Source organism: Myotis daubentonii, chromosome 4, assembly GCF_963259705.1.
Source record: "Myotis daubentonii chromosome 4, mMyoDau2.1, whole genome shotgun sequence".
NCBI classification, from domain to species: Eukaryota; Metazoa; Chordata; class Mammalia; order Chiroptera; family Vespertilionidae; genus Myotis; species Myotis daubentonii.
This window is the reverse complement of record NC_081843.1, coordinates 16,649,016-16,920,543: the sequence shown is the minus strand read 5'-3', so window position 1 is coordinate 16,920,543 and position 271,528 is coordinate 16,649,016. Positions and strand designations below refer to the sequence as shown.

Genomic DNA, 271,528 nt, shown 5'->3' with positions numbered 1-271,528 from the left:
GTGGGGCCTCCACAGGTGGGACAGGGCTTGGGGACCCCAGACGACAGCAGCCTGCCACCTTCTCTGCAGGAACGTCTCCTTGGGGGCTCCTATGGCCTTGTGGAAGCCCCTGTTGCATCTGGCTTCTAATGAAAATGCCCTTCATTGTTGTGAGTGGGGGCTGGTTGTGGGAACCCTATGGCCAGATCAGTAGTGTCTGTGGCCCTGATCGTGACTTCCTGTGGCTGGCTGAGGCCCTGCAGGGCTTGTCTTGCCTGGCGCAGAGCTAAATGGGAAGAGACCCTTGCCCACCCTCAGCAGATGGCAGCCAACTGTGACCCTAGCTGAGTGTGGAACATGCACCCAAATGCCAAGGACCCTGCTGGGCCACCCCAGTCCACAGCATGGGAAGACTCCAGATGACTTTCCTGCTCTACCCATGGGGCAGGCGAGGAGTGGGGTGGGAGACTGACGAGCAAAATTTGGAAACAAGTTGGGGAGGGAACAGAGATGCCATGTATCAGGGCTTCAGCCTGTTATGAAGGGACTATGAAAATGAGGGGGGGCGGATAAAGATGCAAAGAAACAGGGTGAGAGACGCGGGAGTTCCTCCTGTGGGCCCTCAGCTCTTGCTGGCTCTCCGCAAGGATACCTTAGGAAATGAGGACAGTTTTGGGTATTAGAGCATTCAATATTCTCTCTGTATTTAAAGGCCAACTTCACCTTTAGTTTTGAATAACCATAGAACCTCTATGTGCCTTTGTGTCTAAAAGAAAAAAGAGAAATCTCAAAAGTTCATTTAGTGTGTGTGTGGTGTGGTAAGTACACAAACTAGCGAGTATCCAGGGACCCAGAAAATCAGGCTAAATTCTCTTTCAAGACCCTTTCCACCCTGAAAGTTTTAAAAAGACCTTTTATGATGAAAATAACAGGTGTACATTAATGGAAAAAATACAGAAATGGACAAAGATGTATAGGCTCGCAGTTCAACCATCAGAACAAAACCATTGTCTTCATGGGCTTTCCTTCCACGTCCTCTCAGAGGAGTAGGGTCACCTGAGTTGTCTTCATGCTGTACAGTGTATAAGTTTGTGCTGGGATCTCTGCTGTAAATGCATTAAAATGTTCTGACCAAATTCGAACAGAGAGCTAGGTGACGGGTCCAGTCTGAGAGGCCCTGCACTACAAAAGCACCTGCTAAGAGAAATGGGAGAGTGAAGGGACCATCAGACCTGGGTGTGTTGACTGAGTCAACCCACCCCAATAACCTCCCAAGATCCAGTCCCAGAGGCATTTACAGTTGGCCCAGAGGAGATACCAGGGCCTCTGACTATCCCTGGCCCAAGAGGGTCCCCGAGGGCCCCAGGACTTCCTCCTGAGTGTCTGGCCAGGGCATTCTGCCTTACTCAGAGTGTTACATGTTGCTTCCTTCCAGCCCCAGATCCAGCTGTATCTTCAGGAGCCTTCTTGCTCCTAGGAACCTTGTTGGCAGGCCACTGGGGCAGAGCCACCCCCTTCCGAAAGGCCCTGAGCTGCTGGAGAAGCTGGCTTTTCCCAGTACAGTCCCTGTAACACAGAGAACCACCTCAGTCAATGCCGAGTAGAGGCCAAACCTCCCAATGCTTCGCCACTGAAACGGCACACACAGAGCCAGTGCTTCCAGGAGCATTTCCCTAGTTCTCAAGATGTAAATAAACGATTGCAGCTTCCCGCCCTTGAGAGTCACAATTCATGTCATCGTGTTAGACATGTCCGGGATGAAGCCCATGTGACCTTTCTCAACCCAAATTTTCTTCCCTCTTTTTTCCTATAATGCTTGATCATGGACCAGAGTATGGGGAAAGTTGCATTAGACTGACATTCTCAAAGGATAGGATCAGCAAGCTCTCCAATTCCAAAAATGGACACTGCTACAGCATGATTGTAACTCGCCAGTGACAACAATGTCCCTCCCGCCCCACAAGGAGACTTCCCCACAACCCCCACTCCCCCACCCGAAGGAGACTTGCGCCTTCTCTAAATTTGACATTTCACATCTTAATTCACCCAGGCCTTTTATCACTTTACTCTGTACTTTCTCTTCACTTCCGCTGCCATCACCAACTGGGGGCGAAATCAATTTGGGGAGCTGTCTTTCAGAGCAGGCTAAGGCATCCTTGGTGATGACTGGGAACAACAGCCAGGCTGAGATGGTACTGGGTCCCAGGTGGGCTCCCAAGACTACCCTCTCCACCTCCCCAGACCCCCCCACACCCTCATGTGCTGGTGCAACACATAGAGCTGAAAGCACAAACATTAAATGTGCCAGGCCAAGGGCTTGTGCGGAAGCAACAGGGAGCAGCCCCAGGCAGCAGGAGCCCATAGTGGTTACCATAGCCCCCCTGGGCCTTGCCAGTCTCTCCGAGCAGCTGTCTCCTCTTCCCCTGCCTCCTCGCTGTCAGAAGAGCTGGAGCTGGAGCTGGAGCCGGAGCTGAAGCTGGGGCAGAGGAAACGAGGGTTTGCTAGATGTGCCCCAATCCACCCTGACCAGGCCAGGCTCCTACCAGGACTTGGAGTGCCCAGGCCTCCCTGGTAACCCAAGGCAGGAGGATGGGCAGGCCAGCCAAAGCCCAACCAACCCAAACCAAAGGGCCACTGGGCTTCCTGCCGGGTGGTAGAGGGAAGCACCCCAGGGCAATGCACCCCGCCTAGACTGTTTGCTTAGACCTAGGAAGATTGCTGTCTGCCTCTGCTTCCTCCCTCTGCTGGGAGAGCCTCCTGAGGACCATGTGGGACTGCTGGCTCCTGGCTAAGAGTACTTCTCAACTGAGCGGTGCGCCCAGGACTTTCCCATGCCCATGTCTTCCCATCCCTCGAAGTCTCTGTTCCCCTCCAGGCCAATGCGTCATCCACAAAGCAGTGGGTTTGCTGCAGGGCTGTCACTGCTCTCTGTACCTTTCCAATGGCCCCTGGTCTGATGGCTCTGTGGGCCTCAGGTCGATGAAGATGGTGGGAGGCTCCGCTGGGTTCCTTAGCCGACGCTGACTCAGCTCTATCAAAGCACATCTGAGATGAGAAGAGCAGGGGTGCTGAGTCACTTCTCAGTGATTCCAGGGGACCTGTTGCTGGGCTACTGGCTGCCACAGACTGAGCGCCCACTGTGTGTGGGGCACTGAGGAGGGCCTATCAATGAATTATTTTACTCTTCAGAACAACCCTTAAGATTTAGGCCAGTGCCATCCAATAGATCTTTTTGTGATGATTGAAATATATCTGTGCTTTCCATCGAGGTAGCCACTTGTTGCAATTTACATTTAGGCTAACTAAAATTAAATTAATACAATAAAATTAAAAATTCAGTTTCCCAGTTGCCCAGGCCATATTTCAAGGGCTCAGTAACCACATGTGGCCAGTGGCTACAATTGAACAGTGCAGGTCTAGACATTTCTGTTGACGCTTCGGATTGCCAGGGACAGAAACCACTCCAACTAACTCAAGGGAAAAGGGAATCATTGGCTCTCAGATTCTTAAAACGAGTGGAACCACCCAAGTGTGGGAAGGGCAGGGATACAACTGGGCCCTGTCCCCATCTCTGCTCCTCCCCACCCCCAGCTTCAGTGTTTTTCACCACAACTGGCCTTTCTCCTTCCTCTCACCTCTACCCAGATACCAGGGCAAAAATTCCCAAGGAAAGGCTCTAATTGGCCTGGTTGGGGTCAGCTATTCAGGGCTGGCTCAATTAACAGCAACCAGAAGACCAGGACCCTATGCCCCTGGAAGACCATGTGGATGGTGAAGGGAGGGTTCCCATGGGGCGGAGGGAAAGAGGTGCTTTGGGGCTTGAGTCCCAGCTTTGCTACATATGACCTGGGTAAGTCAATATCTCTAAGCCTCAGTTTCCCCACCTATGAAATGGAGATCATAGTAGCACCTACTTGATCAGATTTTTTTAGATGAAATGAGAAATATACATCAAGTGCCCCATCCACAATAGGCTGCCAGGCTGGGGCCAGTTGTAAAGAGGACAGGGTCATGACTGGCAAGAAGTCCCACCTGCTTCTGGCCTTCAGCTGCTCATTGTCCGGGCGCATGTCTGCAGGCACCTTCCAGGCAGAGGAAGAGGCTCTGAATTGCTTGGCACATAGGAGGGTGAGCTGTTCCATGAGCCTGTCCTGGGCGCTGGGCTCGGCATGATCTGACCAGAGAGTAAGGGAGGCTGACTAACGGGGACTTGGTCACTGACTTACAGAGGCCTGACCCCTCATGTGGACAAACCTCCAGCTTGTACATGGAGAAGTGAGGGGGCCTGGGAGGCCCTGCCCCACCCCTTTGGTATCCCACATCCGCTCAGGAAGGCTGGGGGAGTGGTACCTTCAGGAGCAGAGAGACAACTCATTGGGGTGACTTCTTAACACTTTATCCCACTCCCTAGTTCCACTTGTGTTCACTTTAAAAAAATAGCAATTGGATTATCCTCTGTAGATTTTTTCACTGAATATATTACATCTTTCCAAGTTAGTGTATACAGACTAACACTGCAGATTGTTCTGTGGTTTAACAGATTTAGCTAGACTCCTATTGAATATGATACTAAATATGGGTTGCTTTCAATTTTCACAATTGTAAACAAACTGCAACAGAGATGAACATCCTTGAATACATCTTTACCCACCTATGTGAGTATGTGTCAGGATAGACTTTAGAAGTGGAATAGCTTGATCAAAGGCTTATATGCCTTTTCAATAGAAAACATTCTGCCACATTGTCCTCAAAAAAGGGGTACTAATTACAGCCCCCACTCTCACTCCACCTTATAGGGTTTCTCCACAGCCTGCTAACGGGCTAAATTACAAACAAAACCTTGTTAAAAACAGCACAGGGTTATTAGCCCCAGAGGAGCATTCACTCTGAACTGGAGGCCTAACTGAATGTCCTGGTTTCTTTGCCTCAGACCTTCCTCCACTCACCTTTACGGGCCAGGCCTGGAGGGGATGGGGAGCTTTTGTTTTATTTACAGAACTAGAGGCCCAGTGCACAAAAATTTGTGCACTCGGGGGTCCCTCAGCCCGGCCTGCACCCTCTCGCAGTCTGGGACCCCTCAAAGGATGTCCACCTGACAGCTTAGGCCCGCTCCCCTGGGGATTGGGCCTAAGCTGGCAGTCAGACATCCCTCTGGCAGCCTGGGAGCCCTCGGGGGGATGCCAGCTGCACTTAGGCCCACTCCCCTGCAGCCGCCTCTGTGGAAGGGAGGGCACTGGGACCACCATGGCTGGCCTGGCAGCGCAGGCTTGCTGACCTCCCCCCACCACTGGTCCTTCCACCATCTGGTCTAATTAGCATATTAGCTCTTAGAATTTCCCACAGCAAGGCCACAAGTGCACTGACAGTAATCAACATCCCTGGCTTTCTTTTGTAAACAGGGAGGCAGTAGAAGCAGGATTGTGTTTAGAAGCTGGCTGAAGAAGTGCCAAAGGCAGGATTATTTTCCACCCAGAAGGAAAGAGAGGGAGGCTTCAGGTGGTGGGTAGAAGGAAAAGGTGGGGGTCAAGGGCAGGAACTACTTCTGAAGGGCTCTCTCTCGTATCCCCAGGGCCTGGTCTATGCCTGGCACATAGCAGGCAGTCACATATAGTGAATGAATGAGTGAATGAGTGAGTGAATAAATGAAGTCTTTCAAGGACTGGCATGTGAATGTTCAAGACAGTGAGGGTTGAGCAGCAGAGAGGACATGGTGGGCTTCAAGGCTGACTGTGCCCAGCCCATGAACCTATTTTATTGAGAGGCCCTGGAAGGAGCTGCTGTGGAGATGCCCTTGGGCCCTGGTGTTTAAGGTCAGACCTGGGCCCTGGAGGTGATCAGCTGCCCACCACACTCCTCTAGGTGCTCCATCTCCCCGGTCGTCTTCTTGTCCAGCCAGACTCTGAAGGATGTGATCCAAATCCCACTCTTCAAGTGGCTGAAATGATTTAAAGTGGAGATTACAAGGCTGCCGCAGGGTGCCAGGAGCAAGAGGCTGGCGTGGGACGTCCCGGAGTAGGAATCAGGACCTGGAGGCTGCCCACATTTGCAGCTGGGGCTTACTCATCCGCCCTGTGTGGGCTGCAGGGTGAACCGCCAGGGATCTGCACCTCTTTCCTGTGCCTTTTCGGTTAATACTTCTGTGTCTGGCACAAAGGTATACTTTGACCTGGAGAAAACCTGGTGTCTTTTTAACACTTTGTAGGTTCGTACAGGTTTAAAACATTGGAAGGTTAAAAAGTTTTGCTCTTAAGAAACAGACTGTGCCCAGCCAGCATTGCTCAGTGAACCAGGAGGTCACGGATCAATGCCCGGTCAGGGCACGTGCCTGTGTTGTGGGCTCAGTCCCCAGTATGGAGTGTGCAAAAGGCAGCCAATCAATGATTCTCTCTCATCATTGATGTTCCTATCTCTCTGTTGTTCCCTTCCTTTCTGAAATCAATTGAAAATATATTTTTAAAAAAGAAAAGAAACATAATTTCAGGCAGGTGCTGAAAACTGGATGCTGTGGGGGCAGAGTTGGTGTGATCAGAGGAGGGAAATTAATCAAGAATGCATGTTTCTTATGTATGACCTTGCAGCCCCTTACAGCCCTGTAGGTGAATGAAAATAAAAGTGTTTAGGAGTGAACTGAAAGAATGGAATTGATAAGAATGGAATTTGTGAAAATGCCCTCCATGAACACCTTGATGACATGTTTCCCTAAGTTGTTAAGAAAATTGTTCAAATTTGTAAATAAAGCAAAATAGAGAATTGCATGACCTTTCAATGTCATGCTGGAGCTTTTCTAAGAAGCTCACCTTCCTAGGGGAGGTTGGTTTGCACAACTGATCAGGGCCCACCCGTTTTACCACTTTGTAAACCTGAGAAAGTGCAATGGTACAGTAGAGAAGATAGCCCCAAAGGTATCAGTTCGGTTGCCGGGTAGGATGTTGACTGATTTTACACTTAATGTAGCAATTTTATCTCAGCATTCAATTCTTTTCTTCCAATGTCTTACAAAATCCTAGTCTCTCATAATCTCTTTAAACTGCTTTTGTCATCCTGCTGGTTCCCTCATTCATGAGCGAAATCCAGTGTTAACAGGTATTCACTATTGGTATGAGAATGGGAGCTTTAATGTTTGAGAATTATGCTTTGACAGAATCTGTTCTCTATTTTTTTAATTATTTTATTATTTATCGGTTTGTTTTTCTTTCTTTATTTAAAAAATTATATTTTTATTGATTTCAGAGAGGAAGGGAGAGGGAAAGAGAGATAAAAACATCAATGATGAGAGAGAATCATTGATTGGTTGCCTCCTACACATCTCCCACTGGGGATCGAGCCTGCAACCCGGGCATGTGCCCTCGCCCGGAATCGAACCTGGGACCCTTCATTCCACAGACCGATGCTCTATCCACTGAGCCAAACCAGCTAGGGCTCTGTTTGTTTTTCAACATCATTTTTTAAAATCCTCACCTGAGGGTATTTTTCCATTGATTTTTAGAGAGAGTGGAAGAGAAAGGGAAATATCAATGTGAGAGAAACATCGATTGGTTGCCTCTTGCACGTGCCCTGCAGCCTGCATCTGAGGTACATGCCCTTGACTGGAATCGAACCCGGGACTCTTCAGTCCACAGGCTGACACTCTATCCACTGAGCAAAACTGGCTGGGGCTCTCTGTTCTCTATGTTATATGCAGTTGTGTGTCTTTATAAACATGCTTGGGATTAGCACTTTTTAATTTTTTTTTTTAAGAAGGCTGGAGTCTCCTTACTCTTCCTTGTTTTTGTTAACGCTACCTGAGGATGGTTTGTCTGCCGGCACTGCACAACACCTGAGACAGGTATGACAGCCTGTCTGCCAGTGGTCAGGGGACCATGGGCCTAAGGTCGCTGCTGTTAAAATCCTAACCCCGAAAGTGGGGGTTTGGAGGTGATGCCTTTGGAAGGTGACTAGGTCATGAGGGGGGAGCCTCATGATTGGAACTAGTGTCCTCATAAAAGAGCCCCAAATCCCTTCCATCAAGTGAGGACAAAGTGAGAAGAGGGCAGGCCCTCACCAGACACAGAATGTGCCGGTGCCTGGATCTTGGATTTTGTTATAGCAGCTCCCGCAGATTAAGACAGGTGTAATGGGCCAACCCTCAAGTTGGCCTATGACCACTACGGGTCACACCCTGAGGATGCACAGGGCAAGGGAGCTGCCTACCTCGAGGGAGAGCACTGGCAGGCCTTCCCGGGGCCCCTGTGATGACGTTCCTGGTCTCGGACCCGTGGATGCAGATTCACAGGGTGTCTCCTTCACTTGGCTGTGGTCACTGCAGGTAGGGCCCCTGGCACCCCAGGTGACTTTATGAAGGAAGTCTCTCTCGATCATCTTCCTTCTCTCTTTTCGGAGGGCTCTCCGGTTTGCAGAGTCTGAGCCCTTCTGAACACAGGGGACAGCATTTGGGTCCATCCTCAGGTCTTCTTCTGAGAGACAGAGGGTGGCTTCTCCCTGCGGCCCCCAAGGAGGACTCGGGGATCCTTTGGTGTTGAAAGACATGTCTCCAAGGTCACCTTCCTGCCATGTGGGGGTCTCCTCAGGCATCCTAAGAGAGCTGCTCTCACCACCACTCTCCAAGGGCTGGCCAGGATCCTTTCCTTCCTTCATCCTTACATTCCATTCACCCCAGGGCTCTGCTGAGAACTCCACAGGTACCACCAGTGGCTATTGAGAAAACAGGTCCTCAGTTAGCAGCCTCAAAAGCATACTTTAAGGAAGTTTTTTTTAAATTGTGGCATGTCTATAACAAACTTTGTCATGTTAAATATTTTTAAATGTAAAGTTCAGTGGCTTAAATACATTAAATACATTCATAATGCAGTGCAACCATCACCATTGTCCATTTTCTAAGCTCTTTCATTCTGTACCCCTCCCCCCAAAAAACCCAGAGACTCTATACCTCCACTTGTCTAGCCCTGGTAAACTCTAATCTACGTTCTGTCTCTATAAACTTGTCTATTCTAGATATGTCAATATACACTGTCTGTCCTTTTGTGCCCTTTCACTTAGCTCAGTTTCCAAGGTCCATCATGCTGTAGCATGTGTCAGGACTTTATTCCTTTTAGTGGACTGAATAATATTCCACTGCATGGCTAGACCACATTTTATCTCTTTTGTTTGTTGACGGACACGTGGGTTGCTCCCACCTTTGGCCACTATAAATAGACTACATAGCTATTAAGGGGTGGATAAGATAAAACCCAGGCCCTTTGATTCTAGAGCAAGCCCAGGGCTTGACCCCCATAAATTGGTACAGACTTTTCCATCTTGAATTTTTAAAAAAATCATCCAGAAGAATTGCTGAGGTAATCATAGAAATGAAGAAAAACCCTGGTCTTAAGTGTGCTGGGCTCCTGGAATGTACTATGTACAAGGCTGGTAGATGTTTGGTTTCTGAACTCCTTGGGTTGTACCTGGAGAAAGGCTTGGGTGTGCAGAGATGCTGGACTAGGGGTTCTGACCTCTTTGACTCACACTGCTGTTAGAATCCGGTGAGAGCCAGGGACACTCACTCCCACACCCTGTTCTGCCAGCAGGTTCCCTGGAGCCTGCATTCCACTGACCTCAGGAGGAGACCTGTTGGCCGGAGCGACCCAGGCCCCATCAGGGTCTTCAGCCAGCTCCTCTGACAAGTCTGGAATCAGGGTGGTTTGATTTCGCTGGTAGATGAACAGCTCCTCTTCTCCGCAGTCTGACTGTGGACAAGAGAGCTCAGGGATTACCTGGCAGGGGGGAGAGCCAGGAGGGCCTTGCCCCATTTACCCCATTCTGCCCTGCCTCCCCGGACAGTAGGGGCATCAGTTCTCTCCCAAAGGGCCTTGCCCAGTTCTGGTTCCTATTGCTGATTTAGAAAAGTAAGCTCAGCAGCACCACCTCGTGGAAGTGAGATTCTGAGTTCTCAGTTCTGCACATACCTGCCATCCTTGACATTGCACGGCAGGTGCTTAGTTAATGCCTGGTGCGAATGAATTGGGTACCAAAGTGGTGGCTAAAAGAGCAGAGTCCAGCTTTTCCCTTCCCCATGACTTGAACCATCCTTTAATGACATGGAGCCTTCATTTGTCGCCTCTAAGGTAGGGTGGGGAAGGCACTTATAGTCACCTGCCCACCTCACAGGAGTATTCTGAAGAGAGCAAATGAGATTGGAGATGTGAAAAGGCACTGGGGTTGCATTATCTACTCCCTATTAGCCTCGCTGTGCACTGGAAGATCTCGGGTGGAAGCTGTGTCATTTTCATCTTTGCAGGTGCCACAGGTAAGATCCAAATCTGGCTTGTTATTTCTAAAACCTTTCTCTACATGCCAAGCTCCAACCTGTGTATTTGACATCCACCGCTGAGCTCCTACCTGGTGCATCGCCCACTTTGCTCTGTTTGTGGGGTCGCTGTCACATTTACAGGTGTGCACATGCCTAATTTCCACTACATGGAGAAGATGGTACAACTCACTTAAACTTAAATTCAGAGTCACTTTTGCCACCCAACATTCTCTTAGTAGGTAGAAACTAGAAGCACAGTGACCATCATGGTGAAGCAAGGCCCACCACAGTGTATAACGTTACAAAGGCCTCCTGGTCCTTGAAGAGGCTGAGTAGGCTCTTTAAATGTTTGTTGAATGGCCCTGGCCAGCTTGGCTCAGTGGATAGAGCATTGGCCTGCAGACTGAAGGGTGCCAGGTTCGATTCCAGCCAAGGGCCCATGCCTGGGTTGTGGGCTCCACCCCCAGTCTGGGGTGTGCAGGAGGCAGCCAATCAATGATTCTCTCTCATCATTGATGTTTCTATCTCTCTCCTTCTCCCTTCCTCTCTGAAATCAATAAAGAAATATATTTTAAAAAATGTTTGTTGAATGAATGCATGTGATCAATAAGAAAAGTACTATGGCCTGTACAGCGTGGCTCAGTGGTTGAGTGTCGACCCATGAACCAGGAGGCCACAATTTAATTCCTGGTCAGAGCACATGCCCAGTAGTGGGCTCAATCCCCAGTGGGAAGCATGCAGGAGGCAACCGATCGATGATTCTCTCTCATCATTGATGTTTGTATCTCTCCCTCTCCCATCCTCTCTCTGAAATCAATAAAAACGTATTTTTTAAAAAGAAAATTACTATGTATTATACATTCACCATGTCCCAAGCACTGTGCTCAAAATTTAATTATTTAATCCTTACAACAACTTACAATGTGGAGCCTTGGTCCTTAACTCTTACATGATGTACCTCTCTGTTTATCACCATCTTCCATAAAGCAAATGTTTGCCAGGATGAGAAAGACACTAGGATGGAGCCCTGGCTGGGGGCTCAGTTGGTGAAGCATCGTACTGTGCACCAAAAGGTTGCAGGTTCAATCCCTGGTCTGGGCGCATCCGGGAGGCAGCCAATTAATGTTTCTGTCTCCTATCAATGTTTTTCTCTCATATCGATGTTTCTCTCTCCCCCTTCCTTTCTCTCTCAAAATCAGTAAATATGCCCTTGGGTGATGATTTAAAAATACCCTAGGATATGGGTGACTTCGTTAACTCTATTAGTTGAGCACCCATTCTGGGCCAGGCACTTTACATACAGAATCCCAAATTTGTACCAGTGATAACTGCCCACAGGTTACATGGTAAGTTAGCTACTGAGTGGAAATGGGGACCCAGGTCTGCTTGATGCTGATGTTCCCGCTATCCTCCTCTGCTGAGGTGTTTTCTCAACTCTCTGTTGAGCCAGAACTTGGCTGGAACCACCACTGAGGGTGGCTACCATTTCAGTGCATTGTGATAAGCCCTCAGAGGAATTCTCCAGTTGTCCTTTGGGGTCACTAGTAAGACCCAGGAGGATGCTGAGCACTAATAAATATATTCGGAGAAAGAAAACAGTGATGATGGATGCAGAGCTAATAAGCTCCATAGCCTTCCATGCGTCAGCGTCATATTTGTCATGGGAAAGGAAGAGCAATCAGGGCCTAAGATGACATAGGAAGAAGGTACTTACTTACCAAAGAGGAATCCGAGTCCAGAGACGGAAGGTGCTCCCTGACAGCCTCAAGAATGGCCTCCCAGGGCCCCATTTGGGAGGCCCACGGAGAGGGCAGTGAGGGCCCCACATCTTTGTCTTGGGATGCCATGGGGGCCTGGCCTCAGAGGAAGTTTCTCAGTGTGTCATCATCCAAGGAACCCTATAGAGGATGTGGGGTGAGGTGACAGGATCCAGGGACCAGGGGTCAAGAGCTGGAGGGCGGTGCGCGGGGGTGGGAGGTGGGTGGGGGGGAGACAGGAGGTGCCTTTTCAAAGAATCTACCACTTTGTGGGGGATGAAAACTGACTCACAGACCTCCTACCCCATTTCCCTTCTGGTTCTGCAGGTTCCTGTTACTGAGTGTGAGGCACCGTGCCCTGCACTGTGTGTGTGTGTGCACGCGCAGTGCAGTATGGAGACCGAAGATATATGTATATGAAGTATATAGTGATATATGATAATATATAGATATTGATATATAATTATGTACATAAGTATATGATATATACAATGATACATGTATATACATGATGTATAATGTAAACTATATATATCGCATATAACATAGATACTATTATCTATATTTCATAGGTTCAGATAAGTTATATTGTTTGTAAATGGGAAAGAGAATTTGCATCAAAATTAGAGGGGATTTTAGGCCCCACTAACTTTTATTGCTCCCTTACAAAGGAATAGACTAGAGACATTTTGGAGTCCCTAGGATATATATATTTTTTGAGTCATCACTCAATTTAACCCTCATACCAAGGCACTGAAGCAGCCCCTCCTTTTGTATCCCAGTCTAAAAGGAAAAGGTCCAGCCCCTCATGGGTCAAAGGGGCTTTAGGAATGTAGGGTGATGTACTTCAGAGCCAGTGCCTGGAAAATCCTTGCAGCCTGAGGCAGCAGTGCCTATAAAATGGGAAGAGAACACTCCTGCTCCAGTCCTGGCTGGCTGCCACTCTGCATCAGGCTCCCATCAGTGTAGCAGCAATGGGCTTCTTGCTTTTTCTGTGCTTATAGGAGTGGGGACAGGAGTTTGGTGCACCCACAAATGGAAACTGCGGAGTGTGGACGCATGTAGTACATACACCATGGGATGTTCTCTGGCTTCAGGGCAGATCAGAGGACAACAGAACCACGTAGGTGAAGGGGACTACCAGAGACTGATAAGTTCTTTAGGTGGACAAGGCAATCAATGAAGGGAAAGGGGAAGGCATTGGGCTGCAGGAGAACATGTAGTGTCTCAGAGGAGTGAAAATTGCCCAAAAAGTTTGGGGTGGGAAGGTGTCAACTGCTGGACTTTGTGGTAAAAACGGACCAGATCGTGAAGGGTCCTGAACGCCAAGCTGAGGAGCTTGGCTCAACCAGCAGATGAGGGTTAAACCAAATGCTACACAAACTGGCATCCCAAGTTTCCTCGGAATCCTGACTCTGAATCCACGTCCGTTTCTTGGCTGCAGCCCGTTAGCCCCGCCCAAAGTCCCACCCCTGCCATCCCTACCACTGGCGGGTGGTTGTCATGACAACTAGACGCCAACGGCCTCCCCGGTCAGGGTTTTAAATGCTAAAGCTCGGAAACCGGAAAACCCAGCGTCTGTCCTGCCACACACTCCCAACCCCTGTCTCCTCCGCGTCCCGTCCAGCTCCCGACATTTATCTCTGCAGCTGCGGCAGGCCCGAGGCCCCTCACCTCAGGCCTCCGCCTCCGCTGCCCTCCCAACGCCGTCCTGACAGGGCTATAAACAGCCTCCGGCGCGTCCTTCCGGTCGCTTTCGCCCCCTTGGGCCGCGGCGCAACTACTGAACCTTTCACCGCCTTCGGGATACCCCCTCAGGGGAGTCTTACTTTACCGACTGCCAACCGCCCCTCTCGCCCTCCCTCCCCAGCCCCCTGCCTCTTTCGGGGCTTGGCGCGTCTGGCCCCTTTAGCAATAGGATTGGTTGCTATGGTCAGAGAGGGGCGGGGCAGGCGCACTCTCCCAGCTCATTGGTTGCAGCGGGCGTCCTACAGGGAGCCGGGCGAGCTGACGGGAAGGTCCGGGTGTGGAACCGGCGAATTCCACCGCGCCCAGAGCTGCTCCGTGATTCCGCGAAGGTCCCGGCGTGCTCCGCGCCTCCGCAACCACTTCCGGGGCGGGAGCAGGGCCGTGGGTCCAGCCGCTGAGGCAGCGGGCGTGGAGGGCTCCCGGGCGCGCGCGGCGCAGCGTGGGTCCAGCCGGAGGAGCGCAGCAGCCAGCGGGCGTGCAGTCGGCGGCGGCAGGTAGCCGAAGGCGACCCAGGACCTGAGGTCCGCGCAGGTAGGGTCCACCGCGGCCCGGCCCTGCTTGGTGCCGCACCTGCTGCCCACCTGCGCCGCCCGCCGCGGGGCGTCCCAGCCTGCGGCTTGCTCGCTCAGTGAGTTTCTGACTTTTCGCCTCTGCAGCTGTGGGGCGGGGAGCTGAAGCCACGTTCCGTGTAGGGTTCCTGGGAGGAGACGGCAGGGACGTCTGCGCTCCGGCTCTTCCCTAGGGACCCTCCCCAGAGCCGGAGAAGGAGATTGGGATGCCCCGGCCCGCCGGAGGCCAGCGAGCTAGCACCGCAGGGCGTGCCCTGGGGCTCATATGGATCTCTTCCCTGTGGGCGTGACGGTCGACCACCGGGACCTTTTTTTTTAAGTTAACATTTTGCTTATTTTTAAAATAATGGTACTTACTATTTTACAGAATGCTCAGAACCAAAAGGTAGAGTGAAAAAAGTTCGCATCCCTAGCACTACTTCCTGGAGATAAGTTCTGGAAGCGATATGCAAAAGACCTTTTCTAAAAGTATTGAATATAATCATGCTGCGTTTGGCAGTGACAGGGTGAAAAGGAAGTAATATTAGCTTTATGGCCCCTTCGCATCCAAGTTCTCCGTAAGCTTCTTGAGCAGGGGCCTGGTTCTGATTAGCCCTCAGCACTCCGTCGGGCATGTGAGCATCCAATCAGAGGAGAGTGAACATGGGCCCCACCCAAGAGGAGGCATTTGGGATAGAGAGACACACCCACAGAAGGCTTGAGGGGTGTTTGAAAGGAGCTCTGCCCTGACACTCAGCTTTTTTGACTTTTAATCCAGGCTCTGTGGGTCAGGACTGCTCTCCGGTTGAAGGTTCACACCTGCCAAGTGAGAGCTGCTTGGACTCAGCCCCACCAGCTGTGCAAGGTGGGGGTTCCAGGAGGCAGGGTTTTGCTCTGCATGTTGTTGCCTGTGGGCCCCATCACATGTACACATACTCTTGCAAAAGGCCTACAAATCTTTTGTCTCCCAAACTGGCAGCTTGTTTGTTGTCTTGGCCATCTTGGCTGTCTCCTGCGGCTTGGAAGCATTCTTTAGTAGAGAGTGAGGTCCGAGTGGCATCGGTGGTACTGTTAGGCCTTCTGAATTGGACTTTGCCCTTCTTTGTTTTCTCTGTTTCACCCAGAGAAGAATAGGAGACAGGTGTCACTCCTGGACCTGAGGGTTTTACTAAGAAGCTAATGACTTGGCCTTGATTTGGGTAGGATTCCCAGAATAAAAGGCTCTCGTAATCACAGAGTCTTCCTGGTATTGTCCTCTCTCTCCCACTTTCAAGGGATGAAGAGGAAGATTCGTAGTTACTTGACATTTGCTGAACACCAATCAGACCCTAGTTCCTGTGGTAGGGGCTCTCAATTTTTCCGAATTTTATTTGTTTAAAACGATTTACATACAGTAAAATTCATTCACTTGGTGTCCAGGTCTATGAGTTTTGATAAATGCATAGAGTTACACATCCACCAATTAAGACGCAGAACAGGTCCATCCCCCTCAAATTCCCTCTTGCTATATCTTTGTGCACCTCACACCCCCAACCCTTGGTCCTACTAGTCTGTTCTCCAGCTCTTTAGTTTTATTTCTTCTAGGAAGTCATATAAATGGAATCATACAGTAGGTAGCCTTTGAGTCTGGCTTTTAGCCCAATATGTTTGAGATTGGTTCCTGGGTTGTGTGGTATGTTGTGTGTATCAACTGTTGTTCTTTCTGTTTAATGCTGCGTAGCATTCCATCTTATGAATGTGCCACTGTTTGCTTACTCTGTCTCCCATGTGTCTTTAATAGCAGCCCTTTGAGTTATTATGTATCCATTAGACAGTGAAGAACTGGGGATGGGAGATGCCAAATAGCAGAGCTAACTTTTTTTAATCCTCACCAGAGGATATGTTCCTATTGTTTTTGTTTGTTTGTTTGTTTGTTTGTTTGTTTGTTTTAGGGAGAGGAAGAGAGACACAGAGAGAGAAAAACATTGATGTGAGCGAGAACCATCCGTTGGTTGCCTCCTGTTTGTGCCCTCACCAGGGATCGAACCCGCAACCTAGGTATGTGCCCTGACTGGAATCAAACCTACAACCTTTTAGTCTAAGGGATGCTGCTCCAAACAACTGAGCCACCTGACCAGGGCAGCAGAGCTAAATCTTGTTCTAAGTGCAGGGTTCTTTCCCCCACACCCAAGAGCTGATTTGGTCCACTGACCCAATTAGCATTTCTTTATTTACCACCCAGGAGGTTTTCAGGCTTCTTGAATTCCTGGAAAATACCCTTTCTAGAATGTGGGGCCTGAGGATAATGAAGGAAAATATACCCTGCAGTGTATGACTCACCATGTGTGCTCTTCTTTTTCTGTCTGGTGACAAGCTCACAAAATCATACACTTAAAAAAAAAAAGATGTTTTTATTGATTTCAGAGAGAGGGAGAGAGAGAAGCATGGATGAGAGAGAAACATCAATCTGCTGCCTCCTGCACGCCCCCTCCTCGGGATCGGGCTTGCAACCTGGGCATGTGCCCTGACAGGGAATCGAACCAGTGACCTCCCAGTTTATGGGTTGAGGCTTAACTACTGAGCCACACTGGCTGGACAAAATCATACAATATTTAATGGAAGAAAGTTGTCTAAATCAGTCCCAGGTTGTGACACAACCACCTACTGCAGGTATGAGTGTGACCATCTTGTTTTCATTCCCCGGAACCACCAGGAAAGAAAGGACATAACCCCTGGACCTCCCTCCACAGCGATGTCGGAGCTCAGCGACGAAGCCAGTGAGCCAGAACTCCTGACCCGCAGCTTGTCGATGTGGCATGGGCCAGGTGCCCAGGTCAGCTGGGAGCAGCTGGCCATCCCCTTGGATCTCCATACAGCTGCTTCCATCGGCCAGTATGAAGTGGTGAAGGAATGTGTGCAGCGGTAAGACATCTTGGGAAATATTCCTCCTCTTTAGATTTTGAGGCCCATCTGAGTGGCCTCAACTCCCACATAGAGAGATGAGTAAGCTAACCAGGATTCGTAGACATTTAGTACATATGGCCTAGATTAACCCTGCTTCTCTCAGGCAGTTGTGAACAATGGTTTGTGCTGGACTCTAATAAGGAAGGCAGTTTTTATTCCTAGGAAGAAAAAGCTAAACCTTTTTTCATAGGTATAGTTAGAAACATTTCCAGCTTACTTTAACCAAAGTAATTTTATGGTTTCTACTAACTGCAGAAATGCTCAAATAAAAATAGAAAGCAATGCCCTATGGCCTTCTTTTCCCAGGGGATCATTTTAATCCCTGGTGCCCTCTTCCCTCCAGCATCTGCCAAAGAGGAGGAGGAGGAGGCAGCAAGGTTCATCTGCCCTCTGGAGGACTGCCACCCAAACTCACTGCCCACATACCCTTTTTACTAATGTTATAATAAGTCCCCATATAACAGCGGTGGACCTTGGCTATGTCTGGTTTGTAGTGCAATGTGATGTGTACTGTAATTTTTGGAAAATAATCTGTTTCCTCGCCTTCACACCCTTTATATCCACCACACTTTGTGCTTATATTTCCATTTGTCATCGATAACACCGAGAAATGATCTATGTCCATACCTACATGTGCCTTTTCCCGTTCCTGGGGCATCAAAGTCAAATCTTGTCGAAGCCCCAGATTTCCAGTGCCCAAGTCGTAGCCATCACTTAAAAAAACCTGGCCAGTCAAGTGCAAGTGCACTGTGGTGAGGGACATCCCATTGTACTCCTCTCCCCCCAGCACTGGCTACCAGACTGTGGTCAGTCGGTGGAAGGTAGTCAAGGCTCTAGGTCAGGATTTCTCAAGGCACCAGGCGGCCTTGGGATCGTGTAGCTGGGTACTCGGGCAACACATCTCCCCGACAGGGTCACCAAGACCCGATTTATAACTCTGCTGCTATGGTGTTTTGGGGCTTTTAACTTTGGTATTCTGGTAAAATGCACAGTCCAGAACGGCTCCACAGAAGAGAAGAGGGGAATGTTTGTGTTCTGATGGGGATTGTGATGCTAGCCAATCCTAAGGCTTGCTCACGGTGAGATAGACTGAGGATCCATTCGAATGGGCGATTGGGCTGATGGGAGATGTGAGAGCCTCAGATATGTTCTGCCAAGGGTCAGGTCCTTCCTCCTCCGTGTGGAATTGAGTGCTCCATCAATGAATGTCATGTGGTGAGGATGCATTGGTCTTCATGTGGCTCTCCCAGCCAGTGGCTGTTGCTGCATTCCTGGAATCAGGACCTTTGAGAATGGCTGTATGGCCATTCCAGAGTCAGTTGAAGATGCTAGTGAATGGTATGGTGTGTTATGTGCACACCTATGAAAGGCACAAGCTGTGTGGATTGATTGGCAGATTGAATAGCTCCACTGGAGGCAAGGACTGTGGAAGAGGAAAGGCTGTGGGGCATAAACTACACAAGACGTTCTGGAAGTGGATGTTATTTCCATACCTTGGGAAGCCCACATTTTTTTTTTTCCTATGGGAAATGCTTTTCTAGAAATTTAATGGAAATCAGTGAGAAAGATAGGATTCTTTGGTCACGGATTTTCTAAGAATGTTTCTGTAGGGCAAGGTGACAAAGGGGAAATCAGTTGCAGTGGAACTCGATTGTCTAAGTCCCTTCCTCTCCCCCCAGCACTGGCAGAAGACCTGGTCCAGATTGTCAGTAGGGCCAAGATCGAGAAATCCTGACCTGGAGCCCTGGACCAGGTCTTCTTTGTGGTGGGGGCCGTCCTGTGCACTATAGGACGTTCAGCTTCATTCCTGGCCTTGACTCCAGCTCTGGTACACCCCACCTGTGAGATGGCTGGGCATGGCTAGCATATCTTGCGTTTATTTAGGAGGGAGTTAGATTTGAATAAGAAGAATGGTGGTGGCTGGACCCCGCTGATGTATGCCTCCTACATTGGACACGATACCATCGTGCACCTGCTGCTCGAGGCGGGGGTGAGTGTGAATGTGCCGACCCCAGAAGGGCAGACTCCACTGATGCTTGCTTCCAGCTGTGGCAACGAGAGCATCGCCTACTTTCTCCTCCAGGTGAGCTACGAGGGGACTCAGGCCCAGAAACCTGAGGGGCTCCTGGCTGCTCTGGCAGAGATGTGAACCACTGTAGGCCATAGTGTGCGTGTAATCACTTTGATTCTTTCAGCATGATGACCTGGAGGGCACCCGCCCCACGTAGAGGAGACGAGGCCGTAACAAGCATTCTGTGTTCTCTTGAAGCAAGGCGCTGAGCTAGAAATGAAGGACATTCAAGGCTGGACTGCCCTCTTCCACTGCACCAGCGCAGGACATCAGCAGATGGTCAAGTTCCTTTTGGACAGTGGAGCAAATGCCAACGTGAGGTGATTACCAGGTCTTAAGTGGCCATAGGAGTGGGTGTAGTCACCTCTTACTCTAAGGAGGGCAACTATACAGGCAGCTACAGGCCAGAATCAGGGCAGCCCCTCCTCCATAAGAGGCGTTCAGACAAAGTGGCAGAAGAGACAGTCCCATTCAGGTGCAGGAGCCTAGGGATAATTCTGGCCATTTTACACATCTGTCAGGGAACATTGGGTGCAGCACTTTAAGCTCTCTGAGCCTTAGTACTGCCCCCCCCCCCCGCCCCCCATGTGGGAGTCTGTGCTGTGAGATTCTTTTCCTTTCCCCACGTGAGAGTCTGTACTTGTTTTTCAATAAATTTCCACCTTTGCTATAAACAAACAGAACAAACAAACAAAACTCTCTGAGCCTCATTTTCTTTATCTGAAAACTGAGAATAGCAATACCTATGTCATAGAGTTGTTCGAAGAATTACATATTATTTTATATATGTCAAGGGCCTAACATAGTGGGTGGCAATGCTAATTCCTTTCTCCTTTTTCCTTTTGGCCTTCTCAGGTGAGGTGATGCTTTGAAAACAGTCATGAGTTTCATAAGCTGGAAGGGATAGTGCCTAAAGCAGTGGTTCTCAACCTTGGCTGCACATTAGAATCACCTGGGAATCTTTTTAAAATCCTGATTGCTGGGCCTCATCCTCCGGAAATTCTGTTTCTTTGTTACTAATGTTGTGGCCCCACCCCATAACAAAGAAACAGGATTTCTGGAGGATGAGGCCCAGAAATCAGGATTTTGAAAAGATTCTCAGGTGATTCTAATGTGCAGCCAAGGTTGAGAACCACTGGTCTGAAGCCTGTCATGATGATAATCCCCTTTCTTTTCTTTCTTTATTTTTATTGAATTTATTGGGGTGATATTGATTAATAAAATTATACAGGTTCCGGTATACAGCACTACAATACATCATCTATATGTTGTATTGTGTGTTCACCACCCCAAGTCAAGTCTCCTTCCGTCACCATTTATCCCCCTTTACCTTCTCCGTTATCACCCTCCCCCGCCCTCTACGTCCCCTTTCAACACAGCATCCAACTGGCACTCCCACAGCCCTCAGTTGATGTCATCTATTATAAGACACACCATAGTTTTACATGCCACCAAGAAAGAAAAAAATACTAATTAAACTGCAACTCACCGATGGATGGATCTTGAGACACATTCTGACTGCAGAGATGTTAAAATGTGTTTTAGAATGGCTGAAATCCAGTATTTAGCTTGGTTTCTGTCTTCTAGACCAGCATGAAAGAAGTGAGGATTAAGGGGCACTCTGAAGACAGTGCTGAGTTAACCATAACCAAGCACAGAAAATAAGCATTGGGTACCAGGCATATAAGAGCAGGTAGATTATTAGTCTCGGGGCTTTGGGGAGGGTTCCTGGAGGATGCTGAACTGAAAAGACAGGGTCTGAATAGGTGGACGGGAGACGTTAGCTTTCTGTGAGCAATGAAGGGCAATAGCTGCCTTTTGCAGGTGATTCGAGTGGAGACTTAAGAGATAGCAGGTGCAGACAGCTTAGAAGGAGTGAAGTAGGGAGACAGAATGTCTTTAGGACAAAATACTAGAGTGGGATGGAAACCAGAAGCTTTTATGAAGCTGGTGTGTTGATAAGAACTTTTCTCATCTTTGTCCGGTAATTCTTTTCGAGGGAGACCGCTGCAGTTAGGGATGGGTGGCTTTGCATCAGCTTGGTTTGTTTTTTTAATCCTCAACAGGTTATTTTTTCTGTTGATTTTTAGAGAGAGTGGAAGCAAGGGAGGGTGGGGGAGGGAGAGAGAGGGAGAGAGAGAAACATCGATGTGAGAGAGACACATCGATTGGTTGCCTCCTGTATGTGCCCCGATCGGGGGCCAAGGATTGAACCTTCAACCCAGGTATGTGCCCTTAACCCTTTGGTGTAGGGCTGATGCTCTAACCACTTAGGAACACCACCCAGGGACATCAGCATGGTTTTGTCCACATAAGGAAAGAACTCTCTGCTAATCATTGGACTGTGGCCTCTATCTTGCAGGGAGCCAATATATGGATTCACCCCTTTGATGGAAGCAGCTGCTGCTGGCCATGAAATAATTGTGCAGTATTTTCTGAATCATGTAAGTGACCCTCTTTGTTAGCTTATAATTTACTTACAGCAAGTGACGAATCATCACTGAAGTATTTATTTATATATATATATATATATATATATATATATATATATATAAAAGCCTAAGCAACCTTTACGACCAAACGACCGGTCAACCAGTCGCTGTGATGCGCACTGACCACCAGGGGGCAGATGCTCAACACAGGACCTGCCCCCTGGTGGTCAGTGCGCTCCCACAGTCAACCTCCCGCCGCCCCTCCTCCCAGCCGGCCGGCACCTGCATCGGCCCCAATTGGGGGGCTGGCTGGCCAACCTCCCCAACCTCCTAATCGGGAGGAGGGGGGACAGTAGGCTGACCTCCTGGGATCCCTCCCCCTGGCTGGCCGCCCCCCCCCCCTCCCCCGCCCATAGTCCTCGATCACTGGATCACTGGCTAGGCCAGCCGTGGGCAAACTATGGCCCGTGGGCCGGATCCGGCCCATTTGAAATGAATAAAACTAAAAAAAAAAAAAAAGACCGTACCCTTTTATGTAATGATGTTTACTTTGAATTTACATTAGTTCACACAAACACTCCATCCATGCTTTTGTTCTGGCCCTCCGGTCCAGTTTAAGAATCCACTGTGGCCCTCAAGTCAAAAAGTTTGCCCACCCCTGGGCTAGGCTGAGGGACCCCACCCGTTCATGAATTCATGCACCAGGCCTCTAGTAAACTATAACAGAATTTTCTGCTACATAGAAAGAATTGCTCTTTATTATTCAATACATTTTCATTGAGAATCTATTGATGTCAAGTGTTGTGGCACTTAGGCATTAAGGGTACAGTGATGAGTAAAAATAGACACCTCCTCCTGTAAGAATTTAAAATATACTATTATTTGAAAAGTATGGAAAATACATTTTTTAAATCCCAATACTTAAAGAAAAGTATATAGAGTAAGAAGGCAAGGATCTTCTTCCCTTTTCAACCACTCCCTGCTCCTCTCCACGATGCCCAGTTGGTTTGATAAAGGGACACCCCAGGACTGTTCTTGTGCTTAGAAAGGCATGTCTGAAGACACCTGCAAAAAAGGTGCTTTTTATTTTGGACAAAGTGGGATCCTTCTATATATTTGGTCTGTAGCTTTTAAAAAGATGACTTAAAAGAGAAAAACAAAAGATCACTTAATATGCCATAGACATCTTTTTTTTAAAAAAATATATTTTATTGATTGTTTACAGAGAGTAAGGGAGAGGGATAGAGAGTCAGAAACATCGATGAGAGAGAAACATCGATCAGCTGCCTCCTGCACACCCCCTACTGGGGATGTGCCCACAACCAAGGTACATGCCCTTGACCGGAATCAAACCTGGGACCCTTCAGTCCGCAGGCTGACGCTCTATCCGCTGAGCCAAACCGATCAGGGCTGCCATAGACATCTTATCCTGTATGGTATTACATGTATAATCTGTGCCGAAATTAATTAGTTCTTAGGTTTCCACCATCTTGCAATTGTAAACAGTGCTCCAGGGAATATTTTTATGTATATACTAGAGGCCCAATGCATGAAATTCGTGCAAGAGTAGGCCTTCCTCCCCCAGCTGCCGGCACTGATTTCCCTTTGGCACCTGGGACCCGGGCTTCCTGGGCTTCCCTCGCAGCTCCGGCTTCGTCTGGAAGGTCGTCCGGAAGGACATCCGGTCCAATTAGCATATTACGCTTTTATTATTATAAATAGCTTTAGCCTGGGTGTAGTTATTTATGTATACTGTATTTCTACAAGAGGGATTGCTGGTGCTCACATTTTAAATTTAATAGGTCCTAATAAAAAGATAATTGAAAGATGTGTAAAGCATCCAAGTAGACATTTCACACACACACACACACAAAAGAATACACAGATGGCCAATAGGCACATGAAAAAAATACTTGACATCATTAGTCATCAAGGAAATGTAAATCAAAACTCCTAGGATGTCTATAATAAAAAAAAAAAAGAGATGGACTTTAACAAGAGTTAGTGAGGATGTGGAGAAATTGAAACCCTCATACATTGCTTATGGGAATATAAATGATGCAGCCTCTTTGGAAAACAGTCTGGCTATTCCTCAGACAGTCAAACATAGTAGTTACTGTGTGATCCAGCAGTTCCATTCCTAGGTATGTAGACAAGAGAGTTGAAAATATGTCCATACAAAAACTTAAAACACAAATGTCCATAGCAGTGTTATTTATAATAACCAAAGGGTGGAAACAACCTAAATGTCCATTAGCTAACAAATGGATAAATAAAATGTGTTATATCCATACAATATTAATCAGGCATAAAAAGATGAACCTTGAAAATAATGCTCAGTGAAAGCCAGGCACAACCACATATTGTATGATTCCTTTTATATGAAACTAGAAGCCCAGTGCACGAATTCATTCACAGGTGGGGTCTGGCTGGCCTGGCCCCTATAGGGGCAGATTGGGGCTGGGCCTATCAGGAGGAGGAGATGGCAGGAGGTTGGCTGGCTGACCCACCCCAATGGGGGCCTAATCAGGGCAAGGCCTGCTGGGGGGAGGGACTTTGGGCGATTGGCCGGTTGGCTCCACCCCCAAGTGTGTGTCTGTGGGGCCGATCGGGGGTGGGGCTAGGTGGAGGAGGGGCTGCAGGAGGTTGGCCGGCCAGCCCCACACCCTATTGGGTGATCAGGGGCAGCCGGCCCCACCCCCTGATCAGGCCGTTTGCTGTCTGCAGTGGGCTTTGTAGCAACCGGTCGTTCTGGCATCCTGGTCTCTGGCTTTTTATATATATAGATAGATATCCAGGATAAGCAAAGCTATAGAGACAATGGTGGTTGCCTAGGGCTAGAGGGGCTGGGAAGATTGGGGAGAGTGTGGTGTTTAAGGGATGCAAGATTTATATTTAGGGTGATGAAGAAGTCCTGAAATTGTGGCGATGGTGGCACACCATTGAATTGTACACTGTAAGTGGGTGAATTGCATAGTATGTGAATTGTATTTTAATAAAGTTGTTTTAAAAATCCAGTAGGAGAAATATTTAGTTTATATATAAAGTACTAAATTCCCACTGAAAAGTTGTTTCTATAGTCCTTTCCACCAATAATATACAAAGGTGCTCATTTTCTCACCAGCCCTTAAGATGGGAGGTTACCCACCTTAAATTTTTTTCCAATCTGGTGGGAGAAGAGTGGCATCTAGTTTTGGTTTGTACTTGCTAATGAGGTTGAACATTTTAAAGTATATTGGCCATTTGTAATTCTTTGATGAATTGTATCTTTATATTTTGGGCCCAATTTTCTATTGTATAGTTTGTGGGGGTTTTTTCTTACTTATTGGTGGGAATTTTAGAATAATAAAATGTTAACATCTTTTTATTTACTTACTTATTTTTAATCCTCACCAGAGGATATTTAACAATTGATTTTTAGAGAGAGTGGGAGAGACAGAAATATTGATGTGAGAGAAACACATCGATTGGTTGCCTCCTGCATGTGCCCCGACCAGTGCCCAGGCCAGGGAGGAGCCTGCAACTGAGATATGTGCCCTTGACCAGAATCGAACCCAGGACCCTTTGGTCTGCAGGCTGACACTCTATCCGATTTGGGGACAGTACATTTACATGGTAAAAATGCAGATGAGACAGAAGATAGACAGTGAGCCTGCCTCTGGACTTTGCCTCAGTTTCTTGGTCATTCTCCCTGTGGCTACTCCCCAACTTGCCTTTTTTTTAACTTAATTGTCTATCCTGGATATTGTTTTGTATCAGCATATAAAGCTTTTTTCTTGTGTGTGTGGCATCGTACTCCCTTGTAGGGATGAATCAATTTCTTTAAAGTGGTCTAGATAGAATTGGATTGTTGCCAACCATTTGCTATTATGCACATTGCTTTGAGAATATCTGTGCACATATATCTCTGCACATGTGTGCAACCACCTCTGTACAGCTCAGTACTAAAAGTGCAAGATTGAAGAGTAAGTACAGTCTTAAATTAACATGGATGTTGCCAAATTGCCATCCGAAGAGCAAGTTGTACCAACTGACACTCTTTCCACAGCAGCAAGAATTATGAATCTTAAATTGTGAAGTACTTTAAACATGTAAAAAAGCACAGAAGATAATGCAACTAACCCACATGATCCAGAGATCACCACTATCCAGATGCTGGTCTGTACCTTTCCTGTCTCTGATTTTGATCCTTTCATCACATACTGTGTGTCCTTAAGCAATGCACGGACTTGTTTTTATATATTTTAAAGATTCATATAAATAACATACCAGATTGTATGTGTCATTCAACAGTGTTGGTAAATTAGACATCATTCACTCATTTTATTTTTTTAAATATATTTTATTGATTTTTTTCAGAGAGGAAGGGAGAGAGATAGAGAGTTAGAAACATCGATGAGAGAGAAACATCGATCAGCTGCCTCCTGCACATCTCTTACTGGGGATGTGCCCGCAACCCAGGTACATGCCTTTGACCGGAATCGAACCTGGGACCTTTCAGTCCACAGGCCAACGCTCTATCCACTGAGCCAAACCGGTTTCGGCAACATCATTCACTCATTTTAACAGCTCTGTACTTACTGACTGTATAAATATGTTTATCATTTCCTTTTTTAGTGGACATTTAAGTGGTGTTCACTTAGCTATTCCTAACAGTGCTGAAGTTTACATTTCTTACCTGTCTTCTCAAGCATGTGTAAATAGATTTCTCTAAGAGATCAGGATGTAATCTTCAACGTAGAACTTTGGTGTGTACGGTGGGTGCATCTGCACTAGAGAGTGTTAACTTGCTTTCTCCCATAGTTGTTCTAGTTTACACTTTTCCATAGTATTTTATAGCTCTTGCCTCTCACACCCTCAGTGACACCTGCTACGTGGTATCAGACGAGCTGTCTCCTGTTGATTTTTATGTTCCAGATTTCTGGTGAGGTGGGGCATCTTTTCATATGTTAGCCATTTGGGTTTCCTTTTCTACAGACTAGGATCCTTAAGACATAGCCTAGGGTCAAGAATAGATGGGCACAAAGAAAAATAGATGAGCCAAGAACTGTAAGAAGCATAACCTCTGCTTCTGAGTTAGTTTAAACTCTGATTTTAAATAATGTAGAACTGAAAATTGTAAGAGAGAGTTACTCATGTAGTTTTTAAACAGAAAACGTATTGGTAGATCAGAGACCTTATATCATTTATCTATCGTGCAGATTATTTACTCCCCACCTGGGTCTGAGACTGTGTATGGGCAACTCGTACTCAGGGAAAACAAATTGTATTGGATTTCTTTTGGAAAATTTAAAAAATTTTAAACTTTGAATTAATTTCAGACTTAAACATCACAAAATAGTACTCAGAATTTATGTACCTTTGCTAGATTCCCCAGTGTTAACATTTCATATCTCTCAATATATATACATATAATATTTTTTAAAATATCTTTTCATGGATTTCAGAGAGGAAGGGAGAAGGAGAGAGAGACAGAAACATCAATCAGGAAAGAGAATCATTTATCAGCTGCCTCCTGCACTCCCCACCCTGGGGATTGAGCCCCCAGCCCGGGCATGTGCCCTGACTGGGAATTGAACCATGGCCTCTTGATTCATAGGTTAACACTCACCCACTGAGCCATACCAGTCAGACTACATACGTATAATCTTTTAAAAATTATTTGAAAATAAGCTGCTAACATAATGCCTCTTACTACTTTCATATGTATTTCCTAAAAACAAGAATTTTTTCTTTCATAATTGCATACATTATCAAACTCAGGAAATCAATGGAGTTCTTCCTTGAGCTCACTAATCAGCAAAGTTGTTGGCCAATTTCAAGCAATTGCCTCTGGCTGTGGTGGCCGGTGGGCACGGCTCAGAGCATGTGACTATTGGACCAGTTTGCTCCACTGCTGGGGAGGCTGCCTGGCTAGCACTGTATGACCACTCCGTGTTCCTTGCAGATCTCCTGCTGGGTCATGGTTAGCCAGACGGGTGGGCCCACCAGGTCCCACCAGAGCCAGGCTTCTTTCTCGGAGATGGAGAAGTGGATGAGGCCAGGCACCTCAGACTCCTCGCCAGGGGAGGAAAGGACTGTGGCTGCTTCCCTTGCACCCCTTGTCCCTTCCCAGTGGGGGCCGACTCCAGCAGCTCAGTCTGGGCAGGATGATGGGGTGCGTTTGGGCCTCTCAGGGAGCTGAGAGTTGATCCAGTGGCCCTCCAGCTGATGAGTGCACCCACGTTACGACTGGTCCGTGGCCTCTAAACTTTGATCCCGCTTTCCTGTCAGTTACAATGAATGTTGATCATGTAATTTTCCTGTAATTTATGTATATTATAAAATAGGAAGAAAGTTGGGAAAACATTTAAAGGGTAAATAGATAGAAATTGTAATGCTCTCTTTCCTCACCTCAGGGGCCTTCTTGTTCTTGGGTCTCCTTTCTTCCTCATTTCTTGTTAAGGAATAGTATTGCTTTGGTGTAGCCTGAGGTTGAAGTCTGAAATTAATTCAAAGTTTAAAATTTTTTAAATTTTCCAGGCTACCATGAAGATAGTATTGTTGGTTCTGGTTGAAACCTTTGGGCTTCTTTTATCAAACTGAAACTAGAAATCAGCCCTAACCGGTTTGGCTCAGTGGAAATCATATTTTTTCCCCCACCAGTTTTTTTGAGATAATTGATATATATCACTGTATAAGTTGATTTGACTTATGTATATGTGAAGTGATTACCACAATAAGTTTAGTTAGCATCTATCATCTCATATAGATTATGAAAATAAGTTGCTAACATAATGAGTAGGACAGTGATGGCGAACCTATGACACGCATGTGAGAGGTGACACGCGAACTCATTTTTTTGGTTGATTTTTCTTTGTTAAATGGCATTTAAATATATAAAATAAATATAAAAAATACAAGTCTTTGTTTTACTATGGTTGCAAATATCAAAAAATTTCTATATGTGACATGGCACCAGAGTTAAGTTAGGGTTTTTCAAAATGCTGACACGCCGAGCTCAAAAGGTTCGCCATCACTGGGGTAGGACAAAAGTAAGTTTACAGTTGTTCATATGGAAAATAATAAAATAATTAATGAATAATGATACAAGAATAAACTCTGTTTCATGTACTCACAACTGTCAACCCACTTTTGCCCTGCCCTGTATATTTTGTGGGGGGTGTTAATCCTCACCTGAGGATATTTTTTTCCATTGCTTTTCAGCAAGAGAGGAAGGGAGGGAGGAGCAGGAGGGGATGGAGGAGAAAGAAAGAGAAAGAAACATTGATGTGAGAGAGACACATCAACTGGTTGCCTCCTGCACACGCCCAGATAGGGTGGGGAGTGAACCTGAAACCCAGATACGAGCTCTTGACCGAGAACTAAACCCGAGACCCTTTGGTGTGCAAGCTGAGCACACAGGCCAGGGCTCTGTGTTTTAACTTGTGATGAGAGCTCTTAGGATTTACTCTCTTAACAACTTTCCCTGTGCATCATACAGTAGTGTTCACTATAGTCACCGTGTTGTACATTACATGCCTAGTATTTTTTTTATTTTATAATTGAAAGTTTGTGTCTTTTGACCACCTTCACCCAGTTCTCCCTTCCCCTCTAGAAATTGTCTTTTTTCAGTCATCACTTGAGGATGTTTATTGATTTTTAGAAAGAGAGGAGGGAGAGAGAAACATCGGTGTGATAAAGAAACATTGATCGGTTGCCTCCCTTACATGCCCTGACCAGGGATGGAACCCGCAACCTGGGCATGTGCCCTGACCGGGAATCGTACTGGCAACCTTTTGGTGCATGGGATGATGCCCAGCCAACTGAGCCACCAGCCAGGGAAGGGTATGTGCACTTTTAATGTTTTAACTTTCTCTTGCTGATATGCCCTCCAGAGCACTGAGCTCCAAAACCTGGTAGTCTCATCTGCAGATACGAGACCGCACGGTTGAAGCTTTGAAAATGGAAGGTTTATTGGGCTTTTCTAGTTTCAAAAGTAAACATGCTCATAGAAATAAGTTTAGAAAGTATAAAAGAAAGATGTGAGAAGTCCCTATTATCTCACTGCTTAAAAATAATATTAACAGTTTGGGTATATTTCCTTCCAGTAGTGCTTTTTGTATACTTACTTGTTTTGCTGCGATTGGAATGTGTATACAGTTTTGTCTCCTGGTTCTTTTAAAAATTTGGTTATACCAATTATTTTTATGACGGTAACATAGTGAACTCTCCATCTCTGAGCATTAAAGTTGTCTCTGGGTTTTCGTTATCGCAAATATGTTGTGCTAAACATCTTTGTGCGTAAAAGCTTTCTCTGTATTTGGGGCTATTTCCTTAGTTTAGAGTCACAGAAGTGTAATTACAGTGCTGTATAGAATAAGTACTTTTTAGGGCTTAGGATAAAAGTTACCAAATTCTGTTTCAGAAGAGTGGGGCTCTTATTCTGATTATGCTTTTAAAGGCTGCTTCTTTACCAAGTCTGTTGTCTCCAATTTTCTGTGTGAAGAGAATGAAGCGAGGTGGACACATGCCCGGTGTGAAGGGTGAAGGCGGGCTCTCACTCACAGCAGCCTGAGTGTATCCTCGCCCAGAGCACCTGATCGCCTCTCTTCTTTAACTGTCTGCCTGCCCCACGGCGGCTGAAAGCCAAAAGGCGATGAGCCTGGAGAGCTGCCTCAGCTGTGAGATGGCTGGGCTAATGTCTTATTTGACAAGCCAGCAAGCCCCTCGCTGTACCCCGACTTTCAGCATTGAGAGTGAGACCACACAGGCCCTTGCCTTTTCTCCCCACGTTGTGAGGTTGTAGAGGACCCTGGTGCAGACCTTTCCAAGATGGTGAGAAGACGCCATTGCACCTCTCATCCTGGGTCCACAGCCCTGGAAGTGAGGGTGCTGTGCAGGGGAGGTTCCTAACTCTTGTTCTTTTACCATTTTCATAGGGAGTCAAAGTGGACACAAGAGACCACAGTGGAGCCACAGCCCGAATGCTGGCCAAGCAGTATGGACACATGAAGATAGTGGGGTTGATCGATGCTCACTCACTTTCTCTGCCCAAGAGCCTCTATCGGAGCCCAGGTACCTGTATCTGTGGCCTCACTCTTTCCTGGAGTCCCTCCCCCTGCTCTCACCTACTAAGAGATTTGGCTCCTGTAGCCTTGCCAGACCTCTGCCCCCCTGACGACTCCATTTTGCAGTCAGAGTTGAGGGCTGCTTGTCTAAGGACTAGTGAGTTAGGGTGTAGAGGTATACCCACCAGGCTGAATTCAGGTACCCAGGATGTGGACTTGTGATGCCCACCCAGACGGAGGAGGGCAGCCTCACAAGGGGACTGGCTTCTGGTTCTTGTTTCTTGACTTTCTTATGGTGTTCGTTGCTGTGCAAAATGTTTTAATTTTACATAGCCAAATACATCAATCTTCTTTCCTCTGGATTTTGAGTTATAAAAATCTTTCTCTGCCCTGGACAGTGGGCTCAGTGGTTAGAGTGTTGGCCCAAGCAACAAAGAGTCTCAGATTCGAATCCTAGTCAAGGGCATGTACCTTGGTTGTATATTCCATCCTGGTCCCCCTGGTTAGGGCATGTTCAGGAGGCAACCAATTGATGTATCTCTCACATTGATGTTTCTGTCTCTCTCTACCCCTTCTCCCTTCCTTTCACTCTCTCTCTAAAGATCAGTGGAGCCCAGCCAGCATGGTTCAGTGGTTGAGCATCGGCCTATGAACTAGGAAGTCATGTTTGATTCCCGGTCAGGGCACATGCCTGAGTTGTGGGTTCGATTCCTGGTATGGGGCATGCAGGAGGCAGCTCATCATTGATATATATCTCTCTCTCTCCCTCTACCTTCCTCTCTGAAATCAATAAAAATACAGTTTTTTAAGAAGATCAATGGTAAAAATATCCTCAGATGAGGATTTAAAAAAAAAAAATCTTTCCCTGTGCCCTAGTTGTACAAGAATTCATCCATGTTTTCTTCTAGTACTGACATGGTTTCATTTTGTGTGTGTGTGTGTGAACTTGAGTATCAGCTTGCCTAGCTCCTTAAAAACAGCATGTTGACATTGAGATTTTGGCAGATTTATAAATTAACTATCCCTTTATGTTGAGGCATCCCATCTAACAAAAGGAGTGTGCTTTTTGTTCAAGTATACTTTTGTGTCTTACAGAGGGTGCGAAATTTTTCCTCATTATGTTTTGCATATAATTTAAGTATATTTCCTAAGTGTGTGGTTTACTTTGTTGCTATTGTAAATAGGGATCCACTACCATCATATCCTCTAACTGCTTATTGTCTGTGAATATGAAGGCTATTGATGTCTGTATACAATTTTTATATTTTTCTGCCTTACTTAGTTATTTCATTGTTTGAGTTAGTTTTATTTATTGATTCTGTAGGGTTTTCCAGGTATATTCCCATGTAATCTGCAAATAGAGATAGATTTACTACTTCTTTCTGATTGTTATACCTCTGATTTTGTTTGTTTAGTTTCATTGGCTAATACTTCTAGTACAACGTGGAGACAGTGGACAGTTACTGAGTCCTGACCTTAGCAAAAATGCCACATTAAGTAAGATGCTGACTTAAGAGTAAGGTGTATGTGTGTGTGTATGCTTGTGTGTTTGATTTTTAGAGAGAGGAAGGGAGAGGGAGAGAGAAAGAGAGAAATATCGATATGAGAGAGAAACATTAATTGGCTGCCTCTACACACCCCCTACTTGGGATCGAGCTAGCAACCCAGGCATGTGCCCTTACTGGGAATGGAACTGATGACCTCTTGGTACATGGAACAGCACTCAACCAACTGAGCCACATTGGCCAGGGCTGTGTGTGTGTGTGTGTATTTTTTAAAATTTATTTATTGTTGGCAGTATTACAGATGTCCCCCATTTCTTCTCCTTTAGATGTGCATATTTTTTTAATATTCAAGTATCTGTCATTTCCTTGAGTGTTTTCTACAGAAATAAGTGTTGAATTTTGTCAAAGGCTTTTTCAACATCTATGGAGATGTTTGTGAGTTTTCTCCGTAGATCTATTAACATGTATTCTATTAATGAATTTCCTAATAATGAACCAAGTTTATATTCTTGGCATAAATCCTAGTTGGCGTATTATTTTCCTAATGTGGTGTTGGATTCTGTTTGCTGTTATTTTATTTAGTGTTTTGTATGGCTACTCATTCATAAATAATATTGCCTTTTTGCTCTCAGTTTCGAATTTTGGATTTTGGATTCAGGGTGCTTTTTCCTGTCCTCAGGTGCTGTGGAAGGATGTATAGTTTAGAGTGTCATGTCACAGTTTTTCTGCCTACTCCTCGGCTGAGTTTTGGAGAGAGGGAAGGAATGTTTTTACTTGCTGTGTGTTTGAGTCCCGGTGTTTATGTGCTCCCTGTGGTATTGGTGTGTCGGCGAAGATCGCTGGTGCGTCTGCATTTCACGGACAGAGCTTAGTGGCCTGGCTAGTGTGTGAGTCCTGGTCCAGGAGCCGCCTTCTCCCAGTGCCAAGGCCAGTCTGCTTACTGGTGGCCTCTTTTTGGAGTGGGATGTGGTTGGACCCAGCATTATGTGTCCTTGGATATTATTTTGTTTTGCCAGATCCTGAACTTCCCCTGGTTGCTTTTCTCTTCACTACCCAGTTTCCAGAGGTCTCCCTCCCCAAAAGGCCGGCTGCTCCTCTGACTGTTCCTCAGGCCCCATGTGCATTCCTAGGTCACTTCCCCGGGTCATGCTCCGCTCCACCAGGATTCTTTTTCAGGATTTTTGCCCACAGAATGGACTTTGTCTTCCCCGTCATCTCTCCTCTGTGTGGTTTTTCCTAGATCTGCTGCGTTGCCCACAGAGAATAGAGGTGAGTAAGTCGGTTCTTTTTTGCTGGAAAGGGTCACTTGCCTGCTCTTTGCAGCAGCAGGGACTTTGAAGTTTGCAGTGCTCTCTGCCATCTAGGTCACGTTGAAGGTGTAGGATTTGTGAGATTCTCTCTGTGGTTCCCGCTGACGTGTGCAGGTCTGAGAGTGCGTGTTGGGAGGTTTAGATTCACGGAGCTGCCTTTTCCTTGGTTCCCCTCCCATGTACACTTATTTTTGTGATTCCATGTTCTGCTTGGGCGTGACCATGGTCTCCCAGTGAGTTGAAAAGGGAACGGTGGGAGTGGTTCACTTGAGTCACTGGCCCGAGTTTGGAACCAGGGTCAGTAACTCCCTGACTTGCCAGGCAGTCTCTGAGAGTTGAGCTCTCAGTTCACATCTGAGGGAACCTGCCCCCTTTCCAGGGTCTGGCTCTGCCCAGCTCTCTTCCTGGCCTCAGGATTGTTTTGTAACAAACGCCAGCTCACACGAGTACAGTGGTAATCAGCGACTTCTCCACATCTCCACCCCAGTTTATCAACTCCGAATAGATCGTATCAGGTGGGAGCCTGATACCAGTAGATCCATGAATTGTGCCTTTAGGTGTGATGAAATACAAAGAACTATGAGCAGCAATAAAGCAGTAATGTCTGTGGGTTACGCTGAACATTTAAGCTCAGATGAGTGGCAATTTGAAATGCTTCCTAAAACAGCACACACAGCTGGTTTCCTAAGAAGTTATTGAGATTGACAATATAAAATTGCTAAGAAGTCACGATGCTCCGAATGTTTATGAACAGATATTAATCTCTTCAACTTAGAACAAAATTTATTTCTGATTGTAAACATAATACATGCTTGTTACAAAAAATTCTTCAAACCCAGACAGTGAGAGGTATAAGAAATAAGAACGAGACTCCCCCTCATGACAGATGCTTTCAGTTCAGCTCATACTCAGCAAGCTTGCTGCTCCCCCAAATGTCCCCCTAGCCCATCTGAGCAGTGGACTGGCCCATTATGGCATTTAAAAAAATTATCTTTTTTAAAAATTAAAAAAAATGTTCAATTATAGTTGACATTCAGTATTCTCCACCATCTTGACCGTAAATCCCGTTATGGCATTTCTTACACATGAAGTCCTGGGAAACTTTTCTGCTTCTTTTTTTTTTTTTTTTTTTTAAATATATTTTATTGATTTTTTACAGAGAGGAAGGGAGAGAGATAGAGAGTTAGAAACATCGATGAGAGAGAAACATCGATCAGCTGCCTCCTGCACATCTCCCACTGGGGATGTGCCCGCAACCCAGGCACATGCCCCTGACCGGAATCGAACCTGGGACCTTTCAGTCCGCAAGCCGACGCTCTATCCACTGAGCCAAACCGGTCCCGGCAAAAATTGAATTTTCTTTTTTTAAACTTCTTTAGTTTTTTTTTTTTTTAATATATTTTATTGATTTTTTACAGAGAGGAAGGGAGAGGGATAGAGAGTTAGAAACATCGATGGGAGAGAAACATCGATCAGCTGCCTCTTGCACACCTCCTACTGGGGATGTGCCCGCAACCAAAGTACATGCCCTTGGCCGGAATCGAACCTGGGACCTTTCAGTCCGCAGGCTGACGCTCTAGCCACTGAGCCAAACCAGTTAGGGCCTTTTCTGCTTCTTGATTTAAGAAAACCAGTTATGGTGATTGTCTTTCAGTTTACTATGAAAATTAGTAAATTAGTCCCTCGCTGGACAAAATTTTTTAAAAAATATTTTTATTGATTTTAGCGAGAGAGGAAGAGAGAGGGAGAGAAACATTTATGTGAGAGAGAAACATCGATCAGCTGCCTCCTGCATGCACCCTGACAGGGTAGCGAACCACACCTGGGTGTGTGCCCTGACTGGGAATTGAATTGGCGACCTTTTGGTGCATGGGATGATGCTCAACCAACTGAGCCTCACTGGACAGACTGGACAATTGTCTTAACTTTTGTGTTTGACCCACAGAAAAATATGAAGATCTCAGCTCTTCAGATGAATCCTGCCCTGCTCCTCAGAGACAGAGGCCCTGTCGGAAGAAGGGCCTCAGCATCCATGAGGGGCCTCGGGCCTTGGCGAGGATCACAGCCATTGGACTTGGAGGCAAGATCCAGCCGTCTTGCTATGGTGAGCATTCCGTGTTTCCTGATGGCTTTTTGATACTTCGTTCACGCATTCTGTCTGGATGAAAAGGCACAACTCTCAGGTTTCTGAAATGTGGGCCACTGGGTTGGAGCTGCAGCTCAAAGATTCCAAATTGACGACAGTGATAGAAATAAATTAGTCAATGGCTAGCTCTTGGGTTTGTGTTCATCCTTTGAGTTTTCTTTTCATGGGTTAAAATTACAAATAACAGCAGCAGAAATGTCACTATGCTCAGATTTGATTCATCACATAGTGAGTCAGCTAGTGCAGGAACAGGGTGCCACTTGAGTCCCACTTCCAGTCTCTGGCTACAGCACCTGGTGTGATACTTAACACATTTGTGGCTGGAGATGGATGTGCCTCTGGGCCAGGCCAAGGACTCTCTCTTGCTCTTTTCTCAGGTGATGGATTGATGCTCAGACCCTTCTGAGAATTGTTATGTGATGCACTTAGTGGGCTGGAATCCTAGACCCCAAGTTTCCAGACCTCCCAAGTTTATTCTCCAATTGTCAGTTCCTAAATGTTGAGTGCAGTGTCCTTGGGGAGTGCGGGAGGCGCCAATAGTTCTTGGAGCAAGTTGGGTTTTATGCTCACTGGCCTGACCAAGTGATCATGCTTATGTACAAGTTACATCTTCCATTGATGTCTGTCACCCATCAGTGGCCAGGCCAAGTGCTGGTCTTGTGGACTGGGTAGGTGGGTCCTCCTCATGAACAGACACCCCTCTTGAGCTTGGAAGAAACCAACTTTCCCAGTCAGAGGAGAGCATATTTCAGTCAGGAGTATGTTAGTAACTTGATATCCTTATAAGATGCTTGGAAGGAGTCCTAGGTTGGGAACTGGAGGCCTGCCTTCTCCTGTTGTCCTTGCGGGGTGGGCTGACTGGCCACAGGGAAAGGCCCTCCCCCAGCGGCTGGCAAGCTCCTTGTGCAGGATGAGGGCAGTTCATACCCTTCCTGTCCGGTGTGCTTATAAGCACATGGCGCTGGGACAGTTGGCCGACTTGTTTTAGTTTGAGTGGCAGAGTCTGTTCCTTTTTGAGGAGTCCATGCCACTCTCCCACCCTGAGATGTGGTAGGGGCATGGGAAGAGCGCGCCTTCCCTGGAGGTGGGGTGTAATTAATCTGTGTAGCTATACGACAGATGCTTTTATTAAATGGAATTCTTTCAGGTTATCAAAATAATCCATGGCTGAAGTCCATTTGTACACTATTCTTTTTATGCACCCACAGAGAAGGCTGGAAGAATGTTCATCAAAATAATGATGGTAGTTGACTTGATTGTGGCATTTCAGGCGAGTTTTCTTCTCACAACTTGTGATATTTACATTTTTTATCGGTACATGTAGGCTTTGCCAACAATTAAAGAACATTTTAAAATAATGTGCAGATTTTAAAAAGTGTTTTGTTGTTTTTTTTATTGCTTAAAGTATTACAAAGAGTATTATATATGTCTCCTTTCCCCCTCCCCCCCCCCGCCCTTGACAATCTCCTGGCCTCCCATACCCCCCAGTGTCTTATGTCCATTGGTTATGCTTATATGCATGCATACAAGTCCTTTGGTTGATCTCTTACCCACCCCCCTCCTGCCCTCCCACCCTCCCCGGCCTTCCTGCTGTAGTTTGACAGTCTGTTCGAGGCAGCTCTGCCTCTGTATCTATTTTTGTTCATAAGTTTATAATGGTCTTTATTGTCCAGAAATGAGTGAGATCATGTGGTATTTTTCCTTCATTAAAAAGTGTTGATAACTACAAAAAGGTATAAAGGCTTTGTTAGCTGGTCTGTTTTATGCAAATAAATGTACTTTCTGTGGGCAAGGGGCAGGCAAAATGGGAATGGACCTCTGTGGTTTGTGTTCTGCCTTTTCTCCTTGTTTTCCTGCAGGCAGATCCGTCCAGAGGTTGTATAATTTGGTGTTACTATAGTTAATTTTTAGCCTGGGGCCTCCAACCTTCCTGCTTAGCCGGATCTATTTTTGACTGGGGTTGACTGACCCGAAGAGGGAAAAAACCCTTAGATTCCTGTGCCCCTTAGATGCCAGGGACCATAAAGGCTGGCATGTGCGATTAGATGCTTCCAGCTAAAAGGTACACTTTTTCCTTGGCTCAGGAGTCTGTAAACACAGCTTACCATTTCCTACTCTCTCTTCTTTTTTTTTGCATCCAAAATCTAGGATCTGCGGTTATTTTTTTTATAGCTGCAGCTAACCTGTCAGCCTCTTGCACATTTGAACTTCCGGCCCTTGAATCGTATGTCGGGTTTGGTGTGGCTGTGAGGGATTCCTGGGGCCTTGTTGAAATGCCTGTACACTCCGAGGCACTTGCATGCATGAGAAAGCAAGACAGGGCCACAGCCCTTGGGGGAATCCAGGGCCAGCTGGTCGAAGGTGAGGATCTTGCCCCTGGCCTTAAGGATGCGGCTGCAGGAGCGCTGCTCACACTAAGTGCACACACCTCCAGCCTGGGCACCTTCCAGGCTGGAAGCTTCATCTTCCGGACCATCCGGGAAAGGGACAGAGGAGGCCTGTTGGTGCGACTCGAACAACCTCTTCAGCACCACCTGGTTGAAGGTGGAGTTGGTTTGTCTGGCCAAAAACCTGTATAGCTTGGCCAACAGCCTTAGGAAGATGTCCTGGATCTTGGGCTCCTCGTGCCGAACCTTTCAGTCTTTGTTGATGTTGTGGCAGATGTCGACTCCCATGATGACCCATTTCCTTCTTTTTCATTTGGAAAAGAAATAGCATAGTGTGGGAGAGGGCACCGGGCTCGACCAGGGCTTCGACTCCACCATGCCCTTGCTGTGGGACACAGGATTGCCTCTCAGCTCCTCGGAGCCTGCCTCCTCGCCTGCAAACTGCACATGGCATTATGTCCAGGTTACTGTGGCGAGTGGATGAGGTCATGACCAGGAAGATACGGTTTTCCTTCCTGCCTGGCCAGATCCTGGTCTGCCCTCACGCTGAGGTCCCTCTGGGGAGGTGGTCACGTTGGGAAGGAGGAACTTGTTTTCCCTTTTGTGCGTGTGGGTTCATGCGCCCCATTCTGTCCACAGAGCAGGTGCCTCCACGGGGCTATGTCACCTTCAACAGTAGTGATGAGAGCCCCCTGGAGGGAAGGGGCTTCTGCTACCGGGATGTGACTTCCCCCATCAACGACCGGGATGTGGAGAGCAGCAGCAGCAGCAGCCGGGGTACGTGTGCCACCCCTCCCCACCCTGCTGGGGCTCGCGTGCTGTGAGGAGTCTGTCTGGTAGAGAAGGAGAGGTTGAAAGACAGAAAGACTTTCCTCCCTGGCTCTGGAGGAAAGTCCAAGAACCTGGCATGGCCCAGAGAGAAGCAGCTTCCAGCCAGTGTCTGTGCCTGTGTGCAGGGTCTGGGGGAGTTGTTCCAGGCAGGCTTAGCTTCTTGATTGGTGAGCCCAAAGGGAATGTCTTTGCTATAATACATGTATCGTCCATTCAGCAGCTGTTTACTGAGTGCCCTGTGTGCCAATCATTGTTCTAAATGCTTGGGTTTACCAGTGAACAGAACAGACAAAAACGCTGTCCGTGTGTGTAGAGGGAGGGGTCGGCCAGGCAGTCAGCATGAAACACAGTAAACTAAGGAGTTGATGAGGGCTGTGGATGAAACAGCTCAGGCTCTGGGGAGTCACTGTGTGTGCGACCTATAGTCAGGCGTCCTTGTCTTCACTGTTGGCAGAAGAGCAGGCCTTCTGTGCCCACCTTGGGGCTGTGCGGAGCAGCAGCAGCAGCGAGGGCCTGGCGAGAGCCCCGGGAGTCAGCAGCGAGGCCTCTTTGGAGAGCAATGAGGTGAGGCCTCTCCTTATTCCTTACCTCTCATCTCTTTCCCCTGTTTTGGTGTCACGGGGGAGGCTAACAGTTCATTTGAGACGGGCAAGTCTCATAACAAGGACTTAATGCATGTCTGTGCTGTGTTAGGACATACAAGGTTCAGGGCCACCCTCTAGAACCGCCTGGGATTGGGTGACCTCAGTGGAAGCCTCTGTGTGGCAGGTGGGGGAGTTTCAAATCTTACCTCCATTGTGAGGGAAGTGGCCCAGATTGAGAGTAGAAGCTGGAATCATGGGGCAGAGAGCAGTTTGGATGCAGCCACGTCAGCTGCAAGACTTTCAATGTTACTTTATTTTTTGAGCAATTCTGTTGTGGTTCTATTTTTCTGTAAGGGATTTGTCCAAGGTTCACAACTACTTAGTAACAGAGCTGAGATACGAACCCAGCTCTAGATGACCCCAAAGCTCATGCACTCTTCCTCCACCCATTTTTTCTTTTAATCCTCACCCAAGGATATATTTTTTCCATTGATTTTTATAGTGTGGGAGGGAGAGACGGGGAGAGAAACATTGATGTCAGAGAGACACATCAATTGGTTGCCTCTCACACGCACTCCAACTTGGGCCAGGGACCAAACCTGTAACCCAGGTATGTGCCCTTGACCAGAAATCGAACTTTCTGCCTTTCGGTGTTCTGGCCAATACTCCTAACCACTGAGCCGCACCAGACCAGGGCCTTTATTTTTATTCCCATTTCCCCACCCCTCTCCCCTTTGGTAACCATTAGCTTGTTCTCTAAATATGCAGTTCTGTTTTGTTTGTTTTTGGAGTTATGTATTAAGTGAAATCATATGGTATATCTTTCTCTGACTTACTTTACTTAGCATGATATCCTCTAGGTCAGTGGTTCTCAACCTTCTGGCCCTTTATTTTATTTTTTTAAATATTTTATTGATTTTTTTTTTACAGAGAGGAAGGGAGAGGGATAGAAAGTTAGAAACATCGATCAGCTGCCTCCTGCACACTCCCTACTGGGGATGTGCCTGCAACCAAGGTACATGCCCTTGACCAGAATCGAACCTGGGACCCTTGAGTCCACAGGCCGATGCTCTATCCACTGAGCCAAACCGGTTAGGGCAACCTTCTGTCCCTTTAAATACAGTTCCTCATGTGTGACCCAACCATAAAATTATTTTTGTTGCTACTTCATAACTGTAATGTTGCTGCTGTTATGAATCGTAATGTAAATATCTGATATGCAGGATGGTCTTAGGCGACCCCTGTGAAAGGGTCGTTCGACCGCCAAAGGGGTTGCTACCCACAGGTTGAGAACCGCTGCTCTAGGTCCATCCATATTGTTACCAATAGCAAGATTTCATTCTTTTTTTATTTTTTAAAATGTTTTTTCTTTTTAGAGAGAGAGGAAAGGAGAGGGAGAGATAGAAACATCTATGAAAGAGGAACATTGATTGGCTGCTTCCCACATGGCCCCTACTGGGAATCAAGCCCACAACCAGGGCATGCGCCCTGACCGGGAATCGAACTGGTGACCTCTTGGTACATGGGATGATGCTCAACCACTTGAGCCATACCGGCCAGGTAGATTTTATTCTTTTTTATTGCTGAGTAACATTCCATTGTATATATGTACCACATCTTTTTTAACTATTCATCTGTTGAATACCTAGGTTCCTTCCATATCTCAGCTATTTATTAGTAATTCTGCAGTGAATATTGGAGTGCATATATATTTTCAAATTAGGGTTTTTTTTCTTCAGATAAATACTTAGAACAGGGAATTGCTATATCATATGGCAGCTCTACTTTTAATTTTTTTAGAAATTTCCATATTGGCTGCACCAATTTACAATCCCACCAATAGTGTCTGGGGGTTCCTTTTTCTCCACTTACTCACCAACATTCTTTATTGGCTTATTGATGATAGCCTTTCTGACAGGTGTGCGGTGATAGCTCATTGTGGTTTTAATTCGTTTCCCTGATGATTAGTCTTTCAGTGTTAAGCACACATACCTCTTGCCACAGGACTCAGATAATGCACGTAAAAGCTCAGCTCGCAAGCAAACTAAAAGTTATATGAAGACCAAGAGTCGCTACAGCAACAGTGACAACCAGTGGCCTCCCAGCACTGGGACTTCCGGGGTGGCCTGTTCCCCAGGATCTACCCCCCAGACTGAGAGGTTCCCCTATTCAGGACCCCAGGTAAAACCTTTTTGAAACTGGTGGTTACCCTCTTTGTGATTTGTGAGGTATTTATTGTGTGCTTACAGTGGGCCAACCACTGTTAAGAGAGTGTGGTGGCTCTTCCCCAAATGACCTGTAAAGCTTCTTGGGCTAAGAGGATTCCTAAGGTCAGAGGTACTGGTGGGAGGGTTTATACCTGTCCCTTCCCTTAGGAGAGATCTGTCTCTCCCTTTGGTTACCATGCTCATTTCCATACTTGACTCAGCCCCCCAGAGCTTTCAGGAGTTGCAGAGACAAAGTGGCACATAGTATGTACGTAATGAAAATTGCTGTTTCTGCCTTCCTCATTATGGGTCCCTCTGGCTAAGCAGTATCTTGGGGTTTACAGGTGTGACATAACAGCTCAACTGTCTAATGTGTGTTTATCGAGTTCTCTTGCCCTCAGTGGGCATAGGTGATACAAGATGAAATACAGGTGAGTACTTGCCATTTATTGTTCAAGTCACAGCTCTGCTGTTCTCTAGAAGCCTATGATTTTGCTGGCTTCTCCTTGCCCCACCCCATCCCCTGGGAGCTATCTCCAGGGCCTGTATTCCCAGCTTCTGCAAGCAGCTGCACCACTCAAGTCCTTAAATGATTGGAGAGTTGTTGGAATCTTAAAAGCTGTTTCAGAAAGTAGGTTGAAGAAAATGATGGAGTAACAACTTTTGAAAATTTGCTCCTCTATAAAGGCAACATTGAAACTGGCAAAAGTGGCCAGAATCAGTTTTTCCCCAGAAACTTGTGATTCAAACTAAAGGCTTGCAGCAGCCTGGAGAGTGTTTATTCAAGAGAAATGACTGACTCTCAGTGAGAACTGTGAGCTGTTAACATTTTAACTTGCCCGAGTCCAATTCTTCCACTCTCCAATGCCACAGTAGCTGTGACAGCCACTGGAGCGGGTAGAGCAGAGCTGGAGTGCTTTCGGAGTTCCATTCCAAAGAATTGGCATTACTAGACTATCTGATGGTTCCCTTGAAGACATGCTTATTACAAGACTGTATTATACTAGTAAGACTCAGGCTTATCTACTCAACACCAAAAGTCCTCTCGTTGGAGGACGTGTATTGAAAATCATACGGGGAAATGTTTTGATTTTGCAGCTGTCTGAGGTATTGGATAACAGCTTGGGTGAAAGATTAACCACAAAGCTTAAAAGGAAAATCTGGGGAAGGAGATGTCCATAGGAGCTTTGAAAAGCTCTGACTTATCCTGGGAATCTAAGCGGCCACATATGTGCTCAGGGCTGTGTATGGTCAAGAGTACCTGAGAGTACCCCCGATGATCTTGGGTTTTGAGCAAGCAGGAAACAAAGGTTGGGCCAGCATTGTCATCTGCCTGGCTGATGCTGAACATGTGCCCCAACAAGCACACAGAGCTGTTGGGCAAAGACTCGGAGATTTATTGGTTTTGGTGTTTAGGAGATCTCTGTCCAGCCCTCAGCTGATCACTAAGCTAACTGAGTAGAGACTTCAGTAGCCACAGACCAGAAAGAATACAGACAACAAACCCCAGAGGGAGGAGAATTAGATCTCCAGAGCTGCCTCATGAAAATGTCCAGTTTTCAACAGAAAAAATGTATGCAGAGAACAAGGAAGAATAACTAATAAATAGGAAGAAAAGGCAATAGTAGAAGCTGTCCCTGAGGAAGTCTAGACATTGGACTTGTTAGTTAGACAAAGACTTTAAATAAGTTTTTAAAAATATGTTCCAAGAGCTTAAGGAAACCACATCTAAATAGAAAATATCAAGAAAGTGATATAAATAAAAATGAACTAAATAGAAATTCTGGAATTGAAAAGAATAATAACTGAAATGAAAATTTCACTAGAGGGCTCAAGAGCAGATTTGAGCACACAGAAGAATCAGAAAACTTGACATAGACCAACTGAAATTATCCAGTTTGAGAAATAGAAAGAAGAATGAAGAAACATGAGCAGAAACCTGTGAGCCACCATCAAATATACCAACATGCATATATGGTGTTCCAGGAGAAGAGGGAGAGGAAAGCAGAAAAAATGTTTTAAAAATAGCCAAATCTCCCCAAATTTAATAGAAACATGAATCTGCACATCCAAGAAGCTAAATAAACTCTAAGTAAGTTAACTCAGGTCCACACCTAGACCAACATAATCCAACTGTCAAAAACACACACAAGAGAATCTTGAAGGAAGAAAAATGACTCATTACCCCGAAAGGATTTGCAATAAGATTAACAGCTAATTTCCCTATCAGAAACCATGGAAACCAGAAAGACATCTGACGACATCGTCAAAGTACTGAAAGAAAAATAACCAAGAATGCTATATTCAGCAAAAACTGACCTTCAAAAGTGAAGGAGAAATTAAGGCAGCCCCAGGTAAACAAAGTCTAAGAAAATTTGTTGTTAGCAGACCTGTCCTTCAGGAAACACGAAAGGTGTCCTTCAAGCTGAAATGAAAAGACACTAGATCCAAAGACACAAATAAGTGTCCCTGGACTCCCTGCTCTCTCTGAGGGCACAGGGAGGAGGGGCAGAATGGGCTTCTGCCTGCACTCAAGGCACTGTCCCTCTGCTGAACCTGGGGGATCAGCAGGGCTCAGATCTCCTCCTTAAAAGCGATCTCACGGCCCGACTGGTGTGGCTCAATGGTTGAGCATTGACCTATGAGCGAAGAGGCCACAGTTCAATTCCTGGTCAGGGCACAGGCCCAGGTTGCGGACTCTATCCCCCGTGGAGGGCATGCAGGAGACAGCTAATCAGTGCTTCTCTCTCTCCCTCTCCCTTCCTCTCTGAAATTAGTAAAAATATATATTTTTAAAAAGCCACCTCATGAATGCACACTCAGCAGGAGAAAAGTGGCTCCACCTTGCATCATGTGCCTTTTTTTGTCCCCATGTCTTTATGACCTGCCCGTTTGCCAACCTGTCCTGGCCTCTCTGTCCACTAGGACCTTGCCACACTGTTGGAGCAGATAGGGTGTCTGAAGTACCTGCAGCTGTTTGAGGAACAGGACGTGGACCTTCGAATCTTCCTGACCCTCACTGAGAGCGACCTGAAAGAAATCGGCATCACGTGAGTCCAGGGCCATCTGTAGCTGCATGCCCCTTGTCTCTGGGACCGTCTGATGTTGCAGCTTTCCAACATTTGGAGAGTTGCCCTCTCTAGAGGTCAGCTGTCTTCTCCATTCTTAGACGTACATGGCCTGAGTCTTGTGGCTTCTCAAGCTGGCCCGGCTCAGTGCTGTATTCAGGGAACCCAGACACTTTCTGCCTGTTCACTTGTGAGAACTTTCCAAGTTGGCAAACAGCCTGGAGCCAGCTGGCTAGTTTCCTCCTTAGTGACAGCAGCAGCCCGGCTGGGTAGGGACCAGGTGCAGGGGGGCTCCAGTGAGGTCATCACTTCTTACAACCCTTTGTTTCTGTCCTCGGGCTACTCTCCCTCTTCAGGGATCTTTCCTAGGGAGACCATGGTCTGTGGAGCTTTCAGGCACATGCAGATGCTGATCCAGGTTCTTTTCTCATCCCCAATAGGCTGTTTGGACCCAAGAGGAAGATGACTTCCGCCATTGCCCGCTGGCACAGTAGTGCCCGCCCCCCCGGCGACGCACTGGAGCTGGCCTACGCCGACAGGCTGGAGGCTGAGATGCAGGAGCTCGCCATCCAGCTGCACAAAGTAGGTGGGAGGCAGGGGCGGGAGGGGACACGCAGAAATGGCAGGAGAGGTGTCTGGAGACACTCACCTGCAGAGAAGGACAGATAGGACAGTGAGGGCAGAAAGCAGGAAGAAGGCCCAGAAAGGTATGGGACATTCGGTGGAGGTCAGGTGGACATCTACAGAAGAGAGAGGGTGAGGCCAGAGAGCAAGAGGCTGGCGTGGACCCCAGTGGGCTCACAGGAAGGGACCCAAAGCAGGGGAGGCTCCAAGGTAGACACAGGCCTCCCATTCCAGGAGAGAGACAGGCAGAGACAGCGGATGGGGGTGGTTCCCGGCCATGGCCTGGGGCCTGTGTCTCCTGCATCCTTGGCCCACCTGCCTGCCCTATCTGTCGGCCTGCCAGCCCCACCTCCCACCTCTCCCCTCTCCAGCGCTGTGAGGAGGTGGAGGCCATGCGGGGCCAGGTGTCCCAGGAGCAGGAGCTGCGGGCTGTGGTGGAGAGCTGCCTCCTGGAGCAGGACAGCACCCGCAAGGACATCCTTGCCCAGCTGCAGGAGACCTGGGCCCTGGCCCAGGATGCTGCTCTCATCCTGGCCCAGCTACAGTGAGTAGGCACCTGAGCTAATCGAGTTCCCTCCAGATTCTTCAATCAAGGATTTGCTTTCAGGGCCTCCTGAGTCACTCCTTGCCTGCCCCCCCATTCCCCACCCCCACTCCCCACTCCCCATTTCATTCTAGCTGTTCCTCCCTACAATGTAGACCAGGCAGAAGTAGGGCCATGAAAATCTGCATACCTTACACAAGCTCTCTGCCTTCACTCGGGCGAGAGCTTGTCAGTGTGGGTGGGTGCGGGGGGTGCTTGCCAAGCCCAGGAAGGTGGGCTGTGGGGACACTCGAAAGTGGGGATGTCTGCCGTCCCCTGCCCTCTGGGACCATGGAAGGCAGTTGCCAGGCTTTCCCCTTACCAGCACTTGGTCTTGTGTTCTGCAGAGCCTGTCAGGCTGAGCTCTCAGCCCGAGTGAAGCAAGACGAGTCCCCTCTGGGGGCCACCCTAGGCCCAGCCCTCCCTACAGCTGGTAAGGAGAGCAGTGTCCTGGGCCAGAGCTGGGCAGAGATGCCTCCTCAGGCTGGGTTTTACCACGTCTCGATGGTTATCACATTTACACTCCCCGGTCCCCTTGCAAACACAATCTGACTCTAGGGTGAGGGCACCCTGCCCTCCTCAGCCCATTTCCTTAATGTCCCTCCTGGTGGCTGGAAGCAAAGCCCTTGCCCTTGGGCCACTGTGACTGTGCTATCCAAGACCGCAAGTGACTTCTGCAGCCTCCAGTTAAAGCCCAGGCTGGGTCCACCCCAGGGCATAGCCTCATGGGAGGCCAGTGATTGCCCCCCCCCCCCCCCCCCCCCCCCCGCTTTCACTCCTGGGGCCAGGCCCTGACCAGCAGTTACTGCTTTGGGTAAGCAAGCAGAACCTGTTTTGATGTAACAAGGGGGTCACACAGGCACTGACAATTGGGTGGGACTCCTGGTCATAACAGTTCAGGACAGAAGCAGGGCCTGTGAGCACACAGACCCCAGGCTCACCCAGCCTTCTGCCCCATAGACTCCAAAGGCTGGCAGGCCTCCCTGCAGGCCCTGAGCCTCCCCCAGCTGTCGGGAGCATTGGAAGACCGAGTCCATGAGATGGGTGAGTCTCTGGGAGGGCAGCCAGTGACCCTCGCCCCCGCCCAGGGACCAGACAGGAGTAACAGGAAGAGCCCTTAAGTTTAGACCCTTAGGGCAGCCCCACTACAACCTACTGACCTTCCAGGTCATCCATTCCTAGTGCCCCCTGAGGCACCCCTTCTTCCCATTGCTGCCCACACTTGCAAAGCAGACTCTATTCCCATCTTCAGGGCGAGTGCTGTGCTCGGTGACCCAGGGCCTGGAGAAGCTGCAAACGCTGAATGGGAAAGAGAACTGGCGGGAGCCTTAGTCTGAGGGATGGTGAGTATCAGCCCAGGGCCCAATCTGGGACAGCAGGGTCCACTGGGAGCTGAGCGAACGCCCACTTCAGTCCTCCCTTTTCCTTCTCAGAATCTGACGTTGGGTGACTGATCCACCCTGAAGCTGTGTGCCCGGAAGACAGGAGGGCGGTGAGTGGGCAGTTGCAGCAGCCCAGGTCCCAGCTGGGGCCAGAGGATCGGCCCTCGGGAGCAGCTGGCAGAGAGACAGGACCAGGCTGTGGCTGGTTCCAGGCAGCAAGGCCCCCACAGAAGCAGGACGAGGGCCTTGCCCTGAACCTGGTGGTAAGGCCCAGAGCAGACAGGACCTTGGGGAGAGAGCGTGTTCCCATATACCACAGGTGCCACTCAGATTTGCCCTGATGGGTGAGGACGGGCGTCTGGGCAGCATGTCATTTGCTGGAAAATAAAATGTAAGATCAGCTGGTGAGGGGCTCCGTTCTGGTCACACATGTAGTACTGGCTAACGTAGCAGCAAGGGGAAAGCCATGCCAGGACCCCCAGCTCCAGTGACTGGCTGGGCCCCAGGCTTCCTCGCCAGGACAGAGAATACTGTACTTATAGGGGTGCTGACTTGGTGACCCCTCCTGCCCCATGGTCCCCAGCAGTTAGGGCTTTTGCTCAGAGCCCCGTGATTCAATAGAAGCTACGTGGAGATCCAAGCACACCCCATGCCCCAGGAAATGAGAGCGGAGCAAAGTACAGGTATTTTATTTACAGAGTGGAGTGCCTTCGCCCAGTGTGGCTGCTTCATCAAGGCTCTAAGGTGGAACAGGTGCCCAGGCTAGGCAGGGAGCACCGCTTTTCTTAGGCTGGGTAGGCACTGTGGAGACTTTCCAGTAGCTTCACTGAGTTTAGCCAGACTTGGGGCCATAGGAGACTGCCAGTGGTGACCTTCCTGCCTGTGGGCTCTGCTGTTGTCATTCTGCACACTTGACGGGTATTTCCAGACCATCTCTGGGAGCTGCCTGTAGACCATACTGGGAATGGAGAAAAGGAGGCTTTCAAAGCACAGGAAAGAGCAGCAGGCTCAGCCTAGCGGTACAGCCATCGGGATCACAAAAGGGGCCTCTAGATGGTCTCAGCACAGAAGCCCAGACCAAGCCGACAGCCCAGAGAGGTCTGTGGCTGGTAGTGCCACAGGTGAACAGGGAGGTGGACAGCACCCCGTCTCAGACGAGGTCTGTGACAGCATAACTCTGAATGGGGCCAGTGCTTAGACTTGGCCCTGAACTTAAGTCTTAGGTAGTGAGAGAAGGAAGGGGACAACCTCCTGTGCCCTGCCTTGAGCCTGCAGTCAGGACCAAAGAATAGAGCAGCAGAGGAACCACTTTCCTGTCCCTTCAACAACTCCATCTATTAGCTGGGCCCATGACCCTGACTGCCCTTGGGGACCAAGCACCAGTGAGGTCAAGTGAAGCCTCACCCGTAGTTCATACAACACAGAAAAGGAAATCTAAGCCAGTAAAGCTAACAGCTAATTAACAGCACAACATCCTACCCAAACGGGCTCTCCTCTAGGCCCTGAAGCTGGCACAGAGGGCAGGATGCAGGAATGAGTCAACTGAGCCAAAGGCACCCCCCTTGAGAACCAAGTTCTCATTGGTCTAAGTGTCTGTGCAACCACCCACTTGGAAAATCAGACAGTGCCTGTGCCTCCACCAGCCCATGAGACTCTCAGGTGGGTTTGAGCCTCATGGTGGGTAAGAGAACGTCTCGAGCCTGGACAGCCAGGCCCGCCACCCCCAGGCCACCCACTGACCCACCTGAGAAGGTCCCACCTGGCCCTGTGACTGCTTGAGGCAGCAGAGGTGATAAGATGCCCACTGGCCCCATGCAGTCAGAAAGGGCTACACACACAGAAACGCGCTAGAAGACGCTCCCGCAGGCCTTCAGGGCCCTCAGCCCTGAACAGAAGCCAGGGGAGGGCAAAGACGCAGGGCAGGAGCAACCTCAGGAAGAAGATGGGAGCAGCTTCTCCAGCGCCTTCTTCTGCTTCTCGGTGGCTGCAGCCACAGCTTCAGCCAGCTTCTCCTCGGGCATCATGTTGAGCACCTTGAGGGCGAAGAGGAGCTGGTACTTAGCCGTGCTGATGAAGGCATTGCTCAGGAAGTTGGGAAAGCCACCAACTCGGTCCTTCTGGGTGTACAGCGGGACCCGCACCAGTCCCAGCACCTGCACAAAAGGGGGCCAGAGTTGGGGCCGGGCCCCACACCAAAAGCACAACCCTGGTAGGAGGGGCCTGTAAGCTGCTAGGCCAGGGGAAGGGAAAGCAGGTTGCCCAGGATAATGGGAGACCGCGGCAGGGTCTGGTGAGGCAGAAGCCAGCCAGCTCCTTCGGAGCAATGCAGCCCTCTCCTCCCCAAGCAAATTTCAGGGCCACCTCATGCACTCCCCACCCTCTGCATCCTCATGTTCCAGCCTCCACCCGCTGGCAGGAAGCCCCCCAGTCCACACCCCATGCTCCCTCTTGCAGCAAGTGAATCCCCAACACAGCAACTGTCACTCCCAGCCCTTCCAGACCCTAGCACCCCCAAATCACAAGAGCCCTCAACCCCTGCACCACGCGAACCCAATCTTCATTCCCGGTTCCCCTTTCTGCTCTTCAACTTCCCACCTCCTCCAGCAGGTCCCGCCCCACCCCATCACCCCAACCAATCCCACTCCCCACCCCAGGATTGGCAATGGCAGGCAAGGCGGATGGAACACAGCCCCGAGGGAGCCCCAGCCTCCCACCGGCACCTCAGGTCCCTCTCCCTACCCCGAGGCTGCAGTCACCCCCCACCCAGCCCTGCCAGGGGACCCTCAGGAGGACGTGTTACCCATCGGTGCCTTCCGCAGGGCCAGAGCCAAACCCCGGGGTGGGGGGCGGGGCCCGGGCGGCGGCCCCACCTCCAGGCCGTGGTCGCGCGAATGAACCGCGCTGATCTCCACGGCGTGCAGCTGCTCCAGCGTCAGCTGCCGCGCGTACAGGTGCGCCACGACGCGGTGCGGGCCCTCGGTCAGGTGCGAGCTCAGGTAGTCGGCCTCGGTGAGGCGCAGGCAGCCCAGGCCCAGGCCCAGCACCCGGTTCAGTCCGTCCTCCAATGACCAGAAGCGCCGGTCCACGAAGCCCCCGGGGAAGCCCAGCAGCCCGTCGAAGCGCATCTGCATCTACAAGGGAGCGCCGGGTCACGGGCGCGGGTCCGAGCGACGTCCCGCCCACGTCCGCCCGCCCGCGTCCTCACCAGCACCGAGAAGCGCATGGGGATGCGACCGAAAAGCTGCCCGGGGTTGGCGGCGTACAGCATGGCGTGGCACGAGTGGCTCCAGCCCGGCCCCAAGCGCATCGCCTCCACCCGGCTGATCTGCTTCAGCTCTGGCACCGCAGCCGACATCTTGTTACTACCCCCCGCGCCGCGGCGCCTCCCCTTAAGTGCGTGCGCTGGCCCGCCCCCGCCGCACCGGCCAATCCGCGGGCAGCGGCGCCCCCTCCACCAATCGCTGACGCGCATCGGGACAGAGCCCACCGCGACGCGTCGTTGAGAGGCGCAGGGGCGTGTGCAAAAGGAGGGACGGCGCGCACCGCGGCCGCACCCAATAGCCTCCGAAACCGGATGCCGGCCCAGCTCCGGGCACTCGAAACCACAACGCCCGGCAGGCAACGCGCGAGCCGAGCTCCACCTCCGCCTGCTGCGTGCGGAGCCTGCGGGATGGGGCAGTGAGGAGGGCAGCGGCGTCCTCCGAGACCGCGTCGCCCATGGCGAGGCCTTCCCCCAGCGCCTCCTGGGGCACGTGGGCGCCTCCTGCCTCTCCCTCCAACCCATCCCTGCAGGCACGCTTCACAGTCCTGGGCGCCTACACCTGCAAAGCACATCGGTCTGCCTGACTCCGTATCAGCACGAAGGGCCTGGGAGCTCCAACTGCCCCACAGGGCGAGTCCACGCGCAGACCTGGGCTGGGGGCAGAGGACGAGAAGCCACAGACGCCCCACACCCAGTTGGCGAGGGCCAAAGTGACTTAAGTCCCGGGCTGGGAGCTTCCGGGCCCAATGCCCCGTGTCCTCCAAGGCAGGCCCCAGATGCCAGGGACTGTTGCAGGAAATAGGGTCTCCCCAATTTCCGAGGAGGAGGAGGACCTTGGGCTCATAGGGGCAGGCCTTGCCGAAGGGCACTCGACAGTTGGCGATGGAGCCAGGATCCTACCCTAGATCTCCACCCTGTCTCTTGCCCAGTGTCCACGACAGAAAACCCGCCTTCTGCCTCAGGTACTTACCCCACGTTTGTGCAGAAGGAAGCCGCGGGGGTTCTGAGTCCTGGTGCCACTCACTCCACCCACTGGCCCAAGCTCCACGTGCCTCCCCATGGTGAGCATGGATTTGCTGAGTGAAGCAGCTCCAGATGGGTACCACGGGCACAGCCTTGGAGCCTGTGGCACGGGGAAGGCTGCCCTGAGCAGGGCTGAGGAGGAGAGGAGAGGAGGCCGAGGGCAGGCAAGGGTTGGTAGGATCTACCAGAAACTGGTATGTTTGGCCCGTGGTGTATTCTATCAGAAGATGTGGGAAATAAGGACCCAAAGAGGGCGGCCCTCTCCCCAGCTGTGGCCTCTGCCAGTCAGGGCTCAGAGGAGCAGCTGCAGCTGACAGGCCAGGTCCCAGGCCAGTATCTGAAGGGGAGAGGTCCCTGAGGGGAAGGGCCCAATCAGACGACCCTATCTCCAGGCAGCAGGGCATGACCCAGGGCCAGAGTGCAGCAGGGGGCACAGAGGAAAGGCACCCTGTGCCCAGTCCCTCCCTGACACCAGACGTGAATGAACAAGGTGGGTCCATTTGGGGAAGTAAGGAGGGAGATCCAGTGTAGCCCATGCAGGAACGCATCTGACCCTGAGCATCTTCCTACCCTCACTGGCACAGCCAAGGTGGCAGTCCGTCCTCGGGGCAGGGGTTGGCCAGCCAAGTGCACTGTTTCCATTCTCTAGAGCAGTGATGGCGAACCTTTTGAGCTCGGCGTGTCAGCATTTTGAAAAACCCTAACTTAACTCTGGTGCCGTGTCACATATAGAAATTTTTTGATATTTGCAACCATAGTAAAACTAAGACTTATATTTTTGATATTTATTTTATATATTTAAATGCCATTTAACAAAGAAAAATCAACCAAAAAAAATGAGTTTGCGCGTCACCTCTGACAGCGTGTCATAGGTTCGCCATCACTGCTCTAGTGCCTGAGCTGAAGAAGGGCCCAGTGGCCCTGGCCAGTGTGGTTTAGTTGGAGTGTTGCCCAGTAAACCAAAAGGTCATGACATACCTGGGTTGTGGGTTTGATCCCTGGTCTGGGTGCATGTGGAAGGCAGCCAGTTAATGTTTCTCTCTCACATGGATGTCTCCCTCCCTTCCTGTCTGTCTAAAATCAAACATATCCTTGAGTGGGAATTAAAAAAAAGAAGGGGCCTGGCTGGCGTGGCTCAGAAATTGAGCTTTAACCTATGAACCAGGAGGTCATGGTTCGATTCCCAGTCAGGGCACATACCTGGGTGGCGGGCTGGATCCCCATGTGGGGTGTGCAGGAGGCAGCCAGTCAATGATTCTCTCTCATCATTGATGTTTCAATCTCTCCTTCTCCCTTCCTCTCTAAAATCAATCTAATCTAATGAAAGAGAAACATGCAAATTGACCACACCTCTGCTACGCCCGAGCCACGCCCACCATCCAGAGTGACCATATGCAAATTAACCCAACCAAGATGGCGGCCAACAGCCACAGAGCTGGAGCAAGCAGAAGGCTTGGTTGTCCTGGTGATGGAGAAAGCCAAGCTTCCCGCCTGCCCTGGCCAGCTGTGGCCTCCACTCAAGGCAACAAAGTTTCAATTATAGCAGATAAATAAATCCCAGATACCTGCTTCCAGCCAGCCTCCTCTGGGAGCTTGGGTGGCTGGGGGCCGTGGCCAGCCTGCAAACAGCCATCAGCCCCTCACCCAGGCTGGCCAGGCACCCCAGCAGGATCCCCCTCCCTGAAGGGGGTGTGGCCAGCCTGAAAATGGCCCTCAGCTCCTCACCCAGGCTGGCCAGGCACTCTAGCAGGGACCCCCACCCCTGAAGGGGGTATGGCCAGTATGAAAATAGCCCTCAGCCCCTCACCTAGGCTGGCCAGGCACCCCAGCGGGAACCCCACCCTGATCTGGGACACCCTTCAGGGCAAACCAGCCAGCCCCCACCCATGCACCAGGCCTCTATCCTATATAATAAAAGGGTAATATGGAAATTGTCGCAGAACGACTGGGAATGACTGGTCACTATGACACACACTGACCACCAGGGGGCAGATGCTCAATGCAGGAGCTGCCCCCTGGTGGTCAGTGCGCTCCCACAGGGGGAGCTCTGCTCAGTCACAAGCCAGGCTGACGGCTTGCCAGTACAGCGGTGGTGGTGGGAGCCTCTCCTGCCTCCTCAGGAGTGCTAAGGATGTTCGACTGCAGCTTAGGCCTGCTCCCTGTTGGCAAGTGGACATCCCCCGAGGGGTCCCGGGCTGCCAGAAGGATGTCTGCCAGCTTAGGCCCAATCCCCCGGGGAGCAGGCCTAAGCTAGCAGATGGTCATCCCCCGAGGGGTCCCAGAGGGCACAGGCTGGGCTGAGGGACCCCCTGAGTGCACAAATTTTTGTGCATCGGGACTCTAGTTCTATATAATAAAGAGCTAATATGCAAATGGTCATCACACCCTCACACCGTCATGCCGTAATGGCTCAGACACTCAACACTAGGGAGAGAGGAATAGGGACCAGCCAGGCTGCGGCCCAGGAGAGGGACAAACCGCCCGCCCCACAGTCCCGGGTGCCTGCAGCTGCGGCCCAGGCAAAGCCACCTGCCTACGGTCCCCTGCGGCCACAGCCGGCCCATGTGAAGCCGGCCCAGGTCCCGGGTGCCTGCAACTAGCTGGAGTAGGGAATCCTGGGTCCCGGGTGTGGGGCGAAGCAGAGGAGGTTAGGGGCAATCAGGCAGGTGAGTGGTTAGGGGCCAATGGTCCTGGATTGCGAAAGGCAGTTGGACATCCCCCAAGGGGTCCTGGATTGGAGAGGGCACAGGCTGGGCTGAGGGGAACCCTCCCCCAAATTTCATGCCCCGGGGGGGGGTGTCCCCTCAGCCCAGCCTGTGCCCTCTCACAGTCTGGGAGCCCTCGGGAGATGTCCGATTGCCATGGAGGTGGGAGAGGCTCCGGCCACCGCCACTGCACTCGCTAGCCCTGAGCCCGGCTGCTGGCTGAGTGGTGCTCCCCCTGTGGGAGTGCACTGACCACCAGGGACAGCTCCTGCATTGAGTGTCTGCCCCCTGGTGGTCAGTGCACATCATAGCGACTGGTCATTCTGCTGTTAGGTCAATTTGCATATTAGCCTTTTATTATATAGGATACAGACACAAGCACAGAGGCCTGTGGAGGTAACTTGGAGTTGTGTTTACAAAGCTAGGGGTCGGGGTGCAAACAGTGCAGCCTGGCATTCTGGGGCACCATCTCTTCCCTACTGGGAAACCATTCACTGGGCAGGGAAACTCAAGCCAAGCAGAGGGCTCCCAGCTGGGCTCCAGCATCATGGCAGCCAAACCTGCCCCTCTAATCCATTCTCCACATGACATCAGGAGTCACTCTCTTGCTTAAAAACCTCTGTTCTTAGAATAAATCTCTGATTGCCCCTACAAAGTCTTGCAGTATTTGCAACCAAATCCCAGTTCCGACGCTTTGGCCACGTGTGCTTCTTTCCACTTGGTGGACATCCTGGGCTCACTCCATCTCTGGGCCTTTGCACTTTCTGTGCCAGCTGCCTGGGTTGCTCTGCCAGACTATGGGTTAAATTAAGTCCCCCATGTGACCCCATCTTGGCACCTGCTGACTCTTCCTAATGGTAACCAAATCGGGGAAGATGTAGATTTATTTGTGTAGTGTCACTGACAAGCTCCCAGGGGCCTGGACCTTGTCCATCTTGCCTTCTGCTGGCACACAGAAGGTGGTCAGGAAACATCTATGGGATGAATCAGCGACACAGAACATGGTGCTGGGGACCACAGCAGCCTCTCACACACCTGGAGGCCCTGGCTCCTTCTCCACCTGCTCAGAAGACTGAGCTGAATCCCCTGGAACCATTCGGTCCAATCCAAGAATCAGCACAGTGACCACAACAGTAACCCTCACTCCCTCCTGGAGTCGGACCTCACTGATGTCTTACACATGAAACAGACTGCGGCCACAAGCTGGTGCTCTCACTGCTGTAAGGGTGTCAGACCACCACTCGCCACTCAGCAGTCCGGCCTCTAAGAAACAGGTGAGGTCCTGCAGTGCTACGCGTGGAAAAAGGAATGAACAGGATATTGCTGGATGATTTTATTACTATAAATATACAGTAAAAAGGAACAAAAACTAGCCAATCAGAATACATCAAATGATAGCATGTTTAAGTCCAAGACAGGGTACTCCATCCTGTCATTCGGAGTACTGGCACCAATGCCAACGGCAAGAGGCCAGGGTGTTGGTGGGTGATGAGGGCGAGGAGAGAGAGAGCCTGTATGTGTGCACATGTGCACCCATGAGCACACCAGTGGATGGGAGTTGGGGGTGGGGGGGAGACAGGGAGCCAAGCGGCTGAGGAAGGTGGCCGAGTGTGGCCGAGAGCTGTGGGTAAGGCAGCACTCTGCTCACAGCCCATTGGAGAGAGAACAAGGACCCTACTGGACAAAGCCCCCAGCTGTGTGGATGTTCCCAGAACCATCATCCTCAAAAAGCGAGCTCCTCTGAACCCCCTAATCCAAGGCCCAGAAGTGTTGGCCCTTTGGGGAGCTGCACAGACCCTCCCACCCACCAGGCCAAGGTCCCTGCTTGGGCAGCCTGTGCCTCCTCTGCTTTTCTATTGCCCGGGTGGTTTATCTTAAGAAAATGATGCGGCCACTTCAAATGGGACCCTTCTCCAGGAGGCAGGCCCCACCACAGGAGCCCGACAGAACAAATCAGAGAAACACCGAGTGGCATTTAAAGGGCACGGAGGGAGCAGAAACGTTGCTCAGATCCCTCCCTGAGCGGGCCGACAAGCTGAGCGGAGGCCCCTCCCCCTGGAGGGGGTCGGAGGACGTGTGAAAGCCACCTCTGAGAAGGTGCAGGGCCTGGAGAGGGGCCACTGGACCAGTGGTCGGCAAACTCATTAGTCAACAGAGCCAAATATCAACAGTACAACGACTGAAATTTCTTTTGAGAGCCGAATTTTTTAAACTTACGCTATATAGGTAGGTACATTGTTATTAACGTAATTAGGGTACTCCTAAGGCTGAGGAAGAGCCACACTCAAGGGGCCAAAGAGCCGCATGTGGCTCGCGAGCCACAGTTTGCCGACCACGGCACTAGACCAACTGCTGCCAATAGGCTGTGCACTGCACCTCTGCCCCTGGGAAGAGTCAGGCCCAAAACCAGACCTGGGCCTCGAGTGCAGAAACGCAGGCTGCGCAGGGCCGCAGGGAAGGGCTGCGAGCTACACAGCCCTGCACGTAGGGCCTGCGCGGGAGGGGAAGCAACAGAGGACACAGCAGCAGTGCCAGCCAGGCCATGAACTCGGGGGAAGGGCACAGGCATCGTTTCCTTCATTGACCGTGACTCGGATCCCCCTTCCTTCCCTCCCCCAACAACAAGCCCCCCCAGTACTACCCCCTGGGAAGACAGTACTTCACCCACCGATAAATTCTCTCCTGCCGGTTTGCCGAGTTCTCAGGGTGTCAGCCTCCCACTGGCTGGGGGGCTGGATAAAGCCAATCTGGGACATGTGGGTAGCCAGCCTCCAGCTCCAGCCATTCAGCCAACAAGAGATTTGGGGGAACTCAGAGCTCAGTGCCCGAGACAGAAAGGGGCTGTCCTTCATCGTGTACCATTTACAAATACAGAGACCGCAGCAAAAAAGGTTTGTCAGGGGGACAGTCCACTGTGCTCTTCAATCAAGGGTCGCAGGGCCCCTTGGAGCCGTGGCTATGAAGGGTGTGCAGACAGGAGAGGCCAGGGGTCTCAATGGAGTCCAGACAGCCCCTTGGCAAAGTCTGGGGAGCTGAGGGCTCCATGCTGCCAGCCTGGCCAGGCTCTCAGAGTTGAGTCGGGCGGTGGCCTCCACGTCAGGACTGGGCCTCCAGAGACTAGGTGGGGCCAGTGGCGAGGAGGCTCCGGCGTCTTCATGGAGATGGACCTTCCTGCAGGTGGGAGCAGAGGGAGGAGGGTCAGGCTTGGACGAGTCTTCCCGCCTCACCTGCTCCTTTGACCCCTGCAGGCTCCAGGTTCCTACCAACTTTAAAACCTAGAGGGCAGGGCCAGCCTGCACCCACCTCTGCGCATGCACGTCTGTGGTGCCAGCAGCAGCTGTAGCCCTGGAACAGAACAGGGCACCTTGGGCTGCTGACCCCCAGGCCTCCTACCCTTGCAAGGTCTGTGCTCCTGGAAACTGACCAGCCAGTCCTCAGAGCTTCCTAACAGGCTGGGATTGGTCAGCCCCAGGCAAAAATGAGTGGACGTACAGCCAGTGCTCAGAGCAGACCCAGGAGCCTAGCCTGCCCTCCTCAGAGGCCTATTGTTACCACAGTTGCCTCCCCAATGCCGTGAAGTGCTCTGACCCTGGACAGGGTGTCCCCTTTGCCAGGGTGCTGGTGTGAGGATCCCTGACTGGGGGCTGCAGCAGCAGAGGGATCAGCACACTTTTCAGGGCTGCAGAATGCATGGTCACCCACCCACCCACCCACTTGAAGGTGGGCTCCATTGGCGTCTTCACATAGCAAACCAAGCAGTGCGTCTGCCACCAGTCGTCTGCGACACAGACCCTCAGGTAAGGGGACTATTTTCGTAGGCGCTGTGGCTGTGTGCAGAAAGTCAGCTCTGCCAAGCGAAGTATATTTCTCTGTAGCTCTGACCTGTTTCCTACTTCTGGAGGTTTTACCTAAATTGCAACACTGAACCTCTTCCAGAGTGGAGGCTGGGACCAGCTTTATAAAAGCACAGGACCCTGCCCTGGCTGCTGTGGCTTAGTTGGTTGAGCATCATCCCGTGCACCAAAGGGTCACTGGTTTGATTCCTGGTTAGGGCACATGCCCGCTTGCAGGCTAGATGCCCAGAATGGGGCGTGAGGCAGCCAATCGATGTTTCTCTTTCTCCCCCTCTCCTTTCCTTTCTCTCAAATTAATAAAAACATTTTTTTAAAAAAGAATAAAAGTGCCCGACAGAGGGTAAGATTTGTCAGAAGAAATGTGTAAGGAAGACAGGAGGTTTTTGTGGGAATGTTTGAGCAGTCGTCAAAACAAGTGGACAGACACCACAGCTTGGGCTCAGGACAGCTGACTGGGAGGAAGGCCAGACATAAGCCTGACCTGGTGTCTCCAGCTGGGGCTGCTGGACTCTGATGCCAAGAGTCCTGCTAGAACGTTCCACACCACACTCATCTGAGAAACCCAGGGCCACCGAAGGCACCAGGCTCTGTATCATCAGACTTCCCAGAGCCACGAATGTCACATGAAGGAGGGGAAGGGGGCCCAACACACATGGCCTATGTCTCGGTGGTACTCTTGGAACTTCCTTCTGTAAAATGTCTGTTTGGGTCACCCAGGTAAGAGGCACCTCCCTAATCAGGTGGGGGGTCAACCTCATATGACTTGCTAGTAGACTGATATGAGTGTGCTGCTGGTGTTCTGGAAGGTTCCAGAGGTGGGTAGAGGGACAGTTAGTAGCAGCAATGATGGGGATCTCAGCTAGGGTTGGGTCCCCATTCCTGGGACCCTAAAGGCTGGAACAGCCTGACTGGGCAGCCTGGTCCCGATGGGAGAATTTCTGGCCCCAAAGCCAGCATTAGACCCCCAGGACCACCTCTTTGGGGCAGAGGGGCAGCAGCGCTGGGAGAGCTCTGGATTTAGAATCCAGGGCCCAAAGGAAGACAGGATGTGGAGGAGGCTGGGAAATGGGGAGGAGCCCCCTGGAGGGAGCAGGAGAGGGAGAGGCAGCTGGGGGATTTTCTCACTAACCCCTGCCAAGGATGCCCCTCGGAGCCACCCACCACGAGCATGGCGGCGCCACGTACCAGCTTACTCCTCGATGCCAACAGAACAGGAGTCGGGGGCCTGGGCTGTGCAGAGAGAGATGGAAGCCTGGTTAGCAAAGGCTCGATAGACAGCACCCCACAGCAGATGCACTGACCTTAGGACAAGTGGTGGGGGCTGGAAATGAAAACCCACACCAACCGATGTGCTGGAACAAAAGATGGGCATTGGCTGAAAATGTATTTCCTGAGAAGGAGTTCTGGGCCAATTCTTACGCAGAGAAACTCAGCCTGTGGGAGGATTGGGGACCGGGCAGTGCTGGACCCCGCTGGAAGGTGGAGCCCAGGAAGGGCTGTGGGGACACAGGCATCTAGGTTTTCCATTTATAGATTCCCCCAAAGTCATTTTCCCCACCAACAGGGAGCACTAAGAGTCACTAAATAATGCTTCATCCCTCCGGTGGCTGTGCAGTTGTTATAAAGAATGAAGACACCCCAGTGTACGTGTTCACATTCTTAAACACACATGTGAAAGATGCTCAGGACCTCCCCGAACTGAAACAAGCCAGTAGCAGAATAGCGGGCCCAGCATGTGACTAGAAGGCATGGACATGTGCTCACACGACTAGAAGGCATGGACACGTGCTCACACAGCTGTGCGCCCCTGTGAGGACCCCTGCCCACCCCCAGCTGCAATCAGTGGTGCCTGTGGAGAGCAGGTGCAGGTCGCTAACAGCACCCGCTTCCTCCCTGGGCTCTGAGCGGTGCTGAGATCCCACCCTGCCCTGCAGACTGGACAGGCGCAGAGCCAGGGGGGAGCCGGGCTCAGGAGCCGGATACTGCCCACCTCACTGTCCAGTCAGGCCCTGAATGCACTCTGGCCTCTCCTCCACCACTTCCACAACCAACTGCTTCCCGCCCCACATGTCAGCTAGAGGCTCAGGGGCTCAAGAGCCAGAAGTCCTGGTCTCACCTGTAGGCCGAGCCCAGCAGCTACGGCCTGTCCCAACCCTGCAGACCCCTGAGCACTCTGGGCCACTCGAGGAGCGAAGGGTGATGGGTGGCGCTGCAGAGGCTGTGTGGGCATCTGCCCTTAGGGATCAGGCCTCACACTCAGACATGCCCTAAGGGGCTATGGCTCCACCAAAACAGAAGACCTTTCACTGCGCATCAGAGGGGGCTTGTGGGTTCTGAGCCTCCTGTCCACACCACACCGCAGCTCAGGCCAAGGACTTTGGGCCCAAGGAGGCCAGAGTGGAGGCTTGTGGCCCCAGAAAGCCCAGTCCCTCTCCTGGCCACCTCCCCCCAAATCTGAATCACAATGAAATACTTGAAGTCCTCTCAAAGAACTTACTGAAATTCTATGTTACTCTAAGGCAGGGGTCCTCAAACTTTTCAAACAGGGGGCCAGTTCACTGTCCCTCAGACCGTTGGAGGGCCGGACTACAGTTTAAAAAAAAACTATGAATAAATTCCTATGCACACTGCACATATCTTATTTTGAAGTAAAAAAACAAAACGGGAACAAATACAATACTTGTATTTGCATGTGGCCCGCGGGCCGTAGTTTGAGGACCCCTGCTCTAAGGTATGCTTTATACCTGTGGGTGTCCCTATGGGCAGGCCAATATGTGCCACTGAACCAACAGCTGTCCTGCTTCCTCACACACCTGGTGACCCTCTGTCTGCAAAGCCACTCGTTGCTCGTCCAGAAGCCAGATGGGGGCAAGAGGCCCTTCCAAACCAAAGCATGTCACAGCCCCCAATGCTCAAGCCAGCTCCCCAGGGACCAGGCAGTGATGGCTCCAGGGACAGGCAGGAGGGCCCCCAAAAGCTCCCCGGCCATGTGGCAGGAGCCAGGCTCTCTAGGGGCAATGTAACTATTTATTTTGATTCCAGAACCTCAGATGGTATCCTAGCAGGTGCCAACATGAGCATCTGAGAGCCCCCCACTTCTACCCCCATCTGTGGAGCCCAGGATTTGAAGCCGAGGATTCTGGCCCAGAGGAGCAGAGAGCAGAGCAGCCGAGGCCAAAGGACCCTGGGCGGAGGCCTCAGAAAAGAGGAGAGAAGTAGGACTGTTCCCAGCTGCCTCGGGCCTTGCTGGCACCCAACACACCAGCCCGACCTGCTGCACCCTGGCGTGGGATGCCCTGTTCACCAGGGACCTCGGGCAGGTGGAGGAGAGCTGGTGTCAGGCCTAAGGCAGGCAGGTGGCTTTGTTCATAGCTCCCTGGGGCAGAGGTCCAAGCATGCCAGAGCCATGGATGCAGGAAGATACGGCAATGCAGGAGACGGACGGGGAAAAGGACCGTGTCCTTAAACACAGCCTTTCCTGCCTTCCTGAAGCTGAGCTGGATCTGGGCTGCAAAGAGGCCTTGGCACAGGCTCTGCCCCAGAGTCAGGGGCTGCAGGAGGGGCGACTATGGAAACTGAGCCTGGCTGTGCTATGGGGACTGATGGAAGGAGCATGAACTCAGAGCCAGAGAGAGGGGGGCAGGCTCCCCACAGTCAGCCCCTCCCTGAGTAGTCACAGCACCGCCCCAGGCTGGGCAGGTCCCGAGCCCAAGGCTGAGTGCCGTTACCTGGAAGGTAGATGTCGGTAGGTGGGCCGGGCTGGCAGCAGCCACAGGGCTCAGGGCTGCCGTCCTGGAGGACGTTGTCAATGGAAGGTACACGGCTCCCTGCAGAGGAGAGCAGGTCAGGCACCACCAGCGGGGGTGGGTGGGCCACTCCTCTGGCTGAGATCCCCAGGAGCCCGCCTTTCATTCCTGAGGGCACTGCGGCTGCTGGGGCCCTCGGTCTCCTGATTCCCCCTCTGCCCTCCCTGGACCCTATTCTCCCTCTCTTTTCTTCTCTCACACCCCCACTATGGGGCTTCTGTCTTATTTTTATCATTAAAAAACATGCCCAAGTTTAAAAAACAAGATAAAATGGTACAGATCTAACTCTCTATTGATCTTCCTGGGTGAGCAGGCTGACAGGCCCTGGTCCACACACACCACAGCAGGTCCTGCATGGACACGCCCATGGGGGCCTCCAGTGTGGCTGTTCCTCTCACACATCAGCTCTCAGCCTCAGGCCTGCACGGTTCTCTCTCCCACAGAAAGGGGTCTGGCCCCTGTGACAGGGCACAGGAGAGGCTGCCCAGTCCCAGCACATGCTTGGCACCAGCAGGAAAAGCCAACCCTGAGGGAGGTGGGGAGCCAAGGCCTGAGAGGCAGAAGGGCTTGCCCTGCACCAGGCCAGGCAGGCAGGGATGGCACGGTGCTTCCAGGAACAGACACCCCTAAACCTGGGCACCATCCCTGGGGTGGGGGGCTGCTTCTGGAAGGGATGTGGGCCCCCACAGTGCAATGTTGGCCAGGGGACCCCCGGCAAGAAGGGGTTACAGCAATGGAGCGTCTGTGGGTTATTTTGGGGTCCTTTACCAGATTGCAGGCTTGGGGGGCAGCCAGCAAGGGCCACTCCTGGCTCTATTACCTCTAAATTAAGTGGCCTTGGCCTCCCCCAAAACCAGCCCTGAGCCTGTTTCCTCACCTGCCCACATTGGGGAGAAATGATCAGGACAGCAGAGAGATGGCATCTCCCTAGCCAGCAGAGGGAAGCACTCATTATGTCCCACAACCACTGCGAGGTCAGGCAAGGTCATCCCCCGACTCAGAGCCAGCACATGTGATGGGCAGCTGGGGCCTGACCCTGTAGGCTGCTACGTACTAAAACTTCCATCAAGAGAGGAGCCAGCCCCCCACTCCCACACAGGAGACCTGGACCTAGCTGAGCCCTCTGCCCACACAAAGGCCCTGGATCTGTCCAGGTGCTGGCAGGACTACCAAGGGATGGGAACAGCCCAAGGCCAGGCCGGGAGAGCTGACCACGTGCAGAACAATCCAGGTGGGATATAAAATGGCCACACTACCCGATGCTGATGGCGGGAGGGAAAACCAGGACTGGCTGCGGGCTGTCCTGAGACACTGTGCAGTGGTTCCCAGGAGAAACCCTAAGGGGTCTGAGCTGGAGACCTCTGCCCTCCCGAGAGGCAGCACTGGAACCCTGCCCTTCAGAAAAGAGGGCTCACCTTGCTTTAGCGACGACCTCTCGTCAACCTCCTCCGTGAGGAAACTCTAGGAAACAAGGGAAAATGAGCCTGGAGCTATGGTGCTGACCCAGGACTGGTGCCAACCTCCACTGAGTGATGGCAGGGCAGGGCAGGCCCGGGCACACCATGAAACAGGTCTCAGAGGCAAACAGCAAGCAGTGGGGACTCAGATCTCAGGTGGGCAGGACCGAGGGGGGGCCAGGACGGGAACTCACCTCTGGGGAGCTGCTCAGCACCAGCCCAGCCCCACTCGGTAGGGGAGGGGCGTCCGAGTCCTGGGAGAGCTTCTCCTCATCCTCTTCGTGGATGGGCGATGATGGGGACCGCAGGGTGCTGGGCAGAGAGGAGGGTAGAAGACAAGTGGGTAGAAACCTTACCAACGCCAGCTCCACGTGAGGGTGAGCCTGCATATGTTGCCTGGAGCAGCGGGCAGATGCGCCCAGGGAGTTGTGGGCATCAGCAGAATGCCAGCAGGGTGCTAGCTAGCAGCGTGGAGGCTGTCCACCTGGGCACTTGAAGAGGCCTAAACATGGCTTTTTATTTTTATTTTATTTTTTAATATATTTTTATTGACTTCAGAGAGGAAGGGAGAGGGAGAGAGAAACATCAATGATGAGAGAGAATCATCGACTGGCTGCCTCCTACATGCTCCCCACTGGGGATTGAGCCTGCAACCCGGGCATGTGCCCTTGATCAGAATTGAACCTGGGACCCTTCAGTCTGCAGGCCGACACTCTATCCACTGAGCCAATCTGGCTAGGACCTAAACACGGCTTTTTATTTCCAGAAGGAGAGGACAAACGCGATGGCGTACTTCTGGGCTGGAGGGCTGGGCAAGGGAGGCAGCAGGAGATTCCCAGGATTCTGCATCTTTGAAGTGAGCCTGCCATGTGTATTAGTCCTGGGGCCACAGGTGGCTTTATGGAACCTGTGCCTTCCCTATACTTCCCTAGTAAAAAGCCAGCATGTGTGTGAGGAAAGACTCACCAGTCAAGGCTGGCTGCGGGGCCTAGCAAGTTCCAAGGAGCCATGATGGGCCCTGGGATGGCAATCCTGGTTCACCAGTCACACAGCAGGGTGTGCCCATGGGACCAACCCCCAGAAAGTCCCAGGACCCTGAAACTCAAACAGCTCTCCTGGTGCGACAGCACTCACGGCCCTGCGGTGAGGCCTGGGACAGGGAGGGCACCGGCGCCTCTGGCCTCCACTGATGCATTTCATTCCTGCTGCCTTTGCTGACATCAACCTGACCCGGGAGCCTAACCCGCTACTGGTCTTGTTAGTCTTTCTGGTGATCACCAAACACGTTATAAAATTATTTAAAACTACAAATCACCCTGCTTTGCACTTCTTTTCTACTAGCATACGCCTCCTGTGCCCGGCCCACAGCAGGCGGGTGGGTCCCCAGATGCCCTTCCCAGAGGGAATCCCGGCCTCGGCCCAGCCTCACCTGTCGGGGGATTTGCTCCGCGACTTGCCCTTCTGGTGGCTGCTTTCCATGATGCGATCAAGCCCAGCAAGTGGGCAGCTGGCCTGGGACAGACCATCCGAGACGCCCGAGTAGGTGATCTCTTCATACAGGGGAGCCGAGGGGAGGGCCGGGGAGATGGCCCGGAGGCCGTTGAGCGCCTCAAGCAGAGAGATGGGCTCATAGCCCGGCGGGATGCTGTCCGAGCTCTGAGGGGACAAGAGCGGGTGAGGGAGGGGTTGGCTAGGCTCCCTGCCCACTGCCCGGGCTTATGCCCGAGATGGTCTACTCCCCAGCACCTGCTTTCTGACCATCTCCTGTGGTCTCCACCTTCCAGGGGTTTAAGTCCTCCCTCTGCAGAGGGCGTCAGGAGCTCTAAAGCAGCACCAGACGCCTGCCCAGGGATCCCTCGCCATCAGTGCAGCACAGCCTTGAACACCAAATGCCCATTTGACAGGAAGGGAGAGGGCATCTGGAAGAGCCACCCCATTCCGAGCCTCAGACAGCCCCGACCTGGCTTTGTGTTCCTGCTGGGCAGGGGGCAGAGAGTGAGGGGGTTAGTGAGAGGGGCAGGTGGAAAGCAAAGCCATGCCAGAGTTGAGAGAAACCAGGGAACCACGTGTTCTAGACCAGGGAGGGCCTGGTCCCCGGGGAGCTCTGCCCGACAACACAGACATGTGGCCCAACACTAGATCCTCGGTGGACCTGGGCAGGCATCCGAGGGATGACGTGTGATTCTGATGGGCCCCCTGGTTCAGAACCTCGGTTTCCCCCTTGCTGGGAATAAGTCACATCAACAGGCTGTGTCTGGCTTTAGGGTTAAAGGTGAAGGGAGAAGGGAAATGCTCGGGTGCTGGGCATGTCAGTGCTGGGCCCCTGTAGAGTGGGGCAGCCACCTGTCCTCACTCACATTAAATAAGGTGAAGGGCAAATGTCCACAGTGCTCCCTACGTGAAACCCTCACCTGCCCATCTGTTTCTTTAACGTTTTTATTGATGTTTTAGAAAGAGAGAAACATCAATCAGTTGCCTCCTGCACGTCCCCTACTGGGGATCGAGCCAGCAACCTGGGCATGTGCCCTACCAGGAATCAAATTAGTTATTTCTTGGTACACGGGACGATGCTCAACCAACTGAGCCACACCGGCCAGGGCCACCTACCCATCTGACTGGCAGGAAGGAAGGTGGTGAGGCAATCCTGGGACCACAGAGGAGGCAGGGGGTCAGGATGGGGCCTCTTGCCCTCAGCAAGCACCTCCCGGTCCCCAGGTCACCTGAGCCAGCGGTGCCCTGCATTTGTTCCCAACCCATCTTCAACTTAAAGGTAAAGAATTACTCTGAACACCTTCAGCCCCCATTAAAAGAAAACACCTATCTGTAGGTTGACTCCCCAGTGACTCCCACCTCTACGCTTTACCAGAGGCCCAGCCTGGCTGCCACACACTCTCCGGCCCCCAGCCTGCTCCTTGAAATGCAGGGAAAATGCAAGAAAACCAAATCTTTGGCCCAAAGAGCTAAAACCCAAGGGGGAGAGAGCAGGGGGTGTAGAATGACAAGCAAGCGCTAGGAGTGCTGTTTGCAAAATCTAGCAGCCACATTAGTTCCACCTCCATCATTCCACTGCCAGCAAGAAACAAAAGGGGAACGAGGGCACTGGGACCACGGACAGAGCAGAGCTGGCGGGAAGGGGCGGCCTGAGGCCGGTGTGCCTGGCAGGGGGGATCCAAGAGACTGGCTTTTTGCCCACAGACCTTGAGCTCTGCTTGTTCCACAAAACTCCTTTTCTGAGCAGGGAAGCCGGGGACTGGGGAGAGTGGATTTGACAGATTAAATCAACCAAACACGTCAACCTGGGGTGAAAATGACTTCCCGTACTTGTCATTGGCTTAATAATCAGGGTGAGGGGCAGAGACACGGCCACAGGGCCAAACACACTTACAGTTTCCCTTTTAGGTTTCTTGCTGGCCAGTGAGGCAGGGTGCGACTTTGATTTTTTAAAGGGACACTGTCAAAATAAAAATCATACATTTTACAACTACTACCCTCCGTACGGCCCTGGAGCTGGATGGCTGCGGTCGGTCTGGTCTGCTGGCTTGTGGGAGTGCCGCCAGCCTGCGCTTCACAACTTCACATGCACATGAATTGTGGGGACCTCGCCAAAATGCAGGTTTGGCCCCAAGGGCCTGGCTGGGAGCTGTGCTGCTGGGGGAGTCCACCCTCACCCAATGCCCTCCCGCAGTCTGGGTCACCTCGAGTAGCAGGTCCTGGGCAGGGGGGTGTGAGAGTGGTTGGGTGCTCCACACAAGGGGGCCTGGCTGGGCAAGGGGAAGGGACATGCGGGCCTCTTAAACTTATCACTAACTTCCAAGTCCTAATGGTGGGTGGGTAAAAAATCAGCCCCAAGTCACCCCAGCTCATTGGAGAAAATGCCTAGTTTGGGCTCTCTCTGGTACTACGTGGAAATGGCTCCGACAGGTAACAGGGCGGACAATAACCACCCTCGGGAGAGGAAGGCACTGGCGGTCACCATCCAAGCCCCAGCCCGCCCTGCACTGTGGGCAGCACCACAGCTCCCAGGCCAAGAGGGGCAAACAGAACCGGGGAGAGTAACACGTAAGCGGCAATAAAACCCATCACCTGAGCAGCCACCCCTCTGTGAAACAGAGTCCTCCCTTCCCGGAGCGAATCACACCCAAGGGCTATTCTCTCTCCTAAAACTCATTGTTGGAGGAAGTGTGCAGTGTCCGTAACCAAGTCCAATGTCAAACAAGTGGGGGGCCTACTCTGAGTCATAAACCCTGATGTCCACAGGGCCCAGCAGGCAAAACAGACAGTGTGGTTGCCCCAGGAGAAGGGGAGGTGATGGGGCTCACCCCGGGGGCAGCCTTGCCTTTGCTCCAGCTTCAAGACGACACAGTCAGATTTTGAAAGGTAAGTCATAAGTCTGAGTTTTAAGGGAAATTTCCTGATTTTTAAACATTAGCCCAATTTTCAGAAACAGTATATGGGCCGAATACATAACACCCGCTGGCCCAGGGCAGGAGCCCATCTTCTAGGTGCGCCAATCCAGAGGGTGTGAGTCCTCTTTTCTATTTAGGGAGTTGGCAGGACCTCTAGGAATCACTAGGTCCAAACACCCTCAGCTGAGAACCAAGAAAACAGACTCACAATTGACAACACTCGTGGACAGCAGGGACCTGGGAGCTTGAAACCCGGACCTGCCCGGCCCCTGCTCCCTGGTCCTTCCTCCCCATCTGTCCACCTCGGCCTCTCCTCTCCACCCCCATCCCCACCTCTGTCTGTGTCTCTCTCTCTCCATGTCTCTTTCCACCTCTTTCTCCCTGTCTGACCAACTCGTAAGTATCTCCCTTTCACTCTTATTCCTACTGTGTCTCTCTGCCTCCGTATCTATCTCCTGCCCTATCTGTGTCTGTCCACATCTCGCATTGTGTCTCTACTTCTCTGTCTGTCTCTCGCCTGTTTCTGCCCATACATCTGTCTCACTGAGTCTCTGCCCACCTCTCTCCAAAGCCAGAGCTCAACACCCCTCGCCTGCCTGCAGTAGGTCCACCTCATCGGTTCTCAGGAGCCAGGGCAGGGGCGGTTGCTGAGGGGCCCTGTGTACCCAGGCTGGAGAGGCAGGGAGAGAAGGCACAAAGGGCATGTTATAGGCACAAGGAGTGCCCCTGGCTGTCTGACTTGGTGGAGTGATGGTGACAAGCACGGTAGCTCCAGCTCCTGTGGGGCCACGCTGGGCAGATGAGGACAGAGGCCCAGAGAGCCAGAGGTGGAGGTGCTGGCCCGACAGCCTGGGTCCTGGCCAGGTATTCCTCCAAGGGCTGGGCCCAGGTGGCCTCCTTCCAGCCACCTGACCAAGTCAGCCCCGCTGGGAGCCAGACACTGTCCTAACAGGAAGGCAGGCCCTGGAAGTGTCTGGATGCCTAAGAAGAAGGCAGGGCTTCCTCCAAACCCCTCTCCCTCCAGCCCTACGCCCCCCGATGCAGGACGGAAGAGGCACTTACAGAGTGCTCATCGTGGTCCACGCTCTGGGCCAGAACGGGGCTGAAGGAGACGGGGGACAGGGCTCCTGGCTTCTTCCTCACCGCCCGGATCTGCAAAAGGGCCCGGAAAGCTGTGCAGAAGGGAAGGGCTGATGTCAGGCAAAGAGCAGCCAGTTCCAGCACCACTGAGACCCGCCCAGCTGTGGGGATACTGACCACCACCCACACCACAGCGATCCCAGGACAGGCCACGTTTCCAATTTAGGCAGATCAGTCACACGAGGAAGACAGAGGCCAGGACAACACTGCCCCAGCTCAGTGGAGCTTTAGAGGCGGCAGGCAGGATGCAGCCAGTCTCTGTCCTGCCACACCTGACTGTGAACATGGCTTCAAGTTACACCTGCCAACCAGCGAAAAGCACACAGCGAGCCCTGGACACTGCGAGTCTCTTCCTGGAAGTTACAGTGACCACAGGCAGGCAGACATGTGTATGTGGACATCTGTGATGGCGCAATGTCTACACAGGTGATGGAAGGAGAGGTGACTTGGGTGATGAACACACGCTATAGTGCACAGATGATGTGTTGTGGAATTGTGCCTGAAACCTGTATAATTCTGTTAACTAGCATCACCCCAATAAATACAATAAAAAGGAAAAAAATGCTGTCCAGTTCTAACCTCACTGCCAACACCTGCCTGGAGCACCCTTCCCGGCCGTCCTGAACGTCCCGTTTTTCTGGAGGCAGACTTTTGAGATCTGAACCTTTCACATGCCCGCAGCATCGCCGTGGGTGCGAACTACCTGCATTAACCACCAGACTCCCATTCGCTGCGAACCAGGTGGGAGGCTGATGCCTGTCAGTCTCAGGGCCCGGCTGCCCTGGTGCGGGGTCCCCACTCACGCAGCCGGCAGATGGGGCAGTTGCTGGCCTGGTAGCGCAGCGTGTCGGCACAGGAGTTGCACAGGCACAGGTGGCGGCAGGGCAGGATCAGCGTGTCCCGCAGGTCTGACAGGCACACCACGCACTCATTGCTGTTGTCACTGTTCTCCTCGTCTGAAGGCTGCAGGGACAACGAAGGCTGAGGGTCAGTGGCTTTCTGAGAACCAAGAGCCGGAGGCCGGGGGCCAGCTAAGGGGCTGGGAAGGGGCCTTCCTGCTCCTGGCTGCCCCACCAGCCAGCCCCCACGGCCCCTGGGGGCAAAGGGAAGCCCACGAGGGTGGAGGAAGGTCGCTGCAGAGTAGGACGCCTCAGTAGTTGGCCCAGAGCCACGCTCCCTGGGCACCAGGCGCAGATCCAGCCCAAGCCCACCCCACAGCACAGAGGAGAATATGTAGCCCCGCCTAACACACTCCCCAAATCAAGAAACTCAGGTCTATTTCTATTCCCAAAACCAAAGAAAAAATGTGGAAGAGACGCAACACTAGGAACACATCTTCCAGAAGGAACCCACTTATTTGGCTAAGACAAACAAACAAACAAATCAGACAAGTCTAACTTGTTTGACATATTTTCATCCAGTAATGGCAGCTTCTGGAAAACAAAATCTGGATCAAGAGGCAGCAACATTCTAAAACAGGGATCGGCAAGCTACGGCCTGCTCTGTTTCTGTAAATAAAGTTTTATTGAAATACGGCCTCGCCCAGCTGTTTCCATCGTGCCTGGCTGCATCAGTGCTCTAACGGCAGTGTGAACATCCAATGGACACATGCAGGCCAGTCACATTGGAAGTATTTACTATCTGGCCCTTCACTGAAAGTCAGTGACCTCATGGGAATCAAGCAGAGAGCGCTCATCTGAGGCCCGGGCCTGGCCAAGCTGCCCTGTCCTGCTTCTGGCCAGTTGCTGCTGGTGTGTGAGACGTCTGGAGGTTTTTAAAAGGCGCAGTTCCATTCGTGCCTTTAAAAAAGGTGACAAGGGCACTGGCCGAGTCTCTGCTAACTTCCTGGCTGTGCCAGACACGCCCTGCCAGCCACCAGGCCTGTCCCAGCTGTCCAATGGGGCGCCCTCTCCCCACACGCCACAGGGCTCCAGTCGGGGGAGGAGCCAGCGGCTGGGCAGGCGGCGAGGCTCACCCAATGGTTCTGAGAACAGAAAGGCCAAGGCGGCACTGGCTAAGCCCAATCGGGCAAGAGGGGACCCCACAGCCAGCAGCCCAACGATGGTAACAAGCCACTGAATTTTCTGGAAAAAGGACAAGGTAACTGAACTGTTAACTCTTTTTAAAAAGTTAAGGAAAATGATGGAACCTGGGGTCCCAGGGCCTCCAGGGGAAGGAGTGGAAGGAAACTGGCTCATCTACATCGACCTGCGGGGTCCTTCCTGGCCGGGGCTGGGGGCCCCAGGCAGGTCATTCTCATGAGCCTGCTTCCCTGCAAGAGGAAGGGGAAGTGGGGAGTGAGGCCAGCCTGGAGTCGCGGAGCGTGCTCACCACAGCACATACCTTCGTCTCCTGGTTGTTCTTGTTCTCAATGCCATAGATCTCCTGCAGCAGGTAGCTGACCCGGTCTACCTGGAGAGCAAAGAGGCATCTGGGCACTTGCCAGCCCCTACTCAAGGGCTCCTCAGCACCACCTCCCAGACACCAGGTTTGGGTCCTGGAAGCAGGCACAGTTGGGAATTTTTGTCCAGTCCCAACCCCAGAGAGTGGGTCCAATGCCAGGAGAAGGGCAGGGAGAAACTGCTACCTGCCCAGCCCAACTAGTAGCAGGGGAGTAGGGCTGGGGCCCAGGTGGTCCTGTCCGCCAGAGAGGGCTTGGAGCCAAGCTTCACACAGGCCCAGCAACCATACTTACTCTGCACACTTACTGTCCTCAACCTGGAGAGAAAGCACTATGGACTCACCCATCACCAGCCCCACAAGCATGACCAGGTTCAGGCCTCACCCTGGCCACGTTTAAAAGTGGCCTGAGCTTCTGCGTTTCCCATAGTTCCATGGAAACAAACATGCCTCCTGAGAGCCATCGTCCTCTCCCAAGCCAAGTGCCCTGACCATCCCTAGGCTCCCCAGCCCTTCTGCAACCGTCAAGTCTGGATCTGCCAGAGTTCCCCTTACCCCTCTTTTAAAAAACAAACCAACACCATTCCTGGGTGGCTTATATACCTGAGCAGCTACCTACAAGGATAACCTAACTGTGGACTAGAAACAGGCCCCACCATGGCCATTGTTAAAATCAGTCTCAACATTAAGAGGCACAGTTCAGGGGACCCCATTCTCTCAATGTTCACTGTGTGGAGGACACCAGAATATTTCATCCTGGTTTAGGACCATGGATTACTGACTGAAAAGCTGTACTTCTCTACAGCTCCCACTTGTTCCAAAATATTCCATCTTTCCTCTCAAATGTTAAGTAAATCCATTTTTGCCCGATACTGAGGTATTTTCCATAATTTGTGAGGAGGAGGAAGAGGGGAGGCTTCGGTCTGAGTTTCCTGTTTCCTTCCTCTGTCCGTTCGTTCATTCAGCAAACAGTTACTGAAAGCTTATGTTCATGCTGGACAAGACTCAGGCTACCCCAGTCAGTGCCGTTGTGCGTGGTGTATGCAGTACACACGCACCCGATGACCCAGAGCCCACAGCGATGACAGACCAGTCAACAGGCCTGTCACCAGCTACCTACAGCCACCTTGGTGGGCAGGGAAATAATCCACGGAGTCTAAACATATGTCTTTTGAATCAAAAGGGCTCATGATATTTCCTCTGACAGACTTACAATTTGCTTCTGCTTCAACGGCTTCACGGAGAAACTGCCATCCACATGCTGCAGGGAGGAAAACACAGGTTAACTCGGCACTGCTCAGCCAGCTGAAGACCCTTCCTTGGTCAGTCCACATCCATGGCTGGAGAGAGGAGGGGCCGCGTGAAGCCTAAAGACCCAAACGCGGCCTCTGACCTGGCCTCGACACTACCCTGAGAACCTTCTAAAGATACCACCTCCTGGGTCCCACCCTGACCTGCAAAGCGAAACCCTCCCTGCGCAGCTCTCAAGCACACTCAAGGTTACAGCCACCAGCCAAGTTCTGATGATGGACAAGAAGCAGCACCTAGACGACAAGAACTAGACCCCAGTCCTGGCCCTCAAAGGGCTTGACCTAGTCAGAGACACAGCCCAGAACATGCACGTGCTGGGACAAGTGGTCCTGCCCACCGCGGAAGGCCTGAAGCCAAGCATCTTGCGGGAAAACCCAAAGGTCTAAACACTGTGAGAACAAACTAGAGCAAACGTGTTCAGTGGTAACTGGGAGACATACTACTCAGAGTCGACAAGATTAATTAAGGTACGAGATCAGATCTTACAACACCACCAATTATCCTTCTGAGTCAACTGAGACTAGCACGTGCATTTTCTGGGAAAGCTGATGGGTTCCTACAGAAGTTTCTAGTATGTTGGACTCCAAAAATAATGCAGTTTCTCACTGAGCTCTAAACTAGAAGCACAGAATGAAATGTTTGCCAGCGATGGCCCATCCGCCTCAGCCAGAGAAGCAGATGGGTAAATAGTTCCTGTCGCTTCCAGCCAGGCTTAGGGAGCACAGCTGGCGCCCAGAACTGGAGAGGCAGAGGGCCAATCTCGGCTCGGGCACTTGGCATCGCCACTGCCTCAGAAGGCCAGCGAAAGCACTGGGCAAAGGGGCCAGAAAGGTCTCAGGCCGGGCTATATTGACCTCTGGGCATCTGGAATGACCCGCATCACAGGAATGGGCCAGGCTCTGCACGTAGGATCTCAGGGCTGCAGACACACAGCCGGCTGAAGAAGCTGGGGGTCAGCAGGATGCCCAGGAGTGGTGGGAATTCCAAAACAAGTAGACTGAGCCTGGTTTCCTCATGGCGTCCTTAAATGCTCATCCCCATAGGCCACAGACTGGTGCCAAAAGCACTATACAGAGCGCCAACCAATGTCAGAGAGCACTGGAGGTAGGGTGTCAGGCGCAGCATTTTCGAACACAGGACATACCCCACTACCTCTGTTAAAGGTCTCAGTGAACAGGGACCCTGTCCCAACACAGCGGGGGACTCGTTTGCTGCGTGGATGACACGGAACTGCCTAGCCCCAGGACCCGTAGCGACAGGAAGTGGGACTATCTCTGGACCCAGCAATGTCCTAATGCGGAGACAGTGGTGAGGCAGACCATCCTTGCCACCAACTGTCACCAACTGCAACCGCAAACACAGCCATAACACATGAACACCGGGGCAGCCTGGGGACTCGGGTCTTTGTGGAAAGAAGAGGCAAACACCAAAGTTCAAAAATATCTAATGCAGACTAAAGGCACTACTAAATGAATCCTCTCACATAAATGGCCCCTTTACATGTGGGGTATCCCTAGCTGGGACCCTCTTTTCCCTCCATTATCCACAGAGGTCTAGGACCATACTATGCAGGTGGCACCCTCGCCCACCCCACCAGCATTCACTGAGCACCTACTGCATACTGAGGCCAACAAACTAGGGGCCATTCTACCCTCCGGGACATCAGATGAGCGAGTACAATGAACGACTGCCCAAAGTTAGGCAGGCCCCCGTGGGGAGGGAGGCCTGCCCAGCCCCGAGGGACCAGGGGATGCAGCCTTCTGGAGGCGAGGCAGGACCACTGTGCATGTTCAGGGTCCATGTTGAGAGGTTCCGATGACACTCAGGATCCTGGGTCTGGTGGGAAAGGCCTCGGCCTTAGGAGCTGGAGGCTTGGACAATCCCCTCAAACCCCAGAGGGAAACTGGTCTGACCAGAGCCCTCCAAGTGGGCATCCCGTTCTGGGTACTGGCAAGTTATAGGGACTTGTAGCGGACTGGCTTCTCAGAACATGCCTCACCACACAGCACAGGCCTGATGGTGACGCTCGACTTCAAGGCCCCGCCTCCTGAGATGCATCATCCCCCCGGGAGCCTGGATCGACTAGGGAACCTTCCATCTGCCCTGGGCCTCAGGCACTCAGCCCACATGGCCTGGCATAACCCCCAAGTTCAGGCTTCTGGTCTCAAAACACCACCTCTTTGCCCACAGCCCCCAGGTCAAGGGGCAGGATGGCACTTACCTTTTCAAAGGCAGCCAACAGCACGTGGGCGTGGCCAGTCACCTCCACAACTGCCCAGGAAAGAAGAAAGCACTCAGAGAGCTGACATGCCCCACCCCATCTTCCTTCTCCTTCCTCGCAGCAGTGCTTTCCTGCTCTCAGCCTAGAACCTTCTTCTGCCTGGGGGTCCCGACCTCCCTCTGGTTCACATCTCTCCCCTTCTCCAAAGTGACCACTCTTAACACCTATTGTCTCACTCTGAACAAAAGGGACATTTCAGGCAGGGCTGAGGAGCCCTGGCAGAGCTCCAGCATTCACACTCCAGGCTGGGGGTCTGAAGCCCACAGCAGTGGAAGGGAGACTGGGCAGGACTGGCTGGGTCAGTTAGGAACCCAGCATGGCCTGAGGAGGGCCTGTCTAGATCTCTGCTGCTCTCTGCTAACGGTCTCCATCATTCCACTGCAGGGCGGACACCAGAATCAGAGGCTGTCTAGCTGATGTTACTGCCATGAGAGCGAGGCGTTGGCATAGGGCCTTGACACTGCGGGTGGGGACCGGCTGGCCAGGAATTCCTGAGCTGGAGCGAGGCCCCACAGCCCCAGGGAGAAGTACCAAGGGGGCCCCAGAGCGGAGATGGAAAGCTGGTTCTAAACCTGCTAAGAAGGCTTCCCCATCCTTCATCCCTTCTGGATACATTCCTCCCTGCCGACAGCGGGGAGGGCCTCAGGAAATGGTTCTTCTCGCAAGGTCCACTTGCTGGAAGGGAGTAGGAAAGGAAAAAGGCTTCTCACCGTCTCCTTCGTCCACAACGGCCTGGATGACCACTGGAAACACTCCCCGGTCCAGGTCGAAGTTCAGCTGAGGAGAAAAGGCGGCGAGATGGGTCAGGCTGCACTGGAGAAGGTGCAGGGAGGGTGGCATCACAGCAGAGCTTGTGAGGACGGACAGCAGCGAGGACAGAGTCCTGGCTGTGCGCGCGTGTGCTCGCGTGTGTGTTAAAACAGATAAAAATGTTTAAAATGGCAAGTTTGTATTCAATTCTATGGCATTAAGTACATTCATAAGGTCTTGCAACCATCACCACCATCCATTTCCAGAACGTTTTATCATCCCAAACAGGAACTCTTGTCCCCATTAAGCTACTTCTCCCATCGCCCCCGCCACACACATACACACGCACACACACACACTCTACTCCAGGGGTCCTCAAACTACGGCCCGTGGGCCACATGCAAATACAAATACTGTATTTGTTCCCGTTTTGTTTTTTTACTTCAAAATAAGATATGTGCAGTGTGCATAGGAATTTGTTCATAGTGTTTTTTTTAACTATAGTCTGGCCCTCCAACGGTCTGAGGGAGTGAACTGGCCCCCTGTTTAAAAAGTTTGAGGACCCCTGCTCTACTCTGTAAGAACTTGCCTGTTCTGGACATTTCATAGAAACGGAATCTATCTGCCTTTTGTTCTGGCTTCTTTCACTCAGCATGCTTTCTAGGGTCACCCCTGCGACGGCACATCAGCTCTTCCTTCCTTCTCAAGGCTGAGTAACATTCTGCTGCGTGGCCAGGCTGGTCACCTCTAACGGACATTGGGCTGTTCCCCCTCTGGCTGCCACGGCCAGTGCTGAGATGAACGATGCTGGATGAGCAGCTGTTTGAGCCATTCTCAGTTCACCTGGGCACACCAGGCATGGAAGGGCTGTGTTCAACCTTAGGAAAGGTGCCTGGTGAGGCCCCAACCCAAGAAGGAAGGAAAGCAAAGGGACCACGTGGCTGGTCTGAACTTGAGGAGAACCCTCCCGTCACTTCTCCTTCTCCAGCTTCACTCCCTGCGGTCCCAGCTGCTCTCAGGCTGACGGCCACACTCCTCCCAACACGTCCACGTGGGTGTGGCCTCCAGATCGCTGGCCAGTGGGGGCTGTGGGGCAGGTCACACCAAGCTCACAGGAGAGAGACAGCTACTGAGGGCACCCACAGCAGGGGCTGCACAGGGCCGTCAGTGGGAGGCAGGACTGGGAAAGGAGCCAGGTGCTGGGACAGGGTCAGACCCAGAACTGCCAGGTTGGAGCATAGCTCCCTAACCCAGCCTGTTTCCCCATCTAAAAGAGGGATAAAAGCTACGTCTAATGCAGCGGTTCTCAACCTGTGGGTAGCGACCCCTTTGGGGGTCGAACGACCCTTTCACAGGGGTCGCCTAGGACCATCGGAAAACACATATATATTGTTTTTGGGATTAATCACTATGCTTTAATTATGTTCAATTTGTAACAATGAAAATACATCCTGCATATCAGATATTTACATTACAATTCATAACAGTAGCAAAATTACAGTTATGAAGTAGCAACACAAATAATTTTATGGTTGGGGGTCACCACATGATGAACTGTATTAAAGGGTCACGGCATTAGGAAGGTTGAGAACCACTGGTCTAATGCAAAGGCTCTGAGCATGGTGCCTGGGAGAGCACACAGTGAGCACCAGCCATTCGAAGCTGCATGTGCTCAGCAGCAGGAGCCAAGGCAGGCAGGCGGAAAGACACAGGGCTTGGACCCCCGGAACAAAGGACTTCGTGGGAACGTGTGCAGGGCAGCTACATGTGGGGAGTTGTCCGGGCCCACCCAGGCCTCATGCTCCCACGGCTGCACCAAGGAAACTGGGACTTACGGGAGGAGGGACCACCTGTCTGCCCTGCTCTCTTACTCTGAGATGATTCTTGGGAAAGGGGATCACCCAAGACAGGAGTCACATGTCTGAGGGACAGGGTCCCTCTGCAAGCTTGTTCCTGCCCCCATCCTGAGTCAGGACACAGGAGCAATCTTGCCAACGACCATCCCAGTTACTCTGGTGACGATGACACTGAGTGTGTTACACAGGTGCTGCCCTCTCAAAGGCTGTAATTAAGCCCAGAAGGAGGTTGTTCAGGTGACAGAGCCAGATCGGGAGCAAAGCTTTGTGCAATTCATCCCATGTACTTCCGGCCAGCTTTGGGAATATAATCCTTGGCGCTGATGTCGGTGCCTTAGAGCAGCCACCAAGTGATTTGCATTATCTTTCTCCCCTGCACAATAAGCCAAGTGCTGCCTCAGTACGGCAGAGTCTTGTGTTGCTGTTGAACTAATAGCGGTGGTCTGGAGAGGTGTGTGCGGTGGCTACACCACCAGCAGAGAGGGACCCTGGACCCTCTCTTCTCCTGTCCCTATGGCAGATGGGGCTCACGATGGACAGTCCAAGCCAAGTGAGCATGTGTACAAACCCCTGAGGGACAGCCTGCGCTAAGTGAGCACTGTGTACAAACCCCTGAGGGACAGCCTGCGCTAAGTGAGCACTGTGTACAAACCCCTGAGGGACAGCCTGCGCCAAGTGAGTACTGTGTACAAACCCCTGAGGGACAGCCTGCATTAAGTGAGCACTGTGTACAAACCCCTGAGGGACAGCCTGCATTAAGTGAGCACTGTGTACGAACTCCTGAGGGACAACCTGCGTTAGTGAGCACTGTGTACAAACCCCTGAGGGACAGCCTGCGCCAAGTGAGCACTGTGTACAAACCCCTGAGGGACAGCCTGCGCTAAGTGACCACTGTGTACAAACTCCTGAGGGACAGCCTGCGCTAAGTGAGCACTGTGTACAAACCCCCGAGGGACACCCTGCGCTAAGTGAGCACTGTGTACAAACCCCTGAGGGACAGCCTGCGTTAGTGAGCACTGTGTACAAACCCCTGAGGGACAGCCTGCGCCAAGTGAGCACTGTGTACAAACCCCTGAGGGACAGCCTGCGCTAAGTGAGCACTGTGTACAAACTCCTGAGGGACAGCCTGCGCTAAGTGAGCACTGTGTACAAACCCCTGAGGGACAGCCTGCGCTAAGTGAGCACTGTGTACAAACTCCTGAGGGACAGCCTGCGCTAAGTGAGCACTGTGTACAAACCCCTGAGGGACAGCCTGCATTAAGTGAGCACTGTGTACAAACCCCTGAGGGACAGCCTGCATTAAGTGAGCACTGTGTACAAACCCCTGAGGGACAGCCTGCATTAAGTGAGCACTGTGTACAAACCCCTGAGGGACAGCCTGAGCTAAGTGAGCACTGTGTACAAACCCCTGAGGGACAGCCTGCATTAAGTGAGCACTGTGTACAAACCCCTGAGGGACAGCCTGCGCCAAGTGAGTACTGTGTACAAACCCCTGAGGGACAGCCTGCGCTAAGTGAGCATGTGTACAAACCCCTGAGGGACAGCCTGCATTAAGTGAGCACTGTGTACGAACTCCTGAGGGACAGCCTGCGTTAGTGAGCACTGTGTACAAACCCCTGAGGGACAGCCTGCGCTAAGTGAGCACTGTGTACAAACCCCTGAGGGACAGCCTGAGCTAAGTGAGCACTGTGTACAAACCCCTGAGGGACAGCCTGCGCTAAGTGAGCATGTGTACAAACCCCTGAGGGACAGCCTGCGCTAAGTGAGCATGTGTACAAACCCCTGAGGGACAGCCTGCGTTAAGTGAGCACTGTGTACAAACCCCTGAGATACAGCCTGCGTTAAGTGAGCAATGTGTACAAACTCCTGAGGGACAGCCTGCATTAAGTGAGCACTGTGTACAAACCCCTGAGGGACAGCCTGCGCTAAGTGAGCACTGTGTACAAACCCCTGAGGGACAGCCTGCGCTAAGTGAGCACTGTGTACAAACCCCTGAGGGACAGCCTGCGCTAAGTGACCACTGTGTACAAACTCCTGAGGGACAGCCTGCATTAAGTGAGCACTGTGTACAAACTCCTGAGGGACAGCCTGCGCTAAGTGAGCACTGTGTACAAACCCCTGAGGGACAGCCTGCGCTAAGTGAGCACTGTGTACGAACTCCTGAGGGACAGCCTGCGCTAAGTGAGCACTGTGTACGAACTCCTGAGGGACAGCCTGCGTTAGTGAGCACTGTGTACAAACCCCCGAGGGACAGCCTGCGCTAAGTGAGCACTGTATACAAACCCCTGAGGGACAGCCTGCGCTAAGTGAGCACTGTGTACAAACCCCTGAGGGACAGCCTGTGTTAGTGAGCACTGTGTACAAACCCCTGAGGGACAGCCTGCGCCAAGTGAGTACTGTGTACAAACCCCTGAGGGACAGCCTGCATTAAGTGAGCACTGTGTACAAACCCCTGAGGGACAGCCTGCGTTTAGTGAGCACTGTGTACAAACCCCTGAGGGACAGCCTGCGTTAAGTGAGCACTGTGTACAAACCCCTGAGGGACAGCCTGCGTTAAGTGAGCATGTGTACAAACCCCTGAGGGACAGCCTGCGCTAAGTGAGCATGTGTACAAACCCCCGAGGGACAGCCTGAGCCAAGTGAGCACTGTGTACAAACCCCTGAGGGACAGCCTGAGCTAAGTGAGCACTGTGTACAAACCCCTGAGGGACAGCCTGAGCTAAGTGAGCACTGTGTACAAACCCCTGAGGGACAGCCTGAGCTAAGTGAGCACTGTGTACAAACCCCTGAGGGACAGCCTGAGCTAAGTGCGCACTGTGTACAACCCCCGGATGGACACCCTACAGATAGGATCTTCCTACATCCAGGTGCCAGATGGGAAACTCACACTTGCAGAGGTAGCACAATCTTGCCCAGTGCTTCATGAGAGCCAGGGTCACCTCCAGGCCTGCCCACCTGTGTCCTCAGTTCCTGAGATAGGCCCCAGGACACCCTTGGTATTTTCATCCTTGAGACTCTGCTCTTATCCAGCCTGCCCCAGATCTGTCTAAATCCCACAAAAAAGGTGCAGACAGCTTCTATTGACCTGTCTAGCTTTTCAGATGGCAGCACCCCAATTTTCCTTGGGGAATTTTGGAAACGACCTTTCTCCCACCCTGGGTTTGTGCTTGGCCAGAGGATGGCACAAGCCTGCCTCAAGTGGGGTCCATCCAAGCATTCTGGGGCCCAAGCTGCTGATCTAGAGCACAGCCTGAGATAAAGGCCAGCTCAGGCAGGGCAAACCCCGCCCTGATGACGTGGGCCCTAGAGCAAACCACAGCCATCCAGCTTTCAGAATCTAAGCCAATAATTCCTGGTTTTCTTTTCTTAAGCTAGACTTAGGTGTGTTTCTGTCTGTTACAACCAAAAAAGTTCTGACATAGACAGATGTCTGTTGCAGCAGCCCTCCCAGTGCCTCTGCTAACATTCAGCTTGGCGATCACAATGCTGTCAACAGAGCCTACAACAGCACCCTACATGCGGCCTTTGGTCAACTAATTCAGGAAACTCCAGCAGAAACCTACACTGGTCAGCCCAGTGCTGGGCCAGGGGAAGAGATGGAGACAAGGGGGATACTGTGACCCCAGATCTCCCTGGGCACCTGGAGTGCCTTGACAGAATAAGCCTCCACACACACAGCGAGGGGCCCAAGAAGTGTGGGGACCCGGGGAGCGAGAACCATCACCCCCCCCAAATTCCTGCTCCACACAGTCACACACCAGAGCTAAGCATGCTGGAAAAGGATAGGGGCTTCCACCCACCACAGAGAAGCTGAGGGAGATGTTTATTTTTACTGCAAGGAGAGCAGCTTTCTTAGGGAAAAGCAACCCCCTAAATCAGGAGGAAGAACCAGGCAGCTGATGCCAGCATGAGTCACTGACAGGCTTCCTGGCTCACTCTTTGTTCTTTTCCTACATGGCCCTGGCAGGGGCCTGGCACTCTGCCACCCTCGGGCTCTTCAGGTACAGAGATCCTCCCCACCAGACAGGGTCTTTGCAAACCCCAGGTCAGACGGACCCAGGAAATAGGAAAAAGGCAAAGAGCAGAAGAAGAAAGGGACGTGGCTTTGACTAAAATAAATGGAACCCCCCAAGGGGGATAGTAGGGAAACCAGTAGAGAAACCACTCCAGCTCTGAGGTGGTCTGTGAGTTCTGACCTGGAAACATGTCACAATATCCTATATAATAAAAGGCTAATATGCAAATTGTCCCCTCGACTGGGAGTTCAACCAGGGAGTGGGGCCAGCCCACCAGTCGCCCATGGCCCCTCTCCTCAGCCGGCCCAGCCCCCGATTGGCCCCGATCAGGGTGGGCCGGCTGGACCCCACCCATGCACGAATTTGTGCACCAAGCCTCTAGAGATTTAATAAAAAAATAAAAAGTATACATGTGTGGAGGCAGGTAGGGGAATCTCCATAACTTATCTCTTACTTTTGCTGTGAACCTAAACCCACTCTTTAAAAAAAGTCTGAAAAAGATTTTTTAATTAAAAAGCAGCATGGCTGGCATGGCTCCACAGTTGAGCATTGACCTATGAACCAGGAGGTCATGGTTCAATTCCTGGTTAGGATACATGTCCAGGTTGTAGGCTTGATCCCCAGTGTGGGGTTTGCAGGAAGCAGTCAACCAATGATTCTCGCTCATCATTGATGTTTCTCTCTCTCCCTCCCTGCCCCTTCCTCTCTGAAATCAATAAAATATATTTTAAAATAATTAAATAGTAAATTATAGCCAAGACAAATGAAAACATGCATTCAAAACAAAAACTTGAATACAAAATAGTACCATTATTCAAAATAGCCAACAGCCAAAAGACATGATGCTAAGTGAAAGACACAAAAGGTCAAATAGTATATGGTTCTATTTATATGAAATCTCCAAAACAGGCAAATCCAAAGAGACAGAAAGTAGATGAGTGTTTGCCAGGGTCTGGCGGTAGGAACAGAGGTTAACTGTAAATGGGCATGAGGGATCCTATAAGGAGGATGGAAACTGGATTCTAAAACAGGATTGGTAATAGCTGTGATCATAAATTTACTAAAATCTCTAAATTAAACTATGGGTGAATTTTTTAGTATGTAAATTATACCTTAATTGGTAAAAACAATGAAACAAAAATAGGTCAGAAGTGTATACAGTGTCAGCACTCACACTATACAGTCTGTTTGTTCTCAGTATATGTGAGGGCTGGGGTCCAGAACCCCCCTTGGATACCAAAATTCTCAGGTGCTCAAGTCCTTTCAATAAAATAGAGTAGTATTTGCATATAAACTACATTCATCCTTCCCTGTACTTTTAATCATCTCTAGACTACTTACAGGACCTAGTAATCTAATATAATCATATAATGTAAATGCTATATAAATAGCTGTTATACTGTATTGTTTAGGGAATAATGACAAGAAAAAAAAGTCTGTACATGTTCAGTACAGACATAACCATTCCATCGTAGGCCTAACTACATAGCACACATTACCAACAACATAACATTTAAAAAATATATTTTCCATCTGTGTTGAATCCATGAATGCAGACCCCACAGACACAGGCCCGGGTATACATGTCTATGTATGTATTCCTTACACCACAACCCTCTGCAGAAATAACTGTCTTCAGCTTGATGAGCATCTTTTCTGGTTTTTCCTCAAGAATTATATACACATACATCATACCTGCAGAAATGGTTTTGAGCATTTGTGTGGATGCCACATACAAGAGATTATACTGCATTTGTTTGCAACTTTGTCTTCTCCAAGCCCAGAACGGGCTTTCCACATCAGTATGTACAGAATACACAGATCTCTCCTGTGCTTTAAGATTGCATGGCATCCCATAATAGACATGAGCCAGGGTGCCCACATTAAATATATGGGTGGCTCCCATAACATCAATAAACTAAACAACTCCCTTTGTGATGGACGTGTACATCGTTTCCAATTTTTACTATTATAGACAGAGCTGCAATGAACACCCTTCACATCCTGTAAATTACTGTCCCTAGCTGTGGAACCACTAGGTGGAAGGGATCCTGCCACGCTGCAGTCTTGTGGGCCCGACAACCACACCAAAGCTGGGTACTGGAGCCTCTGCTGTGGCCGGCTGTCTTGCTTCGATCATTCCTTCCAGCCAACACTTGGACTGAACTGCACTCCACATGCCCAAATGAGCACACACACCTTGGTCCACAGCTACTCCTGATGCTTATCAATGTTAGGAATCAGCAAACAGGCCCCACTGTGCTTGCCCCCACACGGGGGAGGGAATTCCGTCAAGGGGCCAGGAGGTTACCTCATCGTCCTTCCACTCTGAGAAGTCGATCTTGAAGGAGGGCAGAGAGAACTGCTGGCTCACACCCCTCTTATAGTGGACAGTCTCAGATTGCAGGGCAGGGCTTTTGGGGCTGTACCTAAAGGAGAGAAAGGAAGGTGAGACTGCCAGGACCTGAGGCAGGCGCTGGCAGGCACTGGTCTTTTGGGGACCTAGTAGAAATCTGCCTTGCAGGTCCCACCCTATAAGTCCCAGCCCTTCTCTGTGGGGCAGAAAGCCAGTCTATGTGGCCACGTGGCCCTCACACCCCGAGGGCCTCCATGGTCTCATTCTGCTCACCACAGCTCTGCCTGGTCCAGCCTGGTTACTAGTCTTCCAGAGCCCACACCTGCCAGATAACATGGCTACCTTTCCAGATATGGCTATGCCTTTCCATTTGCTTTTTACGGTTTGTTGACTTCTTTAAACAAACATGGCCCAAAAATGCACACTGTCTCACCCATAGAGAAACCACTCCACCACCTTGGCAGTGCCAAGGGCCCTCCCATTCCCCACACCCTTGTGTTTGCTCCCAGCCACCTGCTTCCTTCCCTGCCCATCCACAACCCAGGCATCACTCCGGAAGAGCTGAGGCCTAGTCACGCATGGGTGTCTCTTCTTTAATATTCCACTAGCAGCCCACCTACACGCTGCTCCTTCAATACTCATGCACCCGAGCTGTCCTATAGCCACCCTATATGGAGGTGCTGTGTGCTCTGAACACTGCATCTGTTCCACTGCATTTACTCTAGCTGATGCAATCAGGCCCCTATTGGTGAGCACCAGGTGGTCTCCAATATCTTGCTTTTCCAACCAAGGCTTCCAGGACCCTCTTCTGCATACACCTTAGCCACACATGTAAGCATATCCCCAACATAAATTCCCAGGAAAGGAATGGCTGGGTTAAAGAGTACACATTTTCAATTCTGATAAACTCAGGCATCTCCCCATTCAAGAATCCAACACACAACCTTTGCTGCCTCCCTGCGCCCCACCCCTCACCTGCTGTCCCTCGGGCTTCTCTCTGTCTCTAGGACAAAGGATACTCTCAAGGACCTTGGCACATCTGGCCTGAGAAACTGGCACTGCGGGCTGCTTGTGTGCAAAAAGACGTAAAGCCAGAACTCTCAGCTACCACTCCATCCCCAGATCAAGTCTGGCCACCACATGGTTTTCTCCCACAGGAGGAGACGGGTGCATTCTGCCTGGCCCATCTGGGTCTGGCCCCACAGACTGGTGGCAGGCCAGCTGTGGTCGTGCTGAAGTTGCAGATTTCAAAATTTTGGGGTTCAAAGGACCCTATTTCAAATAGAACCTCTAAAAGTTCAAATATATTAATTCAGACAGACGCAGAGCTGCTGGGGCCCACCATGCACCACAGGGACTCACACAGCCATCCCGTTGAGAAACTCCTCCACCGCCTGGCAGTAGATGGTGATGGCCACCCGGGCATCGGCATCGAAGGTGAACTCCAGGCTGTAGAGGACATGGGGCTTCTCGCTGTCCTCGGTGGGGCTGTTGGCACCATCTTTATACCTTCCAGGCAGGCAGAGGGACAGGCAGTAGGTCAGGGGCATGCCTGCAGGAACATGGCCAGCCTGCACAGAGCACGCTATGGCATGCCCCAGGGGGCCATGCGTTGGCTGCCTGGCTGCATCCCACCTTTCTGGAAATGTGGATGCCCACTCCCTGCTTGGACAATAAGGCCCAATAACGCAAGGTTCTCCTTCCCTTGTCACAGAAAGGGAGACAAGTTCTCTTGGGTTGGAGATGGCCCCAGAAGCCTCAGGTCTTCCAGGTTTAAAGCAGTTTATCAACCCTGACAGTCAGAACTGCGCCATTCTTGGCTATGGGGGCTTCCTGTGCACTGTGGAGTGTTCACAGCCTCCCTGGTCTCGGCCCACCAGATACCAGGAACACCACCCTCTCTAGCTGTGACAACCAAAAATGTCTCCAGACAGTCCAACGTCATGGGGTGGGCACTTGGTTGTGAACCCCTAGTTTAAAGAATGTGGCAAGGTCAAGGGTTACCTTACAAGCCGGAGCGAGTCTTTTCGGATGTTCACTAGGCTCCTCAGCGTCTTCACTGGCTCATGGGGAGCGGGGGTGACATAAGGAAACTAGGAGGGAAAAACCGAAAGCAATCCCAATGACTCCCCAATATGGCAGAGGACAGAAAACGGGGATAATGCAAGTACACACCCGGCGCTCTGGGGCTCTCATGCCAACCACTAGATGACCTTATTCTCATTCACATCAAGGTAAACTGCAGGCAACATGGCTGGCAAAGGAGAGTCAGGACCAGAACACCCTGAAGGATTCTGGCCATGTGGCCATGGTGCCCTATTCCAAGGACTCTCGATGAAAGTGACCTGGCCTGAGGGATCCCAGGGGAGCAATTGAGGTTGGGGCTCTCAGACCTCATTCCCAGGCTTTCTATTCAAGGTCAATGGTCAATAAAGATTCCAGTAGGAACACATGCACATGCACGTGCGTGCGCGCACACACACACACACACTGCTGTAAAACTGGTGGAAAATGGGGATGCATCAATATCGGTTTCCTGCTTATGAGAGCGCATTGGGGTTTTATACGACACCATCACCAGGAAAAACCGGGTAAAGGGCCTATGGAATCTCTGTGTTATTTCCCTACAAGTGCAGGTGAATCTGTGGTGGTCTTAAGTAAAAGTTAAAACAGCACACAAATTTACAGGCCTGTTGAGTCAGACCTTGGGTCGAAGCTGAGGCTTCACAGATGTGGAAGGTGAGGTTCTGTTCTCATTCTTGTGGGCTTGGGAGGGTGGCAGAGGCCAGCATTCTGTGTCCTAGCCCTTAGCCTCTCATCCATCAAAGGATCCATTCAAGATTTCACGCCAAGCAGCTGCTCCGAGGTCAAAGCAGCCTGGAGAACCTTGGTCCAGAGGAACTACGCCTCCTCCAGGGCAGGGAGGCCCCAGAACTCAACCACTTCAGGGGATGGAGCCCAGTGTCTCCTGAGAGAGAGGGCCTCTGCCTGGCCCCTTACACTGGGGATTGAATCCCAGTCAGTGCCCCCCCTCAAGAGCCCTCTCCTGTCCCCCTCTCTCATTTGTCAACTGTTCTCTTTTTTGTTGTTGTTGTTGTTAATCCTCACCCAAGGATATTTTTCCATTGATTTTTAGAGAGTAGAAGGGAAGAGACACACAGAGAAAAACATCAATGTGAGAGAGACACATTGATTGGTTGCCTCCCGCACGCCCCCAACCAGGGCCAGGGATTGAGCCTGCAACCAAGGTAGGTGCCCTTAATCGGAATTGAACCTGGGACCCTTCAGTCCACAGGCCAACACTCTATCCACTGACCCAAACCGGGCAGGGCAACTGCTCTCTCCTTTAGTGCCTGCATTCCCCCCTGCCCCCAGGGAATGGGGCAAGATCTGTCCTCTGTCTCCAGCCCCTGGCAGGATCCCAGGGACACACTGGACAAATGGAACACAATGAGCAAACATGCGCTTCTCTTGTGACTGGTGAAGGAGAACTTGTAAAAATTATTCACCAGCCGTTTACATTTCTCCTTTGGATCGTATCTTTTGCCCTCTGTTCCACTGTTCTTTTTTCTTTTCAAATAAAGTCATTCAAGGGATCAAAACCCTAACGTTCATAACCTCATAGCATGGATGCACCAGACTCCACAGCAGCTGCTCTGTCCCTAGTGTCCCACCCTTGGTCCCCTGCCTCGAAGGGAGTATCGCCAGGACACGCCCCCTGCACACGTCATGTGCATACAACCAGTTGGCAGCTCTGCCCAGTTGGAGATGACTTAGTACCCACTCATCCTTGCAGCTTGGACACAGATGGCTGAAGGCAGAGACCTCGCCCCCACCACCCACATGCCCAGCCCTGCCGAGACCCACCTGGACCGGGCGATTGCCCAGGAAGTTCAGATCCATGTTTTCTCCAAAGAGGTAACCTTCAGGGTGGGGGGTGTCAAACTTCTCACCTCCCATGAAAAAGTGTGTAGCAAAGTAGTTTCCTGGTTTAAAACAAAAACAAAAACAACTTTAGGTTAAGGCTCAACACAATCCAGTGAGAGCGTCTGATGGCTGAAGGGGCTCAGCCCTGAGAAAAGCTCCATTCGGAGAGAAGCCATCATGGGCTGTCCTTCCCACTCTGGCTCCAGACATAGGACTCAGATCTCCCACCCAGCCTGCTCCACCTCTGCGTCTACCCAACACCCCTCCCCCTCCAGGAACTCTCCTCCCAGCTCAGGGACTCATCCAGTACCCAACACCAACACCGCTTCCTTCTCCAGCAGGTTGAGTTGTGTTCCTCACAGGAATAGGTTTCAGTCCAGACCCCTAGTGCCTGTGCATGTGACATTCAAAAACAGGGTCTTTGCAAATGTAAACCAGTTAAAAGAAGGTCAGACTAGATGGGGGCCCTAAATCCAGTGACAGTCTTCCTAAGAGAAAGAGGGAGACTTGGACACAGACACACACACAGAGGGAAGGAGAAAGTAGGAAGACGGAGGCGGAGACTGGAGATTGGAGTGGCGTAGTCACAAGCCAAGGAATGCCCAGAACCACCGGAATCTGGAAGAAGGAAGATCCTCCCCGAGAGCCTTCAGAAGGAACCAGCCCTGTCAATGCCTTCATTTTGGACTTCTGGCCGCCAAAACTGTAAGAATAAATTCGGCTTTTTTAAGCCACCCGGTTTGTGGTGCTTTGTTATGACAGCCCCAGCAGACTAATACTTGTTCCCTGACCCCAGATTAAGTAGGCTCCTACAACCCCAAATCCAAGCTCTGAGTCTAAGTTATTTCATTCATATCTGACTCCCCCCATGAGTCCTGAGACTGGAGCTCATCTGGAGGGGAGTTTCAGGAAAAGGCAGAATCAAACACAGAGCCAGCATGAAGCCAGGTAGTCCCTACAAGGCCTTCCAGGTGGGAGACAGGTCCCTGGCCCTGAATTTCCTGCTCCAACCTCCTCCTGGGACCTTCAAGGTCCAACCAGTATGTCCCACTAGTTCCCAGAGTTTCCTTTCAATCGGCAGAAAATGGGTGAAGTAGGCCTCCTCCAAGAAGGCCATGGCACTTACCTCCTGGACAGACTTCCTACACTGAATAGGGCTGACCTGTGTAACAAGCAAGATAACGTGGGAAAGATGGAGGGGGACTTCCAAGGCTCTGGGGGAAGCCAGCTTCCCCTCCATGTTGTGAGGACATTCAACCAGCCCTATGGACAGGTCCACCTGGTGAGGAGCCGGGACTGCTAGCCACCTGCTGGCAACTTGCCAGGCTTGCGTGAAAGCCACCCAGGAAGCAGATCCTGTAGCCCAGCAGACAGTTTGACAGCAACCTCATGGAAGACCCCGAGTCCAAACCAGCTATGCCGCTCCAAATTCCAGACCCAGAGAAACTGTGAGATAATAAGCATTTATTGTTATAAACAGCTAAACTGTTCATTTGTTACTCGGTAAGACATAACTAACACAATGGGCTTCCCTCCTTTCTCCACTCTGGGCTCCCGATTCTAACATATTTCAATGGCCGCCACCCTAGTCAAAGCCACCAGCATTTCCTGTCTGGATTGTTGTAATCCACTCCACCAGTCTCTCCACTCTCACTAGCCCCAAAGTCTATTTCCCACATCCCACTGCTCAGAAACTTGACCTCCTAATCACATCAGAGTAAGTCCCAAACTCCTCTCCGTGGACTGCAAAGCCTTCATAATGCAGGCCCTCCCAAGCCCATTTATACCCCAGGGCCCTTGCACTTGCTGTTTCCTCTGCTTATGAAGTTCTTCTCCAAGAGCTCTGCTTGATCCTTTACCTTGTTTCCTTCTCAGCAGGGCCTTTTCTGATCATTCCTTTTAAAATTTACTATCTCCACCTCTTCTCCTTGCTTGTTGACCAACCTCTCCCATTCCCCTCCTCTGCTTTATTCTTCTCCAGAGCACTTTTCACAACCTGATATACTGTACACAGGAGGCCTCCACATCTTAGTGCAGTTTTAAGTTTTAATAACTTCAGAAATATAAATGCTATAAAATAAAACCTCTGGATTAAGAGGCAATGGGTAAGTTTTACTTTTTTTTACTTTACCTGCATTTTATACATTTTCTATAATTAACCTTTAAAGCAGGAAAAATTATTTTTAAAAAGATTGAAGACATGGGACAAGGATATGTGTTACAACAGTGGTTGTAATATCACAAAACTGGAACCATGTTCTGGAAAAACCAATGAACTGTACATTTAAAAGGGTATGTGAATCTTATCTCAATAAAGCTGTTATTAGGAACTGGAGAGAACTTGATCAAGTCGTTACCTTATAAATCAGCAACAATTTTTTGGTATTAGATCTTTATGTGATCTTTGAATTTGTCAGTAAATAATGTGGAATTAGATGCTACTGTTCTATCAAACCCCTGTTGACTCCCATCTACTGACTTATGTGAACACGGTTTCTCAACTTAAAATGAAAAACAGAACTAGAACTGACACTGACCTGTCTCATTCCAGCAGCAGGTTACGTATATTCAACTGTGACTACGAGTTAACTGGGGGAAAAGTAACCTATCCACTTAAGAGATACATGTCTAATACTTTTTAATATTTATGTTTCTTATTATAAAAACTGTTATATTTGTGTTGTTTTGATCAATTGGGTATTTATAATGCCCACTCAAACCAGAAGAAAAATTCTTTTAAAATTCTCATTTCAATTTATGTACATATTTTGGTTGCAGAGACATACAATATGGTGACCAATAAAAGACTTTCAAGCATAAAACGTTGCAGCCACTCTACATGTTCCTCAACAGGGAAATGGACAAACACTGCGGCAGTAACAAGAGGGGGCCACTCTCTGCCTGTCAGCACACAGCAGTCCAAAGCAAACACGACTCACACAGAGGAGTTTGGAACTTCATAGAGCAGCCCCAGAGCTCAGACCTGGAACACCAACACACAGAGAAGAATGAACCAAACATGGGAAGGAAGTGCCAGGTCCAAGACGGGGTAGAAGTATGAAAGAAGGAGACAACAATATGGAAAATGCTAACTGTGAATTCTGGATGAAGGACATTCTATACTTCTCTATATGTTTTTCAAATGCTCACATTTTTTTAAAAGGAATGTTTAGAGGACAAATGTGTGCATCACAGGGTACTGGTAGCAGTTCCCAAGTGTGCAAGCATTATGTATGTGTGTGCATGTGTGTATAAGAGTATTGTGCATTGCCCTGGCCAGTTTGACTCAGTGGATGGAGCGTCGGCCTGTGGATTGAAGGGTCCCGGGTTTGATTCTGGTCAAGGGCATGTACCTGGTTGCAGGCACATCCCCAGTGGGGGTTGTGCAGGAGGCAGCTGATCGATGTTTCTCTCTCATTGATGTTTCTAACGATCCCTCTCCCTCTGTAAAAAAAAGTCAATAAAATATATATAAAAAAAGAGTATTGTGCATAGTATAGATACATCTGTATACAGATATATGTATATGTGTTGTGCTTGCGGGTGCATGTCTGTATCTATGTGTGTATGGTGTGTGTGTTGTATGCATATTGTGTGTCTATGTGTGTGTACAAACTTTTGGACCAAAAGGAGCAAGCACAGCTATGAAGAGGGAAAAAGGGAAATTAGAAAAGGCAGGAGAGAAAACCAAGATGGCGGCATAGGTTAACGCCGGAGATTGCTGCCTCGAACAACCACTTCAAAAAACAACTAAAAGACGGAACAGGGGAGAACCAAGATGGCGGCATAGGTTAACGCCGGAGTTTGCTGCTTTGAACAACTACTTCAAAAGTGAAACCAAAAAACGGAAGGGACATCACCCAGAACCACAGGAACGCTGGCTGAGTGGAAGTCCTACAACTAGGAGGAAAGAGAAAGGCACACGGACACTCAGAGGAGGCGCAGTGCTGAAGTCAAATTCTGAGGTGCGGAGTGCGCGGAGCGGGCTGGCGGCGGAGGGCGCGGTTGGCGTTTTCAATCGGGAGGGAGTTGCAGACTCTGAGCTCCAGGGACCCAGACTCAAACGGGAGAAGCGGGACTGTCTGGCTTCGGTCAGAGCGAGTGCAGCTTTCTCTCCCAGCTTTGCAGCGGGTGCTGGGACTCAGAGAGGCAGAGCCCCTGGGGACAGGACTGAGAGCTGCCATAACTGCTCTCTCCGGCCCACCCTGTTGATCCTGTGCGACCCGCCCCGCCCAAGCCCTGCACAGAGGCCTTTGCCGGATAGCCTCAGGCAAAGGCTAGATTAGCACCTCCCTAGAGGACAGAAGTTCTCTCACTGCTGACACAGCTGATTCTCATAGCCACTTGGCCTGGAGGTCAAACCCTCCCTGGAATTAGCTACAACAATCAAGATTTATCTATAAGACTGCGAACAAAGACCACTAGGGGGTGCACCAAGGAAGCATAACAAAATGCGGAGACAAAGAAACAGGACAAAATTGTCAATGGAAGAAATAGAGTTCAGAACCACACTTTTAAGGTCTCTCAAGAACTGTTTAGAAGCTGCCGATAAACTTAATGAGATCTACACGAAAACTAATAAGACCCTCGATCTTATATTGGGGAACCAACTAGAAATTAAGCACACACGGACTGAAATAACGAATATTATACAGACGCCCGACAGCAGACCAGAGGAGCGCAAGAATCAAGTTAATGATTTGAAATGCGAGGAAGCAAAAAACATCCAACCGGAAAAGCAAAATGAAAAAAGAATGCAAAAATGCGAGGATAGTGTAAGGAGCCTCTGGGACAGCTTCAAGCGTACCAACATCAGAATTATAGGGGTGCCAGAAGATGAGAGAGACCAAGATATTGAAAACCTATTTGAAGAAATAATGACAGAAAACTTCCCCCACCTGGTGAAAGAAATGGACTTACAGGTCCAAGAAGCGCGGAGAACCCCAAACAAAAGGAATCCAAAGAGGACCACACCAAGACACATCATAATTAAAATGCCAAGAGCAAAAGATAAAGAGAGAATCTTAAAAACAGCAAGAGAAAGAAACTCAGTTACCTACAAGGGAATACCCATACGACTGTCAGCTGATTTCTCAACAGAAACTTTGCAAGCCAGAAGGGAGTGGCAAGAAATATTCAAAGTGATGAATACCAAGAACCTACAACCAAGATTACTTTATCCAGCAAAGCTATCATTCAGAATTGAAGGTCAGATAAAGAGCTTCACAGATAAGGAAAAGCTAAAGGAGTTCATCACCACCAAACCAGTATTATATGAAATGCTGAAAGGTATCCTTTAAGAAGAGGAAGAGGAAGAAAAAGGTAAAGATACAAATTATGAACAACAAATATGCATCTATCAACAAGTGAATCTAAGAATCAAGTGAATAAATAATCTGATGAACAGAATGAACTGTTGATTATAATAGAATCAGGGACATAGAAAGGGAATGGACTGACTATTCTTGGGGGGGAAAGGGGTGTGGGAGATGTGGGAAGAGACTGGACAAAAATCGTGCACCTATGGATGAGGACAGTGGGTGGGGAGTGAGGGCGGAGGGTGGGGCGGGAACTGGGAGGAGGGGAGTTATGGGGGGGAAAAAAAGAGGAACAAATGTAATAATCTGAACAATAAAGATTTAATTAAAAAAAAAAAAAAGACGGAACAGACATCATCCAGAACCACAGGAAGGCTGGCTGAGTGGAAATTCTACAACTAGGAGGAAAGAGAATATCATACCCAGACTCAGAGGAGGCGCAGTGCTGAAGTGAAACACTAAGGTGCAGAGTGCACGTGGAGCGGGCTGGAGGCAGAGGGCGCGGTTGTTGTTTTCAATCGGGAGGGAGTTTCAGACTCTGAGCTCCAGATCCGGGCGAGTCTCTAGGGACCCAGACTCAAACGGGAGAGGCGGGACTGTCTGGCTTCGGTCGGAACTCGAAGGCAGCTTTCTCTCCGAGGTTTGCAGCCATTGCCGGGACTCTGTGAGGCAGAGCCCCTAGGGACGGAACTGAGAGCAGCCATAACTGCTCGCTCTGGCCCGCCCTGTAGATCCCCGGGGACCCGCCCCGCCCAAGCCCTGCGCAGAGCCATTTACCAGATAGCCTCAGGCAAACACTAGATTAGCACCGCCCTAAAGATCCAGCACAGAAGCTTTCCCACTGCAGACACAGCGGACTCTCATAGCCAGTTAGCCTGGAGGTCAAATCACCCCCGGTATTGCCGACAACAATCAAGGCTTAACTACAACAAGACTGAGCACAAAGACCACTAGAGGGTGCACCAAGAAAGCATAAAAAATGCGGAGACAAAGAAACAGGACAAAACTGTCAATGGAGGATATTGAGTTCAGAAGCCGCCAATAAATGTAGTGAGATCCTCAAGAAATCTAATGAGACCCTCGATGTTATGATAAAGAACCAACTAGAAATTAAGCATACACAGACTGAAATAACGAATACTATACAGACTCCCAACAGCAGACCAGAGGAGCGCAAGAATCAAGGCAAAGATTTGAAATGCGAAGAAGCAAAAAACACCCAACCAGAAAAGCAAAATGAAAAAAGAATCCGAAAATACAAAGATAGTGTAAGGAGCCTCTGGGACAGCTTCAAGCGTACCAACATCAGAATTATAGGGGTGCCAGAAGATGAGAGAGACCAAGATATTGAAAACCTATTTGAAGAAATGACAGAAAACTTCCCCCACCTGGTGAAAGAAGTGGACTTACAGGTCCAAGAAGCGCGGAGAACCCCAAACAAAAGGAATCCAAAGAGGACCACACCAAGACACATCATAATTAAAATGCCAAGAGCAAAAGACAAAGAGAGAACCTTAAAAGCAGCAAGAGAAAGAAACTCAGTTACCTACAAGGGAATACCCATACGACTGTCAGCTGATTTCTCAACAGAAACGTTGCAGGCCAGAAGGGAATGGCAAGAAATATTCAAAGTGATGAATGCCAGGAACCTACAACCAAGATTACTTTATCCAGCAAAGCTATCATTCAGAACGGAAGGTCAGATAAAGAGCTTCACAGATAAGGAAAAGCTAAAGGAGTTCATCACCACCAAACCAGTATTATATGAAATGCTGAAAGGTATCCTTTAAGAAGAGGAAGAAGAAGAAAAAGGTAAAGATACAAATTATGAACAACAAACATGCATCTATCAACAAGTGAATCTAAGAATCAAGTGAATAAATAATCTGATGAACAGAATGAACTGTTGATTATAATAGAATCAGGGACATAGAAAGGGAATGGACTGACTATTCTTGGGGGGGAAAGGGGTGTGGGAGATGTGGGAAGAGACTGGACAAAAATCGTGCACCTATGGATGAGGACAGTGGGTGGGGAGTGAGGGCGGAGGGTGGGGCGGGAACTGGGAGGAAGGGAGTTATGGCGGGGAAAAAAGAGGAACAAATGTAATAATCTGAACAATAAAGATTTAATTTAAAATAAATAAATAAATAAATAAATAAATAAAATAAAAAATAGAAAAGGCAGATCAGCCGGTGTGGCTCAGTGGTTGAGCATTGACCTATGAACCAGGAGGTCACGTTTCGATTCCCAGTCAGGGCACATGCCTGGGTTTCGAGCTCGATCTCCAGTAGGGGGCGTGCAGGAGGCAGCCAATCCATGATTCTCTCTCATCATTAATGTTTCTATCTGTCTCTCCCTCTCCCTTCCTCCCTGAAATCAATAAAAATATCTTCAAAAAGAAAAAGGCAACTGAGAAGAGAAACAGAAGGATGACATAAAGGTGAAAAGAGAACAGAAGACACCACCACATCACCAGCTCCTCCTCTATGCCCCTGAGGCAGTGCCCTAGCCCGGCCTTCCCACAGAATCCATCAAGGGGGGACAGATCCCCTCTCTCTCTCTCTCTCTCTCTCTCTCTCTCTCTCTCTCTCTCTTCATTTTTCTCTCTTTTAATCCTCATCTGAAAGAAAGGGGAGGGGGGAGGAAGAGAGAGAAACATTGGTGTTAGAGAGAAACATCTATCAGTTGCCTTCTGTTCACTTGCCAACCAGGGATCAAACCCACAACCCAGGCATGAGCCCTGACCAGGAATCGAACTAGCAACCTTTTGGTACACAGGACACAGAATGATGCTCAACCAACTGAGCCACTCTGGCCAGGCCCTGTCCCCACTTTCCATGTGGGAAACTGCACTCGGAAGTCACCAAGGTGTTGATGGTATAGCTGGGCTCAAAACTGCTGACTCCAAGCTCACCATGTCTCAGCCCTGTGCACACCAGGTGCCTCCCCTCCGCAGCACAAGGATGGTGACCCATGGTCAGTGATGTCATCTCTGGTCACAAAGAGTGGCTGTTCACACACAATGAACCATGTGCAAAGGCCTCCCAGATCAGAAAGTCCTTCTGTGGCCACACTTAGAGGGCCTACCAGAGGCCATGATTTCTGCCTAGAGCCCCAGCAATGTGGCACACTCCAGGATGCCACAGCCTCAGAGCCTCAGTGGGTCATCCTCAAACATGATGGCTAAAACAAATTCATGCCCCTGTCCCCTTCTTCCTCTCACCAGCCGAGGGGAACTGAAGCTCAAATGGTTTGCCTCCTCTCTGTCCAAGGGATCCAGGCTCTGCCCTACTTACAGGTGCCCAGGTGATCTGGATGGCAAGGAGGTGAACAGCTACCAAAACAAAGAGTGAGGGTGCCTTCCCAAGAGGCTACCAGCATTCCCACACATGGGCCCTGTTTCCCTTTAGACACCAGGATGCAGAAGGACACACATTTCATCATATTCTAGAGATGACGAAAATCAAAGCCACAAGGCCACCAGTTAGTTAATGGCTGTCTCGGTGATGGCCAGTGGAGGGTGGGCAAGGACTTCCCTTTGGGCCAGAGAGCAAGCTAAGCAGACTTCTGGGTTTCCCTTTTGTTTTGTCCATTCCACTTTCAAATGTGTGTGTAGTACACATGTGTGTGATGACCATCATTTACAAAAGAAAACTGAAAACTGAAAGGTTCTAGATTTGATTCCGGTCAAGGGCGCATGCCCAGATTGTGGGCTTGATCACGAGTGGGGGACTTGCAGGAGGCAGCCAATCCACCATGATTCTCTCTCATTGTGGATGTTTCTGTCTCTCTCTCCCTCTCTGAAATCAATAAAAATATATTAAAAAAACAAACAAAAAAAAAAACCACAGCAGGACGATTTTAGAAGCTCTCAGCCTCCAGCAAGAAGGAGCACTAAGCAAAGATTTTGGTTCTCTTGAGTTTCCATAATTTGTTGTAACCACCTGTAGGGAGGCTGGGGGATCCCAGCTTAAACCGCTTTTCTGGAAACAGCCTGCACCATCCATAGGGGTGGGCCCCAGCTACCACCAGAACACATGGCCCTCGCCCCCTAGATACAACTGGTTGGCCAAGGTGAACACCTGACCATGCTGAGCCAATAACCAGATTGTCTTCTCCATGGAAGTGGACCGTGGAACTGGAGGACCCCTGGTGGGTGGCAGGAGGCTTTACGAATGTCACAGCAACATGAAGCTGAGGCCAGAGTGGAAAAAGATCTGACAGTTTCCACTTCTTGATTACTCACCCTTGGGTTCCAGAGGACACCCATACACACACCTTTCCAATGCATTCCATTTCTTGCCTAAGCTAATTTCCACAAACACCGTAGCAACAGCCAATTTCCAAAGAATTTAAAATGTAAAAAAAAGCACTTGGGAAAGTACTCCTTTCAGGGAGAAAAAAAAGAGGTAATCCAATATAAAATATATGCAAAATATGTCACCAGGCCCCTAACAAAAAGAGGGAGAGGTGAATGGCAATTTATAAAAAGGTGCCCAACCTCATTAGTCATCAGGAAAAAGTAAATTACAACTACAATGAGAAAACCCTGGCTAAAATTAAAAAGGAAAGCAACAAATAAAACACACCATGATGCTAGCCGTATTGGTGAGAACAGAGAGTCAACGGAACTCTGGTGCTCAGCCGGTGGGTGTGAGCACTGGTTCAATTGCTCCATGAAACCGTAAAAGCTGCTGATGCCGCAAATGTGCCCAGAGGGCCACTGAGCTGTGCACTCAAAAACAGTAAAGATAGTAATTATTTATGTGTATTTTACCACAATTAACAAACCTGGAAAAAAAAAACGGACCCAAAGAAATCAGACTCATGGACACCAAAGCCAGTCACAAGCGTGTCCATGGCACATTCTGCATAAGAGACCAAACCAGGAATTTCCCCAGCACCCCTCCACGTGAATGAAGCATCAACTGGAAGATCACATAACAATGAGAGGAAACCAGCTACCGCCCATGAACTGTGTACAGGGCCTCTCATCGTCAAATGTGGAGGGAGAGCGTCCAGTTCTGTTTATATCAAATTTAAAAATAGGCCAAACTTACCTCCACCTCTGTAAGATCAGAAAGGGGTTTCCCAGGGAGGAAGAAGATTGTGAAGGGGCACCAGGGGGCTTAATGGGACCACTACTTCAACATGGTGAGTTGTAAACACTGTAAAGGCCACCCCAACTATGAGGAAGAAAGCGCACACACACACCCCTTTTATCCTGGGCAGCACAGCAGCCACTTTCGTGGCATGAGGTAAAAGGCCCCTTGGTCATCTGGCCACAACCACACTAATTCGGGCTTTCTTTAACTGCCAGGCTCGCAGGCCCTCAGAGAACACAATTTCAAAGGGCCAAGAAAGGTTCTGTATATGCCTGCAAATACGGCAGGGCTGATGTGAAAGTTCAACAAACCCCAGGGAGAGCAAAGCTGGCAGGTTATTTGAATCAGAAATGACGATTTCGCAACAATTCCCAAAGAAACTATGAAAGGTCCCCTGCCACACGCATGGAACTGAGTGGGACCTCAGAGACAAGCATGCAGAGCTCCAGGGTCCTCTCAAACCCCCGAGGGTGGGCAACACCCGAAAATCAAGACCTGACAAACCTCACCCCAGGGAGCCGCAGGGTCCACATGCCATGGCAGGCTCCTAAACCCAAGCCATCCTCTGCTTCTTCTTCAGGGAAGTAGGTTATAAGTCCCTTACCCCGTCAGGGCCAACTTAAAAGCTTTTTGTTGCTGTTGTTTTCTTATTGTGTTTACCTGAATTTTAACCACTGAAGATCGGAAAATACGGCTCAGTTATACAGCTCTTACAACAATAAACTCCAAACCAAGTTGACAGGAGCAGAAGCACAGAACTAGTTCTTATGTGAATGGCACAGGTGACATTTGGGGAAGGTGAATGTCCTGATGCCAACAATGATGGTACAGGTCTTTGAACGGGGAGGTGAAACCCTGTGTGCAGGTGGAGCCCCCTCTTCCCACCCCCGTCCCACTGCCACCAACATTTGGGTCTCAGAGCGCAAGTTCACTCCCCTTGGATAGTGATGGCTCATGGAACCAGAATGCCCCTAGTGACAAAGGACACCCTTAGTCACACAAGCATCCTCCCTCATCTAGAACACCTGCCTCAGTTTTTCCCTTCAGGCACCAAATAAATCAGAGTCAGCAAGGCCCTGCCTGCCCTGGGAAAGATAAACCAACACCAGCATGGAATGTGGTCAGATAGATGAACCTGAACACAAAAGCACACACCACAAGTCTCCTCACACCCACCTTGGGCCCCTCCATTACGTGGGCGCACACCCAGAATTCCTCAGCCCCGACCTGACACCCCACAGAGTAAGACACAACACATTCTGCTTGAGCAGCTTGCACACTAGGGAGATGGGGGTTGCCTTCTGTAATAATGAATTTGCACAAGCATGTATTAAACGTCTATTGTGCATCAGGCCCAGGTGCTGTGCAACAAAGAGCTCAATCTGATTTCTAGTTCCTCCACTAAAGAGAATAAAAGTCTGGTGTCACAAGGACATGGCAAAGCTCCAAGAAGATAATAGAGGTGAAATGCTCTGAAAGTACACACACCTGATTACAAAAGGGTTAGATCGCCCTGCCCCGCCCCTCCACTCCCCAGGCTGTGAGTCACAAGGCTGACTGCCCCTCCTTCTGACTCTTCTCTGGGGTGATCGGTCCCAGCATGACCTCCCTTAAACACCTGGACAGGGCAGCAAGTATAGCTCTGAGACAAAATTAACAGTAACAACAGCAGTAGGAGGAATAGCTGTGGCAGGAGCCGTCCATGGCCAGGCACTCCATGTGCACACCTACTGCGCCCCAGGCTCTCTTCCACTGGTGGACACAACCTTCTCTTAAGTGCTTGAATGTGGTGACCTAACACCCGCTTTGACCCTCGGCTAGGGCAAGGGAGTGCAGAAATAAAATCTCACATTTATGGACAACTAATTTTTTGACAAAGGTGCAAAAGCAATTAGATGGGGGGGGGAAATTCTTTTCAACAAATAGTGTTGAAATAACTGAATATCCATATGCAAAAAAAAAAAATGACCTTAGATCTTTACCCAAACGATATAAAAAATATTAACTCCAAATGGATCACAGAGCTAAATGTATGAGCTGAAATTATAGAACTTCTAGGGGGGAAAATAGGAGATCTTTGTGACCTTGGGCAAGACAAAGATCTCTTAGGTGAAACTACAAAAACATTAACCATTAAAAAAATCAATAAGTTGACCTTCACCAAGATGTAAAACTTTTGCTCCTCAAAAAACACTATTAAGAGCCCTAGCCAGTTTGGCTCAGTGGATACAGCGTTGGCCTATGGACTGAAGGATCCCAGGTTTGATTCTGGCCAAGGGCACATGCCCAGGTTGTGGGCTCGATCCCCAGTGTGGGGCGTGCAGGAGGCAGCCAATTAGTGATTCTCTCTCATCATTGATGTTTCTATCTCTTTCTCCCTCTCCCTTCCTCTCTGAAATCAATAAAAAAAATATTTAAAAAAGAAAAGAAATACAATGAAAACAAATCAAATGTTATTAAATTTAAGCTAAGTACTGTTGCAGTACACACTGAAAGTCCAGAAGCAAAAGAAAATTGAACAGGAGATCTTAAAATTTCTCACCACACACATACAAAAGTAACTGAGGTGATGAAAGTGTTAACTAGCCTATTGTGGCAATCATTTCCCAATATATACATATATCAAATAATCACACTGTATACCTCAAAGATACACAATGTCATATGTCAATTATATCTTTTTTCCTTAATTTTTATTGATTGATTTTAGAGAGGAAGGGAGATAAACATCAGTTTGTTGTCCCACTTATTGATGCATTCATTGGTTGCTTCCTTTTTTAAAAATAATTTTTTTAAAGAGGATTTTTAAAAATATATTTTTATTGATTTCAGAGAGGAAGGGAGAGGGGGAGATAGAAACATCAATGATGAGAGAGAATAATTGATCGGCTGTTTCCTGCACTCCCCCCCCTTGACCCCCACTGGGGATTGAGCCCATGTGCCCTTGACTGGAATCGAACCTGGGACCTTTCAGTCCACAGGCTGATGCTCTCTATCGACTGAGCCAAACCGCCCAGGGCTAAAAATAATTTTTATTGGTTTTCAGAAAGAGATGGAGGGAGGGAAGGAGGGGGAGGAAAAGAGAGAAAGAGAGAGAGAGAGAGAGAGAGAGAGAGAGAGAGAGAGAGATTGGTTACCTCCTGAATGAGCCCCAACTAGGGACTGAACCTGAAACCTGGGCACGTGCCCTGACCAGGAATCAAACCCACAACATTTCAGTGCATGGGACGATGCTCCAACCACTGAGTAACACCGTCTAGGGCTCATTGGTTGCTTCTTGTATGTACCCTGACTGGAGATCAAAACCATACCCTTGTGTATCAGGACGATGCTCTAACCAACTGAGCAATCCAACCAGGGCCCAATTATATGTTTTAAAAATATACATCTATCTATATAAACAGGGAATATGCTAATTAGCCAAGCATCATGACCGCTCAGGAGGAGCTGCACGCGCAGATGGGCAGGAGGGGACTGCGTGCCGCCCCCACCCCAGTGGCCACGGGGAGGCTGGGGCTGGGGGTGGGCTAGAGTGGAGACACAACACACAGAGAGGCTGGGGTTGGGGGCAGGCTGGAGCGGAGACACAACACACAGGAGCACCTGCCCCCACCCCAGCCGATATAACGTGGCAGCTGGTGCTACACAGGTCAGGCGCAAGTCCCAGCCCCCTGCGGAGGGCCTCCGGGACACTGTAACATCATGACCACTCAGGAGGAGGCTGCGCGCGCAGGTGGGCAGGAGGGGACTGCATGCGTGGTGAGGTCTTTCCCTCTTCTATACTCTCTAAAAAACCAATGGAAAAATATCATCAGGTGAGGATAAAAAAAAAAAAAAGAAAGAAATGTCATATCCTATGAAAGAGACATCTTGAAAATGCCTAAAGAAAGTTGTCATTTTTTTTGTGGTGAAGGGACTGGAGTCTGTGATGATGAAAACACCTTGGCGGCTGCAGTGGCCAGCAGTGGCAGCAGCAGTGGGGTGATGGGGGCAGCGCCTTCCCCGATCAGCCTGGTCGCCTCCTGCAGAGGGAGGCCAGACTGCAGCTCCCAGATTGGAGAAGGTGCAGGTCGAACTGAGGGGACCCCCCCCCACACACACACACACAAATTTTGTGCACCAGGCCTCTAGTCCTATATAATAAAAGCCTAATATGCAAATTGTCCCCTCAACCGGGAGTTCAGCCAGGAGTTTGGCCACTCATTACGATGTGCACTAACCATCAGGGGGCAGTGCGGAACCTGGCAGGCGTTGGCAACATGCTGCAACCTCTCGCCGGCTACCTGGGGGCGGGGGTGACAGGGACAGAGGTGTGGTGAGAATGCAGGGTGTCTGCTGAGCTCACTCCCCCTACTACCCTCCCCTGGGGACACCAGGGTTCGCATGCCAGGGAAGCCCCTGTGCTCAGGTGCCAGGTGCCCACAAGGAGCCGCCCCCACACCCGTGCGGCCTCTTCTGGGTGAGCCGGGCTGCAGCCGCCGGGACCGTAGGAGCCAGTCAGGCTCCCTGTGGGTTTGCGCAGGAGCCAGCCTGCAAGGCTGGCTGGCAGAGAGGGTGCTGCCCGCCAGGCTTCTGTGCAGCGCCACTGGGCAGCCCAGAGACTCATGCTACACCCCGGACCATGGTGTCCAGTCGCGCTCACCATATCTCTGTGTGGGGACTCAGGCGGAGGGGGATGCATGGAGGCCCAGGGGTCAGCTGGGACCTGCCCTTCCATGTGAGACACTCGTGCTTTGATCACCACCCAGGCCTAGGGACCACACCCGTGCACAAATTTTGTGCAACAGGCCTCTAGAGAGAGAGAGTGTGTGTGTGTATATAATTTTTTAAAATATATTTTTATTGATTTTTAGAGAGGGAGTGAGAGAGAGAAACATCAATGATCACACACTGGGAATTAAACTTCCTGGTTCATAGGCTGATGCTGAGCCATGCCAGCCAGGCCCAATTATCACCTATCATCCTATCATCCTATCCTATCTAATAAAAGAGAAACATGGTAATTAGCATATGACCGCTACCCTTCCGATTGGCTAATCAGGGCGATATGCAAATTAACTGCCAGCCAAGATGGCAGCTGGTAGCCAGGCAGCTTGAAGCTAACATGAGGCTTGCTTGCTTCAGTGACTGAGGACTCCAATGTTCCCTGCCTGCCTTGCCGGCCTCTGAGCTTGCAGTTTGAAACGTTGTTACAAATATAGAAGCTAAACAAACCCCAGAAACCTGCTTTCAGCCAGCCGGGATCTCAGAGCTGGAGTTGATACAGTGTTTCGATTATAGAACCCAAACAAACCAGATACCTGCTTTCAGCAGCAGAGGCCTCAGAGCTGGAGCCAGAGCTAAAGCTGGCCCAGAATAAAAAAAGAAAAAAAGGAGCAGTTGGGAGCTACAGTCACCGCCAGCCTGAAAACAGCCCTCAGCCCCTCACCCAGACTGGCCAGGCACCCCAGTGGGGACCCCTACCCTGAAGGGTGTGTGACCAGCTGCAAACAGCCATCATCCCCTCACCCAGGCTGGCCAGGCACCCCAGTGGGGACCCCCACCCTGAAGGGTATGTGACCAGCTGCAAACAGCCATCATCCCCTCACCCAGGCTGACCAGGCACCCCATGGGGACCCCCACCCTGATCCAGGACACCCTTCAGGGCAAACCAGCTGGCCCCCACCTGTGCACCAGGCCTCTATCCTATATAGTAAAAGGGTAATATGCCTCCCAGCACCGGGATCAGCGGAGCTGAGAGGCCTCCCGGCACTGGGATCAGCATGACAGGGGGCAGCGCCCAAACCCCCTGATCACCCTGCGGCTGTGTGTGTGACAGGGGACAGGGCCACAACCTCCCTATCCGCCCTGCTCTGTTCGTGACAGGGGAAGGCGCCCCAACCCCCTGATCAGCCCTGCTCTGTGCCTGATGGGGGGAGCTCCCCAACCCTCTGATCGCCCTGCGGCTCTGTGTGTGACAGGGTGCGACGCCCTAACCCCGCCCCACAGGCCCTGCTCTGTGTGTGATAGAGGGCAGTGCCCCAACCCCCTGTTCCGCCCTGCTCTGTGCGTGACAGGGGGCAGCGCCCCAACCCCCTGATTGGCCCGGCTCTGTGCATGACAGGGTACGGAGCCCCAACCCCCCTGATGGGCCCTGCTCTGTGCGTGACAGGGGGTGGCGCCGCAACCTCCCCATCGACCCTGCCTTGAGTGTGACAGGGGGCGGTGCCCTAACCCCCCAATCTGCCCTACCCTGAGTGTGACTGAGGGTGGCATCTCAACCTCCCGATCCGCCCTGCTCTGTGCATGACAGGGGGCGGTGCCCCAACACCCCAATCGGCCCTGCTCTGAGCCTGACCAGGGGCTGCACCTAGGGACTGGGCCTGCCCTCTGCCACCCGGGAGCAGGCCTAAGCCAGCAGGTCGTTATCTCCCGAGGGGGCCCAGACTGCAAGAGGGCACAGGCCAGGCTGAGGAACCCCCCCCCCCCTCCTGAGTGCACAAATTTTTGTGCACCGAGTCTCTAGTTCATATATATCAGAGGTCCTCAAACTTTTTAAACAGGGGGCCAGTTCACTGTCCCTCAGACCGTTGGAGGGCCAGACTATAGTTTTAAAAAAAAATATGAACAAATTCCTATGCACACTGCACATATCTTATTTTGAAGTAAAAAAACAAAACGGGAACAAATACATTATTTGTATTTGCATGTGGCCCGCAGGCCGTAGTTTGAGGACCCCTGATATACATCATATATGAATATGTATCATATATACCATTAATATATATATATATACAGTGGGGCCTTGACTTACGAGTGTCCTGACTAACGAGTTTTTTGAGATACCAGCTGTCTCTCGGCCAATTTTTTGCATTGAGTTGATAGAGTAATTTGAGTTAAGGAGCTCCTTAACAAGCTCGGAATGAATTAAACTCGTAAGTGAAGGCCCCACTGTGTGTGTGTGTGTGTGTGTGTGTGTGTGTGTGTGTGTGTGTGTTAACACATACATATATAATATATATATGTATAAGGCTAATATGCTAAGTATCCCTCCAACCATCCGACTGGTCGCTATGACAGGCACTGACCATCAGGGGGAAGACCCTCAATGCAGGAGCTGCTGTGACACGCACTGGCCATTTACAAAGGAACAGCACCGCGGACCTGGCATCAACAAAGCAACACTTGGTTTCGCCCAAGTAGGACACAGGCCCCTCCACCATCCTGGAGTGACACCCCACCAAGTTGCAGCCAATGCTACCAAGACCCCATGGCACAAAATGCAGCCCAATGCTCAGCCCAGCCTGGAAATGGTCACTGTGGGCACCGGGTAATGATGTCATATAGCAATGCCCAGCTTCCTCTCCCTAACAATTAGCCTCCTTGCAGTTCCTTCAGCCCAGGAACAGGACTTGCTTTATAGCCAGGTGCAAACATTTTACACTTTAACCAAATGTCTGTGAAGCATATTCCCATGCCTCATCTCAGTTGATCCTCACAGAAGTCCTGGAGTAGGTAGATAGGAGACTCGGTAGAATCCTGTTTTCTTTTCATTAGCCGGAAAACGGAAATTTAGAAAGTTTAGAAACTTGATCTGAATGAAAAGAAGTAAAAAATGGTGGACCTTGAAAATGACTTCAGGTTTTCTCATTGCACAGAATATAGTCAAACATTGCTGCAGTTAAATATTTTAACATTTGTTCTCCCTGTGTGATCTACAATAATAATCTGCTTCGTGTTGATATTTACTGCTGTGTTGCTGACAATTACCTAAAAGAGAAGTTGGGGTGCTTCACTGGGCTGGAAAAAGTTTAGCTAAATCAGAAAGCAGGTCTAATCAAGCAAGTTTATTCTAGATATGTAAAAGGCTAAGTTAACTCACACATGTGCGATACATATAAAGCTCTCGCTGGTGCCAATCGCTCGTGTGTTTTGATCTGCCATTGTCAATCGTGAATTTAGTTGACATTTCTATTATAGAAAAAGTGCAAATAGTGATATTAAAATATTTCTTCTAATTAATTTCCTTTCAATGTGCACGAATCTGTGCACCTGACTACTAAGATCTTAATAAAGCTTAGTGAAAAACTGGACAGTTAGAGATGTTTAAAAAATATTAGCACCAAGGATTCTTTCTCCTTGTATAATCAACAAAATGGCAGAGACCTGAAAAGGTAACAACTTTCTCATTAAAACAACTGAGCCCAGCTGCTGTGGCTCAGTGGTTGAACATTGACCTCTGAACCAGAAGGTCATGGTTTGATTCCCAGTCAGGGCACATGCCCAGGTTGTGGACTCCATCCTCAGTAGGGGGCGTGCAAAAGGCAGCCGATCAATGATTCTCTCATCATTGATGTTCCTATCTCTCTCTCCCTCTCCCTTCCTCTCTGAAATCAATAAAAATATATTTTAAAAAAATAAGAAATCAATTGAAAGATCCTTTGGGGAACCTGCTAAAATCATCTCAAATGCTCCTGTAGTCCCCAGTCTACTGCTAGGAACACATACTAAAGTACTGCTAAGATCCCCTCTGCCTCCAACTGACCCTCTCCAAGCAAGGGACAACGAAGCAGAAAGGACAGCCTTTGGACTGGACAGGCCCCAAACACTGCAGTCACTGGCAGCAAAACCAAGGTGGTCCATGGCATTTACCTGGGTGCCAGTACCAATCTACTAGTTGCTGCTGACTGGGGTGTTCATTGGTGGATTCTGAAACCAAGTCCAGGCTCAGCTGGAAAGAGTGCCTTGAGTGATTAGCAAAGTCTGCCACGCAGAACCCGAAAATGGTGCTGCAAATGCCTGTATTTGTGGCTTTGTCCAGAGGTCCAAGAGAAGCCCTAGTCAGTTTGGCTCAGTGAATAGAGCATCAGCTAGTGGACTGAAAAATCTCGGGTTTGATTCGGGTCCATGGCAAGTTCCTCAGCTGCAGGCTCAATCCCCAGTCCTGGTAGGGGCGCGTGCAGAAGACAACCAATCGATATGTGTCTGTCTGTCTCTCCCCTTCCCTTCCACTCTCTCTAAAAATCAATGGAAAAAATATCCTCGGGTGAGGATTAACAAACAAAAAAAAGGCCCAAGTGAAGGGACATCAAGTTTGCTCTGGTCCCAGGTGCCACATTAAACGTTTTTTTTTTTTAAATTGTTTTTTATTGATTTCAGAGAGTGCAAGCGAGGGGGAGAGAGATAGAAACATCAATTATGAAAGAATCACTGATCCGCTGCCTCCTGCATGCCCCCTACTGGGGATTGAGCCTGAAACCTAGGTATGTGCCCTGACCAGGAATCAAACCATGACCACTGAACCACACAAGCCGGGCACCACATTAAACTTTTTTATATCTCTGCCACACCACTGCTAACTGCTATCAGGGTCCGAGCTAATCACCGTATTTCTTTCTTAAGCCATTATAGCAGCTAATACTTTTCGAGGGTTCTTAGGTATGTGGCACTGTTCTGAGTACCGTACAAGGATCAGCCCATTTACAGATGAGGAACCTGTGACCCAGAGGCCGAAGCAACTTGCCTAAGGTCACTCAGCTAAAGACAGGCTGGAAGAACATGAGCGATGAAAAGGATGACTTCAACAGCTGCTCCATCAGATCTGGGGAAGTCAGCCCACAGAGCCTCCAGGGGGTCCCCAAACCAGGCTGGGCTGCCCTGCCTTTATGCCTGGGACACAAGCAGGCATGGGGAACTCCCCAACTAATAGGCAACAGTACCTTCCGCCCAGTTGTGATTGAATCTCCTTCTGACTGTCCTAAATCCATATCCACCCCCTTTATATCCAGTAGCTCCAGACACTCCACTTCTTTCACCTTCCCAAATCAGGGCAGGGCAGTTCTCAAACCTGAGTGGACAACAGACTATAGGTTATAAATGCAGGTTGCTAGGCCCAGGCAGGTCTGAAGCAGGGCCTGGCAACTGTGCCCACAGGCCAACTGTGAGGCCTAGAAGACCACATCAGATCAGATGCTTCAGAAGCCAGGATCAGAGGACCCCACATGGACGTCCCCATGATGTCCAAACTCCCTATCCTCTTTCTTCTCTTTCCATGGCAAATGACCGGATGAGGAGACGGACAATAAGGAACTGGGGCCAAAGTTCTGGGTCAGGCCGCTCTTCTTATTAAAGGCACCAGAACAGAGTAGGAACAGCTCAACTGGGAGCCGGATTCCTGGTCCCAGATGTGCTTCCAATCCCTCCCTGAGTCCTCGGGAAAGTCACACCCTCCCTGGTGGCTCAGGTCTCTCTCTCGTCACAAAAAAAGGAGACCAGAGAACCCAGAGGTCCCTTCCCACCATTCTCCTGTTCTCCAGCAAGATTCCCAGCCTCTTCACCGGCGGTGAGAATCATCTCCCCACCATCCACCAGCGCCAGGAGGTCCCAGGAGCGCTACGTCTCTGTCCATATGGGATGGAGAGCGTCCTGAACCCTGTCTGGGTCTTCGCGCCAAGTCACCAAAGTGAGCCCAAACCGGCGATGGTGTGATGTCAATCCTCATGACAATGACCACTTTGTAAGCACAAGCGAAGAGCCGGGCACAGTGCTAACCTCCTGGCAGCGTCGCGCCCGAAACCTCATCCGGGCCCTAGCAGGTCCCCGAGGGTCTCCCCAGTGTGCAGACCCGGAGCCGAGGCCCTTCAGGGCGACGTGACTGACCCAAGGTCACCCAGCCTGGACGAGGAGGTCCGTCCAGGGCCCCACGCACGCCCCGGGGGCCGGGTCGAGGGCGCGCGGAGCTCCGGGCAGGAAGACTGCAGGCAAGGCCGGGAACCCAGTAGAGCTCCCACCCGACCCCTGCGCGGAGGGCCCCGCACCGGCGTGCCTTGCCCGTCCCGCCGGCCGCCAAGTCCGCGCCACCCCACGCCGTCGGCGCCCGAGTCCGCCACTCACCGCACTTCGGGGGGTAGCGATAGGCCGAGTTCGCCTGAATGTCGATGTCCTCCACGCCCGCAATGCGTCGGCTCAGGATGGAGCCCATGGTCACAGCGGGCCGGGCTGGCCAGGACCGAGTGGGACAGGGGCGGCAGCAGCGGCGTCTTCACGCAGACATGGCCAGGAGCAGGCCACACGGACGCCAGCCCACGGCCGCGGAATCCTCAGCCTCCGAGCCCCCACCCCCGACTCGGCCGGGCCGACGCTACGGCAGCCCTCCGCCCCCGACCCAAGGCACCTCGGGAAATGTAGTCCCCTCGCCTCCGAGGGCACCGGGCTGCGGCGCGGAGAGCGCGCCTATCAACTACATTTCCCAGGATGCTCCTCGCCCGGCTCCTCTGAAGTTGTTGACAAGCGCTCCGGGACAAACCAAATGGATCAGAATCCAGAGAGGTGCAACCATCACCCGCAACGCGAGTTGTCCTTCCCTCTGCATTTCAAGCACTGCACCAACGTTGTAGCTCTTTAGCCTCCTAGTAATCTGTTCACATGTAGACCCTTCTATTTATCCCCCTTCCATTTACCCCTCTCGGAAATGTCTCCCTGAGCCACCATGGTTCTCCCCGCTTCCCAGGGTTTATCTCCTGTCCCGGCCAGCAGAGGGCACACGTTTACTTGCCACCCCACGCTTACCTGGAGAGGTGCTCAGAGGAAGCAAAGGGCCTGCCTTATCCTTTTCCAGAATTCAAGGCATCTTTCCGACACTACGTCCAGAACAATTATTTTGAACACATAATTTTAAAGCGACCCCCCCCCCAAGAGGCAGTAGACCTCTCCCCTTTTCACAGGTAGAGAAACTGAAGCACGAAGAAGGAAGGTCTGCATATAAGGTCAGGATTAAAGTTTTTCTGGTTGCAATGAACTTTCCTGGCTTTTTAAAAATATATACTTTTAAAATTGATTTTATAGAGGAAAGGAGAGGGAGAGACAGAAAAATCAATGATGAGAGAGAATCGTTGATTGGCTGCCTCCTGCACACCCCGCACTGGGGATGGAGCCCGCAACCTGCGCATGTGCTCTGACCAAGAATCCAACTGTAACCTCCAGGTTCATAAGTCAATGTTCAACCACTGAGCCAGGTGGGCCTGGCTCCTGGCTTTTGACTTACATAAAACTCAGTAAGCAGGAAACATGTGGCTGTTTTTACCTACTTTTCAGTTAAGAAACTGGGGTTCCTAGAAGAAAGTCACTTCCCCAGAAGAGCCTGCTGTCTCAAGAAAGAAACTATGGAGGGCAGCAGCTAGAAGAGTCTCAAATGGTAAGTTCACCACAATCCACATTAAAATGAGTCTTCTACCTTTCTAGAGGCCAGAATCCAGAACACTACCTTCTCGTATCAGGGGACCAGGAAGCCAAAACTAATAAAGTGAAAGAGTTGGATGATTGTGAGGGAGAGGCCATGTCTTGGAAGAGCTTGATTAAATCTCTCTGCTCCACAACTAAGACCCTTTTTAGTGAGCACCTACTACGTTCCAGACATTGTGTTGAGGGCTTTGCACATATTCTCATTTAATTCTCTAATGTCAGTTCTATTTTCATTTCCAATTTACAGAAAAGTGAGGCTGGGAGAGGTGAAGTACCCCACTCGGGTCACATAGTATGTAAGTGGTAAAGCTGGAATTTGAACCAGGCCACGTCTTTTAACACCAGACTTCCCTGCCACCTCAGAGACAGGAAGGCTCCAGTGTGCCAGATTTCATATCTCTTGTCCCCAGGTGGGCCTGAAAACACCCCCACCCCATGTGATCTTTCTTCCCTTAAATTTCTTTCTGTTGAATCACATTTGTATATAGACCAGCACTGATTCACTGTGTAGATATACCAACACTGCATTCAATTTACCAACCTCCCTCTTTGTGGGGCGGGAGGAGAGTACTGAAGACCCTGATGTTCCCACTGAAAAAATAACCCTAAGCTAAGGGCATGTCCTCCCTATGGATCCTGGGTCAGGGAGTCATTTCCATGGAGCTATTTTTATTTGGCTAATTAAACATTCCTCTTAATAGAGCTTTGGACTTGTGGTGTATTTTTCTGTGTTTATCCATGCCCAAATGAGAGACAGTCCCTTTTTTAAAAAAAAAATTCTTTATTGTTTAAAGTAGTATATGAGTCTCCTTTTCCCCCCATTGACCTCTCCACCGCCACCCCCACCCCCAAGCACAAGCCCTCACTCCCCTACTGTCTGTGTCCATTGGTTTTGCTCATATGCATGCATACAAGTCTTTTGGTTGATCTTACCCCCTCACTGCTCCCCCGCCCCCGCCTGCCCTCATAGGTTATACAGTCTGTTCAATGTTTCTATGACTCTGGTTCTGTTTTTGTTCATCAGTTTATGTTGTTCGTTATATTCCTCTTTTTCTTTTCTTTTTTTGGCAGTCCCTTTCTGATTTGGTATTAGTTCCACTACCAACATCTTGACTGATTCACTTATTTATTCAACAAATATTTATCATGCAGCTACTATGTGACAGGCAAAGAGACAGGCAATAGGGATCAAAGGGAGAAACCACCAGATATGGAGCTTGCAGGATAGTGAGGAAACAAACACTAAAACAGTTAAAGGCCCTGGCATTTGTTGGTTAGAGTGTCATCCTGATATGCCAAGGTTGTGGGTTCGATCCCTGGTTAGGGCATATATAAGTATCAACCAATGGCCCTAGCCAGTTTGCCTTAATGGATAAAGCGTCGGACTGTGTACTGAAGGGTCCTAGGTTTGATTCTGGTCAAGGGCACATGCCCAGGTTTCGGGCTCGATCCCCAGTAGGGGGTGTGCAGGAGGCAGCTGATCAATGATTCTCTCTCATCATTGATGTTTCTATCTCTCTCTCCCTCTCCCTTCCTCTCTGAAATAAAAAGTATATTTTTAAAAAGAGCCCTAACCGGTTTGGCTCAGTGGATAGAGCGTCAGCCTGCGGACTCAAAGGTCCCAGGTTCGATTCTGGTCAAGGGCATGAACCTTGGTTGCGGGCACATCCCCAGTGCAGGAGGCAGCTGATCGATGTTTCTAACTCTCTATCCCTCTCCCTCCCTCTCTGTAAAAAATCAATAAAATATATATTTTTTTAAAAAAGAATGCATAAATAAGTGGAACAACAAATCAATGTTTCTCCCCTTTTCTCTGTCTCTAAAATCAATTTTAAAAACTTTATTAAGAAGTATATAAATACAAGATGTGGTGGGTACTTTGGGGGAATGGATTGAGATGCAATAATAGGAGAGACCTTCTATTGATAGGGGAGTGAGGGAAGGCATCTCTGAGGAGGTTACATTTAAGTCTGGACTTGAAATATAAGTAAGAGCTAACCAGGCAAACTCTGAGGGGATTAAGCCAGGTTCCAGGCAGGGGGAACAGCATGGACAAAGACTCTGAGGCAGCACAGAGCTGATTATGATGCATGAGCTCAAAGGCCAGTGTGGCTAGAATCAAGTAAAGGGAAGAGTATGGGAACAGAGATCAGCCAGCCAGCATTGGGTCATATGAAACAGAAAAAAACATTGATTTGTTGTTCCACTTATTTATGCATTTTTTTTAAATATATTTTTTATTTCAGAGAGGAAGGGAGAGGGAGAGGGCTTGGCTCAGTGGCTAGAGCTCTGGCCCACAGACTGAAGGGTCCTGGATTCTATTCTGGTCAAGAGCATATACCTTGGTTGCAGGCTCAATCCCTGGCCCTAATCAGGGCAAGTGCAGGAGGCAGCCAATCAATGTGTCTCTCTCACATCAATGTTTCTCTCACTCTGTCTCTCCCCCTCCCTTCCACTCTTTCTAAAAAAAAAAAAAAAAATCAATGGAAAAATATCCTCGGGTGAGGATTAACACACACACACACACACACACACACACAGGCCCTAGGCACAGTTCATGGCCTCCAGGGGTGAGTCCCGCAAGTCTACACTTCTTCTCAAGCCTCTTGAGAGGGCAGGATCCTCAACTGTTCATCCTTGTGCTCCCAGAGCCAGGCACCCAGTGTACTATGTCTGGTAAACACATCTGTGGAGTGATCGAAAGAATGGAGGTGGGGAGGAGGGGGCCAAGGGATGCTGAGAAGGCCGGGACCCTGCACCTCTGTGAACTGGCTATGCCAACTGTGGCAAGGCCCTCACCTCTCTGGACCTCAGAAAAGATGAGGGCGCTGCCTGAAATGCATTTTACTTTCTCATCCCCCATCTACCAGCCTCAGCTGGCAGGCCCCATCTGAGCCTGCTAAAAAAGCCAAAGTCCACTTTCTAGCCAGGCTGATCCTGGCTGAAAACAAGGTTTTTACTTCTCTGCTGCTCCTGGAAAACAAGCCAGCTGGAGGACTGTGGGGGCGCGAGGGGTGACCTTTGCTCTTGCCAGCCCTACCTACCCCACCCCAGTCTGGGCTGGACAAGCCTGTGCAGGTACCTGAGCGGTGCCTGGATGAGGGTGGGGGAAGGTACTTCCTGCCTCCCTGAGCAAGAAAAGCCCCCAGTAGGCCCTGCCAACACTCACCCTCCCTTGCCAGAAACACATCCTGCTGGCTCACTGCATGCCTGCTCTTCTTCAAGGGCCCTGAACCCTGGAAAAAGTGTCAGAAGGCCTGGATTCCAGCCTCAGTTTCCTTATCTGTAAAATGGGCTTGGACTCACTAGACAGAGGCAAAGAGGCGAGTACTAGAAATGGTTCGCTGAATGCCAGGCCCATGTTGAGCTCCTCCCTGGCATTACTCCATAGCAGTCCTGGGAGAGCTCCTGGCTCTCACCTTCAGTTCTACAAATGAGGAAACTGAACTTGCCCAACATCAGAGTCATTAAGTGGCAGTGTCAGGACTGGCAACCAGGTTTGTCTGGCTCCGGAACTTGTTCACCTTCCACCATGCCCTGTTGCTGGCCCAGTGGTAACAGTACCTATACTCAGAGCTGCCTATCCTGTGCCGGGTACTTTGCCCACATTAATTCATGTTTATGATGCTAGACATCGACTGCAGGCCCCCTACTGGAAATGGAGACAGTCAACTCTTGCTTCATGGTTGACACTCAGGCACTGAGAGACACTGGCTCGAGGAGCCATTCTTTTTTGTTGTTGTTAATCCTCACCTGAGAATATTTTTCCATCGATTTTTAGAGACAGTGGAAGGGAGAGGGAGAGACAGAAACAACGATGTGAGAGAAACACATCAATTGGTTGGCACCCTGACCAGGGCCGGGGAGCCCGCAACCAAGGCATGTGTCCTTTACCAGAATCAAACCCAGGACCCTTCAGTCAGTCCGTGGGCCCACATCTATCCACTGAACCAAACCGGCTAGGGCAGGCCATTTTTTTAAATACATTTTTATTGATTTTTTACAGAGAGGAAGAGAGAGGGATAGAGAGTTAGAAGCATCGATGAATGAGAAACATCGATCAGCTGCCTCCTGCACACTCCCTTACTGGGGATGTGCCTGCAACCAAGGTACATGCCCTTGACTGGAATCGAACCTGGGACCTTTCAGTCTGCAGGCCGACGCTCTATCCACCGAGCCAAACCGGTTTGGGCAGGCCATTCTTAATAAGAGCAGAAATTTCCTGGCAACACCAGGGTTTGGAAAAAATGGTGGAGACTGAATGATCTCTGTAAGGCAGAAGAAAGGCCAGTGGACAGGTGACTTCAGCCAGGGCTGACGCACCCACTGGAGGGGGACACGGAGTCCCCTTTCAGCCAGTGGATCAAGCTCCCCACTCTAGCAGGGCTGGAATCCCTCCTCCACATATACCAGCTTCCCCTGTCCCTCACAACTCCCCATCCTCCTCCCACTCGCCAAAGTCAACCCCTGGAAGGGTTGAGGGATCCAGGAAAAGCACCGCAGAGAAAGCACTGCAAGTCTCTACTCCCCCCTTCTGGGGGAGGGGAGGGCACCCGCCCCAGTGTGAGACAGTCCCTCCCCCCATTTCCATCCAATTCTGCGGACTAGGCCCTGGGCAGGGACGGGCTCGAGAACCAAACACATCCAGACCACCCCCGAGCCCACTGGATCCCTCGGTCACCATCTGGTCCCCACGCCGCCACAGCCAGTGATTCTAATGTGGATAACGGATCAGCTCTATTAAAACCCTTCAGTGGCCTTTAACCCACCGCTTGTATGTTTCCTGAGAGCACTTCCCACACTTGCAACTCACTTGTCCTTGGGGTTTCTGACACGCGCCCCCACCCCAGCCCCGCCACCAGCGGACGCCTCTTGGGTTTGCTCTCTCTCTCTCTCTCTCTCTCTGTACCCGGGTCACGTCGGAGCCCGGGACAGAGTCAGGGCCCAACAAGTGAAACTGGCCTAGGAAGCGAGGACCCGGGGCAAGGTCATTTGGAGCGGTGACCGAGCCACTCGTCCTCCCGGGGCTTCTCGACTCCCGGTCCCGGCTCGGTTCCGAGCTTGCCGCCCCCCTGGCCCAACCCAGGACCCGGGACGGTAGAACCCAGAGGTCAACCGGAAGCGGCGCGTGCAGGGCTGTAAACACTTCTCGCAGCGCCCCACCCCAGCGCTCTTCAGCCCCGCCCCCGCCCGCCACGTGACACATAGGTCCGCTCAGCCTCAGGGCCCGCCCCAAACGCCACCGCATTGGGCGGCCAGCTTTGTTTACCTTATATGGCCAGGTCCTAACACCCTGCGGTCGCCCATTGGCAGAGACGGAGCCTCACTCACTGGACGTCACTCGGGACCGTATGTTGCAAATAAACTGGAGCATTCTGGGTATAGGAGTTCGGGGCCTTCTCCGGAACTGGCTCCGCGCGGTCCTGGCGCCTGCAGGTTAAGGCGAGATTTCCGGCAAAGAGCACCAGATTTTGCGTGGGAAAGTGGGAGCGTCGCAGGGAAGGAACCCCGAGGCAACAAAGACTGCCGGCCTCGCCGGCCATCCAGGGGGCCATTCCTACCTAACCCCAGAAGTTGCTCGAGCCTACTGTGTACCTGGCCGAGCGCCAGGCCAGGGAGGGACCCGCTTCCCAAGTGCGCGATGCGCTCGGGGTGTTGGGGAGACTTGGAAGGCTTCCTGGAGGCGGTGATTTTGAGCAGAGTTTTAAAGGGCAAGTTTATTTATTCTCTGAAGGAATATAGGCGCCTACTATTTGCCAGATCTCTGGGGCCTCGCGGCTTAGTGCTGCTGATTTGTGCCAAAACTGCTAGGACCCTCTCCCTCAAAGGGTGCGCCCACTCACCAGAGGGATGCCAACCACACCCGGGCTCGCCAGGGTCTTGACAAAGACCTCTGTGGCCTCCGCTGCCGACCCCCGTTAGTGCCAGGGCAGGGGCACGGATACCCAGCTCTCGTCACGGCCCGCCTCTGCACACAGTAGGTGCCCAGCATCGGACAGTTCGGCCCACAGCCCCCGATGGAGCGCGGGCGGGCGCGGGCGGACTACATCTCCCAGCATGCCCCCCGCAGCCCCGGAGCCAGGCGAGGCTCGGTGAGTCAGAGCCGCACAGTAAATATTTGTATTAGCCGGAGCCGGCTCGCTAATGGTGGACGCGTGAAGCGGAGGAGCGGGCAGCGCGGCGGTGGTGGCGCCATGTCCGTGAACATGGATGAGCTTAAGCACCAGGTCATGATCAATCAGTTCGTGCTGACGGCCGGCTGTGCGGCCGACCAGGCGAAGCAGCTGCTGCAGGCGGCCCACTGGCAGTTCGAGGTGCGCGGCCGAGCGCCGGGGAGCCGGGGACCGGGGTCGGGGTCCGGTCCCGCGGAGCGTGTGCGGTGTGGACACGTGCGGTGCGCGCTCCGCCGGGGCCGGGGTGCGAGGGGGCGTGCTCTGGGCCCGCTGTCCGGCGATCGCGCGCCCGGGTCCGAGTCCCCGCGCGCTCACGCGGCGGGCTGGTCTGGCCTGGCGGCGCGGCCGAGTCTACGCGGCCCCCGGAAACGCCTCCCGCGCGGGGTGAGCGGGAGGGGCGGCTCGCTCCCTCCGGGGCCCCGAATCTCGGACCCTAAGTTCCTGGGCGGTGAGGATGCGGGGACCCCCCACTTTTGTTCCGGTTAAGGCCAGGGCGGGGCGGCACTGGGGCCGGGACACAGACAGTGGGGCGGGCGGCCGGAAGGAGGACGCCCCAGGCCTGGGTCGAGCGGGACACGCTCTACCCGCCTTCAGTCCCCCCTCCCCGAGCCTCGGGGTTGGGTCTGAGGAGCCCTGGGGCCCACGGGCGGAGTCGCCCCGCGTGTGTGGGTCTGCGTGCCTGGTGGGCAGCCCAGAGGCGCGTGTGCCAACGTCCATGTGCATTTGTATTTACGCACGCGCCACGCTGCGTGTGGGCATGTTGGCGAGTGTAAACACGCAGTTCACCTGGGGCGCGGGTGCGGGGTGTGTGCTCCGTGCGCATACACGTCGCCGTGTTACAGCTAATGGCCATGCGTGTACACCGAGTGTACGGTGCTGTCTTGGGGCCCTCCTGTGTTGGCAGGGGACTCCACCTGCAGAGTGCAGGCGAGATGTGCGGTTCAGTAGCTTCAGTCCTCACCGGCCCCCCGCCCCAGGCCTCCCTGACCCATAGAGCGCTAGTGCCCAGGCTTGTGCTACCAAGAAGCTACTTTCCTAACTCAGCTGCCCCAGAAATAATTCGAGGTAGTATCTAGGGATGAGGCCAGAGCCACTTGAGCCCCATTCCTCACGGGTGTAAGGGCCCCAGCCTCAGGCAGTTGTACTCTGTGCCCAGCAGGGACGCAAGAGCCTAGTTCCCCATGGGGAGCCAGCCCCGGAAAGGCGTTTGGGCTTGCAGGAAGGACCAGGAGCCAAGGGAGCTTCCTGGGGGTTGGGAGGGATCGGTCTGGAGGGGCAGTGGCCTATCCACCCAAAGGACCCTTGCTTCCTGCCAGAGATCTGATGACTGTGCGGCCCTCACTCCAGAAGATGCTCTCTCTCTGGGAAGGTCATTTCCCCTCTCTGGCCTCAGGTTTTTCCTTTGTAACTTGGGCGTGCAAGTTGACCTCTAAGGGGTGAATAGCCCCCCACCCTCAGGGCTGGCAGCCACACCCTGCAAGAAGCTCCCTAATCAGCGCGCTTGTCTCTGGGGCTGGATGTAGCAAAACTTGCAAAACCACATTCATGGCAGTTTGCTTGAGTCCCACATCTGCATACATGGCTCCCTTCCTGCCTGGGGCTGGGCAGGCAGGTGTCCAGTGGGCAGGCACTCTCAGTCCAGCCCACAGAGTCTGGCAATAGCGTAGTGGTCACTCAGGCAGTGTAGGTTGTTGTTGATAGATCACAGGAATTGAAAATGTGGTTTTGAGGATTGAAATTGGGGGGGCGGGGGGGGGGGGGACTCTGATCCCAGGCAGGGGCAAGAGCAGCTTACACACTGGGCCCTCTGATGGCCCCCCAGGGGTAGGACCCCAGTGCCTGGGGTTCCCTGAGCCTCAGTTTCACCATCTGTAAAACCACGATATGAATACAGGAAGGTTCACTTAAAGTGAAATGGGTTATGAACCCCCAACCAAACCTTAGGTCTCAGGGTGGGAGTGAATGAGAGGTTCTTTATGGCGAACCCCCTCTGCCTTCTATGGAAGCTGTCTTTTTGGGTCACATTCTCTGTGATTCAGGTGTTAATGGGGACAGAGGCTGCAGGGGGAGGAGGAACTTCTGTTTCCTTAAAGGGTGGGGCAGATGTTTCTCCTTGAAATTCTCACAGGCAGTGGCCTTTGGAGCTACTGTTAGGAGAAGAATGGTTTGGGTGTGTCCCTGGGGCTCCATGGGTGGGGCTGGGGGTCATGAGGAGGTGCTTAGAGACTAGTACTTGCCTTCCCCTAGCTCCCACACCCTATTTGGTGACACAGGTGGGGTTTTTCAGCAGGAAGTGCCCAGAATAATCATTTGATTTTACTTTAAGAAAACTACAAAAACCCCAGGGAAACCCTTGGGAGCCAGGTTGGGTTTCTGGGTATGTTAGGGGAGGGGATGGGCAGTGCGGAGCTGTGAGGAGGCCAGTCTGAGGGGTGGTGATGGGAAGAATGAGAATGGCAGGGGCTGCTTAGAGCTGGGCCTGGGCCTTGGCAGAGCCTGCCAGACCCTTCACACACTTGACGGGTTCCCTCACCAAGCACTTTCGCAAGAGCAGCTGGTTTCCTTATTTTCTTTGACGCCCTCCTGCAGGGGCTGAGCCAGGACACACCAAATGCCAGCACCTCCCTGGGGGCTCTTAGAGGCCAACACTGGAGCCCCCTCACTCCAGTCCCCAGGGCCTCCAGATGAGCTGGTCTGACCCAGGCCAGCTCTCATCCCCCTTTCCTCACAGTCCTGGGTGTAAACCCCACCTCTGCCATCCTCCTGCTCTGTCACCTTGAGAACATTCTGCTGGAGACTCAGGTGAGCGGGGCAGGGAGTGCAAACCAAGACCATCCTACTTAATTCTGGGTCTCCCAGCTGGAACCACAGATCTTAGGAGGTCACTGTTGCAAGGGAGGGAACTTGGAAGCCACCTAGTTCAGTCTCTTTGTGGAAAAAAACTGAGGCCCAGACAAGGGTGGAGTTCCTTGGTCAGCCAAGGAGAGGGACAGATGGATCACAGACTTGACATCTAGGGGCCTTGGCTCAGAGATGAGGAAACAGGCTCAGAGAAGAGTAGGGGCTTACCACCCATGGAGTTGGTGATAGTTGGGCTGAGGTCTCTGGGAGGCCTCTCCCCGTCAGACTGACCAGGGTGCTACCTGCCACCCAAGTCACAGTGCTGACACCAGGTATGTGCAAATTGGAGACATCTGGTGCCCAGGTGGCAGACATTCATGAGGGTCTTCACCACCCACCATACCTACCCAGGGGTCCCAGGTACCTCCTTGGGAGGTGGTAAGGCTCAAGTGGTGACAGGCCCAAGGTGGCATCAAGTCCCAGAGAGCCTGGGAAGGAAGGAGGTAGCAGCAGGGTCGGGCAGGGGTCTGAGAGTTAAGCTTGGGCTTTTCTTCCCACAGACCGCCCTCAGCGCCTTTTTCCAGGAGACCAACATTCCCTACAACCACCACCACCAGATGGTAAGTGTCCCCAATGGCCTCAGGGGCAGCTATGGCAAGGGTTTCCAGTTTAAGCTGCAGTGGCTCTTGGCCATGGAGGGGCCACCAACAGGTGTAGCAGGCCAGCCCATTTCAGCACCGCACCTTTCCTTTGTGAGCCCCTGACTGGTGGACTGGGGGGCAAGGAGCATGTGTGTCCAGCTAGGAGCCATTGGGAGATTGGGGCCTCCCAGAAAGAGTGCTCACCCCTCCCTCTCTGCTCTCCTCCCCACAGATGTGCACTCCCGCCAACACCCCTGCAACGCCTCCCAACTTCCCAGATGCCCTCACCATGTTCTCCCGTCTCAAGGCCTCTGAGAGCTTCCACGGTGGCGGCAGCGGCAGCCCAATGGCTGCCACGGCCACATCACCCCCGCCGCACTTGCCCCACGGTGCCACCGGCAGCTTTGCAGCGCCCAGCTGGCCAATGGTGGCTTCACCCCCAGGGGGACCACAACACCACCAGCCACAGCAGCCGCCCCTGTGGACTCCGGCACCCCCTTCCCCGGCGTCAGACTGGCCACCGCTGGCCCCCCAACAAGCTGCCTCAGAACCAAGGGCCCACCCTGCCATGGAGGCTGAGAGATAAGGGAGGCCCCTCCCCCCTCCCGGAGGCCAGGACCCCGTGGGGCGGGGGAGAAGACATCTCCACTGGCCCCCTTTACCCTCTGTCTGCACCCCCATTCCCTGGAGCCCTGGAGGGGAGAGACTGGACCCCCTGTGCCAGCACACAGGCTGCCTGCAAGTATGCAGAAGTGCAGGCACGCAGCACCCAGCTTGCATGGATTTGGTTCAGATCATCTGGGTGCTGGTGGACAGAACTTCAGAGACCAAACAGTCTTTCCCAGAGGACTCACCCCACCTCAGGAGGCTGCGGAGACTTGCCTGGCTCCTACCGGAGACTTGCGCTCCTACCGTGGAGCTCCTTGGGGCAGGCAGGCCTAGATCCCCACCCTCGGGAATGCAGAGCCTTCTCCGCATGTGTGCGTGTGGCTGTGTCTGTGTATTTATACGTATGTTACTCAAGAAGCAACCTAGTTTATGGGCAGCTGGACTTTGCATGTTAGAGTGAGCCCTGAGTCCCTTGCCCGCGGCCCCCTCCCCAGGGCCCTCTTCTCTCCCCCAACTCAGTAGCCAGCCTTCCTGTTCCCTGCAGAGAAAAGGATTGTGGGAAACTCCAGGACTCTTCCCACCCACCCCCCAGTGCCTGCCTGCTGGGACTGCCTGCATGACTTGCCCAGAGCCCGGGGGTACCCCATACCCATTTCCTTTCCCCCTTTTAACAAAGGAGAAGAAAGAGTTCCAAACCACCACCAGGCTCTGTGGTCTTGCCTCTTATCCTAAGCTTTGCTGCCAGCTGGCTCTTTGTGGGGAGGGCACAGCCAGCCAGAACAGAGGGCTACCCTCCAGTCCCGCACTGCTCCTGTGTGTTGCTGTCTTTTCATCCACAACATGCTCTGGAATCTTCCCCCCTACCTAAGGCTTTTCCCATGAAGTTAGTTTCTGGCCTGTGTTCCCAGAATCCCAGCCTCTGCCCACCCTTCCCCCTTCCTGGCTAGAGGGATCCAGACCTCCAAGGCTAACAACTGCCTTCCGGTCTGCTGGAGTTTCACATAAAGACCTTTCTTCCTGTCTCCAGGCCCCAGTGGCTCACTGTGGGCTGGACCCTCAAGCCCAACCTCCAGCAAACTTGCTGGGTGGGGCAGGGCCTTCCCCTGGGGAGGCGCCGGCCACAATGCCTGTAGTCAGGCTTAAATACAGAGCCAGTGAGGGCTAGGGACAGGACCAGGCGGGGGCAGAGTCCAATCAGTGCTCAAACCATTGGTCAGTAAGGAGACAGGCCGCTCGGGGGCGACAGGCAGTGGATCTGGGCTGCTTCTGAACTGGACTGGGGCAGGTACCTATTCTAGCCCCAAGAAAAAGCCAGATGCTCCACACTGCCCTGGGCTACCCACACTGCGGGGAGGGTGCCTGGGGCCCTCTGCAGTTCCTCACCAGCAGACAGCACTCCCTAATCGGGGAGCAGCCCAGTGCCCAGTCTGTCTGGGCACTGCAGCCCTACGTGGGTTGCGCCTGGTGGGAGTTTCTTCTGTTTCGGAAGGCCTCTGCCTGACAGGCTTTCCACTCACCAGCATCAGTCCTCCCGTTCCCAGGGACAGGGCTGTGCTTCCCAATGAGGATGCCACGGCCCAGCTCTGTCTCCGCCCGCTTGTCCTGGACAGGCTCTTGACGAAGCCCGCCTGGGATGACTCTTTACTCTCATTGTCACTGAAGACCGACCTCTGGGCCCCTACTTGAGCTGTTGCTTACATCCCGAGTGTGTCCTCACCTCGAAACCCACTTTCCAACAGCCTCTCGGTTCCAGAGAGGACACAGCTCTGCCTGAGCAGCAGCTTCTTTTGGATGGAAGGAAATTCTCAGGAAATTGTCACATCCCCTCTTCAAGTGGTAGGAAAATGATTTGTAGAGGCAAGCATTTCTGGGTTATCAGCTGTGTGGGGTGAGCAAGCCTGGGCTCTCCCAGCAAGCTAATTACTGGGGTGGCTGTATGTTATGGAACAATAGGAAATAGTGCACCATCTAGAATTTGCCATCCTGGAGGATGCAGGGCTCGACCCCAGGCAGGCCCTTGTGTGGTCTGTACTTGAACCATATCCTCACTGCTCAAAGTGGTCCTCAGACTAGCAGCGTCACCTGGGGCTTGTTAGGGATCGGACCTCAGGGCCCAGTTGGAGAAATGTCCCCGGTAAGTGCTGGTCTGTTGGAGGTGAGGCCCATTTTTGTTTCTGGGGGCCATGTGGGCTGAGCCTGGAGGTCCCAGGGGGTCACATTAGGCTAGAAGGGATTTGAGGTTCCTGTAGACATTGGTGCTGGATCACTACCACGTGGGCATCCTGTGCACTGGGAGGTCAGCCAGCACCCTAGTCCCTACCCAGTAGATGCAGGTGTGACAACCAAACTGTCTATAGATACGGCAAAATGTCCCCTTTTCCTCACGGAGAGTCCCTGCTCAAGGCTGGGCCCACGGCTGGCTACACAGCAGAGCCTCCTGGAGGCTCTGAAAAGACAAGCACCCCCAGATTCCTGGGCCCAGTGTCAGAATTCCTGGGGTGGGGGTGGCCCTGACAGTATAGTTCTATTTACTTTTTAAAATATGTTTTTATTGAGTTTTAGAGAGGAAGGGAGAGAGAGAGAGAAACATCAATGATGAGAAAGAATCACTGATCCTCTGCCTCCTGCAGGCCCCCCACTGGGGATTGAGCCTGCAACCTGGGCATTTGCCCTTGACCAAAATCGAACCTGGGATCTTTCAGTCTGCAGGCCGACACTCTATCCACTGAGCCAAACCAGGTGGAGCAAGAACTGCCACCTCTTGGTTCATAGGTTGATGCTCAACCATTGAGCCATGCTGGCCAGGCCTGACAGTGTAGTTTTAAACACTTCCAGAATATTGTTGATGGACTTGTGAACAAATTAAAAAGCATTCACTTGCCCTAGCCGTTTTGGCTCAGTGGATAGAGTGCCGGTTTGCGGGCTGAAGGGTCCCAGGTTTGATTCCAGCCAAGGGCACGTGACATGCCTGGGTTATGGGCTCGGTCCCCAGTGCTGGAGGGTGGGGGGCGCAGGGGACGCATGCAGGAGATAGCTGATCAATGATTCTCATCATTGATGTTTCTATTTCTCCCTCTCCCTTTCTCTCTAAAATCAATAAAATTCCTTAAGAGCTATTAATGAGAAATAAAGTAAAAAAAACCAAAAAAAACCCATTGCACACTTTAAAAGATGGGCACTGTAGCATGTTAATTATGTCAAAGCTGTTTTTAAAGGTAAAATAGCTCCCAAGTGCTTCCCACCCAGCACATACCTTTCCCAGCCCCCCAACTTACAAAGCATAAGGGTCACTTGGGTGCTTGAGGCAACCGTTCTGCAGGAGGGCCCAGTGATATGGTTTTTAATAAATGCACCAGGCAAGGTGGGACCCAGAGCAGGAGGAAGCAGAGGGCAGGGCCGGAGCTGGGGTACTTTACAGCAATGCAGAGAGCGGCCCTGCCAGGTGTGCCTGGAGCCCCCTGGCTGAGCATTTCCAGGCAAGGGAATGGCTGCAGAAGTGAGCTGGCCAAACTCAAGGGGAGCCAGAGGTGGGCCTATGCAGGTGCCACAAGCCCTCAAACTGACAGAGAACCAGGAATCTTCCTTAGCTTCCCCAAGCCTGGAAGCTCAGGACTAATACTGAAGGCATCAATAACCATCTATTACATATTCAAGTGTAAACGGGCTAAAAAGTAAAGGTGCTGGTATACAAATGAACAGATACTTACAGCCAGGTTCGGCTGAATCTCAGGTGACTCTCAGGCACCTGGGAAAATCGGCCTTGTCACTTCAAAGTCCACCCTCTTCTGGGCTTGGTCACCCACATGACCACCAGACTTGAGCTTCAAATGACTTTCCAAAATTCCACTTTAAACACACCATTTGCATCCATGAAGTTGCTTACAGGAATGTGATTTGAGCTCTACGTATCTCATTTCTGAAGAGGGGATGTGGCAGCGTTTGGGAATGACGACCTGGCCTCCCGAGAACAAGAGGCGGCTGCACCCCCTGGTCTGCCATTAAAAGAGGGGGGTATGGTTGTCTTAGGGCAGTGGTCGGCAAACTCATTAGTCAACAGAGCCAGATATCAACAGTACTTAAAAATAGACTCGCCCAGGCCAAAAACTGACTTCTGTGCATGGGCCACGAAGTTTCAATCGCACTGTATGCGTGCCCGCATGTGGTATTTTGTGGAAGAGCCACACTCGAGGGGCCAAAGAGCCGCATGTGGCTCGCGAGCCACAGTTTGCCGACCACAGTCTTAGGGGGTTGCAAACTCAGTCTCATAGTGTGCTGTTTGGCTTGCATAGTGTGTTTTTTTTGTCTGCCAACATTTTCAAATGAGGATAGTTTACATGAAATGCCTCCCTTCTGGCTTATCTTGGAAATTTGCAACATTGACGTTCCCTCATGGCCACAGCTGGCTGAAGCGGACCATCACAGTGAGGACACAGCCAGCCTGCCCTTGACCAGCCAGCCATTCCACTGGCCACCAGGATATGTGTGTGTGTCCAGTTCTCGTCCTGTCTTGGAATCAGGTGGGATCTCTTTCCCGGGAGGAGCTTTGGGCGTAAATGCCCTGCTCTGTGGGGTGGGGGTGGGCGGCACCTGGCGGGTGAGTGGTGACTCTAAAATGCTTTCTGTGGGCAGGCAGGGCTTCACACAGCTTTAAAGAGAGGAGGGCTTGTTCCCCTGCAATATTCTCTGGGTGATGGGGACGCTCCCAGGGCTGCTGAGGGCCCCCAGGGCCTTCCTAGGGTTTGCTGAGAACACATTGTGCCTCCAGAGAAAACCTCACTGTCCCTAAGGCTGGCCCCCAAACCCAGTGGGCAGGGCTGCTGGGGCCGGGATCTCTGAGGGGCTTTTCATAGCAGGACTCATTTGAGGACAGACTGGCTTTGACTCCAGTTGCTTCCCAGTGTCAGTGTTGGGGAGGCTGCCTGGGTTGGGCCAAAAGGAGATATTTTGAGGCAAAGCTGTCTCCAATTTCTACATTTGGAAAGGTCTCTGGTTGCTTAGGCACAGCTATGATTGGGCAGTATATGTATTTCCAATGAGCCTTAAAAGAATACCACTCTTTTAGGGATGGGGTGCCAGGTCCTCCTCCAGGGTAGCTGAGGCCTCCTCAGTGGCACAGTAGGAGGTGCTGGGAGCCTGTTGGCAGAGTTCTGCTCTGCTTTCTGGGGCCATTTCTTATCTGGGGAGTAACAGCTGCAAATACTGGTGGGGACATTTTCTGCGGGTCCTGGTGACGCCATGAGCAGGAAGAGGGAGGAGAGAAGCCCTTCTCTGGCAATTGTGTGGGGGTTTGGAGGGTCTCTGCCTAAATCCATGCAAAGTCAGGGGTCAAGCCAGCCAAAGTGATGGTGACGGGGACCAGTGTGGACTGATTTCAGAGTGCCTGCACAGAAGGCACTGCCTCACTGCTGCCTCTGGCAGCCTGCGTTTGGGGACTGGTAGTGCTTTTTCCAATGCAGATCCACTTGTTTGGGACACATGTTTGCTGTTGTCGTTTATACCTTAGGGTTAATGAGTTCCTGGTCATTGAAAAGGAGAAAATGTTTAGTGACCCTTTAACTTGCATCGGTGGGTTGTGGGACTGGGTTTGGGGGTGCAGGGTGGTCACACAGCATCTCCATTCTGGCAGCACCTTAAGGCATGACCCTGTGCTTGGCAAGAGGCATTTCCTTCCCTTCCTGCAGGCTCATTCATGCAGCCCTACATACTGGCCACCCCACATGACTTCCACCTCATATGACCAATTTATCTGTCTTAAAACAACGTTCCAGAGCCCCCCCACCCCAGCACACACGCGTGTGTGCGCGCGCACACACACACACTCTCTCTCTCAGGCAGTTGGGTCACCCTACTCCCTGTCCAGCCTGGCCCTGCCACTGTGTCCCAGGCTGCGGCTGTGGTCCCCTTTGCAGAGGAGGAATCTGGACCTAGGACCCTCCGAAATCCCTATTCTGCTGACTCCACCCCTTGTTCTGTCCATTCCCAAGCGCCTTCCCCTGCTGGGGTGGGGTGGGCCACCCTCCTGAGGCAGCTGCCTGGCAGTGGGCACAGCACCTCCCCTGCAGTTTTCAAGGCCTTCAGGTCCCAGCCCCACGGGGAGGGGGAGTTCTGCAAGGATTCTGCCTGCATCTCCACCTGGGACCAGGCCTAAGGCCAGCTTCCCCAACCCCATGGGGGAGAGGACTGTCTTTAAGGGTTGCCCCTGGCTGGCTGCAGTTGGGACTGCGGTTTCCCACCCTCCAGAGCATTGAGGGCTGTCAGAAAGCAAACGATTACACAGTGATTCCCGGGTCTCACTCCACTCCCTGGGCTACAGGAACCAAGTAGAGCACTGACTCTGAGAAATGGCTGAGGAGGCAGCTTTGAGGGGCTGAATGGGGATGGATATGAGGGGCAGAGAGGGGCGAGCCCAGGTGCCTGTGGGTGCCCTCATGTCAGGGTTTTAAGGGACAAGGCTGGCATGGAGCTTTCCCAGGAACTCCAGCTGCCTGTTTGCCAGAGCACAGGCCATATCTCCCCTTCTTGCCTCAGAGAAGTCCAGGCCCTCTTACCTGTGTGCAGCATCCAGGAAGTATGGCCTCGTGGGTGGGGGCTGGAGAGCTGAGGCCTCACTGTTACCCTGGGCAAGTCACACCAATGTCCCTGCCCACAGACCCCTGATCTGTCCACCATACAGGCCTGGGGCAGCTCAGGGCACTTTGCCACAGTGGGAAGTCTGACGGAGGAGGGGTGGTTGGTTGCAATTCTCTGCTGAGGGTCAGCCACGGTGGTTCCAGTGGCTCTGGGAGGCTGACCCTGGCATGGTGGCCAAGGAGGGACCAGCAGGTTCACACACTCATGTGGGGCAGGCAAAGCCACGCTCCACAAAGGGCACTGGGTCAGTTACCCTCATCCACAGTCAGAAAAGTGAGAGGTGAAAGATTTTATTCTGGGGAGGAGTTGCCAAAAATACTCATCTGTGATATGGGGGGTGGGGGTGGGGTGGAGATGGAGGCTGGGCTTCAGCACCAGTGTCTGTCCAGGCGGCATAGACCTGGGTCAGGAAGAGCTTGGCCCCATGTGGACACAGTCCTTGGAGAGAGAAAAGAGAAGTCAGGGCTGGGAGTGGTCACCAGTAGGGAACTGGGGGGAAGCCTGGGGGACATTAGGAAGGGGCAGGCACACAGTGTCCCTGGACTCCAATGGCCACCTTGTCTAGAGAACTCTCCATGCCAATTCCCTGGCAGAGCCTTGAGTCCCCCAGCCTCCCCCACTCAGGGAAGACACCCCCCCTCCCCAATAGCTCACCCCACCTCACTCCCAGGGGCCTCTAGTGGATGGTGGTGGGGGAGGGTCATGGTCTGATACTACACAGAGGGAAAACTTTTTCAGTGTATGCAATGTGATAGAGTATCAAGTACACAGAGGGCAGAGCACAACTGGACAAGTGAGGGAGTGAAAACCCAGAGGGAGAAGAGAGGGAGGGATAAGGCAAGAAATCAAGCCAGGCGTGGACTATGCAGGCCCACAGGCAGGTGTGAGCTCAGCTCTGCAAGCCGAGGAGGGCCCCTAAGCTGCCAGCTCGGAATGTCCCGGTTTGCTCTGTTCCACCAAGCGCATGGGCAGTTAGCATGGGAACCAGACTCGCCTCCCAGGCGTGCAGGACCCCAGCCCAGGATGGGACAGAGCAATCCTGGACTATTCCATGGGCATCGCTCCAAGTCCCTCAGGGATTCGCCAGAAGTAAATACAAATAACCAATTTCTTTAAACATTCACTTCATAACAGTAATTACTGGTGGAGATAATCAATACAAATTTTTTTTAAAATGCATGTGGTAACATTTGGTTCCCATGAGAAAATTGGTCCTGGTAGAAATAATGGCACCCAAAGAAAATGGACAGTGGCAGACACGAACTGAAACTGATGAAATCATTTCAGCTAAGTAAAAAGGAAAGTGTTTTTTAAACCACTTGAACTATGCTGTATTGAAAATTGGTCAAGGAGCCCTGACCAGTGTTTCTCAGTGGTTAGAGTGTTGGCCTGAGCACAAAGGAGTTATGGGTTCAATTTCTGGTCAAGGGCATGTACCTGGGTTGCAGATATAGTCCCGGGTCCTGGTGGAGTCGCATGTGAGAGGCAACTAATCAATGTGCCTCTCTCACATTGATGTTTCTCCCTCTCCCCCACAACCCCTCTCTCTCTAAAAATCCATGGGAAAATAGCTTTAGGTGAGGATTAGCAGGAAAAAAATTGGCTAAGGGATTAGATTGGTTTAGTGGAAAATTCAATCTAGAAAGCTGTGCTCTTCACGTAACATAGGCTAAGAAGGATTGTGTTGTATTTATATGCAAAGTGATTAAAAGCCACTAGGTCACAATGAATCCCTTATGGAGGTCCCCTCCCCTATGTCCAGGGCCCCTGCACATTCCCCAGGCCTGGTCTTGGCTGGCACGGGGAGTGGAAGGGATGGTGGGGGCACAGGGTGCAGGGCTCACGGGTGGTCGGGCTACTAGGTCGTCTGCGTGCTGACTCGGGAATAGAGGCGCTGAGGCCTTGGATGTCTGATGGACCCTGAGGCCTGCTGGGGCTCCTGCAGGTGTGGCATCAGCGGCGGCAGCAATGGCAAGGGTGGTAGAGATGGCGTGTGAGCTGGTGTCGTTGAACGGCGGCCTGAAGTCTCAGAGTGGATGTTGGCACTGGAGCGCAGGGCTGGGAGGGGCAAGAGAGACCCGTGATTTGTCCTAAGAACATTCTGGGGAGAGACTAGCCTGACTAAGGAGCGGAGAAACCCTAAACTGGAAGTGCTTCATCGCGGCCCATCCAGTCGCAAGCACCCTAAACCTCCGGGGTGAGGGGTGACCCAAGACAAAGCACACCAGGAGTGGAGCAGGGCACCCGGAGGAGTCCTGGCTCTGGCATTCCTCAGCCCAGGGTCGCTGTGCTTCAGCTCCCCCTCTTTCAAACGGACTGGTGCCCCGTAACTCTGGGCACCAACTGGGATAAGGACAGATCAGAAGGGAGAGAGTGCTTTGTCCACTGTAAAGTGCCCACAAATGCCTGGTACAGGGTGATATGCATCAGGGGAGCTCAGTTCCCTAGCCTGGTCAAGGAGCCCTGACTGGTGGATACTGGGGGAGGGCGGTGTCATGCCCTGATACAGCTCACAGGGCTCCAGCAGAGAAACACCGGAGAATGAGTGGGCTCCCTTCTCCCACCTTTGCAGCCAACTGGCCACTTGGGAAAAGATAGCCGGCCTCGGTGCCCAGGCCAGGAGGCCAGACTGAAGGGTGAAGCAGGAGCCCAGAATGGGAGCTGGGTGCTGGGTGGGGGCCACTCCAGAGCATGTGAGAGACGTACAAGGCGGGGCAGGACAGCCCCGGTCTGGGACTGAGGGACCTAACCAGAATCCCAGTTGGGCCAGCGGCTTGGGGAACAGGTACTCACGGGGGCAGATGACACCAAAGCGCTCATATAGGTTTCGAGTCGGGGGACGTGGAACCTTTACAGCTTAGTGGAAAAGAGGGGAAGAGACAGGAATGGGTGGCGGCCCTTCCAGAGATCTGCCCGCCCCCCACCTCCCTGGAGCCCCCATCCTGTTCTCTAGCTCCTGCAAAGGCCTTTTCAGTCTGGTGGGACTGCCATTTCCCAGCCCCCCCCACCGAATGCACCTGACCCCCCCCCCCCAACCCCCCATTTGTGTATGGAAGGACCATCCCTCCCCACCTTAAGCTTCTTAAATCTAAGGTATCAGAAAAAGGCTTTTTGAAAGTAACTTAAGGCCCGGGAGGAGACGTTAAGATACAGTGAAATGTTGGCAGGACTACTTACAGGTTAGATGTCTGGCAGTTCTTTAGATCTTCCCACTCCACTGAGGGCCAGACCATCATAGTGCCCCCACCCCCATCTTCCTGCCTTTCATCTCATGTGTGCATTTTTTTAAGTAAAATTCACATAACACAAAATTAACCATTTAAGGGAAACAATTCGGTAGCATTAAGTTCATTCACAAGGTTGTGCAATCATCTCCATCTGGTTCCAGAACATTTCATTACCCCAACAGGAAACCCCATGCTCATGCTCATGAGGCAATCATTCCCTCTTCTCCCCTCTTCTCCAGCCCCTAGCAACTGCTAATCTGCCTTCTGTTGCTGTGATTTGTCTGTGCTGGACGTTTCATGGAAGGGGGATTATACAATAGGTGGTCTTTTGGGTTTGACTCCATCCACTTTTGAACCCAAGAACCACTATGACTGGCCATTCAGAATCCAGACCAAAGGCCACTGCAGAAGAGGACGGGAATGTGCAGTAGAAGAAAGAGGCCATGAGAGCGAAGATGGAGGGGTGAAGAGGAGAGGGGAGGTCCAGTAGGCAGCCAAGCAGGGCACAGGCAAGAGTTACGGGGCACCAAGCTCCTTCCTTCTGCCTAAACAGCTATGTCCTGACAATTCCTGCCTCAAATGTCCCTTCCCAGAGAGTCCTTTAGACACCCACTCAACAGGGACCTCTCCCTGGTCATTCTTCCCCCCGTTCCTGTGTTCATCTTATTTACTCATTGACTTATGACTTATTCATTTACATTTCACCATCCCTCATGGACTAAAAACTCTAAGGGAGCAGTAACTTTATTTTGGTTACACTGAGTTTCCCCAGCAGCTTCTGAAACACACCTGACACTGAAGGCTTAGCAATGACCTGGGCCATGTGGCAGCAGGAGGTGCCACACGGATCTCCTTGAAGAAAGAACTTGGTGGTCAGCTGCAGGAAGCACAGGGGTGAAAAGCCTCCACCTGTTAGCAGCTCAAGGTCTTAGTACCCGGGGTCTGTTAGCATCTTGGGACTGTCAGCAGCTCACAGTTTGTTAGTTCCTGGGGTCTGTTAGCAGCTGGGAGTCTGTTAGCACTTCCAACCAATGACGGGAGCACAGGGCCTGGCCATCTGCTGGGCTGTCTGCTCAGAAGCTCCCCACTGGGCTGGCCTGGACCTCATCAAGTCTGTGCACTGTCTGAGGGTCTCTTCCTGCTCCCTTCCTTTCCTTCTACCTCTGTTAATGCCCTTTCCTCCCAAGCCTCTTCTATTCCTTGAGCCTACAACCTCAAGGACCCAATTGGCACCACCTTGATTGCCCATGAGCCCCTGGGATCCATAGCTTGGGTCATGTCCCTCGAACCTGAGTTAAGAACCACCACCTGTGTGCTTGATGGGTTCTGCCCAAAAGCCAATGCCTGGCTGAGGTGTGCTCTCTGGCTCCCACTCTGATTCCCAGTTGGCACCTGTATCCCTCCCCAAGTCAGAGATGGGACCTGCCAACTAGCCGACCAGCAAGACTGTCAAATTGCTTCCTTTCAAGGTAAGGGATGTGGACCCAGGGTACAGGTTCCAAATGGAGACACAGCGAGGCCAGGGAGCCCAGCTGCTGACCCAGCACTGTCCTTGACGTCCCACACAACCTTGGACTCTACATGTCCAGACCCGAACTCTCCACCTGACCCCAACATCCGCTCCTGCTGGGCTCTTCTCTGAGCTTTCCCACTTCTGCATAAGCCAGGAAACTTCCCAACGGGAGGGAACACTGAGCCCTGGCAAATAGGAAAGGTTCTCCAGGGATTCCAGGCTGAGTACACAGTGTGGGCAGAGGCCAAAGGCAAGAATAGCTTGGCTTATTGAGAGAGAGAGCGAGAGAACAGTTCCACGAGGTTGGACAGATAAGGCAAGGGGGCCAAGGGTCCTTGAAGATCAGCCAAGGAGTCTGGACTCTGAGGACAATGCCCTCCTAGATGCCCATGTCCTAATCCCCCAAATCTATGAATATACCACCTTATGTGGCAAAGGGGACTTTACAGATGTGACTCAATTAAGAAATTTTGAGACAGGGAGATGGTCCTAGATTACAGAGTCCTTATGAGGGAGGCTGGAGGGTCAGAGTCAGAGAAGGAGATATGAGAATGGAAGCTAAACTCAGAGTGATGTCCTCTGAAGACGGAAGAAGGGGCCACAAGCCAAGGAATGAGGAGGCCTCTAGAAGGTAGAACCAGCAAGGAAACAGATTCTTCCCCAGAGCCTCAGAAGGAACCAGCCCTGCTGACAACTCGATTTTAGCCCAGAAGACTCGTTCCAGATTTCTGACCTCAAGAACTAAAACAAAATGTTGTTTTAAGCCACTCAGTTTATGATAATTCGTTAAAGTAGTCCCTCTGAACTGGGGAGGGGCCTGGCCAGGGGTGTGTTTTAGGCAGTTCACCCAGAGATGGTGGGGAAGGTGAAGGCTGGAGACAAGTCTCCTACTTCCTCAGTTCTACCTTCTGCCTCTGTGCCCCTGCCATCGCTTCTTACCTGAGCCCTGCCCATGCTTAGCCTTCCATGGAGATTCTCTGAAAGTCCAGCCTACTGACTACCAGCCTCAGCATGCCCACCGCCCTCCTGCTGGGAGCAGCACTCCCTGGAGATCGGGTGTTCCTCTGCCCTGAGATCCTGACCACAGTACAGGCATCTGCAGGCCACAGGCTGGCTGGATACCCCTCGTGGGGCTGACAAAGGCTGAGTGCACAGCAGGATACAATGGAAATTGTTGGGATGAACAGATGAATGCATCTGTGACCAGGCTGGACCAGGGAGGGACTCACACCAACTAGTTGAGGTTTAATAATAATTGTTTTGGATTAAATGTTCTTTTGAGTAAATAAATGAGTGCTAAGAGCACACTGGTCAAAAGATCTGGCCACGGGTATGCTTCTAATTGATTTTGTTGTTGTTGTTAATCCTTACCCAAGGATATATATATTTTTAAATATATTATTGTTTTCAGAGGAAGGGAGAGGGGAAGAGAGATAGAAACATCAATGATGTTTCTGGGGATCAAGCCCACAACCCGGGCATGTGCCCTTGACCGCAATCGAACCTGGGACCTTTCAGTCCAAAGGCCAATGCTCTATCTATCCATTGAGCCAAACCAGCTAGGGCCCAAGGATATTTTTTCCATTGAATTTTAGAGAGAGTAGAAGGATGGTAAGGAGAGGGAGAGAGAGAAACATCTGAATGAGCCCTGACTGGGGCCAGGGATCGAACCTGCAACCCAGGTATGTGCCTTGACTGGGAATTGAACCTGTGACCCTTAGGTGCACAGGCCGATGCTCTAACTACCTGGGCACATCTCCAGGGTGATCCTAATTATTTTTTAATGCTAGACTTTGTTGCCTTTAAGCCGGATAAAGCAGTTGAGGTATCACGATTCCATCTGCTTTGCTGCTTATGGGTCTTGGGAATGAATGAGCCATACCCTTTCATCTGGAGGGAGAGTAGTGTTGTCTGGTGAGTGAGTGGGATTGAGGGCCAGGTGCCTTTACCTGCAATGCCTGCCCAGTTGTATATTAGCCACCATTGTTATTATCCTGCCTGTTGATCCCTAAAGCCCAGCCTGAGTCCCCTCCCAACAGCATCCTCTGCCAGGCACCTGGAAAGGAGCTGTTAACCTTGCAGGCCACATCCTTGCTCCATGAGGGACATCATAGGGTTTAAGATGGTAGCCTGCCCTCGTGAACCAGAGGGAGGGCCTTTAATAGGTTGAGTCGTGGCCCTCAAAAGACCTGTGAATGTAACCTTATTTGGAGAAAAAGTCTTTGCGGATGTAATTAAGGGAAGGATCTTGAGATGAGAGCATCCTAGGTTAAGCTGGGCTTTAAATCCAATGACACATGTCCTTAAAAGAAACAGAAGAGGAGAATAACAGGGAGAAGGCCATGCAAAGATGGAGGCAGGGACTGGGGCGATGCGGTCACAAGCCCAGTAAGAGAAGGCACTCCTTTGGCATTGCTGGCATAGTGCTGGAGCTAAATGGTGGAGTCCCTGGGAGAAGCCAGTTGGAGCCAGGGCCTCAATACTGCAGCAACCAGAACATTGATTCCCCAGCCCAATCCTATCCCATCCTTGACATTAGAACACTGGCCTCCAGAGTCTGTCCACATCCTCTTCATCACACCCCAATCTCTGCACCTCAGGTGGACTCACCTTTCTGAGCGCCTGACTATGCCTGGCTTCCCCAGGGCCTTTGCGCCTGCTATTTCTTCCACCTGGACTGCTCTCCTCCCACTTGACCCCTTCATCCAGTAAAACCCTAGTCCCTCTTCACAGGCCTCAAGGCAGCATCCAGTCCCTCTCCCTGGACCAGTGTGCCTTGTTACAATTCTCCCATCACCAGCCCAGCATCCCATCTTTGGGTGGGCCATCAGCATCCTTCCCCAAACCTGCACACTTTGTCACAGCTGTCCTAGGACCAGGGCCATCCCTTCAGGCCAGCTGTTCTTCCTCACCTTCGGTTATCTGCTTATGGTCTGCTTCTCCTACTCATGTGGAGACTCCAGGGCACAACCATCTATTTTGTTCCTCCGTGTCTCCCTGGCGCCTGGCTGAGTGCCTGGCATACAGTAGGACCCCATTTTTGCAAGTGGCTGTGTGAGGACGCCCCAGTCAGGAATTGTGCCAGCCCTGGACCCTGCCTGCATTTGCTCATGCTGACCAGCAAAGCCAGGACACCAGGCAGGGGTGCCCAGGAAGGCCTGACGCCCCTCACCAGCCAGCTCCTTCTCCACGCTGGTCAGTGGCTGTGTGCCTTCCTGGTTCTCCATTCGGCCCTTGTACAGGATCCCATCCACTCCCAGAATGTCCACCTCGGCCTGTTGGAGGGCCCGGGCCCCAGGTAAGGGAGTGTCTTTGAGCCTCTAGTATACACAGAGGCCCAGCAGACAGAGCACGGCTCCCCAGGGGTCACCCACCACCCGGGCTGCGACCTGACTCACGGTATCATAGTCCAAAATATCAGGGTCCCCATAGGGATAGAGTGTTGTCAAGTTATATGACTTGAGCTTGAGGTTCGCATCATTCCCAGGGCCGTCGTGCCAGTCCTGGTCTCCAAGGTTCTGGAGCTGCTGCTGCTCCCTGGGGCAGAGCAGGAGGGTCAGCAGCCACCTAGAGACCCCTCCGCCCCCGAGGAGCCTAAGGACAGGCCCTGAAGGCCTGGCTAGTAGCAAGAGAAGACTGGAATTTCTTCCAGCTGATTCTGGGTGGTGCAGCCAGGCAGGCCTGGGGCCTGGTGGGTAAATAAAGACAGGCACAGAGGGGACAGAGAAAAAAATCGAGCCCTACATTCCTCCAGATCTCAGCCACTCCTAGAGGCCTGATCTGGCCTGCCAAGTGCATGCTCTTAGCCTCCTGCTTTCCAGAAGGAATCAGGCAAGGGAAATGAGGGCAGGGGCACAGGCTCCCAGGTGTGGCTCTGGTTATTGTTTAGCTGTTATTCCTCACCTGGGGGCGGGGGCGGGGGAGCACCAGGAAGCTGGATGTCTGGAGGGTGAGGGATGGCGCTGGGACGCAGGGAGCCAGCAGGGTCTGGTGGAAACCCTCAGGTTTAGGTGCCAGCTCTGCCACTCACTACCTGTGACCTTGGGCAGGTTGCTTAAGTTCTCCGAGCCTCAATTTCTTCAACAATGAAATGGGATGATAACAGAATACACCTCAAAGGGCAGGTATAAGGGTTTAATGGGCTTAGGCATGTCTCTGTGCAGTGTCTGCGAAGCCATAACAAGCCTCATTGTCATTCGGAACTAGGCATATTCATCCTAGTTCATAGGGGATTATGAGATTCAAATGAGAAACCCTTTCCCAGCTCATAATAGATGCCCAATAAATATGTCCATTCCTTTCCTCTGTGATCATCTCATGTGCCTGTCTGTTGCCCTAGCCACTGTCCTGAGCGTTTCCCTTGCAGATGGCCGGCAATGCCTTGGGATAGTCTTTGGATCTTGGGACTACAGTTTAGGTTTCTGCAGGGATCCTGGGTCCTGAGTGACCCCCAGTCTACTCACCTCATCTGTTGCCGCTGCAGGTACTCGTAGCTGTTGGCACTAGATGGCCGAAGCCTGGACAGCAGGTGGGCTTTGCGGATGGTGATGAGATGTCTGTTGGAGAACAAGAGCTCGGTGGAAGGCATATGTGGCCAGCAGAGGGCACTGGGTTCCCACCTCCTCCCTGAAGCCACCCTCAAACTTGGCCTGAAATGAGGCTGCCCTACAAGGGCTCTGGGGAACCCTGAAAATCTTTCTAAGTCATAAAAAAACAATTGTTCCAATTATAAAAGTAAAAACCAAACACAGACTGGAGGTGGCCAGGGCCTGGGGAGCAGGGGGAGGAGAATGGGAGTGACAAGTGAATGGGTAAGGGGTTTCCTTCTGGGGTGATGGAAATATTCTGGAACTAAAGGTGGTAGCTGCGCAACAGTGTCAATATTCAAACTGCCACTGAACTGTTCGCTCTAAAATGGTTAATTTATGTTATGTGTATTCAACCTCAATAAAAGTAAAAATAAAGTAAAACAGCCCTGGCCAGTGTTCCCAGTGGTTAGAGTGTTGGCCTGAGCATCACAGCTTCTCAGTGTGGTTCCGGGTCAAGGGTACGTACCTGGGTTGCATGTTCAATGCCCGACCCTGGTTGGGGTGTGTGTGGGAGGCAACCAATAGCTGTATCGCTCTCACATCCATGTTTTTCTTTTTCTCCCCCCTCCTCTCATCCCCCTCCTTCCCTTCCACTCGCTCTAAAAATTAATGGAAAAAATATCCTCCCATGAGGATTAACAAAAAAATAATAATAAATTAAAAAATAGTCCTAGCCAGTTTGGCTCAGTCGATAGAGTGTTGGCCCACAGACTGAAGAATCCTAGGTTCAATTCCAGTCAAGGGCATGTACCTGGGTTGCAGACTTGATCCATGGCCCATGTTGGGGCATGTGTGGGAGGCAACCAATCGATGTGTCTCTCTCCCATGGATGTTTCTCTCTCTCCATCTCCTCCTCCTCCCTTCCACTCTCTCTAAAAATCAATGAAAAAATATCCTCGGGTGAGGATTAACAAAAAATAAATAAAAAGAATACTGTAATTAGATACCTGTTGTTGGAAAGAAAAATTCTGGATAAAGCTCCACAGCCCCCTCCATGAACTTGGACTGGGTGTTGATGAGCTTCAAGGGTCACCAGGACCTGACTAACACGGGGAGATCTTTTAGTGCCGATGGGCACTACAAGATCCTGGCTCTTAAACCATGTTAGAGTATTGTTTGGTGGCTCCTCAAAAAGTTAACCATCGAGTTACCATATAACCCAGCACTTCCACTCCCAGGTTTACATCCAAAAGAATTGGAAACAGGTGTTCAAACAAATATATGTTTTCATAAAGGCTAAAAGGTGGAAACAACCCATATGTCCATCAATGTATAAATGGATCAACAATATGTGTTCTATCCATACAATGGGTTATTATTCCGTCACAAAAAGGAATGAAGTGCTAACACATGCTACAATATGGATAAACCTCAAAAACAATGCTCAGTGGAAGAAGCCAAACACAAGAGGCAACATGTTGTATGATTCCATTTCTATGAAGTGTCCAGAACAGGCAAACCCACAGATAGAAGTAAATTCAAGATTGTCAGGGGCTATGGGGGCTGCTTAATAGGTCTGGGGTTTCCTTTTGGGATGATAAAAATATTTTGGGATTAAAAGTGGTGGTTTTATATTATGGTAAATGAACTAAATGCCACTGAATCACTCACTTTAAAATGGTTAACTTTATGTTATGTGAATTTCACCTCAATAAATAACTAGACCATAAAAATACATGCAAAAAAGTCCCACAAAGTTTTGCTTTTCCCTATAGTTTTCTTCCATTATTTTTCTTCTGGAGTTGACCCAGTCCCTGAATCAGTGGGCACCAGACAGGGCTGATGAAGAAAGGAAGGGATGATGGTGGCCTGCCCAGGGACAGGGAGCAAATGAAATGAGGTCTACAAAACATGTATGTGGATGTGCATATAAAGGATGTTTCTAGAACACTGCAGGCACATAGAGTGTGGATGTGTGTCTTTCTGTTTGTCCAGAAGAGAGAGGGCGGGCACAGATGCCCCCTGGTGACTATACTCACGGGCCAGTCATCATCTCCACCGGCCGGTCACAGGAAATGCATTTCACCCGCTCAAACAGTTTCCTGGAAGACATCATTCATCAGCTGTGGCACCCCAGCCAGGCCTGCGTGCTGCCCCTTTCCCAGGCAGTGTTTGGGGAGGCTGCAGGTCTGTCTATGCCTCAGGGCCAGGACTAACCCTCATATCCTACACCCACTGGCCTGGCCCTGCTCAGTTGGCTTTGCTGGCCCCTGCTGACCCCCTTTTGTGGCCTCCTGGGGCAGAAGGGGGGATAAAAGTGTGTGTCGCGCATCTTCCTGCCCTAAACATAATGGAGGTCTTTAAAACCAGAGACCTTCTGGAAAGCTAACCATCACAGTAGACATTTGGGGCATGAGGGGTGATCTGAGGACAGGAAGCCTCATTGTCTGGGTGTGCTGTCTCGATGGGGGTAGGGGACCTGGCTCTGTTCCCAGATCCACCCAGGTTCCCCTTGCATGTCTCCTTCCCTCTCTGAACTCCTCATTTGTGGCAAAAGGGCTTTGGAGCAGATGTGCTCCTGAGTCCCTCCGCCAGCCAAGGCCAGAGCTGCCACCTCTGAGCGCCTGGGTGCTCTCAGGCCTCATCCCAACTCTTTCCACACCCAGCTGGGAAGTACCGCCCTCTCTCCCCAAGTCCACAGGTCTGAAATTCTTGCTTCTAGAATCCCCTGGGATCCCCCTCTCGTTCCCTCCTCAGACACAGGGTCCCCCAGCCTTCACAAACTCCACCCCTCCCCAGGAGGGGCTCACTTCCTAAAGCCGGCGGCACTGTCAGGGTCGAATCGGAGGCCTTCAATTAGCAGCTTCTTGACTATATGCCAGACCTCATTTATGTCTTTCTTTAGACTGTCCAAATCCGTGTTGTTCAGCTGGAACAACCAAAGGGGGGGGGGGAGTGTTTAGTCAATTAATTCACATGCTGCTTCACTCCAGAAAAGGATTTGCAGTAACCTGCAAAGTGACATCGAGCCTAACAAGATTAAACAGAAAAAAGTGAGGTGGTTAAGGAGCAGAACCTGACAAAGCTTGGGTTAAGATTCATACCCCTAATGCACGCTAATGCTAGAGGGGAGCTGCCAAGTGAACTTCCCAGCAGCCACGGCAAAGAAACACCATCAGTTCCTGCCTCCAAATGATAAAAACAACCCTATGCTCAACTACAGGCCTGCAGGCCCAAGAAACATTCCTCCCAATGGTCCCCAGACAACTAATATTCACACATTCAACACATTTACTGAGTGCAAAGTTCTAGTATACATTCAATGGCTTTGGATATATTCACAGAGTTGTGCAATCATCACCACAACAATTTTAGAACATTTTCATCACTCCCAAAGAAACCTCATACCCATTAGCAGTCACCCCTCACTTCCCCCCAGATCTCTAGGGATAGGTAACCACTAACCTACTTTCTGTCTCTATAGATTCGCCTATTTTGAACATTTCACATAAATGGAATCACACAACCTGTGGCCTTTTTGTCTGGCTTCTTTCCCTGAGCATATTGTTTTCAAGGTTTATTCAGATTGTAGCATTCCTTTTTATGGCTGAATAACATTTAATTTTATGGCTAAACTACATATTGTTTATCCATTCACCCACTGATGGACTTTTGTGTTGTTTTCACTTTTTAGCAACTATAATGCTGCTATAAACGTTCTTGTACAAATTTGTACATAGACATAAGTTTTCATTTCTTTTGGGTAGATATGTAGGAGTGGAAATGCTGACTGGTATGGTAATTCTATGTCTAACTTTTTAAAAGACTGCCAGACTGTTTTCCACATGGGACTTCTGAATTTTTACAGTGTTCCTTCCAGTACCCAGATTCTGGTCTCTAAACACCAATGCCCACTAAAAGGAACCAGGACTCCATAGGAGATATAGCTGACTCAGGTCACAGGAAGGGAATGTTGATAATAAGCCTGTGACCTCTTGTCATTTAAGAAAACAAGACAGTTATCTGATGACAGAAGGTTAAGTAAAAGGACTCAGAAGCTAGCCCACAGGCCAAAGATGAGACCATGTGAGTGACAAAATAAATAGTAACTTAATTGACTGAGTGAATTAAATAATAAAAATTCATGATTTACAGTTACACTCACAAAGAAGAAATAAAAAAAGAAAAATAGAAACTCTCAATTGCCACCATGTTTTGGATGTGGGCATGTCCATCAATATATTGTCCTGAAAACTGATCACTAAAGGAAACAATTCATCATTTTTCTGTCTTTCCTGAAAGAACCATATTTCAGGGTAATCCGCTCAAGTTGATGAAGGAAAGCTATTCACAGATTTCTAGCTGATAAATGTAGAAGCGACATCTGTCTTGCTCCCTTGGGTCACTCATTCTAGGGGAAGTCAACTGCAATGGTGTGAGGCCACTTGAGCAGCCCTAAGGAGTTCATGTCGTGAGGAAGTGTGGAGTCTTGCCCACAGCCCTGTGAGGGGGCCATCTTGGAAGCGGCTCCTCTGGCCCCAGTCAAACCTTCAGATGACAGCATCTTCATGGGAGAACCTGAGCCATCCAGCAAGCAGCTCCCAAATTCTTGGCCTTCAGAAACTAAATGTTTGTTGGTTTAAACTGCTAAAGTACAGGGTAATTTGTCACATCACAAGGGATAACTGATACAGGGAAACTCGCCTTGCTGCCCATGTCCTTGCTGAGCTGCTCCACAGTCTTCTTCCAGTCATCCTCTTGGGACATGACCCTCAATAGTATGCCCTGAATCATCTCGTTCAGCTCCGTTTCCACCCTCTCCAGATCAACCCGGCTTGCCTTGGCTGCCAGGATGCTCTTGTCAGCTTTCTAGAGAGAGAAGGGACTCAGAGAGGCAGAGCTGCTGGGGTGGGAGCAAGGAGAAGCTGGGGGAGATCAGATCATTTTGGTCATTTTTTTTCAAGTTTGGGACCCTGGATATGTAGCCTTGACTTAAATTCAATCCTGGGGTCTATGCTGGCTCAAAGACAATCATCAGATCTAAGCTAAGGTTTTCCTATGACAGAGTTGGTGAGTGATTTTTAAGTTCATGTAACAAATTGTCACTAACCTGAAGCGCTGAAAATAGGAGTTGATGGGACAACTTTTGAGAAGTGTCCCCAGCCTTTCCATGTGAATAAAGGTGGAGGGAGACTCTGAAGTCACCCTGCCAGGTTTTGTCTTGGCTCGATGATTCCATTTCCCTGGGTGGGAGAGCTGGGGCTCAGGATGAGGGAGCAGGAGGGGGAGAGGAATCTGCTCACTCACCTCTTTTAACTCCTGCTCCATCGCACTTTTGTCTGCCTTGATCATGTCTAGGTTTTTTATTTCAGACTGGAGAATCTAAGAAAAGAAGCAAAGGGCATGTCAGCCATCCCTGGAATCCCTGAGGATACTATCCACCTCTCACCTCTACCCTTGCTGTGGTGCTAAGACGGGACCATGAGACCAGGTGGACAGCAGGTAGGGTGGGCACACGGGAAGGCTAGGGCTCCTGGGTGCCTGGTGCCCAGATTAGAAGGGAAGAAATGTGAGACTTGGGAAAAGTTGTCCTCTTGGAGGCAGACCTAAGGCAGGAAAACATAAACCAATGCGTTGGCTCCTTAGATGTTTAGGACAAGTTCCTCTCTTCAGATCTGTAATGAGGTCCCAGTAAGAACTGCAGTCTATTCATCAGCCAAGCACTTACATATCACATACCGTACCCCACTGTCAAAGGAAAACTCTTCTTTCCCTTTCCCATGACTCTACTCTCTCCATTACTTCTGCCTCCTCTCCACTTACTGAACTCTCCTATGAGGCGGCAGCACTGACCTGGTTGGGAAGAGCCTCACGCCCACTGGGCTATGTCCCCAGAGGCTGAGGTCACTTTTCCTCCAAAGCAGAAAATAGGCTTCTACTTCTTCCTTCCTATCTTGTCTTCCTCTCATCCTTAGCAACAGAACCTCCAACTTTTAGCTGGCATCTAACCTCCCAGAATCATGACTACATTTCATAGCCCCCCCTTACAGCTTGGTGTGACCACTGGGGTAAAATAGAAGTGAATAGATGTCTTATTCACTGCTGGCTTGAATGCAGAATTAATGTCTAGAGCACCAGCAGCCACCTTGGAGCTTGAGGTGACCTTGTGAACGGAAGTCACACACCATGGAATTCTAGACCAGCTCTAGACCAATCATTTCTGACTTTCTTGTTTTTCTGTTACCTCGTTTCAGTCAGTTATCTGGGAGTTCATGTTATTCGCAGTTGAACTGAATTCTAATTAATGCAAAGCTCCATCACATCCACTTGCAAAGGGAAGTAATGTTTTCCAGAGAGTCCCCAAAAAAAGAGTTCTGTTCTCACTTATTTCCCTGCTGTATCTTGATTGGGTGGTAGTGATATGGGTGTGTAATAGGCAAAAATTAATTCACCTCTTATACTTAAAACTTGGGCATTTTACTGTGCATAAATTATACTCTGATTAAAATCATCAATATCACTGTTTACTACCAAATACAGAAGAGCCTAGATGGTGTCTGTCTTGTTGACTGCTGCATCACCAGGCCTTGGAAGGGTGCCTGGTGCAGAGTGAAGGCTCAGTAAGATTGGCTGAATGACTCAATGAATAAATAACATCACCTGTCATGTGCATAACACTTTCTCGCAGACATCCAGGTAAAGCAGTAACACCTATCCCAGATGTGTCTGCATGCCCTAATTTCTCTACTGGAAGGGCTCAACAGGGGCTGCTGACCTCTTGCACATGTTCATTTAAGACATATTTAATGAAATATGTGTTGTATACGAAGCCCTGCTCTTCCAGGTCCTTCAAGGGTTAACTTTTATAAGCAATTAATTTTTTCTTGTTGGCACACAGGACAAGAAGGTAGTCAAGACAAAGACTGCCTTGCTCCATCTGGTGCTGTTTGGTTGGGCCTCATCCTCTGGAGTTTCTCTCAATGAGCAATGACTACTTGGAGACAGATACTATGACCCTTCCTCCCCTCGTGCAGGGCAGGGCATAGCGCTGGGTACACATCAGACATGTGGAATGAACTGGCTCATCTCCATTGAGGAAGGGCATCAATATATCCTTAGGACATGGCAATCTGGCCTCTTTGAAGCAGTGACAAAAAGAGGGCCCAGCGTTGTCAGGAGCTGATGTTACTGATCTGGGTATTCACAAGGTCTGATCCTCCTATTACCCTAGTCTCCTCTGTCCACACACAGTCCAGAACCTATCCCTCCCACCTGCACTTAAGCGGGGAACTGGCTCCCCGTGTATGATTTCTTTTTCCGAGTTGCCCTGTGTGGGTCCTCTCCCTTTTGCCCCCTGCATCCTAACGCATCCCACCAATAGCCCCCTGACTGGTAATCAGAAGCTTGCATGGAAACCACCCCAGTTGGTTGTGTTTGGAATTTTTTCTCTTTCTACTTTGGGAATGACTTCTCCAAATGTCTGGGACCAGTCACACACTGGACTGGTCCTGAGGTCCAGCTCAGCAGTCAGAACCCATCAGGCTCATGGAGAATGTGTCTGGTGGAGTGAGCCCCTGGTAAGGGTTCTATATCATTTCCGTACTTTCCATGGCAGCAACTCCACTGTTCCAGAAAGGCCTCTTGGCACTGTTCAGTCAGAAAGAAGGTTGTTTAGGGGGAAAGTTATGAATGTAACGGTGCAAGAAATCCTCTGATTCATTTGATTCTTTCAGCACATTTTGAGCCTTCACTCTATGCCAGGCATCCTTCTAGAGGTGGGTGACCCAGTGGTTAACAAGAGGGACACTGTTGCCCTAGCTGGTTTGGTTGAGTGGATAGAGTGTCAGCCTGTGGACTGAAGGGTCCCGGGTTTGATTCCAGTTAAGGCACATGCCAGGGTTGCAGGCTCGGTCCTCAGTAGGGCGTGTGCAGGAGGCAGCCGATCAATGATTCTCTCTCATCATTGATGTTTCTATCTCTTCCTCTCCCTTCCTCTCTGAAATCAATAAAAATATATTTAAAAAAAAAGAGAGGGACACTGTCTAGGGCAGTGGTTGGCAAACTCATCAGTCAACAGAGCCAAATATCAACAGTACTTCTTCAAAATAGACTCGCCCAGGCCAAAAACTGACTTCTGCACATGGGCCACGAAGTTTCAATCACACTGTACGTGCGCACCCGCACGTGGTATTTTGTGGAAGAGCCACACTCAAGGGGCCAAAGAGCCGTATGTGGCTCTCGAGCCGCAGTTTGCCGACCACGGGGCTAGGCCCTTCTGTTATTCTAGAGGCCCAATGCACGAAATTCGTCCAAGGGCCTTGGCCCCACCCCCTGCGACTGCAGGCTCCCCTCTTCCCCACCCACGGCCAGGGGCCTCTGCTGCCTCTACCGTGGTACCCGCCCACTGTGGCTTTGTCTGGAAGGAAGGATGTCTGGTCTAATTAGCATATTACACTTTTATTATTATAGATGTGTGCGTGCTTGTGGGAGAGGGCGGGATTTGTTTGTTTCTAATTGAGTATAATTTACACACAGGAAAATGCCAGTAAAATGTCCACTGGTTCCCCTGCCTTAGGTACATCTGTGAAACCATGGAGAAGGTCTAAATATCCCCATAATTATCCCCTCAGCTGGCCGTCTGGGACCACCCAGACCTCCGAACCTTAAACTCCTCCAGGCGATTATAGATCTTTTCCACTGCCCTGTCCAGAATGATGTAGTGATCCTTCATCGCCGCTATTTGGTGGCCCCAAACTTTCTCGAGTTCCTCCTCCTAAAAGGGGGAGACACAGGCATTCAAGGCCTCTGCCCCTGAGGCCACCATGGGTGATGGGGCTTGAAGAGTGTTCCAGACCAGTGTAACTCCAACCTGCCATCTGCCGCCCGCCCCTCTCCCCCCAAACCTACCATCTTTCCCTCCCCGCAACTTGCCATCTCAACAACTCTGGGACACTTACCCACAGCCTGGGACCCTGCACCAGCTGGAGCAGTATGAGGGGCTGCAGCTGCCTTCTCAGCCCCAAGCTGCCCCAGGCCTCCTTTCAGCTAAAGGACAAATGCTCCATCTGGTTCTGGGTCATAGAGTCTGCCATCAGCTTGCAGATGGGTCATCTTAATAAAAGCTCTTTCTGCCCAGGACACTGACCTGTAACCTGGATTTCTGGAGGTTGCCAATCTTTTCTTGCAGTATGTCCAGTGTCATCCCAAACCTGGCAGAGCTTCCCCTATGAGCTGAAAGCAAAGGAGGGGTGGCCGTTGGGGGCAGGGATAGAGAAAGAGGCTTTGTTTAGACCTCCACCTGCTTCTGTTATGAAATGTCTGAGGCGGTGCTGTCCAACAGAGCAATACTGTGCTGTGAGGTGGGGGCCTTTGAGGTCATTTAAAATTTTCTAGTAGCCACATTTTTTTCCATTTTTTTTTTATAGCAGTCACATTTAAAAAATCTAAAAAGATGCAAGTGACATAGTTTTTTTATTTGTTTTGTGTGTGCATTAATTTTAATTTTTGTTTATTTATTTTTAAATAATGTTTTGGTTTGGTTTTTGTTTGTTTGTTTTTACATTTTTATTGATTTCAGAGAGGGAAGGAAAGGAAGAGAGAGAGAAATATCAATGATGAGAGAGAATAATTGATCGGCTGCCTCCTGCTCACCCCACACTGGGGATCAAGCCCACCACCCGGACGTGTGCCCTGTCCAGGAATCGAAGTGACCTCCTGGTTCACAGGTCGATGCTCAACCACTGAGCCATGCCGGCTGGGCCATGTGTGCATTAATTTTAATAAAATATTTTATTTAACCCAATACATCTAAATAGTATCATTTAAGTATGTAATAAAAATTATTAATGAGATATTTTGCATTCTTGTTTCTGTACTAAGCTTTCAGTGTCCACTGTGCACTTCACACTTAGAGCACATCTGAACTTGAACTCGCCCCATTCCAAGTGTCTCCAGGTTATCATATTAGAGCAGGCCTAGGGAAAACTCTCTGGAATTTACTCCCCTCTCCAAAATGACCCTGAGCAAAACTATGAAATACCTTATTTAGAAGTATGTTATTCACCACAAAATAAAAAGAAAGATTTAACAAAAGAGGAGGGGGGTAATAAAAAAATAGATACGCTGTATCCAGTTCCAGATGAGAGGTCAAAAACGAATGTACAGGACATAACTATGAATGTATGAAAGTTACTGCCAAGACATGTTTATAACCTAACTATAGTTTCCTTAAAATAACAGCTGGTCAGAGGTACAATTTGGGCTACGATGGCTTTACATTTAAAATTAAATTCAGAACCTTAGCCATGCCCCAGTGTTCACTGATATCAATGTGGTTCTTTGTAACTATGTGATGTTCTACTTTTTCTTTTTAAGATCTGTGAACAGCACTGCCCATTGGGGTGGTGCCACACATGGGTTGGACTTAGATTAATTCAACTATTGTACTTGGCAGAGAGCAAAACAACAAGGGAATGATTTACAGAGGGCGGGGAAACGGGTCTCAGAGGAGGTCCCCAGGCCAGCAGCATTTCCCCAGGAAGGTTAGAAATGCACATGACTGTGCTCCCCTCAGTCGCCTTCGTCAGAAACTCTGGGGTGGGCCCCACAGTCTGTGCTTCACCACGCCCCCTCAGGGGGTGTTGAGGTGAGCTCAAGGGTGAGAACTGCTAGGGTAGGCCACTGTGCCCCTCTGTCATCACTGAGCACATGCCCATCATGGACATGAAATGGGAGCATCAATGTACTGGTCCCACTGACACCTAGAATGTGACTGTGGTGTTTCAGGATCCATATGTGTACCTGGCAGTTGTTCTTAATCCCAAATTGACTGCTTCATCTTGGGGCTGTTCAGTGTTGCTGGACACTCTGGGGATCTGGACTTACCAAAACACTGTGTCTTACGGGCTGTTGAAAGGGAGATTTTCAAGACTGATTTTGACATGCAATTTTCCTCTTTAACACGTTAAGCGCCCAGGCTGCTTTGTCTTCCGGACGGAAAGTATAGTGTCAGTCACTGGTGACTGGGCGCTTAACGTGTTAAGCACCAACTTAAGCCTATAATTGCCCCTCTCTCCTAAGATAAGACCTCACTGTACATTCATTGTAAAGAATAGACTAGACTAGTAAGAGGCTAATGCTTACACCAAAGTAATGAAAGGCGAGTGTCGGAATGTAGATTTTGTTGGGAGCAGTTAAGCAAAAGGAGAGGAGGTGCTGCTCGAAGGCCCTGGGGAGGGCCCAAGCCCTTACCACACTTCCCAGGGCCAGTCTGGGCCTACCTAGATGAGCTATGTGATGTTTCATGTGGGATGACAGCTGCTCAAACTCTTCTTTCAGGGAGTCGTGCTTAACGGGCATCTGGGCTATGTGGCTCATGGAATACTTGACGGCCTTCTTCTTGTCTTCAGGAGTTACTGCCTGTTTGGCAACCAGCGTGGCCTGGGACAGCTCAGTGTCAGGAGCGATGAAGTGAGTAGCATACGTAGAAGCGACAAACTCTTCATAGCCCATCTCCGACGCATCAGTGATTGACACGGAGGGTATGGCCCCACGGGAAGACCCAGCGCCCATAACATCTGCAAAGATCCCTAAGGGTCCAGATGCAGCCACGCTGGTTGCTACAGAGGCCAGTTTAGTGGCGGGGGCATCCTTGACGACCAGGGCTGAGGACTCAGCTGCCCGGACTGAGGACTCAGCTGCCCGGGTTGCTGAGCTCGCGGCAGCCGCATAGGCGGCGGCGGCAGCCGCTGCAATGGCAGCAGTAGTTTTCATCCGACGAAGGGCAGTCCGGGCACTCTTAGGGGGTCCTTCTTCAGAGGTTTGAGCAGCAGGGGCTGCTCCATCCTGAGTGTCTGTCTTGTACTGTAAGTAATCTTCTTCCGTACCTTCTGAGACAGATGGGAGCTGGTGCATCTCTTCCTGTGACTCCGGTGTCTGAGGCCAGGCTGAGCTAGGCTCTATGGCTGGTGGTGGGGCCCTGAAACCCTGGGAGTCCAATTGGCCTGGGCCAGGCTGAAAGTGACCTAAGCCCCAGAAAGGCCAACTGCTACTGTCAGACAAGCCTCTGGGAGGAAGCCCACCTCTTGATAGCATAGGCCAGAATCTTGGTGGTGTGGGCCAAAGGCCTGGGGCAAGCCCAGGCCCGGAGGCAGGACCAGGTCCAGGTCCAAACTCAGGCCCAGGCCCAGGGGGCATGGGTTCAGGGGCAGGCCCAGGTCCATACATAGGCCCGGGTCCATACATAGGCCCGGGTCCATATGGAGTCTCAGGTCCATACCCAGGTCTATACCCAGGTCCAGGTCCATATATAGGCCCAGGTCCAGGGGCAGGCCCAGGGGGCATGGGTTCAGGGGCAGGCCCTGGTCCGGGGGCAGGCCCAGGTCCATACCCAGGTCCAGGTCCATATATAGGCCCAGGTCCATATGGAGTCTCAGGTCCATACCCAGGTCCAGGTCCATATATAGGCCCAGGTCCAGGGGCAGGCCCAGGTCCAGGGGCAGGCCCAGGTCCAGGGACAAACCCAGTTCTAGGGACAAACCCAGGTCCGGGGGCAGGTCTAAGTGCAAATGCAAGCCCAGGTCCATATGCAGGCCCAGGTCTGGCTATAGTCTTCGGCCTGAACCTAGGCCAAGGTGGTAGTATGAACCCAGGTGCCAGACTGGGCTGTTGTATGGGCTCAAGGCCAGGCATGGGCTCAGGCTCTGGCCCAGGTTTGGGTGCTGGCCCAGGCTCAAGCACCTGAGACTGGCCCAACCCCTGGGCCCCTGTGAGAGGAACTCCATGGGCAGACTCCTCCTGTACTTGCCCAGGGACCGGGTAATGCCAAAAGGTCTCCAAAGGCCTGGGGAGTTGGAAGGCCTCTGAGACCTGGCTGGGACCAGAACTTTCGAGGAACATGGTGGTCTGGGGAAGTTCAGGCTCTGGGAGCTTCTCTGCAACTTTCCACATTTCAGAATCTTCCAGCTCTTCTGAAACATCTTCCTGTTGAACAGTTCCCTGTGGAAAAGGGAGCTGGGGTGGCCAGGGCTGCACCAGGCCAGCTCAGCGATCACCCTGCCTGTTCCCTCACACCTACTTCCTCCTCCTCCACCTTCTTTCACTTACCGGGGTGAACAAGGCATCGTGGAGGCTACTCCAGAGTACCAAGTCGTCAGCTTTGGGGATGGTGCTAATCTTGTTCTGGAGAGCAGTCTGGGAGGTGAAGGAAGGGGTTGGAAATAAGGGATGTGAACCTGGAGGGTGTGATACCCTTGGATGTGGCTCCCTTGTCCACACTGCCCTCTATACTTGCAAATGAATGGGCCTTTCCAGATTGTGCTCCCCTTCTGACCCCTCCCCATGCATGGCACCCCTGGGCCTAGAGGTCAGGGGAGCAGGGAGGGAGGATGGGACCGAGTCCCTCACCACATCCTGCTGCAGCACATTTATCTTCCGGTTCTGCGCTTTCATGTCATCAAAGAAAGTGTTTATGCGGTCCAGGTGTATCTGTCAAATAAGCCAAACCCATGCATCAGGAGTGTCAGTTCTGGTCTCAGCCCTGCTTCTCTCACTGCTCAAATACAAGGACTTAGCACTAGGTGACTAAGAGTTGGAGAAGGAAGAAAAAGTGTTTCCCAGAGAGTGAGAAAGGGATCAAAAAGAGTTCCCTGGGCAAAAAAGTTTGGGGAATGTTGGGCTTAAAAAAGCACTCAATGGGTTTTTGTACTGCAGGACTTCTCAGAGCTTTTAATGGGCAAAAAAACATTAAGGACCTCCAAACCCAGCCAGTATTGCTCAATGGTTGAGCATCAACCTATGAACCAGGAGGCCACAGTTCAATTCCCGGTCAGGGCACATGTAAAACCTTGGTCCCTGGTAGGAGGAGTGCAGGAAGCAGCCAATTAATATTCTCATCACTGATGTTTCTCTCTCTCTCCCTCTCCCTTCCCTCTCTGAAATCAATTTTTAAAATATTAAAATAAAAAAAGAACTCTTACTATTTGCAACAGCATGGATGAACCTGGAGAGCAATACGCTAAGCGAAATAAGCCAGTCGGAGAAAGATAAATATTACATGATCTCACTCATTTGTGGAATATAATGAACATAAACTGATGAACAAAAATAGATACAGAGACATAGAAGCATCGAACAGACCATCAAATCTCAGAGGGAAGGCAGGGTACAGTGGGAGAGGGTTGTAAGAGATCAACCAAAGGACTTGTATGCATGCATATAAGCATAACCAATGCATAAAGACAGTAGAGGGGTGAGGCCATGCGCTGGGGGGCAAAAACAGGCAAAGAGAGGACAATGGGGGGAAAAGGAGACATATGTAATACTTTCAACAACAAAGAATTTTAAAAAAAGAATCTCTAAGAGATTGGTTAGGAGGCATAGCTTCTCAAATGAATTTGTTCAAGGGTCCTTTTTAGTGTTTCATGACAATGCCCTTTCTGCTCAGATGGGAGCTACCTCGCCCAAGATTAAAGTTCTCACAGTTGCCATGATGATCAAGTGTATACACTGACCTGTGCATTGAAGATGATGCTTCAATCGTATTATTTGGAGGCAAGCTGTAAAACCTCCACCACAATACCAGCCTGGGGGTGTAGAGAACTGGCTTCTGAGCCCAGTTCTGACTCCCCAACTATGAGCTCATACTTCAGAAATTCCATGTCTTTTCACATCATGGTAAAGAGTTAGAACACTCCTGGGTTGATGTCCTGGGGCTATAGAGGGAGCTAGCATGTAGGCCGTGCTAAGTTTATTCTCTGTCTCAGGGTAAAAAGAGCTTTCTAAAAGAGGAAGAGGTGCCCTCTTTCTCCTAAGTTAATGGAACATAAATAAGCCTAGAGTAGCCAAGACGTAGGGAGTACCTACCTACATGAATATGAAGCCAACCCAGAGGAAAATCATCACTGAGAGAGAAGTACTGATGTGGTATGAACACCTAGATCTAGCTGTACCTGAAGGCATTCCTGTACTTTTTAGTAAATGAGACAATAAATTATCTGATTTTACCTAAGCCAGAATGAACTAAGACTCTGTCACTTACAAATGGTGTCAGAGCATAGCATAGTGAGGAGCATAGCATGGCGGAAGCCACAGAGAATTCAGTGGGAAGGGCCAAGTGGCTGGACCATGTCAGTCCTCATCTCCTGCTCTGATGGCTGTGTCCTTTGACTAAGAATGGGCTTCCTAGATTTATCCTGACACCCAACCACCAATGGTCCGAGCAGCATGGCCAGCTTGGAGGATGCTGGGGAGGGTCTACCTTATTCCACATGTCCTTCAGCATGTCCACATCCTTCCTGAGGGTTTCAGTGTCAGCCTTGAGTGAATTAATGTCGGTGAGCAAATCCTGCATGGTCTTCATAGCCTGAAGAGGGAGAGAGGAGGAAAAAAACATGAAGTTGTGTGTGGCTGGGGGAGAAGGCAAGTAAAGTATGGAAGTTCTCTGATGACTGCCATGGTCCAAGAAGTCCTCTTGGAGCTGCTACTGCACCTTTCTAAGTATATTCCCAAGGCCTTTGCTGGAATATACGCAAAAGCCAACAAATGACAGTTGAATCAACAGTGCTCTGAGCTCTCAAATAGCCTGGGTGGGAAGGAGGCAACCCTGTGTTTGAATGTATTCAGTAACCAGGAGCCACTCATTATGAAGCACCACATGCCCTTTGGTGGGAGCTACTGGAGATCAGCAAAGGAGTTATGATTGGATCTGCTTTTTTTAAAATCCTCATCTCAGGATAGGTTTTTTATTTTTATAGCGATTTTAGAGAGAGAGGGGAGGGGAGAGAGAGAAAGAAACATTGATGTGAGAGAGAAACATTGGTTGGTTGTCTCCTGGACATGCTCCAACTGGGGATTGAACCCGAAACTAGGCAACTAGGCATGTGCCTTGATCAGGAATTGAACCCACAACCTTTTGGTCCATGAGACGACACTCCAATGGACTTAGCCACCCAGCCAGGGCTGGTCTACATTTTTAGAGGGTCCTTCTGGCTGCATGTGTAACCAGGGCAACAGGGGAAGCTGGACGACCAGTGAGGAAACTTCCAGGCAAAAGCTGATGGTGAAATGCTGGGCTCATAGCTGAGTTTCACCACTGACTGGAGCTGCTACTGCACCTTTCTAAGTTTTTGAATTCTCAATCATAAAATGCATATAAAAATGTGATCATGTATATAAAAAGTCTAGTGCATAGTTAGGCATTCAGCTAACAGAAATAAAAAATAGCAAAATGGCAGAAGTCCTTCTTTTAAAATAAAATAAAAATTTAATCCTCACCAAGGATATGTTTATTGATTTTTTAACGAGAAGAGAAGGAAGAGAGAGAGAAAACAACAACAACAACATTGATGTGAGAGAGAAACATTGATGGGCCCTATATAAGCCCTGACCGGGGATTGAACCCACAACCTGTATGAGATGATGCTCCAACCAACTGACCCACACCGGCCAGGGCCAGAAATCCGTCTCATTATTAATTATACTAGGGGCCTGGTGCACGAAATTCGTGCACTGGGTGTGGGGGGGTGTGGGGGGGGAGTGTCCCTCAGCCCAGCCTGCCCCCTCTCACATACTGGGAGCCCTCAGGCGTTGACCCCCATCACCCTCCAATCTCATTTCCCCCCATCACTGGTTCTGCCCCCAGCCCAGGCCTGATGCCTCTGGCCCAGGCATCAGGCCTGGGCAGGGGACACCCAGACCCCTTCAATTGCTGGCTCTGCCCCTTGCCCAGGCCTGATGCCTCGGCCAGAGGCGTAGACCCCCATCACCCTCCAATCGCCTGATCGGCCCCTTGCCCAGGCCTGACGCCTCCGCCAGAGGTGTCAGGCTTGGACAGGGGACCCCCATCTCCCCCGATCACTGGCTCTGGCCCCCGCCCAGGCCTGAGGCCTCTGGCCCAGGAATCATGCCTGGGCAGGGGACCCCCATCTCCCTCTGATCGCTTGCTCCACCCCCCGCCCAAGCCTGATGCCTCTGACCCAGGCTTCAGGCCTGGGCAAGGGGACCTTCATATCCCCCCAATCCCCGGCTCCGCCCCCCACCCAGGCCTGATGCCTAGGCCAGAGGAGTTGACCCTCATCACCCTTCGATCACCAATCACCGGATTGGCCCCTTGACCAGGCCTGAGGCCTCCAGCAGAGGTGTCAGGCCTGGGCAGGGGACCCCCAGCTCCCCGCAGTTGCAGGCTCCGCCCCTGCCCAGGCCTAACGCCTCTGGCCTAGGCGTCCGTCCCGGGCAGCGGGGACCCGCAGCTGCAGCGGCCCCATGATCGTGGGCTTTGCTTTAGGCCCAGGCAAGGGACCCCTAGCTCCCGGGACTGCCAGCTTCGACCCGTGCCCAGCTCCCATCGCTGGCTCCACCCCTACTTCCTGCTATCACTGGCCAGGGTGGCAAAGGCGCCTGATTCTCTGATCATGGCTGGGGGGCAGGTCAAAGGCAGCCCCAGGGCCGCCTTTGCCCTGCCCCCCAGCTCTTAGCTCCCCCCTGGGTTTCCGATCACTGTCAGTGGCAGGGGGCTTCTTCCTGCTTTCCCTTTCGCCTCCCTGCATTGTGCCTACATATGCAAATTAGCCACCATCTTGTTGGCAGTTAACTGCCAATCTTAGTTGGCAGTTAATTTGCATATAGCCCTGATTAGCCAATGAAAAGGGTATCGTCGTACGCCAATTACCATTTTTCTCTTTTATTAGATAGGATTACATGTGAGTGGCAGAGATTGATATAATGAATAAGAAAACATGATCCAAACTCATAGTGTCTAGAAGAGACATATTTAGATTCAAATATGCAAACAGGTTGAAAATAAAAGGATATAAAAAGATATACCATGCAAGCAGTATCCAAAAGAGAACTGTAGTGACTATATTAATATCAGACAAAGTAGACTTTAAGATAAAAATTGTTATGAGAGACAGAGAGACATTTATAATGACAAGGGGGTCAATCCATCAGGAATACATAATAAGTAAATATATGCACCCAATAATGGAGCCCCAAATACATGAAGCAAAAAGTGACAGAACTGAAAGGAGAAATAGATAATTCAACAAGAATAGTTGAAGACTTCAACACTGCATTTCCAATAATAGATAAAAACAACTGGACAGATCAGCAAGGAAATAGAAGATACGAACAATACTATAAACCAATCAGACATAATACATCTATAGAAAACTCCACTCAACTATGGCAGAATACAGTCTTCTCAAGCACACATAGAATATTCTATAGGACAGATCATAAGGTAGGCCATAGAACTAGTCTCAGTAAGTTTAAAAAGGACTGAAATAATACAAAACATGTTCCCTGACCACAGTTGAATTAAATTAGAAACTAATAACAGAAGAAACTATTAGAAATTCATAAATATATGGAAATTAAACAACATTCTCCTAAATAATTAATGGGTCAAAGAAAAATTCACAAAGGAAATTAGAAAACACTTTGAGATGAATTAAAATTAAAATACAACACAAAAATCTATGGGATGCAGCTAAAGCTATGCTTAAAGAGAAATTTTAGTTGGATATGACTATATTACCAGAAAAGAAAGATCTTATATCAATAGCCTAACCTTCCACATTGAGACACTGTGAAAAGCAGAACAAATTAAAACTAAAGCAAGTAAAAAGTGAAACAATAAAGATCAGAGTGGAAACTAATGAATTAGAGAATAAAAAATAACAGAGTGGATCAATGAAACTAAAAGCCTGTTCTCTGAAAAGATCAACGAAATTAGCAAACCTTTAGCTAGATTGATCAAGAAAAAAAAAAAAAGAAGACTTAAATTACAAGAATCAGAAATGAAAGAGGGAACATCATTATTGACCTGACAGAAATAAAAACAATTATAGCCCTGGCTGGTGTGACTCAGTTGGTTGGAGCATCGTTCAGTACACCGATGAAGGGTCACGGGTTACTAGGTTGCAGTGCCTACAGGAGGGAACTGATTGATATTTCCCTCCCTACCTCACTCCCTCCACTCCCTTTCTCTCTCTCAAAAAATCAATAAAAACACATCCTCTGGTGAGGATTTAAAAAATTAAAACAATTATAAAGGAATACTGTGAACAATTGTATGGCAACAAATTAGATAAGTTGGAAGAAATGGACAAATTCCTAGAAAGACACACTACCAAATCTGACTCATGAAGAAATAATTTTTTAAAAATATATTTTATTGGTTTTTTACAGAGAGGAAGGGAGAGGGATAGAGAGTTAGAAACATCAGTGAGTGTTGGGGTCCAACCCCAGCAGGTCCAGGGGTTCCCAAAGGTGTGGATGGAGTCGGCGAAGAAGGAATGACATGGAGACAGTGTTCAGTTGGTCAGCAGCCTAGCCAGGTTCTCTAACCAGGATCTCCAGTCAAGTTCTGTCTAGGTCTCCAGCCAGGTTCTGTCCCTAAGTTCTCCAGCCAGGTTCTGTCTTTTTTTTTTTTTTTTTAAATATTTTATTGATTTTTTTACAGAGAGGAAGGGAGAGAGATAGAGAGTTAGAAACATTGATGAGAGAGAAACACCGATCAGCTGCCTCCTGCACATCTCCCACCGGGGATGTGCCCGCAACCCAGGTACATGCCCTTGACTGGAATTGAACCCGGGACCTTTCAGTCCGCAGGCCGACGCTCTATCCACTGAGCCAAACCGGTTTCGGCAGGTTCTGTCTTTTATTGTCTTGTTACATCTGTATTTATACCAGTTGATTTTAATCCTGTCAATTTCTATTGCAAAGGTTAGGACATTTCTTATCTCCATTCCAGGGAGTAAAGATTATGTAGCTTAAGGGTGATTGTTCGTAGTTAAAGTGATTAATTACCCGCCTGGCATTTAGTTAAGGGGTTTTATTCCCTCCCTAACTTCAGGGAAAAATCCCTACCTGGGGAAACAACCTTTCTCGGAGAGGTGACCTTGGTTAAAACACGTAACGCCAAGAAGGTGAGCAAACATATTAAGAACAGTATGCCATATACGCCAGATCCCTTGAAACATATGCTGTGCAGCTGTTTTTCCCTGCAGCGACTGTGTCAAGCAGCAAGGATGGACCGGCTTCCAGCAAATGAGAGAGAAACATCGATTAACTGCCTCCTGCACACCCGCTACTGGATATGTGCCTGCCTTTGACCGGAATCAAACCTGGGACCCTCCAGTATGCAGGCTGACCCTCTATCCACTGAGCCAAACCGGTTAGGGCATGAAGAAATAATTTCAAAAGACGTAAACAAATGATGAGATTAAAATAATAATAAAAAAATAGCACAAAAGAAAGGCCCGGGCTCAGATTACTTCACCACTGACTTCTAGCAAACAGTTAAAGGAGAATTAATATAATTCTTCACAATTTTTTTAATAGAAAAATTCCAAACTCATTCTGTGAGGCCAGATACCAAAATCAGACAAAGGCATAACAAGAAAACTAGAACATGGATGCAAAAATCCTCAACAAAATATTAGCGAACTGAATCCAGCAACACATAAGAATATTCTATATAACCCAATTAAAAACAGGCAAAGATCTGAAAAGACATTTCTCCAAAGAAGATGTACAAATGGCCAATAAATACATGAAAAGATGATCAACATCATTACCCATTGAAAGGGTAAAAGAGAATAAAACGGGGCAGAGGAAATGTATTGTCCTTAGAAGATATCTTGCAGAAAGCTTGCAGCATTGAGATCCGATAGCCTACATCAGTGGTCACCAACCTTTTGGACCTCACGGACCACTGGTTGGCGACCGCTGACCTAAATAACCAGGAGACACCTGGCACCACCAGTCAAGCTCTGTGTGTCAGCAGAGACTACCTGCAGCCAGCAGAAGGTGATAAAAGTCTTGCCTCCCCTTCAGTTTTGGATTCCGCCAGTCTGCACCCAGGCACTTGAAATAAAATTTCTTCTGATACATTACGGCCTCATGTCATTGGTGCGCGACCCCGACCCACTCAGAACCTTTCACCCATCAGGGAAATGCAACTCAAAATCATAATGAGATACCACTTCATTCCCACTAGGATGGTTAGAATTAAAAGTCAGATAATAGTAAGCGTTGGTAAAGATGTGGAGAAACTGGAATCTTCACACACTGCTGGTGGAAATGTAAAATGACGCAGCTGTTATAGAAAACAGTGCGGTAGTTCTTTGTAAGATTAAACAGAGTTACTATATGACCTAGAAAGTCCACTCCTAGTGATGATGTACCCAAGAGAAATAAAAACATAGGTCTATAAACTTGTACATGAATGTTTATAGCAGCTTCATTTATAATAACAATCCAAATATCAATCAACTACAGATGGATAAACAAAATATGATATACTCATAATATAGGTTATTATTCAGCCACAAAAAGGAATGAAGTACTGATGCTATAAGGATGCACCTTGGAAACATTATGCCAAGTGAAAGAAGCCAAATACAAAAGACCACATATTGTATGATTCCATTTATGTGTCTGCAACAAGCAGAATCCGAAGTAACCGCTTGAGCTAAAGCTGACCCGTATGATTCCATTTATATGAAATGTCCAGGCAAATCTATAGAGACAGAAAGTAGATTAGTGGTTGTTTATGGCTGGGGGTGGAGTGAAGATTGAAGGAATAGAGTGGTGATAACTAAAGGGTACAGGGTTTCTTTTTGAGGTGATAAAAATATTTTAAAATTGACTGTGGTGATGGTTGTATATATTCAATTCTTAAAAACCACTGGATTGTATACTCTTTAAGTGAGTGAATTGTATGGTATGTGAATTACATACTAATAAAGCTGATTGATAAATAAATAAATGAACAAATAGCATCCCTATACTATAAAAATGCCAGTTGGTTCTTTTGTTGTTGTTGTTAATCCTCACCCACAGGTATTTTTTCCATTGATTCCCATAGAGAGTGGAAGGGAGAGGGAGGGAAAGACTGAGGAGAGAGAGAAAGTGAGAAACATCAATGTGAGAGAGACACATTGATTGGTCACCTCCTGCATGTGTCCTGACTGGGACAGGGATTAAACCTACAACCCTTATCAACTAAAGGACTTGTATGCATGCATATAAGCATAACCAATGGACATAAGACACTGGGTGATAGGGGAGGCTAGGGGACTGTCTAGGGCGGGGGGATAAAATGGATACATATGTAATACCCTTTGTAATACTTTAAGCAATAAAAAAAAAAAACCTACAACCCTTTGGTGCACAGGGTGATACTCTAACCACTGAGCACACCAGCCAAGGTGCCAGTTGGCTCTTTTTTGCAGAAATCAACAATCTCATCCTAAATTCATATGCAAATGCAAGGGACTCAGAATCATAAAACAATTTTGAATAAGAACAAAGTTGGAGGACTCAAACTTCCTAATTTCAAAACTCTCTACAAAGTATAGTGTGGTGCTGGCATAAGGAAAGATATAAAGATCAATGGAAGAGAATTGAGAATGCAGAAATAAACTCTCACATCTACAGTCAATTGATTTCTCAATGAGTGCCAAAACAAAGCAACAGGGAAAGAATAGTCTTCAACAGTGAACAGATGGCTCTCCACATGTAAAAGAATAAAGTTGGATACCATATACTACTGGTATACAAAAATTAACTGACAATGGTTCCTAGATTTAAATATAAGAGATAAAACTAGCCCTAGCTGGTTTGGCTCAGTGGATAGAGTGTCAGCCTGTGGACTGAAGGGTCCCAGGTTCGATTTTGGTCAAGGGCATATGCCTGGGTTGCAGCTTGATCCCCAGTAGGAGGCATGCAGGAGGCAGCCAATCAATGATTCTCTCTCATCACTGATGTTTCTATCTCTCTCTCCCTCTTCCTTCCTCTCTGAAATCAATAAAAATATTTTTTAAAAGAGATAAACTATACACTATTTATTCCTATGTTGTAGAAGAAAACATAGGAGTAAATCTTCATGACTTTGGTTAGGCAAATGGTTTCTTAGATACATCACCAAAGCATAAGTGATACCCCTTCCCTCCCCGCCCCCCGCCAAAAAAAAAAAAGGAAAAAAAGAAAAAGAGATAAATTGGACTTCATCAAAATTTAAAACTTTGTATATCAAAAGACACCTTCAAGAAAATGAAAAGATAACTCACAGAATGACAGAAAATATTTACAAATCATATACCTGACATCACATATCCAGAATATATAAAGAACTCTTACATCTCAACAATAAAAAGACACATAACCCAATTAAAAATGGGCAAATAGCCTGGCTGCTGTGGCTAAATGGTTGAGCACTGACCCATGAATCAGGAGGTCACTGGTTCAATTCCTGGTCAGGGCACATGCTCAGGTTTTAGACTGGATCCCCAGTAGAGGGCAGGCAGGAGGCAGCCGATCGATGTTTCTCTCTCATCAATGTTTCTATTTCTCTATCCCTCTCCCTTCCTCTCTCTCTCTAAAATCAATAAGACATATATATTTTTTTAAAAGGGCAAATAAGCTGAATAGACATTTCTCCAAAGATATACAAATGGCTAACATACGCATGAAAAGATACTCAACATCATTAGACACCAAGGAAATGCAAATAAAAAACATAGTAAGATAGGCTTCACACTCAGTAGGTGGCAATAAAAAAATCCAATAAAAAAATGGACAAAGGACCTAAATAGACATTTTCGAAAGAGGGCATACAGAAGGCCAAGAGACATATGAAAACATGCTCAAAGTTACTAATCATCCAAGAGATGCAAATCAAAACGACAATGAGGTACCATCTCACACCTGCCAGAATGGCTATCATCAACAAATCAACTAACGACAAGTGCTGGAGAGGATGCGGAGAAAAAGGAACCATCCTTCACTGCTGGTGGGAATGCAGACTCATACATTTTAGAAGCCTTCATCCATCAAGGTAGGCAAGGGGCATGCTGCTCTTCAGGGGCTGGCCGCTTGGACACTTATGTCTACCTCTCTGTCCTCCGAGGTCCTCCATAACCTGTCCTCAGCCACCGATACAGCCTTCTTTGTCTTTATAACAATTTTTGTCTTAAAGTCTATCTGGTCTGATAGCATAGTCACTCCAGCTCTCCTCTGGTTACTGCTTACATGGAATATCTTTTCCCATCCTTTTACTTTCAACCTATTTATGTCCTTGAATCTAAAATGTGTTTCTTGAATAGCCTTACAAGTCCAGGAAGCACAGAGAACCCCACACAAAAGGAATCCAAAGAGGACCACACCAAGACACATCATAATTAAAATGCCAAGAGCAAAAGACAAAGAGAGAATCTTAAAAGCAGCAAGAGAAAGAAAGTCAATTACCTACAAGGGAGTACCCATACGACTGTCAGCTGATTTCTCAACAGAAACTTTGCAGGCCAGAAGGGAGTGGCAAGAAATATTCAAAGTGATGAATGCCAAGAACCTACAACCAAGAATACTTTATCCAGCAAAGTTATCATTTAGAATTGAAGGTCATATAAAGAGCTTCACAGATAAGGAAAAGCTAAAAGAGTTCATCACCACCAAACCAGTATTATATGAAATGCTGAAAGGTATCCTTTAAGAAGAGGAAGAAGAAGAAAAAGGTAAAGATACAAATTATGAACAACAAATACACATCTATCAACAAGTGAATCTAAAAATCAAGTGAATAACCTGATGAACAGAATGAACTGGTGATTATAATAGAATCAGGGGCATAGAAAGGGAGTGGACTGACTATTCTTGGGGGGGGAAAGGGGTGTGGGGTATGCGGGAAGAGACTGGACAAAAATTGTGCACCTATGGATGAGGACAGTGGGTGGGGAGTGAGGGTGGAGGGTGGGGTGGGAACTGGGTGGAGGGGAGTTATGGGGGAAAAAAGAGGAACAAATGCAATAATCTGAACAATAAAGATCTAATTTTAAAAAATAGTGTGTTTCTTGTTGCCCGGCCAGTATGGTTTAGTGGTTGAGCATTGACCTATGAACTAGACAGTGATCAGCAAACTCATTAGTCAACAGAGCCAAATATCAACAGTACAACAATTGAAATTTCTTTTGAGAGCCAAAATTTTAAACTTAAACTATATAGGTAGGTACATTGTTATTTACTTAATTAGGGTATGCCTAAGGCTTAGGAAGAGCCACACTCCAGGGGCCAAAGAGCCGCATGTGGCTCATGAGTCGCAGTTTGCCGACCACGGAACTAGGAGGTCATGGTTCAATTCCCGGACAGGACACATACCTGGGTTGTAGACTCCATCCTCAGTAGGGGGCATGCAGGTGGCCTATCAATGATTCTCTCTCATCATTTATGTTTCTATCTCTCTCTCCCTTTCCCTTTTTCTCTGAAATAAATATAAAAATTAAAATATATAAAAAGATTGTTAAAATGTGTCTCTTGTAGACAGCATATAGGTAGAACTTTTTTTAAGGTTAATTCTGCTAATCTCTGTTTTGTGTGTGTGTGTTTGTGTGTGTAGTAAAATACACATAACAATAATAAAGTAAACAATTCAATGGCATTTAGTACATTCACAAGGTTTGCGACCATCACCTCTATCTAGAACATTTTCATCACCCCCAAAGAAACCCTAGATCCATCAGCAGTCACTCCCATTGCCCCCACCCCCCAGCCTCTGGCAAACACTATTCCACTTTCTATCTCTAAGTCCAGATGTTTTATATAAACAGAATCATGCAATATGTGGTCTCTGTGTCTGTCCACTTCCACTCAGCACAATGCCTTACAGTTTATCCATATTGTCAATTTGCCTCTCTTGCCTGGCATCAGCCCACCTTGCCAGACTGGGCTCTCTCCTCTCTGACAGACACCAGGCGTGTTCTCACAGGGTTCTGGGTGCCTGATTTTGTTGAGGCCCCAATCCACCTCCGTTTCCTGCTCAGTTCAAATCTCTGCATAATAATAGTAATCACTACTGGGCACCTAGAATATGTGGAGCTCTGTGCTAAGCATATTTCCCATGCATTATCTCATTTAGGTTTAATTCTTGCAACAATCCGGGGAGGAGGAAACCACCACCAAGTTCCCACCCTTTCCAGTTGGGAAGTGGCAGCATGTTCAGTGCCCCACATACCTATGCCTTTCACTGACCCACTCTGCCCAAGACTGGCAAGTCCCCACTTGCTAACACTGTGACACCGATGGGTTCCTTAACCTTTCTGTGCCTCCATTTCCTCATCTATAAATTCGTGATAATAATAACACCTGCCTCCAGAGGTGCTGTGAAGATGAAAGGAGCTAACAAAGATAGGTGTCTGACTCCTATCCCCTGAGGCCAGGCCAGCCTTCTCTAGGGTGGCTTAGCTCACATCCTGACCCTAAAAGGAAAGACTGACTAAGAACAAATGCTTCCCCCTGGCACCTGAGGATGCCTGAGGACCCTAGCCTGCCTTCCAGCTCATGGTCCGCGACCCTCCTCTGGGGATCAGCCAATATGACTATCTCTTTCTGCCCCCAGTGTGCCCTGTGCTGGCTCCTGCCACTTGCTTCTCTAGAAAGGGTCCCTTCCCATCTCTGTCACCTTTCCAGAACCATCTCAAGTGCCTCAAACCTGACTCCTTACCCCCAAAGCTCTGTTCCCAGTGCCTCAGAGTGGCTTCTCCATGTGATGGATGTTCTCCATCCTGTATATCCATCCAGATGAAAGGAGCTAACAAAGATAGGTATCTAGCTTACCTGGCAAACAGTGAGCCCTTCCTTTCTGTGCCTGCCATACCTGCCATGCTGTCTTACTCTCTGGCTGGGTGGTCTTGGCTTGTGGCCTTTGCTGACTCCTATCCCCTGAGACCATGTCCTCAGTGCCCAGGAGGTTGACCCACAGGCACTACTGTGCTCACTTGCAACCATCACTTCTATCAATGGGAAAATGACAGGAGAGAGGGCAGGGTACTTGTGCCCCAAGATGCAAAGTCTTCTCCAGGACTATAGGCTTTGATGGATAACCATGTGCTGAATGGGGAGGCAGGAGAGCACATGGTCCAAGGCAGGCCCTGGGTCAGAGGCCTCAGCGCCTTCCCTGCTCCGCTGTCACTTGCTGCAGTACCATCAGCAAATTAATGAACATTTCTGAGTGTCAGTTTCTCACATATAAAGCAGGATAATACTTCTTCCCACTTTTCACAGGGCTAGTTCCTGTAGATTTTTATTCAGTTGCTTTCTGTCTGTCACCCTTGCTAGAACATGAACTCCTATTCACCATGACTACCATGATGCCTCCCTCATGGGAGGTCCTCAATTATTTTTTATTGAGATTCATATACCATAAAATAAACTACACTAAAGAGAATAATTCAGTGGCATTTTGTGCATTCACAACACAGCATCTAGTGCCAGAACATATCCATCACCCCAAAAGGAGATCCTGTAACGAATAAGCAGTCACTCCTCATTCCCCTCTCTATACAGCCATGGCAACCACCAATCTGCTTTCTGTCGCTATGCGTGTGCCTATTCTGGACATTTCATACAATTGGAATCACACAATATGTGATCTTTGTGTCTGGCTTCTTTTCTCAGTACTTGACGATGAATGCAAGCTTGGAACTTTGGTTCTGCCTCACTCCCAAATGGGGAGGACCTGTCACAAGAGGACACAGGGAATAGGAGGTGTGATGCCTGGGAGGAGCCCAGGTGGGTTACCTTTTCTAAGGCTTCTTCATTGCCCTCCACCATCTTCCGGAGCTTTATCAGCTGCCACAGTTCCTGGGCAGGCCGGTTGGTCCCTTGGCTGCCCTCCAGCAGCATGGAGGTGGAAGGCATTTCATGCAGCATGCTCAGCTGGCTCTCCATCCTCTCGATACGGCTCACCACGTGGTCGAAGACATTGCTCAGCCTCTTCAGGGGCTGGACGATGGGCTGACCATCTCCTTCCCGGGGCATTAACATGTTCTGTGAGGTCTGGAGGAATTCCTCATCCCCTGAGAGGACCTTCTTGAGCTCAGCCATGTTGATGTGCTCCAGGATGCCATGGAGCACCAGGTGCAGGGCCTTGAAGTTCACCACACCATACTGCGGGATGGCAATGTTGACCAGCTCAGAGAACGAGAGCGAGAAGCTCATGTTGTCAGGAAGGTCAGCCGAGCTGGGGTTTGGGGCATCCATGGGGACGAGTGGTGGCCTTCAGTGGACCACGAGCTGCACAAACAAATGCTCAGAGATCCGGAGAGGCTGTAAGTCACGGCAGTCAGGGGGAAAATGGCCTCTGTCCTGGCCAGAGCTCAGATGAGAGTTTTTGGTTGCTAGGATACCAAAGAACGTGGCAGTGGGCGTGCTTCCGAGGGTCTGGAGTGCAGCAGAGGAGGTACTCAGTTAATAGTTGATGAAATGTTTGAACAAACAGCTGTTTCTTTTAATTCAAGCCCTTTGATTATATAAGACCCAATGATCCTTTCCAAGAAGCATGCCGGGAAGGTGACAGAGAGGCAGCTCGCTCCTCAGAAGTCTCTAGAATCAGAACAGGAAAGTTCTTGGAGTTAGGAAAGCCCAGGTTTCAGGAACAGAACCTGAAGAGCTGCTGGTTGTGGGACAGTGGCCAAAGGCCACACAGGTGTTCATTTCTGGAGCAGGAAGGTGAAAAGTGCGTGACATAGTGGCTTTCGTCAGGTCTGAATTCTGCATGTCCCTGCCCCCCCCCCCAACCCCCAGAGACATGAGTGACCTCCTGAACTCTGCTGTGCTCCTCCTTGAGCTGGGACTCATCAAGACCCCAATGCTCTAAAGCCTTAAGGACATGGCCATGAACCAGCTGCCGCAGAACTTGAAGGCTGCCTGGGCTGCAATATATTCAGGCCCTGCTTTTGTCAATTTTCAGGCAAGAAAATGGCAGCCTGCTGGTCCTGGTCTCCTAGGGAAGCCTGCAAAGAAAGCCCTGACTCAACCCCAGGAGCCCCCCAACTCCTGGGCCACCCCAAAATTCTTGGCATATAGTACACACTGTTTATACACAGCACACAGCATGAGCACCCCAGGGGTTGAGTTGGCTTCCCCACAGAAGAAACAGTGGATGCCTGTCCACTTTAGGTTCATGTACATGACTTTCTCAGCAACTGTATGACCATGTATAAATGACGTAACCTCTTTGAATCTCAGCTTCCCTGCCTGCTAAATGGGAAACAAAACCTCCCATGTGGAGTTGCCAGGAAGCAGTGTGAGTGTGTGTGTGTGTGTGTGTGTGTGTGTGTGTGTGTATGTGGGGGCAGGGGGAGGGGGCTATAGAAATGCTCCATTAAAGTGCCAGGCCCGTGTGGACCCAAAGACTTCTTTCCTACACTTGACCCAGTATCCTAGTCTTGCCAGTGATCATGGCCAAGGGAGAAGGAGCTCAGGAGACTCATCTGAATTTAATGTAGGGACCTTTGCAGGAATGTTGTTTATTACTAACAGGTTTTTGACCTAACGTCAACAAATGCTTCTACTGAGGCCTTTACTACTTTATCTGCAAAACCTACTTATTCGGAATGACAGAAACTGATGCTGAGACTCTCAGTGCTACAATACTCAGTTTGTTCTCTTCAGACACTCTTCATAACTGCTAATTCTACTGAAGGAATTTACCCACCTTGAGAGGAAAAAAGAGACTCACTCCTATTGTGATACATGTATACATTCTCAGTTCTGTCTGGGCCCTACTTAGATAATACTTCTTTTTGTGACAGCTTTATTGAGATACTAGAGGCCTGGTGCACAGATTCGTGCACTGGTGGGGTCCCTCGGCCTGGCCTGTGCCCTCTCACAATCCAGGACCCCACCAGTGCCTGATCAGGGCCAGAGAGGGACCACAGGAGGGCTCTAGGGTGTATCTGTCCTGTCTTTCCCAGTCCTCATTGGCCTGACCTGAGCAGCAAGCTAACCTACTGGTTGAAGCTTCTGCCCCCTAGTGGTCAGTGTGCATCATAGTGACCGGTTGAACAGTCGAATGGTCACTTAGGCTTTTATATATATAGATAATTCACATACCATACAATTCACCCATTTAAAATATATAATTCAGCCCTAGTCTGTTTGTTTCAGTGGCTTAAGCATCGGCCTGTGGACTGAAGGGTCCCAGGTTTGATTCCAGTCAAGAGCACATGCCTGGATTGCAGGCTTAATCCTCAGTAGGGGGCGTGCAGGAGGCAACCAATTGATGATTCTCTCTCATCATTGGTGTTTCTATCTCTCTCTCACTCTCCCTTCCTCTCTGAAATCAATAAAAACTATATATTAAAAAAAATAAAGTATACAATTCAATAACTTTTATTATATTCACAGAGCCGTGCAATCGTCACTACAATCTACTTACAAGCATTTTCATCATCCTGAAAAGAAATGCTGCATTCATTAGCAGTCATTTCATTTCCCCAACTGCCAGCTCCTGGCAATCACTGATGTGTTTTCTGTTTCTATGGATTTGTCTGGACATTTCACATGACTGAATATGTGGCCTTTTGTAACTGGTTTCTTTTATTTAGCACAATGTTTTCAAAGTTCATCCAGGTTGTAGCATGTGTCAGCACTTCATTTCCTTTTACAACTGAACTAGAGGTCTGATGCACAAAATTCGTGCAAGAGTAGGCCTTCCTTCCCCTGGCTGCCGGCATCAGCTTCCCTCTGGCACCCGGAATCCGGGCTTCCCTCACCCAGGCTTCCGGCTTCATCTGGAAGGTCACCCAGAAGGATGTCCGGTCTAATTAGCATATTACCCTGTTATTATTATAGATAATATTCTATTGTAGGGATAGACCAGTTTGCATATCCATTCATCCACTGATGGATATTTAGAACAATTCTGCCTTTTAACTATTGTGAACAATGCTGCTATGGACAATAGTATACAAGTTTTTGTTTGAGTACAAGTTTTCAGTTATTTTGTATCTCTACCTAGGAGTGGAATTGCTGCATCATAAGGTAACTACCTCTCCTGTATATTAACACTTTGTAGAACTGCCAGACTGTTTTCCACAGCAATGCATTATTTTACATTCCCACCCACGGCAAATGGGGGTTCTCATTTCTCCCCATCATCACCAGCACTTGTTGGTGTCCGTCTTTTTTATTATAGCCATCCTGGTGGATGTTGGATACTACTTGTTTTGTGGCCATCAGACTTACAGCCACCTGCCACACACTCACTGTTCCCACTATCAGGAAATGCCTCCCCTTGCCACCACCTCCCTATAGCTGAGGGCAGACAAACGCAGTCCTCAGGACACTCAAAATAAGCATTCAAAATGATTGTTAGAGACTTCCAGATGTTTAAAATTACCAACCCTTCAGTGGATCCTGTTCCCCTGAAAAGACACCTCCAAAAAGACGCAAGCATAGGCTACCTGGGAAACCTCCCAGAGGGATCACCAACTCTTCATGTGCACTCTTCTAGCCACAGCTCTCACAGCAGGGATAACACAACTGAAAAGGGCCATCCAAAATCTGTCTCTGGCCCTAGCAGATGTCATCAGTGACACAACTTCTGCTCCAACAAACCGGGGGAAATATAAATTCATTAGCAGATCATGAAACCCCGATTTTCTTCTTGGCTAACCAAGAAGCAAACGTTTCTTATTACACTGATGTAAATACTGAATAAAAACTACAGATAAAGTAGAACAGTTCGTGATTAGGCTTTTTAAAAAAGCCACCTGCCCAAGCCAGTGCTGCTCAGTGGTTGAGCGTCGACCTATGAACCAGATCATGGTTCAATTCCCAGTCAGAGTACATGCCCGTGTTGTGGGCTCGATCCCCAATGTGGGAGTGCAGGAGGTAGCCAATCAATGATTCTCTCTCATCAGTGATGTTTCCATATTTCTCTCCCTCTCTCTTCCTCTTTGAAATCAATAAGTATTTATTTTTCTATTTTAAAAAATCTTTATTGTTAAAAGTATTGCATATGTCCCCCCTTTTCCCCATTGACCTCTTCTAGCCTGTCCCTGCCCTCAATAAAAATATGTACTTTTTAAAAAGCCACCTGGCTCTCCAGGGAGAGACCAGCTGGACTTGGGTGGGGGTAGTGTTTTCATAGCCTGGGTTCAGCAATTGAGGCCCCTGCCTTCAGGATTTGGTGCTAGACCCAATAGCTAGTTCTATTTGTGATAACAGCCCATGTTACTGGTAGCCAATGTATTCTGTCCAGAGTCTTAATGCAACAGCTGTCTTGTGAGAGAACTCAACAACTCACCCTGCAAGACAGCAGAGGGTCTGATCGCAGCCCAGCTATGACAACGTTCTCTGAACACCCTCCTGACCAGCAACACCTGGTATTGACAAAGCTCTGGATATAGTACATAGTGTTCTGAGGACTGCCTTCATCCACCCTTAGCTATGGGGCGGGGGGAGGGGGGGGCAAGGGGAGGCAGCTCCTGAGAGCAGGAACTGGCTAAGCATCAGAGGCTCTGTAATTGGCTTAAGAGGGCCTTGGTACACTCCAGTGGACATAAACAATTTCCCAGAACACCATAACCAACAGGGCCACTCTGCTCCCATGAAAGGCCAAGATAAGATCAGTCATAATTATGCCTGAACTCAGACAAAAATAAGAATACTGTCCAAACCACAAATGTGACCAGATAGCCCACTATCCTGGCTAATATAAGTGACCACTGCTTCTTGACCAACTAAAACTTTATCTGTGTCATTCCTTCTGCCTTCTTGATAAGATTGATTACAATATCCAATCACAGAATTAGCCCTGGTTCCTGACAGTACCCAATCCAGAACACCCCCCACCCCCAGCCACCTAACATGGGCCAAAATCCCATCCTTAAAGTCTTTTTAACGTAACTCTCTTATGAGATGTCCCTGGATTCCCCACTGTGACATAAGAGTTGAAAATTCAAGGGTTGCCTTGACATCTTTGAGCCTCACAGGGCTCTTGAGTTCCCCTGTTCCTTTTGGATATGCCCCCCAACCCCACCCAGCAGGAAAGGCTGCCCACCCAGCTAGTTCCCCCACCAGCCAGACCAGCTGCACTCCACCCCAGTCGCAATCTGAGGGGCTTCAGTTCCCTGCCAGCTTGTGAAACTACTCAAACAAGCCTCCTGGAGGAACCAGGGGGCGCCCCACTCCCTTACTACAAAGCCTGTAGCCCACAGCCCCAGCTGGTCACTCTGTTCCTGATGACACCGGAGTGGCCCTGCCTGGCCTGTGCTGTCCTCTCCCTGCTCTGTGAGTATATGTGGCTAATAACTGCTGTTGATCTCACCTGTCTAAAGCAGGAGTCTCTCACACTCCAGCAGAGTGAAAGGGACCTATCAGAACACCCTTGTGGCAGTAAGTCAGCAAACCTTTGTTCAACTACAGTAGGTTCCTGATGGCCTTGGTTGGAGAGGCTGGCCCTGTAAACTTACAAAAAAAACCATGCAGTGATCAGAGCTTTTTGGATTTTGGAACTTCAGACAAAGGATTGTGGAGCTGTATTATTATGGAACTAGAGGCCCGGTGCACAAAAATTTGTGCACTTGGGGGAGAGGGGGGGTCCCTCAGCCCGGCCTGTGCCCTCTCGCAGTCTGGGACCCCTCGGGAGATAACGACCTGCTGGCTTAGGCCTGCTCCCGGGTGGTAGAGGGCAGGCCCAATCCCTAGGTGCAGCCCCTGGTCAGGCTCAGAGCAGGGCTGATTGGGGAGTTGGGGCGCCGCCCCCTGTCACACTCAAGGCAGGGTCGATGAGGAGGTTGTGGCGCCACCCCCTGTCACGCACAGAGCAGGACCAATCAGGGGGTTGGGGCGCTGCCCCCGTCACACACAGAGCAGGGCCCATTAGGAGGTTGGGGCACCGCCCTCTATCACCCACAGAGCAGGGCCGATCAGGGGGGTGGGGCGCCGCCATTCTCACACTCAGGGTAGGGCCGATGGGGAGGTTATGGCCCTACCCTGTCACACACAGAGCAGGGCTGATCAGGGGGTTGGAGCGCCGCCCCCTGTCATACACAGAGCCGCAGGGCGATCAGGGGGTTTGGGCGCTGCCCCCTGTCACACTGATCCCGGTGCCGGGAGGCCTCATGGCTCCGCTGATCCCGGTGCTGGGAGGCATATTACCCTTTTACTATATAGGGTAGAGGCCTGGTGCATGGTTGGGTGCCGGCTGATTTGCCCTGAAGTGTGTCCTGGATCAGAGTGGGGGTCCCCACTGGGGTGCCTGGCCAGTCTGGGTGAGGGGCTGAGGGCTGTTTTCAGGCTGTGGGTGACTGAAGCTCCCAACCTCTCCTTTTTTTCTTTTTTCTTTTTTTATTCTGGGCCAGCTTTAGCTTGAGGCTTGGCTCCAGCTCTTAGGCCTCGGCTGAAAGTAGGTTTCTGGCCTTTGCTTACAATGTTGCGAATCTGCTGGCTGAAGTCTGGCGGTATTTGTTACAGAGTTTCTTAAACTGCCCGCTCAGAGGCCGGCAGCCGCAGGCAGGGAATGTTGGTTTCTTCCGTCACTGAGGCAACCAAGCCTCATGTTAGTTTCAAGCTGCCTGGCTGCCGGCTGCCATCTTGGCTGACAGTTAATTTGCATATCTCGCTGATTAGCCAATGAAAAGGGTAGCAGTCGTACGCCAATTACCATGTTTCTCTTTTATTAGTGTAGATCATAAGCAAGACTTTCCTACTTTGGCAAGGGAGGATCAGGAGAAATGGGTAGTTTAGTACAGTCACACAGCCGGAGAGGTGAGTGTGAGGCCAGGCCAAGGGGCTCCGCAGGGGCCTTACAAAGACATGTGAATGATGGAATGTGAAGCAATTCTTGGTCATTGGGGGCTAAACTGGGTAGGGGGAGTAAAGGCTCTTTGTCATTCTGGAGAGATGGCCAGCCAGCATCTAAAACCACTCCTGTGTCTGGGGAGGTCTCCAGTTCAGGAGTCCTGTAGAAGGTGGAGTGTCAGTTACTAGTTGCCCAGCTTACTCTGAAGATAGGGCACAGGCATTTACGGAAATACCACAGTCAGTGCTGGAAGGTCCTGGGGCCCAGGGAATGTGTTCCTCTGGGATCCAAGAAAAAGAAGCTACTAAATCAGCTTAGGTTCCAACAGTTCAGAGAGGTGGGAACTCAGCTCAAAGAGCCCAATCTAGTCTCAGGCCTTCAAGGTAGAGGCTACAAGCCAACAAGATACTGATATGCTTCCTGGCACCCAGCACTCAGCCTGACACTGACTCTTCTTTCCTTCAACCAACGTTTACTGAGCACCTACTAGGCGCCAGGTGCTGTCTGTCCCTAAGTACAGAAAAGACTATAGTGAGCAGTTCAGAGGAGGTTTGATCTGGGGGGGTGGAGGGAGGGAGATACACTCTTATTTTACAACAAAGAAATAAAATAACTTCAGGTAGTGATAGGAATTAGAAACATATAAAACAAAGACAAAATGAAAATGGGGGATGGGCACTAATTAAATAGGGTTGTTGGGGTAGCCAGCCTCCAAGATGGCTCCCAAAGATACCCCTGAGACTCACCCCTTGTGTGGTCTGCTCCCATCCTACCCCACAAAACTGGTCGTGTACCTTATACCACCAATGCATCTATGTACACACATGCACTCATTCATTTTTACATTACAATATGGTAAGATTTTGGAAAGTTGTATACGTCGCAGGTGATTTGATGCTGCTAAATTGAAACACATGATAAAAATGCAAAAAAAAAAAAAAAAAAAGCCAATGTGTTAGACTTGAAAGGGTCCGTTAACTGTAAAAATCATGTCATTTTAGCCCTAGCTGGTATGGCTCAGTGGATAGAGCATCAGCCTGCGGACTGAAGGGTCCCAGGTTCGATTCCGGTCAAGGACACATCACCGGGTTGCGGGCTCAATCCCCAGTGTGGGGCGTGCAGGAGGCAACCAATCAATGATTCTCTCTCATCATTGATGTTTCTATCTCTCCCTCTCCCTTCCTCTCTGAAATCAATAAAAATATATTTTAAAAAAAATCCCAGTCTCAGGTTCTCCCTTCAGACCAGACTAGCTTAAAAAAAAAATCATGTCATTTTAGTTCTGGAAATAAACTAGTTCTTACAAAAATGAAAGACCGAAAGACCTGGCTGCTGTGTGGGAGAAGCCACGAGGCCATGCCATAGGATGTTCCCGGTTTCCTGGAGATTTGCTGGCCCCGGGAGGACCCTGCTCTTAGGTCAACAGACAGCAGCTGTGGCCTGGCATTGCTCAGTTCTGATGGCAGAACCCTAATTCAGACAATTTCGGGATAAACTTGTTACTGGGATATTCTTTGAATGGCTGGTTGGAGCCAAAAGCCAATTAACAGGATTGGAAACAAAAGCAGCATTTTTTTTCTTTCAAATAAATTGAGGTCAGAGATTAAATCAGTTATGTAAAGTGTCATTTTTCTGCTTTGTCAGGACAAGCCTTTTTAAAAAAAAAAAGAGAGAGAGAGAGAAAGAGGAAGGAAGAAACATCAATTTATTGTTCCACTTATTTATACAATCGTTGGTTGCTCCTTGTTGGTTTTTTGTTTGTTTTTCTTTTCCCCATTGGTTGCTTCTTGCATGTGCCCTGGCCGGATATTGAACCCGAGATCCTGGCATATCAGGACAACTCTCTAACCAGCTGAGCTACCTGGCCAGGACCCAGAAAGCCATTTTTCATGCTGGATAAATAGCTAGGAATGATAACCAGATGACCTTTCCTCTCTCACCCCAGGAAGAACTGAAAGGAGGAAGGACTGCTGGTGAAGGATTAAGAAGAGGTTGTGCTGAGTGCTATTTCCGGTTGCCTCACATTAGACATTCTACTTATTTATAACTAGGGGCCCGGTGCACGAAATTCGTGCACTGGGTGTGTGTGGTGGGGAGTGTCCCTCAGCCCAGCCTGTCCCCTCTCACATACTGGGAGCCCTCAGGCATTGACCCCCATCACCCTCCAATCACAGGATCGGCCCCTTGCCCAGGCCTGACGCCTCTGACAGAGGTGTCAGGCCTGGGCAGGGGGCCCTCATTTCCCCCCATCACTGGTTCTGCCCCCAGCCCAGGCCTGATGCCTCTGGCCCAGGCATCAGGCCTGGGCAGGGGACCCCCAGACCCCTCCGATTGCTGGCTCTGCCCCTCGCCCAGGCCTGATGCCTCGGCCAGAGGCGTAGACCCCCATCACCCTCCAATCGCCTGATCGGCCCCTTGCCTAGGCCTGACGCCTCCGCCAGAGGTGTCAGGCTTGGACAGGGGACCCCCATCTCCCCCCAATCACTGGCTCTGACCCCCGCCCAGGCCTGAGGCCTCTGGCCCAGGAATCATGCCTGGGCAGGGGACTCCCATCTCCCTCTGATCGCTTGCTCCACCCCCCCGCCCAAGCCTGATGCCTCTGACCCAGGCTTCAGGCCTGGGCAAAGGGACCATCATATCCCCCCAATCCCTGGCTCCGCCCCCCACCCAGGCCTGATGCCTCTGGCCCAGGCAGGGGACCCCCAGCTCCCCGCGGTTGCAGGCTCCGCCCCTGCCCAGGCCTAACGCCTCTGGCCTAGGCGTCCTGCAGTGGCAGCACCCCGCAATCGTGGGCTCTGCTTTAGGCCCAGGCAAGGGACCCCTAGCTCCCGGGACTGCCAGCTTCGACCCGTGCCCAGCTCCCATCACTGGCTCCACCCCTACTTCCTGCTATCACTGGCCAGGGCGGCAAAGGCGCCTGATTCTCTGATCATGGCTGGGGGGCAGGGCAAAGGCAGCCCCAGGGCTGCCTTTGCCCTGCCCCCCAGCTCTTAGCTCCCCCCTGGGTTTCTGATCACTGTCAGTGGCAGGGGGCTTCTTCCTGCTTTCCCTTTCGCCTCCCTGCATTGTGCCTACATATGCAAATTAACCGCCATCTTGTTGGCAGTTAACTGCCAATCTTAGTTGGCAGTTAATTTGCATATAGCCCTGATTAGTCAATGAAAAGGGTAACGTCGTACGCCAATTACCATTTTTCTCTTTTATTAGTGTAGATGGGGGTGAAGGTGGAGGTGGGGATTTCATAACAGATGCAGGCAGCTTGCCCCCTACTCAGAAGCTGAAAGTCCAATCAGATCTCCCCTCCCACCTCAATCTCATTTGTGGTTAGGTGGGAAAAATTAACAAGGCAACTGCTGTCCCTGGTTCTGAATTTCAGGACCAACACTTTTTTTTTTTAAACAAGAAAAAACAATCAAATTTAATGGGCTACATACATATAAGAACACCACATATCTGAGCGAGTCAGAGACACCACACACATGAGAGGTTCAGAGAGAGAAAGGGAAAATCAGGTATATCTGGCATTCTGAGCTAAGGCACCTGGGACTTCAGAGGGGAGGAAGGTCCTTGCAGGACGATAAGAGCCGATGTTCATTAACTAGAAGATTGTCCAACCCTATAAGTAGGACAAACTATAAAAAATTATAAAACTATAAAAATTATTTTCGGTGATAACCCTTATTATGGGCAAGGCCTCTAATTTAAAGTCTTTTTTATTTTTATTTTTTTAAAATATATTTTATTGATTTTTTACGGAGAGGAAGGGAGAGGGATAGAGAGTTAGAAACATCGATGAGAGAGGACCATCGATCAGCTGCCTCTTGCACACCCCCCACCGGGGATGTACCCGCAACCAAGGTACATGCCCTTGGCCAAATCGAACCCGGGACCCTTCAGTCCACAGGCCGACGCTCTATCCACTGAGCCAAACAGGTCAGGGCTAAAGTCTTTTTTTTAATTGTTGACAGTATTACAGGCTCCTCCATTCTCCCCCCTTTTGCCTCCCTCCACCTGGCCCATGCCCCACCCCAGGCCTTCACCACACTATTATCTGTGTCCATGGTTTATGCATACATACTTTTTTTTTTAATATATTTTATTGATTTTTTACAGAGAGGAAGGGAGAGAGATAGAGAGTTAGAAACATCGATGAGAGAGAAACATCGATCAGCCGCCTCCTGCACACCCCCTACTAGGGATGTGCCTGCAACCCAGGTACATGCCCTTGACTGGAATCGAACCTGGGACCTTTCAGTCCGCAGGCCGACGCTCTATCCACTGAGCCAAACCGGTTTCGGCTGCATACATACTTTTTAAAAAGCCTCTTTAAATGCAAATTGGCTGGACTAACCTTCGGGAAGCTGTGGGGCCATAGGGTAAGCATCAGTCTGGAGGGTGGGGGCGAAAGTATAGTGACTCAGCTACTGAACATGTGAGGGAAGATATCTGATTGTAGCCACTTACCTCCCTGAGCCTCAGCGTTCTCAGCTCTCAGATTGGGTTAAGAGCCCTTATGTCACAGGATGAAGGGCAGATGGAAAGGAAGGGAGTTTCAGGATGCCCACAGCGGGGTCGAGGGTCCAGTGGCTGGGTCCCTGGGCGGTAGCGTACTAACCTTCCCAGGCAGGCTGTCTAGGTCCCCCAGGCCCACGCTCAGCTTTCTGGTTCCAACCTGAGCTGGGTTCCTTAACCAAGGAATATAGTTCTGAGAGCAACCATGGCCTTCAAATCAAGTCCTTTTCTGCTTAGGTAACCAGAGTAAGTTCCTGTTGCTTGTAACCAAGAAATCACAACTGGCCTAAAGTGCCCTTTTGTAAGGCTGGCTAAATGTCACAGTCAGGAAACACAAATAGAACTCAGTGCTGAAGGACAGTGTGTATCTAGGTGATCGTAAATCAGAGCGTGAACTCGCTGTGCCTCCTGAGGCTCACTCACCCAGGAGGGTATGTCCCAGTGGGAGGAATGGCTGCAGGTGCCCAAATTTCTTCTTGCGGAGGGTGGGGGGGGGGCATAAAGTATTAGCTTACATTTGCACTGACCTGGACAGGGCACTGTCCTGCTTCCTTAACAAGACCTCAGACAAGAGGTTTCCAGGGCCTCTGAAAGATCCCCAGGGATCTGGGGCAATCTTCCTCCCCCCAATCACTCGTATCACATCCTTCATCAGACTTTTCCTCCTAAATATCTCCCAATTCCACCCACACCCCTTCTTGTCCACTGCCGGCCCTGACATCCTTTACTCAGGACAAGACAATCCAGTTGATGTGGTCTGTGTGCTGCATGGCTCAGCCCACCTCTCACCTCATCACAGGAGCTTTCAATTCTCTGACCAACTCCCCAATCCTCACCCCAGCCCCTGGCAACCACTATTCTACTTTCTGTCTCTATGACTTTGACGACTTAGGTACTTCATTATAAGTGGAATCATACAGTATTTCTCTTTCTGTGACTGGTCTATCTCACTTAGCATAAAGTCTTCAAGATTCATCCACATAGCAGCATCTGTCAGAATTTCCTTCCTTTATTAAAAAAAAATTGATTTCAGAGAGAAGAAGGGAGAGGAGAGAGGGAAAGAAACATCAACGATGAGATGCCTCCTCTACGCCCCCCACTAGGGATCGAACCCATACCTGGGCATGTGTCTTTGACTGTGAATCGAACCTGTGACCTTTTGGCGCACAGGATGACCCTCAACCACTGAGACACAAGCAGGGCAGGTTCCTTCCTTTTTAGGCTAATATTCCGAAATACATATACTACATTTTGCTTATCCATTCATATGTCGCTGGATGACGGACTCCTGAGTTGTATCTGTATTTTGGCTATTATGAATAATGCTGCTATGAACACAGGCGTACCAATACCTGTTCAAGTTCCTGCTTTCAATTTTCTAATTCAGAAGTGGAGTTGCTGAATCATTTGGTAACTCTATGGTTCATTTTCGGAGGAACTGCCATACTGTTTCCAAGTGGATGCATCAATTTATATCCTCACAAGCAGTGCACAAGGGTTCCAATTCCTCCACATCCTCACCAGAACTTCCTATTTTCTGATGAAGCCACCCAAGTGGGCGTGAGATGATATTTCATGGTGGTTTTGAATTGCATTTTCCTAATGACTAGTGATGTTGAGTATCTTTTCATGTATTTATTGGCCATTTGTAGACCTTTTTCAGAAAAATGTTTACTTAAGTCCTTTGCCCATTTTTTTCGTTTGCTTGTTTTTCGTGTGTTAACTCTCACCCAAGGATAGTTTTCCCATTGATTTTTAGAGAGAGTGGAAGGGAGGGAGAGAGAGTGAAAGAGAAAAACATTGATGTGAGAAACACTGATTGGTTGCTTTTAGCATGTGCCTGACTGGGGCTGGGGTTCGAGCCCGCAACCTGAGCACGTACCCTTGACAGGAATCGAACCCAGGACCCCTCAGTCTGCAGGCCGACACTCTATCCACTGAGCCAAACCAGCCAGGGCCACACAGCTTTTTTTTACACATAGCTATTAAGTGGCATGGCCAGTACTTTAATCTAAGATCTCAGCTCTCATCCTGCCTATCGCTTATTCAATCATTTGTTCACTCAAAGAGTCTAATGAATGTTGACTATGTACCAGAAACTGTTCTGGGAACTAGAGAATATCAAACAGACAAGAGTCCTGCCCTCATGAAGACATCAAACAATTAAACAAACAGATAAATAAAGTACTTTAAATGATGTTACGTGTTATGAAGAAAATGAAGCAGGCAAAGAGACAATGGTGGCAGGTGCTCAGGTGTCTGTGGAGGTGACATCTGAGCTGAGACCTAAAGAGGTTCCTGCAGCTCCTTCAGAACAGAGATCTTTGGTCCTCTTCTCTGTCTCTTCAGCACCAGAACACAGAGTCCAGTAAATAGTAGGGGCTCGGTAAATGTTTGCTAAATGGATAACAGGTGCAAAGGAGCTGTCAAGTCTCATGAGCCATGATAGAAATATTACAAAATAGGCGTTAACATTGAAATCATTCATGTTTCTGTGTAGAATCATTTAACACTAAAATTTGAAGGACTGGCAATACCGAGTGTTGGTTAGGCTGTGGCCAGCAGAATGCTCAAATGCTCTGGCGGAGTGTAAATTGGCAGGAACACTTTGGGGAAACAACATGGTTAGGTCTACAAGGCTGAACATATGCACACGCTACGACCCAGCCTTCCACCCCTTAATGGACATCCAACAGAAATATAGTTATACCCTGCACCAGAATGCCTGTGACAGCAATATCATAATAGCCAGCAGTTCCCATGTGGGAATTACCCAGAAGTCCCTGAACAGCAAAACAGACAAACTGTGCTGTATTCACATAATGGATTATCCTACTGCAATGAGAATGAATATTGACAACTATGTGTAACAGTATGGATGATGTTCACAGTTATAAAACTGAGCAAAGGAAGCCATATACAAAAGAGCTCATCCTATATGAATCCATTTCTATAAAAAGTACAAAAGAGGAGAAAACTAATTTTTGTTGTTAGAAGTCAGGAGCGTGGTGACTCTGGGGAGACCTCTTGCTTCGAAGATGGCATGAGGCAGAGTTGCTGGGAATGGGCACATTGGTGTGTTCATTTGGTGAACATGCATCACCTTGTACGCTTCTGTTAAGAGTGCTTTTCTGTTTCCAAGGTTTGGGAATCTGCAACAATTCAAACAAATCAATGATCCAACAACGTGGATTCCACAGGGGTGGCGGGCTTCCTTCCTGTCCTGTGCTGGGTGTAAAGACAGATTTTTGCAAAGAACAGCCTGAGCATGACAGCTTCCTCTCACCTCGTATGTGCTGCCTCACATCAGCTTTGGAGAGCAACTTGAGCAGTCAGGAGACCATCAGTCAAATCACAAGAGCTGGGGTCTGCTAGCCACTGGCTCTGCACCTCTAAACATGCTACATCCTCCACTCAGCTTCAGGTAAAAGTCATAGGCTCCCGGTGGGAATGAAGGGAGGAATGTGTGTAAAGTGTCTACCCTGGTGCATGGTACAAGGTCAGTGCTCAGGGATGCTAACTGAAACTCCCAAAATGATCATGATTTTGTTTGAGGCTTTCAAGCCAATGATGAATCAGCCTGATGGAAGGAAGTGGGGAAGGAAGGGGCTAAGGAGGAGGCAGAGGATTGTGGGAGGAGAGACTTACCCTTCATGATGCTCAGGCTCTGCCCCAGTGGACGGAACCCCTTTAGTAACCTGGAATGTTGCATTACAAAAGCTGCACACTATATGCTCCAACTGGCTCCAACCTGTAACAGAAAATATAAAAAAAGGCAAAACAAATCTATTTCGTAGGAGTTGGTCTAGTGACTCCTGATGGGAGGACAGTGATTAGAAGAGGGCACAGAGGAGGCTGCTGGGAGGATGGTCACACTCTGTGTCTTCTTAACCAGGTGCTGGTTGCACTAATAAGTGAGGTTCGTGAAAATGTATCAAGCTCAATACTAAAAATACGTGTCCTTTTCCTTATAGGTCTCAATGTAAGAATCAGGCCTAATTTAGGAGGCCAATGTCTTATCCATTAGGCCTAATTTAAATTCTGGCCTAAGAGAACTAAACTAGACGGATGAACACTACCCCCAGCCCTCGGTAATGTGGACTCCAAGCCAAGAAGGTAAACAAAAGAATTCGCCATGTCCCCTGTCCCATCGTTTTGCCAGCAGATGGCACTCGTTGTAGAGAGAATGGAGGAGGGCCCCCTTTCCCCACCTTTGGGCAGTTTTTCTCCCTCCCTTCCTTCCTTCCTTCCTTCCTTCCTTCCTTCCTTCCTTCCTTCCTTCCTTCCTTTCTTAATATATTTTTATTGATTTCAGAGAGGAAGGGAGAGGAGATAGAAACATCAATGATGAGAGAATCACCGTTTGGTTGCCTCCTACATGCCTCCTACTGGGGATCAAGCCTGCAACCAGGGCATGAGCCCTTGACTGGAATCGAACCCGAGACCCTTCAGGATGCAGGCCGATGCGCTATCCACTGAGTAAAACCAGCTAAGACCTTTGGGCAGTTTTCTGCACAACCTGGGAGACAAACAGCTCTCAGGAACCTCGTGGACCAGCCCCATTTAAGGCAAACAGTGTTCATCCTGCGCAGGAGGATGCGCTGGTGGCAAAAAAAACCTGTCCAGGTGCAAAGAAACCTGTCACTGAAGGTGTGCTGGGTCTAAGGTGCTCCAGTGCCCCAGTTATGTTAAAATCCAGACTAAAAATAAAGGGCAGCTGGCTTTGTAGTACCGGTGTGAGTCTCGGAGGCCAGGGAGGAGGCAGGTGACATGGAAGGAGCCACGTGTGCATGTTTGTGCGAGGGGAGGTGACTATAGAAAGTGAACATTCTCCAGGAAAAGGTGACACAGCAGTTACAAAACAAGACGGCCAATGACACTTCCTGGGACAGTCGTGGGCTCTGGTCTCAGATGAGCCCAGCGGCTTTACCGCAAATAACACGCAAATAACATGGATAAGACCACCCCCTCTCTATACAGAGTTGCTTGCCTTATTCATCATGTGTCTGAATTCTTCCAAGTTGCTTTGGGTACAGCCTCTCCCTATTTTTTGTTTTTTGAACTGCTTAAATATAATTCACATTTACCCATTTTAGTATGTTCACAGAGTTGGGCAAACATCATGACAATCAATTTTAAAACATTTTCATCACCCCCAAAAGAAAAACCCTCACCCGTTAGCAGTCACCCCCTCTGCCCCCCGTTTCCCCCAGGCCTAGGCAGCAACTAATCTTTCTGTCTCTATGGATCTGCCTATCCTGAACGTTTCATGTCAATAGAATCATACAGAACGTAGTTTTATGTGCCTGGCTTCTTTCACTGAGCATCATGTGTCCAAGGTTCATCATATGTTGTAGCAAGTGTCAGAGCTTCATTCCTTTTTTTTTTTTATAGCAAAGGTGGGAATTTATTAAAGAACAAGTACAGACTCCCACATAGGGAGGAGGAAAGGATCCCCGAGCTTCATTCCTTTTTATGACTGAACAATATGCCATTGTATGGATAAACCACAACTGATGGGGTGTTTTGACATTAGTGAATGTGAACATTCATGTTATGAATATGAACAAATGCTGTGGTTTTCATGTATACATGTTTCTATTCTCTTGGACTTATTCCTAGGAGTAGAATGTATGATGAGTCACGTTTAATCTTTTGGGGAACATTTGCCGTTAGCTTTAAGTGCAAATACAATTCTATCATCTCATTTCTTCTTTGATTCCTATTAACAGCAAGCAGGAAATGGCAGCTCTTTTTGTAAGGGAGGGAACTGAGGCCGAGAGCACTCAAAGGATAACAAATACTAATAAAACAACCATGAGTGCCAGCACATGCCAAGCACCATGTAAAATGAACTAACTGCAGTCAGCCATTCCATCCTCACAACAACCCTATGAAGCTGGCATTATCTTCATTCCCATTTTGTGGTTAGAAAACTGAAGTACAGTGGGGCCTTGACTTACGAGTTTAATTCGTTCCAAGACCGAGCTCGTTAAGGAGCTCGTTAACTCAAATTACTCTGTCAACTCAATGCCAAAAATCGGTGGAGAGACAGCTGGTATCTCAAAAAACTCGTTAGTCAGGGACACTCGTAAGTCAAGACCCCACTGTATTTTTTAACAAGGTCATATAGTGATGTGGCCCAAGACTTGAACCTAGCTCCATCTCAGTACATTTTAAGCTCTCACTGGCTCCCAAACCCTTTGCAATTTGGTGGATTCTGGAGGGTCAGCAAATTTTTACCCAGTCTTTGGGATGGTAAGGTTTGCATGTCCTGTTCTACTTGACCTCTATGCACGGGACCCTGTGGACTACCCTTTGCCCTCCTTCTCTTACCCTCTTCTCAGTCTCTATGGGTCTTTCCTGGATCTGTCCTAGAGTCCTTTCTCCTCCTTAATGGGTCTTCCTGCCTCCTATTTCCACTCTCCTCACACTGCCTGAATGCTCTGCTTAAAACACAGATCTGGTCATATCACAGCTTAAAAGTCTCAACGTTCCCCATCACTACCAAACAGGATAAATGCTACATTTCATAGACTGGTCTCTAAGACCCTCACCCTCTTTTCCCATCCTCCCATTTCACACCCTACAATCCAGCCATAAAGAACAGTTTTCAGGGGGTTCAGTGGAGGGGGGTCAATGAGAAAAAAAGGGGGGACATCTGTAATACTTTCAACAATAAAGATAATTTTTTTAAATAATAATACTCTGTTTCTGAGGTATTGTGCTACCCAAACCACACACACACACACACACACACACACACACACACACACACACGAACAATTTTTATTTCCCCAGAGACATTGTGCATTTCATATCTCTGGGACTTTGCAAAAGCAGTTCTCCCTCCTTGGAGTGCCCTTATCCACAGAATTCTTACACATTATTAAAGTCCCAACTTCAATGTCCCTCTTTTCTCTGAAGCCTCCCTCCTCTGGGTGCTCCCCACTCAACTTCTCAAAGCACTTTGTTTTTAAGTCTTCAGCACAAGCTATTATATTAGTCTCCCAAGCTGACCTGTGTTCACTTTGAGAACAGAGATTGGGCTTTATTCCAGTCTGTATATTTCCAGAACAAGACCTTGCTTGTAAGATATAGAAGATATATTCCTTACAGCAATGGAATATATATTCTACTAGAGGCCTGATGCACGAAATTCGTGCAAGAGTAGGGATACCTTCCCCGGCTGCTGGCACCAGATTCTGTCTGGCACCTGGGACCCGGGCTTCCCTCTAACCACCGCTTCGTCTGGAAGGTCGTCTGGAAGGATGTCCAGCCTAATTAACATATTACACTTTTATTATTTCATAGATATCTTCCCTGTCCAATATGGTAGCCACAAGCCATATGTGGCTAATGAGATGTGCTGTAAGTATAAAAAACACACTAGACTTCAAAGACTTAGTGTGGCAAAAGAATGTAAAATATCTCTGATTGGTATTTTTGTTTTTTTTATGTGTTTTTGTTGATTTCAGAGAAGAAGGGAAAGGGAAGGAGAGAGAGAGAGAGAGAGAGAGAGAGAGAAACATCAATGATGAAAGAGACATCATTGCTCGGCTGCTTCCTGCATGCCCCCTACTGGGGATCGAGCCCACAACCCAGGCATGTGCCCTTGACTGGAAATGAACCTGGGACCCTTCAGTCTGCAGGGCAACACTCTAGCCACTGAGCCAAACCAGCTAGGGCTGATTGTTTTTTTATATTGATTAAATATTAAAATAGTATTTTGCATATATTGGGTTAAGTTAAATATATTAAATTAAACTCACCTTTTTCTTTTTACTTTTTAAAGCATGGCTAGTAGAAAAAAATTAAATTACATATGTGCTGGTCTCCCAGTTTTCTAATTGCTTCTTTTGGTCTAAAGCAGTGGTTTTCAACCTTCCTAATGCCACAACCCTTTAATACGGTTCCTCATGTGTGGTGACCCCCAACCATAAAATTATTTTCATTGCTACTTCATAACTGTAATTTTGCTACTGTTATGAATCGTAATGTAAATATCTGATATGCAGGATGTATTTTCATTGTTACAAATTGAACATAATTAAAGCATAGTGATTAATCACAAAAACAATATGTAATTATATATGTTTTCCGATGGTCTTAGGTGACCCCTGTGAAAGGATTGTTCGACCCCCAAAGGGGTCATGACCCACAGGTTGGCGACCCACAAGTTGAGAACTGCTGGTCTAAAGAAACCATTCTCAACACAGCAATCAGAATGATTCTTTAAAATGTTAATCAAATCAAATACAGTTGGTCTCATTAGTGGTTATGGTCCATAAATTTGCCACAAACACTGAATTAGAGAATATTGAACCACTGCTCCTGGAGAAATACAGGGTAAGGTTCTTGCCAGACTCTGGTCACACTTGCATATGGATCAATACATAACCATGTTTTATGAGTGTTTCTATCTAATGATGCTGGTTTAATATATATTATTGATTCGGTAACATTGAACTCAATATAACTCATGCCTGTAGAAAGCTTATCTAACACATCCATTTTTCTCTGTAAGCACATCACAGCTTTCTTGCACTTTGGAACATTAGGCAGTGCTTCAGCACTATGCTTGGGAGCCTTTTTTTTTTTTTTAATCCTCACCCTAGAATTTTATTTTTATTTTTTATTCTTTTTATAAATATATTAGAGGCCTGGTGCACAAAATTTGTGCACTCACCAGGGTCCCTCAGCTCGGCCTGTGCCCTCTCACAGTCCAGGAGCCCTCAGGGGATGTCTGACTGACAGCCATCAGTCAGACATCCTTAGCACTGCCATGGAGGCAGGAGAGGCTCCTGCCACTGCCTGTGCTCGCCAGCGGTGAGCCTGGCTCAGGGCTTCTGGCTGAGTGGTGCTCCCCCTGTGGGAGTGCACTGACCACCAGGGGACAGCTCCTGCATTGAGTGTCTGCCCCCTGGTGGTCAGTGCGTGTCATAGCAACCAGTAGTTCTACCGTTTGGTTGATTTGCATATTAGCCTTTTATTATATAGGATATTATTGATTTCAGAGAAATCAAGGTAGGGAAAGGGAGAGAAACAGAAACATTAATGACGAGAGAGAATCATCAATTGGCTGCCTCTTGCACACCCCACAATGGCACACCCCACAATGGGGATTGAGTGGGCAACGTGGGCATATGCCCTGACTGGGAATTGAACTGTGAACTCCTGGTTCATAGGTCGATACTCAACCAATGAGCCAGGCCAGCCAGGCCCAGCCCTAGGATGTGTTTTTATTGATTTTTAGAGAGAGGGTGAGAGAGAGAAACATGCATGGGTCACCTCCCTTACATGTCAGACCAGGGACTGAACCCTCAACTAGGTACGTGCCCCTGACTGGGATTGAACCCTCAACCTTTTGGTGTAGGGGAGGATGCTCCACCCAACTGAACCACCTGGCCTGGACGGGCGCCATTTTTTATTATTATTAATATTTTTTAATTCTCACCTGATTTTCCATTGATTTTTAGAGAGAGTGGAAGAGAGAGTGAAAGAAGGGAAAGACAGAGAGAAATATCGATGTGAGAGAAACACATGGATTGGTTACATCCTCCATGCGCCTGGCCCAGGAGGAACCTGCAACAAAGGTAGGTGCCCTTGACAGGATCAAACCCAGGACCCTTTGGTCTGCAGGCTGATGCTCTACCCACTGAGCCAAACCAGCTAGGGCAGGACGGGAACCATTTTAAACAGCAAAATCACCAACCAAAAAACATAAGAATGAGAAAAATATTACACTAAACATAAACAAAAAGGGCACTTGTTTCCAGTATTAGAGCTTGAACAATAAGTTAGACTCTAACTATTAGAGTGTTGCCTTATTAATCTCAGTTGGGAAAGTGCATACCAGGCAACAAAAATCTTCTCCATTCTATGCATATCTACAGAATGTATAGCGCCCAAGCTGAAATGCAGGCGGGAGAAAGGAAAGAGAGCTAATGGGGTCCATTCCTACATTCCACTCACTCACTAGACACAAGCATGTCAAACTCATGTCTTGTTTAAATAGGCCTTCGCCAGGGCTTGGCACGTGTCGCCCAGCCCCGCCCACGCGCTGACCTCATGGCCCCGCCCCTCTGCGTGACGCCGCCAGTCTGGGCCTTTCTCCAAAGCCTACCTGCCTTCTGACTAGCTGTGAAAGTGGCCGTTCCTGCTGTTGCAGCTGCCGCAGGTGCCAAGAAAACGGTGAGTCGCCTTGGCCACTGGAATCAGCTTCCCGCGGACCCCTCCGCGAACAGGGCTGGGCGCTCACGCCCCTTGGGCGGGGGGCGGGGGTGTGTGTGGGGGTAATGACCTCGGACGGCCGAGCCCCTTGCCGCCGGCGCTCGCGGCGTTCGCGCTTTGCATGGTGGACACTGTAGTCACCGTGGTGCGCAAATTGCACCTCGGGCGCACGGATGGACTACATTTCCCAGAGGCCTTTTGGCGGGCGAGGGGCTGTGGGCGCGTAATCCCTTCGGGGCTAAGGGTCTGGTCCGCTCAGCGCTGGACGCGGCCTGTCTCAGCGTTGCTCGGCCTAGCGCACCCGACCTCTCGAGGTAAAGGGCCCCCGGGGGTCGGCGCAGCGGGTCCGTCGCCTGCTTCCAGGACGCTGATGCGACCCAGAGCGGTTCTCGGGGTTTTGACGTCGTACCATCGCAGGGTTGGTGGCCACCCGCGGGGCTGCAGTGACAGCTTAGCCAGGCCAGGCGGGCGGGCGGACGGGCGCAGGGACTTTCTGGGGCTGCTGGCCCGCTCCGCGGCGTCCCGCTTATCACAGCTCCCACATCCTATGCCTGTCCGGTTTTCCGCGATGGCTGTTTTCTCAAGGAAAGGGGATTGTGAAGGGAGTCCGGGCGACGAAGAAATCCCTGCAGGGCTCCTTGGTGGGTGACCTTGCTCTGCCTCCCTTGCGCCTTGGCTCACCAACATCAGGGAATCCCTGCACCCACTCTCGGCCGCGCGCGCCGGGACCGGTTTGGGAGACAGTGACCTGCATGGCTTTGGGCCAGCTTCATGCCATCTAGGGTTTTGGTACAGTTGAACTCGCTGGTCACATGAGCTCGGGGTTGGGCCCTTGTTTATGGGTGTGTGTGTGTGTGTGTGTGTGTGTGTGTGTGTGTGTGTGAGTTTTCCTCTACGTGTTCCCAGGAGGCCTCTCCACAGGTGTCAGGTGAAGAGCAAGCAGCTGTTAGCTTCTCGGAGTGTGGGCCTGAGATCCTCTGCGTCAGAATCACGGGGGCCCTCGTGGAAAGGGACGGTTCCTGGGGCCCCTCCTAGAGGTCAGACTCAGCAGTTGTGGGATAAGCTCCCAGGTAATCCTCAGGCACACCTGCGGCTGAGAGCCTCCGTCCTAAAGTGAGGAGGAGGGAGAAGCCGGGGCATCGCATTTAGACCAGTTTGTGTGTATTCTGGGGCCTGCTGCTGGGCAGGGCAGTGTGTATTGGTACATTGTTTCTTCCCCCAGGGCTGACTTAGGAGTTGGGTAAGGAGAGGTATGCCAGCTCTGCCTTGCTCTCTGCACATTTCATTCGGAAAAATTTTCAAACATATAGAAGAGTTGAAGAAATTTTACAGTGAACACCCATAGAACACCAGGTTCTAGAATGTGGAACATTGGACCATATTTTCATCATAAATCTAACCATCCAGCAGTCCATCTTATTTTTTTATGCGTGTCAAAGTTGTAAACAGTCTAGTTTCCTCCCAAATAACCATGCTTGTAATTAAGTGGAGTCTTGGAATTATCATAAGCCCTGGGTGTTTGAAAAATCTGTCTTGTCTCCCATCCTGAGGAGCTGGAGGTTTTTCCATGGATGGGCCTCTGGAACCAGGAATGAGTTTTCAGTTTTCTTTCTTTCTTTCTTTTCTTTTTTCTTTTTCTTTTTAATGTCTTTACCCAAGTCCAGGGATCCTTTTTAACATTTTTATTTATTTATTTAATATCTTTTTATTGATTTCAGAGAGGGAGAGAGAGATGGAAACATCAGTGATGAGAGAGAATCATTGATTGGCTGCCTCCTGCATGCCCCCTACTGGGGATGGAACCTGCAACCTGGGCATATGCCCTTGACCAGAATTGAATTTGGGGACCCTTCATTCCCCAGGCCGACGCTCTATTCACTGAGCCAAACCAGCTAGGGCCAGGAAAGTTTTACATGGCTCTTAGAAGATTTTAAACTGGCAATTTTAAATCACCTGAAGAGCACACACATGGATTGTGTGACAGAATAATACTTAAGGGACCAAAACTGTTTTGAGGGGGAGCAAATGGAATGTGCCCTGATGGCCCTAGCAGACCATGTTAGCAGTAATGGATTTATGTCATCAGCTTCCATACTCTGTTTCTGCTCTTTATACTATAAGCTGGCCCAGTTTGAACCTGCTGGTTTGGTATGTTTTCTAAAGCTCTAGGGCAGCGGTTCTCAACCTGTGGGTGGCGACCCCTTTAGGGGTCAAACGACCCTTTCACAGCGGTCGCCTAAATACATCCTGCATATCAGATATTTACATTATGATTCATAACAGTAGCAACATTACAGTTATGAAGTAGCAACGAAAATAATTTTATGGTTGGGGGTCACCACAACATGAGGAACTGTATTAAAGGGCCTTTAACTGTATTAAAGAACCACTGCTCTAGGGAAACAGGGCTGTGTAGCCTGGTTGATGAGCTTTGAGTCCCTTGGGCCCAGGTACTTTGTTCCATAGCCACAGACACCAACCCTAACGCTCTTTAATTGTCTGAGTGGGAGAGAAGAGACAGGTCCTGAGAAAATTCACCTCCACTTTCAGAAGCATATTTTTACTCATAGAGGACACAGAGAAGTGTGGCTGTTAAAGTTATGGCATCTTATTTTGATGTTTCTGTCCTTACATGGAGGAATGAAGTCTTGCTGTTGAGAAGGTAGCAAGCATTGGGAACTCCTACAGAAAATGTTGGTCCTTAGTGGGAGGAGAGAGGAGAGCCAGGCCAGCAGTGGTGGCATGAGGTTTATTGTGCACCCATGAGGGGACTTGGAAATGGAATTCACAGAATGGAAGTGTGGTTTCTAGGACCCCACAAAGGGCTTCGTTTCCTCATCTCTACACAATCAGGACTCTCCCAGAGAATTCCTGGGAAGACAACTCCCTGCATTGCAATTTAGTGCTGCAGAGGAGAGGGGGTGCTGGGCCGAACCCTGGGTCAGAACCCCTCGCCCTGAGAGGGCCACCCACCTAGGGACATATAGGTAGGTCACTCCTGAGCCTGCAGACCCGTCCCCTCCCACTACTCTGTGAGTCAGCAGGCTCTGGTGATAATGGTGGGGTCCTGGGACCAGAAATGCCCAGATTTGGCGGACCACAATGGAGGCCTTTCTCTTACTTCCAAGCTGTGTGACAGGCATTGGCCCTCCCAGAGTCTCGCTTGGTACATCTGTGAAAGGTGCAAAGCAACGCCCAGGCCAGATAAAGACCTGTATCCCCTGTATGTGCTGAAAAGACTAGGGTCCCCCAATGTTAGGCAAAGTACAGAACCATGCATTGCAGGGTAAGGAAGTCAGTGACATTCTGATTCTTCCCATGAAAGCAGTTAAGTTGTGGTTTTGGTGGCATAATTTTTCCAGAAGACATTTCTCAGCACCATTTTGGTGCTCCCGATCTGTGGGTGCTATGCGCCCCTACATGTCTGTCTATTGGGTGACCCAGCACCATCTATTTTTACCACAAGGAGGTGTCATGAGGGTCCAGTAAAAACTGTGAACATGCTAGATACGTAATGTGTTCGGTAAGTGTTGATTCGGTCTGAATTCAGATCTATTCCAGTGTCTGCGTTTTTCCTTCAAGGAGAGCTGGAGGCCAGAGAAGGTAGAAGGTGGTGAAGAAGCATGGAGCGGTTTCCCTGGGTGGGGTCTGAGGAGATCCTACCCCTTACTAATTCAGGAAGAAGTGAAATATGGCTGTCCTAATTTTAATTAGCATTAAGAGCAGTAGTCTTACAATTTACAGGTTGGGGAAGCAGCAGGGAATGAAATTTCATTTGCAGTGTGCGCCCTTTGTAAGCGTTCTCCCTGGGTAGTCAGCACAGTGGCTGTGGGAGGTAGCACTGGCACGAAGCAGCCGAGCTACTGACTGACTTGCCCGAAGTTGAAGAATGGAGAGCAGGGCTCCAGACCCTGCTCCCCTGAAACAGCAGGGGCTGCGCGAAATGTGTGCTCTCCCAGCCCCATTGTGAAAACTGCTCCATGGAGTTGACTGTGACTCAAGAAAGGGTGTGTTCTTTTTTCTTGTCTGAATTTTTGGCCATAAACAAAAGCACTTTCAACAAGAAGCATGGACTACCTCTCAGCTGAGGCTCTGTTCTGGCCCAAAGGCTATGGGGAGTGGGCATTTGGATTAGACATAATAGCATAGAAATCCTAGTTAATTTAACCCCAAACCTCACGGATTTGCTTATTTAACAACCATGTGCCATGTGCTGATACAAGTGGGAGAGTCCCAGTGTTCTCTGATGGGGAAGAGTGAGGGATGAAAGATTTCCTGGCAGGGAATTACAGGAAAAAGTCAGGTTTGCTGGATAGAGGGTGGGAGAGTGTTTGGAGGCTGAGAGAATGATCTGTGGAGGGGTCCATTGATGTGGGCAGAGAGGGATTTAGTTTTGAGACGGGCAAGTTACAGTCTAGGGAGGCTGGCGTGCAGTGTGGTAGAGAGAGGCCAAGTCCAGACTTTTCTCCTTTTTACCTGACCAGCAGATGAGATAGTGGATCTGAGAGCTTTTTGAACCATGACATTAATAATACTTGCTGACAGGTCAAGGATTAAGGTGCAGAGAAAAGTCTGGAAGGCCACTCAGACATGCATCATGGTGATGGGAGTAGTGATAACAAACAGGGCTCCTCCATATGCTATGCTGCCTGCTGTTCAGGCTACAGTGTCTGTCCAATGTGGACAGGTCAGGTTACATGTATGTTTACCTGATTCTCCTGGGGAGCACGAAGGTCACGCTGTGACCCATTTCCCCCGAGTGTAGCCCCAGTCAAACTGGCCAAAGGGAAGCTGTGCCTGCTGTTGGTGGTGGCCACGCCCTGGAGGCTTCCCCACCTCCAGCAGCCACCTATTGATACCAGGACTCTTAGGGAGTCATGTTAGTACACTAGGCACAGTGCAGGATGTGGAGAGCCATGGGACAACCCCATTTCTCAGGCCCTCAGCTCTCTCGGAGTAAAGGTGGGTGTCCTTCAGTAGCTGAGGACCTGGCACATCACCCTGAGCCGCCCACAAAGCCTCTCTCCCTCAGCTCCTTATATTCTCCTGGCATCCACTCTACCCAGCCCCCGTGCTGAACTTAGCTTCTCTTTCCACAGCTTCACACAAGGCTTGCTCCTCACCTCTGTCCCATCTGCCTGAATGTTCCCTGCTCAGAGAAACGCTCCCTCCTTAAAACAGCAGGCCACAGCACTCCTTTCCTGCTCTTTGTTCCTCCACAGCGAGCCTCCCTATCTGATGTGCTGTATGTTTGACCTATTGCTGTGTTTTACAGCCCACTTCCCCGTGGAAGGTCCATTAAGGCAGATGTTGGTATAGTGCAGAGGTGTAGGGACCATGGTCTGTCTGTGCTCCATCGCTCCAAGTGTGGAAAACACAGTTTGAATACAGAGTTGAATTCCCAACGGAATGTTCAGTAGTTAGGTTCTAAAGTCAGTTGGTCTATCTCATAAAGTCCTTGAGTGGCCTGTGAGCGCAGAGGCACTGACATTTCCCCTGAGGAGACAGCGTGTGCGCTCCTTGGTTCTGTTCCCCTTCTGAGCCCTGTCCTCTCTCAGATAAAATCGGGACTGGTCAGATCATCTCAGTATTTTTTTCTCTCTTTGTTCTGGGTGCATGGAATCCATGTAAACTCACACGATGGAATAACACTGTGCAAAGAACTTGGTTGGAAGTGTACTAGTAAAGTCCTGCTTAAGCATTTTTGAAAAACATTTGGTGAATGTGTGAAAAAAAGAGACAAGGCAGAGATAGGTGTAGCTGAAGGGGCATTGTGCGTGATTCAGGACATCTCTTGTAGCCACGGAGCAGCCGGGGGGCGCTTGCCTTGCCCTCTGTTACTTCAGCATGTACCTGGTCCTGCCTTTGGAGGGTGCTTAGTAAGTGTTTAGAAGACTAAATGAATGTCAGCTGAGACATTGGACTTTGTGATTCCTAATGACGTTTCCAGCCTGAAAGGTGGTCGGATGTTTGACTCATAGAGCAATATACACGTGGCTAAAAATAAGGCAGTCCCAAATATAACGTGAGCTCCCATTTTTCCAAGGAGAAAATCCAAAATAGTTCTATCCCGACAGGCAGGGGTAGACTCTTCAGGTCAGATGTTCCTTTAGAGCAGTGGTTCTCAACCTTCTGGCCCTTTAAATACAGTTCCTCATGTTGTGACCCAACCATAAAATTATTTTCGTTGCTACTTCATAACTGTAATGTTGCTACTATTATGAATCGTAATGTAAATATCTGATATGCAGGATGGTCTTAGGTGACCCCTGTGAAAGGGTCGTTTGACCGCCAAAGGGGTCGCGACCCACAGGTTGAGAACCACTGCTTTAGAGTGATATGAATTTAGTTCAGCTTCCATATATTAGTTCTTGTAACATAATTTAAAATACTGATTAGATTTGTTCCCACTCTTCCCTCTCACCTTGTGGACTTCATGTCCTTGTTACAGACACCAGCCCATGTGATTGGCAGTGCAGGCCAACTGAGCACCCCTGGTACCTGAGCGAATCCACTGGACTGTTCTACTTATCTTTGTGTGTTTTTTCATCGGTCCTGTCACATGACTTTTCTTACTGTGTTCCCTTTAAAAGGATGTTTATGGCAACATCTCCAGCCATTGCAATAATGAGATCTAATGCCAGGAATAATTACTTATCTGCTACATGCCTACTAGTTTTTGGCCTTTTTTCTTTTGACCGATTCCATCCAGAAGCATGCCATACTGCTACTAAAGTTACCGCAACTAATATTCTTCACCCAGCAGTATTTTGTTTAAAAGAATTGAGATTAGCCCTAGCTGGTTTGGCTCAGTGGATAGAGCATCAGCCCACACACTGAAGGGTCCTAGGTTCGATTCCAGTCAAGGGCACATACATTGGTTGCAGGCTCGATCCCTGATCCCCAGCACTGGTTGGGATGCGTGTGGGAGGCAACCAATCAATGTGTCTCTCTCACATTGATGTTTCTCTCACTCTCTCTCTACCTCCCTTCCTTCCACTCTTTCTAAAAAAAAAAAAATTGTTTAAATTAATAGAAAATATCCTCAGGTGAGAACAAAAATAATAATAATAAAGAATGTGAATTTTTTTAAAAAAAGAATTGAGATTGCCCTGTAAAATTAGGAATTGAAATGATGCAGAGACAGGGCCCTCACTGAACTGAGAGGAATGAGGAGGCTATAATATATATTTAGGAACTCTGAGCATGTGAAGGCTGAAAGACAAAGCTATTCTCTTGGAAATATAGAGGTTTGCTCTCCCCTGTGGACTGGGGGACTTGGGCAAGGCCTGGCTGCAGGCTGAACTCCTCCCCTGGGCCAGCTAGGCCAACAGGCATTTGTGTCTGAAATAAGACTCTTCCAACTGGGTGGCAGGGACTGTGTAGCAGCCACGTGGCTTGGCTGCACTAAAAGGCCTTGCACGTTTCCTGGGTCAGGATGGTATGTCATGATCGCTAACTGATGAAAATAGAGTCAATCCAAAGTTTGTTTTGTGTCAGCTTCCTGAAGGCAGAGGTAAGGATTTTTTCTTTTCAGGGCTCTGTTTTGATTGCCTAAGTAGTGTTGTTTAGACTCAACTCGTTGCAATTCTAAAATTAGTTCGTCTTTTAGTTACCAAGTTCTGCCTGTCCAACAGGTGCAGATGACTTGTTTATTCACTGGTGGGTGCAGCTGTATCTGTTTTTCCATCCTTTACTCCTCATCCTCTCCTGTCTGTATGTACTTCCTCCTTCTGTGCCAGCAGTAGAACACAGAACCAAGCTCCTGAGTCCCATCCTGCCAGAGAGGCAGCCCTGAGGGCGGGAGGAGGTGGCTGAATGACAAGTTGAAGGCCTGAATTATACTCCTAGCACTGGCTCCAGCTAGTGGCAAGCCCTGTAACCTCATTAGTCTCAGGTTTTTTGTGTCTGTTGGGTTTTTCTTACCTGCTCTTGTCTGCCAGGTGACCTGTTGGCTCTCCACTAGGGTCTCTGAGGCTAGAACAGCCGTGGACAAACTACGGCCGGCCTGTTTGAAATGAATAAAACTAAAAAAAAAAAAGACCGTACCCTTTTATGTAATGATGTTTACTTGAATTTATATTAGTTCACACAAACACTCCATCCATGCTTTTGTTCCGGCCCTCCGGTCCAGTTTAAGAACCCATTGTGGCCCTCGAGTCAAAAAGTTTGCCCACCCCTGGGCTAGAACTACCTTCGATGGCCTTTATGGTCCAACAACAGGTCTAGACCCTCAGTTTTACTGGAACACTGGGAGGTGACCTGGTACAGAGAACCAACTCATGCTACCAAACTCATATGGAAGCAATGGAAAGACCACACACCATCTTACGAGAGGAAAATGAGCAAACAGCCAGTGCTCCTGGGAGCATTTCTTTTCCTGTGGGGAAAAAACAGATTATAGTTAGAGTCACCCTTCTGGACTGAGGAGGAATACACATAAACTTAGCACAATTATAGTGACCATTTTGAGGAAGGAACGTCAAAGGAGCTGACCATACTAGAAACATTGGGAACTACACATAAATAAAAAGTTTCTGTATGTGTGTTTATATATAAAGAAATCATCTAAAATCCCACTCTCCAGAGAAAACCACTCTTAACATTTGGTGTGTAATATACAGTTAACTCTTGAACAATGCGGGGGGGGGGGGCGGGGGGGTTAGGGGTGTCAACCTTCCCATCCCCCACGTGCAGTCTGTAGATTTCAAAATTCCTTTGTTGAATACCTTGGTACAGGTTAATTCTCAAGGTCCCTTTTTCCTTTGTTGTGACCTTCCCAGAATTCATAAGAAGCACCTGGCAATTTAATCTTGCCAAGCCTCAGACTGCTGCTGGCTTTTCTGCTTAGAGAATAAAACTGCCCTTTTTTCCTTTCCCCTTTCCCACTCCTTTCTTGCATTCTCTTATTAGGGAGGCTTTTAACCATTTGCGCTCAAGTGTCCTTGGTTTGGGGAAGATAATGGCTTGTTATTTACAAGTTGGCTGCAAATTGCTCACATTATTTGGCCTTGTTTTTAACTTTCCTGTCTCAGTTTCCCTATTCCTCTTGCCCTGGAGTTTTCCTAGCTTTCACTATCCTGTAACTTATTCACTCAGTGCTGTATCAAAACCAGCTTTCAGTAAGTAAAAACAGATCTATATTATTTTTTGCAGGGGTGAATACATTTATATTGTATGAGTAAACCAGATGGTTAACTTGTCCCTTTGGTTGAACATCAAAACAATGATACTTAAAAAAAATTTTTTAAATATGTTTTTATTGATTTCAGAGGGAGAGAGAGATAGAAACATCAATGATGAGAGAATCACTGGAGATCACAACCCCAGGCATGTGACCTGACTGGGAATCGAACCCTGACCTCCTGACTCATGAGTCAGTGCTCAACCACTGAGTCACACATGTGAATCTTTGCTCACAGGTTCATTTATCTCTAGGACAAATGCTTGGAAATGGAAGTGAGTAAAAAGGAATGTAGCAAAACTGTCCTCTGGACCAGTCGTAATAACCTGCACTGCTGAGGCCCAGGTGCTGTTGGAGCTCTCTCATGGGAGTCAGAGTGGTTTGCCAAGACTTTGACAGGAATTTAGCGTGATGTGAATTGTATAATAGTATTGTCATCATCATCTTAGTTCCTAGAAATCTTACTGCTTTTTAGTTTAGAACCATTCTTTTGAGACCTACATGCCTTTTGATTTTGCTTCTGATTAAGAGCAACCTATATAATCTCTTGCTTCTTTTTCTCTTGTGTACTAACTTTCTCATGCTCTACATGTGTCTCCACAAATATAAGTAATGCAAACAATGATTTGTATCTGTTGAACACTGTGACAGGCTCTGAGCTACGTGCTCTTCATACACGACCTCACTTGTGCCGCAGCACAATTCTGTGGGTCAAGGGCTGTTGCTGCCATTTCACAGGTGAGAAAACAGATTCTAGAAAGTTAGAGAGCCTGTTGGCTGGTGTGAGACTTAGTTCTAGTGGGGCGGATTCTGCCCTTCTAGCTTAGCCTGTGACATCAGGGCACAAGCCTTCCTGTGGACTTTTGGGGCTTGGGCTGATACACAGCTCTGAGTTGTAATACTGATCAGGGAGGAAAGTGCAGGGCTGGGTGGGAGGAGACAGATGGGAAAACAAGATCTGCTTTCTGGTCCTTTCTGTGTCCTGTTTTTGAAATATTTAAAATTCCCAAGGCATCAGATACACCCGTGTTCAAGTGTAAAAATAAATGGTTCACAGGCACATGTGATGCTGTCTGAGAGGGATTGGCGCTCTCATCCTGCTTCCATCAGAAAGGGTGATGGAAAATGGGCTGCATTCAGGATTTCCCAATTCTGCCAGTGCTAGAACTTGGCAGCCCAAGGGCCTGCTGAGCTAGCTGGCAACCTCTGAGGGTGAAGGTGGTGTGAACTAGAGAAAGCCAAGTCATTGTGTTAGAGGCACTTCTCACTGACACAGAGAGGTGATACCAGACAGCCCCCTGAGTCAGTGGGAGAGGGCTGTCCCCAACCTCCACCCTTGTCTTCTCATATAAACTTTGCGCTATGAAAAGTCGATCTATTAAAGCATGCACCTTTATTGAAAAGGCAAAGCAAGCAACCTGTACATCTAGCATATGAAGTGCAGATGGGCTCTCAGCTAATCTGAAGAGTGAGTTGGGTGAGGGTCCAAGGCCTTATATACCCTCCTGTCTATAGATTTCAAAAATCCTTTGTTGAATATTTTGGTACAGGTTGATTCTCAAGGTCTCTTTGTAGTTTGTTGTGGCCCTCCAGAATTCATGAGAAAAACACCTGGCAACTTTAACTTGCCAAGCTTCAAGACTGCTGGCTTTTCTGCTTAGGGAGTAAAACTGCCTTTTTTTCCTTTCCCCTTTTCCCCACCTTCCTCTATCTCTTGTTAGGGAGGCTTTTAACCATTTGCTCTCAAGTATCCTTGGCTGAGGAAGGTAAGGGTTTATTATTTACAAGCGGGTTACAAATTACCCACACTGTTGGGCCTTGTTTTAACTTCCTCCTGCCTTAGAATCCTGTACCAATTGGGAGTCTATAATGGGAGCTTTTCAGTTATGGACCACCTGTTTATATATACCACTCTGCTGTTTCCCTTCCCCTCCTTTGCCTCTGGTTCCATTAACTCCACCTCCTCCCGGCTTGCTTGGAGAGATGTTCCCTGGCTCCTGCATTGGGTCTGATTTTCTGTACTTCCACAGTCCCCTAGACTTTTCTGTACACCATTGGTGACACTTTGTAATTAGGTTTTTGGGTTTTGGTGTGATTATAACACCTGTCTCCCCAACTTGATTGTAAGCTACTGGAAGACAGGGACAACACCTCTCACTCTCCCTGCCTCTTCCTCAACCTGCACCCTGCTGCAACCGGGGTTCAGGATCTGAAGGAGGGGCCAACGCACAAATGAAAATGCTATACAAGAAATACGAATTTAGAAGGCATTGGGGGTCAGGAGGTGTCTCTTTCGTGAAGAGACACTGACCTCTGGCTGGTCCGCTTTTTATTTACTTGAATACACATTTGTCCTTTAGCAATGCATACAGGAAGATCAAAGGTAAAGTTTGGTAAACAGTAAAAGGATTATCAGGTTAGGGAACTGCCTTGAGCCACCACTATCTCAACACTCGGTGATGCTTAGGGTGGTGCTTAGCGTCAACCCTGCTAACACCCAAGTTCCATCGGCCTTCACGTTTCTTGGTGCACTGACAGTATTGGCAAGTGGTGGCTTCCTGCAGCACCCTGCACAAACTCAGTGTTACAAACTGATACCACGAACAAACTCGGTTATGCCCAGAGGAAGCACCATCCCCCTTCCAAGGGCCTCTGTTAAGTGGCCACCACACAAACTGTTCTTAAGCACAGACTGGGGGATTTGAAGGAACAGGAGGGCATGTGGCATTGCCCAGGGAGTCAGCAGTCATTCCTGGCAAATAAGTGCCCCATTTGTTTTTGTTGTTATTTTGGCTGGTGATTCAGGCTGTGAAAGAATTCACAACTAAAAGAAGGAAGGAAGTTTATTTTACTTACCCAATGAGGAATGAGCCAGTGCATTGCAAATCAATACAAAGGCAAGAAATGAACAGCAGCCTGCTCTTGTAAAGCCCTGCTGCTGTTGCTAGGTGACAAGGAAGAGAGGGGGGTTTGGGGGCTGAAATTGAGTAGACATCAAAGTGGTTGTAGTTTGTTAGTTCTTTAGGAGACAGTCGGACAGGGGCAGATGTCCTAGGGAGGTGTCTTATCAGTATTTTTCCAGACCTGTAAAACATGCTTAGAGTAAAAGTTATGAAGAGTTCAAAAGAGGCATGTTTGAAGAGGAAGGGGGGAAGGGAACTTTTACTAATTATCCTTGAGTTGTTAAAAAAAAAAAAAAAAAAAAAAAAAAAACAGGGAGGAGGGGGATGCAAGGATGTAGCCCTGAGGGTAACTTGTCTTGCAGTTCAGCAGAGTGGCTGTTTGAATCAGAGGTGCTAACAGTCTTGGGGTTTAATTACCAGGTGCTTCTCATAAATTGTGAAAGGCCAAAGCAAGGAAAAAGAAAGGCCTTTTTTCCATCTTAACACCATGTAAGGACATCTCACACTACATGGTCTTTCATGGCTTATCACATTCATGTCTCAGTTCTCATGCAGCCTCCAAGGTGGGCAGGTGGAGTGTGGATGATGAAGTCATGTGTGGGCCAGGCCTCCTGGGAAGGGATGAGTCTGCATGTTTGGCAGAGACAGAGTATGCTCCTCTTACCCCATCCTCTGGGTGGCCCTAGAGACCCAGGGGACCTAGCAGAGTGTTTGGTTTCCCTCTTGGGCCTCTGCTCCTCTCAGAGCAGTAGGTGCCTCCTTTGTTCAGCAGATGGGAACTGCCTTTCAGTTTTCCCAGCAAAGCCCAAAGCCCTGTTCCTGGCTAGATGCCTAGAACCTGCCTCCTGGGGACAGAGAAGTCCCTCTGAGGCCAGCTGGCATCCTGGTGTTATGGGTGCAGGGAGGGTGAGCCCCTCTGGGGAGAGGCAGGAGCAGGCCAGTCCAGCCTGAGAAATGCAGCCCTGCAGCTCCTGCCACCAGCATCTCCGGTGGGTGCCCAGGATCTGTGGGCAGAGTACTTTTCCCAGGGCATCACTGACCATGGAGCTCCAAGGCAGTGAAAGGAGTGATGCTAGTGTTTTAGGCCCTGTAGGAGGATTGCTAGTGTTTCTTCCATTCCAATACTTGTCTCAGGAGCCCCACAGAGCACGTGGCCTCCACTTGGCTGTGCAGCAGATGAACTCTGCTGGGCTAGCTGAGCAGGCTGGGTTTGATTACAAGTCCCCCAGGATCCTGTGGGGAGTGCACACCAGGATCCCCGTTTTGTGGGAACAGAAGCTGCCCTGGCAGAGGCTCCAGTGCCTGTTTTGTTTTCCTTCCTGTTGGAAGTCATTCACTATGAATGATGACGATAGCAGGTGTTGTTTATTCAGTGTTCCTGTGTGCTAGGCCCTGAGCTGCTCTGGGCATTTTGCATACACTGTTGTAAACCTTCCTCCAATCCTGAGAAGTAAACATGAGTGCCCCATTTACAAATTAGGAAACTGAGGCTTGGTGATGTCACTCAGCTAGAAAGTGGTGGAGCTGGGTCTGAACTAATCTGCTGCTTCCTTTAAAGCCTTGCACATTGCAGCCAGCATCCCTGGGGTGGGGCCTTGGTGCCACAGCAGCAGGCTCAGGGACTCACCAGGACAGTGAGTCCCTCTGCCTCACATTCTGTGAGGTTCCTGTAGCACAGCGCAGGCCCTTTAAAGGTGAGGAGCAGTTTCCTGGAGGCTTCCTGAGACCTTTCTATTTTTATAAACATTGAGATGTTATTCTGTTGCCCTTTATTACATTGGTGTGCAAAGTGGGGGAGTGAAATAACAGCTAGGCTGAGCTCCACCCACGGCAGTGGCATCAAACCCTTCCAGTCTTTGTTGTAATTGTGTTCACCACACACATGCCAGTTTCATTTAAGAAAAAGCAGTAAAAATATTTAGTGTTATTAAATCTTGACCCTCGAGTACACAACTTTTTAATATTCTGTGTGATGAAGTGTGAGGTGCACAGAAAGCACACACGTGAAGTATGCTGCCTGCCTCTAGGGAAAGCACAGGTGCAGTTTGAGTTGTGAGCTGATGAACTAGCTGTTTCCTTGTGCTCCATATTTATTTAAGAGAACAACTGACACACATATTATGGTTATTTAGACTTAAGGATTTAGCAGACATTTTCTTGAAAATGAACGCAGTGAGCCTGCTACTTTAAGGAAAACAACTCACCTTTGTTTTGCAGATGTTGCCAAATGACAGATTTGTTATTCTATTTCAGTGATGGCGAACCTATGACACGCGTGTCAGAGGTGACATGTGAACTCATTTTTTGGTTGATTTCTTTGTTAAATGGCATTTAAATATATAAAATAAATATCAAAAATATACATCTTTGTTTTACTATGGTTGCAAATATCAAAAAATTTCTATATGTGACATGGCACCAGAGTTAAGTTAGGGTTTTTCAAAATGTTGGCACGCTGAGCTCAAAAGGTTCACCATCACTGTTCTATTTGTTGCCAATGATACAATTTGACCTTTCTAACAGGATTAGTTAGAATTTTGGAAAACTTGTATCTACCACTGAACTGAGAGCTTCCTGCTAGGCTCTGCTGAGGAGATTGGTGGGGGATGCTAACAATGTGAGCTTTTTGAGGGGGATATTACATAATGAAATGTGTCAACATTGCTAAATCGACATGATCAGGGCTCATACTTGTGAACTAATATTTTCCAGTGACCCATGCATGCTGTTACAAAACCATGCATGTGTAAGATATCCATTACAATGGAAGGTAGACCAATGAATTTTAATCATTGTTGAGAATTCAGGTTCCATATTACAACCTTGAAGAAACTTGTCAAATTTGAGTATGGTATCGAAGAATTACTACAATTATCTGAAAGACTCTTCAAATGCCCCTCCCTTTTCTAACTACTTGTCTGTGAGAGGCTGGATCAAAATCCCATATCACAACAGATTGGCTAGAATAGCAGATAGAGCTCAGCTATATTCTTTTAAGCCAGACATTTAAAGGTTTTACAAAAATGTAAAACAAGGCCAATCTTCTCATTAAATTTGTTTCAGAAAGTAGTTATTTATATTGACATGTAATGAATTTATTATTTTTAATGAATTAAGTATTTTTAAAAATTACCCATTTTTTTATTTTAACATGGTAAATACTGATAAATATAACCCACAAAACAAATTCTTTTTGGAGTCATCAATAATTGAGTGTAACCGGGCTCCTGAGACTGAAAGTTTTCAAAAGCTCTGGTCGCCGTCCTCAGTCCTCACTCAGTCCTCCAGGAGAACCCACTCATGTGTAGATGGGTCTCAGTTTCAAACTGCCCCTCCCCACCCTCTCAGGCGGGGCCTTCCTCAAGAAGGGGGTGTTGGTGTGTTTCCATTACAGGTCCTGTCTGGGGTGTGCCGGGAGCCGGTCCATCCTTGCTGTTTCAAGGGACCTGGCATATATAGCATACGGTTCTTAATATGTTTGCTCACCTTCTTGGCGCTGTGTTTTAACCAAGGTCACCTCTCTGAGAAAGGTTGAATCCCCAGGTAGGGATTTTCCCCTGAAGTTAGGGAGGGGATGAAACTCCTTAACTAAGTGCCAGGCGGGTAGTTAATCAATTTAACTACAAACAATCATGCTTAAGCTACATAATCTTTACTTCCTGGAATGGAGATAAGAAACGCCCTAACCTTTGTAATAGAAATTGACAGGATTAGAATCAACTGGTATAAATACAGATGCAACAAGACAACAACAGACAGAACTCAGAACACAGAACTAAGGACACAGGGCTTGGAAGACAGGACCAAGACAGACAGAGCCTAGGCACAGAACCTACACAGAACGTTCTCTAGGGACAGAAGAACTTCGCTGGCGAGAGCATGCCGGAGGATCCTGGACAGGGACTGGCCTGGAAGCCTGGAGGCGGAGCCTGGCAAGAGAGCATGGCAGGGGATCCTGGACTGAACCTGACTGCGGAGATTGGCAGGAGAGCCTGACTAGAACCTGGTGACTGGACCTGCCTGGAGAACCTGGACAGAACCTGGCTGGAGATCCTAAGCAGAACCTCTCTGGAGATCCAGACCAGAACTTGGCTGGAGATCCTGGCTAGAGATCCTGGCTAGGCTGCTGATCAACTGAACGCTGTCTCCGTGTCATTCCTTCTTCGCCTACTCCGTCTACACCTTTGGGGACCCCTGGACCTGCTGGGGTTGGACCCCGGCAGGGGTGAAAGAGATGGGGTGGGGGGACTGGCAGGATTGGAACCCCATGGCAGTGTGCAGGACAGTTTACACTATAGAATCAAGTCTGCAGCAGTGGCTGTAGCCAGTGAGAAGCATATCCTGCTGGCAAAGGCCCAGGTCCTCCTAGCTCCCACCGGGAGCCTGCCTGGGCTCCCAGCCTTAGGCTGCCATTTGGCCTGGCTTTGGCCCTGGATCCACGACAGCGTTCTCTGCAGTGAGTGATGAATAGTTGGGAGCAGAGCAGAATGCCAGAAGTGTTTCCCAGGGCCCAGAGGTCTTATACTTTGAACTCCTCTCGGGGAAATGGGGAGACCCAGAGGAGAGAGCAGCTGAAATTGGGCACCAGGAGGTGGAGACCCTGCCCCTTTTCCTTGTGTCACCAGGAATCATAGCTGCCCCTCACTGACCTATCCTACAATTGTGTTCTTTCCAAAGTTTTGTTTTCAATTATGCAAAAAAAAACATAATGAAGGAAAGCCTTGCCTTTCTGTCAAGCTTTAATTACAGAGGCGAAGATTCGCCATCTCTTTCATTTATATCAAGCATGCACAAAGAGAACTAGTGTGGGTTTTGGGTTTTTTGTTCGTTTGTTTTTGAGATATAATTCATACCATACAGTTCACCCTTTCAAAGTTTGCACACAGATCAGTGGTTTTAATGTCATAGGTTTTTAATGTCACTGTCAATTCATCACCTCAGTGGACATGTTTTCACCTTAAATGATTCTTCTCCCCTGCACAGCAAGTCTGCCAGGTACTGGGCAGGTGTCATCATCACTGCTCTCATGCAGCCAGCCAGAAGGCAGGGGTTCTAGTCCCAGGTCCCCAGGAAGACTGGGGCTCAGGGAGGGTCCATGATTCACACAATTCAAGGCCAGGGCTGTCTGACTCTAGAGCTCCATACTCTTTCCACACTCTCCCTGTTTGCCCATTAACTGGTGGACTGACAAATCCTTGCTGCTCTGTGAATGGGAGGGAGGTATCTTGGGTTCTTGCCATCCTGGCCCCACATTGGAAGGCTGCATCCTTTCCTTGGAGCTGTCACATTCCGCAGTGGCTGCTGTGAGTATTGTGTGGATATAGACAGGGCCTGGGGTTGGGGTTGAGGTGGTGGGTAATTGTGCCACGCCAGCATGACCAAGGGTGATCCCGAGTTGGGGGTGAAAGGATTAAGGAAAGACAGACAAGAGAATAATAGCTGGGTCTCGGTGGGACGCTGCCTCCCTGATGAGGAGACAGCGCCAGCGCCCACAAGCCCTGTCTTTATTTTATAGCAGATGCCAGGAGGCAAAGTAGGGGCGTGATCACGTTGTTTACAGCATTCTCGTGAGTTTCAACCTCACTTAACTACATGCACCCGAACTCTATTTGGACCATAGGTTCAAGCTTACAACCACAGCCATTGGCTATGATTGTGCTGGGAGGGCCCTGCCCTCCAGCTGAGACTTGCACGTGGCCACGAGAGGACCCTGCCCTCTTCATCAGTCCGAGGCTTGAACCTGTCCAAAACACTGTAGCTGCGCCCCACGAACCCTAAAACCCACAGCAGGAGTGTCAGGACATCATTTGCATCTTCACCCCTGGGAAAATCCTCACTAGGTCCATCCCAGCTCAGCTGGAAGAAACTCAAGAGCTGCTCTGTGTATATGAGGCCTGATTAGTCTCTGTGACAGATGCTGAGGGTGGAGCTGTATGAGGGCTCCAGAGAAGGAGGGGCTGACGCTGGGCTTCTAGTATTGGGGTGCAAGCAGAAGTTTCCACTCTGGAACAGATCAGCACTGAGCAAGCCCTAGGCTCTGCAGTGGCTGCTGGACTGAGGAGGGAAGGTGGGGAGAGTGTGGCTTTGCAGAAAGTGCCTGGCCTTGTGCCTGGCTGAACTGCCCTGCCCCACCCCCGTGCCCAGAGGCCTATGCCCTTGGGCAGGTGAGATGAGATTGCAGTAGGGAGTGGGCAGGTAGTGGGTCCACAGACAGACATGGAAGCAGGCTTCATCTCGTTTTAGGGTGACTGGAATAATTCCCTCCTACATAAAAGCACAGAGGGTGCTAGGCTGTGTTTGGTTGTGGGTGCAGGGAACAGATTGGGCCTCAAGTGGTCTCCATACCATCCCCCAGTGGACCAAGGGGTACATGCAAGGCCACCCTCTCCTCCCTCCCTTATAAGGGTCCCAGAGACCACTCATGGCTCCCTCTCCTGGACACAAGATCCCCTTATCCCTTGAGGCTCGCCTAAGTCTGTCCCCAGCTCCCCTGGGACTTCACCCTGTGGCCCTCTTCATCCTAAGTTATCTTGCTGATCCCCTCGAGAATGAAGGCCGGTGATGTGAATTATAGTGAACAGCATGGGGAAGCTGCAGGCTCACAGTGTATACTCTAGAGCAGCGGTTCTCAACCTGTGTGTCTAACGACCCATTCACAGGGGTCGCCTGAGACCATTGGAAAACACATATAATTACATATTGTTTTTGTGATTAATCACTATGCTTTAATTATGTTCAATTTGTAACAATGAAAATACACCCTGCATATCAGATATTTACATTACGATTCATAACAGTAGCAAAATTACAGTTATGAAGTAGCAATGAAAATAATTTTATGGTTAGGGGTCACCACAACATGAGGAACTGTATTAAAGGGTTGCAGCATTAGGAAGGTTGAGAACCACTGCTCTAGATTCTTGAGCCTTCTAACTCATCCCATGCTGCCTCCTACCCTGGACTATTTCTTCCAGGCAGAGCCTCCACCTGAAAATGCAGTCAAGGGGAAATTGATCTTCTTTGTCAGATCCTAAAAGCCCCAGAAACCCAGCCTCTGCCCTACACACATTTCTGGAGTGGCCCTGGGAAGCAGTGGCTTCTAAAGTAGGAGCCATCGGGGCTGGGGCAGCAGCATATCACTTTTTTCTAGTGCTAACAGATATTTTCCAGCATCCCCAGGACTGCCTGCGAACAGGTGAATGGGAATTGAAGGCTCAGAGGAGTCCCTTGAAAACACCTAAACTTTTGACTTACAAGGCTCTGTGACCCTGGGCTTGTAACGGAGTTGGGTTGACTTTCTCTAAAATGAAGATGCCAAAGAGCCACCTGCAGGCTGGTCTGAGGACTGAGTTCATGCTTGCGCCCAGGGAATGTTGCCCTGATTCTGACGGTAGTGTGAGGATTGCCCTCCAGGTCCTTCCTCGGTGATGTACCTTGGACTTGTGCAATCCCACAAAGCTTGAAAGACGTGTGTTCCTGGAACACACTACCCTCTCAGCCTGTATCGGGTGTGATGGTTGCTACATGTCGGTGGGCCTTGGACAGGCGTGCCAGTGCTCTTACACAAGGACTTCATTTAACACGTGTCTCTCATTTAAAGCTCCGGCTCACTGAGAACACCTCTGACCCGATGCTCATGGGTGAGTCAGGAAGAGCTGGGCGCTCATGAAACCTGAGGCAGGGTGGAGTCTGAGCCCGTGTCCCATCTCTGTGCCCTCACACCTGTGTGCCGCTTGGGGTCTGCCACTTGGGGGGCTGGTCAGCTGCTGAGCAGTCAGCTGGGTCTCCCGCTCTATTCTGATGGAGTTTATTTTATTATTTAATCCTCACCAGGAATATTTGTTCCATTGATTTTTTTTAGAGAGAGGAGAGGGGAGGGAGGAGAGGGGGAGAGAGAGAAACAGCGATGTGAGAGAGAACATCGATTGGGGCCAGGGATGGGAGCCTGTAACTGAGGTACATGCCCTTGACTGGGAATCAAACCCATCTAACCACTGAGGAAACCAGCCAGGGCTATTGTGTTATTATTTTGACTGGGTAATACCTTTGCATCCACAAAATCCAGAGGATGCAAAGGGGTATACTGTGTAAAGTCCTTTGGGCCTCCAGAAGAGTTACGGTTCTGTTTAATGATAAACTTATGAAGATTTTCAGACAATTCCCTATTTCTACACAATTCATAGCTATGAGACTTAAATGGGAGGCTGAGAGACCTGTCTAGGGTTTCTGGCGCTGCAAGTTGACTTCATTGACCTCCCAGGACCAGGCCTTGCTCTCCTCTGCTGGGAGCTGCAAACCCGCAGATCGGAGCCTCTCATAGCCCACACTCGGGCACCTTTCCAACAGCGAAGTTGCAGGGGCTAAAATCTCAAAGCCACCTTTGTATTTGTAGCATAAATTTGTGTAGTGTGCATTTAAAAAAATACATTTTTATTGATTTTAGAGAGGAAGGGCGAAGGATAGAGAGATAGAAGTATTGATGAGAGAGACATTGGTCAGCTGCCTCCTGCACCCCCACACTGGGGATTGAGCCTGCAGCCGAGGCATGTGCTCTGACAGAATCAACCAGAGACCTCTTGGTTTATGGGTTGACACTCAACCACTGAGCCACACCGGCAGAACTAATTTTTGTAGTATGCATTTATTGAAAAACTGTGGCTTTCAGACGTGACTTTTTAAAAATATTTTATTCCTGTAGTTTTTATTGCACCTTAGACAATGGAGGTTTGTGGAAATGCACATTTGGCTTTTTAATGGGAGGCAGGTGGTGGGGAACTGGGGTTTGAATTCTGGAAATCTTCACGAGCCATTTTTCAGAAATCGCTCCTTCATATCAAAGGGCCCACCCCTGTCTCTGCCGCAGTTCAGGAAGGTAGCTAGAGGATGAGTGTGGATGTGAAGGGGAGAGGAGAAGACAGAGGAGCAGTAGGGCCCAGTTCCCCAAGGAGAGGGGCGGGAGAAGGGGTTCTGGTGCCCGTGGTCAGTGCCTGGAGTGGGAGCGTCCCTGTGCATGTGCCGAGTGTGTATGGCCTGTAGCAGCTCCTGCTGTAGGTACAGAGGACAGCTCAGGGCTGGGGGACACCTTCGCCCTGTGTGTACCATCATTACGATGGTAGAATTCTTGTGCTCTGGGAGACAACAGAATTCGATCTAGTGATTTTGATGAAAGAGCAGGTCATGCCTGCATCCTCAGAGGGGATACCTAGTGTGTGTGTGCATGTGCATGCGTTTCCTGGTCATGGAGGGACTTGTTGGATCCAGGCTACTTCCTCTCTGCTAGAACCAAAAGGTGCTCTGGTGACTCAGCTGGTGCAGTGCAGTACTTCCTGGCCTGCTCAGAGCATCCCAGGGCTTGGCTAGTCCTCCAGTGAGCTGGGGCTGTGTGGTGGACAGTGGTGGCACCCCAGAGGAATCCCAGATAGACAGAGAATGGGAGTTTGTGGCAGGTGCTGGCCCACATTCCAACAGACGTGGTGTGTTACAGTGTCCCACAGATACCAGTCAAACCTTGTAAGGCTCCTTTTTCTCCCATTAGGACAGTGATAGCGAACCTTTTGAGCTTGGCGTGTCAGCATTTTGAAAAACCCTAACTTAACTCTGGTTCCGTGTCACATATAGAAATTTTTTGATATTTGCAACCATAGTAAAACAAAGATTTATATTTTTGATATTTATGTTATATATTTAAATGCCATTTAACAAAGAAAAATCAACCAAAAAAAATGAGTTCGCGTGTCACCTCTGACACACGTGTGTCATAGGTTCGCCATCACTGCATTAGGAGGATGCCTGTCGAGCTGGCAGTGGCTCTTGCCTGGAAGGAGGGACCTTTTGTGATGTTCTCTAGAGGCCTGCTGCTCCCTGTTGGAATTCACCTGCTACTGGGTGTGGGGGGTAGGAGAGTCACTCAGGGTCTTAGACTCATTCTGGCCCTAATATACTAGTAAATGTGCTATGTGACGCCGACAGGTCCTGTTTTCTCTGGGCCTTTATATCTCCGGAGGATAATTACTAGTATAACTAGCAACTCACAAGAGCAGGCTTATACTTTATAAATACTTGGGAAGATGTTCTGCCTCATGGTGGTCAAAGAAATAAAAGTAATCAAATGTCATCTTTAAAAAAAAAACTTTATTGTTGAGAGTATTACAGATGTTCCCTCTTCCTCCCCCTGCATTGTCCCCCTCCACCCAGTTCCCACCCGGTCCCAGACCTCCACCACCCTATTGTCAGTGTCCATAGGTAATGCATATGTTATTTGGTTAATCTCTTCCCACACACCCCCTTCCCTCTGAGATTCATCCATCTGTTCCATGTTTCCATGTCTCTGGTTCTATTTTATTCATCAGTTTATTTTGTTCATTAGATTCCTCGTTTGTTTATTTTGGTTTTTAGGTTCAATTGTTGATATGTATATATTGCCATTTTATTGTTCATATTTTTTATCTCTCCTCCCCTTCCTCTTCCCCTCCCCCCCCTCCTCTCCCCCCTCTCCCTCCTCCTTCTCCTTCTTCTCCTCCCACTGAAAGGTCGCAGGTTTGATTCCAGTCAAGGGCACATATCCGGGTTGCAGCTTGATCTCCAGTGGGAGGTTTGCAGGAGGCAGCCAATCAATGATTCTCCATCATCATTGATGTTCCTATCTCTCTCCCTCTCCCTTCCTCTCTGAAATCAATAACTATATATTAGAGAGAGAGAGAGAGAGAGAGAGAGAGAGAGAGAGAGAAAATGCCCTTGTACTAATCATGTAATACTGGTGATGAACTCCTTTAGCTTTTTCTTGTCAGTGAAGCTCTTTAATTGACCTTCAATTCTAAATGATAGCTTTGCTGGGTAGAATAATCTTGATTATAGATCCTTGCTATTCATCACTTCAAGTATTTCTTGCCACACCCTTCTGGTCTGCAAAGTTTCTGTTGAGATATCAGCTGACAGTCGTATGGGTACTCCCTTGTAGGTAACTAACTGCTTTTCTCTTGCTTCTTTTAAGATTCTCTCTTTATCTTTACCTTTAGCATTTTTTAAAATATATATTTTATTGATTTTTTTTACAGAGAGGAAGGGAGAGGAATAGAGAGTTAGAAAAATCGATGAGAGAGAAACATGGATCAGCTGCCTCCTGCACATCCGCCACTAGGGATGTGCCTGCAACCAAGGTACATGCCCTTGACTGGAATCGAACCCGGGACCCCTGAGTCCTCAGGCCGACGCTCTATCCACTGAGCCGAACCGGTCAGGGCTGCCTTTAGCATTTTAATTATGATGTGTCTTTGGGCCTCTTCAGGTTCCTCTTGTTTGGGACTCTGCGCTTCCTGGACTTTTATAAGTCTATTTCTTTCACTGGGTAGGGGAAGTTTTCTGTTATTATTTCTTCAGATATGTTTTTAATATCTTGCTCTCTCTCTCCTTCTGGCACCCTCATGATACAAATGTTGGTATGCTTGAAGTTCTCCCAGAGGCTCCTTATACTATCTTCATATTTTTGGATTCTTTTTCTTCTTTCTGCTCTTCCGATTGGGTTTTTTGCTTCCTCATATTCCAAATCACTGATTTGATTTTCAGCATCCTCTACTCTACTGTTGATTCCCTATAAATTATTCCTTATTTCAGTTAGTGTATGCTTAATTTCTGTCTGGTCCTTTTTCATGTCTTTGTTTTCACTAAGATCCTTGAAAAATCTCACGAAGTCCCTTGAAACTCTCGTTAAGATCCTTGAGCATCCTTATATAACTATTGTTTTGAACTCTATATCTAGTAGTTTGTTTGCCTCCATTTTATTTAGTTCTTTTTCTGGAGTTTCTTTTGTTTTTCATTTGTGACACGTTTCTGTGTCTCCACATTTTGGCTGCTTCCCTGTGTTTGTTTCTATGTATTAGGTAGAGCTGCTGTGTCTCCTGGAATTGGTAGAGTGGCCTTGTATAATAGGTGTCCTGTAGGGCCCAGGGGCTCAGCCTCCCCAGTCACCTGAGCTGGGCACTCTAGGTGTGCCCCTTTGTGGGCTGTGTGCGCAGTTTTGTTGTACTTGATTGTTGATGGCATCACTGGGAGGAATTGATCCCCAGGCTAGTTGGCTGTGAGGAAGGACCAGCTGTGACTACGGTGGGAGAGCTGCTGTGCAGGAGCTGACACTATGGAGCAGGACTTGTTTTAATGGGGCTTTGGTGCTCATTGAGTCTTCCTTTTCAGTGTGTCGCTTGTGATGCGTAGAGTTGTAATCTTGTATGGTGTGAAGCTGTCCACCAGGTGCACTGGCTCTGGGCCTCCCGGGAGGTGCAGTCAGCCACTGCCTGGGGCCACCGGGCAGGAGCTACAGAGCAGTCTACAGATAGGCCTTTACTGCGGGGCCTGGGCGCTCTTACTGAGAAACCCCAGGCAAGAGCTACACTGACACCAGCTGCTGCTTGTTTAACCAGTTAACTGGAAACCATCCCCACACGCCACGATATTTTGAATTTAATTTCAAAATGTCTGCCGCTTGCGTCTTTTGACGCTTATGGCGTACAAATGGTTACGAGATCTTAGTCTGAAGCCTGAGTCAGGCCATTCCTTTGGAAAAGCCTCTCCAAACAGCTTGGGTGGGGCTACAAATTTGGTGGGGCAGGGTCTCAGGGAATCCCCAGGACAGAGTCAGTGTAGGCCAGGCTGATGGAGACTCAGATGTGGTGCCTGCCAGTTAGCCCTGCAACAGAGGAGGTCTCAGCATAGGAACAGTGACCCCTGCTAGCACCTCTGTCTGGAAGAAAGCCACCCCCCAGTTCTTGCCCCAATGCCAGACAATCCAGTTCCTCCCTGTATGTACCTGTCTCTCTCTCCACCCTCCCCCAAACCCCCACCCCCAAGCCGCTGTCCCAGCGCTGGAGCTTAGAGTGAGGAGTCTGAGTAAGTCCATGCACTGGCCATTTAAGAGGAACTTTTTGGGTCTCCAGCAGCCTTCGTGTCACTCAGACACAATCCCGCTGGTTTTTACAGCCGAAGTTACCGGGCTTCTCTTTCCTAATCTGGAGCCCTGGCCTAAAGGGTTTGGTGTAGGGCTGGGACCCCTTGCTCCTCACGGGATACCTCTGTAGCTGAGATTAAAAAACACACACAGAAAACCCACACACATGGCCCTGGCCAGTTTTGTTCAGTAGTTAGATCATCAGTCCACGGCCGAAGGGTCATGGGTTCGATTCCCGGACAAGGACATGTACCTCAGTTGCAGGTTCGATCCCCTACCCAGTCGGGGTGTATACGGGAGGCAACCAATCAATGTCTCTTACATAGAAGTTTCTGTTTCTCTCTCTCTCTCTCTCTCTCTCTCCCCCCCCCTCCCTCCCTTTCCTCCCTCCCTTCCACTCTCTCTTGAAAGATCAATGGAAAAAATATCTTCAGGTGAGGATTAAAAAAAGAAAAAAAGAAAAAAAAAGCCACGTGGGTGTCAAACCAGCTTGTTCTGTGCCTCCACCCCTCCTACCAGTCTCAATGTGCTTTCTCCTCCTCCTCCTCCTCCTCCTTCTCCCCCCCCCCCCTCTTTTTTTGGTTAATCCTCACCTGAGGATATTTTCCCATTGATTTTTAGAGGGAGTAGAAGGGAGGGGGAGAGACAGAGAGAAAAAGAAACATTGATGTGCATCGATTGGTTGCCACACACACCCACCCTGACCAGAGCCAGGGGTCGAGCCTGCAACCGAAGTACGTGCCCTTGACCAGAATCGAACCCAGGACCCTTCAGTCCATGGGCCGGTGCTCTATCCACCGAGCCAAACAACCAGCTAGGGCTGTTTTCTTCTTTAATTCTCTAGTTGTAGGACTTCTATTCAGTCAGATTTCAGGCTGATGGTGGTTCTGTATTTTTGTTGTAATTTTGATGTCACCAAATGTCATCTTAACATTACAAATTGATAGCAGTATCCAAAGTTTGCACTGTCAGCATCATCCTTCACTAAAGGCATAACATGTTGATACCCTTTGACCTAATCTCACTTCTGACAAGTGTAGCTCAAGGAAATAATCCAAGAAATGAAAAGAACATTGGCCAAAGGTATTCCCTGTTTTCTTTATTTTTTTTTAATATTTTATTGATTTTTTACAGAGAGGAAGGGAGAAGGATAGAGAGTTAGAAACACCAATGAGAGAGAAACATTGATCAGCTGCCTCCTGCACACCCCCTACTGGGGATGTGCCCGCAACCAAGGTACATGCCCTTGACCGGAATCGAACCTGGGACCCTTGAGTCTGCAGGCCGATGCTCTATCCACTGAGCTAAACCGGTCAGGGCTGTTTTCTTTTAATGAAAGTAATAAGTAGCATTCTAAATGTGTCAGGGGTCGGTCAAGTAAACAGTGAGGGGCCTATTTTAGGGAATATTAAAATTGATAGTCATGCGGTCTTGTAAGATGGAGGACAAATATGACATTAAAAGGTTTTAAAACTGTCATGATAGCCACTATATAAAAATATAGGTGCCTGTGCTTACAGACTAACAGAAACATGCAGAGAGACTGGCTGCGTTAGTATGATAAAATTGGACAATTTTATTTTCTTTCAGTTTTTAAATGTTTTACTGACATATAATCACATACTATACAGTTTCTCCATTTAAAGTATGTACATAATTCAGTGGTTTTTGTATATTCACAGAATTGTACAACCATCGTAGTCCGTTTTAGAACATTTTCTTTCATCACCCCAAAAGGAAACCCCACACTCGCCATTCTCTCTGCCCATCCACCCTCCCAGCCTCTGGATTTGCCTGTTCTGTATGTTTTATATAAGGAATCATAAAATACACGGTCCCTCTATTAAAAATATTTTTTTTGTTGATTTCTGAGAGGAAGGGAGGAGATAGAAATATCAATGATGAGAGAGAATCATTGATCAGCTGCCTCCTGCATGCCCCCTACTGGGGACCGAACCCACAGCCTGGGCATGTATGTCCCCTGACTGGGAATCGAACTGTGACCTGGTTCATAGGTCGACATTCAACCACACTGGCCAGGCCACTGAGCATGTTTTCAAGGTTCATCCATGTTGTAGTGTGTGTCAATACTTCATTCCATTTTTTTTTTATGGTGTCCTTTGAAGCAGTTTTTAATTTTAATGAAATTTAATTTATCTTTGTTTTTTTGTTGCTTGGATTTAGTCCCTCTGGCCCTGACACTGATTCATTAGGTTTAATATTTAAGCCTCGTGACTCCCGGACCCCTCTCCCCTGGCAGGATTGTTTGGGGCCTCCATCACTATATGGTTCTGAACTGAACCTGGTGGGCTCTAGGAGGCAGCCACATACACGAGGGGAGTTGCCTTCATTGGATCTTTGTTCAGAATCTAAACAGTTGCTCAATGAACCTTGTGAAGGAAATGAGGAAAAGTGTTTCACTTAACTGACACCATCTTCCTTCTCACCCTATTCCACCCAACAAAGAAGGACACAGCTGGCTCTGAGAGCCGATGCTGGGGCGCTGGTCTGGGCCTGGTGGGGAGAGATGCAGGGGACCAGCCATGGCCCCTGGGAGAGAACAGCTGTGAGAAGGGGAAGGGGGATCTGAGGAGTGGGTAGGTCCGAGGGAAGGTGCTGGGCAGCAGGGGGTGGGGGAGACCAGATGAATGAGGGAGGGAGTGTGGCTTCGAGGAGACCAGTTGTCCAGGTCCGGCCCAGCCCTGGTGCTAAGGGAGCTGCTTGTTCTCCCCATGAAACAGCTCCCCACAGTCCTGCGTGTCCCACTGGAAGGAGCCTCACCTGTCTACCAACTCTGAGTACCTAGGATTTGAGGTAAACAGTTTCCCAGATCCCCTCCCACAAGGACACAGTGCCCTGGCACGGAGGTGGGCACAGCACTCCTTGAATGTTAGGGGAGAAGAGGACCAGTGCCCACGCTGCACTGGGAGCCCTTATTAGGTTCCCCATGTGGGCTGGGGGCTCACCTCACCAGCTTCTGTCCTCGCCCAGCTTCCCTCATCCTCGGGCTTTCACACTGGAAGTGCAAGTGACCGCTGAGGTGAGTAGCTTCTTGAAATGTGGAGGATGGAGGCTCTGGGCTGGTCACCCCCGGCAATATGGGGCATCTTCAGGATCTAGGGATCCTGGTGACCACTCTCCTCAAGAAAAGCAGTCCCAGCCCATCAGCCCTGCTCTGCCCAGTGTGGAGATTTATATGGGATTAAAAGGTGGCCAGAGCCCCAAAAGCAGGGGACACCTGCAGTAGGAGCCACAGGAGGCCCCGTGTGCTTGGGCTCAGCAACGAGGGTGTCTCTCTGAGGACCGTCACACACCTTGTGCAGCAGCCCCTTGACACGTCAGTACCTGACTGGCAATAGGGGAGCTGGGTGCATAGTTCACGTCTGGGTTTTCCCTCCAGGTTCAGGAGAAGCCTCGAGGATGTCTAATGACCCGCCCCCTCCTTATCCTGGAGGCCCCACAGCCCCCCTCCTGGAGGAGAAAAGTGGAGCCCTGCCAACCCCAGGTAGGGTTCAGTGTTCTTTCCCTTGCCCATTCCAGCTGCTGAAGTTGTGCTTGGAGCCGCCCCTCCCACTGACAGTGGGGCTGGGCCCTCTGCATTTCTTTTCCCTCCTTCTGTCCAGGCCAAACCTCCCCTGCTGTGATGCAGCCCTCGGCAGGCATGTCACTGCCTCCTGCAGACATTGGCCCCCCACCTTATGAGCCACCAGGTCACCCAGTGTCCCAGCCTGGCTTCATCCCTCCACATGTGAATGCAGATGGAGCCTACATGCCTCCGGGTAAGTTGGGAAGAGATCCCACCGGAGCGCAGGTGTCTGCCCAGCCCAGCAGGCTGGTGTTGTGTGAGGGTGTTTACTGCTGGTTGGAGCAGGGGGACTGATTGTGGGCATGGAGGGTAGAAATGGGAAGGTGTCACAGAGCCAGGCCCTGCTGTGAAGGCACTAGGGACATGCCAGAGGAGCCCGGGGCTGCCAGGAGGGTTGACTCGTGGGAAGGCTCCTCAGGCAGTGGCAGGTGCTATGGACTCATGGGTGCTATAGGGGCCACTCCCTGCCAGACACTTGAGTCCATGGTGGAGGCCTGGTCTCCTGCTCACCCGGCACTCTTCAGAGGGACTATTCAAGCCAGAGAAGGACCCACAGTTCCTGCACAGGTGTCCCCAAGTCAAGTGGACCAGATGGCACTGCAGTGCAAGACCTAACACTGGTGGGGAAGAGAGCCCTGTTTGCATAAGAGGGGCTGAGGAGCAGCGAGGCTTTCCTTCCTGTGGTTGAGGGCATTGAGCACAGTGCCCAATCCCATGTGTCAGAGGCAGGGAGCCAGTGCATTGAGCTGAGACCGAGGGGTAGAGTGGGCCTTATTCTCAGCTGTCTTGTCTGGCTGGGTCAGGTATCTTCTCTGTTTTGGTCCCCATGGGGCAGAGACAAGGAAGGTCTAGAACTGGTCCCTCAACTGCGCCCTGGGTGCTGGGGACTTTGTACTTAACTCTCACGTGAGCACCGTGGGGTGACAAGCCAGTGACTCGTCTGCTCTGTCTTCTGTGCCATTCCAGGTTTCTACCCTCCTCCAGGTCCCCATCCACCCATGGGCTATTACCCGCCAGGGCCCTACCCTCCAGGGCCCTACCCACCAGGGCCCTACCCTGGTCCTGGCGGACACACAGCCACGGTCCTGGTCCCTTCAGGGGCTGCCACTACGGTGACAGTGCTGCAGGGAGAGATCTTTGAGGGTGCACCTGTGCAGACAGTGTGTCCCCACTGCCAGCAGGCCATCACCACCAAGATCTCCTACGAGATTGGCCTGATGAACTTCGTGCTGGGCTTCTTTTGCTGCTTCATGGGGTAGGTGGTATGGGTGCTTGAGGGTGGGGGCTGCACTTGCCCATTACCCAGCTGGAGTATGCCCAGTGCCCTCGGCACATTCTCTTCAGGCCTCCCCTTCTCTGATTCAGGTGTGACCTGGGCTGCTGCTTGATCCCCTGCCTCATCAACGACTTCAAGGATGTGACGCACACGTGCCCTAGTTGCAAAGCCTACATCTACACGTACAAGCGCCTGTGCTAACGGAGCCTGGACTGGACTCCCCGCTGTCAGTCTGGACTCCTGTGCTTTGCTCCCTACACTCAGTGGCTCTGTCCTCACTCCCGCTTGGGGGTGGAAGGTGTTCCACCAGTCCCCTGGAACTCTTGTCTTCTTTGCCTTGCCCTTCCCTGAGCATCTGACCTCCGGCAAAATTGTTGGATTTAAGGCCAAGAGTCAGCAAGTGGCAGGGAGCTGGCACTGAGCATGTATGTTGCTGGTTTGCTTGGTGTTTGATTAGGAAGATACACTGGGAAAGGTCTCTACTGGGGTCTCACTCCTCTGTTCTTATATGAGGTATAAGTTTGGTCCTTATTCTCGTGGAGCCAAAAGCAGCCAGAGCAATGGCTAGTTTTCCAGACCTGGGCCTACAGTGGGGCTGTTCTTGTAGCCACAGTTTCTAATCTGCTGGGCCAAGAGTGGGGACGTGAACCCAAACAGGACGGAGTCCTAGGCCAGGGTTCCTGGGGTGCTAGAGGTGGAATGACTCCCACCAGAACTCTCAGGAACTCAACACCTTGTCCAGGTGCCCAGCAGCCTCATGGAATTAAGAGTCAGCACAACTGCTATTCATGGGATAAGTGATTTGGCCCTGGCTCACCAAGAGACTTGCCTCTGGCCCCTGCCTAGCTCCCCTTCCACATGCCTCTGTGAACATGTCTTTACTGGGGCCAGAAGGAATCCCCAGGAGCCCAGCCCCTCTGTCCAAAACATATCCTTGCTGCGTGTGGGCATGACCTTTGCCTGGAGGCTGATGTATTCCAACTGGGACCAGAGATGGCAGATAGGCCCCTCCCTGCAGGCACACTCAAGGTTTACAGTGCTCTCTGTAGATCCTCTCTCTAATGAACGCTGGGCGCTTCACCCAGGTTGACTCACTATCACTGTGCTTGCTCCAGGCACTATAGCAGGAACAACTGTAGCACTGGATTGGGGACCAGGAAGGAGCAACCACAAGTGGCGGAGTACCCTGGTGGACTAGCCCTACCCTGGGCCTGAGGCCATGCTGTCTGTCTTTTCTGAATGGTTTGTCGGTGAACTTGCACCTGTGGACTGCTGTACCCTGCTGCCACCCCTCTCCTGGTCTCACACTGCCACTGCATGGCCTTCTCTCACTGTGAATTGTGACCAGTCTGTTTGTAGTTTCTCATTAAATTGGTCCGTTCACTCCCCTGACCTGGGCCTCTGCTCTCTTGCCTGGCTTCCTTCTTTTGCAAGGGGAAGAGGGTGGGGCTACAGGTAGTCTTAAGGGCAGGGGGTCGTCTTCAGGGTCTCTCAGTGCTTATGCTATACCGACTGCCAGGGATGACACTAACATTTAAGTACCTAATTAAATTTAAAACAAGCCAGAGTTCGTCTGGAGGAGCCCTGGCATTCCAGCTATGACTGGGCCAGGGCATGTGTTGACTATCTTACTATCTGATACTGGTTTTACCCATCTCCACATCACAGCATCCACCATGGGATCTATAGGCTGGAGCCCTCCAACTGAAGCTCAGGGTCATCCTACTCTGGAAGCAGGTAGCTTTACTCCCTTAAGCAAGACAGAGACACTGGGCTAAGGCTTCGGGGGCGGGGGGGTGGAGAACAGTTTAGGCCCCCAAGTTCTGGGCCAGCTCTGCCCCTACCCTCATCTGAATTGTAGGGGTAGGTAGTCTTGGTCAGTAGTTTTAAAAAAAAGCTTCCCCATCATTTAACCCTTTTGTGAATAAAATGTTCAGATCCTCAATTATATAAAACAATAGATGCCTATTAATAAAAATATTTAAGTTCACATTTCTATTTTAGACAATCAATTATTCAATACAAGTACATGGTTTTTTATGCTTATTTATAAGGTAACTAGCAGTCTTGGAACACAGCAGGAGGAGGATGTCAGAGACCAGCGAGGATGACATCTGTGCCAGGAAGGAGGCAGCTGTCAAGAGTCCACTTTATTGAGTGCTGTAGCATGACACAGGTCAGGAGGAGATAGGCCATGGCTGGACGCACCCCACTTGGGCGTTTCTGCTAGAGACAGATAAGGACTGGCTGCCCAGGCAAGCCTGGCTTCTGTCTGCTCACCACATGCCCAGGTGAGCCCCCCAGTAGAGCAGGAGCATCCGGGGAGTCCCTTCCCTCCCACGGGGCTACAGCACCTCGCCTTGGCCTGGCTGGCTGCTCCGCTCCCAGCAGGGGAAAGATACCCACCTAAATGATGACACAGCAGGAAGAACAAAAGGAGAAAAACCTCAGGGTGAGAGGTGTGGGTGCCCAGAAGCAAAGCTGGTTCCAGAGGCCCAGGCCGGTCACTGAGCTGCACTGGCTGTTCCCAGTGCTACAGCCTGGGCGGCTGCAGGAAGGGTGAGCCTCTACTCAGCTCAGCATCTGTCAGCAGAGGACACTAACAGGCAGAGGCTTTAGTGTCTGGCTTTTATTGGTTGCTTTTCTCAAACCCAGCATTTTTAAAAAGTCACCTGGGGTGGTGGTTTTGTCACAGGTAGAGGTGGGAGCGGGCCAGCAGTCACTCAGGAGGAGGGCGCCAATGTGGTGATGGGTCTTTCACATGTAGTACCAGGCCAAGAGGCCAGCAGCCAGAGCCACACTGGCGGCCAGAATGAACTGGAGGCTGGGCTTGCTCAGCACAGCTATGGCTGTTCCAACGGGACAACTTCTACCCTCCAGGGCACCTGTGTGGCAGCACCAACAGGGACATGGCATCAGTGGGAATGCTGACACACCTGCCCTAGGAGGAGAGCTCGGGATATACAAGACCTACCTTTGTCTTGGTTAGCAGTGTAATAGGGGCATTTACGCACATCTCCTTTCCCATTGTGCACGGGAAGCCCATCTTCCACGATCTCTTTGGCCAGCAAGGAGCCAGCCTGGTCCAGTTCATTGAATACCTGAAGGAGCAGAGGAGCAACACCATCACTGGACTGCTTAACTCTGCTTTCAGAGAAAAACCTCTTTCTTCTGCGCAGAGGGAGCTGGAGCAGGTAAGGTTTGCTCAGGGGTGCAAACCAGCAAAACGGCAGCTGCACGTGGGGACACTGACCTGGCACAAGCTCTGGGAAGTACGGTCGTACCTGTGCTGTCCAGCAGCCTACAGCTGCTGACCATGGTGGATCTTCCCCGGGCACTAACCACACACAGCCCACGACTGAAACTATCCAAGGTACAGACATGAGAGTAAAAAAACACTCTTTGAGCCATGGTACTTCCCCACTTCCAGCTGCTGGGTATTTTTAGCAAGAAGCAATAGGAAAAGGAATATGGAAGAATAAGGCCCTAGCAGGGCTGACCCATCCTGAGCAGACCCTGGAGCCCCCTGATGTCAGGTTAGAGGCTGACAGGCCTGTGGTTAGGCTGATGCTTCACTTCCCTCCAGGGCCACTTGACTGGTGCCTGGATTCTGGGGACAGAATCAGCCTCAGCCCCATCTAAAGGGTACCTGTAAACTGAGTTATGCTCCTTGCTCTCCTTTGTTCTCTCCCTGAACTCACCAAGACTTTTCATAGCAATCCATGCTAAAAAGGAAGAACTCCATTCCTCAAAACCAGAATCCTGTGGTGAGGGAGGGAGACAACTCCATTCTCCCCAAGCTCACATCATGGTGAGGCCTCACCCTTCCCAAAAACAAAACACAGAGGCGGTCTATCAAGTAAAGCAGAGCTATCACTGGACTCATGCCCTCTGTGGCCTATTTGGTCCCTCGAATTTCTCTCGGGTGGGCTGCAGAGCATTTGTCCTAATGCACCAGTGTCTGTTTGGGCAGTTCTGATCAGCTCACACCATCAGAGGCCCCTTTCCACCCGGCCCCAAGCAGTACCTGCATGTTGTACTCAAAGGCCCTGTTGGCCTCCTCCACAATCTTCTCTTTGGTTTTCAGGTTCAGGTCCAGGGCATTCATCCTGGCCCGGTAGAACTGTTTGAACTGTTGTGCGTTGTCCACGTTCTCAAACAGGTAAAATTGGGTCCCCTCCCCTGTGCTGGGGAGTTTCAGAGCCCTCTGGGCCACCTTCTTAAGCACCTGGCCCCCCGAGAGGTCCCCCATGTAGCGGGTATAGGCATGGGCCACCAGCAGCTCCGGCTCATTCTGCCCCACATAGTGGATCCGCTCCACATACTTTTGGGTGGCCTCAGAGCACTGCACCTGCTTCTCCCAGTCCTCACCAAAGAAATACTCCATGTCCTTAATCAGTGCCTCCTTCCGGTGCAGCTCCATGGGGAAGTACAAGGGGGCGAAGGCTGGATGGTGCTGGTTGCGGTCCATTTCTTCCTCGAGGGCTGAGTATGTGAAGTAAAGTGCAGTAGTGGCCAGCTGTTGAGGGTGATGGGGAGAGACCAATGGAAAGGACTGTGGGCCTTGGGTAGCAGCTCCAGAGCCCACCGCCCACCGTGTCTGAGCAGCTGAAGGCAAAGGCTTGAACAGCAACCCCCTTTCCTGTCCCCAAAAGCCCATTTTTATACAGCGAATTATTTCACACACTCAGAAAACTCATGTTTCTATAAGGAATGACATGGTGAATTCTTTGGACATGGATACTTCTGCTTTCTTTACATCACTATGTTATTCCACTTAAGCCATGGAAACTATAGCCTGGCATCAGAAAAGAGGAGAGTGTAACAAAGGCCTTGCTTCTCCCTTGGAGCAACTCCAGGGGGACCTTTCTCATGGGACTGTGGCCCCCTAACCCGAACCCATCCATGACCGAGCCACAAACCTTAAACAGCTCTTTCTTGATGTTGCCTTTCAAGAAGTCCTTGACAAACTGGGTGTTTTCTGCCCGGTCATGTGCTTCTTTGGTCCCTTCCTTCAGGAGCTCAGAGAGGTCAGCCATCCTGTAGAGCAGCGATTTTCAAACTTTTGCATTTCATGGCACACATAAACTAATTACTAAAATTCTGTGGCACAACAAAATATATTTATTGTCAATCTGACCAAAAAAATATGTATAATTATGATTGATTTATAAAAATAATAGTACTTACCTACTCTTTTTGCTCCAAAGTGACTTTAAAAAATCAGGTGCCTATCCTTACTATATAATAAAAGGCTAATATGCAAATCAACCAAACTGCAGAATGACAGGTCGCTATGATGTGCACTGACCACAGGGGGCAGACACTCAACACAGGAGCTGCCCCCTGGTGGTCAGTGCGCTCCCACAGGGGAGTGCCACTCAGCTAGAAGGAGGCTCATGGCTGGGGAGTGCAGCAGCAGTGGCAGGAGTTTCTCCCACCTCCACAGCAGCACTAAGCTGTCAATCGGACATCCCCCAAGGGCTCCCGGACTGCAAGAGGGTGCAGGCCAGGCTGAGGGACACCTGACACCGAGTACAAGAATTTTGTATACCAGGCCTCTAGTACTTGTATATAAGGTTTTCTGATACCAAGAATTAACCAATCCTTAATTTGTAATGTGACCAATAAAATGCAACTCTATATATGACCTATATATTTATGGTTCAAAACAGGCAGTCACTGGATAGCTATTGTGTTGGCTGTTGTCATTTCTTTATTTGACAATCTAAGGGAAAAGAGGTCAGTGCCCCTGACTAACTAGTCAGGTATTGCACATTTTAAAAATTCTTGCAGCACACAAGTTGAAAATCACTGCTAGAGAGAGACCAGGTGCGTGTGTGTGTGTGTGTGTATACATGTACATGTATGTGTGTATGAATTAGCCCTTCTCAGCTCCAGCATGTCGCTTGCTAAGCTGATAGGCAGGGGCTGCACAGATATGTCTGCTACCAAGGACTTGCATAACACGAGGGACGACTGTGGCCTGCCTCTCAGCAGTATCCCAGTCTCTGAACTACCCAAATGAACAATGCTTTGCTTCTGTGGCCACCTAGTACCCAAAGAAACACACCTGTGTTCCCTCTGCTGACTTCTCCAGGGAATAGCCAGCCCTGGGGAATGTCTCCCAGAATACATACAATTGTGAAGGACTGACTGTGGATCTTCTGGACCCACAGCCTCTTCAGGATTACATGTCGCTGAGAATGAGACAAATGCTGGGAAAGTTGGAGCCAAGCAGGACCTGTGTGTGCTGCCTAACAAAATTACAAAGGATGAAATTGTGCCGCTTGATGCCAGTTCCAGACAAAGCAGAGAATGCATGACCCTAAAGATGGTGGCACTGGTAGGGGCTTGTGTGTACACACAATCTGTCTACTAGAGTGAGAAAAACTTGGCCTCTCATGGCCCAGCCTCTGCTGGCTTCTTTAGCAGAGTAGCAAGTATCACTCACATTCTGACAGTAATTTAATATTAGCAATTATTTCAAGTTATAAAACCAACTTTGTGTCCTGGCCAGTGTGCTCAGTGGTTAGAGTGTCAGCCTGCGCACTGAAGGATCTCAGGTTCGATTCCTGGTCAAGACACACAAGACCTGGTCAAGACCATGTACTTGGGTTGCAGGTTTGATCCCCAGCCCCAGTCAGGGTGCAGGTGGGGGGGCAACCAATCGATGTGTGTCTCTCTCACATTGATGTTTCTCTCTCCCTTCCCACCCTCTTTCTTCCACTCTCTCTAAAACTCAATGGAAAAAATATCCGCTGGTGAGGATTAACCAAAGAGAGAGAGAGAGAGAGAACTTTGCCAATGATGAGAGGATAATAATGGAGAACAGGCCCCAGTAACTTGAGGCTTAGAGGAACTGGTCCTACCCTGTAAGAAAAACCCCTGGAGTTGGAGTTGTTCCCACATTCTAAGAGTCTGTGGAAGATACTGGAAAAGATGCCAGTTTTGCCTCTAATTACTCTTTCTCTCCCCAGACGACAAAATGCTTAGGGTTTTAGAAGAAAAAGGACCAGGATCACCATCAAATTCTGTTACTCAGCACCCTTAGCAGTGCCTGTCCGGTCTCCTCTGGGACACACAGGGAGAGTGCTGAGCAGCCCAGGGTGCTGTCTGCTGTCTCGGCCAGGCACTTTGAGAGCCACAGCAGCAGGGCTCCTGACTGTACCTGGTGCCTGCAGCACAGGCAGCCACGTGTGCTAGGCATGCAGGCCCTGGCTCCGCTGGTGGCCCATCCTCACCTGCTGGGGGTTTCCCTTTTCGGGGCGGACCTCTGTTTCTCTGACTCTTCTACCCCCTCGGAGGTCTCCAGTTCCATTAACATTGTTGCGAGTATGGTTCTTGCTGCCCTTACTCCTTGGGCCCTGTGGAGATACAAGAAACAGGTGATGTGGAGCCCACATCAGTCATTTCCCCAAATAACCTGCTAGCTCTGCTCTCCTCAGAGCCACCTCACCAAGGAGTCACCCACACTTCTCAGGGGTGTTTTCCTTCTAATAAAGCTCTGCCATCACTGGGACTATATGTGAATATGGACAGAATTTTATTATGGACGGTGGATTAGGTAATCTATATATCAACACTAATAAAAGAGAAAAATGGTAATTGGCGTACGAGCTACCCTTTTCATTGGCTAATCAGGGCTATATGCAAATTAACTGCCAACTAAGATTGGCAGTTAACTGCCAACAAGATGGAGGTTAATTTGCATATGTAGGCACAATGCAGGGAGGCGAAAGGGAAAGCAGGAAGAAGCCCCCTGCCACTGACAGTGATCGGAAACCCACGGGGGAGCTAAGAGCTGGGGGGCAGGGCAAAGGCGGCCCTGGGGCCGCCTTTGCCCTGCCCCCCAGCCATGATTGGAGAATCAGGCGCCTTTGCCGCCCTGGCCAGTGATAGCAGGAAGTAGGGGTGGAGCCAGCGATGGGAGCTGGGCACGGTCGAAGCTGGCAGTCCCGGGAGCTAGGGGTCCCTTGCCTGGGCCTAAAGCAAAGCCCACGATCATGGGGCCGCTGCAGCTGCAGGTCCCCGCTGCCCGGGCCGGACGCCTAGGCCAGAGGCGTCAGGCCTGGGCAAGGGGCCGATCCTGCGATTGGAGGGTGATGGGGGTCAACGCCTGAGGGCTCCCAGTATGTGAGAGGGGGCAGGCTGGGCTGAGGGACACTCCCCCCTCCACACACACACACCCAGTGCACGAATTTCGTGCACCGAGCCCCTACTATGTATGTATGTATGTATGTATGTGTGTGTGTGTGTATATATATATATATATATATATATATATATAAAAATAGAGAAATATGCTAATTAACTGGGACACCATAACGGGTTGATTGGATAGGAGGTTGCGCGCGCAGCGTTGGGGCGGAGTGGCAGGGGCCTCCGTGTGCCTGCGCTGGGGCCTGATCAGCAGCAGCTGCAGCTGCTTCAAGGGCCGGAGAGGGAGGCAGGGCCAGACCGGAGGGTGGGTGGCACTGCGCGATTTTTGCACGCTGGGCTCCTAGTAGCACTATATTGGTGTTGAACTTGCTTTTTTTATTTTGTACTGTGATTATGTAAGAGAATGTCCTTGTTTTAGGAAGTACATACTGAGGTATTCAAAAGTAAAGAAACAGGCCATCTGCCACTTACTGTCCAATGGTTCAGAAAATGTGTGTGTGTGTGTGTGTGTACACATATACATACAGGAGAGAGGGAGGGAGGGAGACATGCAGTGAAGCAAGGCAAAATGCTTATGGTGACTGGTTAAAAGGTACACAAGAATTCTTTGTACTGTTCTTACAACTTTACTGTATGTTTAAAATTGTATCAAAATTAAAAGTTACCTAAAACATAAAATACATAATCATAGATAAAGCTTAAAGGAAAAAAAAGTGAACAGTTCTGATTTGGCAGCAAGCACATTTGTAGCCAGGCCGTCCTACCTGTTAAAGGCGTGGTGGCCTCATGCAGAGGGCAGTGGAGCAGGGCACTCAACTGTTAAGCCAGGCAGTTTGGAGCAGCTTCACTTTAAAGGAGAGAAGCTCAAAAGGTACCCAACAACCTACATCAGCCATACTGAGTCACCAAGCAAGCTGACTGTCCCCAGTCTACTCCAAACTCTGCTGGGCTAAAGGAAATAACGAGTTGGCTAGTCAGTATCTGCTGCCAGGAGTGGGCCTCCGTCAGCCAGGGAAACACCGCCCTACACCACACACGCTCATCCTCCCCCCGGAGGCCTCCGCTCTTCCAGTGCAAAGGGGCAGCCCCCTCTGGGGACTTGCCAGATGAACAGCAGCAAAGATGCACAGAGCTACCAACACTGGGGCCAAATCAAGCCAAGGAAAGAACAGACCTTCATTTTTCTATTTACTGAGCATTTTCTATCTACTCTACCCAGAAACGGGTGTCAAGGGGGGACGGGGAGGGAAGAAGAGTATGAAATGGTCCTTTTCAAAGGTTATAAAGAAGAAAATAGCCCTGGCTGGTGTTTCTCGGTGGTTGTAACGTTGGCCCACACATGGAAGGGTCTCAGTTTTCCATTCCCGGTCAAGGGCATATACCTGAGTTGCATGTTCAATCCCCAGCCCTGGCTGGGTGTGTGCGGGAGGCAGTCGATCGGCGTGTCTCTCACATTAATGTTTCTCTCTTTCTCTCTAGCCTTCCCTCCTCCTCCCCTCAACCCCCCTTCACTCTAAGAATGGAGAAAATATCCTCAGGTGAGGATTAACAACAAAAATAAATAAGAAAATAAAAACTAATGTCTGTCTTATCCCACAGAGATAACCATTGTTAGTACACATCCTTTCTGAGTTTTCTCTAGGCATGTAGTTACATCTGTTACCTTTTGGGATGTTACAGTGGTTTACTCAGCATGATCTTTCTGAACCTTCCCTTTCCTTTAGGTTTAGCAATGGGATTAATGACAGGAATTAAATAGGATTGTTTGTACTTATATTTTGATTGTGGCTTACTGATGTTCTCCAAGAATGCTTAGAAAATAAATATCAAAAAGTGAAATAAGCCCTAGTCGATTTGGTTCAGGGGATAGAGCATCAGCCTGTCGACTGAAGGGTCCTGGGTTCGATTCCGGCAAGGGCACGTACCCTAGTTGCAGGCTCCTCCCTGTCCCCAGCCCTGGTCAAGGCATGTGCAGGAGGCAACCAATTGATGTGTTTCTCTCACATCGATGCTCTCTATCTCTCCCTTTTTCTTCCACTTTCTCTTAAAAAAAAAAAAAAATCAATGGAAAAATATCCTCGGGTGAGAATTAAAAAAAAAAAAGTAAAGTAAGCAGACAAAAAATATGCATGGTACCACTTATATGGGGAATCTTTAAAAAAAGAGGAGGGCTGAAGTCACAGAAAGAAACAGACAGTAGACCAGTGTTGTCAGGGGCTCGGGTGGGGCAATAGGTTAGTAAAAGAGTACAAATTTTCAGTTATAAGATACATAAGGTCTTATGTTAAATCAGAAGCTTCCTAAGGGCCCAATCATCAAGACTCCCTCAGACTATTTCTCAGAGTCCAATACCATGTTCTAAACCACTTAGAACCCAGCATCCCGGGGAGTCACCAACCTGAATTATAATTGGTGCAGTTGCACAAAAGTAATGCTTACTGAGAAAGCTTGCTAAATAAAAGGAGGCGGTGTGTGAATAAGAAAATATTAATTAAATTCTAAAACACCAAGTAAAATAACAAAAATGTTAATTGGGTACTATGTCTCTAAATTAGCTGGTATGAAAGCTGGTTTTACCTTTCTTCAGATCTGACTCCCTTCTTTCTCCCTCTCCTTCCCAACTCCCCTCCTGTGGTATGGATTTTCTAATGACTTATTTATATTTCTCAAGCCTCTGAGCTGGCCCAGGCCCTTCTCACACCTCAGGGCCCAGCTGGGCTAGCTATTGCATTTACCTATCTATGCTGTGTTTTCTTTGTTGCTCCTGGAAGGCTGAGGATCTCCCCTACAGTCCCTGCCCTAAGATGCTTTCCACAATCAGAGCTGCACATTGGTTCCCCAGTACCTCTGAATGCTCCATACAGGTCCAGTTCCACATCCACTAACCCTGACCCAGCAGGCTGCTCCTCACCACGCCTGTGAGGGCAAGCAATCCATCAGACTCTGGCTCCTTTCCTTAGCCAGAAAGGAGGTCAGTGAGGCCTCTGGTTCCTTCTATCTGAAGGCCAGCCTCTGATAACTAATACAGCTTCCTTCCCACAGCCATGGGTTGTGTGGTTGTGGCTGTGTGTGTGTTTATTCTCTCCACTCTTCAGGCAGAACAAATAACCTCTTAATTGTATACATCTTTGTCTATGATCTCACCCTACCCACTTATATTGTGATACTCAGGAGGGTAGCAGTTCAAAAATGATATATTACCTCCTACAGAAACCATGTGTCATATGTGACCCATAAATATTTTTGGTGGTAAAACACAGAATACAAGAATCCCAGACTGTCCGGCCCAGTGGTTGAGCGTCGACTTATGAACCAGGAGGTCACAGTTCAATTCCCAGTCAGGACACATGCCCAGGTTGCAAGCTCGAACCCCAAAGTAGGGTGTGCAGAAAGCAGCTGATCAATGATTCTCATCATTGATGTTTTGATCTCTCCCTCTCCCTTCTTCTCTGAAATCAATAAAAATATTTTTTTAAAAGAATCCCAGACTCTCCCTGTTACTTCTCTCATTAGATAGCCTAAAGGCTTTTCACTTTTAAGTGAGAATACCTGTTTCTATTTAACAATACCATAACCAAGCTAAGTCAATGCTTAATGGTGCCACATACTCTCAGCAGATATAAACAAATAGGTGTTTGCCTATCACTAAAGTTCTGTTCTGAGTATCTATCTACATAGAAAGAGTAAATTCTAACATCGTACTTATACCCCTATATACGATCTGGGGAACAAAAAAATGCTGGGGCTGCTGTGGAAGGAACAGAAGTGAACAAGCCAGGGAAAGAAAGCTGCATTTCTTCAGAGCTTCCAAACCTCTCCAGCTCTCTCAATTTTTCACCTGTAAAATAGAATGAATACCTACCCATCGTTCAAATACTGAGAGGATCACATAAGACAATAACTGTGAAAACACTTTATAACAAATATTAACTTATTCAAAAGTTACAAAAAGAATTGAGAATGAACTACAGCTGTTGACCAGCTGGTCTACCTACCCTAAGAGAGACACCTGGTGAGTTTTTCAGACCTTGCTAGGATATCAGGAAACTCAACAGGAGGAAAAAGCCCTGTTCCTGGTGCAGTGTGGAGATGAACTTGTTCTCCTTAGCACTGTTTAAAATCCAGCACTTTTAACGTATACCCCACACCATCAGACAGTTTTGCATCCGTCCTGCAAACGGATGTGCTGAGGAGGTACAACCTGTTTTCTGAGTTAGGTAAATAAGCAGACAAACCTCAGGGAGGCTGGAATGTGGGGTAGGAGAGGACGTGTCAGTTTACTAGGGCCACTCCTGGGTTTCAGCTCACTGTTGATTATTGCTATAGACCCAGCTCACCTGCGGGAATGGAAGGGCAACTGGGTCCTGCACAAAGGGAATGGTTTAGAGCTAAAAAGATTTTGTTTGAGATTTGGAATCCTAATGCTTAGTAACTCCATGACTGTAGGTAAGTCATAACCTCTGAAAGTATTTGTTTCCTCATCCATAAAACAGGATAACAAAACTTTCTTTGCTTCACATTCTCATGTGTGCTGTGAAGACTAAATGAGCTAGCCTGTGTAGCTGTTTCATGAAATGTAATGCTGCTTCAATTACTGATAATCTCTTATTGAGACAGTTGTTGGTTGGGTGATTATGAAACACTGAGGAAGAATGTGAAATCCAGTGACTCCACAGATAATTCTGAAGTCACACCTGAGTACTTCTGACTCAGCCCTCATCCTCTGGTAGCATCAGGACATGGGAATAGCTGTTCATTCCAAGGTGAGACATGTGACCACTGCAGCTAGAAAATCCACACTGCAGATGCTGCTCCATACTGGCTGAGCTGGATGTTGGGAGCAGTGGATAGTGTGAATCAACTCTAACCCAACAAGGCACTTGATAAGAGAGGCCTTGCAAAACTCTAAGGAAACCCACAGCATCTAGGTCAACAGCTTCTGACTTTATAGAATAAACTAGAGGCCCAATGCACGAAATTCATGCAAGAGTAGGCCTTCCTTCCCCCAGCTGCCAGCACCGGCTTCCCTCCAGCACCCGGGACCCGGGCTTCCCTTGCAGAGGGAGGCCCCACCTACCCGCCACAGCCCGGTGGTCAGTGGCCTGGACCTCCCTCTGCAGGGCGATCATGGGGCAATGGCCGGGCCACCAACCAATCGCATCACACGCGCCCTGGCTGGCCTGGCGCCAGTGGGTGTCATAGCATGGTCGTGGATGGTCATCCGGATGGTCGTTCGCTGTTTGGCCGTTCAGTCGATTTGCATATTACGCTTTTATTATATAGAATGGCCCGAGGTCTCTAAACTCTGGTGCTGCCACTCCTCAGGAAATCTTCTACACAAGCTTCAGCCCTTTCATTTTAATCACTGGGTGAATGCAATCCCACAGTTCACTGAACTGATGACTGTTAACTTCTTGATAAAGAGCAAGTTCTGACAAGGAGTCCTGGAAATGTGGGGACTTTGGGGACAGAGCTCTTACATCAGATTTACTAAACATACATTTGCACATCTGGGCAACAAGTGACCAGAAAGCAAAACAACTGCTAACTAGTCTAAAGGCACTGGCCTCTTAGTAACCTCAAAAACTGACATTGCTCAGCAAGTCCAAGACCTCTTTGGCAGGCTTTTCTTATGGGGAGGCAGTGTGCTTATCTCTAGCATGCTCAAATATAACTGAGCATTCAAAGCAGATACCAGGACAGAACCTGAAACATGGAAGAGCTCAGAGAAGGGGCCAGAATTTTACTGTTGTTGGTGCGAAGGATGAGTCCTGGTAAAGAGCACTTCCTGCTAAAAATGAAATAAATGCAAGACTCTGCCTGGTCCCTGAGGGCTGAGAAGATCAAGACGCTTTAGTCCCATGAGAAGTATCTGGGGTGTGGGGGCTGAAGCCTTGCCTGAATTCTGAAATGGTCAGGCTAGGATTTATAACAAAGCCTAGGCATCACACATGCCACAAGGCTGGCTATAACAGGAAATGCAGATGAGACTATGGGTCGCCCTGAGGTACCAACTTTGGAACAATCTAAAAGCATGTGTCCTGTGAACTAAGTATGAGTCAGTTAAATTTCCTTTCACTCAGGTGCAACAATTGTCATCTGTGGTTTCAGCTTCTTTCACAAAAGATGAGTACAAACAGCATTTGGGGGTGGAGGGAGAGAGTAGGTGTTTAAGATGCTTCTGCTAAATTTCCATTTTGGAAAACCTAGAAGTGCTATCAGCTCCGGGGTGCTTTCCTCTTTACAAACACAAACAGGCTTAATGGAACCTTAGCAGAGAGGCAAAAGGCCCTCAAGTTCACCCACGAAAGGGTGATGCAGAGAAAGAGAACCAGACTAAAGTCTAACAGACTGGGGCACACCAGGCTATCACTTTTGATCAGGGATCCATTGATTATGAAGAAACTAACATCAAGAGAATTAAGTAATATGGCCAAGGTCATTCAGAGAGTTAACAGTCAAGTTGGGACCAAACCTTTTTCCTTCTGAATGCAACATGATGCCCCCCGTGTCCACAGCTAACATGCATGAGGGATGAATATGATGTCACCAGACTACTAGCAACAGAGAAAGCCAGGCTATATACACTACACTGCATTTACACATGCAGTGGACAGATTTTCTAAACCACTGAGTGTCATTTGCTTTTTTAGTATGAGAAGTGAGCTCAATTCTATTTCTGAGAAGTAAATGCTTAGCCTCCTATTTGAAAATTCAAAAGCTGCTGCTGCTTGTGCCTACAGCACTCACCTTAGCTCACTCAGATTACACGACAACCAGAGAAGATTATTTCCTGAGGAGCCGTGCTTTGGTGGATTAGCAGGGCTGGAGATGGTTGGTTGCAAAGGGGAGAAAAAGGGGATGGTACCCACCACCACTCAGTGGCTGAATGGAAGCAACCAGACCTGCTATACCTTGGTGGACAATGAAGCCAGAAGCTTGGAGGCATCCGAGGGGAGGTCACAATTGGGTCTGCACATCTCTATAGCACCCATTGCCATAGTAACTACAGAGAAACAGAAGATCTAGTTTCAAGAATCTGAAAGCATGTCCTCCATATGTTGAGTGTTTAAAATCTCTTCAGGCCTGGCCAATGTGGCTCAGTGGTTGAGCATCAACCTATGAACCAGGAGGTCATGGTTCAATTCCGGGTCAGGACACATGCACAGGTTGCGGGTTCAATACCCAGTGTGGGCTGTGCAGGATGCAACCGATTAATGATTCTCTCTCATCATTTATGTTTCTCTCTCTCTCCCCCTCTCCCTTCCTTTATAAAATAAATAAAAAATATATTTCAAAAAATAAAAATCCTATATAATAAAAGACTAATATGCAAATCGACCAAATGGTGGAACAGCCAGTTGCTATGATGCGCACTGACCACCAGGGGGAAGACGCTCAATGCAGAAGCTGCCCCCTGGTGGTCAGTGCACTCCCACAGGAGGAGCGCTGCTCAGCCAGAAACAGGGTTCACGGCTGGCAAGCACAGCAGCGGTGGTGGGAACCTCTCGGGGGTCCCAGACTGCGGGAGGGCACAGGCCAGGCTGAGGGACCACCCCTCCCCACCCCCACCCCCCAGTTCACAAATGTCATGCACCGAGCCCCTAGTACACAATAAAATCTCTTCAGTGTTATATTTTCTGGGGGTGTTTTTTTAATACATTTTTAAAATCCTCACCTGAGGATATGTGTATTTTTAATTGATTTTACAGACAATTAGGAAGGGAGGGAGGGGGAGAGAGGGGAGGGGGGAGGGGGAGAGGGGGGAGGGGGAAAAGGGAGGAGGGGGAGAGGGGGAGAGGAGGAGAGGGAGAGTAGTTACGTACTCTCTATTGAAATAGTTCAACAAAGGACATGAGTCTAGTACTCTTCTCATCCCTTCATCAGATAGAGAGACAAGGTGAGATTTGTTTGGGCACTATGATTCACACACACCTTTATCAAATATCCTTTACAGAGATTTTGGAGAAGACTGAATTTCCACCAGAAAACAGAAAAAGGTGGGGTAAGTTAGGGCAACTGTCCACAGGTAACAAAAAGAGTCACAGTACCTTCCTGGGAGCAGGACTGATTTGTTTTGTATTTGAGTTGCTAGAAGGCAAAACCTTTATTATTATTATTATTTTTGGAGAGAGCAAAAGGAAAGGAGGGAGGGGAGAGAGAGAGAGAGAGAGAGAGAGAGAGAGAGAGAGAGAGAAACAGAAACATTGATGTAAGAGAGACACATTAATTGGTTGCTTCCCACACGAGTGCCAAACAGGGTTGGGGATCAAACCTGCAACCCAGGTACGTACCCTTGATGGAAACTGAACCCTCAACCCTTCAGTCTGCAGGCCAATGCTTACCTTTTAGTTGTTACTAGCAATTGAGGTTCCTAAGGCTTAAGATTTCTCATTTAGATGTTTTTAGTAATAGAAAGTATAAGGTATGAAAATACATTTTTTGGAAGAAATTAAAAGAACGAGGTTTATCTATATATATAAAAGGCTAATACACTAAGTGTCCCCTCAGAAGTTCGACCAGGAGACCAGCAGTTCAATTGCTCACTATGATGTGTGCTTACCACCAGGGGGCGGTGCAAGACGAAGGAAGGCCCCGACATGCAGCTGGCAGCCAGGGAAAGAAGGCCCTGGCCAGAAGCCAGAAGGCCCAATCAGCCCTGATCACCAGCCAGGCCTAGGGACCCTACCCGTGCACGAATTTTGTGCCCCGGGCCTCTAGTCCTAAAATAAGGTTGGTTATTTCTGAGTGAGTTAAGAAGAGACAAACAAAGAGGGACTAAGAAAGTCATAGGTCTATAAAGAAAGATCTTGAGAAAAAAGAGAACCAAGATGGCAGCATAGGTTAACGCCGGAGTTTGCTGCTTTGAACAACTACTTCAAAAGTGAAACTAAAAGACGGAACGGACATCACACCCAGAACCACAGGAACGCTGGCTGAGTGGAAGTCCTACAACTAGGAGGAAAGAGAAACGCACACGGACACTCAGAGGAGGCGCAGTGCTGAAGTCAAATTCTGAGGTGCGGAGTGCGCGGAGCGGGCTGGCGGCGGAGGGCGCGGTTGTTGTTTTCAATCGGGAGGGAGTCGCAGACTCTGAGCGCCAGATCCGGGCGAGTCTTTAGGGACCCAGACTCAAACAGGAGAAGCGGGACTGTCTGGCTTCGGTCAGAACGAGTGCAGCTTTCTCTCCCAGCTTTGCAGTGGGTGCTGGGACTCAGAGGGGCAGAGCCCCTGGGGACAGGACTGAGAGCCGCCATAACTGCTCTCTCCGGCCCACCCTGTTGATCCTGTGCGACCCGCCCCGCCCAAGCCCTGCACAGAGGCATTTGCCGGATAGCCTCAGGCAAAGGCTAGATTAGCACCTCCCTAGAGGAAAGAAGTTCTCTCACTGCTGACACAGCTGATTCTCATAGCCACTTGGCCTGGAGGTCAAACCCTCCCTGGAATTAGCTACAACAATCAAGATTTAACTATAAGACTGAGAACAGCCAAAGCCGGTTTGGCTCGGTGGATAGAGCGTCGGGCTGCGGACTGGAGGGTCCCAGGTTCGATTCCGGTCAAGGGCATGTGCCTGGGTTGCGGGCACATCCCCAGTGGGAGATGTGCTGGAGGCAGCTGATCGATGTTTCTCTCTCATCGATGTTTCTGGCTCTCTATCTCTCTCCCTTCCTCTCTGTGGAAAATCAATAAAATATATTTAAAAAAAAAAAAGACTGCGAACAAAGACCACTAGGGGGTGCACCAAGGAAGCATAACAAAATGCGGAGACAAAGAAACAGGACAAAATTGTCAAAGGAAGATATAGAGTTCAGAACCACACTTTTAAGGTCTCTCAAGAACTGTTTAGAAGCTGCCGATAAACTTAATGAGATCTACACGAAAACTAATAAGACCCTCGATTTTATATTGGGGAACCAACTAGAAATTAAGCATACACGGACTGAAATAACGAATATTATACAGACGCCCAACAGCAGACCAGAGGAGCGCAAGCATCAAGTCAATGATTTGAAATGCGAGGAAGCAAAAAACATCCAACCGGAAAAGCAAAATGAAAAAAGAATCCAAAAATGCGAGGATAGTGTAAGGAGCCTCTGGGACAGCTTCAAGCGTACCAACATCAGAATTATAGGGGTGCCAGAAGATGAGAGAGACCAAGATATTGAAAACCTATTTGAAGAAATAATGACAGAAAACTTCCCCCACCTGATGAAAGAAATGGACTTACAGGTCCAAGAAGCACGGAGAACCCCAAACAAAAGGAATCCAAAGAGGACCACACCAAGACACATCATAATTAAAATGCCAAGAGCAAAAGATAAAGAGAGAATCTTAAAAACAGCAAGAGAAAGAAACTCAGTTACCTACAAGGGAATACCCATACGACTGTCAGCTGATTTCTCAACAGAAACTTTGCAGGCCAGAAGGGAGTGGCAAGAAATATTCAAAGTGATGAATACCAAGAACCTACAACCAAGATTACTTTATCCAGCAAAGCTATCATTCAGAATTGAAGGTCAGATAAAGAGCTTCACAGATAAGGAAAAGCTAAAGGAGTTCATCACCACCAAACCAGGATTATATGAAATGCTGAAAGGTATCCTTTAAGAAGAGGAAGAGGAAGAAAAAGGTAAAGATACAAATTATGAACAACAAATATGCATCTATCAACAAGTGAATCTAAGAATCAAGTGAATAAATAATCTGATGAACAGAATGAACTGTTGATTATAATATAATCAGGGACATAGAAAGGGAATGGACTGACTATTCTTGGGGGGGAAAGGGGTGTGGGAGATGTGGGAAGAGACTGGACAAAAATCGTGCACCTATGGATGAGGACAGTGGGTGGGGAGTGAGGGCGGAGGGTGGGGCGGGAACTAGGAGGAGGGGAGTTATGGGGGGAAAAAAAAAGAGGAACAAATGTAATAATCTGAACAATAAAGATTTAGAGAAAAAAAAAAAGAAAGATCTTGAGTTTTTCTATATGGTTAAGCTGAATTAATATTGAAAATTAATTAAATAAATGAATTTAAATATCACAACCTAATGCAGAGTAAGAGTTTAGTTTTTTTTCATTCTGTTAAAAAGAAAAAAAAATTGTTTTTATATATCTGTTCTACTCCAGGTAAGATTTTAATTACACAAGGGCCCTGGCCAAATAGCTCAGTTGGTTAGAGCACCGTCCCCATATGCCAAGGTTACAGGTTCAATCTCCAGTCAGGGCACATACAAGAAGCAACCAATGAATGCATAAATAAGTGGAACAACAAATTAATGTTTCTCTCTCCCTCCCTCCCTCCCTCTCTCTCTCTAAAATCAATAAAAGAACATTTTTTAAAGATATTATAGCCAAGCCAGTGTGGCTCAGTGGTTGAGCATCGACCTATGAACCAGGAGGTCACAGTTCGATTTCTGATCAGGACACACACCGGAGTTGCAGGCTCAATTCCCAGTAGGAAGCATGCAGGATGCAGCCAATCAATGATTCTCTCTTATCATTGATGTTTCTATCCATCTCTCCTTCTCCTCTCCTCTCTGAAATCTATAAAAACATTTAAAAAAAAAACAAGACATATTTTTTTTTAAAAAAAGGAACCAATGAATGCATAAATAATTGGAATAACAGAATCTATGTTTCTCGCCCAGTCTGTATGGCTCAGTGATTAGAGTGTCGGCCCACAGACCACAGGACTGTGGGTTCGATTCCCGATCAAGGGCATATACCTCAGTTGTAGGTTCCTCGGCCCAGGTAGGGGCGCATGCAGGAGGCAATCAATGCATCTCTCTCATGTCAATGCTTCTTTCTCCCCCTCCTGCCTCCCTCCCGTGTCTCTCTCCCGCCCCTGCCCTTCCACTCTCTGTAAAAAAAAAAAATGGAAAAAATATCCTCAGGTAATGATTAAAAAAATAATAAAATAAAATAAGAACAAATTTTTTTTAAATGTTGCTCTCAAAAACAAAATCAATAAAAAATTAAAAATTGAGGGACACACTTAAAACAACTGAACCTGAGTATCAGAATGTGGCACTCACTAGTGGATGAAGTTCACTCTGTTTTTGCAAAAATGACCCCTCATTGTGGACTTTTGCTATCCTCATGTCCCTGTAACATGGCAACAATCTACTCCTGACTCAGAGAAATTCATATGAAAGAACAATGGCTGGAAATTAAATGAATAGTCGGGGCAATGGGAAACTCAAGAGGGCCATTCGGTTCTCCCAGCTCCTTGGCGTTTTTCAGGTAGACTCGTCGTCTACCATAGTACACTTTAGCTGGACTTCATTCAGTTGCCGCTCAGTGTGCATTACCAGTATGTTCTTGTTGTGTCTATGTTTTTCTGGATGAGCTGAAGCTTTCATTTGCAACAAGGATGATGCCCTCACAACGACAAAGAAATTGTTAGAAAATGTATTTCCCACTTGGGATACGTCTACCAAAATCTGTAGTGATTGGAGCACCCAGGTCACTGAGCAAATCATATGAAACTTAATGGGCAGTCTAGCGAACTTCTTGGAATTATGACTGACCCTATCACCCTCAGTTATCAGGCCAGATGGAGAGAACTATTAGAAAAACTGGATTCAAGCAAAATTAAGTTGAATTACACAGGACTGAATAAACTGATAAGAAGGGTTACAATTTTATGATTATTTTACTTGAAATATTGATTTTTTAAAATCTTTTTCAGATATATGTAATTTTCCTTATTTACACCTCTGTAAGCAGTATTGAGGTGTTTATTTTTTCTCTAATTGATCCCACTAGACTTTGGAAACTCTTAATGAGTATTATTTTCATGGCAATATGTTTACATAAATTCAAGAAGAATATGTTCTTTTTTATAAGAGGACACAATTGCAAACTCTTGACAAGGCTTTGATTGGAATACCATATTTGAAAGAACCATGAATAGTCTCTGGATGTTACCAGAAGACTCTAAGGAATTAAGATTAACTTTGGAGGCCAATAAAAGCCCCTCAGAAAAACAGCCTTGTACTTTACATGGTTCTCAGCAGTCTTTCCAGGTAAGGAACCAAGGTTGCTTTCCTGGGAGATGGAAAAGGAAGAACCTCAAGACATTTTGGGGAATCTTGAGAAACAGAGAAATTCACACAAACTGATAGGTATTGCAGGCAAATGTTGATGGCAACTATGTGGCTTGGCTTCTTAGCCCTGAGAGGCTAATTAAAGTTCAATTTAAGCAAGACTTTTATGATCTGTTATAGCACTTATGTCCTGTTACTTATTTGTTTACATGTCTGTTTTACAGATTACAGATTATTTATTTTTGTCTCCTACTGCCCAACACAGGGCACCCAGATAATCAGGGTTTGCTGATCGGCTGAATGATTTCCAGAATGCAAGGTTTTCTCAAAATGAAGGTATTCTCAAAGAGCAGATAACAAAGGTAGTTAAAAGTGAATCCCAGAAATAAGAAAAATGGCTGAGTAGTGAGTAAGCATTTTTGAGCAACATTTTCACAACAAAAATTGCTGCTGATGAGAGTTTGGGGTGAGACTGGCCTTGTAGGGGGCCAAATAGGCGATGCTTTGTGATCAAATAACTCACAAATGTTGCATTGCATTTGTTTTTAAACTGGCTTCCTTACATTCCGCAGATACAACTACTGAGAGCACACTGTTTATTTAGTAACTTTAAGGACTTTAAAAGCCTGATTAGGAGCATAAACCCCCCCTCCAATACTCCCACCCCCTTTCTTTAAAGAAATGGATAGGTAATATTTTAAAGGTCAAGCAAGCAAACACTTGCCAGCACTCCTCCATCCCATGCATGCACAGGCCACCTGATACTTCCAGATATCTGACTCTGAAAAACCTTTATTCCCCCAGTTGGCTTTAGAGAAGGAATTCACAGTGGCAGTTCTCTTCTTGTTTGTTACTACTCTAGGGAAGGGGTCAAGCCAAAGAAGGCAGTAGCTGTACAATCTCCTAACAAACCCACATCCTGTCTCTAAGCACATTTTGGAAGAAAAACATCAAGACATTAGGTTATCATTATCTCAAGGGGAAAAAGCAAAATGCTAGTGATCACAACTTACTGAAAGAAAAAAAACACAGCAGTCTGACACTACAAAATTGAATAACGTCCTATTGTTTAAGGTAGCCCCCACAAACTACATAAATTAAAGATACATGAAGTGGGTGCTTATAATTCCCAAGAGGTCCACAGAACTGGTCAAACATCATTGTCTCCATTAATGATTATCAAGAAGAAATTCATGTAGCCCAGACCGTCTACTAGTACTGTCAACTAAGGACATGATTAGGCAGTAATGAGTAACTGCAGGGGGGGAGGATATGACAGGGAGGGGAACAGTTGAACAGCTTATAGGCCATCACGTGCTCCAGAGCTCTGAGAGGTATGCTCAACCAAACCCTACACAGAAGGCCAACACAAAGCAAGAGCAGTGAGCGGAGCATCCATAGTTAAAGTGGCGGGGAGGGTCAGGGACTCAGGAGCTCAGCTCCTCCAGTACCCCAAGGAACTCTGAGCTCGGCCTAGTTCAACGGCTGTGGTCTAGGGCAGTGGTCGGCAAACTGCGGCTCGCAAGCCACATGCGGCTCTTTGGCCCCTTGAGTGTGGCTCTTCCACAAAATACCGACTTCTGCGCATGGGCCACGAAGTTTGAATCGCACTGTACGTGCACGCCCGCATATGGTATTCTGTGGAAGAGCCACACTCAAGGGGCCAAAGAGCCGCATGTGGCTCGCGAGCCGCAGTTTACTGACCACTGGTCTAGGGCGCGGTCACCAACCGGCGGTCCGCAGACCACTGGTGGTCCATGAGGTCCAAAAGGTTGGTGACTGCTGGTCTAGGAGAACTAGGACACTAGCTCTGAAACTGCTTCCATTTCCTATGCATGTGCTAAGTGACCACTGCTCTAGGACAGTCTCATAGACTTTATGTCCAAAGCAGCAGAGGGAAGCTGGTCCTGGAATTGGCCCCTGTTCCCAGACCTGCCCAGGGTTTTCTGGCTGCTGGGCCAGGGCTTCATGTACTCTTTCACACCTTGTTTCCAATACTCCAGCAGCTTCTTTTACACTGTTGATTTCAGAGAGGAAAGGAGATGAGGGGAGAGAGAGAAACATCAATGATGAGAATCACTGATCAGCTGCCTCCTGCATGCCCTCCCCGTCCCCGCTGGGGATCAAGCCTGCAACCTAGGCATGTGCCCTGACCAGAAATTGAACCCCAACCTCCTGGTTCATAGATCGACGCTCAACCACCAAGCCACACTGGCCAGGCCTCCAGCAGCTTCTTGATACACATCCTGACCTTCCAAAAAGCCTGTGGTTTGTGTCTTCAATTTGCCCCACTTCCAACACTCCTTCTTAGCTCTAAATCTATATCAGCCACAACTGACTGTATGACATTGAGGACATACCTGGAGCCTCACCCACACTATCAGTGAGGGTGTTTAGTTGCCCTATTCCTGGAAACCAGATTAGAACACCATGTGTATGTGGGAACATGCTGTCTTTTGCATGAGCACTCATGCATGTCCCATGACAGTTGATGTTCAGTGAAAGGCTGTTTGTTTACAAAGTAATCCTAGGGTTTCTGTCTCTCATCTACCACCCAAATACCTCATCTGAAAATACGAATTCAGAGAAGTGTATTTCTGAAGATGGAAGGGTATTTGTCAGAATAGAAGAATCATTCATCTTTTTTTGGTTACAGATTCCTTTGAGAATCATATGAAGGCTTCAGATTCTCTCTCCAGGACAATCACATATATTAAAAAAAAAAATGTTGCCTATGCCATTCCAGACCCACAATTCACCCATGGACCCAGAATTCAGGTTAAGAATCCCTATTCTAAAATGAGAGACATTCTCTTTGTGGATAAGACCTCTGAGAGCTTGCTAAAGAGAGGTATCCCCTTTCTTTGACCTCCTCTCTTCTTTTCTCTATTATTTTACCTAACCCCAGTGGGTACAGTTCAAGTTCTCCTGTCTTTTCCATTTCTCAGCTCTTCACTTTCCTGACCTCCCAGAATACTGAGTGTCAGAATGACAATCATAAACCTTACAAAGTGATTTTACTGTTTCGTGTCCCCAGTGTGACTGCCAACTGCTAGTGAACAAGGACTATGCTGGGTTTGTTGTTGTTTTTGCATGCCTGCTTAGTGCCAATACTCTGCACACCATAGAGGCAATACATGCTTGCCAAATGGGCAGATATCACTTTTTCATTGTCCCTCTATCTTTAGGCGCTTGCACTTAAAAATTACCTTCTTTGAAATCTGAGCATATGCCCTGGAAAAGCCAAATGAAAAGGGCAAGAAAACATAACCTGTAGCAGCTAGTCAACCCCATTTTTTTTTTAATCCTCACCTGAAAGAATATGTTTTTATTGATTTAAGAGAGAAAGAAAGGGAGAGAGAGAAACATCAATGTGAGAAACATTGATATGTTGCCTCCCATAGGCATCCCAATCGGGGATTGAACCCACAACCTAGTTATGTGCCCTGACCAGGAATCGAACCCACAACATTTTAGTGTATGAGAAGATGCTCTAACCCAGCGGTTCTTAACCTGTGGGTCGCAACCCCTTTGGCGGTCGAACGACCATTTCACAGGGGTCGCCTAAGACCATCCTACATATCAGATATTTACATTATGATTCATAACAATGGCAACATTACAGTTATGAAGTAGCAACGAAAATAATTTTATGGTTGGGTCACAACATGAGGAACTGTATTTAAAGGGCCAGAAGGTTGAGAACTACTGCTCTAACCAAATGACCCATCTAGCCAGGGCAGTCACCCCACTTTTGACTTTGCAAACACAAAAAGTCTTACAAAACAGGACAAACAGGACACTGAGCAAAGATACTTGGAAATTTTGCTGATATTGACAGAAACCCAAGTGTGTGGTAGAGAAATGGAATGTTTTTTAAGTTATTTTCTAGTTAGAGGGCTACCTGCTATTACTAAGCAAACAGAAAGCTTGACTCTCCGCTTGCCTTCCTGTAGGAAAAAACCCAAGGGAGTAAAGGTTGTTTTTTTGTTTTTTTTTTTAATGAGATTCATCCTTTTTTTTAAATGTTTTTATTGAATTTTTTTTAAGAGAAGAGAGGGGGGCCCAGCCAGTATTGCTCAGTGGTTGAGCATCTACCCAGGGAACTAGGAGGTCACAGTTCGATTCCCGTCAGGACACATGCCCAGGTTGCAGGCTCGATCCTCAGTAGGGGGCATACAGAAGGCAGCTGATCAATGACTCTCTCATTGATGTTTCTCTCTCTCTCTCCCTTCCTCTCTCTGAAATCAATAAAAACATATTTTTTTTAAAAAAAAAGAGAGGGGAAGAGGGAGAGAGAAACATCAATGGACTGCCTCTTACACGCCCCCTACTGGGGATCAAGCCTGAAACCCAAGGCATGTGGCCTGACCAGGATTCTAACTGGTAATTGGAATTACACTCAACCGAGCCACACTGGCCAGGAAGGGAGTGAAGGTTTAACACTCCTTCACTATATCTGCTTTTCTCATCTGTCTTCAAACACTATTTAGAGCCCTCTCCTGACCCACACTCAATTTTGCTTACTGATTCTTTCCCTTCATGTGCCTGCCCTCCTGCAAATTGTCCTGGAAACAGTTCTAGGTGATAACAGTTCCTCTGCAGCAGCCTGTAGTGGTCTTGCCAGAGAGAACAGCAGGTCCAGTGTCCAAGGAAGGGGATGTCTACACTTGGGCCTGTGACATGCTATATTATCAACAAACATTTATATTGTTTGCAGGCTCTGTGACTACAATGAGGCCTAAGACCTTGCAGCTTCAAGAGAGAGAGAGAGAGAGAGAGAGAGAGAGAGAGAGAGAGAGAGAGAGAGAACACAACAATATGTCCCATAGGAGAAATACTAATTGTGCAATACAGACAATGCTAAAGATTCAGCCCTATGTTCCAAATTAACCAGGACAATTCTGATTCAAATATCCTACCCCAGCAATCAATTCCTTCAGTACACCCGAATGTTCAAACTATGGGTCCCATTGTTTTGATATAAAAAATATGATCAACACAGTGACTGATGAGGCAGGCCAGCCAACTAGGTTAGCTGAAAGCATGAGGGCAGATTGCTTAATCATGCTAGCACCTTCCCTCAGCCCTCAAATAATTATGGGTTTGAATACAAGACAGTGAAATTTGAGTTTTCCAAGACTGAGAGAGAGCTCATCAGGAGAAAGGCAGGAAGCTAGGAGTATTTACAAAAAGTCAGACAGGTGGAGTATAAGACATCTGTCTCTGTTATGCCATTCTTCCCCAAAGCCCTTTTAAAGTTACTAAGAACTATGACAATAATAAAGCCCATGATACTCTTGGGAAGGAAACAAATCTATTTGTGTGACAAAAATTATTTCCCCCCCTAAACAGATGGAAGAGAATATCCACTTGCTTGGCCTCTTGCATACAAGCTGACAGTAATTATTGTCAAGCAACAATTAGCCCTTTCTTTCTTCTTCTGTTGTCCCTTTCCTCATGTATCCTATTCACTTACCTCTCTACCCTCTTGCCAGTCCACTCCCTTTTCTGTTCAGCCTGTACTTTAGACAAGGGGCCCCAAGCAAGAATCACATGGGAAATTAAAAACACAGATTCCCAGGCCCAAACTTACCAAAACAGAAAGATATTGAAACCCTTCTTAAATCAATAAGCATTCAAGGCACAAAAGATTTTACGATTCAAATATTAACCTCATTTTTCAGATACAGAAACTGCTGCTCAAAGGGCTTAAATGTTTTTCTCATGGTCAAAAATATACTAGCGCAGCTTTATTTTTTGGAAGAAACAAAACATTTACTTTTTACCTTCTAATACAAGTGAATATGTATGTATTTGGATACATATACATAAATGTGAAACAAAACTATCTAGTGTTGAATAGCTGCTTGAACAAAAATGATACAGACTGATTGGATTAACCAACTGATTCAATCATTTTGAAGTACAAACAAAAGTGGGTGTATCTGTACACTTTATTTTGTTTTTGTTGTTAATCCTCACCCGAGGATATTTTTCCATTGATTTTTGGGGAGAGTAGAAGAGAGAGGGAAAGACGAGGCAAGCAACAAGAAACAGACTCTGTGACTATTTCTTGATACTTGTCTCTGTCTTTCCCTCTCTCTTCGATTGGATGCCTCCTGCACGAGCCACGACCCACGTGCCTTTGACCAGAATCAAACCTGAGACCCTTTGGTTCGCAGGCTCACCCTCTATCCACTGAGCCAAACCGGCTAGGGCGGTGTATCTGTACACATTACACAGGGTGAGATACTCAAGCACATACTTAAAAAAGAACCTTCCTCAGCATTATACCATTTAATAGTAAAAATACATGCACTCTGATGCAATTCCTACTCCATAAACAGACTAAACAGCCCTTGGATTACTGCTAAAATATTTGCTTAAAAGAAATAAAGGGAGCCGTGGCCAGTTGCTCAATGGTTAGAACATCATCCAGCAGACCAAAGGGTCATGGGTTCGATTTCAAGTCAGGGGCACATACCTCAGTTACAGGTTGCAGGTTCCCCAGCCCCAAATCAATGTATCTCTCTCACATTGATATTTCTCTCTCTCTCTCCCCGTCTCTCCTTCCACGCTCTCTAGAAATCAATGGAAAAATATCCTCAGGTAAAGCTTAAAAAAAAAGGAAAGAAATACAGGGTGAGGCAAAAGTAGGTTTATAGTTGTTTGTATGAAAAATAATACAATAATTAGTAAATAATAATACAAGAATAAACTTTCGCATACTCACAACTGTAAATCTACTTTTGCCCCACCATGTATATCACATAGAAAATTGCATGTTTGCTAAATTTATATCAAAGTAACATTAAAACCTATTCACTGTTAAGAGCTTCATAAATTTAGTTGCTGTTTTGAAAAGCCTAGTTAAGGGTTAAGAATATTGCCTTGTAAGGTCTTGAATATAGATGTGATTGATATGACAACCCAGAAAGAGTTCCCAGCTCCATTTCAGCTGGCCATGATTATAATTTAGATGCAATCCTCTGTTAAATTGTCTTTAGTGAACTCCATTAACTATTGTTACTTTTTTTTTTTATTGATTTTTAGAGTAAGATAGGGAGGGAGGGAGATCAATTTCTTGTTTCATTTATTTATTGGAACATTCATTGGTTGATTCTTGTATATACCCTGACATAGGATTGAACCTGCAACCTTGGCATATCAGGCCGATGCACCAACCAAATGAGCTACCCGGCAGGGCAACCACTATTATTCTTAAATGGGGAGACACTGGTCACTCAGAAAAGATTTCTTGCAAAATATATAAATAAATGTAACTATATATTCTTTCATATATGTAATGTTGCTAAATCAGACCATCAGTTATGAGCTGCTATATTTCACTACTATGTCAAATTTATTAAAAATTTAAAAAGAAAATTTCTGAGAGATTCAGCTGTTTTCATTAGTTGGCTTTAAAATGTCTAATACAATGGGAGACAATATCTTATGATAAATAAATGGAGTCAATATGGAAAAATAAACCATACAGTGAACAATATTACAGAGCACTTGAGTGGTCATCAGAATGAATTATATATATACTAGAGGCCTGATGCACGAAATCGTGCAAGAGTAGGCCTTCCTTCCCTGGGCTGCCGGCACCGGCTTCCTTCTGGCACCCAGGATCCAGGCTTCCTGCCGCTGCCAGCAGGCACCCAGGACCCAGGCTTTCCTCACAGCCCTGGCTTCATCTGGAAGGTCGTCCAGAAGGATGTCCAGTCTAATTAGCATATTACACTTTTATTATTATAGATGTGTGTGTGTATATATATGTATATGTGTATATATATATGTATATACATACATATTTTTTAAAGAAAGATCTTGGTATTAGCAGTTATATTAACTATCCCAATAATGTTACTACTTTTCAGCAGCACAAAAATATCGAGAAATTATTCAGATTACAAGACAGAGCTTTTATCCTATGTTTTTGCACAAATAAACCTAACAGATATAATTACTTAAAATCAGACAACATTCACAGTGTTGAACACAAAAGGAGATGTTACCCAAATCTTTTAATTCTCCTACTGACCACTAACAGAAAAAGATTGCATTAAGTCAGCAAAATAGCACACATAAACTAATTACTAAAATACCAAAAAAAAAAAATTGTTTTGCTGATCTGACAAAAAAAAAATAAGTATAATTTTGATTCATTCACACCAGATGGTTATTGTTGTGTTGGCTGCTGTTATTTTTAAATTTGACAATCGAAGGGAAAAGAGATCAGTGCCCCTGACTAAATAGTCTGGAATTGCACGTTTTAAAAATTCTTGCGGCACACCATTGTGCCTCTTGCAGCACATGGGTTGAAAATGACTGCATTAAATGTCTATTTATAACTTTTTGGTTAACCATGGCCAATAATGTACCAGGGGGTAATTTATAGTTTTTCACCTCTTTTCTCTCCAAGGAGTTTCAAGCTAAATTTTAAAGTTTTACATTGAAGTATACAACTACAATTTTCAAAAATATCTTCCTCCTGGAGGAGTGATATTCCAGTTTTTGGTACAATCCTGATCAGAGTTCAATTGAACTCTGAAAAGAGTCAGATTTGAAGAGAAAACCAAAAAGAATCAAGGTAGCCCAAAGGTCCCAGCTGTCCAGTTTTGCTTTCTAATGAGGGGTGAGCTAAATGCAATGAATAGTTTACTTTCTGTAACTCATCTTTTCATTGACATTGGCATTTGAAGAGTAGCTCAAACTCCAGACTCTAGGACTCACAGCATCTAACTTTATTGGCCCAAGCAAAGGTAAAAAGCAAATCAAGTCAGACAATGGGAAAATCACAGAGTTTCCTCTTCAAATGCCCAGTTAGATGAGGTCACTCAATAAGACTGTGTTTGCAAGGCCCCTCAAATTTCCACACCCTCACCCAACGTTTTCTGGCTTGAGCACTGTATTTGAGAACTTTTTCCAATTTCACTAAGTAAACTTGTAAATGCCCAATTGAACTGTGAGCTCCTGGTAAGATTGTTGATGTTTTGTCTCGTGATGTTGCTTGAAAAAAACTAAAGAATGAAGCACAGATTTACTAATGTGTATTCCTTATCCCTCTCCTCACAGAAGAAAAACTAAAAATTTTTAATATGGGAGTTCAATCAAAACACACTGGTTAACGCCATTCTCAGAAACTCAAACACACAAAACCACTAAGTTCCTGTTTCCTTCTATTTGGGAGGACGGTTTAAGGGGTGGGGGAGACAGTTTAAATAACCCGTTTCCAATCTCTATGACTTTGTTTAGGAAAGAGCATGGGATCTGGAGGCAGCCGACCATGTGCCATCGTCTTGGTTGTGGGAGGCAGGTCAATTCCTTCACCCCGTCTCATCACTAACCCCATTCAGAAGTAGGAAAACTATCAACTCATAGGGTTGGGGAAGTGGCCGAGAAGGAGAGGGCTTCCTGAACTAGACGATGTTTATTTCCTGGTTCACAGAACCATAACCATAACACAATAAGGATGACAGCCACAGGCCACAAAAACCGGTTCATCAGACCAATGTAAATGGCCAGACAGGCCGGCCCTGTGCAAGGCGGTCCTGGCAGCGCTTGTGGGGCAATTACTGCATGGAGAGCGCTGTGCTTCGGAGGTGACAGGTAAACTCCCTGCCCAAATTAACCGGCTGCCCCAGGCCCTGGTCTCTCCCAAGCTGGCGCTCTGCGCCAGGGCGGCCGCGGTCACTCACGAAGTCATAACAGTGACTCAAAGGGCCCTTCGCTCTAAGGTGAGTCACATGGAGGAAGGGCAGAGCCATGGCCCGAGATAAGCCGCCACGCCGGGCACCCATCTCCGGGCACCCACCTCCGACGCGGGGGGGGGGGGGGGGGGGCGGTCCGGGTCCTCGCGGGCCCAAGGTGGAAGGACGTGCGGGTGGGAGGTCAGCAGCTGCAACCCCCACCGGAAACGCCAAGTCCACCAGCGGCGACCTCGGGGTCACCTCACCCAGCGCACTCGCGACGCCAGGAGGGAGGGCCCAGCGCGACCTCGGCCCTCGGAAACGTCGTCTACGAAGCGGGGCGCCCCCGCGCCCAGCCACCTCCCCGCTCACCCCGCTATTGCCGTCCCCACCGGATCTTCCTCAGGCCTGCGCTGGGGGCACTGCGGGCCGCGGCTGGCGGAACCCAGCTCCCGAAACGCAGCGCCGGCCGAAGCCCGCCGAGGACCCGGGGAGAAGTCCGGAAGGGTGCGGGCCACTCACCAGCCTCGGCTCCACTTGGCCGGCCGCAGGTCCGTCCGTCCGTCCGTCCGTCAGTAGCAGCCTCCGCGCGTCTGTCAGGAACAGTCTAGCGAGCGGGCGAGCGCGAGGGCGGCCCGACGTGCGCACGCAGCGGGGGCGGGGCCTGCGGAGGACACGCCTCTGCGACGGGCGCGTGGCTCCTCTCTGGGCACCCAGGTCTGCCCAGGAAGTTGGGTGTTTGTGAATGAACGCGGGCACCAATGAGAGCAGGTGTTTATGAGGCCTCCTCCGGGCCACGCGCTCTATTGCCCGATGTCACCACCTCTGCAGGCTCATCTTGCGCTAGGCTCCACCTGTCCTTTCTGTTCCAGCCACACTGGCTTCCAGTCATTTCCTTAACCATGGGGTTGGCTGCAGATTAAATGACGGGCTGGTAATGTCCAGTGTTGGCAAAGGTGTGGGAAGTTTGCAGTTTTTGTTAGAGTTATTGGGTGTCCACAAAAGAAACTCCAAACCTAAAGAAAAGTTTAAAATCGTTTATTAGAGCCAAAGATTAGGTGATGGCGAACCTATGACACGCGTGTCAGAGGTGACACGCGAACTCATTTTTTTGGTTGATTTTTCTTTGTTAAATGGCATTTAAATATATAAAATAAATATCAAAAATATGTCTTTGTTTTACTATGGTTGCAAATATCAAACAATTTCTATATGTGACACGGCACCAGAGTTAAGTTAGCGTTTTTCAAAATGCTGACACACTGAGCTCAAAAGGTTTGCCATCACTGGTAGGGGTTAGTCCTGGAAGCAAAATTTCAAAGGACAGAGATAATCCTCCAGGGTATAGCAATTATGCACTTTATTTATACACTAGAGGCCCAGTGCACAACATTTGTGCACTGAGGGTGGGGATGGGGGTCCCTCAGCCTGGCCTGGACCCTCTCATAGTCCAGGACCCCTTGGGGGATGTCCACCTGTGGTGTAAGCGGGCAGGCAGACATCCCCCAGGGGTCCTTAGCACTGCTGGAGGAGAGAGAGGCTCCCGCCACCGCCCCTGCACTTGCCATGAGCCCGGCTTCTGGCTGAGCAGCACTCCCCCGATGGGAGCTCACTGACCACCAGGGGGCAGCTCCTGCGTTGAGCGTCTGCCCCCTGGTGGTCAGTGCATGTCATAGCGACTGGTCATTCTGCCATTTGGTCGATTTGCATATTAGGGTTTTATTTTTTTAAAACAGAATATGATTATATTTAATACACAAGTTTGATACAACCAAAAAGTAAAACACCAGAGTGAAATAGTAACAAAAAACATGGTATTTCATTTGCAATGCATGAGAAATGATTAACATCTTTAGTCATAAACAAGCTCTTAAAATCCAGTGACACTATAATAATGCAAGGAAACTGGAAAAATGAAATGAAAAAGTACAAGTGATGATTAAGCAGCGAGTATATATTAGGATTTTATTATATAGGATAGGATTAGAACCAAAGGAGAAGACCTAAGAAAGGTTATATGAATTCCATTGGTGGACGATTAAAGCATGGGAGAGCCGAAACCGGTTTGGCTCAGTGGATAGAGCGTCGGCCAGCGGACTGAAAGGTCCCAGGTTCGATTCCGGTCAAGGGCATGTACCTGGGTTGCAGGCACATCCCCAGTGGGAGATGTGCAGGAGGCAGCTGATCGATGTTTCTCTCTCATTGATGTTTCTAACTCTCTATCTCTCTCCCTTCCTCTCTGTAAAAAATCAATAAAATATACTTTTTAAAAAAAGCGTGGGAGAAAGTGAAGCAGGAAAATCTCTAGGATTGAGTAAAAAATAAAATGGAGAGATGTCACTTTTACATTGATGGATGCAGGATAGTTAGCTTTAACATAGTTTATAGAAGTTGAAAGAGATGCAGTTGAAAGAGAGCAATGAGGAATGTTGGGGTTGTCTTCCCCCCCTGCACTGGGATGTTTATCTTTACCCTTCTGGAGAAGAGATCGTTCTCACATTTTAAATATATTATTCTAGAATCTAGATGCACATAAACAATGGACAGGGCTTGTTCAAGGTAGAGATTAATTTATCCTATATACTTAGGACATGACTTCATACCATAACCCACTCAATTAGAAATGTGGGTTTTTGGGTGTTTTTTTTTTTTTATGTGTTTTTGTTTATTTCAGAGAGAGGAAGTAAGAAGAGAAGGGGATAGAAACATCAATGATGAGAAAGAATCATTGATCGGCTGCCTCCTGCACACCCCCCACTGGGGATTGAGCCCGCAACCCAACCTAGGTACGAGCCCTGACCAGGAATCCAACCATGACTTCCTGGTTCGTGCAATGCTCAGCCAATGAGCCACACTGGTCAGGCAAGTTAGGAATGTTTTGATGATCAAAACAACCTGTGTGGTTATTTTCAGTTATTGAACTTGTCAGGCTTGTTATAGTAGCCTCTTTTTTCTTCACATGGGGAAGGAGGGAAAATTTGGCAGGAACTGTTAACATTTAGAATGGGCATTCTCATTGACCCAACAATTACACTTCTGGGTAGCTATTCTAGAAAACATTTGTGTTGCCCTAGCTGGTTTGGCTCAGTGGATAGAGCATTGGCCTGCAGACTGAAGGGTCCCGGGTTCGATACCGGTCAAGGGCATGTACCTCGGTTGCAGGCTCGATCCCCAGGAGGGAGCGCGCAGGAGGCAGCCAATCAATGGTTCTCTATCATCATTGATATTTCTCTCTCTGTGTGTGTGTCTCTCTGTCTCTCTCCCCCCCCCTTTCCTCTCTAAAATCAATAAAAATATTTTTTTAAAAAAAGAAAACATTTGTGTTATTGAACTCAAAGGCTTCACTGTTTAAGAGGCTATATTTGAAAATGAGAGGTGGTTGTTGCAAGGAGTTTTATTTACTTGCAGTGCATAAGGAAGACAGGGAATTTGTCAATGACAACGAGGTTCTTGCACCCATCCCCCAAGACAGAAATCAGGAGAGGAGGCTAAACAGATTCAAAATTAGCCCTAACCGGTTTGGCTCAGTGGATAGAGCGTCAGCCTGCGGACTGAAGGGTCCTAGGTTCGATTCCGGCCAAGGGCATGTACCTTGGTTGCGGGCACATTCCCAGTGGAGGGTGTGCAGGAGGCAGCTGATCGATGTTTCTCTCTCATAGATGTTTCTAACTCTCTATCCCTCTCCCTTCTTCTATGTAAAAAAATCAATAAAATATATTTTAAAAAAATTAGAGGTGACTCCATGCACAAAAGGTTGCCAGTTTGATTCCCAGTCAGGGCACATGCCTGGGTTGTGGGTTTCGGACTCGATCCCTGATAGGGGGCGTGCAGGAGGCAGCCCACTGATATTTCTCTATCATCAATGTGTTTTTTTTCCTATCTCTCCCTCTCCCTTCTTCTCTCTCTAAAACCAATAAAAACATATTTAAAAAATTAGAAGTTTACTGAAATCAAGGTGAAGGGAAAGGAGAAGAGAGGGGGCTTAATGCAACTAATAACAGCATGGCTCCCAAACTGCTGCTGCAGGTCTGGCTTATACAGTGGGGCCTTGACTTACGAGTGTCCCGACTAATGAGTTTTTTGAGATACCAGCTGTCTCTCGGCTGATTTTTTGCATTGAGTTGACAGAGCAATTTGAGTTAACAAGCTAGGTCTCGGAACGAATTAAACTCATAAGTCAAGGCCCCACTGTATAGGGCTAGGTTCCTCACACAGGTGCATAGTAGAGTTCTTTACGTTTCAGGTTCCAGCAGCTGGTATACACCTGTGCAGGTGCAGAGCGGAACTCTTTACTTTCCCGGTGCACAGAACAGAGCTCTTTGGGGAATGCCTGAAGAGAAACTTTAAACTTATCTAGAAGAGGCTTTAAGAAATAACGGAAGAGTTTTTAAGAGAGGCTCAGCCTGTCTCAGATTCATATCCAAATCTCTACCTCCCAGAAGGAAGGCTTAGCCATGGCTTATATAACATGTTGATTTCTTCTTTGCAATTGGCTACTTTCATCAGGTTGAGTTCCTGTCAGCTCATCCTGTTTACTGTATCTACAAAATACTACATCTTAACATTTAGCAAGAAGCCCTGGCCAGGTAGCTTAGTTGATTACAACCTCATTCTGATATGCCAGGTTGCGGGTTTGATCCCATCAGGGGATATCCTCAGAGCACATACAAGAAGCCACCAACTGGCCTGGCAGGTGTGGCCCAGTTGTTTGAGTGTTGTTCCATACACTAGCAGTTTGCCAGTTCCAATTCCAGTCAGGGCACATGCCCAGGTTGCAGGGTTCGGTCTCTGGTCCGGGTGCATATGGGAGGCAACCAGTGGCAACCTATCGGTGTTTCTCTCTCACATAGATGTTTCTCTTTCTCACCCCTCCTCTCTCTCTCAAAAAAATCAATAGGGACACATTTTTTAAAAAGAAGCAACCAATGAATGCATAAATAAGTGGAATAACAAATTGATGTTTCTCTCTAATAACATTTAGGACTGCCCAGATCTTGAGATCCTTGTCCTGTCTAACACTTGCAAGAACTCAAAAGGGCACAAACAAGGGAGGTCATTGCAACACATACCAGGATACTCCATTTTGGTGAAAACTTTGAAACAACCTTAGGTCCATCAAAAGAGGATGGAGCAGGGATTGACAGGAGTACATTCATTCAATAATCGTGCCCCATTGAAAAGGGCAAACACCACCTGAGGAAGGACATTAAGTAGAAGGGGGGAAAGCAAGTTGTAGAAAAATACAAAAATATATTTTACTAGAGGCCTGGTGCATGAAATTGTGCACTTGGGGGGTGGTCCCTCAGCCCAGCCTGCACCCTCTCCAATCTGGGACCCCTCAGGGAATGTCTGACTGCTGGTTTAGGCCCGATCTCTGCGGGATCAGGCCTAAACCGGCAGTTGGACATCCCTCTCACAATCGGGGACTGCTAGCTCCTAACCACTCACCTACCTGCCTGATTGCCCCTAACTGCTCCGCTGCCAGTCATCTTGTCACAATGTGGGGCGGCCATCTAATGACGACATGGGGGTAGCCATCTTGTGATGTGAGGGTCAATTAGCATATTACCTCTTTATTATATAGGAGGATAGCAGCAGTCGCCAACCGGTGGTCTGCGGACCACTGGTGGTCCATAAGGTCCGAAAGGTTGGCAACTACTGTTCTATAGTGTGTTATAAACTTAACCTAAAAAACAAATATCGAACTCTAAATAATATGTATGCTGGAGTGTTTAGGGGAGAAAAGTACTGATGTCTGCAACTAAATTGAAATGTATAAAAAATAAGATAGCTGATAAAGCAAATATAGCAAAATGTTAAGAATTGAAGAATCTATGTGGTAAGTATATGGGTATTCACTATACAGTTCTTTCAACTTTTCTGTATGTTTACAAATTTTCATAATAAATATTGTGGGGAAAATATAGTCAGTATGATCCCTTTTATTTCTTAACTATAAAATATTATCTTTCTACATGTTCATGTTTAGGTATATAAATGCATTCAAAAGTAGGAAAGGTTTACACGCTAGAATGATAGAGAGAGGTCTAGGGTCACTTGTGCTTTATCTGTACTGAGGATTCTAATATCTGGACTCTTCTACAATTTGGTCTCTGACCTTGCTCCAATAACTAGGCCATTTTGCAGTTTAAACTCTGACTTTGCCTATCAGACAATTTGTATTCTTTGCATTGGCTGTTTTACTAAAAAAAATTGTTTTATTGGTGTATTTTGCAGACTCCAAGGGAAACTGAGGCATTGGCCCCTGCTTTGTGACCTGCCCTGCTGACCATATTTTGTGACTACAACTATTGGAATATCCCATGACTCTACCTGCTGACCATGAGTCAATTGAAACTACCCATTATTCTTATCTCACAGCTCCACTAGCTGACCATTGAGTCAGCAGTCCCCTAAAAATCCAGTTGCCCCCACCAATCAGAAAATGAATAAGTTATGGTCTTGTATCCCAACCCTTTGATTAGCAACTCCTTGAAACTCTTCCCTTTAAAAACGTTGCTTTATTTTTCCCACCTTAGAGTGTGTCTTTGGTTCATGCCAAAGGATACATTTTCTGATTTGCAAATCATATCTAAATAAAACTGTCTTTGATCCCTTAGAAGAGTCCTATGGGACTCTTCTTTCATTTACTCAAACTTTCATTTACAGTACCATTTACTTTTTTATGAGAATACATAAATTCATTATGCATTACTTGGCTCTCAAAATCAAATAAAAAAGAATGAATTTTAAGAAAGGGGTAATGGGAAGTATACATTGTACTACCTGCACCCCAAACACATACACACACACACACACAAACACACAGACACATAATTGAATTAATCTGAGTGTCACTGATTGAAGGAAAGGTTGCTTCAAGGGGTCAAATGAGTTAATGTAGGGTTTAGTCTGTACATGATACATAGCATGAGCCCAGAAAAGGGTTCCTCCAACTGTCATCACCATTAGTACATGTCATTGGGCTGGGTGAACTGGCAAGTGCTTTGTAGGAAATTCTTTATCAGATATAAATTACCACAGAAAGTGCTGTGTCACAGTTGAGCATACACTAGTCAATAGCTAAATCTCTCCACTCAGGCCTTAAGGGACCCCAGGATGGGTGGGGTTTCAAGAGAGAAAAACCTTTGTCCAGGCTGCCAATATGTCTGCCCTTTTCCAACAGCCTCCTTGTTACCATAGAGTCAGGGGGTGCCAGAAAGTCTCCTCCATTGGCCAAGATGGTGCAGGGGGAGGTTATTACATTGAGCACCTTGAAAACTAGCAAGACAATTGGATAGAAAAAGACTTACACTCCCATCTTGGCAGGGGAGCTCAGTTGGTTAGAGCATCGTCCCTGTATGCCAAGGTTGTGGGTTTGATCTCTGCAACAACAAATAATAAGTGGAACAACAAATCAATCTCTCTCTCTCTCTCTCTCTCTCTCTCTCTCTCTCTCCTCTCTCATCAATAAATTAAAAATATATACACATATTCTGTTGTGGGGTATCTTCACGACTAGATTCAGGAAAACAGTGTCAGTTTTAGCTGGAGTATGTCCAGTGCCTCGCAGATGTTTAGACAACCAACCAGCCTACTTTGTGTGGAGTACTAGTTTAGGTGCTGGCAATTCAGCAGTGAACACAAATGCCTGCTGTCCCAAACCTGACATTCCCAGATGAGTTAAAATGTATTTTGTTATCAGCATTTCTTCGCCTGACATCATTTATTTATTTTTAATCCTCACCTGAGGATATTTTTTCCATTGATTTTCAGAGAGAGTGGAAAAGAGAGGGAAAGACAGAGAGAAACATCTATGTGAGAGAAGCATATTAGTTGCCTCCTGCAGGAGCCCTGACCAGGGCCCAGGCCGGGGAGGAGCCTGCAACCAAGGTACCTGCCTTTGACAGAAGGGAAGCTGGGACCCTTTGCCTCCAGGACGACGCTCTGTCCACTGAGCCATACCAGCGAGGGCTAGCCTGACATCATTTAGATGAGCACCAAGCTCTTGTGATAATATCAGGTCATCAGAGCCCTGATAAGCAGCAGGACTTGAACCTGCCCCGAATCACCCCAAAGATCTCCTGGCCCCCCACCTTGACCACTCACCCACAGCCACACCCATACATATTATGGAGTGAATTAAAAAGGCAAATGTTCTTCTTTTAAAAAAATATATTTTTATTGATTTCAGAGAGGAAGGAAGAGGGAGAGAGAGATAGGAACATCAATGATGAGAGAGAATCACTGATCGGCTGCCTCCTGCACGGCCCCCACTGGGGACCGAGCCCGCACCCGAGCGTGTGCCCCCAACCGGAATCAAACCCAGGACCTTCCAGTCTGCAGTCCAACGCTCTATCCACTGAGCCAAACCAGCCAGGGCAAAAAGCAAACGTTCTTATCCAGTCAGAATAACTTTTCAGAAGAGTGGGGGTCATTTTTGAGTTTTAGTTCAACACAAAGAAATCTCACTTTTCTGTTCAAAATCATTCAAATCTGTGCAAGTAGCAGCAACCTCAACCGTGAGTCAGGCAGATAAGAAATAGCTCGGGGCCTTGACGTGGTTAAAACTCACGGGTATAGGTTGGATCACCTTTAGGTGACACCCCATTATCTACAGGTTCAGACGTTCGAGCGAGATCGGTGACTGAGGCGGGGACGGGTCCAAACAACCCGCGGGTTCTCGCCGGGCCGGGATGAACCATCTCCGTCCGTGCGCGGGGGTGGCGAGTCCGCTCAGCGCGGAGTGAGGACCCGGACAGCGAGGGGTTGGAGCCGCGCAGCCTCGGGTCCCTTCATGCAGGGCAGCCGGGAATGGGGGGGCCTTGCCGGCGCAGGAATGAAGCTGCGGGCAGGGGTCGGCCCCCTTCGTGGGATTATACCCCCCCTCCGTGGTGGACTCGGCTGCAAATGCGAAGGCCCGGGTTATCCGTAGTGTTTCCCACCCAGGCTGTGGTGAGGGGGTAACGCAGGTCGGGACAAGGGTTCGAGACACGGGCTGGGGAGGTGGTGTCAGGCCCGGGCGGGGGGTGGGGGGAGAGGAGGCCAGGGGTCGCGGATCCCGACCTCTCGGGGCTGCAGCCCCCTCCGGTGCGCGCGCGCGGTTCAGGGCGAGGACCCCCGGCCCCGTGGCCCACCCCGCGCTTCCCTCGCCCCTCAGGCTGCTCAGGACCGCATCTCCCGCTCCCGCTCGCATGGCGGACAAGAAGGTAGTGGTGGTGTTTGGAGCCACGGGTAAGCGGAACCCCACCCCATCGGAGGCCCCGAAGCGCGGGACCTCTCATCAGCCAGGGCGCCCCCTCCCCCAGCTCGGGGAGACATCCCGGGGGTCGGGAGGGAGGGTGCGATAGGCTGGACCTCTGACCCCGGCGGGGCCGTGCGGACGGGACCTGAGCCCTGAGCGCGGATGTCCTTTGCATCTTAAAAAAATCACGTTAACTTCTTTGAATGAGTAGTGATTGCACATCATACCGACATTAAATCTCCCTCCCACCTCTGTACCCCCCACCCCACCCATCTCTGTTACCAAGTTTCCTGAGTATCCTACCAAGTTAGAAATATCTAAATTATTTTCAAACGATAGTGTTTTATTTTGCCCCCACCTGTTATTTCTCTCTCCCCCCCCCAAAAAAATGTATACATTTTGAATAGTTATTAATTCCAATGGATTAAATCGAAAAAGAAACATCAATTGAGCTATCAGCTGTTAAAGTGTGTATACATTTTTGGGGTACCCTATATATATGTACTTTATATATATAACATATATACTTATGTATGATATATACTTAAATATATATTTTAAAACATACAATAGCTTTATTGAGGTATAATTCATATATTGAAGTATAAGTCACATACTGTTTACTCATTTAAAGTGTGCAATTCACTGGTTTCTGGTATATTTGCAGAGTTCTGTGACCATCACCCAGATCAGTTTTAGAAGATCTCATCACCCCAAAAAAAGAACCCGCCATATCTATGTGAATGGAACCCTGGCATACTAAACCTGACAAGCCCAGGGGAGGCCTGCATGGTGGGCCTTACAAACTCAAATACCAAAAATAACCACACAGAATGGTTATCCAAAGTCCTAACTAAAAGCAGATTATGGCAGGTAGTTGAGTCCTAGGACTATAGCTTCCTTGACCAACCTACATTAAGTGAATCTATTATCTTTTTGCATCTAAGGTAACATACTTTTTTTTTTTTTTAAATAATTCTTTATTGTTGAAAGTATTACTTTTGTTTCCCCACACACACACCATTGATCCCCTCCAGCCTTCCCTGAACCCTCCCCCCATCCCAGGCCTTTAGCACCCTATTGTCTGTGTCCATGGGCCGTGCATATATGCATACAAGGTCTTTGGTTGATTACCTCCCACCCACCCATCCACCTTCTCCCTCCTTCCCTCTGAGATTCCGCACTCTGTCCCAGGCTTCCATGTCTCTAGTTCCACTCAGTTCATCAGTTTATTTTGTTACTTAGATTCCACATGAGTGCGATCATGTGATACTTGTCTTTCTCTGACTGACTTATTTCACTTAGCATGATACTCTCCAGGTCCCTCCGTGCTGTCTCAAAGGGTAAGAGGTCCTTTTTTACTGCTGCAGAGTATTCAATGGTATAAATGTGCCACAGCTTTTTTATCCACTCACCTACTGATGGGTACTTGGACTGTTTCCAGATCTTAGCTATTGTAAATTGTGCTGCTATGAACATAGGGGTGCATATATTCTTTCTGATTGGTGCTTTGGGGTTCCTAGGATATATTCCTAGAAGTGGGATCACTGGGTCAAATGGCAGTTCCATATTTAATTTTTTGAGGAAACTCTATACTGTTTTCCATGATGGTTGCACCAGCTTGCATTCCCACCAACAGTGTACTAGGGCTCTAAGGCAACATACTTTTGAAATGTTAGAGTTACTGAACTGTGGGCCTTAAAAGGACTGACTCCATTCTGTCCCTCGCCCTCCATCTGAACCGTAGGCACTCCATCTTGTTCCCGTAATCTCCATTTTGTAAGAACTGCCGTTTAAAATTTTCTGCTAAACACAGATGGTCTTTTGTTCTGTTAACTCCAGGAAGTAACTAAACCAGAGAGCCTCCCTGATAGAAGTAACTCTGCTATTTTTAGCTTCTGTAAGCACGCTTGCTCGAATAATGGGGAAAATAAGACATTTTGGGGGCGGGGCTAGCAATCTGAATCTGTGTCAGTAACCTAATGTACATTTTTATCAGCCTATAGTCTAGTCATGGCCTCCTCTTAATTATCTGGTCCGTCCTTGGTTCCTCCCATGCCAGGTGTCTTCTGGTTATCTGAGCTATGCTGTGCTCAAGGCTGCAAGCTTTCTACACGATATCTGCCAAGCACACTGTCCCCATCTCAGCACATGGTTGTTGTTTTTTGCCTTTATAAGCTAACCCCTAAGTTCACTGGGGGCCGTGAGGTTTTAGAGAGACCTTAGTCCTCTCACGGCCTCCGGGGTTTGCAATAAAGACTCCAAATTCGGCCCTCTAACTGTGGCATCTTCTGTTTGACTCACTGAATTCCAATATAACATTATCCTTTTTTAAAAAAATATGTTTTTATTGATTTCAGAGAGGAAGGGAGAGGGAGAGAGAGAGAGAGAGAAACATCAATGATGAGAGAGAATCGTTGATTGACTGCCTTCTGCACACCATCTTTTGGGGATCGAGCCCGCAACCCTGGCATGTGCCCTTGACCAGAATTGAACCCAGGGCGCTTCAGTCCACAGACCGACACTCTATCCACTGAGCCAAACCAGCTTGGGCTGTTAGAGAGAGAGAAACGTCGACGGGAGAAAGAAACATTGGTTGCCTCCCATATGAGCCCTAATCAGTAATTGAACTCACAAGCTTTGTGTGTATGAGACAACACTCTAACCAACTGAGCCCCCTGGCCAGGACTTATTAGATTTTAATGTATAAAATAAGCTCTAGGCTTAGTTCAGCTGGTTAGAGCATTGTCCAAATACGCCAAGATGGTGGGTTTGATTCCCCGTGAGGGCACATGCATCAACCATTGAATGCATAAGTAAGTGCAACAGCAAGTTCTCTCTCTTTCTCTCTCCCTAAAATCAATGACTTTTTTTGTTTTGTTTTAAAGCTGCAAAATGTTCATTCTCCAGAGCATTTTCGCAATCTGTTGAAATTTTGCTTCCTGGTGATGTCATCAGTTTGGCTTAAATAAACTTAAAAAAATCATCTACAGGTTTGGATGTTTCTTATGTGAACACCTACTAGCAATCATTCCCCATTTCCCCCAATTTTCCTCGGCTCCTGGCAGCCACAAATCTTTTGGTGTATAGATTTCATTTGGTTATTGTTTGTAATGCTGCTATTAACATTCATGTACAAGTTTTTGTTTGGATGTATATTTTCAATGTTCTTGGGTATATACTTCTGAGTAGAATTGCTGTATCATATGGTAACTCTATGTTGAGCATTTTGAGGACCTGGCAGGCTGTTTTACAAAGTGACTACCATTTTACATTCCCATCTGGACCTGTATGAGGGTAATTGCAATTCTGCAATTTGCCTTTTTCACTCCAGGACACATGGGCACCAATCTGAGCCATACATATAGATCTGCCACATTCTTTTTAATGACTGTGTATGGATTTATCACTTATACAACCAGAATCCTACCAAAGGACAGCTTGTCTATAAATTTCCGTCCTTGGAAGTAGTGCAGCAGCCAATGTTCTTGTACTTACAGGGATGGGCAAAAGTAGGTTTACAGTGGTTTGTTTGGAAAAAAGACATGCAGGTTATGATTATTACAGTAGTTTTATTAACTCAAAAGAATGTCACAGTGGCACAGTAAACCTGTTTTTATGGAAAATAATAAGATAATTATATATATATAAAAGGCTAAACTACCATCCGACTGGCTGGTAGGTATGATGCGCACTGACCACCGGGGAGCAGACGCTCAATGCAGGAGCTGCCGAGCTGCAGTGACTTGGCAGTGGTGGTTCTCAGGTGATGTACCCTGGAACCAGAGAGGAGGGAGCCTGATTCCAGGGTGCATCACCCGAGAACCGCCCTCTCGCAATCCAGGACCCCTCGGGGGATGTTGGAGAGCCAGTTTTGGCCCTATCCCCACAGGCCAGGACGAGGAACCCCTCCTGCCCGAGGGACCCCAGCTCACTCCGCAGACTCCCTTGGAGCAGCGGCGGCCCCCCACGTGTGGCTGGCTGGGGAGGGACGGCAGGAGGTTGGCTCCAGGGCGTGTCTGGCCCATCTCGCCCAGTCCTACCCCACCAGCCACCTTCTAATTAATTTCCTTTCAATGTGCATGAATCCATGCCCCGGGGCACTAGTGCTATCTAATAAAAGAGAAACATGGTAATTAGCGTACATCCGCTATCCTTCCCATTGGCTAATCAGGGTGATATGCAAATTAACTGCCAGCCAAGATGGCGGCTGGCGGCCAGGCAGCTTGAAGCTAACATGAGGCTTGCTTGCTTCAGTGACGGAGGAAACCAACGTTCCCCACCTGCCTTGCAGGCCTCTGAGCTTGCAGTTTGAAACATTGTTACAAATATAGAAGCTAAACAAAACCCCAGAAACCTGCTTTCAGCCAGCCGGGATCTCAGAGCTGGAGTTGATACAGTGTTTTGATTATAGAACCCAAACAAACCAGATACCTGCTTTCAGCAGCCAGGCCACAGAGCTGGAGCCAGAGCTAAAGCTGGCCCAGAATAAAAGAAAAAAAGGAGCAGTTGGGAGCTTCAGTCACCCGCCAGCCTGAAAACAGCCCTCAGCCCCTCACCCAGACTGGCCAGGCACCCCAGTGGGGACCCCCACCCTGAAGGGTGTGTGACCAGCTACAAACAGCCATCATCCCCTCACCCAGGATGGCCAGGCACCCCAGTGGGGACCCCCACCCTGATCCAGGACACCCTTCAGGGCAAACCAGCCGGCCCCCATCTGTGCACCAGGCCTCTGTCCTATATAGTAAAAGGGTAATTTGCCTCCCAGCACCAGGATCAGTGGAGGCCTCCCGGCACCAGGATCAGCGGAGCCGAGAGGCCTCCCGGTACCGGGATCAGCGTGACAGGGGGCAGCACCCAAACCCCCTGATCACCCTGTGGCTCTGTGTGTGACAGGGGGCGGGGCCACAACCTCCCTATCCGCCCTGCTCTGTTCGTGACAGGGGAAGGCGCCCCAACCCCCTGATCAGCCCTGCTCTGTGCCTGATAGGGGGGAGCTCCCCACCCCCCTGATTGCCCTGCAGCTCTGTGTGTGACAGGGTATGGCGCCCCAACCCCCTGATCAGCCCTGCTCTGTGGATGATAGAGGGCGGCGCCCCAACTCCCCCCCCCCCCCCAGACCCTGCTCTGTGTGTGACGGGGTAGAGCCATAACCTCCCCATCGGCCCTGCCCTGAGTGTGACAGTGGTGGCGCCCCAACTCCCTGATCAGCCCTGCTCTGTGGGTGATAGAGGGCAGCGCCCCAACCCCCTGATTTGCCCTGCTCTGTGCGTGACAGGGGGTGGCGCCACAACCTCCCCATCGACCCTGCCTTGAGTGTGACAGGGGGCAGTGCCCCAACCCCCGGCCCTACCCTGAGTGTGACTGAGGGTGGCATCGCAACCTCCCGATCCGCCCTGCTCTGTGCATGACAAGGGAAGGCGCCCCAACTCCCCAATCGGCCCTGCTCTGAGCCCGACCAGGGGCTGCACCTAGGGATTGGGCCTGCCCTCTGCCACCCGGGAGCAGGCCTAAGCCAGCAGGTCGTTATCTCCCGAGGGGTCCCAGACTGCGAGAGGGCACAGGCCGGGCTGAGGGAAACCCCCCCCCCCGTGCACAAATTTTTGTGCACCGGGCCTCTAGTTAAATAATAATAAAGAATAACCTGTTTCACGTACTCACAACAGTAAACCTACTTTTGCTCCACCATTATTTATTTATTTATCTATGTATTTATTTATTTATTTATTTATCTTAATCCTCATCAGAGGATATTTTTCATTGGTTTTTAGAGAGTGGAAGGGAGAGGGAGAGAGAGAAACATCGATGTGAGAGAGACACATCAATTGGTTGCTTTCTGCACATGCCCCTACACCTGAGGTACATGCCCTTGACTGGAATTGAACCTGAAACTCTTCAGTCTGTGGGTTGATGCTCTATATACTGAGCAAAACCAGCTAGGGCTGCTCCACCCTGTATTTATGGATGATTTTTATTTTCTTCCGTTTGATTATTTTAATTTTTGTAATTTTCTCAATCTCTTTTTTTCCGAAAAGGTATAGGTAATGTTTTATTTCTTAAGCTAAGTGGTGGGTACATGAGTGTCACTATCCCTTTTTGTATCTGTAAATATTTCATAATGCATTTTTAGAATTTTATAAAAGGTATAGGTGTGATGCCTGCTAAAACATGGATGAACCTTGAAAACATGAGTGAAAGAAGCCAGAAACAAAAAGCCACATGTTGAAGGAGTCCATGCACATCTGTAGAGACAAAACAGATGAGTGGTTGCCCGGGACTGGAGGGAGGAGAGAATGGGGAGTGACTGCTAATGGGTATGATTTTCTTTTTGGGGAGGTGAACATGTTCTAAAATTGACTGTGATGATGGTTGCACAACTCTGAATACACTAAAAGCCACTACTTTATGCACTTATTTTTTATTGATTGATTTTTAGAGAAGAAAGGAGAGAGAGAGAAACATCGATTTGTTGTTCCACTTATTTATGCATTCATTGGTTGATTTTTGGATGTGCCTTGACCGGGGATGGGACTTTGGTGTATTGGGACAACGCTCTAACCAGCTGAGTTACCCGGCCGGGGCTACACGATACACTTCTAATGATGGTAAATGAATTCTGTCTCATGAAAGCTGTCATTTAAAATCGGTGTAAGGCAGTTCAATGAGAGTGGGAGGTGACCAGTGTCCTGGGCGTCCCGCTGTGGTGGATTATTCCCTTCGGGGTTTGAACCTGAGCAGGACTCCCAGGCACAGTCAACCCTTTAGGTCTTTTTGACTTTTCGCAGGTGCCCAGGGGGGCTCAGTGGCCCGGACGCTCTTGGAAGATGGGACATTCAGGGTTCGGGCTGTAACCCGGGACCCTGGGCAGAAGGCAGCAAAGGAACTGAGGCTGCAAGGTGCAGAGATAGTGCAGGGAGACCAGGATGATGAGGCCAGCATGAAACTGGCTCTGACCGGGGCTCACGCCACCTTCATCGTGACCAACTACTGGGAGAACTGCAGCCAGGAGCAGGAGGTCAAGCAGGTGAGGGCAGGCCGGAGGGTGTGGGGAGGCTGGGGCGAGTCGCAGTGCATCTTAAAAGGAGCTCCCAGGTCCCTGTTGGTTCCTTGGAGGCAGTTTTAACTTGCCTGTGAGACTCACTCCGACTAGGACCACTGACACTGCGGTCCTTTACCCTCGCTTCCGTGCAGCCCTCCTAGATTTTGATGCGGGTAAGAGGAGGCTGCTTTCTCATCCAGTGACTTTCTTTTATATTCATGGACCATACAAGTCACCCAAAGTGTGCAATTCATTGTTTTTTAACATATTCACAAAGTTGTGGAGCCATCACCACTACCTAATTCCGGAACATTTTCATCACCCCAAAAAGAAACCCTGTACCTGTTAATAGTCACTCCCGACACCCCCTCCCCACAGCCTCAGGCAACCACTTATTTCCTTTGTCATCCAATGACTTTTTATACTTTCTAAAAATCTAACTCTATTGACCCATAATTTCTTATAATATAATGTACACATTTTAATTGTACAGTTTGATAAAAAAAAATTTGTTTCTTTAAAAATGACATTTTTATTAAAAGTCTTAAAATGAAGAGATAATGATTAAACACGGGTCTGGAATTAAAAATGACAGTTGGTTAGAATTCTCTTGGTTAGTTTGATAAAATTTGAAAGTAAATAAACCCATGTAATTGCCTTTTGATAAAAATATATTTCCATCAACCCAGAAAGTCCCCATGTCCCTTTTCACATGTTTTGTTTCCCTTTATTCTGTTTTCCACCCAGATTCTCCCTAGTTAGGTGGTTATTGAACCTAGATGGTGGTGGCAAGGCTATGAGAGGAACCATGAGACATGGCCATCTTTTTGTCTCATTGATGATCGAGACACTGGCAGAGAGCCTGACACATAGAGGACACTCCGGTTTTTGTGGAAGATATAGTTGGTGCCAGAGGAAAGGCCCTAAGCTGGCAGTTACGCACTTCAGTTTTCAGTCCTGCCTCATGCACAGCTATGTCTTTGGATATGTCACTTCCCAGCTCTGGGCTTTGTTTTCTTCCTCTGGAAAGTAAAGGGGGATTGGACTGGATCACTGGTCTCCAAACTTGTTTTTAGCCTTGACCCTTTCTTTGGTTGTATCTTACATGGAAGCTCATTCCATAGAGAAGACAAAGACAGCTTCTCTGGTTGAAGCAGCTCTCGTCGCATCCTGATAACCTGTATTAGTGCCCCACAGCTGCTGTAACAAGACCACAAGCCAGGTGGCTTAAAACAATGGAAATTTATTCTTTCTCAGTTCTGGAGTCCAGAAGTCCAAAATCAAGGTTTTTGACAGGGCCAGGCTCCTGCTCCCTCCAAAGACTCTAAAGGAGATTTTGTGCCTTGCCTCTTCCAGCTCCTGGGGGCTGCCAGTTCTCCTTGTGGCCACACCACTTCAGTCTCTGCCTCTGTCTTCACATGGACTTCTCTGTGTCTTCTCTATCTCTTATAAGGACACTTGTCTTGGGTTAAGAGGTAATCCAGGGTAATCTCATCCCAAGTTCCTTAATTATACTTGTAGAGACCTTTTCCGAATGAGGTTACATTCACAGGTTCTAGGGGTTAGGATGTGGACATATCTTTTTGGAGGCCACCAGCCAATCCCCTCCCTACACAACCTTATGCAGCAGGTAGTATTGTGGTCCCCGTTTAACTGGACGAGTCCAGAACGGTTAGATCGCTGGTCCAGCATCGCATAGTGCAGTGCAGAACCAGGACCGGAACCCAAGCACTCAGTGTGCTTCACCACTGAGCTGCAGCACCTCCCTTGTGGAATCCTGGGCTCTCCAAGGAAGAGGACTTAGCAGCAGATTGCACATAGGTGGGCTGCAGCCAGGCACATCAGAAAGTGAACAATCCAGATGATCTAGAGAAGTGATGCAAGGTTCTGTGGGCGGTATAGGCTTACAATCCCGTGTTAAAGGGTAGGATAGCATGCGTGAGCATCATTCTGGAAGAGGGGCCTTATCTGAAGAGTAAGTGTTGTCCGGCTTTTAGCATCAGGCACAGTGGCAGCTTGGGTTGGAGAGCCGGGATGTGATTGGGGACACACATCCTCCCTCCTGGCTTTGCGGCGTCTCCTTTCCTGCCATCCAGGGAAAGCTGCTGGCCAATTTGGCCAAGCGCCTGGGCCTTCACTACGTGGTCTACAGCGGCCTGGAGAACATCAAGAAGCTGACGGCGGGGAGACTGGCAGCCGGCCACTTTGACGGCAAAGGAGAGGTGGAGGAATATTTCCGGGACGTCGGTGTTCCCATGACCAGCGTGCGGCTGCCCTGCTATTTCGAGAACCTCCTCTCCTACTTCCTACCCCAGAAAGCCCCGGATGGAAAGAGCTACTTGCTGAGTGAGTGCCCTTCCTCCTTGAGCACCTGCTCTGTGTGGCACTGTGGCTGTCCCAGGAAACCATGCGCTTGTCTTCAGATGGTTCCGGGCCTGAGTCCTGGCTCTCACGTTAGGTCTGTGACTGTGAGCAAGGCAAGAAGCCTGGCTGGGCCTCTGCTTCCTGCTCTGTGAAATGGGCATAACACTCACTTTCACAGGGGCAGTGAGAAAACCTAGAGACAAGTGCAGTTACTGTTACTTCTCCTTCAAAAATGAGAGGATTTGGAAGACGAGACCCAGTTGTAGGTTTCACAAAGCGGAAAGCACTTTCTCCTCAATGCCCATACTGGACCCTGGCTTGGAGGGGATCTTATACAACTTGTGTCTTGTCTGTTAGCCAGTGGATTAGAGCAGGACGCTCAGGAGGCCCGAGTGGGAGGGCTGAGCCCCCTCAGCGGGCCACCCCCACCCCTTTGTGCGTGAACACTGGCTCGCCCTTTCTCAAGACCTGCCCACCGGTGAGCAAGCAGTCTGGTCCATGTGTTGGCACATGGGCACCGCCCTTTATAGTTTGCAAAGCTAGTCAGAGACACCCCCTGTGTTCCGATTTAGACCTTCGTCCCCACAAGATCCCTGGGTGATCTGCATGGTCCAAGTGCTCACATCTAAACACTGCTGTCCCTTTCCATCTACAAAATCAGTTTGGCAGCTAGTCATTCTCTGGGCCAGGTCCTGGCCTCGGCTTGTCAAGCATTCCTGTCAGTAGAGTTGGTGTTTGGAGAACCCACCCACGGGTTCCACATGAGGAATTCAGAATGTGGCCAGGTACACTCAGGCCAGTGTTTTGGGAGCAGTGGGCCCAGGAGTACCACTCTGTTCGCGGGGGACCTTTTGAAGCCCCTTCCTTTCCTGTCCCTTGTCCTCCCATCTCAGCCCTGAGAGAGGTCGGCCGGTCCAGGGTTCTCCCCACTCTAAGAATGGAGTAACCCAGGCTCAGAGGTTTTTTGTTTTGTTTTTAAATATATTTTTATTGATTTCAGAGATGAAGTCGGGGGGAGAGAGAGAGATAGAAACATCAGTGATGAGAGAGAATCATTGATTGGCCACCTCCTGCACGCACCACACTGGGGACCGAGCCTGCAACCCAGGCATGTGCCCCAACCAGGAATCGAACTGGGACCTCCTGGTTCATAGGTCGACACTCAACCACTGCGCCATGCTGGCCAGGCTTGAATCCCATTTTCCAATTCAGTTCCACTGCTGCTCCTGCTGACGTAGATACCAGGAAGTGTCTAAGTCATGCCACGTGCTGATCTGTGCAGATGTCCGGTTGGTACTAGTCTCTACCCCACTGTCCCCTCCAGGACATGTCATGTGCCAGCATGTCTCTCCTCCCCTTCTCCCCCAGGCTTGCCCATGGGTGACATACCCATGGATGGCATGTCCGTCACCGACCTGGGCCCTGTGGTACTCAGTCTGCTGAAGATGCCAGAACAATACATCGGCCAGAACCTTGGGCTCAGTACCTGCAGGCACACAGCGGCGGAGTATGCTGCCCTGCTCTCCAAGCACACTGGGAAGACCGTGCACGATGCCAAGGTGAGCCCCTCGGCCCCTGCTGGTCATTTCAACCCCCCAGGAGGGCTTTGTGAGTAGTAGGAAGGGGGATATAGGAGAAGGTAAATCTGAATTCATCACAGCTGTGAACATCCATGCTGTGCTGTTCTTGGGAGCCAAGCATGGCTGCTGAGTGAAATTTCTGGCATAGGTGGTTGACCACGTGGGGAGGAAGGTTTCCAGAAGAGGGGACAGTAGAGGCCAAGGCCAGGAGTGAGAATGCAGGGCTGCTGGGCTCCTTTGGGATGTGCCTTGAAGGAAGAGAAGAGGGAGGAGGCCAGAGAGATAGGCCCCCCCCCCCACCACACACACACACACACACACACACACACACACACACACACACATACCTGGCCTGGCTGGGCGGGCGGGAGGCCCACAGTACCCTCCTTTCCCCACCGACCCGCAGCCCTCCAGTCCAGACCCTGGGTTTCTTGTTGTCATTCCCTTTATGAAAGTAAGACCTTCTCATTAAAGAAAATCTCATTAACAGTCTTAGGTGTTAAAAGACAAAAGCTACTGCAGAGCCCCCAGACCCAAATAGAGTAATGATGGGAGTTTGGGGCCAGATAGACCCTCGCAGACTTGGATCCCAGTCCCTGCCCTTAACACCTAAGTGTATAATCTGAGGCATGGCCCCTGACCCCTCTCTGCTTCAGTGTCCTTATCCATGAAATGGGTGTGTGAAGTGTCCTCTGCTTGAGTTGTTACGAGGATTGAATGGAATAGACCTGAAGCTCAGCACAATGATGTGCACTAGAAAAAAGGCCCTAAGTGGCCATGTGTCACTGTGTAAACAGAGAAAAGCTTGAGGCAGGTTGTGGAGGATCTGAGGGGTTCAGATCCAATTCAGTCTGGAAAGGGGAACAGCTTTGGTTTCTGAGCAAGAAAGTGATGTAAACAATTCTGATTTGGAAGGAACTGAGGTTTCATCTCAGGATCTTAAATTGACCCAGAACAATGTTTTTAAACTTTTATTTTTTCCAAAAATTTTATTGATCTCAGAGAGGAAGGGAGAGGGAGATAGAAACATCAGTGATGAGAGAGAATCACTGATTGGCTGCCTCCTGCATGCCCCCCACTGGGGATCAAGCCCGCAGCCCAGCATGTGCCCTTGACTAGAATTGAACCCGGGACCCTTCAGTCCGAAGGCTGACACTCTATCCACTGAGCCAAACCAGCTAGGGCTGGTTTTTAAACTTTTAGAATGGTTTCAGGTGGACTTAGCAAGGACCTTGGTAGGGACTGAGGTGTCCCCCAGCCCCCACCACCTCAGTGGGATGCTGAGATGTTGATGGATCCTCACAGACCCCCCCCCCCCCGCCCCCTCTACTTCCAGACAACCCCTGAGGACTACGAGAAGCTTGGCTTCCCTGGCGCCCAGGACCTGGCCAACATGTTCCGTTTCTATGCCTTGAAACCCGACCGGGACATCAAACTGACCCTGAGGCTCAACCCCAAGGCCAGGACACTGGATCAGTGGCTGGAGCAGCACAGAGAAGACTTTTCCAGGTTGTGACCCTGCCCACCTCTCAATGCCATCTAGGGAGAGGGGAGGCGCAGTCACAATGATCCTTTCTTACGTTACAGAAAAGTTATTTTTTAAATAAAAACCATTGTTCTCACAGATGGCTTCCAAAAGAAAGGGGCTTTGTTTCTGGGACTTGAGCTGGGGCGGCAGCTGCTGGGCACTGATTCTAACAGGAGACATTGAGTGGTGAGGGGCCAGTCCTCTCCTGCAGTGACGGGGTGTGAGGGCGGAAGAGGTGCTTGGTAAGACACACAGGAGTCAAATGCAGTTTTTAAGTTTAGTCAGTTGTGAAACAGCACTGTGACCACAGCCAGGGAGTGGCTCTGACCACCCTGTTCCACATTTGAAATTCACTCAAAAGTGTGGACAGAGCCCATGACTCAGAGGACTCCTGCCGCCCCCCGCCCCCAAGCCAGGAGCAACACTTTTTGACATCCCTGTACACACACCCTTCATCTCCAGAAACCTAGTAAGGTCAATGGTGACAGCTTATTATTCCTTCTTTGTGAGGGTGGGGCTTCCCCTGGGTGCAGCCTCAAGATGTGCGTGATCGTCAAAACAGCCTGGGGAAAAAGCACACGGGATGTGGCAGGCCTGTGGCCCCAGGTCACCATAATTGGACACTGCTGAGAAAAGGTGGTGATGCTTGCCCTGGCTGGTGATTCCCAGTGGTTAGAGTACAGGCCAGTGGGTCTCAGGTTTGATTCCTGGTCAAGGGCACGGACCTGAATTGCTGGTTCACTCCCTGCCCCCCCGGTCAGGGCATGTGTAGGAAGCAGCCAATCAACGTGTCTCTCTCACATCAATGCTTTTCTCTCTCTATCCCCCTCCCTTCTTTCCACTCTCTGAAAAGCAATGGAAAAAATATCCTCTGTTGAGGATTAACAAAACAAAACACACACATACACAAAGGTGACACTACTTGCAGCAAAGGCTAAGAATGAAACCAAGAAGTAACAACCCTGCTTTGTTTGTAGAGTCCACCAGGCATTTGGAGGCAGGTGGTGCAACCTTCCATTTCCTGTTCACTTGAGAGAAAAGGAAAAAAAGGCTTAGAGAACACAGGCTACTCACCCAAGGCTCAATGGCCAAAGGTGCTGTGGCCGCCTTATTTTCTGTGGATTTGTGTAATCTCCATCACAGCCCTTTTTACTCCCCTTGGTACCCAGAGACTCAAGGGAAAGGGGTGGTAGTTCTACCAAACTCGTGCCATCTGTTTATTAATTTAAAAAGCACTTACCAATGTGCTGGGTTCTCAATACAGTGTTAACCAAAAATGTTACGCTCCATTCCTTGAGGAGAGCCAGATACAAATATGCAATAAATAATTACAGATTGACACAGAACTGCAGAGAACAAGGATAACAATTGGAAGGGGCCTTTTTAAAAAAATATGTATTTTTATAGATTTTTAGGGAAAGAGAAATTTCAGTGAGAAAGAAACATTGTTTGGCTGTCTCCCACACGCTCAAGCCTGTAACCTGGGCATGTGTCCTGACCGGGTATCGAACCAGCGACCTCTTGGTGCATGGGTTGACACTCAACCACTGGGCCACACCAGCTGGGCTAGAGGGGCCTACTTTAATGGGGATGGGGACAGCCTCTGAGCTCTGAGGGGAGGACAGTGAGCCTCTGAGGCAGGGTAGGAGGGAAAAGACCATGACAGCCTGGGATTCCAACCTGCCTGGGGCAGCAAGAGAACATGAGATTATTTGCATCCAGCCCTCTGTGATGATGCCCAAGTCCCACAGGGCCCCTGGTGGGAAACTTACCTGTCTGGGGCTGTGGCTCAGGGTGGTCCTGCCTGACTTCGAATCACTACAGTAAGAAAGCACATGCCCTAGCTGGTTTGGCTCAGTGGATAAGAGGGTCGGCCTACGGACTGAAGGGCCCCTGGTTCGATTCCCTTCAGGGGCACATGCCGAGGCTGTGGGCTCGGTCCCTGGTGGGGGGTGCACAGGAGGCAGCCAGTCAATGATTCTCTCTCATCATTGATGTTTCTATCTCTCCCTCTTCCTCTCTGAAATCAATAAAATACATTAAAAAAGTGGAACAACAATTTTTTTTTCTTTTCTTTTTAACAAAGGCAAGCACATGGGGGAGTCACACCACAAGGAGGGGACGACTCCCAGTGCCACCATGTCGTCCTATTGGCTGAGGAGTTCCCAGCACACATCCTGATCAGGTGGACTGCCATGTGTGCCTGGTCTTCTAAAATTTGGTCCCTGAAATACATTAGTTAGCTCTCATTTACTTTTTGCTTTCTTAGCTATGGTAGAATATACATAACATAAAACTTACTATTTTAGTCATTAAAAATATTTTGATTTTGAGAGAGAGAGGAAGGGAGGAGGAGAGGGACAGAGAGAAACATCTATGTGAGACTGGAACATCGACTGGCTGCCTCCAGCCCGGCAGGAGGATTGAGCCCACAACCCGGGCATGTGCCCTGAACAGGAATCGAACCAGCAACCTTTTGATACGTGGGACAACACTGGCCAGGGCTATTTCAGTCGTTTTTAAGTGTACAGTTCAGTGGCAATAAGTACATTCATTGTACAACCATCACCATCCATCCATCTCCAGAACTTTTTCATCATCCCATACTGAAACTCTGTACTCATTAACCTTTAACTAACCCTCCTCCCTCTAGCCCAGGGGTGGGGAATGTCCAGCTCACAGGCCTTAAAAGGCCCTGGAAATCATTTGGTCTGGCCCTGCCAAGGCAATTGCAGGCGGGGTTCAAAATTCAATAAATCTAGGAGCTTTTTTCATAGCAACATGAATTTATATTAAGTGAATTATATTCAGCAAATGATATTAATATCCAAGTGGCCCTTGTCA

General features: G+C 49.1%; 9 protein-coding genes and 1 pseudogene across 49 annotated transcripts; 4 read left to right on the top strand and 6 right to left on the bottom strand.

Moving 5' to 3' along the window:
* Positions 1-884: 884 nt before the first annotated feature.
* Positions 885-13,860, bottom strand: DNAAF8 (dynein axonemal assembly factor 8). Of its 2 annotated transcripts, none has more exons than XM_059693032.1 (9): positions 13,696-13,860; positions 11,983-12,162; positions 9,570-9,701; positions 8,170-8,670; positions 5,797-5,914; positions 4,012-4,153; positions 2,902-3,024; positions 2,351-2,449; positions 885-1,545 (listed from the first exon to the last, which is right to left on the bottom strand). In XM_059693032.1, exons 2-9 carry the CDS (start codon positions 12,109-12,111, stop codon positions 1,386-1,388), a joined length of 1,404 nt encoding a protein of 467 aa, XP_059549015.1. In that variant the 5' UTR covers positions 12,112-12,162; positions 13,696-13,860; the 3' UTR covers positions 885-1,385. The 2 variants fall into 2 exon arrangements, with proteins under 2 accessions (XP_059549015.1, XP_059549016.1); XM_059693033.1 differs by having other exon boundaries at positions 2,351-2,455; positions 2,914-3,024.
* Positions 13,861-14,079: 219 nt separating this feature from the next.
* Positions 14,080-47,849, top strand: ANKS3 (ankyrin repeat and sterile alpha motif domain containing 3). 18 transcript variants are annotated; one of them, XM_059693009.1, is made up of 18 exons: positions 14,084-14,398; positions 15,097-15,183; positions 17,011-17,219; positions 19,146-19,344; positions 19,531-19,652; positions 21,695-21,776; positions 30,686-30,821; positions 35,575-35,733; positions 38,802-38,939; positions 39,448-39,557; positions 41,582-41,758; positions 44,710-44,834; positions 45,293-45,434; positions 45,848-46,020; positions 46,407-46,492; positions 47,020-47,103; positions 47,312-47,402; positions 47,473-47,849. In XM_059693009.1, exons 3-17 carry the CDS (start codon positions 17,050-17,052, stop codon positions 47,389-47,391), a joined length of 1,983 nt encoding a protein of 660 aa, XP_059548992.1. In that variant the 5' UTR covers positions 14,084-14,398; positions 15,097-15,183; positions 17,011-17,049; the 3' UTR covers positions 47,392-47,402; positions 47,473-47,849. The 18 variants fall into 18 exon arrangements, with proteins under 18 accessions (XP_059549003.1, XP_059548992.1, XP_059548999.1 ...); XM_059693013.1 differs by having other exon boundaries at positions 14,086-14,264; positions 47,493-47,849; XM_059693011.1 differs by having other exon boundaries at positions 14,086-14,301; positions 47,493-47,849.
* Positions 37,520-38,805, bottom strand: LOC132233042 (large ribosomal subunit protein eL18-like; annotated as a pseudogene).
* A 265-nt stretch (positions 47,850-48,114) lies between the features above and the next one.
* On the bottom strand, positions 48,115-50,923 carry NUDT16L1 (nudix hydrolase 16 like 1). Of its 6 annotated transcripts, none has more exons than XR_009452540.1 (4): positions 50,647-50,880; positions 50,242-50,572; positions 49,372-49,594; positions 48,115-48,399 (listed from the first exon to the last, which is right to left on the bottom strand). XR_009452540.1 is itself a non-coding variant. In XM_059693028.1 (4 exons), exons 1-3 carry the CDS (start codon positions 50,794-50,796, stop codon positions 49,373-49,375), a joined length of 633 nt encoding a protein of 210 aa, XP_059549011.1. In that variant the 5' UTR covers positions 50,797-50,848; the 3' UTR covers positions 48,115-48,399; position 49,372. The 6 variants fall into 6 exon arrangements, 4 of the variants coding, with proteins under 4 accessions (XP_059549011.1, XP_059549013.1, XP_059549010.1 ...); XR_009452539.1 differs by having other exon boundaries at positions 49,278-49,594; positions 50,312-50,572; positions 50,647-50,848; XM_059693028.1 differs by having other exon boundaries at positions 50,312-50,572; positions 50,647-50,848.
* A 4,826-nt stretch (positions 50,924-55,749) lies between these two features.
* Positions 55,750-109,558, bottom strand: MGRN1 (mahogunin ring finger 1). Of its 9 annotated transcripts, none has more exons than XM_059693002.1 (18): positions 109,290-109,557; positions 87,932-88,050; positions 86,069-86,157; positions 85,427-85,573; positions 84,020-84,137; positions 75,797-75,863; positions 75,027-75,076; positions 72,708-72,755; positions 71,426-71,506; positions 69,898-70,057; positions 69,017-69,126; positions 66,934-66,999; positions 64,978-65,204; positions 63,743-63,860; positions 63,507-63,552; positions 62,014-62,112; positions 59,471-59,515; positions 57,463-57,602 (listed from the first exon to the last, which is right to left on the bottom strand). In XM_059693002.1, exons 1-17 carry the CDS (start codon positions 109,375-109,377, stop codon positions 59,475-59,477), a joined length of 1,674 nt encoding a protein of 557 aa, XP_059548985.1. In that variant the 5' UTR covers positions 109,378-109,557; the 3' UTR covers positions 57,463-57,602; positions 59,471-59,474. The 9 variants fall into 9 exon arrangements, with proteins under 9 accessions (XP_059548981.1, XP_059548982.1, XP_059548983.1 ...); XM_059693005.1 differs by having other exon boundaries at positions 71,438-71,506; positions 109,290-109,555; XM_059693004.1 differs by lacking the exon at positions 57,463-57,602 and adding an exon at positions 57,729-57,776.
* A 7,180-nt stretch (positions 109,559-116,738) lies between these two features.
* Positions 116,739-121,599, top strand: UBALD1 (UBA like domain containing 1). The gene is made up of 3 exons (XM_059692982.1): positions 116,739-116,950; positions 120,211-120,270; positions 120,524-121,599. The coding sequence occupies exons 1-3, from the start codon at positions 116,831-116,833 to the stop codon at positions 120,875-120,877; spliced, it is 534 nt and encodes a 177-aa protein (XP_059548965.1). The 5' UTR covers positions 116,739-116,830; the 3' UTR covers positions 120,878-121,599.
* Positions 121,600-129,298: 7,699 nt separating this feature from the next.
* Positions 129,299-186,223, bottom strand: C4H16orf96 (chromosome 4 C16orf96 homolog). The gene is made up of 18 exons (XM_059692997.1): positions 186,026-186,223; positions 179,548-179,650; positions 164,376-165,179; positions 152,056-152,160; positions 150,204-150,284; positions 149,904-149,990; positions 148,079-149,795; positions 145,945-146,030; positions 145,462-145,572; positions 142,107-142,181; positions 141,504-141,668; positions 139,610-139,728; positions 138,839-138,901; positions 136,734-136,826; positions 135,669-135,807; positions 135,443-135,545; positions 130,324-130,386; positions 129,299-129,588 (listed from the first exon to the last, which is right to left on the bottom strand). Exons 3-18 carry the CDS (start codon positions 164,835-164,837, stop codon positions 129,389-129,391), a joined length of 3,669 nt encoding a protein of 1,222 aa, XP_059548980.1. The 5' UTR covers positions 164,838-165,179; positions 179,548-179,650; positions 186,026-186,223; the 3' UTR covers positions 129,299-129,388.
* CDIP1 (cell death inducing p53 target 1) lies at positions 185,969-218,443 on the top strand. 8 transcript variants are annotated; one of them, XM_059692984.1, is made up of 6 exons: positions 185,969-186,093; positions 213,898-213,970; positions 214,557-214,661; positions 214,780-214,935; positions 215,709-215,997; positions 216,108-218,443. In XM_059692984.1, exons 3-6 carry the CDS (start codon positions 214,577-214,579, stop codon positions 216,217-216,219), a joined length of 642 nt encoding a protein of 213 aa, XP_059548967.1. In that variant the 5' UTR covers positions 185,969-186,093; positions 213,898-213,970; positions 214,557-214,576; the 3' UTR covers positions 216,220-218,443. The 8 variants fall into 8 exon arrangements, with proteins under 8 accessions (XP_059548967.1, XP_059548970.1, XP_059548975.1 ...); XM_059692986.1 differs by lacking the exon at positions 185,969-186,093 and adding an exon at positions 186,311-186,446; XM_059692991.1 differs by lacking the exon at positions 185,969-186,093 and adding an exon at positions 186,532-186,550.
* HMOX2 (heme oxygenase 2) lies at positions 217,964-247,612 on the bottom strand. Of its 2 annotated transcripts, none has more exons than XR_009452536.1 (6): positions 223,263-223,385; positions 220,941-221,058; positions 220,046-220,537; positions 218,993-219,119; positions 218,691-218,903; positions 217,964-218,424 (listed from the first exon to the last, which is right to left on the bottom strand). XR_009452536.1 is itself a non-coding variant. In XM_059692981.1 (6 exons), exons 2-6 carry the CDS (start codon positions 223,343-223,345, stop codon positions 218,776-218,778), a joined length of 948 nt encoding a protein of 315 aa, XP_059548964.1. In that variant the 5' UTR covers positions 223,346-223,385; positions 247,452-247,612; the 3' UTR covers positions 218,633-218,775. The 2 variants fall into 2 exon arrangements, 1 of the variants encoding a protein (XP_059548964.1); XM_059692981.1 differs by lacking the exon at positions 217,964-218,424 and adding an exon at positions 247,452-247,612 and having other exon boundaries at positions 218,633-218,903.
* Positions 247,613-255,637: 8,025 nt separating this feature from the next.
* Positions 255,638-268,782, top strand: NMRAL1 (NmrA like redox sensor 1). Of its 2 annotated transcripts, XM_059692976.1 has the most exons (6): positions 255,638-255,901; positions 256,090-256,163; positions 262,959-263,197; positions 265,309-265,558; positions 266,945-267,135; positions 268,493-268,782. In XM_059692976.1, exons 2-6 carry the CDS (start codon positions 256,124-256,126, stop codon positions 268,670-268,672), a joined length of 900 nt encoding a protein of 299 aa, XP_059548959.1. In that variant the 5' UTR covers positions 255,638-255,901; positions 256,090-256,123; the 3' UTR covers positions 268,673-268,782. The 2 variants fall into 2 exon arrangements, with proteins under 2 accessions (XP_059548959.1, XP_059548957.1); XM_059692974.1 differs by lacking the exon at positions 255,638-255,901 and having other exon boundaries at positions 255,952-256,163.
* The last annotated feature ends 2,746 nt before the right edge of the window (positions 268,783-271,528 follow it).

What these genes read in the sequence shown, in the direction of transcription:
- DNAAF8 (XM_059693032.1), bottom strand. Translation starts at nt 12,111, where the DNA reads ATGGCATCCCAAGACAAAGATGTGGGGCCCTCACTGCCCTCTCCGTGG. An exon ending in TGATCACCTCCAGGGCCCAG is followed by an intron (nt 4,154 to 5,796) that starts GTCTGACCTTAA and finishes CTCTCTGGTCAG; the next exon opens with ATCATGCCGAGCCCAGCGCC. An exon ending in TTGGAAAGGTACAGAGAGCA is followed by an intron (nt 2,450 to 2,901) that starts GTGACAGCCCTG and finishes CCCCAGCTTCAG; the next exon opens with CTCCGGCTCCAGCTCCAGCT.
- ANKS3 (XM_059693009.1), top strand. Translation starts at nt 17,050, where the DNA reads ATGTCGGAGCTCAGCGACGAAGCCAGTGAGCCAGAACTCCTGACCCGC. An exon ending in GGAGCAAATGCCAACGTGAG is followed by an intron (nt 19,653 to 21,694) that starts GTGATTACCAGG and finishes TCTATCTTGCAG; the next exon opens with GGAGCCAATATATGGATTCA. An exon ending in CCCAGCCCTCCCTACAGCTG is followed by an intron (nt 46,493 to 47,019) that starts GTAAGGAGAGCA and finishes TCTGCCCCATAG; the next exon opens with ACTCCAAAGGCTGGCAGGCC.
- NUDT16L1 (XM_059693027.1), bottom strand. Translation starts at nt 50,796, where the DNA reads ATGTCGGCTGCGGTGCCAGAGCTGAAGCAGATCAGCCGGGTGGAGGCG. An exon ending in CCATGCGCTTCTCGGTGCTG is followed by an intron (nt 50,573 to 50,646) that starts GTGAGGACGCGG and finishes GCTCCCTTGTAG; the next exon opens with ATGCAGATGCGCTTCGACGG. An exon ending in CGCGCGACCACGGCCTGGAG is followed by an intron (nt 49,595 to 50,311) that starts GTGGGGCCGCCG and finishes CCTTTTGTGCAG; the next exon opens with GTGCTGGGACTGGTGCGGGT.
- MGRN1 (XM_059692998.1), bottom strand. Translation starts at nt 109,377, where the DNA reads ATGGGCTCCATCCTGAGCCGACGCATTGCGGGCGTGGAGGACATCGAC. An exon ending in TGGGCAATCGCCCGGTCCAG is followed by an intron (nt 86,158 to 87,931) that starts GTGGGTCTCGGC and finishes TTTCCCTCCTAG; the next exon opens with TTTCCTTATGTCACCCCCGC. An exon ending in TGCTGAGCAGCTCCCCAGAG is followed by an intron (nt 63,553 to 63,742) that starts GTGAGTTCCCGT and finishes CTTGTTTCCTAG; the next exon opens with AGTTTCCTCACGGAGGAGGT.
- UBALD1 (XM_059692982.1), top strand. Translation starts at nt 116,831, where the DNA reads ATGTCCGTGAACATGGATGAGCTTAAGCACCAGGTCATGATCAATCAG. An exon ending in CGGCCCACTGGCAGTTCGAG is followed by an intron (nt 116,951 to 120,210) that starts GTGCGCGGCCGA and finishes TTCTTCCCACAG; the next exon opens with ACCGCCCTCAGCGCCTTTTT. An exon ending in ACAACCACCACCACCAGATG is followed by an intron (nt 120,271 to 120,523) that starts GTAAGTGTCCCC and finishes TCCTCCCCACAG; the next exon opens with ATGTGCACTCCCGCCAACAC.
- C4H16orf96 (XM_059692997.1), bottom strand. Translation starts at nt 164,837, where the DNA reads ATGGATGCCCCAAACCCCAGCTCGGCTGACCTTCCTGACAACATGAGC. An exon ending in ATGTGCTGCAGCAGGATGTG is followed by an intron (nt 149,991 to 150,203) that starts GTGAGGGACTCG and finishes TTCACCTCCCAG; the next exon opens with ACTGCTCTCCAGAACAAGAT. An exon ending in ATCGCCTGGAGGAGTTTAAG is followed by an intron (nt 142,182 to 145,461) that starts GTTCGGAGGTCT and finishes TTCTTTTCTTAG; the next exon opens with ATTCTCCAGTCTGAAATAAA.
- CDIP1 (XM_059692984.1), top strand. Translation starts at nt 214,577, where the DNA reads ATGTCTAATGACCCGCCCCCTCCTTATCCTGGAGGCCCCACAGCCCCC. An exon ending in TGGAGCCCTGCCAACCCCAG is followed by an intron (nt 214,662 to 214,779) that starts GTAGGGTTCAGT and finishes CCTTCTGTCCAG; the next exon opens with GCCAAACCTCCCCTGCTGTG. An exon ending in TGGAGCCTACATGCCTCCGG is followed by an intron (nt 214,936 to 215,708) that starts GTAAGTTGGGAA and finishes GTGCCATTCCAG; the next exon opens with GTTTCTACCCTCCTCCAGGT.
- HMOX2 (XM_059692981.1), bottom strand. Translation starts at nt 223,345, where the DNA reads ATGTTAATGGAACTGGAGACCTCCGAGGGGGTAGAAGAGTCAGAGAAA. An exon ending in CCTTTGAGTACAACATGCAG is followed by an intron (nt 219,120 to 220,045) that starts GTACTGCTTGGG and finishes CTGCTCCTTCAG; the next exon opens with GTATTCAATGAACTGGACCA. An exon ending in CACTGCTAACCAAGACAAAG is followed by an intron (nt 218,904 to 218,992) that starts GTAGGTCTTGTA and finishes GCTGCCACACAG; the next exon opens with GTGCCCTGGAGGGTAGAAGT.
- NMRAL1 (XM_059692976.1), top strand. Translation starts at nt 256,124, where the DNA reads ATGGCGGACAAGAAGGTAGTGGTGGTGTTTGGAGCCACGG. An exon ending in GGTGGTGTTTGGAGCCACGG is followed by an intron (nt 256,164 to 262,958) that starts GTAAGCGGAACC and finishes GACTTTTCGCAG; the next exon opens with GTGCCCAGGGGGGCTCAGTG. An exon ending in TGGAAAGAGCTACTTGCTGA is followed by an intron (nt 265,559 to 266,944) that starts GTGAGTGCCCTT and finishes CTTCTCCCCCAG; the next exon opens with GCTTGCCCATGGGTGACATA.